At 46.2% G+C, this 252,823-nt stretch overlaps 5 protein-coding genes and 2 long non-coding RNA genes across 20 annotated transcripts; 4 read left to right on the forward strand and 3 right to left on the reverse strand.

Annotated features, from left to right (window-relative positions):
- Nucleotides 1–4,102: 4,102 nt before the first annotated feature.
- LOC114013348 (uncharacterized) lies at nucleotides 4,103–9,232 on the reverse strand. The gene is made up of 3 exons (XR_003556268.2): nucleotides 8,110–9,232; nucleotides 6,535–6,674; nucleotides 4,103–4,606 (listed from the first exon to the last, which is right to left on the reverse strand). It is a non-coding gene; the product is annotated as an uncharacterized LOC114013348 (long non-coding RNA).
- A 13,963-nt stretch (nucleotides 9,233–23,195) lies between these two features.
- CHCHD6 (coiled-coil-helix-coiled-coil-helix domain containing 6) lies at nucleotides 23,196–139,173 on the reverse strand. Of its 9 annotated transcripts, none has more exons than XR_008747153.1 (11): nucleotides 137,770–137,951; nucleotides 135,573–135,705; nucleotides 134,325–134,394; nucleotides 132,026–132,170; nucleotides 103,671–103,691; nucleotides 98,053–98,136; nucleotides 77,712–77,782; nucleotides 61,068–61,203; nucleotides 45,330–45,427; nucleotides 44,843–44,869; nucleotides 23,196–23,750 (listed from the first exon to the last, which is right to left on the reverse strand). XR_008747153.1 is itself a non-coding variant. In XM_055803499.1 (11 exons), the coding sequence occupies exons 3-11, from the start codon at nucleotides 135,679–135,681 to the stop codon at nucleotides 23,727–23,729; spliced, it is 702 nt and encodes a 233-aa protein (XP_055659474.1). In that variant the 5' UTR covers nucleotides 135,682–135,705; nucleotides 138,704–138,849; nucleotides 139,038–139,173; the 3' UTR covers nucleotides 23,196–23,726. The 9 variants fall into 9 exon arrangements, 7 of the variants coding, with proteins under 7 accessions (XP_055659474.1, XP_013159313.2, XP_055659468.1 ...); XM_055803499.1 differs by lacking the exons at nucleotides 44,843–44,869; nucleotides 45,330–45,427; nucleotides 137,770–137,951 and adding exons at nucleotides 32,486–32,527; nucleotides 138,704–138,849; nucleotides 139,038–139,173; XR_008747154.1 differs by lacking the exons at nucleotides 44,843–44,869; nucleotides 45,330–45,427 and adding an exon at nucleotides 38,918–38,990.
- Nucleotides 52,611–93,279, forward strand: LOC129784427 (uncharacterized). Its single transcript, XR_008747155.1, has 3 exons — nucleotides 52,611–52,853; nucleotides 85,114–85,746; nucleotides 86,958–93,279. It is a non-coding gene; the product is annotated as an uncharacterized LOC129784427 (long non-coding RNA).
- Nucleotides 139,174–140,481: 1,308 nt separating the features above from the next.
- TPRA1 (transmembrane protein adipocyte associated 1) lies at nucleotides 140,482–162,656 on the reverse strand. 5 transcript variants are annotated; one of them, XM_027794110.2, is made up of 11 exons: nucleotides 162,507–162,656; nucleotides 153,753–153,955; nucleotides 153,468–153,600; nucleotides 150,859–150,945; nucleotides 149,194–149,266; nucleotides 148,092–148,171; nucleotides 146,788–146,898; nucleotides 146,301–146,361; nucleotides 145,165–145,267; nucleotides 144,439–144,519; nucleotides 140,482–143,378 (listed from the first exon to the last, which is right to left on the reverse strand). In XM_027794110.2, exons 1-11 carry the CDS (start codon nucleotides 162,624–162,626, stop codon nucleotides 143,144–143,146), a joined length of 1,287 nt encoding a protein of 428 aa, XP_027649911.2. In that variant the 5' UTR covers nucleotides 162,627–162,656; the 3' UTR covers nucleotides 140,482–143,143. The 5 variants fall into 5 exon arrangements, with proteins under 5 accessions (XP_027649911.2, XP_055659467.1, XP_055659465.1 ...); XM_055803492.1 differs by lacking the exon at nucleotides 162,507–162,656 and adding an exon at nucleotides 158,483–158,703; XM_055803490.1 differs by lacking the exon at nucleotides 162,507–162,656 and adding an exon at nucleotides 158,483–158,603 and having other exon boundaries at nucleotides 153,753–153,952.
- Nucleotides 162,657–162,825: 169 nt separating this feature from the next.
- MCM2 (minichromosome maintenance complex component 2) lies at nucleotides 162,826–175,403 on the forward strand. Its single transcript, XM_005230005.4, has 16 exons — nucleotides 162,826–162,892; nucleotides 163,398–163,585; nucleotides 164,173–164,348; nucleotides 165,005–165,268; nucleotides 166,277–166,496; nucleotides 166,815–167,022; nucleotides 167,742–167,876; nucleotides 168,075–168,266; nucleotides 169,381–169,474; nucleotides 169,982–170,232; nucleotides 170,487–170,613; nucleotides 170,829–170,941; nucleotides 171,065–171,298; nucleotides 172,082–172,264; nucleotides 173,244–173,399; nucleotides 174,327–175,403. Exons 1-16 carry the CDS (start codon nucleotides 162,887–162,889, stop codon nucleotides 174,435–174,437), a joined length of 2,658 nt encoding a protein of 885 aa, XP_005230062.3. The 5' UTR covers nucleotides 162,826–162,886; the 3' UTR covers nucleotides 174,438–175,403.
- Nucleotides 175,404–186,603: 11,200 nt separating this feature from the next.
- Nucleotides 186,604–220,212, forward strand: PODXL2 (podocalyxin like 2). The gene is made up of 8 exons (XM_055806663.1): nucleotides 186,604–186,987; nucleotides 197,424–197,717; nucleotides 206,875–207,770; nucleotides 208,802–208,876; nucleotides 211,841–211,997; nucleotides 213,569–213,630; nucleotides 215,318–215,497; nucleotides 215,848–220,212. The coding sequence occupies exons 1-8, from the start codon at nucleotides 186,939–186,941 to the stop codon at nucleotides 216,055–216,057; spliced, it is 1,923 nt and encodes a 640-aa protein (XP_055662638.1). The 5' UTR covers nucleotides 186,604–186,938; the 3' UTR covers nucleotides 216,058–220,212.
- Nucleotides 220,213–220,842: 630 nt separating this feature from the next.
- On the forward strand, nucleotides 220,843–249,420 carry ABTB1 (ankyrin repeat and BTB domain containing 1). Of its 2 annotated transcripts, XM_055804589.1 has the most exons (12): nucleotides 220,843–221,046; nucleotides 222,877–222,939; nucleotides 224,026–224,081; nucleotides 225,097–225,241; nucleotides 227,200–227,359; nucleotides 228,304–228,349; nucleotides 229,347–229,463; nucleotides 234,429–234,544; nucleotides 239,966–240,064; nucleotides 240,677–240,844; nucleotides 243,863–244,063; nucleotides 245,856–249,420. In XM_055804589.1, the coding sequence occupies exons 1-12, from the start codon at nucleotides 220,991–220,993 to the stop codon at nucleotides 246,060–246,062; spliced, it is 1,434 nt and encodes a 477-aa protein (XP_055660564.1). In that variant the 5' UTR covers nucleotides 220,843–220,990; the 3' UTR covers nucleotides 246,063–249,420. The 2 variants fall into 2 exon arrangements, with proteins under 2 accessions (XP_055660564.1, XP_055660565.1); XM_055804590.1 differs by lacking the exons at nucleotides 220,843–221,046; nucleotides 222,877–222,939; nucleotides 224,026–224,081; nucleotides 225,097–225,241 and adding an exon at nucleotides 226,624–227,094.
- The last annotated feature ends 3,403 nt before the right edge of the window (nucleotides 249,421–252,823 follow it).

Consider the following 252,823-nt stretch of genomic DNA (forward strand, 5'->3'; position numbering starts at 1 on the left):
TGAAGAGGCACAGGGGGAAAGGACCCAGGGTGGCACCGGGGCTGTCACCAGGGTGGCGTGTGCTCCTCCTCTCCCGACCCTACCCAAGCAGGCAGGCGCTCTGTTGACTGCCAGCACAGCCTTTATCCTTGCCTGCTGCTACAGGCACCCTCCGGATCAGTGGGGTCCACGAAGCATCGCCGGTGAGCATCCCCTCCCTCCACCCCACTGCGCTCGCATTCTCTGAAATGGGGAATCTTTCATTAGAGGCCGCGGTGGGCAGGCAGCACTGCCATTAACTACAGCAAGGAGCTTCCCCCCAGCCAGGGCTGGGAAGGAAGAGGTCTGCAGGCAAAGTGGGTCACTTTGAAAGGGATCAGGAGAAAGAGGGGTCTGGGAGCATCCTTGTTTACCCAGCCTGTCACGCCGGCAGCGATGTACCCTTTGGCTCAGGAAGGGGTTTGGTGGGGTGGGCGCTGGGAGCTGTGGTTGTGAGACATGCCCTGGGGGACTTTGCCAGGCCTGTAACAGGAGATCTGGGCATCAGTGCCAGCACATGGGACCCAGGAGAGAACACACAGCCTCAACAGGAGAGAACCGACACCCAGTGGGACGGCTTACTCTGCTCTTCTCTAAGCTGATCCCCAGCTCCCGAAAGATTTGCCTGCCCCGATGACTGTGTATCCACCAGCCGACAAGCCATGCATGCACCAGTCCTTCCCGATGGGCAGGGAGGTCCTGCAGGGATCCCGCCTGGCCATACCTGCACCGGCTGAGCTCCTTCCCGGCTCCATCATCCCTCGGCCCTGTGACTCACAACAGGGCTTAATTAGCAGGAAGCCTGATGCAGACACCTGTCAACTCCTCCGAGACAACCAGCATTTCACGTTAGCTGCCCCGGGGCTGTTCGGCAGGAACAGCTCGCTCTCCGTATTGATATTCCTTCATCTCAGCCTATTTTCCAAGCCGTCAAGCTGCCATCTCAACCCTCCCAGGCCCGGCAGCGCTGGGGAAAGCAGCCTCATGTCCATCAGCTCCCGGACTCCAATCCCACCTTTGCAGCTGCTCAGGAGTGCTGGAACCACTTTGTGCTTCCCCCCAGCAGCCTGAGGGCTCCGTGCCAAGGAAAGCAGGCAGCCCTTGACGAGCCAAACCCCGGCGTCCCTGCACAGCGTGCACCAAATGCAGGCTTTGAGTCGGGGCAACTTTGAAGGTAAGAGAGAAAGTCACTGCCCAGCTCCCCAGCTCTGCAGAGAGTTTCCAAGATGTAGACCTCCACCGTCACGGACATAGCATCACCGCCCCAGCCATGGCGCAGACACAACGGCCCCTCCGGGAGCCACGGAGACGGGTGGGAGAGGCTACCTGTCCACTTTGATTTATTGCAGCTGGCAGAAGGGCACAGTGCCTCCACCAGCGTGTTTGGCACCAGGGGCATTTTGTGATGCAGTGGTGCCCTGTGGCCACCATGCTGGGTCCCACAGCAGCTTACCTGGGGTGGGCTGAGGGTCATGGCCAGTCTTGCAGAGACAGGAAAAGGCAAGACAGATTGACTTAATGGTTTTTTAAGTGGGGGATAAAGAAATCCCCTGTTAATTGCAAAATGTGTTAACTCACACTTAATGGTTGAGGGTTGAATAGCAACCTGAGGTCAGTGCTCACCACCTCGACTGGCTTGTCACCAGCTGGAACCAGGCAGAGCATCCCTCCTGGGGAAACACCACAACCTTCAGTGCACCCCTCCACCTCCCCTCCACCATAGCCTACCACACTGCTGCTTACTCCCACCTGCCCCCTACCCTCCCTTGCCAGCTGAGGACCACTTTCACGGAGCAGATCTGCCTTCTCCCTCACCATCAGGATGGCATGTGTCATCATCCGCTCCCCAAAGGCTTCCTGGCCCTCCACCAGCGCCAGGAGGAGAGATGCTGTGCTAAGCACATGTAGGGACAAGAGGGGGTCGCAGTGGTCTAAGAGCATCCCCCCCGCCATTTCCTGCATGGGGAGAAGACAGAAAATTATGCAACCAAGACCCAATGATGCATCAGCCAGACTAAATGCCAGGCCATTGCTGCTCCTACTTCTAGGTGCCAGGCTCCATCCATCCCATCCCCAGGCTGGCTGCTTCCCCCATGACTCAAGTCAATGGAAACATCAACACCAAATCCTTCAGCAGCTCAGAAGTTCACCTTTGTCACATGGAACAAGTGGATGACCATGAGACACGAAGGAGTCCCTTCCCTTTCTCCAGTGCCCATGTAAAATTAAAATGGACAAGGAAGAAGCTGCTGTAAATAATGCATTTGTGGTGCACTACACAGCTTCAGGAGCACATATTCATTGTCTAGTCTTATTTAAAGAAACCTAGCCCTGCCTGCATCATTAAAAATGCATCCTGGTTTCAGCTTCATCCCATATACGCTCACCACTGTGAAGCAGGTGGCTCAGTGGCTGTTTTCATGCCTTCCCACTCTCAGCTGTTCCTGGGCAGCCCCATGCTGGTACAAGTGAGGCCTCTGGGTCACATGAAAAATTCACGCGCTTGGCATCAGGCATTTTCCATCCCTATGCTCCCTGTTCCTCCCTCGCACCTGGGCCTGAGGACCTGCTCTGCTGCTGCCTCCCAGGCCCCAGCAGCATCCTCCAAGCTGATAAAGGATGCTAACGAGAACTGCTAAGCCCCAGTCTGGCCACAGCATCAATCCTACTGCTTACCCATCCTGCTGCCTTCTTCCCACCTCCCCCTAGCCAGTCTTAATTCTCCCACACACGTTCCCCTTGCTCGCATCCTGCATCTCCTCCCCACCCACAGCCCACCATGCTGTGGGGCTCATCAGCTCTTGGCCAGCTGTTAACAGTCAGTGGGAGCTGAGCCCGCAGGGAAGCAGCTTCCCTACAGCATCCTCCTGCCTCGCCGGAGACTGCAGTGAGGAGTTGGGCCCCTTAGGACCCACGGGCTGCGGCGCTGTGTTTGCTCTTCATTTTCATTCCAGGGATGCAGTGCCCAAGGCTGGCGTCTTGCACAGCTCCTGGCAGGCACTGGAGGGAATTTAATCTGCCCTTGGTGCTCTGGAAACGGTGGCTGGGGGTGAGGAGGAGAGGCTAGACCCAAAGCTGGGAGTGAGGAGAGGAAGGTGAAGTCACCCAACGCCTGGCTGAAATTCACCACGTGCCGATCAACAGCCAGGCAGCCACAAGCCCAAACGCCTCATTGATGGGGCAGCACTCCACATAACACGGCTGGAGCAATGGGAGCTTGTGAGTGATGAAGATCCATTGCTTGCAGACTGAGCTGAGGGAGGGAGGGAGGAGCAGGGCTGCACGCGGGGTGGCGAGGAGAGCAGCCACGAGGACCTCTGTGCCGAAAGCACGTGCCCCTGGCACATGTGGAGCCCAGGAGCAACCCGTATGGCACTTTGCCGCAGAAGCAGGGCAGATCCTGAACCAGTGGGGCCACCTACCCTGGGCACCCCTGGCACGGGACCGAGCAGAGATGAGCACCTCCAGATGCCAACCAGCCAGCCCGGGCACCACAGAGGCTCTGCAGGGAGGTGGGGGGAGACCCAGCGGTTGCCAGCCCCGACCAGTGCTCTCACCCCTCGGTCAGGCCATGACTCACCTGCACCCATCCCTGCAAAGGCAGACGGGTGTCCTGGGGTGCTCCTACCTTGATCGAAGGCAGAGCCATCAAACCACCTGCCGGGGGGAGCACATGGCCGAACGCAAGCGCGTGAGACCACAGCAAAGCCTGGGTCAGCGGCACACAGCCCGTAACGCTTACCCCACTTGCTGCTCACCGCCTTCTCCTCGCTGGGAAGCGCTGCGCCGCTGGCCGGAGGGAAATCGCCGGGTGGGATAAGCTGGCGGCACCGCTCGGACGCAAGGGACACCAACCCACAGCCTGCACCGGCAGCTGCACCCACCCAGGCACCCGCTCAGATCCTCCACATCCCCCCCGCAGAGGAGCTCCTCCGGAGACGCTGCAAGCAAACCTGGGAGATAACACATGCCTGCGACGTTAGCAATTAAGGAACATTAATTATAATAATAATAATTATCACAAAATAGCATTTTTATGGCACAATATTATGCTGAAGGATTTACAACATACTGAATCATGAAGTTCGTAATTAAAGTTATTTTAGTTTCTAATTTCGCTTTAATTTTATTCCAATAAAAGATATGATAAATATACCTTGGAAAAAAAACCTGCAGAAACCATTACTTAAGACGATTTCCCTATACAGGGATGTTATATTGCAGCACAGAGATCCCTTGAGGAGCATCACAAACCTTGGCGAGGAAGAAATGTCCAGCCGCGTGAAATACCGCTCTCCCACAAGCCTTGCCCCAGGGTAGCAGGGCGTTTGCAGCCTGCAATGCATCTGCAGCCTCTTGGCTTCAGCTTCCCAGCCGCGAGCCCTCGGAGTGGTTCTGTAAGTCAACATGTTTCTTCTCCTGGTAGGACAGTAAGGGTTGTAGAGCCTGGTTTCCACAAGGCAGCTCCCCAGGAATTGCTGAGCTGGGTCTGTCCCTCACGCAGAGTCCTGGCATCACCACCAAGTGCGTAACACCACCCGGATGGAGCAGGGATGTTTCACTCCAGCTCTGACTTCAGCCCATGCACCTGTAACAGTGGGTAGGAGGAAAGAAAAGAGAAAGAAAAGACCCAAATCTCAGCCTTCCTGGCCTTGGAGACTTCCTTGCCCTGACGCTCCCCCAACCTTTTTTCCATGAGAAAATGGTGATTGACTACAAAGGTTTTACAGAAAAAAAAAACCCAACCTGCAATTGTTTTGATTAAAGTTCATCACAACAGTAAGAAAAGGGAAAAAGAGGACCAGGAAATTCTTTAGACATGGTCAAAGCTCTATGTCTTGGAAGAGACATTACCATTGTAAAAGGATGTTTCAGTTCCATTTTGTGAATAAATTCCGTGGTATTAACAAAACCAAAACCAGAATGCAAAGGGTGATGCTTACCACAGCAGCCCTCTCTGACCGCCCCATATCTTGCTGCACAGGAATTTTGGGTGACAAGTCTATCGCCCCACTATGGAGCAAGATACATTTCGCGACCTCAGGTTGTCCCCCCAAACAAGCCCAGGCTCCGCTTTGCCGGACCTGCACCATAACCCCGCTGGAGCTGTGCAGGCAGCCAGGCTCGTGCCACCCCAGCTGCCCTCACCTCGGGGTCTCGCTGCGTTAGGAGACATGGGGCCACCCTGGGAGCCGCACCCCGCTCACTGCCAACACCAAATGGTACAAAAGGAGGGAAGGGAAAACGAGGAGCTGCTGGGCTTGAGAAGCCGTTTGGCTCCAACCCCCCAAACACCGTCCCTATGGCCCAGGCAGCCCTGGCTGTGTCCCAGCAAAAAGCTGCCACAGGGTGCGAACAGCTGAAGGTCCGTCACATCCACCCCTCGAGAGTCGGCACGGCCCCAGCTGGCACGCTGCTGTCCCGCGGCACCAGCAGCCATTTGATGTGAAAGCCAGAGGACGTGCCGCATCCCCGGGCCCGCAGCGTGGTCCCCACCGGCTGCTTTTCGCCCGACCCCGCAGGGCTGCGGGCTGACGCTGGGGCAACTCATCACACCGATGGAGCGGCCACAGGGCAAGGCTGGCAGACCTTCCGGCCCTCAGCTCTGCCCCTGCCCAAGCCAGGCAGCACGGCCGACTGCCTCCCAGCCCAGCCTGCAGCCCCCCTCCCCCACGAGACCCCTGGGATTTAACTTCTTCATAATTAATTTAAGTGCATCGTGCTGCCCACCGGCGCCTCCCCAACACCGATTACCCACCTCACTGCGGACACAGGGAACATTATGAGCGGGTACGGGAGACAATAGGTCTTGGCTCCCGACAGCCCATAACTGATGGCTGGCTTGGGAGGCAGCGGGGGCAGGACTGACTCCCAGAAAAGCAGTGGGTCATCCTGGCACCCACAGTCCTAGATGAAGAGGGACCCAGCCTAGGCTGGGAGGGAGATGGGAATTCCCCAAAAGCCGAGCAGGGACGGTGGGGTGTGTATTTGAGGGAAGGGTGAAGGCTTTAACCAGAAGAGGTGCCTATATTACTAGCAAGGTCTTTAATTGATTCTAGGAGAGTGATTTCTAAATTATATCCTGACGTGTATGCCGCAATCAATAAATGCATTAAAGCAGAAGGAGCCTGCAAGCCTTCGGTCGTGCTGCTCCACGCCATCCCCACAGCCCATACCCTGCTCCGTGCCCTGCCAGGGCTGCAGAGGAATCCCCCACGAGCAGCAAGGCAAGCACCCCTCCCTGGGCAGGCTCCCCACACCTGGCAGGGATGCAGGCACCCCGAAATACTGACTCCTTCAAGGTCTGCTGCCATGGTTTGGTGGCAGAGGCAGAAATAAGCCTCCCGCTGCCACACCAGGCTGGTGCTTCCACTGCAGCCCTGAGTTCCTCCTCACACCCTACTCCCCATCTCCTGGCTGCCTCTCACAAACTTATTTGATCTGGAAAACCAAGAGCGGGGCAGAGTGGTCCTTTTTACAAGGAACCCAGAAACCCTGAAAAGCTCGGCTGCCCACCTGTTTTAGGGTGACAGATTTAGGAAGGGGTTTAGCATCCTTAGGAAGGGGTTAGTGATTTGAAGAAGCCTTCTGGAAGTTCCTGCTCTCCATGTACGCTCCCCTGGCACATCCCTGCTGCCCGAAGGGAGAGCTGGGAGCTGGAAAAACAAAAGCAAATGCAAACACTTCAGCCTATTTATAAAAAAAGTTTACAAAATTATGAGTGAAAGACAGCTAATGATGCATCATATGGTTAGTGCCAGGGAAAATGCTCTAAATTAAAGTCCTCAAATATGAAAAGAATCAACATTTAATAAGACAGTTAATGTATGTTATTTAAATGTCACTTCATTATTAAAAGTGTATATTTTTTGAGGTTTAATAACCATGTAATTGAGGCATCTTTTCTATAGTTAAACCTTGGCAAATATGTTTTTCATAATTAGCTAGTATTTATTTAACATGCAATAACCATCCCATTAAATTTAATTACTTCAATTAATAGGTACAGAGGGGCCTTCTTTAATGTCAATATGTATTCTTAAAGATGGTTCTCAACATGGTGCCACAAGGAAGCTCGGCTACCTGGAGGTGCCCAGGGTGGGCAGGTGCCTGAGCTGAGCCATGGGGCTTTGCTGGCACCCCACTGCAGGAGCAGGGACCCCCGGGGAGCCAGCGGTCAGGAAGGGGGTGCTACGTGTCCCAGCCAGGGCTTGGGGTGCACGAGGAGGGGGATGACAGCAGGGACCCCAGCCCATCCTTGCCAGACCCCTCCTCACCGCGCCAGCCCCGCCAGGTGCAGGGAGTGGGGCCAGAGGGCACGCTTTGCTGGGGGGTGAAGCAGGAGAGGCTCAGCCTGACGCAGCCGCTGAGCCTTGTAGTCTAAATTAGCGAACAGCCCAGAGTAAATTAACTCCTTTAACAAACCATCCAGTGAGAGTTATTAACCGGTTTGTAATAAAGCCCAGCACAACGCTGTGCATGCTGCAGTCCGGCTGGGCTCCAGGCTATGAAACCCCACACTGTTAGAGAAGAAACCTCCATCACACAGGTATGCACCTCCCCGGCCTGGGGCAGGGGCTTTGCTGCCCCCTCCCAAGACTTCTGCCCCCCCAGAGGCTCTGCCCACTCCCCCAGCCCTGGCAGGACCCCCAATGCCTCTCCCCCATCCTTCAGGCCCCTGCTGTCCGTGTGGACCTCACCTACATGCTCGGACATGGGTTTGCCTGAAGGCAGAAGCACCCGAGGAGCTGAGCCGGGAAGAGCGCACGCTTCCCAGTGCAGCGAACGGGGAAGCATAGCAAATGGGGAAGCACACTTGGGAACAAGGAGCAAACCCCTCGGAAAGCAATTACTGCTCGCAAGAAGTGGCTCGCTAGAAACGTATCGCCTTTCTGCTGCAGCAAAGGTGCTGGACTGCCGAGCAGTGGCTGCCAGCCCCTGGGCAAGTTGCGAGCAAGGTGCTCCTCTGGGGACCCCGAAATGCCGATGGCCGAGGCCAGCAGCCAGCACACACCCCCTGGCCTGCCCAGCGTGCAGCCAGGGGGACCCCCGTGCCCCACGGCCACCTGCCCATCCCTAAGGCCATCTCACCTGGGGGTGTGATGCTGGCTGCAGGCACCAGGTCAGGTCACATCCTCCGGTCTTTCAAACTGGTGAGATGATACTGGAAGCGCTCACCACAGTCAGGGAAACCTGGGGAGACAGTTGCAAGCTCTCTTCTGTTTTTCCAGCTGTCTTGAGTCAGGACAAGGCTCAAGAGACACTAAATCCTTGAAGGCACAGGTTTATAGGCTGGGCTTATACCTCTGACTGGGATGGCCTAGGTTCAGGGTGACTTGGTTCACCCTAGGGCAGAGGTCCAGCTTTATCGGAGCCTGTGCCCCCAGAAATACCCAGCACGTGGCCCTGGGGCTTTCCTCCCACCCCCAACTTCTCCCTGACTCTTCCAGCCTTTTCCATTGCAGCACAATGGGGGCTGCAGGGCAGCCAACATCTCGTCGCCTTGGTGTCCCCGGCACCTCCTTCCACAACTAAACCCTCTGAGGCCATTTGCAGGGAATGGCTGAAATGCACCAAGGCTCGAGCAGACTGGGGAAGCATATGTCTCCACGCATCTCCCAGGGCACGGAGCGAGCGCCAGCAGTGCTGCCAGCCTCCGCCGGGCAAGGCACCGGCTGCCTCTGCTCGCCCCGTGTGCAGCCAGGTAGCAAGACTTCACAGTGATCGGTGAGTCCCATTTAATTGCGGTATTGGTATTTAAGGGACCCCGTTGCCTGCTGTAACAAGAACGCCATGAGCTGGCTGCAGCCATCTGCTCCCCTGGCCTGGGGACCCCAGTGCCCGCAGGGGTGGGCCAGTGATTTGTGGCACTGAGGCTGGGTTCTGGGTGGGAGGATTCCACCCCGCTGCCCTTTTACCTGCAGCTTGGCTGGGGTACCCTGGCTGGGATGGGAAGCGAAGCCATTGGGCTTATTTAGTGCCTCAGTGCAGGCACAGGTGCCCAGTGGCGAAGCTGCCAACCTGCGAGCAGCCACCTGCACCGACGCAGCCATAAGTTACCCGCGGAGCCTCCGGGGACCGTACCAGAGGGAACGGCAGGAACCCACATCGGGCAATCAATCCTTGTTTGCAGCCTAAGGGGGAGACAGGCCAGCTGCGCGTGCAGCACAGGGCTGCTGCTGAGCCGCGCTCACTCCTCCAGCACCGCTGCCCTCTCCCGCACTCCTCTGATTGTATTCCTCCCTCCCCTGTGCTCCCTTCTCTGTGCAACGCCCCCTTCCCCTATCCTACTCCTGCCCCATCCTTCTCTTCACCATTGCCCTTGTTTCCTCCTGCTTCTCCCCATCCTTTCTTCCCACCGCTCCCACCAGCATCCCGCCCCAAAGATGCTCCTGCAGCGCTGCTCCCATCCCCAAAGCAAGGGTGAGGCTGGTCCCCGACTGCCCCGCTCAGCTCCCAGTGGGTGCCTGAGAGCCCTCGCAATGGGGCAACTGCTGGGACTCAGGCATCCCCTGCCACAGTCCCAGCCACCGACTTCGTGGCTTTCCAGGGGAGAAGATAAAACCAAAGACATGCCAAACCACAGGACCACCTCCAGAGCCCAGACCAGCACTGCTGCACCCCAGCCCTTGGGGACATGAGGCTTACTGGACGAGGGCAGAGCACAGCCCAGCCAGGGCAGCCCAGCAGTGCTGCACAGGGACGTGTCATCCCCAGTATGACATCCCTGAAGCGAGCAAATGCCGTTTCTCACACAGCAGATGGCAAATCCTACAGCAGGGAGGGGAAGCGGGGTGCCCATCAGCACCCCCAGCTATCGCCTTAACTCTGCACCTCCCTTTTCAGGGCCAGGAGCCAGCAGCGGGCTCCCAGGCTCTCCCCTCCACCACCCTCTCCTCAGCTCCAAAGGCCCACCAGGACACCCCCCAGGACCGGAGACCAACCTCTGCCTCCTGCCCTCTGCACCCAGGTCCACCAGCCACTCCTCCAGGAGGAAGCATCGCACCCGAAGCAAAAAAAAGGACCTTGATTTTAAAGAAGATAATAATTCTAGAATAAATAAATAAATAACAAGCCCAAGCACAAGTCTGCTTTTAAATTCAAATGTGCAATATGGCCCAGAGCCTCGGAGCCAGAAGGAAACTACAGATTTGGGCAAGGAAACAGGGAATATTTCACTTCAGCTCAGTCCAAGCCGTCATGATTTACACAGCAGCGAGGGAGGTGGGAGCGTGCTGCTCCCCGGGGGCTCTGCAGCTCCGGCAGTCCCCCCTTGCCCGCCGCCCCTGGGCTGCCATCCTTGGACCTAAAAAGTTTCTCTGGGCCCTCGCATCCTGCATCAGCTCCCCATCATGCCCCACCAGTTCCGCTTCAGGGCCACGGCTGTGCCAGGGCAAGGGGTCATCCCTGGGGCTCCTCTTTCATCCCTGGCACCCACGGGCGCAGGGTGATCCCACCCTGCCGGGGCTCAGGACCCTCCACCCAGCCCGGGTGGGTGCTGGAGCGGGACTGTAACACCCAGCGCTGCTGCGGGGCTGTCCGGGGTGGCAGAGACGCCGGTGGCCGGGTGGGTGGTGGCACCGGGCAGCGATGCCACGGCCATGGCCCTGTCCCGCCGGAGAGGGTGCAGCCCCCAGCCTGTCCCCGGGCAGGGGGTGGTCGCTCGGAGCCCAGGTACCCCCAGCCAGCAGCGCCGGCCAGCCCCTGCCCCTCGGCCCGGTGCCGCAGGAGCCCGGAGCCAAGCGGGATTCGCGTCCCCTGCGGGTCACAGGTGACACGAGTCGGACAGTCCTCAGCCCCGGTCCCGCACTGGGCACAGCCGGGCTTTACCCCTCCCGCACGGGGGGGCAGCACCCGGGGTGTCGGGGCCGCTCAGGGGATGCGCCGCGGCGGGGGGCGAGCGCGAAGCTGCGCCGGGAGCGGGGCCCGGGGCTCTGCCCGGCTCCCCCCGCCCCCCCCGGCCCCGAGCCGAGCGGCGGCCGCGGAGCAGCGGCGGTGGCAGCGCGGAGCGACAGTGCCACCTTGTGCCGTCTGCCAGGAGGGATCCCGGCCCCGCGTGCAGGGGTGGGTGCCCCGCACCCCTCGGTAGCACGATGGGGGGGGGGGGGGGGGGAGGGGCCTCGCGCCGGTGAAGGGACAGGGAGGTGACAGCCAGCCCGGGGCGGGGCAGGGCGGGGGGGAACCCGGCACAACCCCCCAGAGCTGTTCTTCCACCGGGAGCAGGTGCCGGGACCCCAGCAGCCCCGCACCTGCACCGGGGCAGGGGGACAGGGGGACAGGGCGGGCGTGCCCTGAGCGGAGGAGCTGCAGGACCCTACGCCCCAACCCCAGACACCCCGCTGCAGGTGCGTGACCCAGCCGGACAGATTCTGCACCAGGGCAGCTGCTGGTGGGGCTGCGGGGAGGAGGGGGGACCCCCGGGAGCACAGCCGGGCCCCCCCTAAAACACGGGGCCGACACAGCCGGGCATCGCCTCTGCGCAAAAAGAGCAAAGCGAGGGTGCAGGGTCTACTGCCGGGCGGTGTGAAGGCACATGGGAGGTGTCAAGCACAGCCTGTCACCATGTCACCCCAACCCCGCGCACGGCTGCCGAGGCGTCGTGGCCCTGACGCAGCAATCCAGGGATGGAGGGGCTGCAAAAGCTGGAGGCAGTGCCGTGGCATCCTCCCCCACATCCCTGTGGCACACGCGCATCCTCCTCCATGAGCATGAAGAGCAAGGGGGGGGGGGGGGGGGGGGGAGATTGACCATGGGGTGGGGGGAAAATCTGCTTCACAAATTACCGTTAGTACCAAATGTCCCTTCTTATCAAGGCTGGACGGGTATTCAATTTTCCCTTCAAACGCCAGCCTTCTGAAATGGTAATAGAATTTCAAATCTAGGGGAAAAGGGAGGGGAAAAACTGAATATGCAAGGATTAACAATGAGAGAGAGAGACAAAGGAAGAAATTATACCCAAAAAATATAGTCTGAGCCTTTGCAGGAATTAATTAAATACAAATATAAAGAGAAAATTAACAGTCTCATGCTTAGGAGGGGGGAGAAAAGGGATATTTTCTGAGTTTAATTAACCTTTTTTTGCCAAGAACAATGAAGAGGAAGGGGGAAGGGAGGGAGAGGAGAGCAAAGACTCCTAATTGTTTTGCCTTGCAGGAGATAATTATGAAAGCTGGCCAGGTCAGGGTCTGCCCACGCGGGTTCAGGGTGCGTGGGTCTGACTCGCTCACGTGCTGGGACTGTGCGTGTATAATAGCTCATTTGTCGGTCCTAACGGGTAGGTAGGTTGGGAGGACCAAAGGCAGAGCTGGGAAGAGTCCCTCAGATGCCAGGAGGCTCAAAGGGAGAGAGGAGGGAACATCCCTCCCAGCAGCGCCATGAAGAAAGGGAGAGTGTTGGGCATCAGCAAGGAGGTGGCTGGTGGCCACAGTGGCTGGCAAGGCTGCGAGATGACCTCCATCCCCACGCTCCCAAATGTCGTTTGCAGGTTTGGTATCTGCAGCGCTCAGAGGCTTCAGTCACGAGGCGACAGCTTGGGGGTAGGATGGGGTTTTGGAGCAGCTGGATGCTGAATTAATGGTCTTTGTCACTACTGTTCCCTCCCGGGGAAAGCGGGGGAGCCAGGCAGCGATAGCGGGATGAAAAGTGACAGGACAAGGAGAGGAAAGGCGATGCCTATGCTAACACAAGTGCCTGCCTGCTGAGTCCTTGCTGCCTCATGCTCCTTGCCCTGGCACCCCTCTGCTTCACTGCCACCTGTGCAGGAGCCACAGCATGGAATCCATAGCAGGGGAAGGGGACAAAGCCAGACCTGGAGAGCGGGAGCTCTGGCAGCCTTCGCAGCAGGCCAACATCGTGCCCAGCTGTAAGAAGCAGCACGGTGCTCCCTCCGGGCTACAGGCACTGCTGGACAGCAAGGCTTACACCTGCAAGCCCCACAATAAACATTTATGGCAACTCACATGCCACCAGTGACCAGAGGCGATGGACACGGGCCAGTCAATGCCCCACAGGCCCCTCAAACAAGAGGCGATGAGCAGCGGTACCCTCCTCCTCCGGGCCTCGGTGCTGGGGCTGCTCGCAGGGAGCAGCTCCCCGGGGGAAGGCGCGGAGCTTCGGGGCCGAGGCGCTGCCTGCACGGGGTGGCTGCAAACAGGCAGCGCGGCGGGTTTCACTGTGCCTTTCACTACATCCTTGCAGCACCTCAGTGCCACGAGGTTAGGAGCAGGACCTGCTTCCCTCTAACCCCCAGACAGGTGAAGCAGACATTTCCCAAGGGCCCATCACACAAATTCCTTGGGTCACCATCCACGGAGATGTCCTCTACCCCTGTACCACAAGCTCTCCCAGGTGCAAAGCTCCCTCCTCTCCCCCTAACCCTCCCTCACCATGATCATGCCACCACTCATCACATGTGTGCTCGGGTGGGCGATGGAGAAGCCGGGGTACGCACTCCTGGACGAGGCCACAGGCAGCAGAGATGGCTTTCCTGGCAGGATCAGCTGCGTTGAAGCCCGGCTTCCACTGGATGACAGAGGGAGAGATTCATCATTCCCAGTCAGGAGGCTTCTGAAAGGCACAAGCCAAAGACCCAGACCTCCGCACAGGTCTGGCCCTGCCAGCATGGCATCGCCCAGGAGGACGTACACCCAGGCTACGGATTACCCAGGAACCGGGACAGGGTGATTAATAAGTTAAAACCAACACCAGCAAGCGTTTAACAAACACAGCTCCTTATCTGTCCAGGAATAGATTGCAAAATTATTCAAGAGTCTTCAGTGTAAATTATTCTCAGTATAAGGATTGTTTAAATTGCAAGCTGGGAATATTACTGTGAAGTGTACAAGGTATGTGGTAAATTATGTAACCAATTTATGTAATTTATAAATTGAGTTACATAAATTAGCTACACAAGGTACAGCATGAATGTCAAATTGTATACTCAATTGTCACAATAATAGCTCAGCATCAGATTAGCTTGAGGATTAATCCAGACAGTACAAAGTCTGCTTGTTACAAATAAATAAATATAAATATCAAACTGTATACTAACAGCTCAAACTAGAAAGTTACGGGCATTAATAAAGTGCAACCCCTCAATTACTTGTCAGGAGGAAAAACGAGGCAGAGACAACAGGATCGGTTTGCTTTTCAGTTTGCCCAGATGTCCTCGTAGTCAGTGCCCTGCAGAAAGCTTTAGGGAGGGCAGAACCTGCCTGAGCTTTCTCCACAAGTCCATGCCTCACTCCTGGGGTAAGGAATATCTCCATTGTAAGGGGCTACAAAAGCACCGGTGACTTTGCAGCTAAGAAGTTTAGACTACTGGCACCACCACACTACTTAATTCGCTGCACACAGAGCCACGAGCATGGAAAAGTCCATGAATTTATTGCACAGCTTTGAGACTCACCTGCCATTACTCACTAACCCAAACATTCAGGACTTGGAGGACCCTTAGGAAACCAGAACCAAGGCTGTTAGTTTTCCCCAAGTTAACAGTCAAAGGTACATTTTCAACCACTCCTTTTCCATGAGCTTCCTTTCCCCTTGGCTCCCGCAAACCGAGCACTCAGCCCCCACGGTTCCGTATGGGCGAGACAGCCCCGGGCCAGGCACAGCATTTTTGGATGTACAGAATCGGTGAAATGAAAGGTGCTCCTCTTCAGGTAGAGCTTTGATGTAACTTGAAAACCTGCAAAGGGTTTTGGGGAAGATATGTGGAACAACAAGAGGAAATATTACAGACCGGTTTATAAATTACTTAACCTAAAATCTAAGGCGGGATGGAAATAACCACTTTGGGCCAGACGAAGCAAGGGGAGCCAAGAGCTCTGCCCGGGGAGCCTCGCTCACAGAGGGACCCCGTGGGTACTGTGAGCAGCAGCAAGGCTGAGCCATGTCTCATACTTTTTGCTCCACCATCCGTATTTTCAATGGATGCTACATGCTTCCGAGTTTCAGAACCTTTTACCTTGTACTCCTCGTTAAAATCCAGCTTTCTCCCAAGCTGAGAATGGCAGAATTCTGCTCTCCTGAGAACAGCTGTGATTATGTTGTCAACTACTTGCTCAGAAGTGCTGCAAGGTCTGTAGCAGTGTTAGAGCATCAACTTCCAGTCCCAGGGGTGACTGGAAAGCGATCTGGAACACAATTCTCTCGAGTACAACTTACTAAAACCTCCCTGTTAACGGGTGTGCTTTGTTTTCCCAGAGAGCTGTCTGAGTTTGGACCCCCCCTCAAGCAATCCCACGAGGTAAGCAGTGGTTGGTACTGACCAAGTTCATGGTCAGGATGATATAGATTGCCTTAGAATTGTGGCGAACACATGGGTCTCATTTTTCCGTGCAGTTCCTTGCACTGTTGAATGGAGATTTTTACCCAGCAGAAGAACCACACTTTGAAACATCTGCCCATCAGTCACAAAGAAGCAGCAAACGTAGCCCTTTCTCCTGATGCCACACGCGTATACTGTCACCTTGACACTGGATTCCTATAACCTACATAGATCTAACCCCATCCATCGGCTGAAAAGATCCTCAAATAAAACTACCCGAGTTTGGTATTAGCAACAAGCGATGCAGGACACCTACAGCCTCCGAAGAGGACATCTGCTTTGTTCTTTGAAGAGCTGAAGAACCAGAGCTTGCTCTCTGAGGGTGCTTCCAAGAAGATAATCAGCATAAACCCTGAAGCATGATTTCTCTTCTTTATCTGTTTGGCCACAGACTAAATTGCGACCCTTTCCTTCAGATAGCACGGTTCATTTTTCCTGGCGCTGGGGAGGTCAGGCCAACCAGTGGCTGGGTGGAACCGACAGCTGGCACTAAGGTTTCACAGCTGGCTTTCATTAGGATGTTCGGGAAAGCAGCCATGAAGCATATTAAATATATTACAATGGCTCTTCCATTTTCTAAACCGCCCTCCAGGCTGGGAATATATACTTCAGGGTACCAGAAGGCACTATATAAAATAATTAGAATGTGGTCTTGAGATAACTGGATGAGCATTTTCTCTTTTTGTAACCTCTTTAAGTTAAAAGATCCTGCAGCACTGCACAAGCACCTGATTTAAGTTTGGAACAAGCCTAGCACACAGATGAGTCTGCTGGTCTCAGCTTATACCCTGTTTGGACAACCCTGTCTTCCCACCACAGAGCCCCAAGATGCAGTCCCAGAGCCGTGCCTGGGAGCAGGCACAAACCTCAGGGCAAAAGGTGGCTCTGGACACCTGCAGAGCACGGGGAGGCCAGGCTCAGCCTACGTGGCCATCACAGATGCACAGCGCCGATTCATTTAATCCAACAAATTGCAGTCCAAGGACGTCATCGTTAGTTGGCAACGGCACGCTGGAAGGTAAGGAGTAGAGGGGAGAAAGCCCCAACACAAAGGCTTGCAAAAAACCCCCAAGTAAATAAAGATTAAAGGGACTATGAAGGCTGCTTCACCGAAGCAGCCCATAAAGAGCAATTTCTCTGCCTTTTGTAAGTTTTTATTTTGGCTGATATGATTTAAGCTAAATCCTGAACTGGCATTTCCCCTCCATCTCATTAAGAGCCACGAAGCTTCATTACAGTCACCAGCCAGACTTCCTTCAGCAGTTGAAAGGCTACTGAAGAAGAAGTAAAGAATTAAAAGCCATGCTCACACACAGCTTTATCAAATGGCAAAAATTCAAATCTCTCCCTTGGTTCAGCCGCTCGGAGGGGGAATGCACAGCAGCACTGGCAGAGTTCCTGTTTACTTGTTTTATGACGGTTGTAACGAGGAACCCATTAAATTAATAGCCGTGCTTTATTTTTAATGTTATGTTTAGCTAATCCTGACTTACAGTGGCACTCCCCATTCATAGAAAATAAAAATCAAACTCACTATGATGATGGACTCCAGTCACTGAGAAAATGGATACAGAGGGATGTTCAAGAGGTCGTAGGAAGGAAAAAATAACACCCTTCTCCTTCCTTCTGAGTGAGTGTCCCTCAGGTCCCTCAGCTGGTGCCCATTAGAGAAATTAGCTCAGGCAGTTCAAGGACTAAATAATACAAAACTGATCTAAAACCATAATGAAAAAAAAATTGCCAGATAGACCCATTCCAACTCCACTAGAGAGAACCTCCTGTCCCGCCCGTGCAAGAAAGCAACCCCTTGGACAGCCAAGCGGTCAGAGGCTGAAAGCTGGTGATATTCTCCTTGCCTGTAAGGTTTCAGTTACCCATTTGCACGCTTCAGCCGACGTATCCAGGGTAAGGATGCAACTAGGTCAAAATGAGCCTTCTTGCATCTGGGATGGATCTTGGGAACAGCAGCCTTCAGTCTGCCTGTTCGGCGACCAGTGACGCTGGAAGATTCAAGTAGCTCTGCCCCACGCTCAAGGAGGAGATGCCAGTTGCAATTTGAGTTAAGACGGACACCAAATATTGTGATACACCCATATCGATTAGTTGTCAACGGCTCACATCTCACGATGTCTGTTATGGGTCGCAGGTTCTCCCACTTGTCTCGGCTACACTGGGCGCCAGTTGTTGTAGTCAGAGTCCAACTCAGTTGGCCTCACACAGGGCACCGACTGTTGCAGCACAAACCAGTAGGCTGCAGCAAGGCTTTTACCATCGGTCAGATTCTACTGTCTGTGCTATATCTCCTTCCTCCAGAGGTCTGACCACACTACTCCCCCTCCATCCAACCCCCTCTCCCACACTCCTCAGGGCTATTTAACTACTTAGTGGAACGAGCTACAGCTGCACATCATCCATGTCAATCAACCCACCGCCTTCGAGGCACAGCCACAGCTGCAGATTATCAATGCTAATCAACACACTGCCTTCATTCCTCTACAGATGCCCACCCAGAGACACAAGCAGAGCCACTCAGGCACGGTGGCACACACGGCAGCACGGCCAGGGTGTGCGTACGTGGGCACGGAGCACTTTCAGCCTTATCACCCCACAACCCAGGCGAGTACTGACCAAGGACAAGCACACACAGTTAGCAATAGCTGCAGGAGGATCTCACTGGATCGGGGAAAAGCAGTTCAAATGTACTCACCAGGTCCATCTCCCACTGCCATACAGCAGCCAGGCACTGCATCCATCCCCGTGAGAGCAACAGGCTAAGAGACTCCCAGCACTCAGCTCTCGGAAGACAGCAGCTGACTCAGAGCAGGTGCAACTCGAGTAAAACAAGCCCCCTTGTATTACAGAAAAAATTGGTAAATGCAGAGAACCCAGGAGGACCCTGAGTTTCCAGCATGATGCTCAGAGAGCTACTGACCACGGCAAGGCTGAACGAGCCTTCCTATAACTGCTCCTTGCCCTCAAGTTATTTCCTACTTTGCAGTCTGGGTGACCAAATAATCTTTCCTGATCTTAAACGGTGATGGTAACATTACTCTTTTAAAATTCTGTAGAGAAGGAAGTAGAATTATCTTCTATGATAAAGAAAATACGAACTGCATGCACCAGTTTGCCGTGGTTGGTAGTAGCTGGGAATGAAGACAACTTACCCCACTGCCAACCCAGTATTAACTCAGTATTCAGAAAGGATTTTGAAATTAAAGCTTTAAGGGATCCATAAGAAGGTGAGCAGATCCTAACTCTTCAAAAACAGCCACATGAGCCAAAGGGCTTTGTTTGGGCTCAGGCTAATTAGCAAACATGCTCCAAAGATATCAGAAATGATGTTTCTTTCTAAAAAAAACTATCTGAAAACAAAGGAAGACGCAAAGTACAAATCAAAGTGAGACTCCACGTCCCTACCGTCCCTCTTTCTATACTGCCTAGAACTTTCTATACTGCCTAGAAGTCTTCCATGCAACCGCTCCCACAGAACACAATGCTGGGCAGCAGGAACCAGGCAGAGGCGCTACTGACATCTCATAGTGCATCGCACACACAACAAGGCTGGACCAAGCACAAGCTGCTCCACTGTGTGCAAGCAGGAAGAGCGACTACTTTAGGTCATTCCCAACTGGAAACCTGCTTCAGGAGCAGTTTGCTACTACCCCCGAGGGAGCAGCTGATTTCATCTTCAACTTGGAAACAAGCGTTTGTTTGCTGCTCTCCCTAGGAAGACAACAAAGGGAAGTTCTCTGCCATGTGCTAACCTCTTTAAAAAGTCTGAAAAGTGCACATGTGTTATTAAATTCAAGATACACTTTTGACACTGAGCCCTCCTGCTAGCAATGGCTGCTCCATTTGCTCCCTCTGGCTTTGCCCCAGGCTGTGCAACTACCACTCTGCCAGCATAATTACACAGCAGAGCAGGAGATGGAGAGGCGTCACTACTTGCCCCGAACAACCTCAGCGTGACGACTACTGGCCCAGGCTAATCGCTTCAGTCTGTGTCAGCCTTCACTCTCCCAAGGCATCAGCCCAGGAGAACCGGGGAAACGACGAGAAACCAAGACACATACCAAGAGCAGAGCTATAAGGCTGACACATAAGGAGGGCAGGCAAGTCAGTTCAGGAATATCACATCCATCCTTCTCCAAGGATAAAAGAGACACAAAAACGTGAAAGGGAGCAGGTGTGTGGCTACAGCCCCGCAGGACTGCGAGCAGCCCTTTCAGGCTCCCAGGGTGTTCTGAAAAAAGTCTGATAACTACAGTGCTGGGTGCAACAGCTCCCTGGGGTGGCGGCAAAACCTGCTGTTGCAGTTGTAGGCTGTATTTTATCCAGGTGCACCTGGTTACAGCAGCTCTTAGAGGGAGTGGGAACAAGTGGAGAGTCCTCATGCCTATACTGCTTCTAACCCCAAAAGACTAAGTCACCAGGCGAAGAGAAGGACGTGGGCCCGAGACACATACAGGACTGGCAATGAAGCGTTTTAGGGAATCAGACATAAACAGTTTATCGACAAGCTAAACACACACACTTTTAACCAGTTTGGAAATAAATAATAACAACAACTTGAAAGACAAATTGAAAAATTCTGCTTGGAAAAGGAGCACACAGCATGAGATCACAGGATTCAGCAGACTATAAAATAGGAAATGAGACTTACTCCTCTCCCCCTACAGCTACACAAAACCCTCCTACATAGATTACAGACACGCTTGGCAATTGCCTTCCTCTTCCAGCCTCTCCCGTTCTGGACAAGGCAGAGTTGGTAAAAGCCTGAATGCAGAGAGGATATTAGATAAAACATCTTGCAAAGCCAAGTGTGAAATATTAACAACAGGAGGCAATGGCTTGTGTTTTTATGCAAGATCACAAATTTGGTGCTTAGAGAGCTTGAGATGTTCTTGCACACTGGAATCTCAAAAGGCTTGTTGACTGTTTCATTTAAAAAGCTATTGAAGCCTATTGGAAAATTTCTATCAGTTCTATCTGTATCTTCTCTAACTTGGTTGGTTATGTTCGTTTTCCTTCCTGCAACACTAAGAAATTATGCATGAATAAAAAGGTTGTTCCTTCCATTCATCTGGCCAGTTTTAAAACAACTCGTACTCATAAAGCAGGCACTCTGTAAGCCTGTATTTCCACATGAAATTACCACAACTGTGCACATTGCATCTGAATTACCAGATGCATTTGTACACACAATTACCCAATTTGCACACAGAACTGCAATAACTGGGCAGGCAAAACGGACATGCAACTGTTCAGCTGAATGGAGCACTGCACTTGAACTGCATCTGGCACTGGGCAGGTTTGGTTTAAGTAGGTGAAACAGGTCCCAGCTACTCCTGGATGCAAAAGAGCTCCTTTTTATGCAGCACAGACAGCAGCATGGCTGGCTGCCCCTACCCTACCTCAACCTTGCCTTTGGAGGAAACTGCCTCCAATTCGGCTTCTACAATAGATTCAGACCTTGTTTATCCTACTGTCCTAGTTGCACATTAATGCCAACTGTGACAGTAGCTGTGCGATAAGGACATGTATTCAACACTGGACACCAGGCTCCAAGAATAACGATCTCTTATGTTCCACTTTGGAGCGTAACTGACACCTGCTGTCACAATCTTGCATAAAAAAAAAATAAAAAAAATCATGCTCCGAATACCCAACAAGCAGTCAAGGAGAAACATAAGGAGAGGGAGTCTAAGAGAAGATGCAGGCCTTCTTCCTTCTTTGCAAGGGCCTCAGTAGTATAGGAGCAGGAAAGATGGGGGGGAGGGGAAGAGAAAACACTTGAGAAGCTGTTACCTGTACATTTTATAACCAGATAGCCACCGAGACTCCACAAACTGAACTTCCTCTTCAGCAATTTCCTACTGACATCTCTGCTCATTGTATTTGTCCCCAGGCTCAGATATCTGAGCTGATGATTAGGGCAACAGCGGCAACGAAACTGCTCCCACGTACCAGGAAACACCAAAGGAAAGGGACTGCCCAAAAGCCAGGCGGGACCACAATCCCCATGGACGAGATCATCAAGAAGTTGATAGACATTCATCTCAGAGTAAGCTAAAATCAAGCCCAACGTGACAGGACAGAGGCATTTCCCACTTGAAGGCTACACAATGACCTAACATCTGTCTTCAGAGACTACCAGAGACTGGGAGTTAGGCAAGCCAGTACCGAAGTGCAATGACATGCCAGGGGTGTATTTTCAGCTAATAATCAAGCAGTCCCTTATCTGGAGGTACTGGATGGCATTAGAGTGCCACTTTGTCCTTGTCCGGCTGCAAAACAGCCGCAAAGCACCTGGCCAACATTAGCTGGAGATGTTACATTTATGATTTTATGGCTGATTTTTTTCCCCCTACTCTCTATCAATTGAGTTCACTGTCTGAATGATCACATCTGTTTATGTTCCACAGACACCTGCATATCTTGAGATGACAGCAACTCCCTGAATGCTGTAATCAGTTATTTCTCAACAGAGGAATTGCCAATTTGGTAAATAAAGCTCATTATAAAAGAACATGGAAATGTATTACAGTCGCCTAACAGAGAAAATTGTCCAGTGCCGCCAAGTAATCAGCCCTGGCACCATAGTCCCCCCCCAATTTAGGGCAGCTGAAGTAATGACATGCAAATTACTCATGCCAAGGCAACACTGGATAGGGGCAAGAGGAAAATGAGGAAGAGATAAAGTAGGTACTTTTCTCTTCAGACCAACAACAATTTAAAATCTAGTGTTTAGATTTTAAACCTAAAAGACAGACCTTGGTGCTCCAAATTTCTGCATTCAGAGGTCAGAAGTTTCGTGGCTCTGTGGAACCTGGCTATCCCCAGCAGATCCAAAGGCTGGTATGGCAGCAGCAGCAAAAGCCAACCCAGCACCGGTACAAACAGATCTGAGGGCACCAAGTGTCCTACTTTGGTTTGGAAAACTTGCCTTTCCTCCCTGGGGGACAGCAAGTCTGACCTGCAGGGTGATAAAAAGCTGGAATTTTTGGAAGATCTGAGACTAACAGAGATGAGCCATTGGTAAGCAAACATCACTTCTGAAGAGGAAGAGGGTTCTGGCATCAGCCCTCCACAAGAAGGAAAGGCATTTTGTTGCTTTAATGAAGATGTAAAGCACTAAGTTGCCACCTAAAGAAAAAAAGAGGTGAAGCAGAATATAACACAGAAAACAATTCTCAGCCCTCCTCATCCATTTTCATAAACATTACATTAAACTCTGACATAACCTCCAAAAATCCATGTTCACATTCTTCAGAAACTGTCAGGTACAGTCAGAGAGGACACGAGCAGCAAATGCTGCCAGAAGAAGCTTTAGCCAGAGACAGGGAATCAAGTTACCAAACCAGACCTGCTCCCCTGGTTTGCTAACAGGTCTTTGTAAAATCTGCAAATTTGCTGCACCTACCTCTGCAAGGACAAAATGCCAGAGGCACACAGCTCCCGCTGTCCCTCGGCTCTGCAAGGAGAGGGCTCAAAACACAGAACAAGGCTGAAAGGGATGGTGGCTTATGGCAGACAATGCAGGAACCACATACAAGAGTTGGGGCAAAGAAAGATAACTCGGGCTCTGTGTTCAGCAAAGGTTTTTTTCAGTATGATTCACCCATACCAGTTCCTTTCAGCCAGGACTTTGCACTCTTCCAAATACTTTCAAATAAGCCAAAGTCATTCAGCTCAAGACCAAAACGAACAAGTTCTGTGATTAATAAACTGTGACTTGAAATATTTCTATTCCTCACACTTGTTTGGAGTTTTTGTTGGCATGGATAGTAGGCAGAAAACAGCAATGTGCAACCTCACGGGACTGAAAGTATCTCACAGCACACAGTGACCATTAAACACTTTATTGTTTAGGAGGGAACCCTGGAAGGGAAGAAACACGCCTGCTGGTGTAACCAATGGGAGCACGCTAGGAACAGTTAATCCTAACAAGCTAGTCAGGGTTACTTCCAAATACTTTGGACCCCCTTTCTCCAGAGCAAACGGACAAAGATAACAGCTCTTGAGACTCAGATGTGGATTGGTGAAACCAAAGCTAGCACAGGGTGAGCCAGGCTCGTGTTGGGTTAGCCTCCAAGCCACAAGCTGTGCTGGAAGCACCTGGAGTCAATCTGGTTCTTTACATTGTAATACAATAAAAAAAGAAATGACAGCATCCCCCTCTCCCAGGACCCTCCCTTCCAACTCCAGGAACATCCACTGAGACTGATACATGCAGGCAATTAGAAGAGGAATCACGTCACTGTCTTGGACCGCGAAGGGCCAAAGGCACCAGTTTTGGTCAGTGTCTATCCAGAAGGATGCTGGGGCTTCCAAGGGCGTCTGTGGTCCCTGTCCTCTGCTTTTTGGTGGCTGATGTTTATCCAGAGTTTACTAACAGCTCCTAGAGGAGAAAGGAAAGAAAGGAAAAGGCAGCAAGTTAGTTACGCAGCTGTTTACACGGGACTGTTTCCCTCAGAAATGAAGGAGCAAAGTGGCAGGGTGAAAATCCCACAGAAAAATCATCAGGTTTCACCTGCTGTAAAACACAAGACACTCAAGAGGACAAAGGACTGCAGAAGGAAGACAGAAGGCCATGATACCAAAGGTGAGACTGAATCTATGAATGAGAATACATGGTCAGTTGCAAGTGATCGGGGTTCATAAACCCAATGGGCTACAGCAGGAGAGAAAGGCCATGGTCTCAGGTAAGCCTCAGAGCAGCTGGGTGGCAGGAGTAAGTGTAGTTCTACGCTAAGTCCCAGCCTCAGCAGGACATGGGAGCACTTTGATTAGCTGCCATCAAACATGCACACACCACTCTCTCATCCTGGAACAGGATCAACATAAGAGCAAGCACTAGAGAGGGAAGAGGAAGAAAGGGAGGGACTTGGAGACTGCCCTAACTCCTGATATGTTTGACAGCCTTTATCCTGTTAAGATCCAAACCCTCCTAAAATTCAAAGCAAAATCACGCCTGCTTTGTCCTCACAGCAATCTCCTGTTTCCCAAGTGATACATTCTCAGATCCTGCAGGGTTCTGCACAAGAGTTGTGGACTTCTGATGGGTAGAAAAAACAGGAGGCTTTCGACCCTTTTAGGATGGAGAATGCAGAGCCTGCTATGCTCTCTTCCCATTTTTATCTTACCATTCCTATGAAATCAAACCAACAACGCCATCAGCAGTGGATGAGAACACAGTTGGCACCAGCTGTAACACCGCCCCTCCCTCTGAGGATCTGGGGTATTAATGTTGGACCTACAATTCAAACCCTAGGTAATCAGCTCTCAGGCATCAGCAGTGGCATCTTTATATTAGTGAACTGCTGGTGTGGCTACATGACCAGCAGAATTGCATAGGGTGAGCCCATCAACATGCTACGTTTCTCTCACAGTCTGGATAGGTGCAGTTCCATTTTGCAGAGCAGACAGTCCTTACCCATGTTTAGAGGACCCTGCTAAAGCCAACTACAGAAAGACAAGTGAATAGTTAGCTGCACGTGGTCCCACTACCCGTTTTACTAGTGCTCAGTTCTACTCTCTAGACGCTAGCCTTTCTTAGGAAAGGAGCAGTGCTTCTTCAAACGTGAATCAGAAAGGAGACCGCCACAAAGTATCGACGGTAGCACACTTGGCAATATCCGTCAGAAGGTGAGGATGTAACTAACTAGTAGATCTGGGCTACTTCTGCATAGCAGGCTGGTATTTGCTGCCCAGCACCTGCAAGGTCAGCATTTTCAGTCTACATTGACCATACATCTCCAAAGAGGGCCCCATCTCTACACAACAGTGAACTGGAAAAGCTTCAAAGGACTCAAGAAGAAAAAGAAAATTGTTTGCCAAATTATTTAGACAAAGCTTATACAGAAATCTGGCAAATGAACCATCAATATTATTCGACTGACTAATTTCTCAGGTAATTTTTCCCATCATTAGTGACTTAAAAGTTTTGCAGAGCAATACGTTTTAAAAACTCCAATAGCACTCACACAAATTACAATGAGTGAAGCAGCAACAGCTCGCAATCAATTTTGCAATAATTTGCTGTATTCACACTGTAACACTTCAGTGAAGTGTCGAGGAACACTACACTTTGTGAAAAAGCCACTGATGTGGCCACTCCGCAGTTAACCCTTGTGGAAGATAGTAAAACCTTTTCCTTTAAAGTAATTTTAAAGAATATCATAGTCACACCATTTCACGTTCAACATCATAACTACATATTTTTACTTATTTCAGGAGAAAACGCAAACAGCCAGCACTTAACCTCAATCAATTCCTTCCAGCCTAACCTACTCACATACCAGGAGATGCATTGAGCTGGAGGCTCGTGAACATTCCTTGTGCAAAACCATCAGGTTCCATCTCATTCTGGATGACTAAATTTTCTCAAAATCTTTTGCACAGTGAGCGCTGGACCCAGAACTGGTGGGCTGCCAGCAGGCCCCACACCGATTTCCTGCTGCACAGCTCTCACCAAGGGAAGCTTCTGTGGACAAAGGATGCAGGTAATGACACTGTCAATCAGCCCACACTGCTCCCAGTAGTGGCCTGATACAGTTACATCTAAGACCAGCCCGTGCTGGGTGGAGCAGCTGATTAACGTACCCTCCCTCATCAGGGGCACAGAGTGCTCATGAAGGTTACAGGGTTGGCATTTTGGGGGAACTGAAGGGCTCCCACTACACAACAGCCTGCACAGAGAGGTGGCATTCCCAGCTGTTTCAGACTGTCTTGCTCAGGTGCCAGCCCAGATCTCACAGCATTTGCCACGCCAGCGTAGACCACTACCACCCTCAAACCTCTAATATTGCTAAGGTTCAATTCATGAAGAAAGTGAAACCAGAGTATGGTGTCTGGCTGGCTGTGAGCGTGCGCTCCTCTGGACCCTCTGCAGGACATGCCTGCCGTGCAGCACAGGCATGGTTAACAGCTAACGGTGCTGGAGGCCAGAGGTCTCCTCTGCCAGCTACCGCAGAGCATCACACAGCTGCTGCACGCTGCACAGTGGAAGCTCTGTAGGCCTTGTGGTCTGTTAGCCCATCATATAAGTCTATGGTTGTTAGCGTGCGCATGTAATTGTTTTCATTGTTCCTAGGCCATCAGTTTATAAACCTGTGGCTAACTACTTAAAAGCACAGTTGCATCCATTTCACACCTCACATGCTGTGTAAGAGCACGGAAGGACACCACACCTCTAAGACTAAGCCCACTCTGGGCTAAGCTAACCGTTTACACCAGCGTTTTACTTGCCCCTAGCACCGCAACATGCCGATACAGATTTGACACCCCTTTATTTCCTTCCAACCTGCAATCCTCCCTGCAAGATGCTACCAGGTTGCTACAACACTTACCTTGAGCAAAAGGAGCCAGGACAGGGAAGGAGAAGCCTTACCTCTCCAACATGCTTGTAACGTTGCATATATACCAGACAAGTTGCATATGCAACAGGTCCAGGCACCTTGCAATCACAAGGTGCTCCCACATGACAGGATATTCCCAATTAATTGAGGTGAGGCTCAGCCTAAAGAAGTTCAGTGCCTCATCGTAAAATAACTGCCCCACAGTTGGCGTTAGCTGGTCTCTGCTGAAGTCTTAGCAGAAGAACAACTCGGGAAGCAAGAAGCCTTGGAGAGAGTACCACATACTCCAAAGAGAAGGGACGGTACCCTTCGTGCACAGGGTGAGTAGGTTATTTTTAATGCCACTGCCAATGCAATGTCAGGTAGACACCAGGTTCCAGTCCTGATGAGCTCCAGCCCAGCACCTCTACGTATGAATACAGTGTCCGTACAAAGGCGATTCCTCACAGCTGCGCTGCAGCACAAATAGGAACGGCAATCTGTTCAGTCCTGGCAGCAAATCCAGCCAAAGGGCACGCAGGGCTCTCCTCCACACCTCTCCTGGCAAGCAGAACCTTGAGCCACTAACCCATGCTCTTCCACCAGCACGAGACCCCGCCTGGGAACTAAGAGCAGTCAAAATTGGCTGGCTGCTCAGCTGACACAGCCCACCACTCTGCAGCACCCGTGGAGAAGTCAGTAGCTTTCCAGTTCTGCTTCCCATTGAGTGGGGAGTAAGCGTCAAGCTCTGCAAGTAGATCTGCTCCACAAATCTCATCCCTGCTGAGAAGGGAGTCCAGGCAGCACCCAGCATGGTCCTTCTCCTGTAACAGAGCGCGTAGGCCTTGGTACCAGCGTCAGGACAAGCAAGTCTCAGCAAGATTTTTCAAATGCGCTGCTCTTGTCCTCCTCCTGTTCCTCGTTGGTCTGCATCCCAGCATAGGCGCTCAGGGCTGCCTGGTGAGTCTGCAGCATCCTCTCCGCCTCCCACAGTCACTGGCTAGCTCTGCACCTCGGCTCTCGGCCTCGCCGGAGGCTCACAGCCAGTGGAGGAATCTCCCTCCTTGAAAGCCCAGACCCCAAAGAACTTCCTCCCTCAGTGTTTGCCAGAGACACTGTTTGCCAAGCCTCAGCTGTGCTAAGACATATTTATTTAACCAGCCTTTAGTCTCACAGGGTAAACCCTGCAAGCTTCCTCCAGCGAGTGCTTTGTTCTAATATTCCTTTAAGCAGTCGCACCATGGCGCTTACACATATGGGCACTGTGTAGCTACGAAGAAATCAGAAGGCAGATCCCCATAATAAATGACTCTGTGCGTTTGGAGTGTCAGTGACAAAGGAGAAATTAATCTCCATAGTTCCTAGTTCCCTACTGTGTGCAGGCAGCTCTCAAAACCAGAACACCTGTTGGCACACAGCAGACTTCACTAACGTGACCACACAACTTTTTCATCTCAGTTAGTCTGGAAAGAGGCACTAACGAAATACAAAAATCCCGACCTGTCCTAAGATGGGTGTTCAAGGCCTCTCCACTGGATAAGGCATTTGTTGCAGGGCTATTAGCACCCCAAAGCGCTGCAAGGGACATTTGAGTCACTTTGGTTTGATGTATGCTGTAGGTATTTTTTGGTTATGTGCAATTTGTTCTGTTACATTCAGGGTATTGGCTATTTTGTGGAGCAGCTGTGCTGACTAATGGATCACAGCACTTCTGTGCCATATAGTTATTGCACAGAAAAGGCTCTCTGTCTCTCTCATCCTTCAGGAGTCCAACAGTTGCTGTCCTTGGGTTTGGAATAAGGAGGGGCAGGAGTATGCCTGGCAGCAACAAAAAACATTAATTCAAAAAGCTATGAAGAGAGTTTTGTTTTCCCTTTTCTCTGTACTGGTGTTAATAGCTCTGCAAAGCAGAGAAGTTCACCCAATGACTTCTTGGCTACTTCCCCAGATGGTGTCTTCAAAGCTGGCTTGACAGCAGAAAAGACGCCTTTCAAAAAGCTCACCAGACGCATTGTCAGAACACCCCAGAAAGTGCTTTCACGTGGAAGTCCACTGGTCTACATACCCCACCAACAGCGTGCAAGGAATAGAAACAGTCTTTCTGGTTTCCTCTCCCCCCTCCTCACTCTCCTTTGACTCACAAGAGCCAACACACTGTTCGCTTTTGCTCTGCCTCGACACCTCCCCATTGCTCCGCATCACCCAAATATGAAGTTATTTACTAGCACAACTAATCTCTAGCTGTTCTGAGTCTCACCTGTTTGTTCATGCATTATAACATTGATTTCCTCCAGACAACTGTTCTGATCATTGTTCTAACTCGCAGAGAGCTCCCGTCTTTAGCCTTGCTTAACAGGAAATGTTTTGCCACTGACTGAGCAGCTCTGCTTTTACTAGACTGCACACAAAAATCATCCCAGCCGGGGGGCTGCATCTCCCCGCTGAGCTGGTAGCCCCAGACATCACAGTAGGGAACATACACAGTGCTTTTGATTTTGGACATGTACTAGAAAATACTGGGGCCAGGAGGAACAAACACCGCTCTACAAAGGGCCACTGCTGAAAGGATGGCTGTTAATTAATTGGCATTCAAACTGAGGGCAGTTTTTGTTCAATCAATGTTAATTGCATTTAATCGCATCCTTACCATTAAGAAAAGCCACCAGGCCAGGCTGATGTTGCTAGTGCCTAACACGCAGATTCCACCCACGTTTGGGAGGCAAGGCAGGAAGAGCAAAGTAATGGAAAGAAAGGAAATAACCCTTCCTCACCCCTTCTGCATCACTGCACAATTTCATCGGGTCTGTTCCATTATTTAAACAATTTTTGTTTTCCAATAACATTGCAGAGGAGCTCAAAGGATGAAAATTAGACATGGAGCATTTCACTACTAGTTATTCTTGCTCTCCTGAGTACTAGCTTAGAGCTTTGCTAACCTGCACAGCCCTGGCTATTGTGCTTCTGTAAAGGACTGAAATACAGCAAAACGCTTATGTGAAGAGGTGTCTGCTTTTTAGTCCTGGGCTGGTCCCAGCAGACCTGCCAGTGCCCCTCAATATGACCCACAACTGCTGACTGCCACCTTCCATCAGCTCTGCCAACGTCTTTCTCCTCACCTTGCTGCTGACCACAACTACACCACGTGCCAAAGCACGCTGCAGTCTGTCTTCCCGTGACGTCTTTTAACACGAAGTAGTATTTGCTATTAAGCAACCTCTGACCAAATTACCCTTGTAAGTCAATGCACATTCGAAGCCTGAACCACTAGTGCATCCACCAGCAATTGGTTCTGACTTGGGGACCGTGCCACGATCTGCCCAGCCACCTGCTTGGGAAACTGGAACAATCCTCTTGCCTCTGCAGGAATCAGGCCTGGGGGCAGAGGGGCAGCTTTTGTAGCACAGGAAGCCCAAGGTGGCAGATTTCATGACTACTGGCTTATTGCTTCTGCAAGTGCCTTGTGTTTTTCCAAATCAGTATCAAGAACAATAACAATCAAGGCTGGGGCTCTGCCGGCACCTTTCCCCTGTGGCAGCATACAACGCTCGCCCAAAGCCGACGCTGCAGTTTATCACAGGTTTTCTTTATCCCTCGACAAGTGTTAGTCCCATTGCCTCTCACCGCATAAAGTGGACGTATCACAAGTGCCGTGAAGGACTGGCTGAGTTTTAAGTGGTCTGAAATGGCTCCACTAGACTTGGTCAAGATTGCTTTAAAATCATTTCCCATTAGGACTGTGACCCTCTCTCTTTACAGCCAGTATAATGACTCTACCTCCGGGGAAGATAATTACATCCCACTATCTATACACATCAGAAAGTATACACTACAAACACTCCTGTGCCTTTCTAGAACAAGGGAGAGAAGGCACTGCAGGAGGAAAAGGAGATAACGCCAGCTGCCCCTCCCATCCCCGCAACTCCGGAGTTACCCCGAGCGTTTTGCAAAGCTCGTGGATTAGCCCCTGGGAGGGATAAAGGGATCCAGAAGGCACAGAGTGTTTCTAAAGCGGAACAACGACAACTTGTACAAATCCAGCTCTGGTTTTGCGAGGATTAAAATGAACTTCACCCAGCTGTGAATATCCGTTTCCAGAGCCAAAAGGAATGGAAAACCACTTACTGATGCAACAGTATTTCATTATTTCAAACCCTAAGACCAACGCTTCCAAAAACGAAGGACAGGCAACAGTAATGTTATTGCTGGGGGATGTCGGCTGCAGGGGTTTCACTGCTGAACTGCCAAGCTGTGCTCTGAGCACAACATTACGAAACAGTACACACACATAAAAGCAACTTCTCCACACCGTCATTCCTGCTCTTGCTACCAGCCCCCAGCATAATCAGTGGGAAAATAAAAGGAAAAAAATAATCCCAGAAGCCAAGAGACTTTGGATTAGGTTGTATAAATGACCTGTTACCTCCTAAGACAAGGAAAGAAAGAAATGCAATAAATACCTGCAAAGCCATTCCAGTATTTTCGATTAAATGGATTACAGAGATGGAAAGTACATGATGCGAGATGTTATAAAACAAGACGCCAGGAAAGTGCAGGAACTTGAATCAGGCTGGCAAATGATCCCTGCAGACTATTGAGGAAAATTAATAGAGAGAAGGGATAGAGAAAGGATACAGTAAGAATACTGACTGATGAACAGTGTTGTTAGGATGTGTAAATTCAGGATGTCAGACTTCTACCTCAATCTGCTTCAGACCTGGAACAAAAATAGCAAATCCTACTGTTAAAAAGCACTGGAAGTAGAAAAGTCAGATATGCCAAGCCTCATTTCAGGATAGGTTTCCCTTGTGCATCCCTCAAGATTGAAGTTTGTGATTTTAATTATTCCTGGAACATTGTGTGTATAGGGATTCAATGCAGGGATTACTAGCAGGATCCTTGTTATAAGTGCCACTTCTCAAACAAATTACACTTCACTGGATGTCAGTAACATACACAAGAAAACAAATTAGATAAAGGCAGCAGGATGGCAAAATACAGATCTGGTGCAAGGAAATTTCACAAGGTCACCCAGAAAAACAGACACTTAGAATATAACATTTCTATTCCACAGTGCACTAAAGCTCCACATAACCCAGACACAATACACCTTCAATACACCAGCGACCCCACACAAGTCTGAGACCAAGCCTAGGTGAGAGATGCTTTCTTGGGAAGAAATGCCGTCAGGGTGGGGGTGGAGGAAAAGAGAGATAGAAAGAGCAACTCCAGGTGTCCTCTGAACTCCTTGGGATCACTCCATCCTATTCCTTGCCTCTGACTGTTGACAGCCAAACACAGAGGGATGGGAGAAGCCAGGGAAAGAGGATGTCATTTTGTTTGGAGGCAGATATAGCAGATCCTTGGCCGCGGGGCTTCTTCGCAAGCTGATCCCAACTTTACATACTGCGTTTTGCCTTTCCAGATCTCATCCTGGAATGGGCACATCTTTAACTCCAGGAGTTTTCAAGAAGACGGAAGCACAGGAAAGCCCAGTCCTTGGGTAAAGCTCAAAGAGGTGCTGAAAATGCCTCGCAACCCCACAGCTACAGCACTGCGCCTTTGAGATGGGATCTCAGTAGTGGTTTTTAAATTCTCTTCCTGGGGATTTCACCTGACACTTGCAAGTGTCACTAAACCCTGCAGTTTTCCCAGGTGCTACAGGAAGGTAAGCACTGCCTGGAGGGCATGAACCAGAGTCCTAGGTGCTGTTGTCAGGCTCCTCCCAGCTTCGCCCAGCAGCTGTAGATAAATCCCCACCTCCATTTCCCTTTCTGTACAGAAGAGTAATGCTACTTACCAACCCCACAGAGGTACGGTAATTATTCACCAGCAGAAGATGCTAAAGAAATGTAAAAATAAATAAATAAATAAAATCACACAGTTCTCAAGGGATCCATCCCTCTCTACAATCTGCATTTAGGCTTCAGAGGAAATCTAGTGCTTTATCTTGTCCCTTTCTGCCTTGCTTTATTTAGCAGGCTCCTGCACTGGATAAAAAGATTTCCTCTCCATGTCCATATTTAAGGTACGGCTGACTCCTGCCTAGTCCAGCTTCATATACCAAGCACAGAGGCAGGCAAAGACTTCTCCAGATATCCTTTCTCTATGCCTAATTCTATTTCTGCTCAGTGATACAGTGAAATTCCACGCTGAAGTATTATGAGCTTGACTGGCTTTATTTGTTTAACAGTTCACATTTTCATTAAGCTGTTGCTATTCGGCAGCCAGTAATTTTATTTGCGTGATAGCTGTATTCATCTCGCCCGTATGGGTGTAGATGTCGCTCTCCTTTTCTTCTGGCTGAAGAGGCAAAAATCAGCAATTGATAAAGCCAAGGTAGGACTGGGAAATCTCATGTCTGTTTGCAGAGAGATGTGGGATATAACTTCTACCTGTTTTTGTGAAACACCTCCCAAAGACTAGGGAGGTAAAGAGCCTACAGGTAAACAAAAAAAAAAAGAAAAAAGAAAAAAAGAAAATTCGCATTGGGAGACTACCTCACTGCCCAGGTACCAAACCAGAAAGTGAAATATCTTTCATCAGAATCAGCCCATTTGACTCAGCACTGCAACTCCTCAGCACCAGAAGCTTACTGCTGACTAAGCGTTTGCAGTCCTTGAGTATCAGATTTTAAAGAATTAATTACACCCCGAACTCTTGCCAATCTTTAAGTATCTTGAAATATTTAGTCCCAGGAGCTGCAAGATCTGATTAGATCACAAGCAAGAGAAGCCTGGTTGGCTGGCCAACACCAAGCCCCAATTAGACAATCCTCTACCCAGTTCAGACAACCAGACAGAAAATATCAGGCATTTTGAAATGCTAATGACCTTAACTGAGACAGTCAAATGACTCAACCACACCTCTTAGAGGTTTCAGAAGTCACCCAAAAACCCCTGAACATTTCACTCCACCACTCCCCTTTTACAACATCAAGGAGCAGAGGAGCAGGGAAGCCTTGCCTGCTTCGTGAGCACTGGGTAAGGAATCCACAGTCTGGGCAGGAGGGTCTTGGTGCTCCCGCCAGGCACAACACACAGACTGGGATGGAGAGGCTGTGGATGAATTGGAAGGCCATGGAGATGTTCAGTCATGCGCTTACGTGTGGATGCCCAGCCACAGGCACAGCGAGGCAGCAGCCTGTGGGAAGCTGCACGCTTAGCCCTGAGCGCAGAAGCCATCGTAGCCAGTATCTCAGCAAGACCGATTTGTTGTGAGCAGCTGCCCACTGGCACCCAACATAACCAATGCAATTTAAATAGCAGCAGATAAGACGCCCTACAACCTGAAACATGGATCTGAGCAAACAAAGGGAGAATGGTGAACACTGTGAGATGCATCTTTATTTCTTAATCACTGTCTCCTCCTGCATAAATTCCAAATCCTTCTTTCAAGATTAAAATCCCTTACCAAGTGAAAAACAAGCTCAGCATTTCTCTAGCTCCTTCCTGTCCCTTTCAGTCTTCAGAGGGCACCCTGGTAGAATACCAGATGCTGGAATAAGCCACAAAAACCTCCTAAATAATTACATCCCATCTCCTCCACCACAAATTTATAGTCCTGCATCTGTGTCAGGACACAGACCTGCTTCCATCTGTCTAAAACACATCCTTTACAAAGAGGACCTAAAGGCAGAACGCTTAACGGAAGCATTTGAAAACATATTAAGAGACTGGAAAAGAAAGTGACAGTTTGTAAGTGTGCTGTTCTCTTGTCTTGTGGACACTGCTCAAGTGGAGGGGGAGCTTTTCTTTTTCTTTTTTTTTTTTTTAAATTTGACAAATTATGCTGGTCCCATCTTGTAATTTCCCTCACTGTGCAGCATGTCTGTTCATGATAGATACCAGTGCAGCTGCTTAGGTGTCCGTTTATCTGCTAGGAAAGTATTGTCTATTTGGAACCAACTCATCCTAAAACAGTAGCCCCAGAGGCGGAGAAAGAAAAGGGAAGGAGAAAGAGAGACGAGGGAGCTGTCAACTGGGAATACATCCACGCTTCTGCTGTAAAGGTTCTGGCAAAAAGCAAGCATGATATTTAGTTTTAGCTACATCCATTCTTTCCCCCTCCTAGACCATTCTTTTCTAGTATCACTCAACACCTCTTTACACCCTCTTCCCACAAAGACCTTACCGCTAACATACATTTAATTTCACACTTGCAACCTGTGGAAACAAAGCAAGCTCACAGCCTTCTTCCACAGGTCTGTGCCAGTGCAGAGGAGCTCTCAGATCCCAACCTGGACAATTTTCAGTTTAAGACAGGTAACATTTTAAAAGAAAAACAGAACATATAGGGGGGGGTGTACGGGGGTGTGTGCTGAGAAAGAGATCACCACACAAAAATAAAAGGCAAACAAAGGGTATTTATATTTTGGGTTTAAAGAGACTTTAAAACTTGCCAGTTTTCTGTAACTAGGATTAGAACAGAACAAACTCAAACACTTTGTCCTTCTGTAGAGCCGTCCGAGCTGAATTTCACTCTCTGCAAAATGGCCAATATAGAAAGAACTCATAAATCCCTGTGACGTAAGTAACTTCACATTACTCTTGGGGAAACAGAGGCAGAGACAGATTCATTAATCCAAGTAAATGAATGTGTGAAGCAGTCTGGATTTCTGAGTGCCCATAATGTCCCACACAAGAAACAGCACCGAGGGCCCCGCAATTTTCATGCCATGCTGCCTGGCACAAGCAAAGCAAAACACTTGAACAGAAGACAATGCTTTTAGAAAGGAAAATTCAGTCATTAAACCACATTTGCTGTAGCCATGTAGCATGAGTTCTTGTTAAAACCTATGTTATTACTTTAAAATACCTCCTACCATTTCACTCATTGCGTTGTTAATACCAGAGACCAAGGTCACATCTGTAAGATGATGCTGCCTTAGAAACCTGCTGAATAGCAGAAAGCTGCGAAACCTGCCTGAAGACGTGGGTACATCCTCCAGCAGCTCAGCACTGCCAGGGTTAGCCTGCTGGTAATACCCAAGCTAGCAAGGTTAGGGCTGGCTTTGATATGTCATCATTATTCCGCAGCCCAGGCATATCCTGAGAGGATGCTGCTATGGTCTGGTACTCCGCCTCCAGCTTACTGACAAGAACTTCCATGTGCGTGCAGAGGAAACCTGCGTCTTCTAAAGCTGTTTATAGATAGTTATAGGTAACACAAAGAGCTTTATAAGACATTTACGTTAAAAGAATTGTCAGAACTAGCCCCAAATTCAAGACTTGACTTTTAAGATAAGGAACTGTCCCTTGAAAAATGTCATCTTTGGTGTTTTTTTTGTGGGGTAGGGTTTCTTTATTTATTTTGAAAACAATGAAATTCCACATTTAAGATGGTATCAGTCAGTTGAGCTTAAATTGCGTAAGGTAGCTGTCATCACTGTGACTTAAGACTGAGAGTTGCATTCAGAAAGCTCAATATTTATTGTCTCCCAAAATTTAAGTTCACAGAAAGACTGGCTGCCTCTGCAGGCGGAAGGCTAATCCAACCATCCCTTACCCACGATCAGTCCACAGCTATCTTCTCACACGTGAACAGCCCTGAGCAGATCTGCTGGCAGCTACCAAAGCACCACCCCTGGATGATGCTGACCAAAGGCCCTCAAGCATGAAGCTCTGAATTATGCAAACCAAGTCCGGCCCCAGTGACGCCAGCCAGCCTTAGGTTTTCAACCAGCCTGGGAAGGAAACACAGGCGTGCAAGCACACAAACACACATCCCCGCCCACCCAGCATGCCGGGGGGACAGGCTGGTCACTTGACTTGCAGTGAGCTTTTCCATTTGTCCCACTCTACTTACTGCAGCATTCAAACCGACAACCTGCTCCCCTTTCATCTGCTCTGCGGTGGCAATTTCTCCAGAGCTGCCCATCATTTCCTTATCAAGCAGTAAAAACGCAGGATCACTAGAGACACAGCTCAGCCTTGCTGAGATTTCACTCTCTCAGCGGGTTGTAAATGCCCCTATAATGTTGGCTTTTTTAATCTTGTGTTATTATTACCCGCGGCTGCCATTCAGTCTGCAGAGAATAAAGCGCCAAGGCTTTCAGGCCCCACACAATGGCTCTGTGCAGTTGCCAGCAGTTGGACAAACAATACCTCTGTGTTTCAGCTTTATTGGAAACCTTTCTGTTGTGGGAGTCTGACTGCATGTGTCCCTCCGCTCAGGCAATGTGGAGGTGCGAGCGTGTGCCTACGCATTCATCGGTGATTTCAGGAGCACGTGCCTCTGCAGCTGCCTATAGAACCAATATGAAAGCATGCGGGCAGCTGCCTGCAAGCCTGGCGTGCTCCTGTGAGCCTATGGAAGGACAGATACAGGCCTGCAGAGCCAGTCAATCTCTATAGGTCAATTGGGGAGTACGGAGCTGCACAGGGCCCCTCCATGAATAATTACATTCATCTCTGCGTAAACTGTGTCGCCAGCTCATGTGAAAGTCTGATGATATGACATAACGATGAAAATGCCAAAGCTCCACTTCCTCGAATCATGTTCTGACATGAAGTCTTGTCTTCCACTTAAAACTAAAGAGCTTCAGATCCTCCTGCTTGCAAGGAAGGTGAAAAAGCACAAATTAGAATGTGAACAAGATCTAAAAAATGCAGGGCTCTTTTAATTCAGGGAGAACTGATTGTTTTGGTTGGTTCATTATTGTTTGCAGAGGACACTGTGGATGTGTGAACTCTTACAGACCTGCAAATATTCCTTCACTTAAGAAAACAAGCCATGCTGCACACTCTTCACATATTCAAGACCCAAGAGAGAATTCAGAAATTCCCCCAAAAACACAAGACTGACTTGTGTTTAGAAATGTACTGGGGTTATTTCATTTGCCTTCTGGTTTTAAGCAACTGAGTCACATTCCCATACCCACTTCTGTCTAGGCAGGAGGACTAGATTATTTCATTTATTCCTTCCCTTTTTTTTTCTTTTTTTAATAAAAAAACAGAACTAAGATTCTCATGTACTTGTAAAACTTCAGGAACAACTCCACAAAACTAGGGCAATAGAAAACATGCCAAATACTTCAAGGCTTGGCAACAGCGAGTGCCTGCCTGTCTCTCCATGGCAGGAGGAATGTCTGTCTGTCTCAGCCAATGTTTCAGAGTAAGAATGTCTCATCCTGATAGCCCATGTACATATAAAACACCTATGCTGTCAGCTCTCCAGGAAGAGACCCTGACATTTTGCAGAAAACCACATCTCCATCTCTCCTGAATATCAGCAGAAGGCAGAAAAACCTGGTAGATCTGAAAATGTGAGACTCAGGTGCTGCCTTCAGCAAGAATTACAGTTAAAATGGAAGAGGCAGTGGTTAAATGGGCAGAGGCCAAACCACTGGACTTGGCGTACCAAGGAACCAACTTCCAGCTTTCCCAGTCCTTTGTCCACAGCTGGCCTGTCCCACTCCCTCTCTTGTGAGCCAAGAGATATTTTGAAGAGGAGCAAAACAAGCCTTTGCTATCCTAAAAAGAATAAATAAAAGGTGAATGGTTCCAGTACATCCTGTACTGTCATTGCAATGTTATGTGCCTCATGCACCTGGAGAGATAAACTGCAACCCGCTCTCTGAGCTCTAACTTTACAGTAATCGGGCTGGCATGGGAAGATGAGCTCTGCTCTCTGCGGACAGAGTAACTGCATTGCAATGTTCTCTTCCCAAAAAAAGAGTAATGAGATGCCCAGCGAGCCTGCAGAGGTGTCAGAGAAACAGATGCTGTTAGACCTTTTGCAGGCCAAAGACAGATTAAGAATAACACAATACCAGCATAACAGCACCTTATCAACAGCCGTGCAAGTGCTAAGAAGTGGAAGCGGAGGGAAGGCTGTGACACCTGTCTGCATCGCAGCCCTGCTATTACTGCCTTCCGACTTCCCGCGCAACCCAAGTGTCCAAATGGCTTTGAAGCAAGAAACAGAAAGACAGGCAGGTGAATCCGAACTCCAATCAACTGTCTGAAGAGATACTATGAATACCTTACATTTCAGGAACACTTTTCATCCACAACGTTTCCAAGACATCCATTCAACCTCAACACTCCAAACCACAGAAGTAATATCTGCCCAGGTAGAGACCGGCAAATAAACACGAGTTAAATGACGTTCAAGGTCATCCAAGGACTACGAGAGACACACGCGTCTAGCAAGTAGATTACTCTTCCCTTTCGAAAGGCACACAGACACACACACACACACGCACGCACAGGGGATTGAAACTGCTCACCCAGGTGTGGAGCCTGCTGTGATCAACACAGCTTCACTGAGCAGCGACTCTTCTCGCTGCTGTTTCACTGGTGCTAAAACATAAAAAAAGCAAACCTTTATAACAAAATTCATTCAAACGGATGCAAATAAGGATGGGGGATTTTGCATCTGGGCTAAGTTACTACAATCTACACATCCTATTTGTTTGCTAGTTATTAAATTACCCACAAGCCATCAACAATTCAAGCCTCTCTCTGAGAGGCAGAGATTAACTAGGAATTGCTATGCAGAAATGCTGCTCATCTTTCTCTCTAGTGAGATCAGCCTCATCATGAGTTGCGGACATTTGGGAACAAAGGTGAGCTTTCCTGCAAGAAATGAGAGGCACAGAAAGATAGAAAAATGCTGCTATGGGGAGAAGAGAATTTACAAGAGAAGAAATCTAACAGGAATGGTTTCACACCCACTGCAAGCCATGGACTCCGATCAAACGCACTCGCGTAGCTGCAGCACAGGAAGCCACACTTCTGTCCAAGCACCAACACAGATGAGATTTTCAGTGAAAGACAATGAAGCTGGTATGTAAATATTAATTTAACAATCTAGTTGACAAAGCCTCAGCTGATCTATAAATAGCTAGTTTTATTAGCAGGTGATGCTGAAGGCAGCTATCCTGGCTCTTCTTCCCACAGTCCCCTGTGCTATCTTGTTTTTGTTGACCCCAGAGACACAAAGACTCTGAAGTGTATGCCGCTTGCTTCGCCACCGCTACCTGCACAGTAGCTACAAACACTCGACAGTACAATACATATTTATCAAGGCCCTTACACGACAAGGATCCTGCAACGCTATGCACATAACGGCTCACAGCCATAAACTAAAGAGAGCAAACGGTTTAGAAAAATAGAAGAATCATGCAGCCTTGCTTTTAAGCATGAGACAGCTGAGGAGCTGGTCACTCAGGTACCACCAAGCGTTTAGGGAATGACTGACACAGAGACAGACCTACACACTGTCCATCCGCATTTACACTGCGTACTTGGCAAACTGATCATCTAGGATAGCGACACCTTTAATAACTCCAGACCACCAAAGAAGCATTTTGCTGTCTCAAAACAAGATGTCAAAATTCTGATCTCTTTCCACAGTTTTATTTCATCTGGAATTACTATTTTGTAACACATAATAAATTTTACAGTGCTTTACCATCTCTCTAGGCCGCACAGGCTGCAATGCGTTCTTTCACAAAGGCACAAGGCAGCTATTGAACAGTGGACAGCAACACCACACCAGAGTTCAGGGCCAGCAGTCAAGAATATTGCATCCTGATAAAAACTGCTGTGGCATTTGGATCAACGCAACAGAATTGCCCTGACTGCAGTATGGCCAGCATCCATGGAAACCACGTGAATTATGATGTTTTAGGCTATTCACATGGATTTGTATACATTCTCCAAAAGTCTTTTAAAGCCTCAGTCTTCCTCTCGCTGCAAAGAACAGTGACAACGTACTTGACAGGTTGGGCTTGTAAATGGGCAGATTGAATTAGAGGAACAGAATGGACTTTGTTATCCCTCCCTCCCACTTGCTTCAAGTTTCTAAAGAAACCTTCTGAACACAACAAGTTATTATGTTTCTCCTAGCCATATGATAAGCAGAAAGAAAAAATTAAAACCCACACAATCACCACTTTTTTTCTCCCCATAAGTTTCGCCATACCCTTACAGTTTCTACAGTGGCAGGCTCTAGAGTTTACCCTGACAGGGAACCTGCTGCGCCAGGCACACTGCATCAACCTCCGCAGGGGGTGTCTGATGGGACGGCTGCACTGCAGCCAGGAGAGCACGGAGATGTACCGCAGCTCTGCTGCCAGAGCCTCCAGGTACGCACCCTGCACGCAGCCTGCTCCGCTGCTGCGCCCCAATCGATCCGGCGATAAGCATCTCCAGAAAACCAACTTGTGCGGCCATGGCATGGCAGACACACTTTTAAAGATCACAGTGATCCACGCCAATGGCCGTACAGTTCCCTATGCAGCAAGCTTTGGACACAGGACTGTTCTTTCATTTGTCTGAACAAATATTTCTAAATTTTCTTTTTAAAAGTTTCAAATACAAGGGTTAAACTGGTATTTATATGATTGCAGCCCTTTGATGGTCTTACAGGCTGGTTTTTAAGACCATCGGGGCCTGTGGAAAGGAAACCTTTGCGGTAAAATTCACTTACTAACCTGTCTCTCCTGAGTGGACATACTTCTGTTTTCTGTTATTTAGGGAAATAAGACAGAGAAGTTCAACTTCACAGAATAGAAACTTAAAATAAAACCATGCTCAGAAACCCTGCAGAATACAGAAAGAGAAGCACTACATATTGCCAAATTGATCAGAAAGGAAGAAATTAGTTTTTCTCATTAATCAAACAGAAAAAAACCTAGTACAGTAATAGGTTTGCAATCAGCTTTACTATATTATTTATTCTAAAATAATTGTCATAAATCTAATAGCAACAAACCTAAGCAGCACAAAGGAAAAACTGAAACGTTTTACATAGTTCAGTAAATGCAAGATGATGCAACAAGGCACCGAAATAGCCTTCCCAGGAGAAATCTACACAGTTGCTGTCTCCTTTGTCTTGGATGCAAAGCTACATATAAACCTGCAGTGCCAAATGACCCAGACGCAGCTTGCTCTCCTCCCCAAACCTCAACAAGTGCCATTTCCTGTAGCTCCTGCAAAGTCGCTGCTTCCTTTGTCCGCTGTCCCCCTTCACATCAGCATATCCATCACCCAGATCCTTGATTTCACAGCTCAGGCAGTTGTAATCCAGGAGCGCTTACAAGCCAGGACCCGAAGAAAAGTTTAACTAAGTTTGGTTCTCTCTGAAGTAAATTTTGAGCTTAGATAAAATCCACCTTATCCACAGTAATTCATTCTTCACACTTGTTTAAACACGGTCACTCACCACGGACAGACTGGCAGCCTTCCCTGTGGGTTGTAGACTCCACTGCACTGCTAGGAACTGTGCTGAGACAAGTCCACATCACACATCAGTGGAGATGGACTGCACCCTTCAGTTCTGGGATGGAAAGATCAAACTGCTAGATAGGTTCTCCTCCTTGCCGGCTACACTGATTTTTATCAACGGGAAAAGCCAATTAAAGTTGATAAAGACACAGTCTCTGCTGATTTTTCCTTACTGCCCACTGCTCAGTGCTACTATAATGGATAATGTTCTGCCTGTGGGTGTATTTTCTAAGATCTGTCAGTTCTGACAGCATTTTGGCACCTGGATAACTCAAGATCTATACTGAGGGTCCAGGAATGCACCATTTCTCAGTAGCTGATGGGTACATTTTTCAGCAGGGCTTCCCTAATTAAAGGGCTAGGAAGAGATGGGATCACATTGATAGGTTTTGCAGTCAGGTGTTTTACGCTTAGTTTAATGAATTATAAATCACCCTTGGCAACTTTAGGAGCACGTGAGAAGAGCACGCAAGAGAAACTACAGCAATATGTCCAAACTATCACAATACAATTACTTATATTCAAATTCCACCTCTGTCCCTATGGCAAGACCGTTAGAGACACACTCAGGAAAAGCAATGCTCATTGAAAAGAAAAAAAAATATATATATCAAAAAGAAAACTGATACTATGAGACACTGTTGCTCTGGAGGTACTCCTACATGCAACTGTTTTGCCCCAGATGGGTCACAAAAGATGCAGCCGCCCTCCTTCGAGCATCACCCTAGGCTGGGAACACCACGCTGTTATTGAGTACCTCACACAGCTCAATTAGCAATCTCCTCTGCCAGACCAGCATGAAGTTTTGTCTTGTCCTCAGCTGTCACAGCCTTGTCTCAGGGCTAGAGAAACCGCTATCCTATGTAATGCTTTGACTTTAATACCTGTAAAACTGTGTGAAGACAATGTATCCTGTGCTGGCTTCATTGTCTCTGTCAGAGCCCTTCTCTATATATAGTGAAATATAAGTCCAGAGAGGCCAGTGGCAAGATCTTTCAGAATAACCACAGCTTGTTCTGGTCTTAATGGGATCTGCAACTACTGAGCTCATACTGGGGGCTGAGGGGAGAACAACAACAACAAACCCAAAAACCAGGACGTGAGAGCCCAGTATCACAAAGGGAAAGTTCATGAGTTCCTTGCCGTCAGTGTTATTCAGAGCAATGTAGCCTTAAAGCTATAGGGAACAAAGTCACAGAATAACCATCTGGAATGGGCGAAAAAATATTTGTTGGTAATTTAAAACGTGAAACTGAAGAAATACAATGCAGAGCAACCAGGATGTGAAAAGCATTTCCAGGCACTGAGAGGTTAAAACAATTATTTGAACAGCTGGGAAAATTAAAATGGTAAAATAATAGCTACCCTTCAAAATTCTACAGATGCAAAGAGCCTCTTCAATGAATAACTGATAAAGGGGAAAAAACATTTTAAAAGAGAAACTGTTCCACGCATGAAGGTCATACAAGTAACAGCTCTTCTTAAGAACCTGGATTTTCAGACTTGGCAAGAGATGAAGTGGTGGGGTTAACACAGCAGCCTTTTACCTCTAGAGACCCAGGGTCAAACGCTGAATACTCTAAGTTACACATGAAAGCGACTTTGGGCATATCCTTTCTACTGCTTTTTTGGAAACTGTTACCCACCACAGCAAAAGCAAGGTCACAGAGGATCACGTCGGGATTGTTGTAGCAGTTTGTTTGCTTTCCCAAGGAATTCTCCCAGCACTGGCACAGCTTCAATGGCCGAAGCGAGTGGTGCAATCAGAGAAGCCAGTTCAAGAGATTTTACTGCCTTGCTATCCAGGGGTCCCCCCGGCATACCACCTTGCTCTGGTAAGAATGTGGTGGTAGGTAATTTTCTCAGAAAAAAAACTGACAGTCTGTAACGAGCAGCTCGACTATTCAGGAAAGGTCTAAGAGGAAGACTAATGCCAGTCTGGATTGCAGTGCATAAGTCACGGTGTACACAGTGCTGCTCATCAGGATGTGGTTCATGGACAGACACATTTGGGGACCCATAGCGCTAGCGGAGCCATCTTCAGGGTAGGGAGGAGCTGAAAGAACACAGCCGGGAAAGGTCTATCTGCCACCTGGCAGAAGCTATCCTCCTTGTAGGCAACGAATCCTCCCTCTCTACTAGCTATTTTAAAACAAGAAACCAAAATTTTTCAGAAAGTAGAGAAAAAAAATTGACAACTGAATATGCAGCACTGCAGAGAAGAAATCAGCTGCACAGTGCCAGCTCTTGTTTCCATTCCTCACCCACTTCAAATGCACAACCTCTTCCACATAAATACTGAGCAAACTGTTACAAGGACAGCCACCGAACACACCTCACCGGAGTCCAAAAACACAGATCCTTTGGCAAAAAAAGGCTGAATCAGAACAGAAGGCCAAATCCATCCACCGCAGCAGTCAATTCTTCTATCATTCACACATATCATTTCACCAGTCTCCAACTGGAAAGTCTTAGCTACTACTTCTTTCTTTAAGTCTAAGAAAGAAGTTAGCATAAACACCGAGGTACTCCTACAAGAGGACTTTTTCTCCAATCAAAAGAATTTGTTATTCCAGGATTATTAGAGCGTTTCTGAAGAACTAAGATGTAGCCTCCTCAATGTCTGTGTTTCATCTCTTTCCAGGGTGCAGCCTACTTCACCCTAACCCTAAACACAGTCATTGTAGTTCTCCAGTTAACAATCATCTGGTATTGCGTCCTGATGCTGTCAGAGATCTCCTCTGATGGGTTAGGCTGCTCACTAATCAATGATACTAAAAGAAAAAACGAAAAGGATGAGTCTGCACTTTCTCCCACACTTCTTGCTGCAATCACTCGAACACTCCCAGCTGCACAGACTGGATTTGACCACTTCAACGACCAAAAACATCCCACATATTGCAGAAAGGAGTAGTTCTTACCCTGTGTCCACGCCAAACCAAAGTAACCTGTTAAAGAAAGTAACACAGCTGACAGAAGGTTTCCAATAGAGGTCCTGGCCTTCCCACAGTCCTGAGGGATCCCATGACACATTTTTACAAGAGCCAGGACCCTGGTATTCTGCCAAACTACATACATTTTGTCTAAACTAAAATTATGACTACAGCTTTAATTCAATATGCTCTCCTTTACTTCCGATCCTAAACTGCTGGCAAGAGCGGTTGGACCGGTAAGCACCTGCCTTTCTTTTGCCCTTTAGGTGACTACGTCACCGTGCTGCCTGAACAGGTGCCAGCAGCTAGAGTTGCACAGCAAAACCATTTAGGAAATTCATCAGCTGGGTAACTAACCTGCCTTAGCTGAGCTGCTACTGATACTGGGAAACCCGTAAATCCATCTCTGATACCTTGTCATGGCACTGGTTGCGATAATAATGTGAAACCGGGATATCCCAGCTTTTCCCCTCACCGTTGCCAGTATGATGATCCATCATCAGTCTTTTACTTGCCCAAGGCAAACAGTATCTTGCAAGGTTGAGGTGTAGCGAGGTAACGTACTTTGGGATCCTTCAGAGTTAAAAAAAAAAGTGCATCAATCTGACAGGATGAGAAAGAAGCTGCAGCAGAAAAAGAAGGTGTGAGGCTTACACAAGCACCCACACCCTTCTACTCTCCTTCCATGGAGTCTCTGAATCTTACCCACGTTTCCTGAAGTCAAACTCCCCTGTGCCAGGCTGCTTTCATGCTCAGTGAGGAGCACAGGGGGATGCAGAGGATTACCCTACATCCTTATGAGCTTCTAGTACTCAGAACCCAAAGACTTCTTGTGCTCCTCTGATCAGCCACGTTCAGATGCATATTTAAAAATAAGACAGACACTGAACTCTGTCTTGCCCCCTGAGGGAACTGCAGCCTCCTCTTTCCAAGCCGCCAGTTCAGTGCTGCAGGGAATAGGCAGCCTCGTGTCAGCTCCAATACAGATTTTAAAATGAAAGGGATGCAAACGAAGAGGACAGAAGAGAGGAGAGGAGGGAGAGCGCGAGATGGTACAAAGACACTGGAAGAAAGCAGGTGAAAAAATGAAGACAGAGGGGAAAGGAAAAATCTGAGCCCAGACTCTAGAAAGATATAATTAAAGAGAGAGAAGGAGGAGGAGGAGGCAGCAAAACCAGGCAATAGCATGCATCTAGCTTGCTTGTGCATACTACAAGAAAAATCTTATAGGTGGCCAGAACTGCCCATGCTAGGTGAGGAGGGTATCACTCACTCACAGCAATATCACTGATCTACACGTAGTTTGTAACATAGGTGAAATACCTGCAGCCTGAGTTTCAATCACAGAATGTCACAGAAGAACCCTAGAACAATTTACCCTACAGCTCAAATGTTTGCTGTGCACTATCCTGACCTTACGGAGACCCACCTCAGTGCTAGCATGGCATTCATAACGGGCTTGAATTCAGCACACCACAAAAAATAAATCAAACCAAAAATACAATGGAGAAAATAACTTTGCAGTGCTGTACAGCACTTCGTTCTGGTGCCTGCAGGTCAAAATAGGGATTCCTCAATCTTCATGTTTCTAGATCCTGCCCAATAGGGTTGGCAAATTTCTAGTGTTTTTAAGCTTCGGAGAAGGATTCCAGATAGTTAACCTCAGGGGAACAGTTTTAACTTTACGATATTGTTGGTCTATTTAAAGAAAAAAGAACTAAGAAAAAAGAAAAAAAAAAAAAAAAAGAGAGATAACCGAACACTTCCCTAGTAGTAAGCTTCCAAATAAGAAATGCCAAGTCAGAAATCAAGAGGGCAGGTTCTTACAGCTCTACAACATGCAATTCCAGAAGCTTGTCAAAACTTCAGTGGCACTTGAGAAATTTGTGCCAAGATCAAGAAACATTTCCAACTGTTGATTCCGAGGCAGTTATCAGGAAGAATGCAAGCTTGCCTGAGGGGAAACATGTAGTATGGTGTGAACTTACCATCCTGCTGTCAGGATGGACCCAGGTACCACTGTCAAGTACAAATCAAAACTGGTGAAGCCAAGGAAAGTACTAACAGAGAAAGCAAAGCAAGAACAGAGATGGAGCAAGAACCAAGGATCACAAGGAAGAGCAGGCAGGATCCAGATGCACAGTTACAGCCTAGAGGCTTGTGGAGCATTTCAGAGCCACTGAAGAAATTCCCTTCCATACCTGGCTCATGGGTCCAAACATCAATCAGCTCCAAACCTGCCAGGCAGATTAATTGCAGACAGCTACAGGTTAACGCACAATCCTTATAACCTTTCATCCACATGACAGTGTACTAGACTGCTGTGCTTTGGAAGACTGTTCTCAAGGGAAGATGCCTACTTCCAACCTTCAAGCACTGCAACACTCCTACTGCTTTATGTTGTCCCTTAAGAAAAGCTTTTCATAGCAGCAGTGAAAGCTTTTTGCACTGAACAGCTGGAACCAAAGTCAAAGCGCAATCTGGCAGTTTTCTTGGCTGAACAGAGGTGCCACTGAATCTGAGCGTCACAGGCAAAAAGTCCGTATCGACAAAGGTTCGAGATAGTGGTTCAAGCTATTAAGAGGGTCAGAACTGCAATTTGCAGGATTTACTAGAAGAATATTTTTAACCCTATTCTTCTGCTACAGCTGGCATCCAGGGAATCTCTCTCTTACTTCCCTCCTTTAAAGAATTTCTTCCATAACACCTATCAAAGCCACCATCTTCCCAGCAGGAACAGCCAGGACTTGCTGTTAGGTCTCCCCAGATGCTCAGATTAGCTAGCTCTCTTCTCCGTGTGGGAACTCTCGGATCCCACAACTTAGTGAAGCAAGAATTTGGATCTGAGATTCGTGTTTCCATGAGGGATTTCTGTCGTTATAGGAGATCTGGTTCCAGACACAGCCACTATGAACTATGTGACAGCATATGAATTCTCTCCTATATATTCCTGCTGTGTGATCTCACTCTTCGTTTCTTCGCACGCCCCTTTTCTCTATAGTATTGCAACACTTCATTGATTCAACACAATCAACAAGAGAGCAGGAAGGCAGAGGCAAACTCTCAGATTGGAACAGCTGGTTTTCTTGATGGCATCATGTCCCAAAGAGAGGTAAGGAATCACAAGAAAAGAGACTGCTATTCTCAACAGCAAACAACTCCACACCGGAGAAGAAAGCACAACCCTGCTGACTGTGAGAAAAAGGCAGCAGTGGGATTTTGAATACATTTCACACTCCTTGATGGATCGTGCCTGAAGATTTTGTGGGAAAGCAGAGCACAGAGGAAACCATGCTTCAAAGCCTACCACTGTACTCGCAGGGCCCGTGAAAACTTTGTAAATATGATCCCCTGCTATACTGTCCAAAGCCTACATGCAGACGTGCTGACACGACCAATTCCTCAATGGCCACACTCCACTACTACTAATCCCCACCCACATTAAGCTTTGGAATAAGCTCCTGTCAATCGTGCCAGAGTGGGCTTAATGATAAATGGACAAGGGTGACCAGTGGGGATGGAAAAAAGTTGACAAAAGTCATTGACCCTGTGACCAAGGTCTGAACAAGGACTGCTAGACATAATAGCCACAACACACAGCAGCAAGAACAAGCTGCCAGGGAACTGCCTGCCTGCTGATCAGCAGGAGAAGGTGCTGAGGCCAGCAAGGATTAGCAGCTTCTCTGGTCCCCAGGCATGAATTTCCCAAGCATGAAACATTTGACTGAACAACACAAGAGGTGCACAAAGCAAGACCACAAGCTACCTTAGATCCATGAGCTCTTTTCTTCTTACAGGTTGCTCACACCTAACATTTTTTACCTCACCCTAAAATAAGAGAACATACATTAAAGGATCAGGGTATTAAATTCTGAAAGCTGGGCCCTATCCATATCCCCCTCTTGCAACAAAGGGCGTGCTTCCATTTCTCAAAAGCAAAGAAGGAAATCAATACTTGGGCAGAGAAGGCAGACTCCAAAGGACAATCGCTAAAAACAAGGCTGCTCTCTCTTCTCAGTTGCTGCAGTGCTGCCCTTGTTGAGTCTCTCCATGAAGCTGATTACAGTGGTAAGCACAAGTCAGCCCCCCCTCAAACATTTAGGCAACCAGAGGCCATTTCATGAGCAACAGAACCGACGCCACTTGGATTCCTCCAGATTCATGCCTTGAAGTTGAGTTCCTCTGTGACCAAACTGATGTCTAATAAAGGGCGAGTCAATACCATTCCCTCCTGCACAAGCACCGCTGGGGTCCCTTTCCTCTACCTAATTGCCTGCTTTCACAAGACATACAGGAACTTATTACTTCAGAGCCTTTGTGCCTTCTGAGGAACACCACTGCAACTCACCAGCAGGTTCAGAGTAAGCAGAGTGGGACAGAAACCAGGCTCACAGCCGCACAACATGGTTACAAGAGTCCTGTTTCCTTAATCAGGGTAAAACTCCAGACACGGCTAGGGGGGGAGCCATAAATTCAGGGGAAGCGCTGGCGCATTAAACCCAGAACAGTGTTACCCGTGACACCTGAGCAGGCTCTGCCCTGCTCTCCAGGGGCTTCTCTGTATATGGCAAAGCTCCTGACCTTCCAACATCTGTTCAGCTTTTATACAAAAGCAAGTCAGGGCCCTGTAAAGAAGTACAACGTCTTTGTTGACATTTCAGTCCCTGAGAGAGAAGCTCTCCTTTGGCTTTGTGTCACCCACCTTTGGCTATGTCAGAAAATAGCGCATAGCCTGTTCTCTCAAGCAAAGCCGTTTGCCTGTGCAAAGGTTCCCGGCAAACAGACAGGAGGTGGCAGCTGGAGAAAGGAGACCTGGGATCACTGCACACAATCTCACCTTTTATTATTTAGCCACATTTACTGAACACAGCCTGGCTCTAATCCATCAGTGCAAGAAACCTGCTAATACACCTACATGATTGGAGAGACTTTCCTGCATTTTATGGTGCTCTATTGCAGCAAATGTCAAGGCTCAGCAAAACAAGAAGGTACTAGGAATGGTCTCACACAGCCCGGGACCTCTCTTGCTCATCTCCCAAACAGCATATATTTGTTACTGCACTAAACAAGGAAATGGAGAACATTCTGTTGTCTCAAAGTCATGCCATAGCTTTGTGTGCACATAATACCCCCCATCAGCACAAGAATAAAGACTTTCACATTTAATAGCTTCCAAAATGCTTCTTGTTCTTGAACAAAGTGGCACCCCATGTGCCTCAAGACATTTGCTAAAGGCTAGAAAGAGGGGACATTAGAACATTACACCCTGTCTGCTCTCAGCAATGAACCTCCTTCTGCTCAAGAGAGGTCAATCCGGAGTCTGTACAGATGCTTTAAGGCTGGCTTTTGCAGAACAATAAGGTGGTTACTGCTGCAGTACAAGCTCCCCACAAATATTTCTCTAGTGCACTCCAGCCCGATCACAGTGCCTTCGTCATGTCAGCTTAAGGTACATAGAGCTGGGAAGAATCTTACCTGAATCACAGCATCCAATATATTTTTTCCATGGCTGTCTACTTCTACAAGACTTGAGATTTCCCGAGCCTCAGGATACTCCTGAACACACTTAGGCACTACTAAAAGACAAAATACAACTTTGATGTGCCAAAGGAAGTTAAACAGTACTGCCAACATCCTAGAGGCCCAGAAATATTATGGAGCTTGTTAAATGATGATAATCCTAAGTAGGCCACCTTCAGCACTACTAAAGACAAAAGCTTTCAACTGTTCCTGTTGATACGGCCTGAGGGAACCTCTTGTGTTCAAACTCAGCAATTGGTGTACACCTGAATCCATGAGAAGACACAGTAGTCACGTGTCAGAGTGCCCAGAGGGTCATTAGAAGTACCCATATAATTTACTGACATACTATGTTTAGCTGCAGCCAGCGCCCCAAAAGCAGTACACATTTTCTCTCCTTTTCTGCCCATGAAAAGGAATCAGAAGTGCTCAAACACAGAATGAAGATGGCATTGAGACGGGACAAACAAACAGTAATTCAGTCTCCTTTCCAATTCCTTTGGAGAGACCAACAAGTCTTCACATCATATCTATAACCAGAAATTCTCCTATTCTGACAAAGAACTTCTTTGATAAAGTTATCAAGTATGTAATTGAAAGAGTATATTACTTGCCCTGCTGCCTCACCCAGAAAATAAAAACCTCAGTTCTTCGATATTTAGAAACTTCCTCATTTTTCCTAATCTTGTGCCAATATGCCCCTCTAAATTACACAGTTCCTCCTGAAGTTTATACCACAAAGATGTGTTTACCTATACTTTTCTTCCGAACCTCTCTCTTATCCTGAAGCATGCAGATAAATCACTTTGCCAACTATAGTTTCACTCCTTGATCCAAACGCTTACAGTCCTACTGGCAAAGAAACTCTTACAGAAGAGTGTCCTTTAAAGTCCAGCAGCAGTGCAAGGACCCATGGCGCAGCTGGGCACGATGGGCACTATCTGATCCTTAACAGGCAGCCACACAGAACCCACAAATCAGTTCAGTCCAGCATCACTTACCTATTTCCACGATAGTCAAGAGATCACTACATAGAAAAACTCCAAGAACAGAAAGAAGGTGCTGTTAATGTAACATCTAAAGAAGCAAGGTGACCTAGAGGGAAACTTAATTGCTTAAGTAGCTGGGCTGGGGCACCACACAGTACTAAAGAAGAGAATAAACTACAACCGCAAGTCATGAGTAGGAATTATCATCCAGAAAATAAGACAGATATAAAAGTTTTAGAGCAGACTGGCCTGAATGAAAGGGAAAAATGTCACAGCTGCTACCAGCTCACAATTTTTTAAGCTTGCTTTTTGTTCCGTTACCTCACTTCCTGAGGACACACATTGTGAATGAAACTTCAAACAACCAGAAAGGAGATTTGAAGATCCAGGAGTCTGTACAGGTGCAAGTAACTGTAGTGGGAAGGTACCATCCCAGACCTGGCAGAAGGACACCACCACCTGCCAAAGGCTTGCATGACCTGGATAAGGGGGTGCTCCCTTCAGTTTTTAAGACAGCATCCACAGCACACAAATCACCAGAACACTTGGAATTACCCTCCCCAGAAAACTCAAAGAGGGATCCAGGGAACAAGTAAATGAAGAAAAACATTCTCCATTTCCATGTGAAACACTTGTATCAGTTCAGGATTTAAGTACACATTCTACAGAGGGGAAGCTGCAATGGTCACTGTGCGCACTTCAAACTGTTCAGGAGTTTAAGAAAAATAAATAAATGTCATTATCTTCTTTCACCAATGTTAAATTCATTCTGAGAAAGGAACAGGTACCTGCAAAGACACAAAAATGCTGCAGATGTAGTGGTAATTGTTCAGAGCTCCCAGTCCCCCAGTAAAAGAACAGTGTAATAATGCTTTACTAATAGACTGAACTAAGTAACCCTTAGCTTTCCATTACACAGCTCAGTGAAGTAACCCAACAGATGAGCTGCTCAGAAAAATAAACCCAGTCCTTGTGGGCAGCAAACGTGGACTGATAGACCGAGTGGGAGAGAATGCAGAGGCAGATGGGTAGAGGTAATCGGAAATGACAGAAAGATAAGCAGGCAGAGGGCAAGCAGAGAGCTTGAAGGACAGAGGCAGAAGACCTGAGATTTTACAGACACAGATATTTGAAAAGTTAAATCAACAGCTTTCCAACAGCATTATTTTTAAAATCATTCCACCTAATATATGCAGGGAACCAGCTGCTTGTAAAATGACCTTTAAACCCTACCTACCATACCTTATTAGACTAATTCAAAGCTGGAGGTTGGCTGATCCTGAAATCCATTTATACAGGACAAACAGGCACTCAGCAGGGACAAAGAGCGAACACACTGTCAAAATAATTCCGTCTGCATTTCTGGCTGCACACCCAGGGTGAACACAGAGCAAGCGCGCTTCTCCAACTTCAGAAACAAAAAGATACACGAGAGACTGCAGCACCATCCTGACTGAAGGCTTCACGATCTGCTTCCCTCACGTGACAAGGTAACAAACTCTTAATTATAACAAGTGTTGGCTTTCTGGACAGCTTCTGTGAATGCAGAGGTCTTTAAGAGCCTTTCACCAACTCTTAAAGGCCCCTAACAAAGGCCTCTAATCAAAAAAGATGTTATAAACAAAAACAAGTTTCTTGCCAACAGAGGAAAGTATCAGCAGCAGAGCTAACTCTAGTACTACATTCAGGCCACTGTAACACACTGTCTTCAATGTCTTGTTCCTTTATTTGAAACACTGCTGTCCAGAAAGGTAACTTAAACTGGCTTAAGAAGGTCTAACTAGGGTTGATGGCTTTAAATTGCTTTGGAAGCATCACAAGTATATTGGGAAATATTTCCAGACAAGGAGGCCTGTTGGGCTGACAGACAGTGGCACAGGGGGGTGAAAACCACAAACAATTAATGCAGGCACAATGCAGAAAGCAGCCTCTCCACAAAGGTTAGATTTTTGTTACAGAAATGCTTCATAGTCTTGGACAGAGAGGCTCTTGGAGAGAACAAACACTAGCAAGCAGGATCAGGGCAACTTCTGCAAGCCTCCTCTTCCAACATGCCATCACTCTGGCAAGCACAGGATTGGCTTCCTACTAATAGGAGGGCTCATCCATCATTCATTAACTTCCCAAGTTCTCTTTGGCACGGCAAAGGGCTAGTTAGAGCAGTCTCGCTTGCTTGGTAGCAACTCCTCCACTGGATTGGGACCAATGCCACCAAAATAACCCCTGTACATGTTATCTACACAGACACCTTCAGCTGATTGGTGAAGGCTTTAAATCCTATTAGTCCTCAAGGTATTCAGCCCCAAGACCTGCTAATAAAAATAGCTGATGGATGGTGTGTGGAAACTGTAAAGTGCATGGAGCAGGCAACCATCCTGCACAGACTATGACCAACAAGGAGCATAACAAATCTTTGGTTTCCCCAGTTTGTCATGGAGACTTCGGCATCACCGATATAATTTCCCAAGTTATAGCCAAGTTGTCAGAGAATGGATCTAACATTAGCACGGAAGTTATGGAAGTCAGAACTATTTTGGAACTTCTTGGGAGTCTGAAGGCATTTGACCTTGTGCTTCTAACCAGCAGTTGCTATCGACAGCAATTTTTGTGGATCTGTTTCAATCTAACTTCAGCAGCAAAACACATAGTTTAAAAATTGGAAATCAACTTCTTTCTGTCCAAGACTGCTTGGTCATCAGTCTCCCAGAATTAATCTGAGTAAGAATTTCCATTTCCAACTTGCCAACACAATGCTACAAATCTTTTGTGAAAAAATCTGGCATTAAACCAGCATGATGTATCACAACACACTCTCACCCCCAAGCAACTGTTTCTCGTACTAGATAAACCTGACTGAATACAGTTCTCCGGAAAAAACTGCCTAACACACCACAGACAGCACAGAATCAGAGAAACCTGTTAGATACAATAGATCCATGTAGATCCCATTAACTTAAGTCAAAAGAGAAACAGCTTTGGGAAGGAGGGAGGGAAAGAGAGTGCACGTGCACAATACAGAGAAACACATTCCTTTCCTGGTAGTGCCTGGCCCTACTTTGCTTGAAATTTTGATGCCCAACTTCAAATGAGCCTTTTCAGACTCACCCAGACTACATCACAGCACCAAGTCAGCTATGACCTCCCTCATTCCTGACGGGCTAGCTCTTCTAATATTTTTATCACAGAAAAATTTAGACAGCTTATAAAACAGGTTCTGGCAAACTAAGTTTTAAAACAAGAACAACTGTAACACAGACCACATTTTAGCAGTAACAAAATAACAAATAGTTCAACCTTCAGAAATTGTAATAGTATTCTGACTTCTTTCCCGCTTTTAACAAAGTTGCCTTCAAAACCATCTACGAAACATGCAGATTTAGATTAACATTACCTGTGAGTGTATCTGAGATCATCAGAACCATCAAGCGAGAAATTAGACCCAAAGGCAATTCTGCCTCACCGTCACAATGTCAAAAAACAAAGAAACGAAACCCAGAAAACCAAAAATAAATGCACATGGACTGTGCATTTAACTGCTAGGCAACAGATTGTTTTTGAGAAGAGAACTGGGGTTGGAAGTGCTCCTTCCAGACCAGGCAAGATACAAGAACTTGAGAAGAGAAGATGATACAGGATATGGACTAAGTATCTCTGGAAGGGGAGCCTTGAAGCACAGCCAAGCGAGAAGAAAACTTTTAAGGTTATTCATGCTTTTGTTTTCTCAAAAAATTACAAACCCCAGGAAATGTCACATTGGAGCTTTATGTGGACTGTAGACAGCAGAGAAAGGTACTTGTTCACGTGGGTTAATGCATGCTGATGACATGCCAGGCTGTGGGGAACATCAGGGCTTCATGAAGTGCTGAGTGCTGAGACTCTGAGCAACTGAAGAACTCATGCCACCAGTTTTGCAAATACCAGGTACAGGCAGCAGCCATTTCCATTTTAAGTAGGCCAGCAGTTTGCTCTGGGACATGCCTCATATATTAAGATGGTGGTTTATGTCCTTTCAGGCAGCTCTGTATTTTTACTTTACCCACTGATGAACTCGAGAGGGTATGAAGCATTGTGTATAGAATCAAGACCCGCCAGAACAGGAACTGCTACCTTAAAAATCAAAACAGTAACCGGTTCAGTCTTTTATAATTAGAAGCAAAATATGGATCCTTTTCACCTTTGCAAATAACAGGTCAGGGTATGCTTGGGTACAGTTAATCCACTGCTGCTCTCCTCTGCGTTTATGACTAAACAAACAGCAGCTGCCTGCAGCTTGCGGCTTCTCCACCGACTCCCTGGTGGAGACCATTTATTGAGTCATAAACTCCTCCGATAGTGTTATCACCACAGCATTTGCACAAATAAAGGTTGGAAGAAAGGAAGATTTTCTTTAAAAAACCCGACTTTACAGAGAAGGCAAGGAGAACACTTTACAGATCGGTTTGCTTTGAGCAAGGACCGACTGACAAAAGGCAGGGCAGGCATATACTTGGCGGAGGATGGCTGGGCATATCGTCCTCCAGATATGAAACACACAGATTTATCTAAAACTACAAAGCTGAATTTCAGAAAGCTCAAACAACCTTAAAGCCTTCCAAGTTAGATACATTGCATTTCAAGTAGCATACCGCGTGGTATAAATATATCTCCTTGATGAGACTTCAACAGCGAAGATCTACCTCTGCAGAATCCCGGGGGAGGTGAAACCCTGGCATTTCTCAGGCACAAATATGGGCCTCACTACACCTGGCCAACACTTTATTCTGCCAGCCACACACACTGACTGCTACTCTCTACCCCAACAAGTACACCATCTACAAAGCATTTTGCAATCCATCAGAATGGAAACAACACTTTAACAAGAGCCTAATGATCCAGAATGATCAAAGATACCTGCAGCGCAGCCTGTGGCATCCAGTGCATCCCAACGCTGTTGCTCTTAAGCAAAGATTCAGGTTGCAGAAATGACAGCTCCCGGCAGGCCACGCTTCAGCAGGACACAAAATGCTGGAGTGAAACTGCTCCATCGGGATGGGACACTACACCACTACCTGCAGCATCTTCTCAGCCATCTAGGTCACTGCCCACAGATAAGAGATGAAGTTCCAGTAGAATTGCAATGTTCTACTGTGCGCGCCAAATGGGAACTGGGCTTTCGCTGGGATCACTTGGAAAAGCAGGCGCAGTAAATTAACCACATTCCTTTTTATTACAGTCAAGAGCAAAGGAGAATGCAGTTGACTCAAGGTTATGTTAAAAGTCTACCTCCACTGGAATCCAGTCAGTCAGTGTTTTGCAAGGGCTTGTTTGCATAGCAGAGTGACTCACAGTAAACGAGCCTGAATTTTCCCTGCACTTCTATTACGAACCCAGAATGTTCATATACAGAGAAGTTGCTGTACCATAAACTCACTCACCAGTTTATTGCATTGTAATTTCCTTATGCAGACAAGCCCTAAAGCCTTGATAGAAGTAGGTTTACCTTTATCTGTTATGAATAGCAGAATCATGAGAAGCTGGACGCAGAACAGGGAGAAAGAGCGCGGAATTATGAATGGCTCCTAGCTCAATGTATACAGCTCCTATTGACAAGGGAATACATGTGTCTGAGTGTGCAGCTTTTTATAGCTTGGTTTGGCCAGGAGCTAGAGCGCAAAAATTTCACCTTGGTCCTTCTGTGAAAGACAGGTGCCTAGAGACAGTAAGAAAACACTTGGAAAGAGAGGAATACATGCTCTTCACTAACAGACATTTTTCTGCACACAGTCACAAGAAGCCAGTTCTGTTTGGAATCTCACGTCACGTTAATATACGGTCACCAGAGGCTGCATTTTTCAAGTGGCAGCTGGTCGGAGATTCCCTGGTATAACCACCAATTACGTAACAAATTAACCAACTAAAATTTGCTGGAAATTCAGATTTGCCTGCTGGTGTGAACAAGGCATAAAGGAAGCAGAATGGGTCATAAATATTCTGAAAGGCTTGTATGTGAGTGCCTATTTGCAGAGGGTGGGAAGCAAGTCACTTAACAGGACTCAGACTTAAAAAAATAAATAAAGTAAATAATTTGTTTTTCCCTTCCATCTGGACTCAAAAGTAAGAAATTACGCAGATTTCCACTGCCCACTCTCCTCTTCCTTCCACACCCTCTTCTCATTGGCACGAGATAAAACCTTGGGGAAACAGCAGCAGCAATTTTCAATTCTCATTATCTAACGGCAGCAGTAGCTCTTGGTGAAACTTGCGGTCAATAAACTACAGGCAATTTTAAAAGACACAATGGGAACTGCCCCTCCCACAGCTGTCCCATTATCCCGGCTTTTATTAGATTTAAAGCCAGCAATTTTTATGCTGTAGCTGAAGTTCTGCAGAGCCATGAAAACAGACCACCAGAAAAGATAAAACACTCCTAAATTAAACAGGAGACATTACAGTAACATACTCTAAAGTTAGAAAGCTTCCACATAAGCAAAGCACAGGATGCAGCAAGCAACCCAGAGCCTGAGCGGGCTGACACTGCCGCAGCGAGCTGATGGCGATGCAACCAAAACTTAACATTCAGGATGGTATAAACGGCAAAGTTAGCGAGCAGGTTAGGCAGGGCAAGTTGAAAGCATACTAGCTACAAAGGCAGGCAATCTGAGCAGGATCCTGCTCCCGTAAGTCTACAAACATCCCACTACAGGCATTAACTTCGGTGTTCACGGTCTGGATGTGCCTCCCAAGTGGCAGAAAGAAATACTCACTTGCGGATGGCAATTGAGCTGACCTGTTTCAGATGACTATTTTGGAACAGATGCGCCATGCTCTAGCAGTGCCTACTTTTCTCCCTTGACTACAAAAGACGTCCTGATGGCCAGAAAATATACAAAACAGGTAACATTAGTTATACCCCTATAATGCACTGCAATAAAATAACCTGTTCCAATAAGAGCGCCTGTACAGGAAATGAGTGGAAAATAAATTTCAAAACTCATTAAATAATTACCTGATATATTTGTCTGCGGGGCAAAAGTAACTGAGGGTGCATCCCAGCTCCTGGCACAGAGACATGCACAGCAATAGGAAGGGAAACGGGTGTCCAAAGGAACAGTCTCAAACCAATGCAGTAAGGGGGAAGATGTGAAGAATTAATGTCATCCACTGTAAGCTGTAATTTTCAGTCTAGATATCTAGAGCTTGCTTTCTCTGAGTCTAATGTATACCATGCCCTGGAGACATTTTTACCAGCCATCAAAAGGAACTTGCAGAGAACCAGATGCTTCATTAAAGAATATTCACCAAGCCTTATAAAATCTTTAGTAAAAAGCAGAAGAACAAATCACCAGCGTTCAAGTGAGCTGAAGACACACATCCAGCTTTGATTACAACCTCCTGTACTGGAAAACAAATTGCGCTTAAAAAAAAAAAAAAAAAAGGAAAGGAAAAATACACCCAAGAAATCAAGAGATTCTGGCCTGTCTTTCCCACACTCCTCCAACCTGAATTTCCTGAATGAGGAATGCGTGAGACAAAGCCATTTGGTAGAAGATGCTAATTTAAACTTAAAGACAAATAACAGCTTAAAAGGGGAAGGGAGGAGGGAGTTTTAATCCTTTATGAAAAAACGCAACAGCTTGTGATTGCTACATATATCTCAGGAGTCAAAGGACTCTGTAAGAGCAGTGAGGCAAATTGTCAGGGCTTGAGCTGTCCTGGGACAAAGGAAATTACAGAAGATGTACTGCCTTATACAAGTTTTATTTAGTTTTATTTGAATTTGTATTTGTAGAACTCTCTAATGCCTGTATCTAGATGCAAAGTTCAGTTACCTGTTCCTTAGTCTCTCTCACCCCTTCCTAAAACACAGCAAGGAGGCTTTTCTGCCACATTGTCATCATCCACAGCAAATTAATGTCCTACACACTGCTCCTTCCAGGAAGCTTCTGTAACAGTTGGAAAAAAAAAATAAATCTGAAGTTCACCAAACATTCTGGGAACCAAGACAACCCCCAGTTTTTGATTTATTAAAAAAAAAATATCAAAAACCCCACCGACCACACAAATCCAAAAAAAGATAAGTTAATCAGATCTTTCACTGCCCTCTGCTGTTACCAGTCATTTGGCTTCCAATTTACTGTTTAATAATGTTGTGCTGGGGGTCAGGGCTGGCAGTGTCCCAGCCCCCTTCTCAGGCGGGTTGGAGCTGCAGCTTGCAAATATGCTGAAGTTTAATGCAATCTGTCGTCTTTGGTAATCACATTCCACCCGCACTGCATGCAATAAAGACATACTGGTAAATGCATTTGCTAAAGATACACTCCAATGAAAAGGCTACAAGGCTGATTTACAGGAGGCAAGGAAGAAGCATCAGGTAACGGAGGCTGGCAATAGATGTGCCAATGCTCTGCGCACAGCAACAGAGGGCACGGATTGTGCAGCAGCAGCACCGGCACCACTTTACATTAAAGCTAAGAAAAAGAAACCACACGTTTTGGGAGCTGGGGACTTTAAAGATATCAGAGAAAAGCCCTTTCCCTGGCAGCTTTAACCTTGCTGATTTGCAGACATACAAAGACCTTCTTTGTAAACAGGAAGGAAAAAAATTCCACTAGGACTAGCAACAACATTTGGTCTAATATATCCTGACAATTTTCCCATCTCCTTCTGTCAGGCTTCTTCTGGGAGCCGGCTGGCAGCTTGTTTCATGTTATACTTAAATCAGGCATACAGCTTCCCCTCACAATGCTAATGCGACAGAGAAAGACTGCTTCTATGAAATCTCCACCTCTCCCCCACCCTTTGCATCAGTAATCCCATGAGAGGAGTCTCAGTTTTCTATTCCCAGAAGGCTCCATCCTTTTCCCTACATCCATCTACTATAGTCTCAGCACCCTTTAGAGAATTTTCTATACACACACATTTCCCCCCCAAAAAAAAAACCCAAACCCTGCCCTTAAGGGACATCTGACCCACTGAATTCTCACATGGCGAACAGCATCCTTTGCACTCCAGACATCCCAAGCAGCAGCTTATTTCTTACCACTCACTTTTCCCAAGACCATATCCTAGTTGTTATGTCCAAATACTTTATTTCTCCTTTCTCCTTCACTTGTTTCAATAGCCAGAAATTCTTCCAAGGTACTGAACATGATGTCCTAAGGCATCAACAGAACCTACTAGGGCTTCTGCATCTCGGAAGGAAGAGCCATAAGGCTTGCTGGCACCCCACACAAGATGAATTTTTTTTAGGAGTGCAATTTTCTTAAAGGCAGAAGCTTTGCCCAGTAAAGAAGCTTTCCTCATGCAGCAATGAAAGGAAGCAAGACCTCCAACTGCGAAGTCCCATAAAAGGAGGATGTTTAGAGCCCATTCAAAATGTTGCCGATATTGGCAAAATGGATTTGCCTACTGTTTGCAGTACACAGCATCCGAAATGTACAGAATCATTGTGACTGACTTTCAAACCTAGGAGCATTGGTGCTGCTGTTTTGGTGGCAGCTCAGTACAACAGGACTCACTGATGGAAGCGAAGTTGGGACATACCACAGTGTGGCTGGGAAATGTGGAATGAACGTGGGAAAATGGATCCCAGTGAAAACTTGTCTCCTAAGAAGATCACAATTTGACTAATAGAAGCCACAGTTTTCAGGAACACTTCCCAGAAGAAAACACCATGCAAAACAAGACAGAAAAGCCAGCAAGTACAACAGGGAAGCTTTTGTTACCTTCTGAGCTGCACTAACACAGCGCTGATATTCCTTAGCCAGCTCCGAACACTTGAGCACTTCATGTTTGTTTTCTTGGTAGCACTTCAGAATTTCAGACTGCAGGTTTGCACAGACAGGATCAGTGTTCCTCCTCCTGCAGGGAAAACAAGCACAGAAAGATGTGTGAAGAGGAGTTTTCACCTACTTACTACCACTTTACCAGGGGCACACATACTAATCCTGCGTTGGAGTCATCTAGTCTTAACAGAGAAAGTGGTGGGAGCCAAAGTGGGTCAAATGACCAACAGTGTCTTTCAGCTGAAAAATCCAGGGTACTTAGCAGAAAGAAGGAACACGTTCTTTCTAGGTTGGTGTGGAAGGCTGTTTTACCCTTAGACAAAACATCATCTCTCCTCCACAGTCAGGAGGGGAAAAAAATAAATCAATTCCAAGAGGTTCAGTGATTTCAATGATTTCCCCAACTCACACTGGAAATCTTTGGCAGAACTCGGGAACCCTGGCAGGGCCTGCGCTAGATCTGTAACAGTCTTGACAAGGAACTGAATGAACTTGTTGAATAAGCCGCCTCGACCTATTGAATTCTCATCTATTTAAACACTTCAAAAAAAATCCAACACAGTCGGAAGCACTGCAATTCTCCTAGTGACTAGAAAAAACAGAATAATAGCAAGACCAGATATCCTTTTCTTTGTATTTCTGAAGCAATTAGTACTCATACCCCATAAATGGCATTGACAGCTACCCAAGAACAATTAGGGATGATGTTCTTATACTCTAATGTGCATGTGTACATATGGCACATCATCAGCAACAGTACCAATAAAGCGGAAGGTCGTTGTAAAACAATACCAGCAACAATGGCACAAAAACAGTAAGACAGTGTCATCAGCTGCACAGACAGGCAGACACAAATTGCAGGAATTTGCAGCACAATTGCCATGGTATGTCTTACCAGGAACAAGAGAACATATGCTCAGGTGTAGCAATCCTCAGATGACGCCTTCTAAACCACAAACCATTTAATTCCTTGCTTTTTCTGCCCCAATATGCTTACAGAGATCTGGGCCCAAATATCAAAAGCAACTCTTCCTTGCAAAGTGCTTGATGCTACAGGCAGGCATGAGTGCCATGCCACGATGTATTCATTTCCACAGTAACAACAACAGGCACTCAGTCAGCAGCAAGGCTCCACAGCGAGGCAGAGAGAAAACATGACCTGTTCCTGGGCATGTCTCATTCTCTCAGGTGGAAGAGATTTCCAAGAAACGTGAAATCTTAAACCAAGATCTTTTAGAAGCTTCTGGAGAGCTCAGATCTGAGTTTCCAAAACATGCTCGTTTTTGTAAGGTGCTCAGGAAGCCAAGTGGAAGGGCCAAAAGAAGAAAAAAATAATAAAAATAAAAATCAAAATCTGTCCTTTCTGTATCATCAACCTAGTTGCTCCCTCAAAATAGTTTGGCTGAGGCATATTCCAAATGACACTTCTTCAGTCCTCAGTCTTACTGTCAACATACATGGATGACTAAGAATTTACCAGTAACAGTATGACAGCCCCACTAAAACACTGAGGTTTCAATCAGAAACCACCAAAGATACTATACAAACTTCTTTTTCCACCTCTTCACTAATCTTACAGCTTTTAGAAGAAACTTATTCCATCCATGGTCGCTAGAGGCTAGTGTGCATTTCTGATTTCAAAGTTCTATAGCAAATCACCTTTAAAGCCTCTAAAAATCCATATTCTAAAAAAATCTTCAAATTTTGGAATAGAAAAGTACCCAGGGAGAGCTTCAGAAACTCATAATGTTGGCATTTTGCTTTGTCACTAACTTTAATACCACTCTAATCAAATCTGTGAGACTGTGGAAATGATACCAAACAATACCAGGTCAGGAAATACCACCAAATCCCTCAATCCATTGAAAAAGTTAAGGCTTTTAAAATCTGGGGTTTTAAACTCAGTCATGTTAAACTGAAGGGCATTTTGTAATTTGCATGAAAAGACTGGAACAGCAAAAAGGTACAGCATGCCACAAAATAGTCTGTATTCATCCGAACTGAACAACATGGTACAAACATCTTGGAAATATTTAGAAGAATGCTTGAGGTTGCCACTGTTGGCATGGAGAGCTATAGGAACTGTGCCTTTTTTATGTGTGTCTGCTCATTCACTGTCTCTCCTGTGGCATCAGTCTTCATTGCCTGGAGTAAATATAAAGCTAGGACCCATCTGTGGACTCAGACAGTAGTACAAAGTCTGTGGTCCTCTTCTTTCAGGACACCCCTTGGTGCTCTGTCCACAGCACAGAGGCCTATTTAAAATCCATGCAGTGGTGAGCAAGAAGCCACAGAGTAAGTGTTGCTGCCTAAAGCTTACCAGAGGCAAGGGATCAATCAGCACAGAATGGCACGCATTGCCCAGCGAGTACCTAAGTTAGCATTCATACATGCCGCTTTCCACAACACAAAGATTTTTTGGGTACCAGGTACCTGGAACCATAATAAGAATATTCTCCTTCATTTCTTCAAAATAAAATCTCAAACTGTGGATATACATCAACTGTACCAGCTTCTCAAAACAGATTTAGAGAAACTAATCAACATAATGCAAAGCTGGTTAAGGTAATAATCAATACAAATTACAGAAACCAATATATTAGTGCATTCACCAGAGAACTGGAAATTCAATGGAACCAGTTAAATCCCACTGAGAATGACATTTCACTTTGGAGCAGGAAGCTAGCACTGCTCGGGAGATAACTGTCACTGTGCCCCACCGTGCAGTGTGATCCATGAAACAATGGGACAAGAAGTACATGTGAGCTCACCGTAAGTTAGCACATCCTGCTGAGTCCAGGAGTACACAAGCCACCCACATCCAGCAGTTTAGTTTTGGTACCCATCTGGACTGAAAAAGGGGATCCAAACTGCTTTGGTGAACAACTGCTTGAGGAACTGCCCTCCCAGCACAGCAATCGCTACTCTTGTCCTATCTCACTCAAAGGGATGCCACATTCCTGCTCACGTTAAGTCTCTTCAGGCTGCAACATTTCCACACAAGGGGGGACACAACAGCCCCATACACCAGTTGCACATTTCAGTTGTCTGGCTTTACTCATACATATCTGAAAGTAAAAGGTATTAACACACACAAAAACCCTGATGGAGACCAGCAACATCTAACTACAAACATCTCTGCTGAGAGCAACAGCACATGGACTTCCAAAGGAGGGGGCCCTTCGACAACTGTCTCCAACCTCAGCCCAGCTCAAGGCTGTTGGCACTAACCTTTAGAAAAATTAATCTTCTGGACACTCCGTGACACTGCCTTTGGAAAACACCTTGTTGTTTTGAGGGGCTGTATTATTATTTCTTTAACAACAAGGGGGAAGGAACATGGTGGAGCAGGGATGAGGTTTGAATACATAAGAGTAGGGGACTAGTATGCTTTGACTTTTCTTCTAAAACAGATCACAGTTTTAAACATAACATGCCACCATCAAATAAAGTAGACAATTACCCTCTGTCTAAAATAAAAGGCATTGTGATTACAGATGTAAGAGGCTCATTGATAGCAGCTAGGAAAAAGGCAAGAGAGAAAGGATGGACTGGGAAGAGCTAGGACAGTACCTCAGACAGGGAAGTATGGGAGATGAGCTCTGACAATACCTTGGAAATAAATGCAAGATGTACAGAATATGAAAGATTAAACCAATAACAAACACACTCTCATCTGCCTAAAGGAAGAGGAAAGGAGAAAAGATGACAGGTGGGAAAAAGGAAAGGAAGAATCTAGAAATAAAACTCATTAGCAGTGCCTCCTCCATCGTAGTGGGGAAAGACACCTTCGCTTCACCACTGTTCAATGGGAAGGAAGACAACGTACACATGAAACCCATGATTTCAGATCTTCCTCTCCCCCTCCCATGGAGGGATCTAAACCAGGTCTTTGTCTGGAAAAGAAGGCAGAGGTTTTCTCAAAATGAAACAAAAGGCATCCTTCTTTCTGCTATCCCTCGAGGTAAGACAGAATGAGCATGATCTTGCTGCATTTTGACACATCGAGAGTTACCAAATCCTCTCTATCACTGCGTATTCCCTTTATTTAATAAATGAAATCTCATCAACTTATCCTTCTTCTATTATCACTGCTGACATCAATCTGATAATATTGGCTTGGCGTGGAATCGTGCTATTATATGTCCTCTTGATATTTAATTTAAGAGAAACGTCTGCAGTGGGGTGAATATGTGAAGCAAGCTTTTTATTACTGGCAGCAGTAAGGACGCTGGGAGTGAATTAGACATTCATCTTAGTCAGGGCCAATCTAGTGGCTCAGAAGAGGTTTTCTTCTTAACCCTCTCCTAACTGTTCAATAGCGGCAGGTAACGGCTGCTCCAGTCAATAACTGCACTCATTTGTCTTGGCAAATTCATTTCTACATGGATATAAACCCCATGAAGAAGTGCTAAGCGTCTGGGAGGTTAAAGCAAGGTTCTTCAAGCATTTCCATCACAAGCTCTGCGATAGTAGGAAGAGTGCTGGTCTAAATGTCCATCAATTAATCAAGAAGCAACACAGCTTTGAAAGACAAACACACAAACTCACTGCAAGGAGTGATTAAGGCAGTATCATCAGAATACAGACCCCACAGACAGCAGGTTTCAAACACAGCATGATGGCTAGTAGCTAGTTGCTGCTGACAGGTTCCCTTTTTGGAAGAATTATGGACTCTACAGGAAAGCAAGGGAAAGCTGGAAGATGTGTATGTATTTGCTAGTCCTTCCACCCAGCTGAAAAATCAGACTAGCTAAGCAGAGGTCCAACTTTAATGCTTTAGGACTTGGCAGCTCTTTAGACTAGTGCACGATCAGTAACCACAGTGAGTACCGCAGCACAGCTTGGCTTTACCTGCTAGAACAGCAATTCCAGATGGACTTAAGAGCAAGATCCTCTTTTTACATTTTACTCTGGGAAACCAACCAAGCCGAGAAAAAACTCAAGATAGAGACTGATGTTATCTAAACACAGACATTTCGATAACTCTGCTCAGAAAGTAAAAAACAAAGATTTGCAGGGTCCCTCACAGAAGCCAACTTTTAGAGTAGCTACGCTCTGGTACACAGCTGCAAGCAGCAACCCAAATGGGGGAGCAACTTGGAATTTCCTGTAAGCTGCAAAATCTGACAACTGGATTAGTTGCTTTCTGCTGCATTATTTGACTAAGACCAGTGTCTGAGCTAACTTGAGCAAACCACATTAGTCACCACTGTCACCACAGCGCAGACAGCCTCAGAGGTCAGCAATGAGGTGCACATGCAGCACTGAGAAAAACCCAGGCACACAGCAGCAGTTTTTGCAAGTCAGGAAGGAATCAGCGACGCGTCATATATTTGGTTAACATGTTTATATATCCAGGGTACATTACATGTATTTCAGATTAAGCTCAGTGATGCTTTGGCCACATAAATGTGTGCTGCCATGCTGTACTATACATATATAAAAACTGATAAGTGGTTAACTGACCTGTAAAACTGCATTCTCCCTTGGGTAGCAGTTGGCTTTGATGGCTTCTCTTTAACATGTCAGAAAAATAACTCCAGACAGATGCAATACACAGCACATAGAAAGGTTCCATCCTCTCTCATTATTGCATCCTTGACATTTACAGCAGAAAATTAAACACAATTGAAGCATTTCATTCACACATAACAAACTCATCAGCACAGAACAAACAGCTAGGGAAGCTAACTTTCAGCATAGGCCCCAGGATGCTGCACTATCACAAAGCAAACACTACGGCTCACTGCGACCTATGGAATTCCCTGATCCTTCACATCAGCTTGGTAACATGGCTTGAATGAAAGAGGGCAGAGTCATGTTGCATCTGTTTGGCAAGAGAAATAAGAAATAAGCAGCTTAATAGATTATCCAAATGTCTACTAAAAATTCAGTAATATTTAAGCTACATAACCTAGCACAGTATAAACAAACTGCATGCCTCATGAGGATAAACTAATGTGATCAGGAAGGAAATATTTCTGATCAGCTTCATGCATTCAAAACACTGCTCATCAGGGCTTTGCCACTGATCTGGATGGAATACAAGGCTTGCAGAATTAATATTGTGTAGAGCAAGAGGAGACAGACTAAAAGAAAAGGTGAAACCTCATGACAATTTTCATGTGAATAGGGCCACTACGTCCAATTTTCAGCTGAAGCAGTTGTACTCCTGTCTTTCTAAAACCCTTCCTATATGCCTTGGCACACCGTCTGCAGCACACGACTACATGGCTGCAGTATTTCCCCCCTCTCTTTCTTCCCCTTGACAGCTGCGTTTCAATAATAGGTCACTCAATTCTCTTTTTCCCTACTTTGTCCATGGAAGTGCCTCATAAATGCGTATTTATAAAATACTATGAGTTTCTGGGTGACTCTGTGATCCTACAAAATTTGTCACTCAAGTACTTCCCAACATCCATTCCTGTTTTGACAGCTTGTTTGAAGCTGCTATGCAATTCCCCACAGCAATTTGCGCACTCAGTGCACCCTTGTCCTTTCCAGGACAAATACCTCCTTTCCTTCCGATCAGAGGTACACAGAAGCTGTTCTGAAATCTTCTCCTGTGTAAGTAATTAGATTCTATCGCTGTGAACAAAAGTTAACAGAAGTCCAAATATCAAGCGCCAGCAACTTGTTGAGTCACTGTACTGCATTCAGTGAAAATAGCCTGACCCAGCTGCATTTTCTTCATCAAACAAACAAAAAGCCCAAAACCCAAATTCAAAAATATACAGATTGAAGTGGAAAATGATTTAAAATTACCAGTTTTCTGTAACAACCTCTAATTTTGGAAATCTAACAACATTCTCTCCAAATCTCCAAAGTGATGCAAAGAGATTACGTGACCCATCCAAAGCTGGTTCCAGCCCTCTGTCCTTCTTACTTCAATGTATCACAAACTCCCCTGCCCTCCTTTGTGGTTTATTCTCACAAGTAGTCATTTCCCACTTGACCAATGGGTCATCCTAAAAGACTTGGATTTATACTTCACTGTGCTTTGCCAAGCACAGTGTCAACCAAATTTAACTGGCTTCCTTAGCTCCCCATAAGCTGCAGGCACTGGAGTTTTGGTGGTGTCTCTGGGGGGAGGAGGAAGTTAGCAATATGCAAAAAAATGGTACAAAACCATATAAAATTAAATGATCCCTATCCTACTGAACCTGTGAACACAATAACTAATCAACCCTATTAGCATTCTGCATGGCAGATGGCAAGTGGTTTGGAATAATGAGAGACTTTTCCCCACAAGTGGATAATTCCAATATACATTTGGATGTAAATTCTTTACTGATTATGATGGTAGAATACCAAGTTATGAGGAACTGCCAGTTTGGAAGATGAAAGGAAAACTACGGCCACTTCCTTCACTTGCCAAGAGATACAGAACTTAACAGAAATGGACCTCCTGCCCACAAAGCCATGCACCATTTTTTCCAAAGATGCCAAGCTACTGAAAGTTGACTAGCAAAGATGAAGAGCCTAAAGTTAGCAGCAAAATGGTCTCTGGAAGCCAAGCAGAAATGAGTCAGAATCTTGTTGCTGGAAGGAGTTCTCTGAATCAGAAAGGAAGCTGGCTCAGCTCCCACAAGGCAGAAAAGCAATATAGCAAGCAATAACTGAATCTGAAAACAACAAACAGCCCAACAAGTGACCCGTATAAGGATTTTCTTTCTTCAGATAAAAAACATCTAAAACTGGTTAAGATCTCAGGTCAGGAAGGGAATGCATGCAGCTTACAGAATGCATGCAGCACTGGCCCCAAGAATATACGGGTTGTGGTAGTGCTACGTTGTCTGGGAGTTAGCTGGGAAACCGCCTGCTGGGAGAGTCCTGGGCCCGTATTTTCTGTTGATCTATTAAACCCCCTCCCCCAAAAGTATTCTAAAGAAGGTAACTGAAGATGTGATACACTGATTTCATATAACTGCAAGGCATGAGAGACAGGCAGGTTCAGTAAATTTTTTCCTATGTGAGATGATCTCGTAATGATGTCAAGACTAACGAATTGGGTTTTTTTTTAAAAGAAAACCCTGACCACTCATTTTAACAGCAGTTACTTTTCTGAAGTGTCACTAAGCACTGTACTAGGTCCCTACAATTTACACCAGACTACACAAAGGAGTAACAGTGACGGACAAAAATATGAGTCCATTAGTATATCCTGAACTGACAGAGTGGCATATCCTGCTAAATATGCAGAAAGAAATTCCGAGAGGAGAATGAAGCTGCCAGCATTAAAGTTCAGGTGGGATATGAAGCTCTTCATATTCACTTTATTAAAAAAAAAAAAAACAAACCAAAAAAACCACCAACCCTTGATTCTGCCCACATGCTCTAATATTCAAAACCACTGTGTCCCCTTTTACCATGCTGTGCAATTTGTTGAGGACGGACTCAGAAAGATCCCCATTAAGCAGCTACTCATCCCCCAAAGAACATCAATAATGGAGCTTTCAAAGAACACACACAAAGTCTTAAAGCCTGGTTTTGGGGGAAAGTTATGATTATTTTTCTTTTTTTTTTTTTTAAATAAGTATTATAATTTCAAAAAGTCCTTAGAGAATTGAAAAAATCCTTATAGAAAATAATGTAGATAAGATGGGTTTACATTTGAAGATGAGCATATCAAATGTCTAGGGTGAGTTAATGAGACCTATGCCTACTTGAAGATGCTCCACCGTGCTGTTAGTGGCACTCACGGTCAGCACAGTGCTAAGAAGTTCTCTCTGAAGAAACAATATTCATACCTGAACAAGCAAGTGATCCTGTCTTCCAAACGCCACTTTTTCAATCCAAATTACTTACAACTTTTGTTGGCGTGGTATGTGTATGTCCCAGACAGGCAGGCAAGAGACACTTCCAGGACTAACAAGGGAAATAAAAGGATAGGAAGGAAGACCCAGTCCCAGCAAGGTCCTCTCACAGTAGGCTGATACAACCTGATCTTGAGACCACAAAAGCTGATGGGACCCCATAGCCTAGACACCTATTTAGTCAGAGTAACATCATGAACTATTAAAATCACACCAAGTAAGTGAAAAATAACGTCATTGAAGCCTGGTCTGATGGCAGAGATGATTTTTCTCTGCCTTTGAAAGGGAAGAAAGGACCTCAATCCCTCCTCAGCCAACAACAAACACCACCAACTTCCTCTGTACAGATGGATCACCGTGATGGAAGATGTCAACAGCTGTCCTGCCACAGTCCTTATTTCCCCAGAAGGAGGAGATACAGAAGCTCTGACCTACAGAACAAACTATTACTCTCCTCAAATTTCCCCCACTGGTACTTGTGTTTGGCCCATCCTATTATGCCTCCATCACTCTGGGAGGAGACCAACTCAACAGTAAGTAAAATGCACTGTGTGAAGTGTCGTAATCCAGAATCAGAAACACAATTACTGTTCAAAATAGCAACACTGCCCTTGAAATCAGTTGCTACTGAATTAATGACCAGATTGTTAGGACTGTTACCTCATCTTTGCCTTAGGCTTCTAATTAGCAAACAAGTCATTAATTCACTGGTAACAAGTGGTTTCTCAGGCATTATTACTTCTGACATCTTTAATTTACCACTCTTTTTGGAAAGCTTCCCCAGACAACTTTAACCTCAGTCCTCTAGAAATCAACCCTGTGCCACTACCACCAGCACACCCACTGGAAGATGGAGGCAGAAAAACACAGCACAAATAAGCTCAGATGGGTCACTAATTAATATTCATTACTTCTTTCCCAACTCAAGCTAAGGGGAGGAGGGATCAAAGACACAAGAAGTTCTGGATTTTGGCGTGGATCTGTCATTACGTCTAAATCAACACTAAACCACTAGGAACCCTGAAGAAACCTTGCTTCCACCATGATGCACAGTGGAATATTTCATTCCCAATCTGAGGATCAGAGATCAGCTCCTATTTTCATTGCATTCTCCATGACAAAAAGCTTTGAACTGAAATATTTCACATACTCTGATGCACAAAGTATGTCTGAGGTTTGTTTTAACAGCTGCACAAAATATCCATGCTTTTGAAAACAATCTGGATTTGGCCTGCCAACAAACCCTGATCTAAAGGTTTTATAATGGCAACAGTACTACAGAATACAAGTGCTTTCCATGTAAAAATCGATAGCAATAGAAACATCCCAAACAAACTACATGGAGTCTTTGGTACTTCTTCCTTTGCTACTCCAGTCTTCACTATTCAGGCCTTATTTTATAAATTCCCAAGTTCTACCAATATACCTTTGAAGAAACGCTCTTGCAATTTTGAAAAGATATATTAATATTTTACACCTGTTTTTCAGCACTAACAGAACTGCGACCTCAGTTCATTGGACTGATTTATTTGTCATCCCTCATCATGCATGAGAGGAAAGACAATACTGTGAACACTAGATTAGAACATAATTTTACTAACTAGGCAAAAAGAAAGTTCTGTTTAGGACCAGCATTTTAGTAACCCCCAAGAACTGAACTTCAGAAAGAAGATGGCACAGCTTGCATAAAGTATACAATCTAATAAATTTTCAAGATTTAAAATTTAGTTCAAAAAAGAATAACCTGGCTCAACTGGAACATTTACACAAATCCGTTACACACATTCGACTTTATTTCCACATACCATATTCCTAAAGCACTAGGGGAACATACTTTGCTTGGAAGTCAGTGCACTGATACAGTTACTTAACAGGCCCTCCAAAATTCGTAAATAAGATGTTTACATGCTAACGTAAATGAGTGAGGAACTTTTTGAAACAGAACTGAAAATGATCGGGAAGTATTTCTTTCAGTAAAATTCACATCATGTAAAACGTCACAAAGTCAAAATTCACCTGTCTACTCTTTTACCCTCTTTAGAAGTAACTTTGGGGAAACTCATGGCTTATAGTCTCTTAGAGCAATAATCCAATTTACTATTAAGAGTAACTTTGTAAACGTGAGAAACAGCAAAGCTTTGACTAATAACTCATCTCTTTTAAATAAAGATTACATGAAACACACTCAGTGCAGATGGAAGGAGGAACAACAAACACAAACCAAGCACTGGGGGAAGAACAAGACTGGGATGGAGCCAAACCATTTTTTGTGAAGAACCACCATTGCAGGGCACAAAAGCACTGTACTGAGATAAGGCTGGGGATAAGCTCCCAGCCGTAATCAGTCTTTTATTCCTCTTAACTCTTAAATCGCTATTGCAGAGGCTCTTAATTTAAAGACTGAATTAATCATTTATCTAATCGAATTATAGGAGAAATCCCAGAGCAATTTTCTTTGAAAACTATGATGCCTTTACCCTTCTTCTCCTTGGGCTTCATGACTGCCCACGTAATTACTACTTCAGAGCTCGATTTCTGGGCACAACCCTCTGTTGAAATACCCGAGGCCTCATAGTAGATTTCAAAATTAATAAACTCAAGTATCGCCACATAACTTTTATAAGCTTTCCAGATCTACAAAAACAAGGAAAAAGAAAAGAAGGAAAAAAGAAAAGGTGGTTCCTCCAGGTACCAGTTAGTCTTGCCATTTAATTGTGGGGCCATCAGCCTCATAAAATCTTGTGCAATTCAATAAAGCTTTCATTTCCATGAGCACTGAAAGCAAGCTATAAATTCCCTGTTCCCAGCAGACAGTCCATCTATGAACTTTCCCCCCTATCCCCACTGAGTCAGTGTGGTTCTCTCCTCCATGTTCAGCCCAGGAGGATACTTACTACTTGCCAGTTTCTCTAACATAATCACCTTAAATACGCATGTCCATTAAGTTTAAAGATCTTAGGACCATTAAATGGAACTCTTAGATACTAAGTTCCATATGGAGTAAATCTCTTCAGCAGTTTCTCTGTTGGAAAGCTGCCTTGGATTCAAGGCTGATCTCTATCAGGATAAGATACTGACATTCTTTATGCACTCCTTGAGAACAGCGCAGAGCATACGCAGTCCTCTCAGCACAACATGCAAAGCAGCACAGCCATCGGTAAGCAGCTTCAGAAACAGGTCTGCAAACTATAAGGAGATCTCAGAGGGAAACTCAGCTTCAGAACAATTTTATCTTTTAACAGCTTCCTAATCCCCTCACCCTACTCCTGCAGCTTTACCTTTCAGAGAGTCACACCCCCATTCATGCCAATTCTTGCATCCAAATACAACAACTACAAAAATAAAATAAAAACGTGATAAGACAACTGTCACAAAAGAAAATAAATCAAATTTTTTAAAAAAATACCATTTTGAGGCTAAATCTAGAGTGCCTGCACTAAGCTATAACCTCTTTACTGATGGTTTTTTCCTTCCCCTTAACAGATTCAGGGACTGTAATAACATTTAATCCTCAGAAGCTAATCTAAATGTAACACTCAAAAGAAGACAAAGACAACGCAACAGAAAAAAAATCTGGCTACTGCCTTTTGGGAGTGCTGCTTTATCCCCGGAGCGAGCGCATTAATCGAGCTTGGAATGAAATGCCATTTTATTCTCTGTAGCAGGGAGGGGATTAGCAAGTTGTCTTCTCTAAACCCAGTCTGAGTCATGGCTCTATGAACACTGAGAAAAGGACGTGGAACGAAGTGAAGGGCGGGGAGCACTAGCTTTTTATTTACACGCTGTTTCCTTTGTGGGTGGCTACTGATGTGCACAGTTCACTAAACAGGGAAGGAAGAGGGAAAAAGTTCCAAGTCCCCAGACTTTAATTCTGTTGGTTAACAAAAGAGAAAAATCATAATGCACCAATTATAACAACATCATTGAGACAATATGTCCGTGGCAACTGTCCAATTCACCACAGCATGTAAGCAACAAGGGCAAGTTGCTTAAGGTGCTGAAAGCTGTGCTCCGTGGTTTCTTGTTGCTAGGATCTTCTTCCTGGGAGAAAGAAGCAGGTTGGACAGAGCCCAGAACAAAGAAGAAGGAGACACCATGGTAGGAGGAACAAGGAGACAGAAACAGGCTAGGTTCAGGTGGAGAGATGAGGAACAAAGATCACCGCACAAGTCAGGCCATGCAGGCACTAAGCTTAGCATCCTACCTTGAAGTAGAAACCAAAAGCTAATGACTATGTCGGTGATTTAATATAAAGTTCAGCTCTAAGTACTTCACTGCTGTTTCTATACAAAGGGAGATAGGAAAGTAAACTTTCCTAACTCGCAGATCTGCTGTGAAGGGTCACTGGTGGAAAGATTGTACAATATTCCTAAATTCTGCAACGCTTGATTATCACTAAGGAGAGGAAATAGCCTGTGGAACTCTTCACCACTTATGCAGGGCTGTAGGTGTTGATAATGGAATTACAAAAGTCAATAAATGCCAAGGAAACACTAGGTTTTTCTTTCAGATACTTCTTATCACTGCCTCCGTGTGGACTGCAAAAACCAGGGTACGCACTGCGGAAACAGCCTCAGCCCTGTTCCCCTCTTCCTCCATCAGCTGTACTGATATACAGTGGCAGAAAACAACAAATACAGGGTACGTTGGTCACAAGGCACAAGTGCCAGGGCAGGTCAAAGACTTCAAAGTGAAACAGATAATATAAGCTAGGGAAGAGACACTATGGGAAGGAGATGTAGTCTCCTCTGCAGACTGAGGAAGTGTCACTTCTGGTTTCCTTTCGTTACAGGAGCTGTCATAGTCCGGTACTGTGTTGTGGTTTAACCCCAGCCGGCCGCTAAGCCCCACGCAGCCACTTGCTCACTCTCCCACAGCAGTATGGGGCAAAGAACCAGAGGAGTAAAAGTGAGAAAACTCGTGGGTTGAGGTAAAGACAGTTTAATAGGTAAAGCAAAAGCCGCGCACGCAAGCAAAGCAAAACAAGGAATTAATTCACCAGTTCCCATCGGCAGGCAGGTGTTGAGCCATCTCCAGGAAAGCCGGGCTCCAGCACGCATAACAGTTACTTGTGAAGACAAATGCCATCACTCTGAATGTCCTCACTGCCTGCCGCCTTCTTCCCTGAGCTCTATATGCTGGGCATGATGCTATATGGTACAGGATACCCCTTATGGTCAGTGGAGGTCAGCTGTCCCAGCTGTGTCCCCCCAGCCCCCTCGCTGCCGGGATGGAGTGAGAAGCAGAGAAGCCCTTGGCTCTGTGTAAGCGCAGGTTAGCAATAACTAAAACATCCCTGTTATCAACACTGTTTTCAGCACAAATCCCAAGCATAGCCCCATACCAGCTACTATGAAGAAAATTAACTCAGCCAAAAAAATTATCCCAGCCAAAACCAGCACACACTGGAAACAAGCAGACCTGTGCTTCATTCATACTTTGGCTATATTCCAGTTCATGTAATTTTGCTGGAGTGTCAGTTTATTCCTGCCAACCAAGCTACTAGATCTGCATAAATCAGTCTTACCTATCTTAGCACTTCCTGTGCTTATATCTCTAATATGAAAGCACAAAACAGAATGAGCAAACTATTCTTTCCACTAAAGTCACAGGATCTTGTAATTTATTACCATAAACAGGCTGTAAGCAAAGAATGAAAGACTAGAATGCACAATGACTAACAAGAGGACCTCACAACATGCAGACTTCAAGTCCTACTAATTAAGCATGAACGCCAATGTACAAAGGAAGTTTCCCCGACCCCGTCCCAGCCTTATCGTGACCCACATGTGAGGCATGTGGACTCCTTTTAAGAGCATTTGCACAGCGTGTTGCACCCCAAGGCAACAATCCCAAGATAGATCACTACACACTGTGTAAGAGACGCATACACTGCAGGCTGATGAGGTAAAGCAATGACTCTTCCCGCATGTACAATTATCAAAGGGCATTATCAATCCCAGATCACGCACTCCAACACACAGCTCAGTGCAATCCTGGCTATTGCTGGCAATTTCTACTACAAAAAAATATAGAGCATGATGTTCACCTTCTCCCTCAGTTTCACTAGTGCCACACAGCTTATCCTTTCACAAGACACCTCCCAGCCACATTACCTTTTCATACAAAATTCACACCAGGGCAGGTGTCTTTCAGCTGCAAGGAATACAGCCCAAGGAATCTGTCCCTTTGTAATGGCTCAAGTTCATATTGCCATCAAATAGAAGAGCATTGTACAATAAAGCCAGAAGCCAGGGACTGGCAGATGACAAAGGCTCAAAGAATAGGAGTTCCCTAAGAAACCATAAACACATTTTCCGAAGCTTGAAAGAAAGACGTCATTAGCATTTGTGTTGGTCTCAGCCACTAACCTTTATGAGAAATGGTTGCATTCCTGAATTTCCTACGTTACCAGTCTTTATCTCCACAAGAACCAGAAGAGACCAAATGAAACTGAAACCTCAGGAACCAAACTTAAGACTACTATAAAAAACAGGTTAGCTACAGTCTGCAATAGCAAGTAAAGAACATAATCCAAGGTCACAATCTCTTCCTTTACAAAGTCGCAAGGATAAATCATTGCTACATGTGTTCCCAACAACTGATCGTACATCTGCAGAAGCAAATCCAAGAAAAGATTGATCAAAGACTGTCAAAACTTTATGTCCTATGAATTTTTAAAATTTTATTTAAAAACAGAATTTAGAATTCTACTATGGAAAACAGCATGAAAATGCACACAATGTGTTAGCTGCCTTGTTTTGGCTTCTTTAGCAACTTATTGCTTGACTGTCCAAACAAAAATGTGAAACTACAACAGGTTATGTGATGCTTTGGCAGCCAAACATAATTTTAAATAAAGACAGCACAATATACTGCACACCCCACTAACATATTCATCACTACTATATTATCTATTTATGCAATTAAGTATCATACAGTCTGGACCGGACCCAACTGGACTACATATGTTGCTACTCTAGTTTACTGCATGTTGGCCAACTGTTTACCCAACTGAGATCCGAGTGCTGCTCTTAACAGTGTAATTGCTTTAGACTCATTAATATTAAAGAATTATAGAAAATATTTTTTCCTGGGCAGCTGTTAGTGCATGTGGAACAATAAGCTATATAATGCTACCAGCAAACACAAACGGAATTTAGACACTAAATATGCTCACAATAAAAAGACAACATTAAAGGTCTGCTAATTGTGCCAAGGCCAATAAAAAAGGCCAGAAAAATCAGTGCACCCATTCTAAGAAAACATTCATGATAATTACAACTCTATTTTGAATGAAATTTACAGGGCTAAGATTTAGACTGTTTACCTTTTTCTTCCCTGGACAATGAAAACTTCAGAAGTGGTGCCATTCTTTCTGCTCCCATGCACTAACCCAATGCTGTGATGTGTAAGTTAAATACCTTGGGTCAAAGTGTGAACAGATTAAACTTGTTCCATTGCCATTTTGAAAACCCTAGTAAATATTCTGATTTAATTTGAATTTTCTAAGTCCATGTCTTTTCCCTCATTCTCCCTTGCAAGATCTAACAACTTTAGACTCAATTCTGTCAAGCTTAGCAAAGAAAGAGAGGATGCTGGCTTGCAGCTTCTCAGCCTTCTAAATACCTGACAGGAGGTAACTTCGCACTCTGTTTACAGGAATATCCAGAGGCTACACACAGTGTTATGAAATGCAACTGGAACTGCTGAAAAAAAAAAACAAACAAAACCAACCAAACAAACAACAAAAATGGCTCCTCACTTTATCCACTCCTCTGCCTTGGTGGCTGCCTCCTGGTACTGCTCGGATGTCAGCTTGTAGATCTCTGCATTCTGAAACAAAGAATATAATGCTCAGCTCTAAAACTTAAAGGCATCTCAGATCTTATCCCATGATAAAGTTAGCTTTTATAATTAATAACGCTTTCCAACAACAAACAGTATATTCAGTTCAAAGAACATAAAAAATGCTTAAAATTTCATTTTACTTTCAGCAAAATGCATCAAGGCCACAACATGTCCTCTGTTCCCACATGTGAAGGGAAAGAGGGGTAAAGGTCGCTAACAACCATCAGCTTTAATTACTCCATGTAACCACGAAAGTAAGGTGTTTCCAGCACTGAGTTATTTTGAATTTGGTTGTGTTTTGTTCTCTTTTTTCATTAATTGCTGTGAAGGATCTTGTAAGTTACTGACACGCAAGTATCAAAATTGGCTGCTAGCACTGGAAAATCCATTTTACATTTCAGTGCTTCTACTTATGTTACTTATTCTTTAAAAGAAAATTATGCAGCCTGTTTCCCTTTTAACAACGTCGGGAGGCATATCAGGTATCAGTTAAGGCACTGCCAAACAGACTTGAGTGTCTTGCTGCAGGGCTTAAGAGGTTTGTACTAGACTCTCCTGTGCTTGCACAGAAAGAGTTTTAGCTCACAACTGCTCAGCTGCTGAACACAGAGGACGAATTCCTCCTCTCGGCTGCACTTACAAGCCTCCCAAGCACGAACAGCAGAAGGGAACGGGTGCACACCCCCGGCGACTGCACTGCAAGGTCTTGTGTTGCTAAACTGCTGATAAAGCCGCTTTAGGCAAAGCCTCTGGACTTTACCCTGCAATTGCCTCACTCCAAGCTCATCTGCAAGGCCCTTAGTCTGAAAAGGCACATGCAGAAAATATGCACTAATCAATCACATAAGTGACAAAATGGTATCGAAAGTGAAAACAGCTATTCATTGAGGGCCGGTTCTAGCTGCTATCTTGTCTCTCCCCAGATCTGGTCATTTTTTATAGAATACTATTCTTGCCCTTCTTCTTTTATTTTCCCATAAATGCAGCTGTGGTCCTGCGCATGATGAGACAACACATATTGTTCAGTGGTTAGAAAAAGAAAAGGACAAGATATAACTCAGGTTCTGTTAGTGGTTCTGCCACTTGTGCAATCTTGGGCAAGTCACCATTTTCCATCTGCAGGCGAGGGATAACAGCTGCCTGTATCACTGAAGCTGTGTGAAGCTTAGCTAATTGGAAGCTTTATACAGGTTTTCAGAGCCTAGGCTTCAAGGTGCTATATTTAAGCGTTTTATCTCTGGTGCCTGAATTTATGTCACATACCAAAAAAACCACAGAACAGACTTTGCTATTGCAAACTTTGACCTAGGAGACAGACTTAAACTGAGAAATCTTGGAGGAGTAACCACTTCAAAATGCATTTGGCCAGCAAATTCTCATTAATGTTTTCATTTACTTACTTGTTACATAACGGTCAAACTTCTATGCTATTAAACCCATTCTTCTCTTTCCTATAATGAAAAGTTTAGCTCTTAAGGGAGCCTTTTTCTCTGTCCTGTAAACAGATCTCACGACTTTCAACTACCTGCTGTTACTTATTCACACATGTAACCACAAGACCTGTGCTTCATTAATTACATTTGCCATTAAAAATTAAATAATGTGAATAAGTAGACGTAAGTGTTATCTCCATGGGCTTCATAAGTCTCACCGTTTCTCCAATTACTGCCCAAGCAATTTTCATATTTCATACTGTCTGATTTCTCAAAGGGACTGGCTTTGAGAGATCAAAATGAGAGAAACTGGGAAAGAGAGAAAGCAACGTAGTAAAATTAAACATTTTTCAAGGCAATAGGAAGTAGCTCCGTCAGATACTATTAGCCTACAGCACTCTGCAGAAACAGCAGCAAGAGAAGAAAACCGGAACAAATATGTTGTACGTGAGACCCAGCATGAGGTTGGCATTTAACCCACCTAAAGAAAGGGAAAATAGCCAACAGATTCATTTGCTGGTTGCACTGTCAATTAAAGTGGTTGCGGCGCAACCTTGCCTAGTTTATTAGAGAGAGTTCAACCACACAGAACTATGGTCTGCTTCATCTTCAACAACATCAACTACAAACACGGACAAAAATAGCTGGGAAAGAAACCGGTATGAAATAGCTCTGGATCATAAAGCTGATAAAAGCAGGCAAGTGAGAACCTGAATGGAGAGGCTAGAATCTCAGTGAGGGAAAGGAGGAGAGACCTGGCCTCAAAGAAACCACAAGGCACATGGCACAATGGGAAGCTCAAGGAGGGGCACAGAAGACCTTCAGCCTGAAGGTGAAAGCTGCTGAGTTTTAAAAATGAGAAGGAAACATCTTTGCATATGATTCAGCTGGGCCTCTTGCCTTTAGACGAGACCTCTCTGCCACCTTCTTCCTGCCTCCCCCTCAAAAATCTTACAAACTAATGAAGCAGTATTTCCATTGCTATGCGTCACTATCTTCAAATGCTTCCCCAAGGTAAGAAAAACAGAGTTTTACCATTTAAACCCGAGTTCGTTCAACAAGCAGACTTGTTAAACAGGTTTTCCTTGGCCTTTCGGCCCTTTCCTACCCTGGGAAAGTCTCGTTCACTTTTGTCCTAAGCACTAAGTGAGCAGCAAATGGGCTACATGGGCAACAGATGGACCTTTCAGCGTGGGCACATGGCAGGTTCTGCGATCCAGGGCTCCTACTTACTGAAAATAATTTTCCAAGTATCCTTATCTATATGACTTCAGATGCAAGGTGTGCTTCATTTTCAGTATTTTACCCACCACACCACAGCAGGGAATAATGTTCCAATGGCTTATAAAAATCTAGGACTGTATAATAAGGTTGCAAACAAGGAACCAAACCAGGAACCACCTATGCACTTCCTGTGACTTCAGCAGAGCTGCCCACACACCAGGGCTATTCAGCAGGATCAGGGTTTGGTATTTGCACTTGAAACAGTCTGAGCTGCCCATAGTCTCAGTGAAGTTCTTTAGCTTCATAAAACAATATTCAGTTGCACAGCAGAAGAGAGAACATTTGACACAAAATTACAAGACATCAATGCTGCTTTTAATTTACTCTCACAATATTTGATGCTTGAGATAAAATGGCAGCTCACAAAGAAAAAGTTGAACATGAGACCTCAACTATTATTAAATAAAGCTCCTGGCAGTCTTAGTTGCAGAAATAAGTTTAAAGACATGACCAAAGGACACCATAAGGGCTCAAATAACAAGAGACACAGAAAGAATGAATGAACCACCTAAAATGTTTCACTTCTCTCAATAAAGCTGAGCCTTAGGGGAGCCAACTTCAGAACATCAGAGCTTTGTCATATGGGGTGAGAGCTCTCAAGAGAGGACAAACAAACTAAACAAAGAAATGTTAGTTTGAAAGATTTTTCCCCTGCTATTAAATGATGGTACGTAGCAAATAATAAAAACACTGAGAAGTTATAAAAATACATAACTAAAGCCTAAAGACCAACAGAACCACTTTCCTTTACCCTGCTGCTTTTCTACTACAGATTTGCTGCTATACCCTTGCTCTCCACTCTTCCCAAAACACCCTTGCGCTAAAAATTCTGCTTCCGAAGGGAATAGATTTTAAAACTCAGAGCTAAATTTGGAGTAATTTTAATTTTCCACTCCTCCTTGGCTGTAAACGAGCAGAGAAACTCCAACATTCACTACTACACCTCGCTACGCTGCCCAGGCCCTTTCCACAACATACCGCAAAGAAAGAAACAATATAGCAGAAAACTGAGTTCTCAGGGTTATTTCAGGAGGGAGAGTAATTGAAGCATAAAGAGAAAACCCTGCCAGCTCATTCTCACATTGACATTAAACCACATTCCTTACAACTTCAGTGAAACATGCACTACTTGCAGTAACACGTAAAACAGAAAACCAAGCAACGTGAGCATGAGGAACCGGAAATTAATTAGGTTTTAGGCAAAATCCTTTGCGAACATCAAGCAGCAGCAGCAAAAACCTGACACTGGGACACGCGTTTCTCCATCAGGTTCAGCCTGGGTCAATAGATCAGAAGGTGTCTGGATTAAAAACAAAACCCCAACCACCATCACCACAGCTATCTTGAGATATTTTGACACCTCAGAGTATAAAAGCTTGTCAGTGGTCACAGTGTTTAAAGATACAAAGAGGATTAACAGCTGTTGAAATGCTGCCAGCCTAGATGAATGCTAGTGATACCTCTGATGAAACAGAGCAGGCCAGCAGAGGCCTTGACAAATGCTGCAGACGACAGCTGGGGGATTAGATGGTACAATCTGCCTCGCGCCTGACAGGCACGTTGCTTCGATCCCCTCTCCTGACGCCTGCACTTACCAGCTTCCAGCAAACCTCCCGCTGCAAGCCCCACTCGAGCTGAGAGGAGCACGAGAGGCAATGCTGCATGGCAGGGGGAATACATGGTGTGGCCCACAAGTACGAAACACCGCAAAATGGGGAGAGGAAACAGAAAGGGAAGCAGGAGTTACTTCTCACGTATCAAATGGCTACTGGTAGATGTTCAAAATCCAGCTTCCAGCAGCTTCTGAAGCCAGAAAGAAGACTTCACACCATCCTGATAAAGCTGCACGACTGTCCCCTGCCTGCGTGCACTTGAGAACTGGTAACACACATGTGCCCTGGACACAACTGCTGCCACGAGGAACAGCAGAAAGCTACAGAAAAATGTCGGTTACTGCAGGCTTTGGGAACCACCTTTGCTCACAGCACTGCCTAAGGGAAGCACGGGTACACAGGTTCCCCACACCTCACTGCGTCACTGGCTCACGTGCACTATACATCAGGTCCTTCATTCTCATCACTCAGGAGCCTCATGCAAATGGCTCCCAACGTATTTGAAAAACTACCCCATCTACCTGCACCCCTCCCACAGGTACAGAGGCAGATGAGCTGAACTGATCCGTTCACTGGACAACCCTTCGGATCTGTTAAAAATTAACCTACACGATCAATCATTGCTATCAACTGTGGTCCAGAACAGGGAGTTTGGAAATTTCAGGACACGCTGCAGGAAGCAATCTCTCTACCTCCTGAACTCACTCCTCTTGAGCTCCTGCTCAGCCTGTTTGTCAGTATCAGGTAGCACTTAGCTAAAAGAGATCATTCACATTTTTTCCTTCTTATCAAGTACAAATGCACATACACATAGAAGCCAATTAACAAGGAAGAGAAATATGCTTATAAAGTATACCACGAGAGCACAGACGCCACATGTTAAAATGCTTTTATGCGAATTCATATGGGGTTTTTTTCTTAAAAGGTAATAGAGGAAAGATGCAAGCAGCTACAAACAGCTTGCTCACACAGAAAAAAGATTTTTTTTCAGCCAAAGCCAACTTCTAAACACAGCTCTGTTGTTTGCTGTTCATGTGTGGGTTCATCCACTCCTCCCGCTGAGACCAATAATGAAATGAGAGCATTGAATTTGTGTCATTCTATTCTTTCCTTCGGCAATAAACTGTGAGATCATAAATTTTGGATTGAGATTCAGAGAAGACAGAAAAAGAGCAATGTCCACAGTAACAACACAGGAAAGTTAAACTAGTCATGGGCAGAATTATATTCCTGTTTGAACAGATCTTCTCATGACTGCAATATTATCCTGAGTTGAGAGCAAAATATTAATTCTGTAGCATACCTAGACAGCTTCTCAAATAGAAAATCTCACACACACCCCAAAAAAAAAAAAAAAAAAAAAAAAAAAATCGATCTCCACAAAACTTGTGGGAGGCAGAGCTGGGGAACAGGACCACAGCAGAGTTTAACCTGAGGATAACATGTTAGGCACAAAAAAGTTAAGGTACAGCCCCTAAAGCACACAGCAAATTAAATGAAGCTACACACCACAGGACTTCTGAGAACCAGGTCCCATCTGGGCGAAAACAGGTTTACAGACCCAGACCAAGATCGCATGCCTGAGTCAGAGTGTCTCTGTGAAGGTACCCTCCGAAGAGTCCACCTAGAACAGGTACTCCACATGAAGACGGTATTAGGAACTTCTCCAAAGAGCTGCAAGTGCCTCACTGGAAACATGCAGAAAAGCCTCATGTTATTTTCTAGTCACAAAGACAGCAGCAACAAAGAAGCTATTACTACAGAGGCGATTACAAGGGGAAGAAGGGGGGGGGGGGGGGGGGGGGGGGGGGGGGGGGGGGGGGGGGGGGGGGGGAGAAAAAAACCCACAAACCAGAAAGAATTAAAAAGAATTAAACACTGCATTTATATGAGGTTGCTTTAAAGCACACTGTTCCAAAAGACTACAAATAAAGCATTAGTAATTCTTTAAACACCAACTCTGGAAAGTAAAAGCACCTTCAAAAAGAAAGGCCATAAAATGCCAGCAGGCAACTCAGGCTTTCTGACAAAGACAGCAACAGCAATGTGAAAGGCCCAAATGAACACTAAAACTGTTGGAGGAGTATCGGTCCACTCTCCTCCTAGCTGGAAGTTTAGTATAGGAGGGAGAAGTCTTAAGTGAGGAATTCACAGTAAATGCCCCAATCAATTATACCTGACAAGTGCAGGTAAACAGGTTTCCCAAGCATTGATTAAACATCAAGGATTTTCAGCATCTGCTTCAGAGGAGTCCTACACCTGGCTGACGTGCACAGATAACGTAGTGCCCATGACTTAAGGGTACGGCAATGCCTGCTAAATCCATGCGCCCGTGCTGGGCAGCTGCACAACTAGTCCTGTAGCGATACCTGGGTCCTATCAGCCAATCCATCACACAAGCGGGATGAACCTGTAGATCACAGGATGCTGCCTCTAATGACTGACTGTGCATTGTCCAAGAGAGAATGACAGGCGTGCAGAGAATCAGTGCTAAGGGAAAGGGAGAAGAGAGAAAGAAGGAAATTGCCAGCATATCAAGGCTGCCAAGGTATGCAGCTAAAAGTTTCACTACCAGGCTGACCAGCACTTCAGAAGGGGAAAAAAAAATAAGAAAAAAAAGAAAAGAAAGAAAAAAAAAACCCACAAAAAACCAACCCACAGAAAATTGGCAGTGATCAAGTACTTGTCATACATTAAAAAAGATCCTAAGTACATTCCCCTGTCAGGCCCATGACAGGAGCTTATTTCAGGAAGGGAGGAACATCACAGCTAAGGTTTGATGCCATCATGCCAAAGCTGGTATTTGACAGAGCCTGCAATAGAACTCCCACCACCTCGGACGGGCACGCTGCAGCTGAAACGCCTGTCTTCCTCTGCTCAGAATATCCCTAAGCCCCATTTATAAACTGCAGCAGCTGGGCCAGTTAACAGTTCCTGTCCCAGTTTTAAAAATTTAATTTATATTCATGACCCTATCCTTTTCCAGAACAGGTAGCTAAGGAATGCAGTTCACTGGATTCCCAGCAGAAACCCGAACACAAGAGACCCAAGACAGCAGGATGCACAAGAGGACTGGAGAACGCTGAAGAAAATGCATCAAATCCATGCACTTGCACGGGTAACGGGAACTACAAGGAAGAGTCGCTAAAAGAAACAAACAAAACCCACTAAAAACAGAAGCATACCAAAACCTGCAAAGTTCCACCCCCTCCTGGGGTTTTTCCTCTACCCTCAAATGCAAATTATTCTCCATGTGCAGTTTCCAGTAAATCAAACTATGCTAAATAACCCCGACATGTGCAGGGCTGAGAACCAGCCAACAAGCAATGATGAGATGTCCCTGGAATGATTAAGGAAAATGCAGACATCTCTCAGGTTACAAGGAAGCCTGTTGTACTCTCCCCTTAGTGCATATGCAATGCTGCAAGCACTGTTCCGAAAACCTCTGATATTCAAAGGCTCATTTGGTTGACAAGGAGCCTGTGGATTCGTGGACAGATTGTCACACAAACTGTCAGGTTTTTAGAGAGACTATCAGACCTCTCTTTGCCTACGTTATGGAGCACATCAAAGACACAGAAGATGAACCAGACGCAGACTGCACAGATCTGACAGAATGGTGGGTGTACATATTCAGAATATTGTACTGCTGGGGGGGGAAGCTTAATGTGAATAATCAGGGGCTGAAAGTTCCAGAAATGTGACAGTTTTTGGCAGCGATTCTCATCTTTGCATTTATTTATCGAAGGGAGAAAAACTGCCATACTAGAGGCAAACTTGGGAGAGGAAGAAAAATTATATCAGCAGCAATTTATTTTACCACCATACTTTTTCTTTATTATTATTACTCCCAGAGCATTTTCTGAAGATATTTGTATTTTTAGTTCAGGATTCTTTCACTACACTTACAGCTTCTCTTCCCATCTTATCCTGTAGGAGAGGCCAGTTTAACAGCCAAAAAGACCGCTAGCACTTTACAGGTCACTGTACACGGTTAATGACACAGACAAATCCACACTTTGAGTAGTGCCTGCTGGCTCACCACTCTGTCCGGAGATGCTCCGGAACTCATTATTCAAAATTTCAAGCTCAAGTATGGGTAATCAGCACATCTGAAGAAATATACCATACCCGGACAACCAAAAAGTGAAGTAACAAAAGCTATTATAGAAAATACTAACCTGAAGCATTACAGTCTCACTTTTAAAATGGGGACAACGTTCACTTATCTTCCAGTAAGCTAGAAACCTCAGTTAATGAATACCCAGAAAAAGTTCCCAGCTCCACAGCTCAAAAGTAGTTTTACAAGGATAACTTGATGTCATTCCCCTTTATTAGTAATACTTCAACAAACGTTAGAAAGCAACAGTTTATTTTAGAGCTGGCAAAAAAAAGTTATTGGGTTATTTGTACCAAGATGCACTGATTATTACTTAAAAAGGAAAATAAAATACAAAATGAAACACTGATAACAAGAAAAAAAAAATGGATTAACATAGATTCCTTTGGCCTGCCTTTACAATACCAGCATCACATAACCTCCAGTTCTCCCTGCAAGACATCAGTTATTCCAGAGAAAAGAACACTGGTACCTTTTTTTATTTATTTTGCTGTTCAAAATGGATTCAAGTTCTCCATACAGTAAACAGAAAATAAATACAATGTTTATCCTAAGATAAAAAAGGCAAGGAGGACAAAGGAGAAAGGATGGTAAAAGAAATAAGAAAGAAACCAGAAAATATTTGCAAGCAATTTCCAAATTCAAATTGTCATTTGAGTCTCATTCTCTCTTCTTTTAGTGATCTTCTCTTTCACATGTGTTTTTAACAGAGCTATTTAGCCTCGTCAGAAGAGGACAAGGGGTAGAAGAGATCTCTGTAGCTGGCAAAGAGATTGTGAAGTCTCCAAAGACAAGCCCAGAAGGACCATGGAATGCCAATCAGGTGGAGAGAGGCACTTTCACAGGGGGGCTATTAAGCCATAAATATTAACACAGAAATCAAACACTCACAGAGAGCACAGGCAGCCACACAAATGCGTCATTCCCATACTCCAGCAGAGACCACTGCTTCACAGTCACAACCCTGGTGCAGCACGTAACCCACAGCCTCCAATAGCTCTTGGTGACCATCAGCTTAGTATTGTACTTTCACCACAGAATCCAGGCAGAGGAAAGGCACTTCTCTCTTTTAGCCCATTATAGAATAATACAAATAATTACTTATTAACATTAAACCAGAAAAATCTCATAAAGTCTTGCTGCCAAGGCATCTCAGGAACATAAATGGAAGAATGTCACATGTATAGTGTACCATACATCCATAGATGCAAACAAAATCTACTCTCAGATTTTAATCTCTAAACCATCTCTAACAGTAAGGAGCACTACGTGCAAACAACAGCAGACCTTGACACCAGGACTAAATGAGGAAGAAGTAACAGTGGGCTTAAAGCTCCAAAACAAATATTTTGGTATAAGCATCGTAATTATTGAGGGTTTCTTTCTGTAGCTGATAAAACTTTGTGACAAGAAAATGCTTGGGACACAATGTTATAAGCAGGGGTTTTTTCAGGCTCATGAAAAAAGTATCAGTTTTTCACCTACATCTACTGGGTAAGGCCAAACAAAGGATCCTAGACCTTCAACTGGGGAGCGTTTGGGCTCAGAAATCAGACAACAGGAACACAAAGAAGAGACAGAACTATACATTTATTGGAGAACAACAGGAGAGAAGGAAAAAAAAAAAAAAAAAAAAAAAATCAACCACCACAAACACTGCAGACCCGGAGCCAAATCCTCTCTCCACAGAACAAGTGAACACACAACAGACTTGAACACAGCACTGTCCTATTTCCAGCCAGCAAGGACAAACTGTGTTCCTCACCGGGACGCCCTTTGCCTAGCAAAGAAATCGACAGCTAGGACACAATTACATTTTTTTTGTTCTTCCTGCAACAAACCCTTACCTCCAACTGGAGGAAGAGTTATCTCGGTGCCACACGAATGAGTGATTACCCATCAGGAAGTAATGGCTTTTTGCTGCTGCTAACGGAAGCTGTACCTCAACAAATAACCTAAAGGTGAAAGGTCTCATATACTACACTTAATTCCCTAAACAGCCAAAGGAAATTTTGTGGTATACATACCTATTGTGAAAAATGAAGGTAAAAAAATTCATATACATGCCCAGATGGGCACACAATACAGCATTTTTACACACCCATATGAGTCAACTTCTCTGTCTCAAGAACCACAGTCCAGCCAGTTCAAGGCTTGCTGCATGTCAGAGCAAATTATATGATTTCTGTACACAGTCCAATGCATCATAAGACATCCTATGGGGGTGGGGAAACCCAGGCACTCCTCAGTTGACCCAGGCATGCAAGCTCACAGCAACCTTGCTGCTTGAAATTATGTAAGCTAAAATTTGGCTTCTGTTCAGAAGAATGAGGAGGGAGAAGTAAAGAGAAGGAATTAATCCTTTGTTTCTTATGAAAAGACCTCAAATGCAATAATTTGGAAGGAAAAGAAAAGCTAGCTCTTCTTGTAAAATAACCTAGTTATTACAAGTCTTCTCAGATCAGAGGCTTAAGAGTATTATCAGCTCCCGCATTTCCAACTCCCATCTCTCGTTCCTCTGCAGCCCCTTGGAGGCTGGCACAGATTAAACGGCGTCTCAGCATTTTCTGGCTCTGTAGCTTTTCCTCACTGTCACTGCCCACAGGGCAGCATCTTACCTCATGGCTACTCCACTGGTGAATACCCACCTACCCTACCAGGGCAAAACTCTCCTCTCCAAATTTGTCAGGGTTTGATACCCTGTAGTGCATATGAAACCTGTGTTTACTATTTTTATTTTAAAAAAAAAAACCACAAAAATTTAGTGATTTCGTATTTATTTACAATGGGGCTGAACTGTGAATGGGTAAACCAGGTAATCCTCATTAGAGTCAAGGTGTTTAATGGTAAACTGCAATTGGGATCATTCTTGGTACAGTACAACATACACCCAAACTACCGGTTAATCCCAAAACAAGGTAACAAAAACCCGACCACTCATCATCCTGGAAACAGGAGATTCTGCAACAGGTCAAGTAAATACCATTTGCAGTGGCTCGAGACCTCATGGCAAGGCTGATGGTGCACATATATTTAAGAACATTAAAACATGTTATTTACAAGCTACTTCTGAGTCACTCTGGTCTCTTAGGAACGTGCATTATATGTTCAAGAAATTGGAGTAGTTCTTTTATTTATGTTTCTTTAAAATGACTGGCAGATGGGGAAAAACCTTCAGAGAAGTGGCCCTAGGCTGTCACGAAACATGTATTTAACACACCCACAGTAAACTACTAAACACACTCACTTCAGAAGATACAGCCACTGTAAATATACAGAGTAGTCCCTTTTTAAAGTCTGATATCTGGACTACTTAATTCAGCACAAATTTGAGATGTTCTGCAGAGTCTGCCCAATTTACAGAGTAATTATCAGCCATATTTTCCATTAACGTGATGACAGCATATTCTGTAAGGGCAGAGCCATAATTTTAAGGGCCTTTTAAAAAAAAATAAACCCAGGCCTTGGCTTTATTTTTAGGTCGCAATAGTGATGACTTTTTTCCTGCCGCATGTGGAAAGACTGCTGCGGGCTGAAACAGAAATCTCAGATTCCCCAAAGTCAGGCTCTTATGCAAGTGGATTCCATACACACAGGGAAGTTTTGTCTACCTGAAACAATTTCCAAGACTAATTCTAAATCTGGAATATCCCAAGAGAAGTGCAAGCTTCAATCATCCAAATCCCAGCAGACATACAGACTCCAGCCTAAGGTCTGGAACATATTTAATCAATTCACTGTGCTAACTCTCTACAGTTTCATAAAATAGCCAATACTGCAATAACAGGGCCCAAAATTAATTGTACACTAGTTGGCAAATTACACAGAAATAACAGGCAGCACTGGCATTTACTGCAGCAAGATAGTGTAGTTGATGCTAAGGTACAACTGCACCACAGTAAAAATAGGTGAGAGACAGATCAGGGGTGTGTGCACACAGGTGTGTGTGTATATGTATGTGCAGGTGAGCACTGCTTTCCATTAGAAAAGCAGCATTGGTTTTACTGGTGACAGTGCTACCTCTACACACACGCTTATAATTACCATTCTGCTATAAACATGCACATGCAGTACGAAGAGGGAGAAAACAGAAATGTAAACTATTAGGCAATAAAAAAATGGATGAAAGGAAAATTGGATTGAATAAAAAATGGCAAGGGAGGGCATCAGAAATATTAGATAATAGGGAAAGCTCTCAGAGGTGAGACAAAAGCACCCCTTGTTTTGCTCTTTTTGGACGAGACTTGACAAATACTCTGGTGTTGAGTTCTAACAAAGAGACAAGATCACATTCTAGGTCTTTTTGTTCTGCCTTTAACAAGTCTTCATAGTGATACACTGATGAGACCAGATACCAGATTGTTATCTAAATTCAGCTGCTAAATTCAGTGTTAAGACACTAAGTTCAAACCACACATTGCCACATTTATTTCACAAGTCGAGCCTGAGGATGGATTCCTCCAAGATGAAGCAGCCCATAAGCATCATTGTCTCCCTCTGCAAAAGTACTCTAAATGCCAGGAAAACAAAATCACCGTAAGGCTCTGACAGTTCACCCTTCAGCACACAGATTGCGAACGCATCTCTCCACTAATCGTCCAGACCGAAGAGGAAGCAAACACTTAGCTGCTGTTTGCATAGAGGCTGCTTGTAATTTGATGTAATGTACTGTACATCAGTCAACACATATTGAAGAGAGAACATACACACTGCAGAGAAGGCAGAAAGGCAGCGCTGACACCCAACACATTTTATTTACCCTATCGTAGATGATCTTTGAGTTCATTAAATTACCAATCAATTTATCTGATCTCTAAAAGCTGGTGTACTGAGGTATATTAACTACTAAACTTTACAAGCTTGCAGCAAAACAGCCATTAAATGGGCAAATTGAGCACGGGGTACTGGAAGTCAGTTTGCAAGTTGGCCAATGGCAACAACAAAGCAACCTCTCCCTGCGGACAGGGAGACAGGGGAGAAGCATTAGGAAGGCAGACGCTGTACAGCCCTAATGGATACCAGCAGAAAGAAGAAATTAGAGATGCCATACTCCCTGCTCCTACCCCAGCATGACATGTAATGACTGTGAATAACTGAAGAGAGGAAGAGGATGGGAGGTCAGAACCAGTTCAGATTACAATTTCAAATTCTTTTTTTTTTTTCATTTTGTTCCCATTCAGAAACACGCACACAGGACAAAATCTTCAGTTCTCTAGATATTAAGGGCTGTGCCCAGAGAGACTGCTGGAGCCACCGCTGCCCAAAAAACAACGTCCACAAAGCCTCAGATAGAGGAAGTGATCTGGATGATTAGGACAGATCATATCAGCCTATTTCAGAAAACTATACTGAGGATTATTCTTCTTGTGTTCAGAAGATTAAATCAACAGTTCGATGAACTGGGTGCTTCGCTATATTGCTCCACTGGCCTGAAAGGCAAACTGCTTTTTTGGATCACAGCTGCTGTAGGTTCACATAAAGCACTGCTGTGTTTGTGGGAGGAAAGGTTTGCAGCAGAGGCAGGCGATAAGAACTGAACAAATTAAGTAAGAAAAAAAATTGAAATTGTAAAGAATATTGTAAGGCTCAATTACGAAGGCAGGGACAAGAAATATACGTCTGAAAGGGAAACACATTTTTTTAAGACCAGAACTTAGTTTTCACACTAGCTGTTCTTCCTCGAAGTGCCCCAACAGCTACAGCACTAAGCTAGTGGCTGGCAACACAGTGACTGGCGGCAAACAAAGCAGCCCTTACACACACAACAATAGCTCACACACAGCCCTAGGATGTTACAGGCCATTTTATTGAGAAAGCAAATGCTGTTGGTGACACCTGCCAAGACATATCAACTCATTTAGAAAAGGGCACCAAATCTTTAAATCCCACTGAGAGGGCAGAGGGTTTGGTTGAAGACAACACCTTAACGTGGCTCGCTTTTTCAAAGGTAGCTGAGTGCTCTCTGGGTCTCATGGACAGACACAGCTCAGGATCCCAACTCGGGGAACTGATTCCTCATCCTTTTCAACAGAAATCCCCTGCCACATTCACCAGGTAACATCAATTTGTTAAGCCCTGCAGAATCTGCTTAAAACTGATCATGAAGACCCAACATGGGCATACTGTTCTGGAAGGCTTTTTTTTCCAGGTGGCTGTCACTTTCTCCACAGAGATTTTTATTGTGCTGAGTTAACTGGCCAAAAAGCACAGAAATGACAATGGACTCACATGCAGGGGTGACCTTGGTGCACCGAAAGTGGGAGACTGCTCCAAGAAGCAGGACCAAGGCCAATAAGAATAACAAACAAAAATAAGTTCACCTCTCATTCTTTACACATCCTAAATGCTTTACAAACATGAATTAAATGGTAAATGCAAGGGCAAAAGGAGATTAATTTAAACAAACCCAACGAGGTGAATGCCACACAAAAATTACAAGATTTCTGAAGCTAAGCAGAGATAAAGGTACAGTCTACCTTATTAAGAAAAAAAGAAGTATTTGTTTAATGCATTCCTTTTCCACTTGCATAAATACTCTACAGCTTATGAATACCTCGTGCTACTTACTGTTCAGAAAAACTACAAGCAGAAAAACCTTGCATATTTATGTATACACTGTTCACAGTAGTCCACAGCCACCTAATAAAAGATAACATGGGAGCTGGAGCTTAGGAAAACCTGAACAAGGAAGAGACATTGTCTGTAGCAAGGAGTTTCACTTCATCTGCTGAGAATACCTTCAGCCTTTCTTGCTGTTTTACACTGCTCCAAAAAGCTGCCCATGTTTTGCTATACTGTAACACTGCCCTTCACCTTTTTCAGGTTAAACACAGTCAAGAGGCCAAATAGCAAAAGGAGTCAAACAAATACTTACTTGGGAGAAAGTATACAACTAATATGCTATGTGAAACCTCCTGCCATCTGAAGGGTTCCAGAAGAAACTGCTTTTCTTTCTTATACTTTTTAAAGGATGTTTCTGCCATTTGGAGAAAGCAGGGCAATGCATACACTGAATCCTTAATAAAAATCCCAGTTCTGAGCAGTAGGTATGTTAACTATTTATACCAAACTCCCCTCATCTCCCTCCCTCCCTGCTTCTCAGCAACATAAATGCGAGAAAGAACATCAGCGTAAGCTTCTCAAATTGAGTGTTTCTAAGGTTTTCCTTACAGATTATTAGGTCCAACTCTCACTCTTTCTACCCAGACACACACTACAGTACAAAACCTCCTTCAAAACAGTTGAGACAAGACCCACTTTTTGTGAAGTAATTCCAAATTACATGGATGAGATGTAAAATTACTCTAACAAGTCAGAGTTAGAAGTTTAACTGCTTATAACAAATTTCTCAGGTCTCATTACTGGATTACTTTTTGGAGATTAGACAGTCACATTGGAAACACAGGTGTGGAATGGAACATCTGTACTACTAGCCCCAAAATCCTGCAATTACACAGTCATATAAGAAATAGTCAGTTCAAAGGACCTATTCCCTGTAATTTTCCTGATTACCAAAATACTTCAGGCACTCCAAAACAAAAACACACCAGCAATCCAAGAGACCAAAACATACAGCTACAATGAACTACCAGAGTTAAAACTGAGGAAGACTAAGGGCATCACCACTACCCTGAGCATCTGCAAGGAATTTCAGTTCAATAAAAATTGGTTTAAAAAGAAGTCCAAAAAGCATACACTGCACTGCAGGCAGAAAAAAACCTACCATCCCTTCACACACACACACAACCCCTGACAAACTGACAGTGAAGGGCGCAGTGGGAAGAATACCTCCCAACAAAATCATAGCTGTACAGGGATTAAACCAATGCTACTTCATGCATTCAAATCTGCACTCAAAATAGCTGAATGCTGCTAGTAGCAGCAGTGCGTGGCATTTGCTCAACACAAGTCAGAAGTGCAAATCAAGTGTTAGGCACTACAAAGAACAGAGACCAAAACAGCGACTCTGATACAGCTGCCATATATATTCATTGTCCACCCATATCTTGAGCACTGCATGCACAGTTCTGGTTCACACCTCTCAAAGACAATTAAATAGATGTGGTAAAGTTTCAAAGATGACCAGCTAGGATGAGCAAAGCATTTGGGGCAAGCACCCCAGACACTTGCCCTGATCTTACACTGATCCCTGGACATCCACGTTCAGTCACAGCCAGGACCAGCGTATTAAACTAGATGGATCTTCAGTGTGACACAGCACTGCTGTACACATCTTACTTCCAGTGTTTTAGTAGATGATGTAGGGAAAACCCCAAAAGCTGAAACATTGAAATTATTTTTTCATAAATGCCCTTTTCTGTGAAAATTTTAATAAGGTTGTCTAGAGAACTGAGTTTCTCAAGATCTATTTGAAATAAGGTACACCCATAGTTCATCTCATGCAAAACTAAAGGCAAAGCCTTTTTAGCATTTTTATAGCTTTACTGTTTCACAACACTTTGCCCTCCCATTATAAGCTATTCCATCATATAGATGGAATAACTGAGATAGACGGACTAAGTAATTGTTTCAAACTCCCAAAAGAGAAACAGCTATTAGAAAATGAGCAGTTTTTTGCTTCCAATTCTGTGCTCTGTCCAGTAGATTACAGTACTCTTTCAGAGATTACAAAATAAAAGGATAATGTATTCACACAATCTGCTGCATTCAAGGGAACTACTGAGTTCAATTCTGGTCAATACATCTCCAAGACAGAACCACAAGGTGGAAAGGGCCCAAAGACAAACAAGTAGAATGAGAAACCTGGGAGACAAAAAAAGAAATTCATTCACACAAGCAGAAGTTGCAAAGGTAAGGACCACCCAAACTAAATGCGAAGGTAAAAGAGGGAACATGAGTCTACAGACAATGAATAATAAAAAGACTTATTTTTATCTCTTTTACATAAAGAATATTAAATGAAAAAAAGTATTTGAAACTGGTAACAGAGAATTTACAGAGTATATAAGTTAACCTGTGGCACACACTGCCACATGATATTGGAGGCAAAGAGCTAAACAAGGCTTTAAGAAAAATGCCTGAGACACGTATAAAAATGATGGCTGTAATCCAAGCTCCATTACAGCGAATAAAAATACTGAATGAAAATAAATTCTTTCACAGCAGGGCATGTGTCAGCCTCCAACTGACAACGCTTCGGAAGACTCTTGTCAAAGTTGTTCTCCAAAAGCTTTTTTGTGGTTTTGTTTTGGTGAGGGGTTTTTTTTTCCATCTTCCTTCAAAGTCTTTGAAAACTGACCACTGTCAGAAGAAATAGGACAGTCTCTGTGTTTGATTCAGTGCAGCAGCTACTGCCTTGTAAAGGAGTATATGACAATTATTCTCAGCATCCTACCATAAAGGTACTGAGTTGTCAACATCAACAATCCAAAACATCCTTCAAAAACAAATCTCAAGTCTCCTACTGTTGAATTCTGTTATCACGCAGAAGTGGGGACAAAGCCAACCTGAGGTTATAGATAGGCACAACAGGTGAGGAGAGGGGGGAATACCTTACAGCCTGGTCCTTAGGAGGAGAAATTCCAGCCCTCTAACTCCACACTGAGCCATTACATTCATTCATTCCCAGCCCAGCACCTCGGTACTACCAGTGACTGCACTCCAACTGACCATCCCCTCTGAAAACAGCAGAGAAAGCTCACTTCTGTTTCAGAGCTGCTCCTCACCTCATCCCCTTACCAATAGCTTTTTTTTTTTTTTATAAAAATAGACACACACACACACATACATAGATATATAAAAATATATCTAAGCCTGAGTTGGAAGGTTTTAGCACAGTGGAAGGATAAATAAATAAATGTCAGGGTCTGCGTGTATTCAACAAATAAAAGCAGAATTATATAAAAGAAACAGCTAATAAAAAAGATCGTTCTGTGCTGTGTTTCCATCCTTCCAACCATTATAGGAATAAAATTATCCAGAGAGAAGATCAAAAACCTTTTTCAAAACTAATACAATTAAGCTTTATTACACTGTTTCAAGTACATTTCTCTCCTCTCCCTTCTAGGCCCCACCACTTCCCACTCCAATCCAGACTAACGGTTGTAGGAATTCTTCTATGTTATTTCCAGTAAAATGCTAGTGTTTAAGGGTCGGAAACTATCTAGTGTTTCAAGAGAGCAAAGAAAACCCGTCCTTTCTATCTATTTGCTTTTGAACTTGCAAGAACTAGAAGACAGTTCCTGTGCAGCTCTGCAGTTTGAATAGGACTATGGGCAAGCCACCTTACTCCCCTGAGATGATTCTGCACTAAAAATATCCATCACCTTGTTTAAAAAGTTACCCTGTAGCAACAGGACACGGACCTGAAAAGGGAAACACCAAATACAACAAAAGACTTCAAAAAGAGGATAATGCAGCCTGGACACAAACTTCTCCCCACTCCGTTGTCCATAAAGGACAGACACACATACAGATTTTCCCTGCAGTTTCCGTTTCATGAAACCAAAACCAGCGAAGAATATAATAGCAGCACACAGCATGAGACCAAGAAATTGCAAAAATTCCCTTTGCGTATGAACATATGGACAACTGTGATAATTAGAACGATAGCTGCTAGATTGTTTGCAATTTCACTGAACAATCCCCATTATCTAGAAATAGAATTTTAAAATCTGAATGCAACACCAAGTGGCACTTTTAATAGTTTATTTTTTAATGAACTGTATGGATTAAAAGTGTTGCAAAATTGTATCATGTGAAATTGCTCACGGGTATGTTTTAGCATCGATGGCTTAAAAAACAATGCTGCATGGACAATCATGCAGTAGCAGGGAACGAGAAGAGCAATAGATGTGCCAATAATTTCCTACCATTTTCTATAATCTGCGATTTTCCCATGTTCCATATTCACCATCAGGCTATATGTTGGTAGTAAAACTGATTGATTTCTCTGTCTCTTTACAACCCACCTTTTTCATTGTTTGCATCTTTTCAGTCACATAACACAACTACAAGGCGGATGTATGTAATTCTTTGTCAGGAGGTCTAATTGCTTCAGATTGGAGAAGATTATTCTCCATGTTTATTAAAAAATAAAGACTACTTATAACATTATTTCATTTTGCCAGGAAGTGAAAAATGCATTAGTTCATAAGGAACAGCATGGCTGCTCCTATTTTTAAGGCATCAATTTTTAAACACTCATCATGGTAAACAATTAAACAGAGAAGCAAATCCCACGTTTAGGGGAGAGATTCAAATCCCTAAATGGATTTTCAAAGGTCATTTCAGGCTTAAAAGATGCTTGACAGTGTCTCTTTAAATCACGTTCATTTCAAAGGCTTATCCAGCAAGAAGCAGGCAGTGCACTGCAGCACCATTCTTTGAACTGCTGGGCTCCCCAGAGAAAAATTAATAATACAACTTTAATTCACATTTATAGCAAGATTTGTGATTTGGTCTTTTTTTTTTTTAAATTTAGGAAAGGATTTTTAACAAAAGGAATAAAAATACAGGACACTTGTGGGGTTTTTTTATTTAGCTTTCACCTAAGCCCCATGGTGAAAAATAAAATAAAGTGTGAACTACTATAAATCTTTTTCTTTAAAATTGTCCAGTTAAAACCCCCTTATCTTTCAAATGCAAGTTGCTCAAAAGATTCGGCTTGTACTGCTTCTTTATCACTTAACTACGTTAAGGAGTGGGGGGCAGAGATACCAGGAGCTGGTATTTCCAGGTTTCAGTACAATGCTTCTCGTTTCTCTACTCTTTGGATCCACACAGATCTGTATCCGATCCCATTCCTATGCAGAGGCCACAAATAAACAACAACTTAAGTCTTACCTTCCTCTCAATGCGGGCCAACTGCTCTTTATAGAAGGCCTCTTGCCGCTTCAACTCTGCCTCCCTGCCTTGCAGCTCCACAGCCTGGGAAGAACAACAGAGCATCAGTAAAATAAGAAATTAAAAATAAAAAGTGAGAGTGCAAAGAAAGCACATGGGATGCAGACAAACTAAATGGGAACTAAAGAAATCATTGCTCAGGACTGGTGTATGGGATCTTCTCAGTGGAACTACAAACTTCAGTGCTGCAGTTCATTTTGGATTATCCCCACAAGTTCAAAATGCTCTTGGTCAGTATCATAGTCAAACTCATAACCTTGATTTTATTTGTCCTTATTAAATTAAAACATCTAATCATAAAAAGGTGACACCTTCCTATTGCCTTTTTCAGAACTCCACCTCATCCAAGTCTTTTTCCAGGAATCATTATGTTTATTACTCCAGTTCAATGTTCTTCACGTTACCTTAAAAATAAATCTCAAATCCTCCACTTTACAAACACTTTCCCCTTGGAATGTCAGCAAATCTCCACAGATTTAACACATCCCTACAATCACAAGGAAGATCTGAAACACAAGCAATACCCTCTCTACGCTGCAACATTTTTATTGCAACAGACATTCTCACTGACCATGCATTTGCTTTTACAGACATACATCCGACTACCCTGATAATTAAGTACTCTCTCCATATGTTCTCTGTGCATACCCCACCAGCACCCCCAGAGTTCCTCTGGCTGGGTGCAGATTTGAAGGGGATACTAGTGTCAAGAGAATTCCTCTTCCATACCATAAGTGTGACACTTCCAAAACAGCAAACTTGGTATACAAGCATGTGCTTAAGCATAACCTGGTCATCAATTAAACAGTGCTCAATTTAAAAAATACAAAGTCTGTGTGGTTAGAGCAATAGCTTTTGCCCTTTAGCTCTTTACAACCAGCAGCACTTCATTGCATTCCCACGCCTAAACTGAACATAAGAAAACATGGCATTGATGGAACTGGGCCAAACCTTTTACGTTTGAAAATTACAAGAAACAATAGCAAGAAAAATGGCACTTTTTTCTTCTCCTGTCCCACCCCAAAGTCTCTGTGGCCACATAAGTTATCGCCAGGCAGAAGACCTTTCAAACCCAGAATTACTAGTCCATTTAACATGAACGCAAACCCTGCAAATCTACTGCATCCCAGCAGCATTGCTCTTAACTTTTAATGATGATGATACAATCCCACAAAATGCTGGTCCGATATGATTAAGCAGCTAGGACAGAAACATCCCCATGGGCTCAGACCTGTCATTTTACAGCCAAAAGCCATCGTTAATGAAAAAAATTACATCTGAAAGCAAGTTGCTGTGCGTTTCCTTCTTTCTGCTCCCCTGCTGATGGAAATACAGTGGTATAATAGGACTTTGAAGAGATTTTAAAGTAGGCAGTGAAGGATGGTTGGTAAGCAAGAAAAGGAGTACATGAGACAGGGGAGTTGCAGGGATGTGGTGCTGGTATCTGTTTGTTTTTAAAATAAAAAGAAATATTTTTGTTTCCACGTTTGCCAGCCCAGTCAATAGGGCCAGGGTAAGACACAAGCACTAGAGATACACATCTAAACCCTCTTGCTCTCAAAGACGTTTGATTAAAGGCAAAATCTCTGGCTTTGGTTTACTCAGAGCCGCTATATATACTCCAGCCCATGCACCAGCTCAAATAAGATGGGAGAAGGATGCAAATGAGCTGCCCCATACATGCCCCTGACCAAAGAGATACTACAGCAACAACAGGGGCACTGGTGGGCACTTTGTAAGTACCAAAATTATTACCATTTTCTGGTACGAGAACCATAGCTATCCTTCTCAACCAATATCCATCTTCTATACAGAAAAGGACTAAGCAATTTCAACTGAAATGAAACAGATCTAAGAAAGCAGGGTGGTCTGGTAGATCATCAAAGGACCCCGATTCTCCTGCTGATTTTTCTACATAAAGCCCATAATATCAGATTACTAATCAAGTGACTTATACTTCCTTAAGGAGAAAATAAATAAGGACAAGAATGAGAAGTAAGACAGTAGTGACGTCTCTCCACAATTCAGGTGGAAGGTGCTTTTCATGTGAAGTGTAATACAAGGAAAGAAAATAAAAGTCAGAAGATGATCTCTTAAAAATGCAATAGAGTTTTGCTTCATCTAAATAAATTATGTGGCAGTGCTACTCTCCTCGTGTAGCAGACTATTCTGGGAGCATGAAACCAATACATGTAACAATACTGGTAAGAGGCTTTATTCTGTTTCTGGCAAGACATCGGTCCACACACACTCACTCATCTTTTCAACCTATGAGCTTGCCTGACCTCATTCACCAAGAAATTCAGCATATTTATGCATATGAGGCCTCTGGAAGGGAACACAAACCAAATACCTAATCTCTCAAGTAGGGTGCTGAGATGCAGACACATTAGAGGTATGCTGATCTGCATGATGACGTCCTGCATGGACTTCCAAGCAGGCCTGACTGGAGGGAGGATGCCCACAGTGAATAATGCCTCCACACCAATGCACCCTGCAGCAGACAGACATTCTGTTAGTGACTTCCCCAGGATCTTGCAAAACTGACGTCAAAGAATCAAAACTGGATCTCCCAGCTGCAGACTATGATCTTGGCATACTCCCCATTCTTCCCCCTAAGTATTTTCTCCCGTATTATCTCCCATTATGTCCCACTTATTGCCCATAAGTTCTACGATGAACCAGAGGTTGCAGAGAAAACTTCTACTTGCAACTCAAATGCATCTTCAATGCCTTGCTTGTTTTTCAAGAGCTGCTGATGTTTCAGTGCATTGAAGTACACTGAGAAACATTCCACTTGTGACAGATCCACTTGAAAGTTGCTTTCTGTTTCTCTCTATCCCCAGCTGTTATTACTAGAATCTTTAGTACACTTTATGATGTTTGAAGTATGAATGGTACAGTCAGAGCATGTGTCATTTGAAATATTCACTGTTCCAAACTGGGTTAGGCAACAAGGGACATTTTGTATGAATACAGGATATTTATTAAGAGTTCCTCTAGTCCTGCTGCTTGTTCCCTACCTGAAGTCAGAAGCCTGTGATGTCCCAGACAGAACTGGCTGCTATGGAGATGATTGCAATTTCACAAGGGATTGAGATTGCAGGTGCCAAACAAAGCATCAGATACACTTTTCACATAAAGGCCTTCAGAACTAAAGAAGGAAGGAGAAGGGAAGACATGCATGAAAACACACTGGTTTGAAAATAATATATCAGAAAGCTGCAATTCACATCCACGCTGCAGATACTACAACGGAGTTTGAACTTACAATGCAAGAGATGACCAAAGCCCAGAGATGACATCTAAGAAACTATAGCATAGAACACAGCAGAGAGCGTGGTGTCCAAGAAGTATGAATACAGAAACAAAACAGAGGGAGGGGAGGAAGAACATACATAGTTGTAGAACACATGAATGCACCCAAAACTTAGAAAAGTAGCATGGGACAGCACGTATTTGCAAAAGAGAATGCATGCAATAAGCAACTGCCCTCTGTACAAAAACTATTTATAAGAGATATTCAGGAAACGTTCAAGAATTTCCTTTGATGGTGTCGGAAGTTACAAGCACTGCGTTCTTACAAAAGGACAGTGAAGGTGTACTACTAGCATGCTGCTACAGCTTCCGTGGTTATGGATCCATGGTCTGGTTGAGGGCTCTTTCAAATTCTTGCTATGTTTTATCTTTACACTTTTTCCACAAGCCCAAAGTTTTTCAGGTTATCTCACTGTTGCTTTGAACAGTGACAAAGAGCTAGGGCAGAGTCATGTGCGATTCTCTGCCTCCTCCCTTTATCAAGTAACCCGTTTAGAAACAAACCGTGAAAGCACATTTCTAAAGCTACGCGTTACATACTGGCTCAACTAAAGAATTCAAGCACTGGCCTGCTAGCTGACACACAGGCCAAAAGAAATATTTTACAAGCCTCTTAACTGAGGTAATGAAATATTATTGGTTCATTCTCCATGAGCAAAGCCAGACACTCTCAGCCTCGTCCTGAACTGACACCAACATGCAACACATCCGACTGTGCAACTGATCTTCTAGAGCTGGGCTTCGCTCTAGCTACATCCATTCACAGATTAGCTTTTGCTTCGCCCTCCACAAAATATCACCAGATTTTTATAATTTTTAATCATAGTCCCTTCTCATCACCTTGTTAAACATGAAAAATAGGAAGGAAATCTGCTCGAAAAAAAGGGGCTTGTGGCAGGGTCAGATCACAGTAGGGAATGTGGCACCCAGAAATTAAGTGCAGCAATAGCACAGCCCACAGCTGATGGCTACCATCAGGCTGTCTCTCTCTGCAATACTGTTGAGATTCTGGGATTTGGGGAGAGGGCATGGAGAAGACTCTACTGAGGACAAAAAACCACACCCCTCTCTCTGGCAAAGGGCAAGCTGAGCTAGAAGGAAAGGTCCTTACCTCAATCTATACAGAACTTCCTCAAAGGCAAGTCACAGCACTTGGCAAGATTATTGCAAAAATATTTATCTTCTTGGCAAAACACATTCACCAGTCACAGACGAACTAGTGAGATGACGCCTAGAGAATCAGTCAGAGGCAATACAGGGAAATAAGCTACAAGGATAAAGGAAAGGTCCTTAAGTCTTTATAAAATGCCTTGTTTCTACACCATCCTGTCTTGGCTGAGAGGAGTTATCAGCTTCCCCCAAAGGTATCCACTAGGATCTCTGCAGCGGCACAGCAGAGATACTTTGGCTGGGTACCTCAGCTTGCCACACTTCACAACTGCAAATTCTTATACCTCATGCTTTTCCATGTCTCTTCCAGTGCTGGTAGCAGTCCAGGTGGTAGGGAAAAAAAACCAAATGCTATTAAAGGCTCCAAGCTAGAAGGGATTGACAGCAATTCACTAAAGAACAGAACTAGCTCCAAAATTAGCTAGTTGGCATGTTCCTGACCAAGCCTAAAGGGAATGGCAGAGCTGAAAGGGCAACAGTGAAACACCATGAGGCAGGCTGCACACATCATGCCTGAAACTGAGCAGCAGAACTTTACAGAGAGGCTTGTACCAGACAAGTAACTATGGGGGCGCCTTGACTCAACCTCCACTGCATCACTAGAAATACCACCATTACTGTGAGGCTGCCTGCAGTCACTATTCCAGACACGTGAGGCCTACAAAATCACTTACTTTTTGTCCTTTCTCTCATTCTGTTTAAAGGCAGGCGACTGGGTTTTGTTTTGTTTTAGAACCCAGATACAGAATCATTGCCTTAAAAAGCAGTACTGGTGTAACCTTCATTTCTTCCTGTTTCTGCTGCTCTCTTAGCCAACAACACACATCACCAAATCAAGTTTGGTTTCAGCAGCTGTAAGCTACACAAAAGGAACCAGTGAAAATCTTTATGGAGGAAATAATATGCAATTTTCTAGCTGAACACCTTTTAAAATGTAATGACAGAAAATAAAATCCTGCATCTGTGCTCAGCAATAACAATCTGTACGCACGCAGTAACAACATGACACTTGGAATAAGCAAGATCCAGACAAAAAAAAAAATTAAAAAAAAGAGAGAGAGAGAGCTTACCCAGGCATCCAAATCTGCAGGCTTGGAATAAAGAGAGCACAGGAGAGAAAGGAAGAGAAAAAGAAGAAAAAGAGAAATCAGTGATTTATGGAGGTTGCCTGCTGCTGCACAATATAGCTTTTAGGATGACAAGTTTAGAAAAGTTCCTTAAAAATGACAAGCATCTTCAGCAGTGCAGTGCTGTCCCCTGTTGGGAACAGTGCTATTAAAACAAAACAGAAGCACATGCACCCCAAAAAATGAAAACAAAGCAAAGCCCCCAAAGACTGTTGCAGGACTCCCCTGTAGGGTGGAAGGTAAGCAAAGACAGCTGTGAAACTGCCAGTTTCAGGTCATGCAAGGTGCTGCATGATCTTAGAGATGCTGACATCTACAACATGCACCAACGAACGTGGCAATGCTGGGCATACTCACAAAGAAGCAGCCAACAACTCTGCTGTTTCCAAATTACTTGCAAAGAACAAGTATCCTTTTGCAAGGGCATTTTTTGGATGCACAAGCTGACCTACATAGCAAGTCATCTTTACTGGACAATTTCAAAGAGTGCTTCCTAACAGAAAGCCAGTTAACTGATCAGATTTCCAACTAGATCCCTGTACACAGGCAACTGAACACATCTTTAGTGCACAGTTCAGACCTCTGCCAAATCCAAGCTGCCTTCACCTGCTCTTTCTTTTGTTGGCAAGCCTATTTAAGTATGAACACAAGCAGATGAAGCCGGCTGCAGTATCACCTCTTATTTATTTATTACAACTTTTTACTTACCCAGTAACCCAGCAGCAGCAAAGCAAGTATAAGATGATAAACATTTCATGCCCATTTCCAACCCCTTCTGAAGCCAAGGCATTTATGAGGCAGCCACAGCTCTCATTTGTTGTCAAGGGCTGCAAGCCTTCCCTGCCTCTCAGGACTAGATTCAATCAGCAGCACATTCGCTAAGCAGGAACTTCAGAAAGGCTGGCCTTTTTTATTATGATTATTTATTTGAGGGGAGTTGACAGGGCAGGAGGAACTTTCCTCTTGGTCATAGTTCAGTGCCAGAGGGAGCAGACGGTGGAGCGCAATATGTTTATGGGATCTGCCATCATTTTAATGGCACAGAGCAACTACTTCAGGTAACTGAGGGATGATCTGTCATCAGCTATGTGTGTCATCCATCCTCATCCTTTTCAACAGCTGAGAGGGCTGGAACTGAGTATCTACAGTTCAGCTGGGGGAAGCCCATTTCCCCTTTTCTGCAGACAGGTTTGATACAGCAGCATCAAATCCTTGGCCAAACAAACCAATACACAACAGGTGTTCACCAGTAATCACTGACCAGTCTTGACAAAAGCCTGATTTGAATAACATTTTTCTTCCTGCTGATTTTTACAGTCAGGACAGATGTGCTTAGTTTTGTTTTTACATTTTAGCAATTGCAAGGCTGTCCATCCTCAGCAGATGGACAGGAGGAACACAGGGCTCTTTATGGTACATGTTACTATTTCAGCAGGTAGGTCATGCACACCAATAGCTCTTTACTGGATGTACATCTGTCATCCCTGGGGTGCCTAAGCCATTAACTGTCACATTCCTGGTGGAAAAATGCTTGCAGGGCAAACTGCACACGAGGTACTAACTCAGTGGCACTACACAGCCGCTGAGAAGAGAGCAAGGAGAAGGAACCAGCCCTATCACCAATAGATGGTCCCTCTTAAACCCCTATAAGATAAAACTAATTCTGCGGTTGTGCATTATAAGGAAGCTAACACTGTTCGCAACCACAGGTCACCTTTCCACAGGTACCGCCAAAGGCTTCAATTTTGTCACCTTTCAGGAGGGGGGAAATTATTACTCCAAGACTAGACAGATATACTCCTCTGACTGGAAACAGAGAAATTAAAACAGGTGTAGATGCAGTAGGACATATTGCTGCATTGGGAAAAAATAACTACATTTGCAGTGAAGCACAGACTCAATAAAATATAATAATAAAATAATACGAACATTAAAACCCAAGAGGGTTACTAGTTTAAGTTTTGGTATCTCCTAACCATGTGCTAAGATCTTTTGTGGACCTACATTTACCAAATTGACTGATAAGAAAATACACAGCATGTCCACTAATATTTTTAAAGTTTAAGTAAACTGCTTAAGAAATGAGCAACATCTGGGTTCCTTGCTTCCTAACCAAGTGAATCTCACTTCCAGCTGCCAGCTGGGGGCTTACGAGTTTTATAATCACAGCCTTGGAACACAAGCCACCATCTAGCACCCTTGGTCAGTACTGCTGAACTCTTCCTCTAAAACAAGAGTTCATTTCTCTTCGAGGCAACCCCTTGGATAGCAATTACAGGAAGCTGAAAAAATACTAAAAATACTGGATTTAATCATTTGGGGTCAAAACCAAATCAAGATATTATTCTTGACTGCATCGGAGGCAAAAGATTAATGAACCAGGATCCAGGTCAAACCACCAACCCCTGTCCTAGGTATTCATTTCACAAATCTCACATTTGAGCACTGATTATTCCGGCAGGGGATGCTTTCCCACGTATGTATCAGCAATCCAACTTCCAACGAAATCAAGAATATAGCGCCAAATTAGTATTTCACACATACGGATAACTTCCAGCATCTTTTCCGAAACCCATATACCACATCACCCATAAGTGCCTGCCATAATGCATACCTCACTCATGTCTGTCACGGTCTGGGCAAATGTGAAAATGGCAGTGAGCAATTAAAACATAGTTCTGCGATTGGTGGTGAGGGAAGGAGCAATCAGCATGATAAAACTGCAGCCTTAGGAAGGGCAATGCCTTTGTAACCTGACTGGAACCAGCTTCACCCTGGATTACCTTGCTGTAGTCAATAACTCTGTCATGTAACTAATTTCACTACAGCATGACCAATGACTCAGGAATCCAAACTACCAGCATGGTAGAGATCTCTTACTTCAAACTCAACACAGAGTATTTCTAGGGGCACTGCCAACTTTGGGAGTGGAAGATAGAGTGGGAGAAGCGAGAAACGAGAGGCAGCAGGTGCCCAAAGCCCAAGACAGCTGCTGGCAACAACTTTTGCACTCATGTCAGTATCTGAAGAGCTCTGCAGCACATATTCTAACATCTTCATGACCAGACTTCATCACTGAATGAGCGAAGAGTCATTTCTTCTTAAAGGCAATTCCAGCTCTAAAGTCTTCCACCATGGTAGGAATTAAAGCATTTAAAGAATACATCTAGACATTTTGTATCCACTCCAGACCTTTAAACGCTTCCAGTTTAGTGGAAAATTGAAGCAGTATCAATATTAAATGTAATGAGAGTCAGAGATGTAACCAACTGACAAGAGAAAGGAAGCAGGAAGAGACACTGAACAGCAATCAGTTTTGAGGAAAGGCTGTGATGAAATTGCTCAACTAATGTACACAGAGAATACGCAATTCTATAAACATGAAGATGGGAAGCAGCAGAAAAACCCTCTGCCCTTTTATGATGCAGGGACAACTGCACCTCTAATACTTACAGCATTGCTGCAAATAGGTTTGCAATGCAGACAGTTGATAGTTTTCATTTAAAACAAAATAAAGAGAAAACTATTTTATAAAATCCAAAGTAAACCATCTGCTTTCATTGCTTGCTTTAATACTTCAGCCCATTCCCACATTCTCCTTTTCCCATCACCACTTCTATACATGCACACATACAGTTTTCATTTTCTAGGCTGCCAACAGACAAGGCATTCAATGTCTATAGAAATCTTGCAAAGCGTAGGCTCTCTAGAGATGGATGCTCACGATGCTTATTTCTGGTAGCAGGTGAGTCAACAGCTCCCTCTAAATTTTTACCTCCTTACTTAAATTCCTACTCTGCCTGTTAGACATAAGAATCTCCAAGTCCCTGACCAATTGAGCAAAAAAGAAAAAACCTCCAGAGAAAGCATCATGAAATTCTGCATTAATTATGACTTTCTATCCCAGAAAATATTTCAGACCCTACTGAGTCAATGAGGTATTTTCTCATAAAGCTAGAATTAAAGGCCACTCAACTCTTCTTGGATTATTTCTAGCTCATAATCATTAATACAGACTCCCATTATGCAAGCCTAAGGGTGGCATATGGCTTTCTAGGGATAGGACAGACGGAAGAAAATAACAGTTACGCATACCTACATCCCAATCTCATTTCTGTGCATGCATATGGGGACATAGCTTTCCCTTGCCAGATTCTTAAATACCAAATATATTAGCTTCCGAGTCAAACATAGTACTTCAAATACAACCACTGTTTTGGGGGGGGGGGGGGAAAAGCAGTTAAAAGAAAAAAATCAAGATGACATGCATCATCAACCCATGTGCCTCCAAGCTGTAAAAATGTTTAACCACATGAGTTCAGGAATTCCCTTCCCACATTTGCTCCCAGACACTACATGCAATTTTTACCTGCCTCTGAACAAAAGAGATATTTATAGGCACCAGGTTTAGCATAGTACAGTGAATACAGATTTCCTGCCACAAGATTAGAATCTAGTTTATTTTTAAAAATATTATCTCAAAAACTATACAGTTTAAGAGAAATACAGTTGACTTTGGGGTTGCTTTTTAATACAGGCAATGACTGTCTTAATTACATGCTTAAGAAAGAAAATTCTGGAAAGCCTTCAGTCATGGTCATGTATCCCATCTCGACAAATCCCTTCTGCAGGTGGAAAATCAGGTGCACTTTCGAACTTCATTTTCACCCACTTTGACAGACTTGTAAGTTCTCCCGTTCTCCCTGCTCTTTCATCCCGGACACATGCAAAGCACACTTCACACAGCGTTACAGGCTTAGTACCTTTCCGGGGGCAGAATCCAACCTACCAGTTTGCCAAGATATATGTGGGAAAGATATACAGTAATCAATATTTAGTATGTATCAAGTGGATTTCAAAGCCTTACAGAAAGGGCCAAAAAAAGCATGGGGGACTCAGGTTAAAATAAATGGCCTGGGCTAGTACACATACACAACCATCCTTGTAGTAAGGTGTTGCCCTAGAGAGTATAATGGAGCCAAAACCATGTAGAAACACTACTCAGACTGCCCAAGGGAAAAAAAAAAAAAATATAGAAGTGAGGAACTTCACTACTATCCCCTTCATTTCCATGATCACTAAAGAAAGATAGGCAGTCAGCACTAAATTGCCCTACAACCAGTTCTGAAAACGTACCTCAGTCTTCGCCTGCAGCATTCCCTACATCCTAGGCCACAGTCAGTGTTATGAAAAGGCTGCCAATTAAGTTGTGGTTTTGAGCTATAGACAAAACGTCCACTAGAGACTCTGATTCTTGCTTCCAAAGCACTTGCAACCCACTGTGTGTTTTAGGAAGAGAATATAGTGGCTCTGGAATACATGCACTCTCAGCTCCTCACAAGGCTGTGATCAGAGAAAATGCTGCAAGGTTCATCTTTTAATGAAGTCCAAGTATATCATAATGAAATCATCTGCAAAAAGAAGAGTGGAGATTCAGCAACAACAAGGATTTCAGGCTATTGTAAAACTGTATTCTTTATTTTTATATTGCTATCTCCAGGGCATGACTGTATCAAGAGTAACCTGCAAATCTATGTCACTGCCAGCAAAATTTTGATTTCCATTTGATAGGACAATTTGCAAACAGCAGTTTTCCACATTGTGCAAGTGCTCAACATTTGTAAGAACTACAAGAATTCAATGCTGATTCAATCCCCATTTACTGGGCAAGGGAACAGACTCTTGCTCAAAGGAGATGGCTTGTAAAAATCCAGGGCATGGGGAGAGCATTCTGTCTTTCTACGAAGGAGCAGTACCTGGTAGTCTCTCAGCAAGGATCACAAACCAGGTGTTGCTGCTGCCGTGAAGAACAGGCTATAGACTGCATAGGGTATAGAGGTAGCATGAAGAGTTAAGCAGTTTGAGGAATTTTCCTTAGGAAAAGAAAACAAAATGTCACTTGTAGTGGAGCTCTTGAAGCTCAAAAATCATGCTACATGCTTTTTACAAGGGCATGTAGTGATAGGACAAGGGGTAATAACTTTAAACTGAAAGAGGGTAGATTTAGATTAGGTATCAGGAAGAAATTATTTACTGCGAGGGTGGCAAGAACAGGTTGCCCAGAGCAGCTGTGGATGCCCTGACCCTGGAAGTGTTCAGGGCCAGGTTGGATGGGGCTTTGAGCAGACTGGTCTAGTGGAAGGTGTCCCTGCCCATGGCAGAGGGATTGGTGATAGGTGAACTTTAAGGTCTTTCAACCCAAACCATTCTATGACTCTATGCTAAGGAACCAGAGAATTATTTACTCCTGGACCTTTTGATCAAAAGCAAGAAGCTTGAAATTCAGCTTTAAAATAGCATATGCTCTAAATATAGCAGTCAGATGACCTGACAGAGCTAAGATTCATGCTTCATGAGTTTGCAAATTGAAAGAGTCAATTCAGCTCAGAGCATCACAGAACCTTACAGCCAGATTGCTGTATTTATTGTAGTAGATACTATTTACTAGCATATCTCCACACTGTTTGCTCTCTAATTATAGTTGGGGCACATACATCATTTACTTTCTGTGAGCTCTTCTTGTATGCTACACCTCCAAAGTCAATGAAAGTAATTTTAAGAACCTGTTGATTGATTTATTGATCAAACAAGTTGACCAGTGCAGTAGACTAGAAATAACCAGACAGGCAAGTGATTTGATAAATATTCCTGGAGATTAGTCACTATAGGCACTGAAAGTCAGGGAGAAAGAAATCCTTGAAGGTAGGTTCAGGCGTTTTTTTAGAATCTATATTAACAGCTGGCCCTAAAACCAAGCAGGTCTGCATAAGGAATGAAGTTAAGTACACTCTCCAACTAAATGTTTGAGATAACTCTGTACAATCCAGTATTAGCTATCAAATTCAGTAGAAGCAACTGGAAGAAGTTCAGCTATTACCAGAAACAAATGTCAGAAGAAAAAGGAAGTGGGAGGTGTTATACAAGAATCTGAGGCACGAAAGGGATACTTCTGACCAAGGCCATGGAATGGAAGAAACACGGGCAGAGATTGTCATCCACAGGCTGCTTCCAGTACTTGGGACAGTTTTCTGGAGATTCTGTGGTGGGACTTCACTGCAGCTTTCACCAAGCTCCAACAGCAAGGAGCAGATCATGGCCCTGGCCACCACTCAAAACCATAAACTCCATCTATGAAGTATTCACTGCAAAGGCCTATTTTTTCCCTGTGGATTTTCTTGTGATTTAATGACGTTCTCAATTAAAAGTGTTTGGCAGCCTATCATAAAACTAAGCTGAACGTAACCTTTTACACTGTCCACTCAGTTGTGTGAAGAACTGTCATCCAACTCAAGCAAGAGGCAAATTAGGATTCAAGTCTGTCGCATAGGAGTAGTTTCCTAAGAGGCAGAGGAAAGGTACACTAAGAAAGAAGGAAAAGGAAAAAGCTTGCATTACTACTATTATTTGTACAATATTTTAGACAGCCTTTTGGAACCGTGGCTTTGGGGAGTTTATATCTATCCCCAGGACAACAAAGGAATTAAAATGTCCAAGGAGGTCAATAGCTTGTTCCGCAAGCATAAAATTAAAGCAGAAAAACACCAAACATTCAGGTGCAGACAAAATAAATTAGCAAGATTGAATTCACAATCTCTCATAATCTCTCAGCATTTTTTAAAATAAATGCCACACTCATCAAAACAGTCTTTAAAATAAAAACCTTTCAAACCTTATTGATTTCATAACATTCTCCTTCCTGCCTGTCATATATATATATATAAGATACATATAAAAACAAAAGAAAAATTCACTCCAAGAAACCAACAGTCCATTGCTCCCTTTTCCATTTAGTATTGGTTATACACCCACAGAACCCTTAAAACATTTTAAAGGATCAAGCTTTTCTTCTCATTAGTACCACCATCACGTTGTTCTGAACTGTGGTCATATAACCTTTTGCACCTTTTCTCTCTATTGAATCAATCTCCCCTGGCAACTTCTGGTGTGGCACTCCACTCCTCCTGCCTCCGGCTCTTCTTCCCTCACTAATTCTGTGTTCAGAACTGTGAAGCACAAAATTAGATGTTTCAAATTAAGCAAGGAGAGAGAATGAGAGAACCTTATTAAATCAACATTAGCATCAGAGTGTCTTTAAAAGAGAAACTCAATTGCAAAATATTACTCGAATCTGTAAAGCTCTTTACATTGACAGAAATGAGACAGGCAGCAGCTGAAGTCATCTTCCTCTGCCCCCACCTTCCTCTTCACCCTGGTCACAGTGCTTGAGCAGTAAGAGCAGGATACTTTTCAGACCACAGCCCCAGAGGAAGCAGAGCTTACCTTGAACTCACAAGCACTGGAATTGCTAAGTAAAAAGGACAGGTCTGCTAACATAACATCGGTGGGGGGCAAAACACACACACACAAAAAACCCCCACATATTAACGGACAAGAGCAGACTCCCTTCTCCTCCCAAGCTTTCTACAACACTGGTTGTTTTCTCAAGTCACATTACAAGTTACAGTCAATTCTTTACTACTTACAACAAGGCAGAGAGCCATTTCAAGTTTTAGTTTCTGTTCTCAGTCCCCAACTATCAAAATTACTGACACAATGGCAATAATCTGCATATTCTGATCCAAAATGACTTAACTTTCTGAACATGAACCTCCAGTTCCCGGCCAGATATCCTTAAACTCCTTCTCAAGATAAATCAGTGGAGTATCATACCACTCCCCCTCGCTCCATAGCTAGACATGCTGTTAAAGCCAGAAATCACCCCTGAGCCCACATGGTCTTTAAATGTGACTTTCCCTTGGCACTTCTTGAATGAGAGCTGATATTTGCACCTTGTGTCAACAGAATGAGTGTACAACACCTTACACCACTGTGCAGCAGGCTACATACTTGTCTGCTGGGCTGCCACCTAAAACAGGGAATATCTTGGCAGTATATCTTGTAGGGAGAGTTTGTAATGTGTCCTGCTAAGGTGCCCTACAGAAACAAATCCTACTAAAACAATTTAAGAACAAAAAAAATATATATATTTCAAAACTATTCTAATTAAATAAAATCAATGTTTAGAGTACCCATTTAGCTAGGGAATATGACCCTGAAGGCGAGCAATATGAAAGTGAAGCTCAGTTCCTGATGACAAAAAAAAGCTTTCAAAGCATTTTGGGGTAAAACAGACACCACTTCAACAGAAACGGAGACTAAAGCTTTTGTTCAGTCTAGTCCCACTGCGCAATGGAAACTTCTGTATCTCAGACACTACTGAGAATTCCGCGAACAGAAGAAGGAGGATAAAAATAACACCTACAAGAACTAGTGACAGAAAGCTAACTTGGTTGTTAAAGGGCTGTGTCTAGTCAACATTCTTGTTTCATAAAATAAAACATTTCATTTTCACCTCAAAGGGCAACCGCAGCAATACAAGACTGTTTGGAGCCTTCCAAAATTAAAAAATGAGCAATTTAACATTCAATTATAAAAGCTCAAAAATGGGGAAAACAGAAAAGCCAAAAATGAAGTGCTAAACCTGGGGCCACCCTCAATGTCTTTTCAGGCTGGTAAGTGAAACACACTTAACTGGCTGCTACATTCCTTTCTTCCAGGAAAGGACAACACCAAGCAAAAATTTAAACCATTTTTTCCTGTTCTCTGCTGCATCTTAATTTTTTTCTAGCCTCTCCCTAGCAGTCTGACACAGAACTTGAAGCAACCTGTCGTTGCCAGCAAATCCCATCCCTTGCTTTTGTAGGGGTTATCACATCGTGCCTTTAATTCAGTGGGACAGTAACTATAGTAATTAACTAAAGTGATTAGTTCCCATTCACATGCCCAACACTTTCAGCTCGAGTGCTTCCATTTTGAAAATCTTTCAGGAAACAGTCAACTTTTACTGGCCACACAAAATGTACAACTATAAGCAGAACCAAGAGTGGAGACAATTTTTGTGCAACTTCCACCACCTGTTTCTTAAAAACCATTAAGTCAGTTTGATAACTCAGCATATACCAACCCCAGAAACAAACAATGAAATATGTAAGTGAAGTCACTTATAACTGAAATCTTGGAAAAGTTTTAAAAGAAACACAAAGTTTTAAGAACTAAAAACACATCAGGAACTAAACAACCAGAGGGTTCTGAAGGGTTTTATTTTTGTTTTCTAAAAACACACCATACTACTCACCTTCAAAGATCTCAGAAAATATCAACATATCATGACAACACTTCTTGAGATAACTACTATTCCAAGAAAACTAAAATACAAGCAAAATGCCATATTTTTTCCTGATTCATGCAGAAAATACCAGACAGGATCATGACTGATAACAGAGACCCAAACCGCAGAAGAAACAAAGATTTTCATCATCCATGTATTTGTGCAGATTACTGAAAAGAGAACAGTCACAGTGTACTGATGCTTGCCTGTTAATATCCTTCCAAGATGGCACAATCAGAAAATTATCTCAAAAGATCTAAGTATAATGGAATGAAAGGTTACACACATTTGAGATGAAGGGAAAGAGCTGGAGCAGCAAAAAAGCAATCCCTGTTTCATTCTTAAGTCTCTAAGGGACTCAGGAAGCAGCAGCGAATGGTGGAAAGCCATCCACCAAATCCAGGGAACTAATACTGCTTGCAGTAATTAACTCACTCTAGGTGTCAGCCTGCCACCTACTACTGTCAGTGTGGAAAACTTGCTGTAAGCACCGGAAGGATTCTGAAAGAGGGAATGGAAACACTGAAAAAGAAGAGGCAAGACACACAAAACAACACAAAGACTCGCAGCAGCCTTTCCTTTCAGTAGTAACTGCTGGCTGCAGCACTCAGCCCGCTTCTGAGACATCGGTAAAACGGACCAGTCTCATCATCATTCAGTTTTTCAAGCAGCAAATTGGGAATTAATATTCACAGGTTCTATGACTGACATAATTGCAATTTAAAAAGGGCAATTAATCATCAGCCACACTGGTGGCTGACTTGCCAGGCTGGGATCCTTTCTCTCCACACCTGCCAGCAAACTCCAGGAGGCAAAAGCATCACATGCACACACAGAGCCAGGAAGTGCCTTTTTTCTCCCATTGGGGTTTTCCCCCCACACTGTGCCCCATGAGGATCATTCACTCACCCTTTCCCCTAGCAGCTCCATCACAGTGTCCAACCAATCTCCCTTGTCATGTGGATAAGGAATGCTCCCTCCACTTGTATCTCACTCACATCATCCAGGAGAATTGAGGCAATGAGCTCCATCACCACCATTAAGGGCTTTCTCCTCACCTCCCCGGGGTTTTTTTGTATCTTTTCATGAACTAAAAATTTTAAGAGTGTCATCTCATCTCATTCCTGCTTGGCATGTATATTATAAAGGTGAGAGTACAGATCCAGAGAACTAACTAACATAAGCTCATGGAAACTTCAAACCTGGCAAGCGCTTTCCATAAGATGAGTCAAAAAAGCCACTAAGGCAGTATTTACGTCCATACTCTTATGGGAAATTTTTCAAGCATGCTTTAAACAAATTCAAAAACCAAGCCCATAGTTCTGGGTATTAGTTCTGCCACTATAAAATCTTTCTATGTGAGCATCCATTGCCAGGTGTGGAAAAGTATTTCAACCAACAGTATTTAGAGAAGAGACATTTTGAAAATTGTCAAAGGTGTTCGGGTTACCAGAAAGAAAAAGTTCTCAGACTAAATTACTGTGGGCTGAGCATATGACCTCCTGCAGGAGTAGAATTCTTAATATAACGTCCTTTCCCAAGAGGAAGACAGTCATCAAACTGACCACCATATTATGCCAGTTTACTTATCTGAAAAGTACATAAAACATTATGGTGATAAATACCATAAAAAATAAGTATGAGATTGATGGAAAGATTCAGAGCTCAGCAAACTGTGAGGTCTTCAAGTGACATACTTAAGACTATGTCCTTCGGCCAAAGAAAATATACAATGTGCTTCTAGGCCAAAGAAATCTTGCTCAAACAGGTGCTACTGCTGCCAGCCAAGCACAACAGATACGTAGGGACTGAGGATGTGTTGCCACACAAGCTGTACAGTCCTCCCCTCCTCATTCCTGCCAGTCAGCAACCAGAAATTGCCTTCATCATAACAATACAGGAAAATAATTCAATGCTTTTGTATGTGAAAGAGAGTAATTTCCATCCTAAGAATGAAGTCAGGATGGAAGCTGCAGCACAATTACGTATTGCACATCTTGGTCAGCGTTCCAAACAAAGGTAGTTAACAGAATGCCTCTTCCAGCAGATAACACCAATAAATGGCCTCATTTCCATCTATTATAAGATAATAAACAGGCTTTGCTTCCTCATACTGTCCTCATTTCTATCAGGTCCCTCTCAAGATTTGCTATATTTTTGACACATGCTCCAGGTATTCTTCATCCACAAACCTCCGTGCATCACTGCAAGTTAAATAAGGTGTCTACAACCCACTTCTCTCAACTCTGTGAAACAAGGCAAGCACAATTATGAGCCCCAAGGGTTTAGAAATCTCTCCCAAACAGACCGTTACTTTCCAGCGACACAAGTATCATGTTGCCCACATGCCCTCTGTTCAGATAGGACTGACCCTGTCCTCTGTTAACAAAAATCACACCTTCACAAACAAGAGAGTGTGGTGTTGAGAAATAACAGGTATTTCACCGGAGTATGTATCTTCCACCAGTTATCAGTAAATACCCTGTAACTCAGTTGCACTTCCTGGCTGGATCAAAGGCTTTTACTGGGCTCTTCTGCACGCAGAGTGTCTGTTTACCAAAAAGAGAGTAACAAAGCTGGGGCGGGGAGGAGGAGAAAAGAAATACAAAGAATCTTTCTCAAACAAAATCAGGGCTCCCAGGCTCCTGCCCAGGATCACGAATGATTCATTTCCTACATTACTTGGGCTTCCAAATTTTCCTAACACCTGTAAGCTTAACGCCTCCAATCAGCACTCACTCACACTTTGTCTTCAAGCCCTTATTATGAAGTTTTGATAAGCTTTTTGCTTCCCAGCATCTCTCACTCCACAGGGGTAAGAGCCACTAATAGACAGACCAAAATCCTTGCCTCTTCTATTACCTACATTTAGCAATCAGCAACTGCCCAAGTACTGTGTGAGACCCAAAGCACTGCCATGTATTACACACTTACCTCTGCAAAACCACCCTGCACAAGTGACAGCTTCCAGGCAGGGGGGAGGGGGAATTGTGCAGCTTTGTGATAATTAAAGCATAGACAAGCATCACTGCTGTAGAAAATTACGTATTAGCAGTGAAATTACTTAATAGAATGAAATAAATTAAGCCAAATGTTTTGTTTTAAAGGGAATTTAGGGTCTACCAAAGTTGCTCAACTGACAGCCCAGGAGAGCAAGAATGACAGTCCTCCATCGTTCACAAAAATGGTATGATACCACAGCAGCCTGGCAGGCTTTCCTGCCCATCCAGGCACAAGGGGAGCAGAGAAGAAGCTAAAGAAAATTTCAGCCTCCCTGGTCATTCAGGCTCTGATCTGTCTGACGAGCACCCACACAGGACCAGTCAGTCACTAATTATTGAAGAACAACTGACTGGGATCATTTCTTAAATAAAGACACTAATTGATGAAATGGATTACTTCAACCCACAGACCTTCCATAGCCCACCCCCACAACCATCCATCAGACAAAAAAAAAAAAAACAAAAAAAAAACAAAAAAAAAAAACAAAAAACCAACCATTTTTAATCAGTGTCAGTACAGACAAGACTCCAACCAAGAACAGAAACAACAGTGTAGGTAGGTACATAGCCCACAACAAAACCACCTCCTCCCACCAAGCCCACAAGGTCTTCCCCCATCTTCCCCTCTTGCCTCAACAATTGCGCACCTACGCACACTCCCACTACTGCTCTTATCTAGATGGCTCTCAACAGCGTCCTCCTGCTTGTTAAAACAAGGACTCTCAAGGTCAGTCAGAATTTATAAGGCAGCCATTTCATCTTTTGTGCTTCTCTGGCTACAATCCTTCCTAAAAGCTGCTGAACATTGGAGATTCTGCTGGGTCTGAAAGCCCTGCCAACACCAGGGCCAATTAGGAGTTTCAGGATGATGCATATTAAAGTTATTATGGGAGGCAGTTACACAGCCAGAATAAATCTTAACTGAACCTTTAAGTGGTTTTTGTAACTCGTTTCTCCTTCTTGAAAACAGATGAAAAGATAAAAATCTCCCCAAAAATCTGCAGGGATTCCAGCCAACCACCAACTTCTCCCTTAAGAGAAGATTCTGCCTTCAAAGCAGTAATTCATTTTGTCCAAGGCCAGCTAGATCATCTTTATGTTTTAAACTCCAAATGACTCAGATCAGTCAGAAACCTACAATATCAGTGAAGATTGACCTGAGATACTGCCTCTACAAAAGCACTGCATACACATCCCAAACTTCTACTGAAAAAAACTCCACTGGTTTTTCAGTACAGCCCTTCTTAGGCAGTCTACATAGTCTGACTGCAGACAGTCAAAACCAAAGGGACACAGATACTATAGTCAATTTTTACAGACCAGGTTTTGTAGGTTTTAGCCAATTAGAAGGCTGGGATGTAGGTCAAAACAGTGAATCTTAAAGAGGATCTGAAGAATAGAGGCAGTGACATTAGTTTTGATAGAGAGCACAAGATGTCATTAGGACAGCATCTGCCACTATCCTCCCACCACTTCTCAAACCACACCAACTCTCAGCAGCAGTTATCTACCCCTCCAAGTACTACTAGAAACCAACCAGAGAGCTGAAGACCAAAGAGAAATTTGAGGTGGCTGAAAACATACTACTTAGTGTGGAAACCTGCATTGCCTTCCCAACAGCCTTGTCCTCCACTCTGCAGCTAGAACGCACAGCAACCTCACAAGCTGCTAGATCCATGCATTAAAGCATGAAAGCAAGCCCCAGGAAGCATGGTGAGAAAATGAAAGACAGAAGCAGGCTGATTCAACATACATCTCCAGTTCGTAAACTCTGTCAGTACATAGTGGCCTCACAACTCTAAATGTTGTATTTCTATAGAAACCAATGAACTTCAAAAACTTAGTGTAAGCTCATCCTGAAAAATATTATGGTAACTGCTGGAGAAGCTAGAGACAGAATGAAAACAAATAAGAAAAAAAACTTTGTGACATTTCATTGGTATGCAAGCAATTTGAGGGCTCAGCAGTTGCAGGTCCACCCCTGGAAAGGAGTCTTCATGGATGTACCTTCAGTGCCATCTTCAGGAAATACTCACTGCTGCTGCAAAAGTTATTACACCACAGGAAAAGAGTATGAACTCAGGCATCATCACTGGCACACAACAGAGATGCACATTAAAAATCTTTGTTCCAAAATAAAAGTACTACAGCTAGAATCACATCCCAAAGAACTGAGGAGCAGAGCACAGGGTCTGCAAGACCAACACACAGAGCAGCCACCGGGCTGAGCTGTGGTTTTAACCCCAAATAAAACACATAATTCATCTCCCAGGTTCTGCATGAGGCAGGTAATAGATTTTCACAAGACACTAAATTCAAAGGGTATTAATGAGCATATGCTGTTTATGGATTATTAGACTCTATTTGCAGCATCATGTTTTAAAGGCTCACTTGAAAAGCCAACAAACTCCCTACCTCAAAAATAATTTTAAAATAAACAAATCAAACCCGCTTTGCTAATGAAGCAAAAAGTTTCATAAGAATTCAGAGTCAGTAATGAGAGAAAAAAATAATGCACTGGTCAAAATAGACATGCTAATATCATTTATTTATATACACACACGTGTGCGCAAGATGTACCGTAAGTCTCTGGACAGTATATTGACTTACCAGTAGATGACATGAATTATCAAGTAGGAAACTTAGTTCCGAATCCGTCTACATCATAGCTCTTAAAACAGGCAAGTGACTTGCTGAACGCTACGGTGAAGCCTAACCAAGCTCAACAGCAACATCTGCTGGCCAAGGAGCAACAATAGCAAATTAGTCTAATTACACAGAAGTTTATTATTCGTTCTTACAAAGATGTGAATTTTTACTACAGTTTGAGAATACCCAGTAAGACATATTTCTCGTGCAACATGCAGATGTAACTTCTAAACACATGTGCAAATAAGGCAAAATTCTGCCTGCACTGGCATGCACACACAGTCAGAAAAATCTCTCATCTACCATTGCCTGCCCACCAGGATACTTGACAGCAAAACACAGAAATTAAGAGGGGTTAAAACTCATGTTAGTGAGACTGGTGCTGGAGGAAATCTATTCTGTCTAGCTGCTTCAATCCCGCCTGAAGAACACCCATGGTACCCCTGGAACTACTTTCTTTCCTAAGGGAGCCACGTGCATTTGCAAGGCCTGAGGCATCAAAGTATTTATCAACCAACCACCTAGTCCCATCTACACCGAGGAGAACGGCAGCTAAGGCCGTTAGAGCTCCTTTCCCTCCAGGTGCCTTAACACATTCCTTATTAACCTTGGAAAATGAGCCTGCTAAGGCAGAATGACATTATTGGAACAGGAACACGGCTACTGGTCCCCACTTAATTTGGGCACAAACTAGTACTCTAAGATTAATTACAATTAAAACTCTTCTTTTTACCCCAGATGCATAAAATTTGATGAACTACTACTGAACTGTTCTAGAGAAAAGAAAATGCAAGTGGCTGGCAACAGCTTCAAGACTGCATTTAGACGTTCATCACAATCTGGAAAAAGGGCAGAGTGACCTGAAACCTGGCTTCTGAACAGCAATCAGATAGGAAAAGGTGTTGACGCATCCCACTTCTGTTACCAGTACAGGAACACTGTCAAATTCTTACTTGACCAGAGAAGCACCTCTTTTTGCTGTATAACAGGAAATCACAGGCAAGTAGGTTGTAGTCTGTTGGGGTTTTTTTAATAGAACCCTATGATAACCTTCAGTTGCAGAAAGCTTAGAAAAATTACACTGCAAAATGCTGAGCCTTGAACAGGAAGAGGCACACTGGCTGGGGGGGGGGGTGTGTGTGCAACTTTTTACATGATGAAATAGACCACACTGACATTCAGTATCATTAAAATACTAGTTGGCTTTGCAGTTTAAACTTCTCATGCTTTTTCATATTTTGTTCCTGAAACAAAAATCTTTTACCCTGAAAAGCTAGAGAAGAAGGTTTAAGAAACATGCAAGTTTATTTGCAGCTGACTTAGTTTTTGTTATCGTTGTGGTTTTGGTTTTGTTTATTTTTTGAAGTACTGCTATGTTTTGTGGTGGTTTGTTCTTTGTTTTGTTTTTGTTGGTTTGTTTTTGTGGGGGTTTTATGGGGTTGTTTGTTTTGTTTGTTTTTTTTTTTTTTTTAACACATCCTTATACCCAATCCCCCTTTTTCCAGATTTAGCTGTTAAACTTGGAGAGCATATCATATGAAAATACAAAATGACTGATTGCTCAGGCCTTCAGCTGGGAAGACGACAACTATTGTAAGGAACCGTTTGTGTACTGGAAGTTCAGAAACTATAGAAGGGAGTCACAGTTTCAGTTGACAGTGCCAATTACAGCAATAGCAAGATGAACACTGAGGAAGACAGCCATTCCGCTCAGACTCTAGAGAGAAGGGAAAAGGAGAGAGAAGAGATACAAGCCTATATAGAAAAGAAAGGGGCTTGAAGTCATCTGCTAAACAGCAAACCACTTTTTCCATGGCAAAAGCTGAAGATTCAGTCAATGTACGTGGCAAGCTCTCAGTCTTAATTGGAAGGGCACTGGTTATTTAACAAATGTATCCTTAGTCTAATGTACTATTCAAGTAGGTATTAAACTATGGAGCTTTTTTCTTTTGGACAGTAATTATACATTGCCCTGATCTATCTGTCTGTTTGATCAATTTTTACCCTCAACTCCTACTGCATCATTCTTCAAGTTTGCCCATTATCACAAAGTCTTCAAGGCTAAAAAGGCTCTAAACCCCCAATGTAACACACAGACAGGAAAAAAAGCCAGCTAACTCTCCTAATTCCTTCCCTCCCTCATAAGCTTGCAGGTGTTCTAATTTCATTGTCTAAACAAAAATCAAAGAGAAAGTCATCAGCTCATTTCCTCTCCCTCAGTACAGTCCCTTTTAAGAAGCTACTTCCCGTCATGTTTTACTCGGGACTCATAAATAATACAGATAATTGCAGATGGTCGTCACAAACAAGTAGAGAAAGTATACGTATATAGTACAAAGGAAACAATAACAATTCTGATGTGCTCCAAAAGCAGAAGGAATTCCTGGCAAATAGCAGCAGTTGCATCCAGGTCATTTTTTTATTTGATGTAAGGTAATCAGAGCCAAAAATAATTCAGGAACAGACTTCAGACAAAGCTGAACAAGGATGCTGGCAGCTCACTTCCCTCTACAGCACATATTTCCTACCTCCTCCCCACATGCAATACACATACCTATTTCTTCCCTGAAAAATTGCATTAGGAAGCAGGAATATTGGTCATGGAAAGATAGGTTTAAAACCGCTGAAACTCCAAAATACATAAGCAGCATGCAATTAGGAGGATATTATGCTGACTGTAGTAAGTCCACCCAGCTGCCCAAGAGTTAACATTATGCATTTCTCATCAAAACCTCTTCCAAGAGGTTAAGCACACAATAGACTATCTAAAGCACAGCTAGAAAGGCTGCTTGAAATTCCACACATGTGCCTCAGCAATGTATTTCTATTAATGTCCAGTGTGTGTCAGCGTGAAGATAAGGTACCAACATCATGTCCAACCAGCCAGCTAGAGAATGGGACGGCGTGTAAAACATTGTCTGATCCTTAGAATCCCAGAGAACAGTGGCGTTTGCAATCTCACCCGCTGTACACATGCCTGATAACGCCACCAACAAGGAGAAGCAGCAGGAGCAAACAGTCCTGCAGTTTGGGGAAAGTTAAAAGACAGAGAGAGGGAAGCAAACAAGAATGAAAATAAACTTCATCAGCAAATAGAAGCAAGTTTGAGGATGCCCATCTGTAGCAGAGGGTATAAACAAACTGGAAAAAGCCTCAGCAAAATTTACTCTTCATATCAACTTGCTTTAACTCTTCTTTAAGGTTAGAAATAAAGAAATAATATTGGTGCTTATTTTGATTTCTTCCATCACACCATGTAGACTCAGCTTCATCTTCCAGTATGACCCAACAAAACTATTTGTATCGAGAGACTTGTGAAAACATCGTTATTTGAGAAAATGTGATCTTGAATAGGACACATCTGCTCTGTTGGGCCTGGTACTTGGAGCTTGAGAAGCCCGTATGTTACTATGAACAGCTGCTGTATGGGAACCCACTGGAATACCCCACACTGGTCTGTGCTGTGCACTGACAGCTGTTACCACACCAGTAACATTCCAGCCCATCAGGAAACTTCAGATTAGCTGAACAGCTTGCTAATATAATCTGTAACTTAGCTATCTTTCAGAAAGGTAAAAACTGCATGAGGGGTAGATGTAGTTATCCTGACTGGGTGGCGACTGTGCATTGAGGAGGTGGTGATCCCCAGACCAGTTAACCTGAGCAGGCGCAGGCCCGTGCCGTGCTGTACATACAGATACAGCATGACCACCAGGCCTGTCCGGTGCTGCACAGGCACCTCGGCAAGGTACCTCCACAGAGGAGTCTGCAGCAGCTGACCCTCACTACCGGCCTCTGCGGGACCGTGCTATTATCTAAAAAGAGTAGCAAAATGTTCTTATGGGAACATCCTTCACAGATGTTTCTTGTAATAATATAATTGCTCAAGTGACAAAAAAAGGCAGAACCTCTCCATTTGCACAGCATGCCATAGGAAAATCCATCCAGGGTCTATCCAATGCTGCATGAAAGCAGGGGTGCCACCACCTGAAGGGATGTAAGATTTACTTGCTATCTATAATCTTTTTATTTTATCTTATTAAAACAGCTATTTCATTAACCCATTTGTCAGTCTTTCTTATTAAGACCCAGAAAGAACCCTGCACTGTTTCTCACACCACTGCCCAGTGTGGAACACTCTGCCCACATCACATACCATCTGTACCACCCCTCTGCTGTCAACAAGGACTGCATCAAGACATGTTAAGGTTCCAAGAAAAGGTGTTGGTGGAAGCACCAACGCTAGTTTTCATGGCATTTCAGAAATATGACAGAAACAACATCCAGTGGCAGGTCACCTACCTCACATCCCCATCATCTGAGAGTGCAAGAGCAAAGGTTTTCATTTACTGCAAATTTATTTCCTAGCTATTATATTAGCCCTTTAAATTCATAATCTTGCTCTCTTTTTAAGTAACATTTTGTGACAGAAACATCAGGAGAATTTTCAGTAATCAAAGATCATTGATCCAAGATTCAAACACCATCATATTTTAGATAGAATACAATGAATATTGGAAAGCTATCACCAAATACTAAGTTAGATAGATGTAATATTCCAAACACTCCAAACACAGACAAGCAAAATCCTAATCCAAAAATAAGGTTTAACCAAGCTAGTGGGAACTATATTCTTAAAACAGTCTCAGCCTTTACACCTATGACAATCTCATACCACAAAACATACCACATTTCACTAATACTGGCTCATAGGATTGACTAATATTGGCTCATGGGAAAGGAAAGGCTACTGAAACATCCTGATGCATTACCAAATCTCTGTTGCTTATGCCCCCAAAATTAGCTGCAAAATTAGAGCAGCATTTTGCTACTCTACAGTAGTCTGGCAGTAAAAAAAAAAAACAAAAAACCCAAAACAAAAAAAACCCACCAGCGTACTAGCTTTGCTGGACCACTCATGGAAAAATATCAGCATATTCTTCTCTTATTTTTTTATGAGCTTCATATTTTGTAGTTATAGATAGGGGGAAAGGAAGGCTAATCTTATCTATTGCTTTTTAAATGATTGAATAGCTTTACAATAATCATAAGTCAGAACAAATGAATCTGAAAGAAGTTTCTGTGGAGCATATGAACTTGGCAGACAACAAAAAAACCAAAACGTGTGAAATATGGGCACAGAAGAATTGAAGGCAAGACAGGGGAAGCAGGCAGCACCACAAACAGCTTCAATTTGTTGCAGCTGTAGGATTTAAAAATAGACCAACCCTGTGATAAGGTCCCTTAGCCCAAGAGACTACAAAAATGAGAAGCTCAAACGACCATCGGCTGCTGAAATCTGCAAAACCTCTCGAAACACAAATTAACCTTCAGTCAGGAGATAAAAGACTAGCTGCAGAAATTGGAGGTTGTTAAAAAAAAATGCTATGAATGTCTGACAAATCATAGTAGCAGTAGCAGGGAAAATAATGAATACATATGCAGCATCTTACCTTTAGCCAGATAACACCTTTACCTTCCCTCAAAAGAAGATTGAGAAAGAGGAGTTGGCTTGGCTTTGTTTTCACATTCAGGGTTCATTGCAGTACACATTTTAGTTAAATTTAGACCTCACTGATGCTCCAGAGACAGAAGTTAATAGCTTGCTGGAGGCTAGAAGACATGTAGATTCTCACCATGCCGAGCTTAAATTTAATGCAAACCTTTCCTAAGTCCACCATTTAATACTGCAAGATTACTTTCTGCAGAGAACCCTTTATGAAACCGTTAAACATTTAAAAGTAGTAATTCCTGCATTGCACAAAGGCACCCACTTCTGTAGTAGAAGGTAGCAGCCAAAGAGGAACACAAATGGGGTGAGGGGAAGGATGGATGTTCTGGCCAAAGACTACAGAATAACAGACCACTAACTTTAAAAGATCCACACTAATAAACTTTCTTCAAAGGGAAGTCTACAAGTATCTCCTAGCCCAGACAGCAAGAATGAGCGGGATAGGAGAAACAAGGTCTGAAGTTACTCAGCCTAGCTATTTAATCTATCAATAGCTTGCAACACTTTGTAACAAATCATTAAGGCTTAAACCAAAAAACACATCTTTCCATTGTATCAACACATTTAAAAGGCAGTTCTATTCAACTAGTGAAAGCAATTGAGAACAACTGCATTGCAACTTCTAGTCAAAGATAACACCACTCCTGCTAACCTAGTCAGAGCTCCCTAGCTGGTTTTGCTTGCAGTAAGAGCAGGTACACAAGCATCGACACACAGTATGTGAATGCTCTGCAAATAGTCAAACTGGAAGGAACAACAATCATCAAGAGCTACTGCCCCCACAACTGGTGGTACCCACACTGTATGTAGGAATTAATGTTCTAGTAACTAAATGCACCAGTCATTTTCTAAAGAAAACAAAAATTAATCTGAAAAAAAGGTGCCATTCCTTTAACCAACACATGTACGTATATGTTGCTAATCGCTGTAACATCAATGAAAATCAAACTTCAAGAAAAGTAACTAAATGGGCTTTTTCCTCATTTTGCATTATTTAAAACAAGCCTCCATACTTTCTGATTTAATCAGTGTTTTTGCTTCACCCACAAAAAACTTCAATCAAGAATTATTTGCAGAAATTAGAGCTATTAAACACTAAATCCCAAGATTTGTGTTAGTAATGCCTCCTCCCGGAACGAACTCATTTCCTACACGTAGGCTTCCAACTTACAAAGAGAAGGGTTTTAGCTCAGTGTGCTACATTTTAGGTACAGAGCAAACAGCACCAACAAAACTGGCCCTGATGTGAACAGTATCCAGACAATAACCCAAAGCTCATAGACAGAATACTTTTAATTACATCAACTCAAACAAACAGGGAGGAAAAAATGACAAGTTTTGATGACAGAGGCCTGACCTCAAAAGCAGCAGTCTCACTTCACTGATGGCCCCATGCCAACACCATGCTACTACTGGACCTCAGCCGAGCACTCCAGCTTGTCACAGCGATAGGAGATTAAGCACAACAAAACCCCAGTCTAATCTAGAGACGCTTACCTATGGCTAATCAGCCGGGATGAAGCTGATCCCCAGCTTATCACAAAGGAAATGGAAGCCTTAACAAAACTAAAAGATGTTCAGCACCATTTCTAAAACCATCTTCAGTACCAGCTCAGCTGCATCTACAGTTGACACTACTGCTCAACAACAGTGGGCAATTCACAGCAACAAAATGTAAGCAAGATTGGCTCGAAGCTTCATCAATGACCAGAAATCTATAGAAAACTTTCCATGAATGGGCCAATTGGATCATTTCTCTACCCTTACAAGGCCAAAAAGAAAACACTAACAATACATTCAATTTTATTAAACATTTGATATCACTACTCCACCTGGTCACTCCCCAATTACCACCAAAATTCTCCTCCATTGTAACAACCTATGGATGGGCTTTCAGCAATTTTAAGCAATTCTACCTCCACATTCCTTGAAATGGAGAAGAAAACATATCAGTTAAAATGTCAGCAGATCAATATACACTAAAGAAAGGGTGGAAGTGTCTAAAGTATGCCACAGGCAAAGCCCGAAAGTTCAGAATCCCACATTCACGAATGACACCAGTATCAAAACCCACTGCTCTGATGAAAAGACATTCCCAGCCATGCGTTCTTCCTTCTGCCCTTCTCTCCTGAATCAACAAGAGGAAATGAAAGGCTCTGAAGAGCAAAGAGATTATTTCTGAGCAAGAAATCATCAGAAAGAATCTGACAGCCTACGACCAATTATAATCAGCTACTGGAGCAACCAGAGACAAATCCTAAATCCTTGTATTTCCTCCCACGTATATATTCTGGGCCACACTAATCACAACAGTGCAATGCTGGAGCCACCAGAAAGCACAGGTTGCCATCCAGCAAGCCAGTGAGCAGGGCATGACCAGGAACACTGGGAATAGTAAGCTGTCCATCATCAATAGCTGGAAAAACACTCCCAGCAATTTAGGAATTCTGTGTCCAGTCTCTTTCCATGCAGGAACCAACGCCCATCAATCTTGTCTGAAAAAGCTAATCATGGTGCAAAGTTTGTCCTGCCATTACCCCATTTCTGAATTCATTCTTTCAAAGTGGGAAGGAAGATGATGACTTTTGGTCAATAACTCTGACAAAGCCATTATCCAAGGGGTATTAAATGGGGAGATAAGAACTTCAGAGCTTTGCACAAATCATATTAGACCAATTCTCAAATCCGGGTAATGCTTCTTTTCAAAGTATTAATTTCATTTATTCTATTTGCTCTCCCTCTGTCCTGATAACAGAGGCAGACATGGCCCCTAAATGAGATCCTCCTATTTTATAAGTTATAATCCTCCCTTTCTAGAGTAGTAATGAGATGTCTTCGCTTAATCGCGTTTATTCTCCCCCCCCCCCCCCCCCCCCCCCCCCAGCTTCTGCTTTTCTCCATCTCCATTCCACATTGATTTGTCTCAAAGGTTCCAGCAAAAACCATCAGGCAGGGAGTCACTGGCTCCAAGAGGCTCATGATGCATATGCTGCACATGCTGTGCAGCCTTAAGAGATTACAAAAGGAGAAAGGAGAAAAAAGAGCAGCTTTGCTTGCAAAGTTTCTTTTGTTGGTAAGAAGGAGAAAAAAAGAAAGCCAAAAGAACTGAGAAGTTGAGAAAAGAGGTTTTGATTAATTGGAAGTAAAAAAGGAAAGACCCTTGGTACAGGGGAAAGGTGAGATTATTCACAACACAGTGAAGCAATTAAGTAAGTTGACTATGACAACTTTGGAAGTCCCTCATGCTAGAAATAAAAAAGGATATAAAGATAGCTGTATTAATTCTTGGATATTTTACATGAGACTGAAAGCATGCTACAAGCATTAAACACCCCAGGCCCTGCTGTGAATACTGTACATATAATCCTTGTTGTATTGTAAGTACCCACAGCATTAAATTATTCAGAGTCCAGCCAGACCACAATCCTGCAGTGCTGTACAAACAAACAAAACATTTTATCTTTGAAACAAACATGTAAGAGTCCTTCTGCAGCAGCTTAGCAGACTATTTTCATTCAAGCCAGTCCCCCACGGTTAATCAAAAAACATATTCAAAGAGAGAAGTGAATGCTGCACTGTTTCTACTTACAGAGCTGTTTTGCTTCTTAAGCTAAAACTTTAAGTTTTACTCAAAACATAAAGGTATCTAAAAGCTAAGTACCTTGTTCAAAGCATTTAAAAAAGAATCAAAAGAAAAACGTAGAACAGGACCCAGATACTTAACTCTAAATGCTTCTTGTATCAGTGCACCCCTTCAAGAAGGAAACAGAAAAAAACCACCGAAAACAAAAAAACCACACACACCACCACAACAACAAAACACAGAACCCACAAAAAAACAACAGTAAGCTTTAATCTGCACCCTTCCCCGTAAATGATGAAGTAACTGGCCCCAGAAGCTGCCAGCAAGCTCCTTATCAAAGGTTAGCTCTAGTCTACACTCTCTTCAGGAATGTGCACTATATAATAAGACTGAAGAAGTGCTCCATAGCAATACTGCCAATAATAAAGTCAGTGAATAAAAATCATAAAGAACAGATTAAATTACAAGTGACATTCAGCACAATCAAAATGAAATCATTTCAAAATACAGCTATCATACTTGGATTTATGGTCTACAAGTGGTAAGGTTAAAGGAGATTATTGCAGCACTACTGGTGACAACTGTACAAGAAAAGGCTACTAATCCTCAAACTATATGTTAAGGGCACAGGGCAGCTCAAGGTCTTACTGAAAACATTAAATAAATAAATAAATACACAGACCAAACCTTTCTAATTATATGTGGCATGATTTTCAATTTTCACTAAATTAAGTGCTGCTAAAAGCAAATTATCCATTTGTTATTTTTTTCCATGGGAGTTGCCCCATTTTTCTCTGCCTTCCCTAGCAGGTCACAACAAAAAACCTGGAAGTTGGTCCCTTATAAATTTAAGCAGATCATTACAAGTGGCATCTGCACCTGGACTACCACTAGGTACCTTAAGCTCTACTACTACCTTCTACCTGAAAGAGAAGACTGCCACAAAGGAGATGAAAAAGCAGCTCACACCCATTATTTGCCTCATGTGGTAAGGCTAAAAAGCAGAAGAGTGAGCAAGAAACTTCAAGCCCTATTCCAAATAAAGGAAGAAACCAATACTGCTAGACAATAGACAGATACAAATTGAGCAGGATTGAGTCAATACAATAATACAACCATGCCCAAAAGGGAACTGTAGCTAAGATAAAGCAGGTCTGATAGGGATTCCAATAATTTAAAAGACTGGCAAAAACAGTTCCTGCTTAGGAAGACATCTAGAAGTCAATAAACAATAGCTTTGACCTCATCTTTGCAAGGACAGACTAGACTATTCCATTTTTAAGGATCTTAAATTTATGACTGATCAAGAGATAATTAAAGAGCAATTAAATTTAACAGTTTCTCATTCTTGTACTATGTTCTGGGCTAACACTATGTGGTCACTATCTTATCTTTATGGGTTACACAAGGAGAGCCTGATCACATTTTTGCAGAGCATCAAGTATGCAATATCTGGGTATGTGACGCTGCAGGAGTAAAAGCTGATTCAGATAACAGAACAGCTTTTGAATGTTAGCGGTCAGGTCACAACTCATTTTAGAGGCGCCCTCTTTACACTTCACAAATATTGCCTGAATCTGCTAGTCACATTTCTCCAGGATTACTCTACAGCTCACTGCAGAAGGGCAAGGCCCTACTTCTGAGCTGAGCCACATCCACTAGCTTCTTCCCCCATCTCTTTACAGAAGTCCATTAATTACATTCATAAAGGGAATATTCTCTTTCTACTGGAAAGAGAGTTGGTACTGCATCTGATGACCCAGATGTCCTATGCAAAGGAACAGCAGTCACCTGCCTCACACATCTCTATTCTAAAGCTCACAATCACGCAACTTCTTGTGGTTAGGGTACAACCCACCAAGAGGAAACTTCCTATGACACAGCAGACATTCACAAGCTATATCCAGGAAAGCAATCTCAGAGACCTACCAATCCAACCACGTACAAACATTATCACGGAGTCAAAAAGCACAAATGGGTACAAAAACACAGACAGATGAATTCATGGAGGACAATTTCATTAAGGACTGTTAATCACCAAGGTGAAAATAGAACCTCTTGCTGAAGGGGCCTCTAAGCCCCAGAACAGCAGAAGTTGCAAGGGTATAAGGTGGGAAATACTGCTATACATCTGCTCTGTTCCCATGCTCTCCTTAAACAGTTGCTATGGATCACTGTCAGAGATGCACTATAGCGAGAAGGACCTTCTGTCTGAACCACTACGGCCATTCTTGTATAAATTTTATTTATTCAGTCCCCTCCAACACCTTCATGTCATAACCACAAAATGCTTCACAGACAAGTCACATGCCTAGGTAAGCCATGCCAGTTAGCATTCAATGTATAGAAAAAACATGCTTATAGAAGGATTCTTCATTTAAATCAAGTGCATGCAACAGATCAGTGGCATGGAAGGAACACAGTAAGGACTATCATTACTCAAGCCTGTCCTCTCACTAAACCATCCTTTCAGTGTGTACCAGGCAAGGAGAATTACTCTGAGTCTAGTTCTCTCAAAGCTTCAACATCACAGTCTAAATGAACAGGCAGTTTGATCTCACTGTGGCAAGCATAGGTCCTACCTCACTGTCACACCCCGACGCCTCATACCACTGCAGGTCAGGAATAAGTGGCAGTTCCAGTAAGACTCTGCATTGTTTACAGGCATCTACCATTGCCATAGTAATGTTAGTATTCAAAAGAAAACAATACAAAATAGTATCATGTGAATATTATGCACCAATGACAACTCCAATCTACCACAGTGACACAAGCCTTTTGCTCTACTCGGCCTCACCTCACTCTACTTCTGCCTCCCTCACTGCTCTTCTCAGCACCGGTACGACAGTAACTCAACGGGTTATCCCAGCGACACCAAGGTGCCTGACTAATAGTAAAGGCTGTGGTAAGAAGTCCCCAAAAATAGGTCTGCCTACTGGGCAATAACAGATCGTTTTGGGAGTCACTGGTGTGTTGTGCAAAAGGGGTTTATGCTTCCTGGTCCCTAAAAAACAATCTTAAGCCTTCTTCAAAATGTTACAATACTTAACACTTGATATTTTTAGCACTCTCTCTAGCTCAAGCAACAACCCCATATACACACACCGCACTGACCTACACAGGTAAAGCTCTCCCCAGCACAGTCACTGCTTAAGCCTTTCCCTGCAAGTTTGGCCTTAGCATCACTGCATGACATGCTGCAAATGTAGTTCGCCAGCTACACTGTGAGCCAAACATCAAATGATGAATTAGGTGGTGACGGGTGTTTCAGCCTAAACCAAAGCTTCTAAGTTGATCACACAAGTGACATTTAACGAATGTCCTCAAGCAGAGATATTTTAGCCTGTCTTGCATGGAAATGTACTGGAGTTTGTTGTTACTCACCAGCTGGGCCACTCTCTGCCTCTCTTCATTAGTGGTGCTCCTTTCCCGCTGAAGAGCAGTATTCAAGGCCTCACTGGCTGCTTCCCTTTCTCTTTTGGCGAGCCGGAGCAACTCCTCTTGGACCAGTGCCTGCTCTTGCTCATACCTGTATGAGCACCAAAGGCAAAGAGGGAAGATGATCAGCAGCCTTCTGGCAACAGAGTCACGACTTAGCATAGACTATCCCTACCTAGAGCCGAAACACAAATCCATAATCTATTTGACACAAAACCTGCTCACAGCCCCTCTATTATCAGCAGGAATTCGAAAGTCCAACAAACTTTAAACATGACCTGTAACTTTGGTGAGGTACAGCTCTGGCAGTAACAGTAGGCTTAGCACCATAAGTTTATACTTCAGTTATATGCAGCTCTAGTAAGTACTTACTATCATCTGAAAACAATGAGAATAGAAAGTAGTTAGCTAGATAAATAGATACTACTTTGGAAAAGATCATGGGACGTACAGCAACAAAAGGAGTTAGCCTATCTGACAGCGCTGCTCTTCTGCTCTACAAAGGAAAGGAAATCACATAAAATGCATGCAGCAACAGCACAGAGAAGCAGCCTTGCCCCATCCATAATCTGGCCAATTGAATCTCAGACTGCCATGAAGGAAATGTTGTACAATTCAAGCCTTGGAAATTCCACATGCAAGCAAACAGAAATTAGCATGAAATTAATCACAAAATAAACTTGGTTAGACAGGACCTTTGAAGGTTATATATTCCAGCCTTCTGCTCAAAACAGTACTAACTTCAGATTAGATCAGGTCGCTCAGGGCCTTCTCCAGTCACCTACTGATGATCTCTAAGACTGGAGATTCTATGTCTTTTTGGTGCAACCTGTTCCAGTGCTTCAGTGCACTCACTGTTCGGGGTTTCTCCTCACCCACCCCACACAGACACCCCAATACCCAGGCAGAATTTCCTTGCTGTATCTGTGTCCCTTGCCTCTTGTCCTTTCAGTGTGCACCTCTGAGAACAGTCTGTCACTGTCTCTTTTTCACTATTTGAGGAACTTGAAAAAATAACAATTACATCGCCCTTCTTCACCAGGCTAAGCCAACGCAGACCCCTCAGCCTCTCTTCTCCCATGCCTCTAGCTTGCCGAGGTCCCTCTAAGTTGCAGTGTTACTCTCCAGGCACAGTGACGACTCCTTCCATTTGTTGTCATCCACAAACTCTCTCAGGCTGCAATTCAGACCATCCAGGCCTGGTTCTGGTTCCGTAGTTGAGCCACACACATACAAGCTGCTCCTCCCTTTCTTGTTTTCCCTACTGACCTTTCCCTGCATTTCTGCCCTTACCTCTCCTTTCCCAGATCAGGTATTTGGGATGCAGTTCAGCAGCTCAGCACTGAAAACTGCCAGCAACTTCAATTCCACAGTCCCCTAGAAAGCAAACCACCTATCCAGAGACTTTCCTTGGTTGCACCTCTGACTTTCCTAAGGACAGTGTGACTGACGCAACAGGTTTTAACAGGTTTGAACACCATGCACAGACAGACTGATTTTCATTGTTACCTAGACTATAAGCACAGTAAAGACACCATCAGAGCAGCAAAAGAAAGAACAGGAAAAAAACAATCTTTACAGCATCTTTAAATATGCACAGATAGATCAGGCCAGCAGTTTAACACAAAAAACTACTGAGTTACACGGAAATGAGGCTCTCACTGCCCTGCAATGCCTAGAACTGGGAGGAGACTGCTGTGGTTCTTACAGAGAAGAGGACAGGTTTTTTCTGCAGTGTTTTTTCCTCACCCTTACCCCCATCTTTACAGGTATTTCTATCTTAATAAATTAAAGTACCCTTGGATGAAAAATTCATAGCACTCTAGTACTAGCTGACAGTCATTATGTCCAAGTCTAGCAAAAGGAGGAGGAATGGAATCAGATACATAAGATGGATATGATTATTTTAGGTTATTTTTATGATTACTTTAGATCTGTAAGGGAAGTATCAAACACTTAGACTCCTTCATTTCTCCCAGAAAAGGCAACTGTACTCAATTATACTCCACTGATCTTGCAATGCACATCAGACACAAGTTTTCTGTAGTCCTGTCCACAGTTCTCCTGACTGTTTCTTTTGGATAAGGGACAGGCTTTCCTAAAAAAGTGTCTTCCACAACCCTTAACTGAAAAAGGGGATTCTCAGGCATTAAAACATAAAGTCGTTGTGCTTGAAGTAAAACATATATACATACACAGCCCAAAAGGAGTTAAACTATTGTCTTTTTCAAGAACTTCACCTCACCTCCTATACAGTTCCTGCTCTGCAGCAGAAGACTTCTGACCAGAGTCACTCGCCATTGGTGGCTGGATTCCTAGAAAGAATAGAAACTTGTGACAACTATAGCAAAAAATATAGTCCTTCATCACATCATGATCTGAGAATTCATATGTATTACCCCATCAAGAGAAAAAAAAATACACCTTGAAAAGTGTGATGGATGGAATTTGAATTCATGAAAGAGACGCCAACAGCATTGTCTTCAACAAGGCACACTGAACAAGGCATGCTACAGAATCTTCTAGGTAAGGATCTTAACACCTCAGATCCTGGTTTATACTGAAACATAATCATGGTTTTAGATCTACTTTCCATTTCCTTCCTCTAGATCCATTAAGTCTTCCTCTTGACCTCCTGCTTTTCTTGTAATTATAAGGGGTCCCAGAAGTGGCGATGAACTTACTTGATGGAGTTCAGGCCATCCATTAGGCTGAATCCACTCTCAGGAAAGATGTGGGCTAACAGCAAACAAACCTCTAAAAGCAAAGGCCTGTTTCCCTAACTTCATGTTAGGCTGGATGCCTTAAACAAATCCACACTGATAACATATATCAACAAAGTGTATTTGAGAACGAAGAGAAATCAAATAGTTTTCTGACCTGTAAAGGAAGACAAGTGAAACCAAGTTCTCATCATCCACTTGGCAAGCTGTGCTTAGACAGTCTATCCTTCCCTACGAGCTTCTTCCCAAAGAACCAAAAGCAGTATTTCCCCCACCGTCCACAATATACTCCTTGTGCAAGCAAAAGAGACAGGGCAGCTGGCCAAGAATGAAATATAAAATAAAAAATTTCTGCCTTGCTTATTGCATGTTCATCTGAAACCCTAGAAACATTCACAAAATTATACATATTCATTGAAGTATCTGAGAATGGTGGTAATCCAAAGATGGAGAAGGAAAGGACCTGGAAAAACAAGCCATCTTCCTTAAGGTCACACACTGACAGAACTAGAATAGCATTTCAACCACTCCAACTGCCAGATGACACAGCTCTCTTTCAGAAACATAAAGAGGACATCGCAGGACTGTAACACCCAAGGCATTCAATGATGCCAATATCTACATACATAAAAACGTTACAGGCTAATCAAAGAGTGCCTCTTGCAACAAGATGGTCTTAAACAACACAGGCATATGATACAACATCCAGTGGCAGCGCTTCAGAGAAGTGTGTCAAAACATTCAGTAGACCTGATAGGGACCGACAGTACCTGTAGGAGATTTGGGTTTCCCTTCTGCAGCTGATGAAGATGGACCTGTGCCATTGGATGAATGGGGCGATCTCTGGTTGTCCCTTTTACTTTGAGGGGATTCTTTCATTCGGTTCACTACATCTTCAGACAGCTGAAACATATGTGCACAGGAAACAAGTTAACCGAGTCAACTCTTAATGTATATATATTTCACTGTAACAACTCCCCATTTGGTAGTTTCCACACTATTGCGGAAGTATTGTCAGATTCCTCATTTCAGTGCCACGGTCCTTCAAATCCAGGTGTTCAACAACTGTACGCTGACCTTACATTTTAAAAATACATACTTTATAATTAAGTGATAAAAACCTCCTATCTACTGACCCTGAAGGCTTCACTGAACACCTACAATTACTCTTCCACAAATACTAACAAAGGTGGAAAGCACTGCTAAACAAGCCGACCCCTGGAGTAGGGACATATTTACCAGAAGTGGAAGGAAAGGAACTAAGCAGGCTGTAGATCTGTCCGTCCATCCTCCTTCTTCCCCCATGCTTGCTAAGCCAGCTCAGCATGGCAGAAGTGCTGCAAACCATATGGCAGGGAACAGCTGCACAGCCCTCCCATTCATGTAATGCTGCAAACATTTTTGCAATCTCAATTTCATTCTCACTTCCTTACTTGGGTCCAAACAGAAAAGAAAGAAAAGTTTAAGTTTTCTGGCAATGGAGTCCAAGGAGTTTCTCACAGCACTGTTAAGATTGACCCCTTCCTCCTTCCAGGCTTCTGTGCTGACTGTTCTGGCTCCAGAACAAAATGAATTGAGGCTGTTTCCCTAACTAGGCTGGTCACAGTAGAAGACATGTTGCCACTATTATCCTATTTAACTGCATCTTTAACATATTCATTACACATTGTTATCATGCTACATTCCTCTTTAGGGCAACTGTTTTTTAAAAACACAGATGCGTAAAAAGCCAGACTTAATTAAGGGCAGGCTCAGTGGAACTTCTTAGCTGCAAAAAAAACCCACCAAACATCATCCTTGCCACGAAGAATGGGTAATGATTATTCCTGACATTGATTTCAGGAAGTCAAACGGAACACTCTACAAAGGCCACAGCTCATTTAACCTAATCAGCTACCATGAGATACATAGGGCATCTTCATCTCGAGCTCCTGGAGGTCGTAAACAGACCAGTAAAAATAAACCCACATTTTTCTCTAGTTCCATCAGCATCTAGCTGGACGGAGCAGCTAACTAAATTAAAGCACCAGAACAAATTATGTCTATAGTAGGTGAGGGGGAGTCCTGTAAAGAGAAATCAGGCAAGAACTTCATCCAACACTTTAAAAAGGAGATTGGCACAATCTTAGTTAACTTTTGTCAAGTGATTAGTCAAAATGGGATGAAAAGTAAGTAACCACATCCTGCAAGCTCATTTTAGACAAACCTTAGGGGGAAACCTGATAAAAATATGAACCACCAACAATGACAACGATAATTAATAAAAATTAAAAAAAAAACCCACAACTTAACCAATGAAAAATAGGGACAGAAATCTTGATGGGCAAAAAAACATTCCTTAATGGTACCACCACCACTCTCCAGGGCTTGTTTTCAAACACACGTGCAGTCGTCCGATCAAAGTTCAAGAAGTAGCTTCCCACTGCCCCTCCTAGAAACACCACTAAATCCTCACAAATCCTTACAATCTCTTACCTGTCCGCCTGTTCAGAAAGCAGTGCTTTGCCAAGACTCTTGGTAGCACCAATAAGGGCAGAGGTGTCTCCCCTTGGATGCCCTCAGAGCCAGGCAGTGCTTTTAGCACCAAACTGCTTGCAAAGCACAAGGCAGGGGCAAGATAGCTCACTCAGCAGTGAGAGGGGAAAGCGGGCTGAGAGCAGAGTTCGGAAGGGCTGGTGTGTCATGCTCACCATGCTCAGGCCCTCGGCCCTCTCACCCACCACTGTCCCGTCATCCTATCACCCCTCCAGCTCTCTACTCCTTCCAGTTTCCCCTCTCCTCCTTCTTGCTGGTTTTCCCCGCTCACCCCTTCCAACTCCGTACCACATTCCCCAGACCACCCTGCCCTACCCTGCCACTCCATCAGGGTCTCCCTCACGCCGGTCCCTGCCCTCTGCCCCCCGCCTCCAGCACCCCCGGCCTCCGCAGCCTCGAGCACCCGGCCCCCGAACCCTCGGGCCTCCTCACCCTGATGCCCTGCAGCACCCGCACTTGCTCCCGCTCATCCAGCCCGAAGGAGACCTTCCTGCCGCCGTGGCTGCTCTCGCTGCCCCCCATGTCGGCAGGGCGGCCGCTGGGGACGCCTCTCCCCTCCGCGCCCACCACTCGCACCGGTCTGCCGCCGCAGAGAGCGCCCCGCCCCTTCCGCCGCCTGCCAACATACCCGCGCCCCATTGGCGGCCGCCTCTGGCACGGCCAATAGCGCGGCGCGGTACTGGCGGCCAGCCGCGGTGCAGGCTGGGGGCCGTAGGCTGCCGGCGGCGGCTGCGCGGGCTGCGGTGCGCAGGGCGCGGGCGGCCTGACCCGGCCCCGCAGAAGCTGCGCTCCGGGACGGGCCACCTCGTTATCCTCACCCTGCGACATACCCATGGCGGCACCAAAGCGCGGCCGGGCCCGCCAGGCTTCTTCCTCCCCTCCCGCGGCAAGGGCTGTGCCCACCCTCCGCACCCAAGGCAGGATCGCAGCACCTCGTGAACCCCCACCGCGATGCACCCAGCTCACCCGTCTTCTCCGCTGGGTCAAAATTATGGAAGCAAGAAAACAAAACGACGTGTAACCACGCAGAAAATAAGCCAGGAAGGTACAAAGCTTATTTGCTAGCTCCAGGATTGAGGAACCACCCAGGCATTATCCACCAGGGAGGATGCACGACCTGACAAGCCCCCATGGATGTCCAAGGCCCTCAGCACCAGCACCAGCGAGACAAAGCAGCAGCAGCCCACAGCGAGCGTGGGCACCCCCTCACCCTCCCAGGAATCCCTTGCCTACTTTCACACACACCACAGTCCTGGAAGGAGTTCCCCACCCCAACACATCAGCTCACATCTCTGGTGATTAAAAACAAAATTACAGTCTACAACCTCCAGTCAATTTTACAGGAGCTGTTCTGGGCAGAACTCACCTCCCTGCTCCTCTCAGCCACCCTGTTCCAGCCAGACCTACTCAATGTGCCGTTACCACCCGTGACAGGCGCGTGCGTGGGTCCCACGTAGGTCAGGCCGCCGTTGCAGATACAGTCCCCATTGCCAGGCGTGGCCGATCCCCAGCCTAAACAAAAAGAAAGAGAAACAAGACAATGTAAAGTACAAGCAGCTGGACCAAGTGGCAGCTCTGAAGGATCTTTACCCAACAAACTTTCTGTATTCCCAGAAATACAGGCCATGTGATGACCTATATGGCTTTGTGCGTTTGTGACTAGACAGTTAACGAAGCCCTGGCATTGACACACTACTTACCTGTTACTTAGTAGCACATCAGGGCAGTTTTAACTGTTTAATGCTTATTCTTCACTACAGTTAATGTGGCAATCACAGCTTTGACTCAGCACTGGGACTCTGGCCAGCTTTAAGGAAGTATTTGGAACTCTTTGCCCCACAAGATGTCCAGGCTTCTTCCCTCTAGCAAGTTCCTGGAAGCAGGGAGTATTTTTGTTATTTGTGTAATGCTTTGCACAATGGGCCTATTGCTTGAGCTCTCAAGGGCACTGATCGTGGTACCATCAGCTGTTTGCACCACACAGAAGCACTGCACGTACACGGTGCAAGAGCAAAGGTCTGGCTAAAGCCAAACCACAATCCCTCCCAGAACACTCTCACCAGCCTCTTACTTCTTACCTGCTACCTGCTTGCTTCATTTGATGGCATCCAGGTTTTGTACTGAAAAAGCCTGTGAACAGTCATTCCTTTTTTGCCACCTTTGTACTCTCTGGGTTGCACAGACCTGCAGCATTGCTCTTCCAGACCGGTGAGTTCTCAACCATGTAATTACTCTTCCAGAAGTCTTCCCATAACTTTGATTATTCCTGCCATCCTTCCTTAGGCCTTTTTCAGGTGTAATTCCAGCCAGGTAGCAGGCATCATCTGCAAAGATCCACATGGGAGAGTGGGCAAAGACGAACAAAACTGCACCTCACCTACAGCCTGTGGTCTCTAAGAGCCCAAGGAAGCCCATCAGGGCCCACTACCTGTGGGACACTGATGTGGAAGCAGCTGTGATAAAGGTGGAGGAGCTGTGCAGCAACTTAAACACCTCTCCACCTATGCAGGAGCAGAGGACGTCAAAGTTATCCTAGGAAATGCTACTGCTGGAGTTAATTCCCACACTTTTCTGCTGGGAGGCTGGAAGGAGCTCCGAAAGGTGCTATTGCACAAGGGCATGACCCAGTCCCAAGGCAGAGACAAAGTTCACCCTATTTCCCCAGCCTGTACACCCCCACAAAAGAGTACTTCATGGGTACTGATTACTGCCAGCACATTTAGCTGTTACCCAGCAGCTATCACATCCTCCCTGCAGCCAGAAAATTATTCCTGACACACAGGGTCCATTTCAAAGCCCAGAACAAGAAATACGTGAGTGAATTCCAACTTCCACATAAGCCTTTTCCCAAGTAACAGAGAAAGATACCCTGTATTAAAGATCCCTGATGCCAGGAGCACCAAGGTCTAGTTACCAAGAGAGAGGTCAAGGCTTCACCGACAATTATTTAGACTTAGAGACCACTCTCTGCACAGTCATTTGATGTCCTTCTAATACCCTTCCAAGAAGGAAAAACTCATCTCTGACAAGAGGACATCCTGTTATTCCATTATCTGCTGTATTTGTTCAGGAATTTAAAAAAAAATAAAATCCAAAAGTTGTTTTCTCCATAATATGGGTCATCCGAGAAAGAAAATATGACCATTTATGCCAAACTTAATTTTATTTCTTTATTTTACAAACAAAAATATACATTTATTCTATATTTTCTCTCTTTACCCCCCCAGGCATAACACACTTCTGCTCATGGACCATTTTGAATATGGCCCAAAGTATTATATATACATAAAAATACAACAGGAGGAAGGTCAGTCCATGACCTAGTGCAGAAGCTCCTCAGCAGCAGAACATGGGACGCTCCAGAAATACTGGAGTCCTGCCAGCAAAGGACAGGATGGACCTGTCTACCACCTGCAAAGGTGATCCTTCAGCACTGAATTCAGCTGATAAAACCGCAAACTCATAACCTGCTCTTCACATCACCAAGGAGGGCAAATTAGTCCTCTTGGCCAGGGTGTTGAGTCAGCAAATACTCCTTGGGACAGAAAAGCAGTTGCTCCTTTATTACTCAACTGCTTTAATACCTTCGTATCCCTTGGCTCTGTCCAAGGCCCACCAACTCCAGGGAAGCTTTGCAAGTTTCCCCACTTCCTAAGAGCAGCTCGGGATCAGTGTTGTAAAGCAGCATTAGGAGCAGCAGCAGGACAATTCAGGCACCATGTCATCCATCCCTTTTAGAGTAAGTAAGCAAGCAAGCATGGCTCAGGCGGATTCACAGGAAGTGACAGGAGGAGCATGGAACACTTCTGTAATGTGGCAAGGGCTGACTCTGCCAGTTGCTTGTCCAGCCCTCACACAGTCATTGCATGGAGGGGAAAGGTTAAAGACTGTTGACCTAGGTGAGACAGTTCAGCTCTCACACACAAATAAACAGAAGACTTTTTTCCTCAAAAAGTAAATGTGAAAGAAAAACCAAACCCAAAAACAAAGCTGTGGGGGTGGTGTTTGTTTTCAAGGTGCCAGTGCTACTTAAGAGGCCTGTCAGGCAAAGTCCTCAGGCAGAACAGAGAGGCTTCATTGCTCATTAACAAAACAATATAAGCAAATGGCCTGCATAGTTTTGGCAACCAATACGAACTTTGTGTTCTTACCCAAACCTTCTTTCCCTATGTTGGGAACATGTGGTAGCAAATGCTTTCCCCTACCTGCTCATGATCCAAACTAACACCTCCATGCTGCGCCCTGTATGAAGATTTCCCAGAAACTCTTATCTCAGTATTCTTCAGGAACAGGAGTGGGTTGGGGCAAGAAATTCACAAAGTCCCCAAACATTTCAAATTCCTTCTTTCTACCATCTCTAATGGCAAGTTGCTATTGCTTGTAGCAGATCTCCACCTACCTGGAGGACTCAGGTAGGAAAGCACTCCCAAAGCTAAAGGAATATACCCCTTCATCTGTGGAGAGCACACCAAGTCCCAGAAACCAGCCTGATGCAGCTTTCAGCTGAACAGTCCCTGGATAGGAACACAGTGTCTTACAACTGCATGCCAGACAGCTCAGACAACAGCAGTTCCTTTTCCAGCATGGAAGAGGATAATAAGAAGTTCCAGATAGTCTTTAAATGAACCACGCTCCACATGCACGTAAGTATTTTCAACATATCAAGCCACAAAATCTATTCAGACCAGCAGAAGTCTGGGGATCTGAAGTGCAACATAAGAGGACACTGCCAGAGAAACACATCCATATCTCACTTGCCTTCCAACTTAGAACACCAGCCGGCTTGATTCTAGTACACCTATGATGCCTGAGTTTCCAGTCACTCAGTACTGACAGCTCGGACACATCATGGGCTTCTGCTCTGCCTCAAGCACCTGAACATCTCCAGAGCCTTCATCTGCAGAGTCGGGTTCCTCCTTCACAGCACTCTCCAAGACCCTGCCAGATCATGAAGCAGGCTGCAGGTGGAAAATGCACCTACATCACAGGTTTTATTCTTGAAACTCAGCCCTGATTCAGTGTTGTTACTTAGATTTTCCTGTGAGCTCAAATGCACAGTAGTATAGCCCACAGATTGTTTCACAGCTACTTCAGCTCAGCTAGACAGTAGCACTGCCTGTCCTTCTTCTGTCTCCCTATTAATTCAGTCAGTTCACATCTATGCTGTTAGCTACTAGCCCCTCAAAATGCTCCCAGGGCACTCCTTTTAATCCCTAGCAACTGCAATTCACGATTTTCATCAGTATTAGCTGAAACCAGAGATAAGCCCAGCTGACCAGCTTCCCTCTTCAGTCACTGCCATCACCACCACCTATGCTGTTGCATTACAAGACCCAGGCAACCATGCTGCTTGAAAAAGCCCAGGAAGACCACCTTTGGTTTCAACGACCAAACTCTTTCTATATATTTACAATACAGCAGTCAAATTAACACCCTCATCCCTAAACACCATTCCCGTTATTGGCAGACAAATGCTTTCAGTCATTGAAAAGGAAGAGGTGCCAGTCAGGCCTGTCTTCTGGGTCATATTCACATCTGGAACACGGACGATCAAGAAGGTTCAGTGTTTATAGGTTTATGAACAAAACTGTTATACATTGTTCTCAGGTAGCGACAGAAAATGTTCTTTCCAACAGGATCCAGGCTGCCAACTTAATTCCACAATAGGTTTTGGAAATCCTAAGGAAGAGAGGAAAGCCATGGCTGATAGCCAAGGGCAGATTTCCAATGGATATCCTAACAGCTGTGGTATCAGAGAGTTTGGAAGGAAAAGAATGAGGCATCATGTGAAGGAAGTAGCCCTGCCTCAGGCATTGATGGCTTTCCAGCGGTCACTGTCTATGCTGTTGATGCTGCCCACATGATATGGCATAGAGGCCACATCATCGAGATAGGCTGTGGTGTCAATCTGTGTGCTCGAGTAGAACCCAGAATCCATTCCTTCCTTCTTGGCAACAGCGTAAGGGTGGGGCAGGTGCACATCCACATCCTCGGGTTCATCCACCTGACATTTGTAGGAGAAAAGGATCTTCGGTTCAGACCTGGAATGATTAAAGATTCAAAATACATGCTTAAGCAACATAGTATCACAGCCTTAACAGTATCCTTAACTGAAACGCGGCAGCACTAAAAAATTCTGTGTTCGGACCCTAAAAGCTCTCCACACTAGCTTTCAGTCTTGAAATATACCTAACAGAGTAGCTGCCATAGAGTAATGCTAAATGTAGCTCTGGACTGAGCCACCTATGAGAAATATAAATGGCAGAATCCTGACTAATGCGGGAAAGGTGTTCTATGCTTTGGGAGTTCTGAACTGAGGGCAATGCCACAGCAGCCTGGTCACCAACACAACAGAACAGAAGTCCACCTCAGGTTCCATCCACATGCATCAGAAGACCAAAATACAACACTTGTGGATCAGCAGTTTCCATCTCTAACTCCAGATGCTGTTCACTTTTGGTTTTTTTTTTTAATTTCAAAAGGCAATAGAGGTACATTTTGATATTTTAGGAGTACTTTATGTTCCTAGTTATTTTAAAGCCTGCTGTTTCTTGCTTATCGACAATAAAAGCTTAAGTCTACACCGAAACACTTGGGTTTTTCCTACCAAGTTGCATCTCCTCTGAGCGGCCACACGGCGGCAACCCCGACCCAGGTACCACACTCCCGGATGCTTTCAACTGGTGATTCTTGGGCCCACTGTAGAGGGGTCCTGAGCCTAAGAGTTACCGAGCCCCTAGATCCTTTCTACAAACCTACCCCCAAACTTACCTAGAAGCCGTTTAACTTCATTAGTTAATTAATTAGTTCAATAGTTAACAAATTCAGCAGAAAAACTTTGTACTAAACAGACACTGAAGAAGCAATCCTCATAAAGGTTTGGGAGGAATACAGCTGTCAGCTATACTTTGCATACAAAGGAGTCTTGGATAGAAGCAAGCAGCCCTGGGTCACACAAGAAAAACTTCAAGGACAAATTAAAAACTGGTTCCCTAACTGGCATTCTAGTCACTGCCTTGATTCTACAGATGGGGAGAACCTGAATGCAAAACAATTCAATGACAATATATACCCTCTGAACTCCTGTCCCTGGCTACTCACCCAAAGAAGCCTTTCAGGAATGCCACATAAATGAGAGGTGCAAAGAAGCTGAAGTAAAGGAACGTGGTAGCATCAACACAGCTGTCAATGGCAAAAGGGAACATAGAGGAATTTAACACTCAAGCACAACACAGCTGGATAACACCAGTCAAATCCCCCCAGAATGATCCAAATTCCCTCCAAAATGTCCAAGCAGAGGACAAGGAAAGTCTTGTACTAAACAAATTCAAACTGATGCAAACACACATTGCCGTCAACTGTGTCACTGCTCCTAGACACTCAGAAGGAACCATGCCAAGACCCAAGGTCTGACCAAGAGCACAGTCTCAGTGCTGCCAATTTTGACTCACAGAAGTGACACTGATCCCTGCAGAATGAGACTCCAGATGTGAATATGGGTATCTCCATGCTATTTCTAGCAAAGAGATTATTTCCTCCCTTATTACCTATGAAACACAAGCCAATGGCCAGGCAGGCACCACTGGACTGAAACTATTACCCTCATTTACCACCTCAAGACCACTGCAGAGCACGCAGCTCCGCAGAGCTCTGCTCTGTGGGTTTCCTGACCACTTAGAGGTCTTTCTGCACAAAACAGATCCAACCACTTTATTCGTTCTTACAAACTCTGCAAAAGTTTTGGTTTTTTAGGAGAGGCAGTGTTGAAGGACATTCAACTGCAATATGAGAAACCAGGTTACAGACCTCCTCCTCCAGCATACGTACCACAGTCCTTCTATGATATCCACACAGAGGAGGGCACTGCCCAGGCCCTGCACCAGGTTCAGCAATGCCAGAATTCCAGCATAAACATAAAAACTCTTCCTGGCTGTGGGAAAGCATTGACACAGATGAAGCTTAACCTCATAAGCACCAGCCCAGTGCAAATCTAATGGAGATGGCAAACCCAAGAGAAGCATTTCACCATCTTCTCTGTTTACAAACTCTTGAAGAATTAAGACTGCATTTTCCTGTCCCATGCTGGCAGGACTGATGGAGGTACAGTGGACTAAACCCTACCCTCCTGCATGTGTATACACATACACACACGACGGGTTTTGAAAACACATGGTCATGTCAACACATGCAAAGATTTCATAGGCAAGCATCTAGAACCAGTGCCAGTCACATAAATGAATGTAAGAAACAAACAAAAAAAACCCCACAGCTAAACCTGTGCCCTTCCAATGTACAGTAGTAACAAAACTGTTCAGGAGACTTGGACAGGAGCAGCAGGATATGCTGCACACTAGGGAGATCAGGCCAAGGACCCCTGCTTGTGGCATGTGCCACACATATCCACTCCTTCAGGGTAGTGATATGACATAGATGCCAACAATACTTAGAAAGAGAACAGCCCAATGCAAACATCTTAGTAACAGCTTCTCTCTCTATTCAACAACTGCAGACATTCTGCAACAAGAAGAAAAAACAGAGAAGCATCTTAATAAATGCCCAAATAAAAATTATTAAGCAGCTCCCAATTAGTCTTTCTTTCCCGGGGGATGACGAGCATGTACACGTTAGCATCACACACGCATTTCAAAGGAAGCTATTATTAAGAAGCCAATTTTCACAGCTCTCTAAGATAACATATTTACATCACATCTGTATCATTAACTGAGTAGTAGATCTTGTTTTGTTCACGTCATTGTTTAGCTACTGAAGTAGCAATCTGCTCTCCAAAAGGCACAACGTACTATTTTTCCAGAGATAACTATCAGTCCTTTGCCATGTATCTGTACCCTGAGACAGCGGGATTTATCTGCAGCACAACCACGTACAGGAACTTCTTACTCCCACCTATGTTTTATCCTGGCACTGTCTCCATCTATAGTATGGAACACACTACAGTCACTTACAGGGCAAAGAAATCCGGTCTTTCAGAGGAGTTTTTGGAAGAATCACCACCAAGGAATAGACCTGTTGAGACAAAGAACTAACTGTTCCACAGCTGCTTGGTTACGAATTCAACAATCTTTGCAGGGATGGTATGTGGTGTCATGCGCTCCCTAGATGTCTCAGGACAGACCCCCTGATATTAAATGCAGTGCAAATGGTACAGGTGTGAAGGCCCCACATCTCACCCCCATCAGCACAAAAAGACTGGTCACTGAGAAACAAGGGAGTGAAGAACATCTGAACTCAGCTGGAATTCAGCTGCCACAGCTTACATCACTGCCACCACATTTTTATTACTTCCATCTTCCCTGCCACATGATATATCAATGCCACGCTGTATCAGGCAGGAGGGCGATTAGGGCTTTGCTATACACAAATCATCCTCCTTGCCTCAATTATAAAATACAAAGAAGTTATCAGAGTGCGTAACACATGCCCAGTACTTACCAGAAAGAAGAAACAGGAGCTGGCAAGCCAAAAGTGTCTTCCTCCATGGCCATAAATGTTGAAGTCTTCTGCTGAGAGGTGGGCATCAGGGTACAGGATTTCCAGGGTGCCCTAGGAGAGAAGTGGCACCAATATGATTCTGTTCTAGGCAGCATCCTCACTAGAGTGGGTGTCAGGACAAGGGAGACTGTTTAAAGAAGTTCAGACAACAGTTGTTGCTGCCACCTAAGACCCAACCATTACCCTGCTTAGTCCAAGTTAAGATCACACAAGAAAAGAGGACGAAACTGAAAACAGTAAGTGAAGGGAAAAAAGTGACAGGAATTTGCATTTGATGGAAACCAGCATCAATGACATTCCAGAAGAGAGGCTGAATGAAGGGACAGGGGATGCAAGCAGTTGTCTGTCTGAAATAGACTGAGAGTTCTATTTCCATCTCTAAAGTAGATCTCTCCTGCTGAAACATCCAGAATATAAAAGCCCACACTTGTGCAAGAATTAGGAAAGGACACTGTTTCATTCACTTGCATTCCTGAAAAATGGTATGAACAGAAGCTGCTATACAGAGGAGAGAGAAGAGTGCTTGTAAGCACTACTGAACCCAGATACAGCTCAAACACTTGATATTTAATGAGGCTCCTTCAGCTTTATCATGTGGTAATGATCAGCTCACTGCCTCGCAAGCAAGAGCCTGGTCACAGAACAAAGATCTGTGTGTTATTCTGGCACTGCCCCAAGTACAGAGACACAGGGCTGACCACTTACATACCGAGAAGAAGAATAAACCCAGACACATACTGCATTGTTCAGAGATACAGAGACACAGTTACTAAACTGAGCTAGCAAGCCAGCTGCTAGTTTGAAGGGAAGCAAAAGCTCTCAGCTCTCAAAGAGTCAGGAGACAAGAGGCCCGCTGCACTGCCCTTATCTGACACACACACCTCAGGTGTCTCCATTGAGTTTTCATGGCACTTGAGGCTAGATTCAGAATTTGTGGCTCAGGTGTGAAAAACATCTCACTCCTGTTCCAAGATTCAGGAAAGGAGGCACTCCATCTAAATCTCATCTCACTTCTTCACCTTGGCTGAGCCACTCATGCCATAAATAGGACAAGGAGATACAGTTTGGTGTATATATGCTCTGGGGATCCTTATACATTGCCCCAAGCATCCAGTCTTCCCCCAAAATCTCATCCAAAGAGCAAAGCTGCCACTTTCCAGATAGCAGTTCCACACTTAACTGCCTAACTCCAAGCAAAGTCCCCTCTTTTGCAAAGACTAATTCTTCTGCTCCAATGTACTTACCTGCGTGACAGAATATGCCAGAGACAGCACTGTAGTGATTGCCAGAACACGTTTCACGCTCGACTTGCTCTCCAGATGACCTGGAATTAAGGAATACAGAAGTGACTCAGCATGTGAACCCAGCCCTAGTAAAAATCAGTTCTCTCCAAAACCAACATAGGAAAACCTTTTTTATTTCCAGAAGCCTTCAAGGGAAGGTTAAAGCCCACCTAACCACTAGAAACTGCTTCCCTGTTTGGAGAGTTGAGCCTTTCACAGATAAAATAATACTTACAAAACAGCAGGTTTTAACTTGCTTTCTTCCTGCCCACACAAATATAGAGAAAGCAATTAAGTCCCTCTGTTGAGGTTACAAAATAAATTAAAAAAAAAAAAAAAAATCAGGAATTACTCCAGTATCATGTACACTGAGATGTTGTAAAGCTTCTTCTCAGGAACAAAAGTTGATGGGAGAGTGGGTTAGAGCACAGAGGAAGGGCTCACGTAATTTAGAGAAATCCACACTGGAATATCCTGAAGCAGACAATCTCCAGAAGCTCTGTGAGCCCTCCAAAGATGGAAGAGCCAGCGCTCAGGTATCCCACTAGCAGATGCAACAGTGACACCTACCAACCCCTCTCCTGTACCTCTGACCCACAGAAAGGGGTGTTCCAAACAGCATTTTCACTTGGACAAGTGAAAAAAGTAGAGTAACAGATTGCAGGTACAGTTAAAGCATTTGAATGAAGCCAGGATGGAGTCAAACCAGCCGAGGAGGATAGAAGGACCTCCAAAGGAACCATCTTATATAAAATGGGGTTGAAGCAAAGATCAGACCATTGATATCTGCATAACTCTTCACCTAAGCTGTACATTCCTTCACCACATGCATGCAGGACACACAAAGCACATACATAACCTGAAATCACACAAGTACAGATCTGTAAATACAATCAGGCCTTCAACCATTTCTAACTAAAATTTGCCAGTTTGCCTTCTGTCTTTATCCTAGAGTTCCTTCACTTTATAGAGTCAGCCTCTCCACAAACTTACAGATGCAGCCTCCGTGGAAAGAAAGGGAATAGGAAGCATTCAAAGCACTCTGAAACCTCCTGACACGTACCAAAGGCAAGGCCTAGAATCACCACACTCAGTTCAATCGCCAGAAGGAAGAACCTTGTGATCTCCCACAGGATCTGAGGGATAACAGAAATCAGACAAACATGATTAGATGGAGCCAGGAACCATTCAGAAGTTAACACATCAAAACTCCACTCTGCTCCAGGGGACGGCAGCCTCCAAGTGGAGCAGGTCATTTCCACAAACTCTCCTTATGCTTTGTAGGGATACTAATCATATGCTTGTCCCAAGCCCTGTCCATGCCTGTGAAACAGAACAGTTGTGTGGGAGCAAGCAAACAGCATGCCTATGGAAAGAGGAAGTCACCTTGGTTTGCCACACTTGAGAATCTGTCACTTGTCTCAGATGTGTTCTTTCTGCTGTGCTCCAGGGAGCACAAATCCAGAACAACCTCAAAAGTATAATATTAAACAGTGCCAGTTCTTAAGCAGTAGATTCTGCAGTACAGTTATGACTGAACAAACTCAGTATTCTGCACTCCTCGAAAGTTACTGGTCCCTAAATCTAAAGCATATTCAACTCTAAAGCCCTCCCACCTCCAGCTTGTCATTTTCATTCCCATTTTTTACTTGGTGAAGCAAGAACAAAAAAGCAGCAGGTGAGGCAACATTCCAGGTGGTCATGCAATAAATCAGACCTAGAACAAGAACCCAGATTTTGGCTTATTAATCCTTTTCCTCTGAACACTGAATGGCACTCTCTCTTGAAGATACACAGATTTCTAATCTCAGAAAACACACAGTGTATATGTGTATATATATATAGGAGAGAAAACAAAAGAAACATGAAAGACATGATAGAACATGTGTTTACAGGAAAAATTGAGAGTGTCTGTCCTATTGCATGACTTCCCAGCAAGGTGCACTTAGCAGCAACACCAACAGAGCCAAAGAAAAGCACCTTCTCACCTCTTCTCCATCGTTCAAGTCCTGGACCTACATCTATTCAGTAGAGGTGAATGAAAGGCTACAAACATCCAGCCACTCACAACAAGCACTGCATTACAATGCTTTGACACGTAACATTAAAGGGAAAAGCAAAAGGTCCACACTGATCCCAGAGAATAAAGCCAGAAGACCTGTACTCTGCAGGTGGCTCTTCTTCCTTTAACAGCTCAGCAACTACAAAGCGTTTTGTTTCAGGTAACATTCTGCTACAAGTCAAATGACCACAAAGGAACAGCACGTACAAGCTATTTCCTGTTTGCTAAGGGTTCGCTCTGTGCTCAGAGTGGCTGCAAGGACATTCAGATTATCAGTCTCCAAACGGTATTTGGTTTTATTTGCTTTCAATACAAAAGAATTAAATGTTTGTCAAAGAGCCACTCAAATATTGCAAGAGTAAAAGGCCAGATCTGGCCTATCCACTACAGGCATCTGAATGTTTAGCTCTTGCAAAGCAAAGTCATCAACAGGAAAGTTTTGCCGCCACTGCTTGTGCATCTATTTTAGGAAGGCCATTGTTTACAGCCCTGGATGTTGTGGTCATTTAGATACAACTATCAGAACAGGATTCTATAGTATGCATAGCTATGACTACTGCAAAAAACAACACATTAATCTTGTGTGCACTTAAAAGGGAAGCCGGAGCAGATTGCTGTGATCAAACTGCAACAAAGCACAGCCTATAAAATCAGTGTTGTACCTACCTTATCAGCAACTGTGGCAGCATCAGAGGCACTCACAGTCATGGAGACAACAGCACGGGCAATACCAACTAAAGCCACCACAAATACCTACACAAAAAGATACCAAAAGTGAGCTCACGTCAAGAGGCACATACGCAGTAGTGACCAAAGACCCTTTTGGAATGCCATTTCCAAGTCAGCTTTCAGGCCCGATAACATGTACCAAAGATTTCCTGTAGCAGATTAATTTGCCAAAGGAGATTCCTTAGGCCTGTTAGAGGCAGGAGTACTGGCTCAGAATTTTTTATGGAACAAATTTCCTCAACAGTCAGATTAAATAGCTCTGAAGAGGTCTCATCCACTCCTTACAACGGTATCTTCACAGGCAAACAGTCTTCCCATGCTTTAGTCCACTGGGACAAGGGAGGAGAAAAACCAGACTAAACCCACATCCCTCCAAATTACAAGATCAAGTGCTTGGTATGACTGAATAAATCAATCACAACAGATAACAGAAGCCACTTGATGCCAACTACCACACTTCAGATCTGTAATAAAACTAAAATCTGCATAAAACCTCAGTCAACACTAACAACATTCAGATATGCAGAGGAAAAAAAAATCACCTGCAGTCAACAGTTTTAAAACATCTTACCCTGCTGCACAGTGCAACATAGAGATACCCAAGCCGACTCATGTACCATTTAAGCATGACAGCATGGAGCTCAACAATACTCATTTTCCAACTCCAGTACCGTCACAGGAATTACACAATTAAAAGCTTGGTTGGATACATCTCCTCTCTGCTGTACAGACTTACCCTCTAAGAAAGCAGATTCTTCCAGATAAAAATTCTCCAAGTCACAGGCTAATTCTAATGATGCAGGTATGAGACAGCTAAATCTATCAGAGAACAAGAGTCCAAGCTGATTCTGAAGTGGTTGGAGAATCCAAGTGACCAGTAAGACACCTACAGATGAATACTTCCTCCCTAGAGGAAGAAGGGACGCAAATGGCAAGAAAGAAGAATACAACACTCCCTCCAGGGATGGAAAACTCTGGGACAAAACGCTGACAAAAAAGATCCCCTGAATATAATGGTGTTCTAGAGTAGCAACAACTCACAGGAGAGGAAGACACACCCGTTTTGCTTCCTCTTTAAGTAGGTAGAGACTCTTCTCAATCTATTAATTTCACTGTAATAACTGACCCCACAAGAAAGCACTCCTTCAAGACATGACAAACAGCCGTTTGAAAGGAAATCCTCACAGAATGCACTTCCATCCTCATTTCCCAGTAACATACTCCAGATTAAAACGAATGAAAGCATTTTCCTCTAAGGCTGTTTCATCACTTTCTGCTTCTCACTCTGTTCTGAAAAAGTCAACAGCAAAAAGTCAGTTCACGTTTTCTTCCCTTTGGTTTATCAGGAGTTTTGCTTTTCAAAGCCTTTGGCATAAACTTCCTGCTGACCGTGTGCATTAGTGGAATCATAAGGGAAGGTTTAAATCCAGACTGGAAAAGGCTTGTAATATTTTTAACGATTTGGAGCATTTGTGCGTACACCTAGTCATCTAAAACTGTGCACAAGCCCAGTACCGACACTCCAGGCCTGAAAGAGCTAACAAGAATTTCCACCAAATTCTCAGCTGAGGCTACTAGCTCAGATTTGGTTTTGATGCTTCTTGGCTTTTACCATGTATGCAGCCCAAAGAAGGATGCCTCCCATCTAACCCAATTCACATATATATTCACTTCTACAACCTAATAATGTACTAATCTCACTGAGAAAGAGCAAGCACATTATGCTACACACTGAGGCAAGCCAGGATCTCAAAAATCACCTTTGATAAAGCTTCCAAATGGTATTTTTGAACAAATTCAGGTAGGTCCTTAGCTGCATTTGCCATGCCCTATGAGCAGTATCACAGTTAATAGGTATGCTGTTCAGAGATTAGTAAAGAGATTGCCTTAATGTGTTCAAAAGTTGCTTGTGCCCTTTTTAAACTGCGGAGAGGAGAACAGACAAGATCTAAGATGTTTGAGAACTGTGACTGTACTACTTATATACTGTTTCCACCTTTATGAAGTATCAAGAACATCATGAAGTCAGCAGTCACTTTGACGTGATGGGAAAGAAACTAACAGGATTGGGATTCTACATTCCCAGACTAACCAGAACCCCATCACATCACCATTTTCTAGGGCAGATGACCAAACTTTCAATCAGCTTTACATAAATTATTCTCCAGTGTTTCACTTTCACTACCTCAGTGAGAAGCTGGTTTTGTGTCACATGCTACTTACTGCAAGGAGCAAGAAAAGTGCAAGATACTACATTCCAAGACAACAAAGCAACAAGAAGAAAAAAGGAAAAGAAGAAAAAATGATCACCACAGGAGAACAAAATCCACTCAAATCCAGCAGATATGGTCCCAGAGTCTGTGAAAGGCAGAATTCAGACAGCAAAAAAAAACCCAAAAAACTGTGTCTACTTCTTGTAGTACACCTTCAGCTATCTCTGCAAGACCTCGTCTAGGCTTTCTCTCCCTAGTTCAGTGATATTGTTCATGAGTGGCAATTCAAAAAAACTCTCACTCATCAGTTCAAAAGCACAGAGCGGTACTCACTAGTATGTAGAATGTAGTGAAGATTGGGCTGGAAGTGACCCGGATTTTGGCCCTGGCAGAGGGCAGCTTCCAGAGAAGAAACATAAAGAAAAGCACATTGGGAACCAGGAGCAGAAGATCCCAGTAGCGGACTCTGCAAAAAGTAAATAAAACAGGGTTTTTTCCTGTTCTTCAGCACCTAGAAGGGAAGGCACCAGCCACAGTCCCTTCTCAACCAAACTCTGAGAAAGCAAGCTCTTTCCCCTGGCCCAGGGTCAGACTGTGGTCCCATTTCCTCCATCTCACCTGGACTTCCCTATGTCCTCATAGAGCAACAACAGGCACTTGTGCGGCACAGTGATATTGGTGTCATTGATTGCCTGCGTTGTTGTCGGGGTCAAAGTTGTCACGTTATCCAGTGCTGTCACCAGGGCAGTCGAATGTGTGATGTTGTCAGACATGGAGAATCTCATCACAGACATCATGGACTGGAATATCCTGCCTTCCTTCTGGTCCAGGTCAAACACAGCACAAGACAACCACAGCAGAGACAAAAAGCAATGTTAAATTAGTTGTGAGTCAGAGCTAAAAAACACATCCCTGCCATTAGACCCCTGTACCACTGCTTCCTGCTCATTACAGCAAATTACCATCATCAGAAAGACTGTATTACACTGTGAAACACCACATGCCCTTACTCTGCACACAACCATTAGGATGGACAGTACAAAAACACTATCTTGTATCAGAATAACAAGCACCTTCAAAATAGCATAATACTAGGTTGGATTAAATTTTGTGGGTTTTTGAGCTTTCGCAGATTCGTAGAAGAAATCAGGACTCAGCAGCAATACATGGCATCATCAGATGGAGACTGAAACCCTGCTGTACAAGACCATTAATTATTCTTCTAGCTCCCAAGATCAAGAACTTACAGTCAGTCATTTGATTTCAACTATTGTGAAGAAAAAAATTAAGGCCCTATCCAAAACCTGTTGCTGTTATCAACCCTGCAGTCAGAGCAGGGAGAGCCTCACGTACTTTTACCTAAAGGGACTGCGCAGACTTTATCTTCCAAAGACAACACTGGAAAAAGCCATGATCCGGCATTTTTTGTCTAACACTCTGCAAGACACCAGATCTATTCTGATTTTAAGCACAACAGTAAGGCTGTGAAAAGACAGTGCCTAAAACCCTGTGAGCATAAAGTTCTGCAGCTTCTTTACATCCACTAGTCCCAATTGCATTGACTTTCTCAGACACAAATCAGCATCATCACTGGTAGTTTACAAGCCCAGAACCAGACACAGTCCTAATGGGTTTCCTAAGGTCAAACTCTCAGGCAGCACAGACCTATGGTGAGAATCAGAAGAGACATGGCGCTCAGTTCTTCTGCCTGCCCTACCTTACGCCTCTCCTGCCCCTCAGAAAGATGACAAGAATGAACTTCCAATTCCTCTGATGAAACTTTTTTGTACTGCCTTCTGCCATCTGTCCATCCCCCAAGTCCTACACTACCGCAATATTAACTGTCCCTCCAGAAGTTAAAGGGAAACTCTGCTCTGCCATCCATAAAACTCCACATGCTTCATGCCCATGCTGGTGGCTTTGGCAGAAACCACACCAGCAGCAGTTCATCTCTCTGTTGGTTCTAAGATCACTGTGGAAACTTTAAGAGCACTATGGCACACAGTACTTTAGATCAGGATTTAGGATATACTAGAGTTTTGACATAATTTCCCTTACTAAGCCTGCTTCTGACTCAACGTATCACTGTGTGCAAATCCTCTCCCCTTCCCACCCTAAAACAGCAACCCTCATGGTTAAGGTTACCTAGCTGTGAGCTGAATACAAACACAAGGTGCTATAATCTCTCCTGGCACTCCCCAAAGAAGTGGTCACAGACAACACACAGATTGAAAAAAAAAAAAAAAACCACAACAAAACTTTATCAGCTGGCATCTTAAAGATGCACACTGCCAGAGACTCTGTGCTACAGTTAATCCAAGATTTATCTCAAAAAAAACCCCACTCCATTTAACTTTAACTCTGGCTGGCATGGCAAAAACTGACAGCCTCCATGACAGGACTCAGAAGGTATTTTCCCTGCAAGGTTCTGGGTGACTCACAGGTCAAAATCAGCACAGCCCTGTGTCATCTGTTGAGCTTTTAGAGTTCAGTAGCACCTTCCTCACAAACTGCTCCAGACTGTCAGCCACAGACTCTTCTTCTTCTTCAGAGGTTGACACTCTTCCTAGGTCTTCTCTAGGGGTAAGGGGATCATCCCACCCTCAGCTAACAAACCGTTCCTTTGATTCATTCATGGGGACAGATACTCGCTGAGCTAGGATTTTTCTTTTGCAACTGGCATCTGCTGTGCTGCACAAGAGATGTCATATTAAATAAACACATGCAGACCTGGAAAGATTAACTTTGTGTTGAGATAGCAAAAATCTGTGCCAAAAAATCCTAGTTCTAGTAGGGGTTCCAGCAAACAACCTTTACATTCCAGACTTATCCCTAAAAGCATATTCTCTTCCCTCCAGCTTCTCACTTCTCTGAGCTGATGCCGTTAAGAATGATTTTCTGTTAATAATTTTTCTCCATTCTCTTCCTCTGAAACACCTCTGCATCTCAGTAGTAGCAAGGACAAGTATGCTCACATTTGTCAACACAGAAGAAAATCTAACTGTTTAAAAAGCTGGGAAAGGGTAGAAATAAACCCCACAGAGCATGGGTAGTATGAGACCAACTGCAAACCATCACACCCTCCTAATATCTCTTCTGGGACAAAGAATTTGATCTGCCTGTCCCACTGAAAAGAGATCAAGTGAGAGAATTGCATGGGAAAAAACACCTTCCTCTCAAAAAGGAAAGGCTCCACTTCTTTTCCCTAGAAGCCACCACTATCACACAACAGCAGCAAGCTGCTGATAATTAGAGGAGTTGGCCACATGTAACAGGCCTCCAGTCACGAGGTTTCAAAGGGTAAAACAGAATCAAGCTTACCTCTCAGCCCAGCTGCTTGCTACAGCCTGGTATTAGTACCCTATTCGTCCTCCCAAGATGGAGTATACACAAAAAATAGCATCAAAACATCCAAAATGGTAAGAAAGGGCAGCCAAAACCATCAGCCAGACAGCATGATCATCATGCTTTTCTAATAGCTAAAGCCTACAGCAAGGATGTGGAGAAGTGGTGTGTTCCTGTCAAAAACCCAGGCAAAAATTCTGTGGCCACAGGACCAGGAACTGATGGCAGGGATCTGGCTAGGCTTCGTCATCACCAGCAACACTGACCCTTACAGCACACTGTCCAAACCCTTGCCCTGATTAGTCCAAAATAAAATCCTGCCAGCTGAGCATATCCAAGAGATCATTCACCACACCCTGCCTCCACAGGGCTGTTCACTTCAGGCAGCCCGACCTATGCAATGGGGGTAAAAATCACTCCGTAGCCACGTAAGAGGAAACCAGTGCAGTAATCGTGGTCTCCTTTGTCCTCCCAGCAGGCAGCTCTATTCACTATAGACCAGAAAACAAACTAAAATGGTTTTCTACGCTACAGCTGAAGCCAGCCTGACTTTGTGGAGGCCTATTCCTCTATCTAGGCGCTGGACTCCCAAGTTGCATTCCGATTGAGAACATCTGCAGGACTCATAGGTTGCTGTGACAGAGCGCTGGGGAAGGCTCAGCTGCATCTTCAGTGGAAATGATTGCCTCTCACCAAGTGGATGTTGTTTCTGGATTCATGCCACTGTAATTGTATCGGAGCTCAATGAAATTCAGGGCCCACATCACTGGCAATTCTCTGTGCTCTCAAAGCCCAACTACATAAAGGTAAGTGACACACTACCAGAGTCACAGCTCTAATAAAAAAACTTAAGTTTTCTTCCTTTCTGAAAACAGTACCAGAAAATCTTGCTAGTATAGATCATATTAAGGTTAAGATTGCTCCTTAAAATATTGCATTTGTGCAAGAAAAAACTGCACTAGCCAGATCCCTGCCTGAAGTACAACTGTCCTTCAACAACTCAAACACTTTAAAAGAAAAAAAAGCCTTTTTTCCCCTTCTCCTTTTTGAGAAGGCTCTTCAAACCTCACTCTTGGTCACAACAGTTGCGTTTTGCATTTCACCCTTAGAATCTACAAGACAGGAATTTCCCACCAGTGATCAAGGACCTTGCCTCCAGTTTCATTCTCACATCTTGTTCTGAACTAAACTTGAAGAAACTGCAATGCTAAAAACAACCAAAGAAAAATACCAAAACCAGAAGTATCAACAACAATCCAAAACCACAAGACAGGGAATTCCAATTCAAGGATTTCAGAAATAAGTTTCCTATGTTTTTTGTTGTTTTGGTGGGAGTTTTTCCCCTCTAGAAGGTGGGTGCACAGACAAGCAGCAAGAAGGTGGCAAGTGAAGCAAAGTAACAGTACATGGCCACTTCATTCTGTGCTGGCAAGGAAGCGCTGCCTATTTTAAAGGCTGCTACAGGAACCAGACAGCTGGAGAAAATCTTCAGTTACTTTCTACCCTTCAGGCTGGACAAAGGTGCCTCTGGGCCCCCCTGCCATAGCCGGGCTCCCAGGCTGCAAAAGGGGGCACAAGCTGCCCTCTGAGAGATGCAGCTGAAGCCTTTGCCAACGGCCGGGCCGAAACCCAGGCCCCACCCAGGCCCCCGGTCACCTCTCAGCTGACACCGACTGTAACCGGAGAACCGCGGCGCCCCGGGCAAAGGCACGAAGCCTTTTTCCTGCCGGACTCCCCGTAAGCACAGAAAGGGCAGCGGGGCGCGGGCTGCCAAAGCCTGCCGGGTACGCTGAGGCTCCCCTGGCACCCCGGGAGGGCTGCGGCAGCCCGGCCACCCCGGGGGCCCCGCCTCGCCCCGCAGCGCGGCTCCGCCGCTCACCTCACAGGGCCGCGGCCTCCGCCGCAGCCAAGCCGTGCCGCCGGGGCAGGCCCTGCCGCCCCGGGGTGAGATGCCCCGGCGCCCCTCCCCGTAAGCCCCCTCCCAGCGCCGGCCCCGCTCCTACCCGCCGAGGGCCCAGCCCGCCCGGCCCTGCCTCCCCGCCGACGGCGCTCAGTCGCGGGGGCCCAGCCCCGCCATCCCAGGCTCCGGCCCCGCCGCTCCCCTCATCCAGGGAGCGTCGCTGAAGAGCGTTCCGAGCAGAGCGCCGCGCCGCCAGAGCAGACGGGCCGACACCTTTTCGGCCGGGCCCAGCGGCACTCTTGAGAGAGGGTCCCTGAGAGGGCTGCCGATGGGGCCAATCAGAGACCAAGTGAGACAGGCTCCGTCACCAAGGCCAAAAGAAACAGCGGCACGAGCCAATGGGAAGGGGCGGGAGGCGGGACGCGAGGGGCGGGCCTGCCGCGCTTTAAAGGTGCTCAGTCCCCGGCCGGCGGGACCGGCAGCAGAGGGCAAGCGCGGCCTTGGCGGTAGCTGTTACCACTGGAGCGCTAAGGCCCCTCCCTGAGCCTGTCCTGAAACGGGGGGCAATAACACAACCTCCCCATAAGCCCCAGTACTGAATCGCACTGCCCGGGGGCCAGGTCTACCCCGGCCACTCTCCTCAGGCCTTCCCCCAGGCCAGGGTGGGATCCCCCCCCCAATCCACCCCCGGGCCGGGCTGGTGCTCGCCCACCTCTCTGTGGGACCCCCGTGGCGCTGGGATGCCCGCCTGCTGCACCTCAGCCTGCCCTCGCACCTCCTCACCACGCAGGAGCCATGGCACCAGTGTCTCCCCCAGGGCCTGCCAGGCCCCGCCGCCATCTTAGCATGGAGCGAGGGGCTGTGGCGAACAGGCCGGCAGTGACCCCGCGGGCCTGCCCGAGGAGAAGCCTCCCCTCGCCACAGGCCGGCGGTGTTGGATGCTGCCTGTGAGGTAAAGGCTCTGTCTTTCACAGCCCGATTGTAGCTTCCAGGCCAGCCTGCGCAACCCAACATCACACCCAGCAGCAAACGCTATGCTCGTGGGATCCAGCACCGTGTCGTCACACACCTCCGAGATGAGGAGAAATCTGCTACTTCTGAGGAGGAATTACTGATTGCAAGGCAGGGAAGATGATTACAGGATCCTGGTCGTGGAAGAAATATTAAGCTCCTGCAGGGGAGAACGATTAACAACCAACCTGGAGAGTCTGGCTTTTAAGGAAAGGTTAAAGGTGACTGAACTAACCTGGCGTAGCCTGGACAATAGCAGATAAACATGATAAATAATTAGCAGGATTTGGAGGCACAAATACCAGACAAAGAAAAGAGAAGTTTGGTGTAGTAAACAGGGAAATAACTTGGACAAACTGGCCAAGGTTTAAACAAAAGGTTTAAAAAGGAAATTAAAGGAAACAACTGGCTGAATATCAGGTTATTCTCAGCAGTAAGAGCTGTCTGACTGAACACTGTTTCAAGGGGGGGGATGCTTATCTCAGTAATTTCAAGGACTGAGGGATAAATTCTGACATGGTTGTCTACCTGTGGTTTACCTGGAGCTCTGGGAATTCCTTCTATAGGAAGGCAAGGCTTTTGCTAAGATGAAATTCACTGCACAAAACCTACACCTCTTTAGATCCTTGTGTTGATCAAGTTTGTATGCTGTGCTCTAGCAAACAGCATGCACAGAGGGTTTCAGGCCCCCATGCATAGATCGTTCTCAACTTAAGTCTGCTTGATGCTCTTCTCAGGTTTAATTTTCCAGCTTCACTGCAAGCCTCATAGAGGGGACATACCCTGAAACTGTTGCCTGCCTGAGCCCTGTTCCTCTGATTTTTCCACTGGGTTGAAACAGGTTTTTACACTGGTGTCATGCCTTTGGAATGACATCTGGAGAAGCCTCTCCTTAGCTTGTCTCTTCTCACACTGTCATTCAGGTTAATGATACGTTGCAATATTTTGATACGTTCTATTTATATATCCAAGCTCAAAGGCTCAGCAGGCACCAACATCTCTGAGTTATAGAAGGAACACTTCTGTTTAAAGAGAGGTAAAGTGCTTCTGCCTAACAAGTGTCTTGGTAACAGAGTCAGGAGTAAAATCCATGTCTTCTCACTTGTAGCCTCAGGCGCTAACTAATTGAACATGTTACCTCCCACATAACTGTGTCAGAAGTAGAAAGTTTGCTTTCCAATCCACCTGTTCTTTCCATCTGATTCAGTCTGAGGCTAGACCCCAGCACTTGGGACACCAAATCCAAAAGCTGTCTCAGGCAGAAGACTGATGGGAGCCACTGCAAGGACCATGACACTTTAGATCCTGCCTTCCTCTCCTCACTGCTTATTTGAAACAGAGGAGGTGGGGAATCCACACTTAGATTCCTTTGTATCAACAAGCCATGCCTTTCAGCCCAAACATGGTGTGTGCAAATATAACTCTGCCCTTCCCACCTCCAAGGACTGCCCCATCTCCTTAACTGCACACATCCTCCCACCAGCTGAGAACCTCTGCTCTGTGTCATCTCCACCATGCAGTGCATAAAGATGGCAGGGCTCGCTCCCTTTGTCCTTGCTGTGTCACTTGGTGTTGCCAGGCTGAAGCAAGATAAGAGGTGATATTTACCTTGAAAGCCCAAGGAAAGCTGACACTCGGCATTGCACCGTCTGCCCTCCTTTGGCAATCTCACCTGACTTGCAGGTGTCAGAGGTGGAAAGCGCAGTCATGGTTTCAAGGACAGCAATACACCCTTGTTACATCACCAAATTCCACTCCTCTAGGACATTCTATCTCTTTAAAATAATCTTTCAGCTTTTATTAGATCACCTGCTGGACAGGATATTACTTCTCATCCAAAACTGCTTTGTTTGGGTGCTGAGCAACTGCAGAAACAGATGTGCCTGTGTTGTTTCAGAGCTGCTCTACCAGCCTAGCTATTTCTAGTATTAGGCATAAATTCGCACCATGGGATTACCAGCTGGGCTGTAACTCCTGTGTCTCTTCACAGGGAATTCAGTCCCCAGGGCTCCTCCTGTGCTATAAGCCACCAGTCTGCAAAATCCTAGTGGTGTCTTTTGATATTCAGTTCAGTGCTCAGCTGAGTTACCCCAGCGAGCAGTCTGGGCCCTGATTGCATCCCAGCCATCTCACATGCCCCAGTCCATCATGTCTAGCACAGCAGAAGGAGCCCTGATCCATGCATGACAGCCACCTGATTTTAGGATTGGTTTTAGCTAGCCAACATCAGCTTTTCTCAGAGACTGAGCACCTCAGCTCAAGCACAGGACCACTTGTAGCTGGCAACCAAAGAGAGCAGTGAAAATATGGACATGGTGCAAGGTGTTCTGGGAAGGACAGACAGAAAAGCAATCTGTCCATCCAGCCGTCCAGTGCCTGGAGAGACAGTGGCACCCTGTGGTGACAGTTCATCACCGTGTGTCACCCAGGCCTTGTCAGACAGCACCATTTTACACAGGTCCTGAGCTGCCTTCCTTGAAGCCATGGTGGTCTCTAGTAGCCTACAAGTGAGGGCATCTCTGAGAGGGTCCCTCTGCCTGTTACACTCTAAGCACCAGGCAGCTCCCCATCTCATGTCACAGAGAAGAGGCTGAGCCACTCTCCTATTTATATCGTGATGCTCCTGCTTTGCTATATTGGTACCAGGCTGAATCATCCACCCTAGAAGAGCCATTTCAGGTCTTTGATTGTCAGCCACCTCTTTAGTCACTTTTGCTTTGCTGTCTCCTGTTTCAGGGTTACTGTCCCACACCTGAGTGTAACTAAGAGCAGAAATAGCGTGATACCAAATAGCGGTCAGAAACTAGTTAGAGAACACAGATCACCAAAATCCAAACCACCTGCCATTATGCAACAGCCTGTGGCCTGGAATGCAAGTGTTTCCCCTCCTTGCCAAACAGCCCTTTGCTTGTTTTGGCTGTCTAAATTCCTCTTCCACAGTCTATGGGACAGGTGCTGTTCCTCAGTTCCTCTCCTAAGTGGCATTGCTCGCTGTGCCAAGCAACGGAGGATACGTGTCTGTTCTGCAGAACTGCTCCTGTTACCCCTCCGTCACTGTTATTACATATAGACTTACACCAAAAAAACTAAACCAAACACCAGAACCCCCTTCCTACCTCTTGTAGATTTACTGCAAACCAGAACAAAGGTGTTTCAAGCGGTGTCCCACGGGTCTGTGGCAAACCTGGCCAAGCCAGGCTTGATTTTAGCTGCAGGAGAGGCAGATGTGAGAACATAGACGCAGGAATTCCCGGTGGGATCTCCCCTGTGACTCGGGCACCCCCCAGGAGGGACCCCCTCCATCCCAGAGGGAAATACCCAAATGTTTGCGGCCCCGGCCCGCTCCAGGTTCCCGCCCGCCGCCTCATCCATATTCACGCGGCGGGGCGGGGCCCGCCCCCGGGGCTGTTCATTATTCATGACGTTTCGCGCGCTTTTGCGGCCACGTGGGCCAGTTTTCGCGCGGAATCCGGCGGGGCAGGAAGAGGCGGCGGTGATGGCGGTGAGCGGCCGGGCCGGGGCGGCGGAGCGGTGCCAGCCCCGTGGGTGCCGGTACCGGTTCCTCCCCGCCGTGGGAGCCTTGGCACTGCGGTCACGGTCGTGCGGCGCCCAGAGGGGTGTCGGGGGAGCGGGGGGGGGGGGGGGATGTGAATGGGGGAGCGCGCGCCGGGGACCCCCAAAAGCCGAGGGGAGTTTCCCCCGTGCCCTGCACCGGAGGAGAGACCCGGAACCGGGCCTGGGCAGGGGGGCCGGAGCCCTTCGCTCCGCTTGCTCTGGGCTTGGAGGATGGATCTCCGCACACTCTCCCATGCGTTCCCGTTGCCATTTGCAATAAGGGCTCGTTATTTTAGTCTTATCCCCAAAGACTCATCGCTGATCCATGCCCCCCCTCTGCCCGCCGCCCCCCTTGCAGAGCTTCCTGGAAGATCTGATTCCCTTCTGCCCCGGGCCGGGGAGGGGGGTGCCCCGGGCCCCCCGGCCTCACCCGTTCCCCCTCGTCCTTGCAGGACTCCTCCGAGTCGCAGGCGGCAGCCACCAGCCCGGTGCGCAGCTCACGCCGGGGCGATGCCTTCACGTCCAGCCCCGGTGGGGACCTGCCCCCCTTCGAGGATGAATCCGAAGGACTCCTGGGGACCGAGGGGCTCCCCGAAGAGGAGGAAGAAGGGGAAGAGCTCATCGGGGAAGGGATGGAAAGGTAAGAAAACAGGTGGGAGCCAGCTTTTTGGGGGGGTTGTGTCTATGGATGAAGTTTTGCTAACGGGATGTAGTGCAGCCAGCTACATGGGGGGCTCTCCACCGCGGTGGTGTCCCTCTGCTGTGGTGGTGGCTGAGGTGAGAGGGCTGAAGAGCTACTGGATAGTGGAGAAAAGCGAGGGCGTGGTGTCATTTGAGTCCTGGAAGAGCTGAGCAAATTGCAAGCAGGGAGCAAAGTGCCATCACAATTCAGCGTAGGTAAACCAAGATCTCCCTGGATGAATGATGTGCATCAAGCCTAGATCCTTACTCCTGCAGGCATAAATTTTGAAATTTTTTCACTCAGCCAGGCCTGCCGGCAAGCTGGTGAACTTTAGAATACAAAGGCTTGAATGTTGGCATTCATAACTATGGTGCTGGAGCCCTTTGTACTGCAGGGCATCTTCTGCTGTGAAGTGCCTTCCTGCTCAACGCGTTCTGTCTTGCTGCAGAACAACTATCCTGACACCTATGCAGCAGTAGCCAGAGAAGGGCTGGAGAAGGGCTTCCTGGAGCCTGGCCTGATTCAGTCCTTTCTGTGTGTGCTAGGGACTACCGCCCCATCCCCGAGCTGGATGTCTATGAAGCAGAGGGCCTGGCCTTGGACGATGAAGATGTGGAGGAGCTGACTGCCAGCCAGCGGGAGGCTGCAGAGCGAGTAATGAGGCAGCGAGACCGCGAGCTGGAGCAGGGCATGGGCCGCATGAGGAGGGGGCTGCTTTACGGTAGGTGGAGATGAGCTGTACCCCGTGGGCCGCTGATCCCTGCGGGGTTGGGTGTAACCTGGCCCTTGTGGGGAACCTAGACTCTCACCCTCATATTACCATGGAGGCCACTCTAGAGCTCCAGCCTGTTTGGATTCTTAGTGAAATTACTGGCTGTGGGCTTGCCTGGACTTCCCAGTGTTTTGGGGAGTCCCTTTGTTTTGGGCTTCCTAGGAGCTCACTTGTTCCGTTCTTCTGGTTGCGTGTTCGCTGTTGATACAGTCAGGATCCTGGGCCTGTATCAAGGCTTTGGAATTCTACCGAGTGTATGCTGTCGAGTGTGTTGCTGTCCCTGTAGAGACTTTTGTGGGCTGGGTGGGAGAGCTTGTGATGCACTTGGAAGCCCCTTCCTTGGCCTTCCTCCCTCAGTGCATTAATGGGCACAACTGTGTACTGTTGCACACAAATCTTATTCACCCCCATGAAGTCTTTAGTGATTTTGTGGAAGATTTATGAGCCAGGCTAGAACTGAATTTAGGTTGGGCCTGGGGTGGCTCTTGGTTTGTATCCCAGGCTCTGACCTTGCTTCCACAGCCTGTGCAGTCCAACTGTGACTAATCCAGAGGGTAGGAATGGGAATCCCAGCTCTTTTAACAATTTTTCCTCCCAACTCTTAGATAGTGATGATGAAGATGAAGACCGTCCTTCACGGAAGAGGCGGCTGGCAGAACGGGCTGCCGATGGCATGGAGGAGGAAGATGAAGATATGATTGAGAGCATTGAGAATCTGGAAGACATGAAAGGGCATTCAGTGAGGGAGTGGGTTTCCATGGCAGCTCCCCGCCTTGAGATCTACCACCGCTTCAAGAACTTCCTGAAGACCCATGTGGATGACCATGGGCACAATGTCTTCAAGGAGAGGATCAGCGACATGTGCAAAGGTAGGGCTGGGTGATTAGAGGCTCTCTCCTCTTTATGTGGGTCACAGTACTCTGCAGTGATCCAGTCCATAGGTGGATTTTTTTCTGCCAGCCCTGTTTGTCCCAGACATTGAGTCAGCGCTTTAAGAAACTCTGATGCTGATGGAGATAAATGAATAATGGAGACATCTACTGTCTTCTTTGATTCTGGCTGACTAATTAGAAGGCCCCTGGCATCTACTACTCATTAATATTCATATCGTAGAAATGCTAGCAAAAGAATATGTGGGGCAGCAGACAGTGGTCTGCAAGTTTGCAGCCTGAAAGAGACAACAATTGCTTGCTGTCTGTGCCAGTTACTTTCTCACACTGGAGACTTGGTTATCCAGCAAGGGGACACAAATAGGCCTTGTGACTTTGAAAACCATGTCAGTGTTGCAGCTTCGTATTCTGAAGCCAGAAGAAGCAGTCATTAAGGCTGTCATTGATAAATTTTAAAAGCAGAAATTGTCACATCTAGGAACAGCTCACGTAACTGCAGTTGTTTGTATTTCTTTATATTGAGGCAGAAGTTCCAGAAGCTTGAGTAGGGGATCAGGGTCAGTGTTATACAGCTAGAAAATAAAAGGCATTTGTCTTGTCCCTTTCCAAGAACGTAAGATGCAGGAGGGTTTTTTTGCCAGCCATTCAGCACAGTTGTCTCTCCCATTAACTTCTGTTTCCTGGAGGTCTGTGGGAGAGTTGCATGCTGGGCTGACACTTTTGAGTCTTAGGAGCACTGAGCCTGGGAAGTATCAGTGCTGAACTGGAGAGGAATAATTACAAGCTTGGTACTGATGAAGAATTTGTCAGAGAAGTAAATTGAAAAGTTTTCCACCCGTTTTCAAATTGGTGGCCTCTAAATATTTTTCAGGGAAGACAGATGTCTGTAAACTGCAGCCTGCAGGTTACAGGCTTGTCTGTTCTGGCTATCTTTTGCCTGAGAAGTGAGCAGGTTGAAAATACAATTCACCCCATCTTTTTCTTAAGAGAACAGAGAGAGTCTGGTGGTGAACTATGAAGACCTGGCAGCCCAGGAACATGTCCTTGCCTACTTTCTGCCTGAGGCCCCAGCAGAAATGCTGAAGATCTTTGATGAAGCAGCCAAGGAAGTGGTGTTGGCCATGTACCCCAAATACGATCGTATTGCTCAGGAGATCCATGTCCGTATCTCACACCTCCCTCTGGTGGAAGAGTTGCGGTCACTCAGGTAAGCAGCAGAATTACTAGCAGTGGCTGTGTAGCCTGCAACAGGCTTTGGGGTGCTCAGGAGGAATCATCTGTTAGTTAAATAGTTAAACCTTTGGATAAATGCCAACAGGATGACTGATCTTATTACAGGAAAAAAGTCTTACTAAGGATGAACTTTCAGTGTCCCTGAGGTAAAACACAAACCTGGGTAGAAAACTCTACTGATAACTGTTTCTTACTAGGCCTTTGGTAGTTGTGCCTTGTAGAAAGGGTATTTCTATAGGGTGTTCTGCTTCTGTGCCCTGCAGGCATCCAGCATCAGTCTGTCTTTCCTCAGGCAACTGCACTTGAATCAGTTGATCCGGACCAGTGGAGTGGTGACAAGTTGCACAGGGGTCCTGCCTCAGCTCAGCATGGTCAAATATAACTGCAGCAAGTGCAGCTTCATCCTGGGACCCTTTTTCCAGTCCCAGAACCAGGAGGTGAAACCTGGTTCCTGTCCAGAGTGTCAGTCTCTTGGGCCCTTTGAAATCAACATGGAAGAGGTAAGAGATGTGCTTGCCTGGGTGGTGCTGTCTGCTCGTCCTGCCCAGGCTGCTGCACTGCTGGTTCCTCCCAGCCCTGCCTTGGCTCCCACCTGGAACAGGCTTGATGCTGGGAGGGTGGTCTCTAGCTGTATCTGGGGGTCTGTGAAGATAGATCTTGTCTGTTTGAGCTCTTGACCTGAATCTGCCCAATTTAGCAGCCAAAAGTCATTTACTGCCTCACTGTTAAGTGTTTGGGTTGAATCTTTCACCACAATCATCCCTGTGGTACACAGTTACCTATTCATGTTGTAGAAATGCAGACACAGGCTGTCCAGCTCTCCTTCCCAAGTTGGATCAGTATTTCCGATCTGCCAGCTAAGGAGATTAGAGGACCGTAGCAAAATCATTGATGTGGATCTTCTGACTTTCATTCTTTGCTTTGCTATCTTTTAAATGGAGCATCCTCCTCCTAGGAAATGGTCCAGTATTTGGGTGGACAAACACTGTGGAGGCTGAAGCACAGTGGTGAGATGTGGCAGAGTACTTTCCTGTCCCCTTTGTTGTCTGTCGCACCCTGGAGTTGCTCCTCACAACCTCCATCCTCCTCTGCCCATAGTTTTCTGACCAAAGTATAGTAAATCTTTGAATGGACCTTCTCTGGTGAGGTGCTTTTCAAAAACATTGGCCATGCTGATGCCTGCCAGGCTTGCTAGGTAACTTTTATTTTGTTGCTGCAGACGGTCTATCAGAACTATCAGCGCATCAAAATCCAGGAGAGCCCTGGGAAGGTAGCTGCCGGCAGGCTGCCCCGCTCCAAGGATGCCATTCTCCTTGCCGATCTGGTTGACAGTTGCAAGCCAGGGGATGAGATTGTGAGTACATTGTTGAACTCGAGTACGGGGTGAGCAGAGAGCATTTTTGAACTCTTGACATCACGGGAACATCTGTGGGGACTTCAGGGATTGTCCTCAGATGCGTTTGGGCAGCTACTTTTGAGAATGGCCTCTTAAAATGGAGAGGGGGCTGTTTTGTACCGTGCAGACACTGACATCCAGCCTCCTGGTTCCCAGGAGCTAACAGGCATCTACCACAACAACTATGACGGCTCCTTGAACACTGCCAATGGCTTCCCAGTGTTTGCGACTGTGATCCTGGCCAACCACATTGCTAAGAAGGACAACAAGCTGGCTATTGGAGAACTGACTGATGAAGATGTGAAAGTGATTGTGGGTCTGTCCAAGGATGAGCAAATTGGGGAGAAGGTGAGTCAGCCTCAGACATCCCTTCTTTTCCTGTTAATAGCTTGACATCGCCTGGCAGCCGGATCAGAAAGTGATGAAAAGTGTCAGTTGGCTAAGCAGTGGCTAAAGAAACTTCTAGACATCCCAGTTCCCTCTGAATGGTCTTCTGTAGCTCTCAGACAGCTGTTAATGAGAGTGAGTTACAGGAGGGAAGTAAATAAGAAACTTCAATTGTACTTTTGGGCGTCACATTTTCTGTTTCTCCCTTTCCTCCTCTGAGCCTTCCACATCACAACAGGGCTGGAGAACGAATGAGAGGCACTCAGACACTACTTACATTTAATCATTGTTTTGTCTTTCCGTGCCTTGAAAGCAAAGTGGGGGAAGTGTTCTGAGGGGCCAATGCTTGGGCCTTCAGTCCCCTTAAGGGGATGTTATTACTTAGCTTAAGCCCTGGGAGAGATCTTAGCTTTGCTTGTCTGCATGCTAGGACCTGAATCCAGTACTTGAAAGAAGAAAGCTCCTCGATGGGTCCGTGTTCAACGTCACTTGAGTCAAGTTTAAGCTCTGAAATAGGCGGACTTCACTCTCTTTTTTTCACTTTGTTCATGCTGTTTTTATGTTGACTGCTGTTCCCCGTGGGTGAATCAGCTTCAGTTGAGCCAGGACTATTGTAACATCAATAGTCTCCAGCATCAGGCTATTATCAGAATGCCCTCGAGAAAATAAGCCAGTTGGTCGTAATATTTGACCATGATGACAATTCGTGTGCGGTGTAGCCCATTCAGCTACTATCACACGCAGTGAGTAAGTCTCAAATCAAGGTCCCCAGCTTTGCAATGGCTGATAACAGCCACTGCAGTGTGCTTTGTGTACAACAGGAGTGTGGAGGCAGTGGCAGTTAGCTTCCAACACCAGACTACACAATCTGCCATAATAGCACCATTTTTTAAGCACCTTTAGGGGACTCTGGGTGGGTAGTTACCTTTGAAAAAGCCCCATCACCTTGGATAATAAAAGACTCTGGAGACAGCAGTATCATAAGGGTCACTGTAGAACCTTGATGATGGTCATGCCAAATTCTGTCCAGAATAGGAAATTATATTCCCTGTTCAACTCTTGGGTTTCCTTTCAGATTTTTGCCAGCATTGCCCCATCTATTTACGGACATGAAGATATCAAGAGGGGCTTGGCTTTAGCTCTCTTTGGTGGAGAGCCCAAAAACCCAGGTGAGTGTCACTTGGTGTTACTTCACTCTGCTGAAGGCAAATGAAACTGGGTTTGTGCTGCTGCAATGAAAGCGGTTAGAGCTGTCTGTGTGTCTTGGTGATAGATGAGGTAGTAGGCTGGGGATATCTGTGATGGAAGTGGCTGCTTCTGTCATGCTGAAAATTCTGGTGTGACAGTAGAAGCGCTAAGCCTGAAATCAGCTGCTGCTGCAAACCTGGGCAAGGTTTTATCCCTCCTCCTCTAGGAGGTCATGTTTGATGCCCCTTCAGCAGCTGGACCTTTTGCCATCCTGATTTGTTGTCATCCCCTTAGAAGGGTGTGTTCGGCAAGGTTAGAAACACTATTTTACACGTGACCCCCTCCAAAGCTGACTTTCCCTCGACTTCCCTGTAAAGTTTTTTCCCTGCCTGCTGTTTGCCTTCCCTTCAGCTTTGTGGTGTTCAGGTCAGGGTAGCTATCAAGCCATGCACTCAGGTGTCGATGTGTCTCTCCCGTCACTGTTGTAGGTGGCAAGCACAAAGTCCGTGGTGACATCAACATGCTTCTGTGTGGAGACCCTGGTACTGCAAAATCACAGTTTCTTAAATACATAGAGAAGACATCTAGCAGAGCGATATTCACCACTGGCCAGGGTGCTTCTGCTGTGGGCCTCACAGCTTATGTCCAGAGGCACCCGGTCAGCAAGGAATGGACTTTGGAGGCAGGAGCCCTCGTGCTGGCTGACAAAGGCGTCTGCCTTATTGATGAGTTTGACAAGGTGAGGCCCAGTGTCATCCCTGTGGGAAGGATTGGCTGTGGAGGGACCAGCTGTAACCTCTGCTATGAGGAGATGCTGTAACTCATGGTACCATCTCCCAGCTGACCCAGGTTCCTGCAGTTTGCTTAGCTCCTTGCTGGCCCATAGTGCAGTGTGCTGCCTTTTCAGAGCATCAGGAGCTGATTCCCCTTGGTGTGTTGGGCAATGGGGTGAAGGCACAGATTCTGTTTTAAGTCATTCTTGCTTTCTCATAGATGAATGATCAGGATAGGACCAGTATCCATGAAGCCATGGAACAGCAAAGCATTTCCATCTCCAAAGCAGGCATTGTCACATCCTTGCAAGCCCGCTGCACTGTTATTGCTGCTGCCAATCCCATAGGTAAGTGCTGAGAGATCATAGGACCGTCTTGGGCTTTCAGCATCAGTCCACAGTCATGAGAACTGTTGTACAGCTGCCCCTCGCTCTACCTGGTTCCTTCTATCTGGAGCAGAGATGAAGTGAGCGGGAAAGTCTCCAGTAAGCTGCTGGAGGTCTGTGCTTCAGAGCTTCAGCCTTGGAGCCCGTGTTTGACTTCAGTTGTCTCTGTGATCCAGGTGGGCGATATGACCCATCGTTAACTTTCTCCGAGAATGTAGACCTGACAGAGCCTATCATCTCTCGATTTGATATCCTGTGCGTGGTGAGAGATACGGTGGACACTGTGCAGGTATGAATCTGAGCTTGTGCTGGGCTTGTGGTACTGCTGTTGGGATGCTCAGCTGCAGTTACCCACTGAGTTTTGCTGTCTGGTGAGTGTCTTCAGTGTCTGTTTGTCCACTGCTGTCTCCAGGATGAAATGCTTGCCCGGTTTGTTGTTGGCAGCCACATCAAGCACCACCCAGGTAGCAAGGAGGTAGTGAATGGGGACATCATTCTTCCCAACACATATGGGGTTGAACCCATTCCCCAGGAGATCCTGAGGAAATATATCATCTATGCCAAAGAGAAGGTCCACCCCAAACTCAACCAAATGGACCAGGACAAGGTGGCCCGGATGTACAGTGACCTCAGGAAAGAGTCTATGGTGAGAATATTGAGGAAGGGGGGGAAGAAGTATGTAGACTGCAAATCAGCCTTAGACTGCTCCAGCATATGTTGACACATTCTTGCCATGCCTGTCACAAAAGTCTGTGCCACTGTTTTGTGAGAGACAGGCAGATCCTGCAGTGTCTGCTGAACAGATGATTCTTCATCTAAATGCAGTCTCTTGCCTGTTGGTGATCTGTGGACTGATAGAGTGGACACATATACTAGTGCCTGCCATGGCAAAGTCCTCTTACTGTCACCCAGTCTGGCAGGCACACAGGAGACGTTTGCATTCACTCAGACCCATATGCTCCTCATACATTACAGGGAGCTGTTCTGTGTAGAAATGCCCTCCTCTTTTGTCTGTGGGATCTTTCAGGCTTGTTTCATGCTCTCCATGTGGAAGAGGAATTTGTTGAGGTCAGAGGGAGATGTTTGGAGCTTGGGAGACTGTCTTTTCTTTTGTAATTGGCTTTTTTGTTTCTTTAACTCTTCCTAAAAGTTGCTGGAGGAAATGAGATTGCTGTTCCTGGAAAGGCACTAAACAATGGCAAAGAGGGACGCCACATAGCATCCCCTTGCACGCTGCTGAAATAAAATGTTGGACAGGGGAGCCTGTACCACGCTGCAGAACATGCCAGCAGGTGGCAGAGCCTCCTTAGCCTTAGCCAGGAGCAGCTCCCTGCAGAGTAAAGTATGTCCTAGGCCAGAAGCCAACTATCTTGCCCCTTGTCTTTTACTCTTCGGTAAGGAGTTGCCTTCTCCCCCTCTCCCCGCTTAGGCGACCGGCAGCATCCCCATCACAGTGCGTCACATTGAGTCCATGATCCGGATGGCCGAGGCTCACGCCCGCATGCACCTGCGGGACTATGTGGTGGAGGATGATGTCAACATGGCCATCCGGGTGATGCTGGAGAGCTTCATTGACACGCAGAAGTTCAGCGTCACGCGGAGTATGCGCAAGGTAGGCACTGGCTGAGCTGAGGGCTGTAGCTGCACCCCAGACCCCGTGGCTTTGACCGCAGCCTTCTTGCGCTGCCCTGGCTGTGGGAAGAGATTCTTCCATACTCTGCAGGGGTCTGTCCTGCGGAATCAGGCACTGAGCCCCTGTAAATGGAGTACTGCAAGTCTGAAGGCACTGCTGCGTGACTGCTCTTCACTAGTCTGTGGTGGGGCAATGTATTTGTTGGGGCTGAGAAGGAAATGTACCCCGAGCTTCTGTATTAAAAGCGCTGCCATGTCTCTCTTCTTTTTTCGACACTTTCCCTGCTCTTTTGGCACATGACTCCCGCTGCTGCTGCTGCCAGGTGATCCAGCTGAGCAGGCAGTTAGTTTCTTCACGTATTTTCTAGGGCTCCTCAGGGGACAGTTAACTACAGAGCGCACTCTGTGGTTTCGTGCACAGCCTGCCCTTTTCTCTGAGTGGCAGGGGCTGGCTCCGAACAGCTCTTGGCTGGCCACAGCCTGGCATTTATCCACTCTGAGTGTCTGCCCTCAATCTGGACAGCTCGTGGCCTCTCTCTTTGGCTGCAAACAGCCGGCCAAGTGTGATGTCTGCTGGGGAGGCACAGGGCAGACTGGGTTAAGGGAAGCTGCTCTACGCCTTCCCCAGGGCCAGCGCTCCCACAGCTGCTTCACCTGGGAGCAGCACACCTCCACAGCTGTGTGCTGCTCGCCCCCAAGAGGCTCCAGGGCCCCTCCAGAGACTTTAGATGTGTATAAGAGCAGCCAGCAGAGGAGTGTAGTGGCTGTCATTGCATGTGCAGGTGGCATCTTGGCAAGACTGAAGTCCCTTAAGAGACACTAAGGGCACAGGTGACAGTAGTGTCATTTGGTTCCCCTTGTGGTCTGTGGAAGGAGGGGTGAGGTTGGTGCTGGGCTCAGGAGACTGCAGTGCATTGCTCAGTTCCTGACCCTCTTGGCTCATCTCATCTTTCTCCCAGACGTTCTCCCGCTACCTTTCATTCAAGCGAGACAACAACGAGCTGCTTCTGTTCATCCTGAAGCAACTGGTTGCAGAGCAAGTGATGTACCAGAGAAACCGCTATGGAGCCCAGCGAGACACCATAGAAGTCCCAGAAAAGGATCTGGTGGATAAGGTATGGGCTTATCGTAACAAGCCTTCCCTGGAGCTGTTCCTGCTCTCTGCAGCCTCAGAATCAGAGGTGTTCTCTGATTAACACTGGTCTTTTTCTGGTATCATAATTCAGGAGGGGATGTTACAGGTCTGTTTCACCCAGAATCAAGACTGCATCATCTGTCTCCTGCTCCTCACTTGTCTGGAAGCTCTGTATTCTTTCCCCTCCATTCTCATGCACCCCCATAAAGCTTTGGGTTTGGAGTGGTAAATCCTGCAGTACTGCTGGTGCTTTGCAGGTGAATGAGAACACAAGTTCCCTGGCACCTGCGTTTGGAGAAGCAAAGAGCAGAAAAGTATCTGTTTGTATGAACTTTCCCAGTCCCTCCTGAGGCTCATCCTCCTCCTTAATGTATCTTCATTTTGGTCCAGGGGATGCGCTCTTGACTGGAACTTAATGTGCAAAGTATTGACCTTGCTTGGCGCTAAAGCAGTATTTGATTCCTTGGTTGCTGCTTTTATGCTCTTTGCATCAAACGTGCAGAGTAACTATTTCCAGAGCCACATCTTGGTGCTGCCAGTGTGACCACCTGCAGCCAGAGGTCTGCAAAATTGTCTCCCACCCAGTGAGGTATGAGGGACTTTTGGATAATAGTTACATTCTACTCTAGTGGAAGTAAAAGGACGAGCTGAGAGCAAGCAGGTGCTGAGCCAGCATCCTGTCTTTGCTCAGCTCAGCTCTGCCAATGCTCCTTCCTCCTGACCTGCAGTCTCCCCTGCTACTGCAGTTCTGGTTCCTGCTGAGCAAAGCAGAGATTGCTGACTGTCAAATTTTATGCAGCCTCTGCTATGGAAAACCACATGGTTTGTTGTTTAGTTTTGGGGTGTTTGTTTTTGGTTTTTTTTTCAAATAAACAGTTACCTCTTCCCTCCCTCCTCCTCCTCCCAGGCTCGGCAGATCAACATCCACAACCTCTCAGCCTTCTATGATAGTGAAGTGTTCAAGATGAACAGGTTCAGCCGGGATGTGAAGCGGAAGCTGATTGTCCAGCAGTTCTGAGGCTGGCAGCAGTTTGCCACGTGCTCCTGTGAGATGAGACCTCTGTCGTGCAGCCCTCCCAGGAACACTACAGAGATCATGATCCAGAGGGACTAAGCTGCACATTCTCTTGCTTGCTTTGTGCCTTACGGATTAAGCGAGTGCTGAGCTGCGGAAGACCTTGTAAATAGAACAGAATTAAGTAGTTAAATGCCCAGCCAAGTCTGTTTAGCAACTTCGTTTGCAGTTTTGCCTTGTAGCTAAGCACAACAGGGAGAGAATTGCTGGCCACATAGATGGCACGTTTGCTGTTTGTTTGTTGCTAGTTGTTACGGGCTAATCTGCAGGAGGGACCAAGTGAGAGCATTCAAAAAGCATTTGTCTGCTTTATCCATGCCCCTTGGATTGCAAGTACCCTCAGGGATTCTCTTTCCCATGTCTGGTGACTGTACAGCCTTCTGGGTGATAATTGAGATGGCTTTCAACTCTCTCTGAACCAGCCAGCCTCTCAGCTCTAGGCCTTTGTGCCTGACACTTGACATTTCCCCAGGTGCCTACGTGGGTTGACCTTGTGTTTGGTTTCTGCAAGGGCGGGGGGGGGGGGGCGGGAGGGGGAAAGATGAGAACTGAAAAAAATTGTAACCTTTTCTAATATTAGTGGTTATCTGTATGGGCAGTGAAAGCTCCTTCGGTACCTACTGGGGAATGTCCAGAAGCCTTGGGGAAGGAGCTTCCCCTGCCTTACTGGGTGCTATGTCTGTGCAGCTGTCAGCAGATGTGAATTTATGGCTGGATTGAAGTGTTGGCACCTAAACTGAATGCCATTTCTCACAGCCATTTGTTGAGGGTAAAGTATCCATGGTGCTGGTTTTGGGAGTAGCAGTGGAGGAACCCTGAGCTGGAGATGCTCAGGCAGGACAGGATGGGCTCAGTGTTGACATGCAATTTTCTCACTGTGTGTGTTTTGAATACATTTGTTTTTCAATACTTTGTGTTTCCTCCTCTTTTTGGAACTCCTGCAACCACAGCGGGAAGAGTATAAGTGAGCAACCTGGATGCTGGACCAGCTGCTCAGTGGTTTGTGGGGTTGGGTTTGGCTACAGACACATTCTGTGTTTGCTCTTCAGGTTAGTAGGAACTGCCAGTGCTGGTCTCTCAGCTATTCCACATCTTTGCTGTGGATGGATACCAGGACATGGTTATCCACAGGACAGTCTCACGAAAGCTGCTTTTCCCACCAAGGGCCTGCCTGCTGTAGCTCTTTGCCTGTCTTACCTGCTTATTGGAGCACTGATGCCTCTGTGGGCCTCTTTCCTGTAAATTTTTTGTATCGCCTTGAGACTGTCCCGTCACATTATGTATTTCCCACCTCCCTTCCTTTCCCACTCTTGGGTTGGACAGCCTTGGTCTCGTGTCTTGGCTGCCACTGGATTCCAGTCTGGGAGAAGCAGTAAACCCTCTCCAAGACACAGCTGAGGTCTGTAGCAAATGTGCTTTGCCTGGCTAGACACGGGACCGTAAGGCATCTCCAGCCCCCTCCCGCCTGTGCCTAAGAGAATTTGTAAGCTGGCTGCTGCAGTTCTGTGCTGGCCAAGCAGAGATGTCCTTGGCTGTCAACACCGTGGGGTTTGTCATGGTGATGTGCGTGCGTGTGTGTCCTCTCAGCCTGGTTGTTATTCAGGAGCTAGCAGGGCTCGAACCCTGCTGGGGGCTTAGCACATGACACTCAGCCTGAAACTGGCTCCGCATGTTGCCTTTTCTGTCTGCCAGCTCCCTCCTGTGTATTTGTTTAACTGTTTTGGCTGGTTTTTTCCCATCCCACTGGGTCTCTGACTACCAGGGCTTTCCACAGGCAGCCCACGGAGACATGCCTTCCCTGGCATGCCTTCCCTGCCTGAGCTAGCCCTTTGCTCCCTGAATGCGTGCCTGGGTCAGGCATGCGCTGGAAATGCCAGAGCTGCTGTGTGCCTGAGGTTCCTCAGGGCTGGGCACAGAGCTTTTAAGCACCTCATCTCCTGCTGCCAGAGGCCGTGGGCAGAGGCGATCCCTGGGCAGAGCAGCTGCCAGCAGTAGAAAGCTGTGCCCAGCTCTGTGGGAACCCGCATACCTTGCTGGGGAAAGCGCTGGCCCTGAGGTAGCAAAACCAGCAGTAACAAGGGATGAAACAAGCTTACCAAGCAACCTGAATTTGTGTTGTGTGGGCATGAACATTGGGTATGGGAGAGGAGAAAGGGGCGTTATGTCGCACTGAGGAAATACAAAATGTTTCCTTAAGTGCAACCTTGTGAAGCCTCTGCTATGCCTGGGTGACCCACTTCCGTTAAATTCATGGCCAAGCCTATCAACACAAACCACGAGGCAATACACAGGAATGGAGTAGGACTCCTGATTTTCCCAGCTCCTTGCCCTGCTGCTGGACAGGGCTGTTGACAGTCACCCTTCAGTTCTGCCCTACAACTTACTCGTGCCTCCTGCGCTCTGGTCCCACCCCACTTGGCACATGGTGTGAGCTGTGGCAACAGAGAGGTGCCATTGTTGGAGTCACTTGTTTGTCACTTTGCTCACTCTGCCTCCTCCTGAATCCTCACCACAAAGGCCGTTATGCCCTCCTACCTTGCTGTGTTGCCAGCATCCTGCAGAGCAATGAATTCTTGCAGCTGCACCCTTGCTAATGTTGGCATCAGCCGCTCAGCGGAGTGTTAATGCCAGTCTGAAGGCATGTTCCTCCTCTCACGGCTGCTGAGCTTTTCAGGTTCCCTGGAGCAAGATTTGGCTGTTGACAGCATCAGGTGTCTGGTCTGGACAGGGGTGAATACAGAAGCCGCTTTGAACAGGGATTGCCTTGCCAGGGGGCATGTTGCAGCTGAATGTAGCAAGGATTTTACTGCAGAGCTCTGGAGATCGGCAAGCCAAGCTGCACTCTCATGAACTGAGGAGCTGCTCCCCTGACAACTTTGAGTTTAGCTGAGCTTCAGCACTTGGCTTCTCTCTGCTGTGATTCGAAATTGCACAGCACCTCTGACAACCGGGGGCAAAAGCAAGAGTCTTGGGGAGGTGAGGTTTATCCACAACAGGCTGTGCCTGGGCTCAGATGGAAGATGAGAAGGGTGCTCCTTGCAAAGTGGCTTTGTGAAGCCAAGTAGTGTCCCTTCCTAGTGGTCATTACCCCCTTGGGATTGTGGTTGCTGGCAAATTCTGGTGAGACTGGCTTGGAAGAGCATCTTGATTCGAAAAGGGTATGATGGGCCAGATCCTGATCCAGTTTAATTTGAACATGCTGTGTGCACACTCCTGAGAGGACAGCATGGCTCTCTGCATCTCAGAAAAAGCTGTTTGACCTTAGCCCAGCATGGAGCATATGTATACACACACATACAAACAATGCATACTTGCCTGCTTGGGGTACGTGAGCAGGTGCCTGCAGATAACCAGCTAACACGTGAGGGTGTGTGATCTGGGAAAAAGGGGGAGACAAGCCCCCTCTCTTTCCCACCTACTGACAGGGTTTAGAGTTTTGATAGCTTCTGCCTTTATTGTGATCATAAACCAACACGCTACATCTGCAAGTCCTGGGTTGTATCCAGTGTGCTGGCAGCCGTTTCTCAGTCTGCTTGTCAAATGGCAGGTGCCCCTTGAGTAGGGGAAATTCTACCTCCAGTAATACTCTTTTTTTTTTTTTTTTTTTTTTTTTTTCCCTTCAAATTAATGCCAAAGCCACTTGGAAAAATTAGCATATGCAGCATTTCTGGTCCGACAGTGTTTCATTTTCTCCCATGCCAGACCTTGGCTGGAACCCACTCTGTCCAAGAGCTGCCTGGAAACTGGTTGACAAGAATTTTCCCAGTGTATCTGTGTTCAAGATGCAGCAGCTGCGATGAATAGTGTTATCTTCCTGCCCTAGAGGAGGCCAGCCAGCTGCAGTTCAACCAGGAGGGCCATTTCAGGTGCTTAGGGCTCTGTCCTTGTTGACCTCAACTGACCTGAATTCCAGCATGTGATCACTGAGCTGTGAAGACAGTATGGGAATGTGTTTACAGAAGATGTGTATTTACAGGTACAGGTAAGTCACTGCAGACAGCTACCCCTCATGCCATGCTGCAGGGAAGATGCACTCTGAACTTCCTAGTATTTTTCCATCTCCTAAAATACTTTTCCACTTAACAACGCAGAGCCAAAATTGGATCAGGCTTCTGCTGTGTTTTGCATCTATTATGCAGTTCTTGCTGCCATGACTGATTTAATGTCTCCATTATCATGGAGCACTGGTCTGCCAACAACTCCAGTCATCCAGCATGCTCTTCAGCCACAACTAAACATCTGAGGAGCCTCAGGGGGCTGCCGAGTGATGCATCTTCAGAGCAAAAGCTCCTTGGAAGGGGGCTGTGCTCCTTTCTGCTCGTCTTGCAAGTCACTTCTAAAGGCAAGGTGAAGCTGTGAGGCAAACGCAGGGGATGGGCCAGGTTTCTTCTCTAGGTTATCTGGTACTCAGTGAGATCTGAAAGTAACTGTCCTGTGTAAAAGATGCCAAGGAGCTTCAGTTCCACCAAGCCACATGGAAACCACATATGTAGGAATGGTAGTAGTACCCCATCAGCCAGTGCACAGCTCTCTGACAGTGGAGTCAACAGACACCACTCCTCTTCAGATACAGGCTGTTCCCTCCACTCTGAAGATACCCACATCCCAGGCTAGCCAGCTATTAAAGAACCAGGAGTTTCTCTGAAGATTATATTAGGCTTTTCAGCTTAGCAAAGAAAGGTATAAACTACCTCTAAGGTCTTCCTAATGAAGATACTTTGCTTATTAAGAGACAGAAACTCCCCTCTAATTTCTCAGGTCATCGTGCAAGGAGAGAGGCTTATGTTGTCAGGCCCCTGAGGGCGCTAATAGGCTTTAATTGCCCTAACCAGGCTCACCTGGGGCATCCATCCACCCACATCCACAGCCGGGTGCTGTATTTAAGCTCAGCCTGGGGCCCTTACTGTCTGCCTGTGCTATGAAGTGGGAGTACTGGTTTTTGCTTTACTGTGCTGGGTTATAGTCCCTATTGCTCTAGGCTGCCTACCTGGTCTTTGTCCACTGCTATGGAGCTGCTAAGTGATCACTGGATGGTGGCTGCCACCAGCAGAACTTGATTCTGACCTGTGGACTAACTTCCTGGTTTGATGTTGGACCAGCTTTGTCTCCATGAGCTTCTCTGAGGGTCAAGACTTCTGGCTGAATGTGGTTGCTACCCCTGAGCTGCTCTGCTCATCTGCCTTGGGTACCTGGGGGGAGGCTGTCCTGCTGGCTGTTATTGTGATCAGCCCCCTGGTGTGCACTCCCCAAACCCTGCATAGCAAGGGCTTGGTGGTCACTTGCTCAGGTCATACCTCTAGAGCAGGCAGAGCTAAGACCAAACTTCCTGGCTCTGCTGGGCTTCAGCCTGCTTCTCCTTTTACTCTAGTAAAAAGCTTCAGAAGGTCTGAGGTTTGCCTGCTCTCACAGCATCTACTTTTCTGCATTTCTGCAAATTTTCTATCCCTTCCAGAAGGGAGTTTAGTCTCTGTGTAGGATCTGAGTTGATGAGCTTAACACAGAGATAAGGGAGTTCTCCAAACTGTGCTGTACAGAGGCCCCAGTTTAAATGATGTGCATAATCCCCGAGAGATGCAGTCCTTCCTGCCTGGGAGCTTAGTTCCCCCTTCATGCAAGTGGAATGCTGCGGCCATTCCTCTGCACGCTACCTCCAACAGAGCAAAGAGGCTGGGTTGCTCTTCCCCTCCAGTGAGGAGCCCTGGGCTATGAGGAAACTTGTGCGGGCTCTCAGCTGGAGAGCTGTCTGCTTCCTTGCCCCAGGTGGCTCTGTTAAAGGTTATTCTGGCCCCTTAATCAAATTCAATATAGCTTTGTTTGCTGCTGCCCTCTAGAAGTCCGCCGAGGTTTGCTGTCAGAGCCTCCTGCAGGAGACTGGCACGGCTATTAATGCAGCAATCCACTCTGCTTTAGTGAGGAGGGAAATGTAAAGCTTCAGGGATGGGAGGCAGCAGGAGCACGTGAAAAACTGAAAAAGTAAAGCACGACTTGTGCTTGCTCATCCACTGCACCTTACAGCAAGGGGTGGGAAACAAGCAGGGCTGGTAAAGGCGCTGTCCCCCAGGTGGGCAGCGTGTCCTGCCCTAAGGGGATCAAGCTGATGCAAAGAGATGAAGAAAGGCTCAAAGTGATACAGAAAATCCTGCTCCTGGGCTCTAAGCAGAGCATATTCTGTTCTGTTCTGTTCTAATTACAGTCTATCCTAGAAGGCATTAATGGCTCCAGGTTACTCCTCTTGAAATGTTTATTGTAAGTCTTCCCCAGCAAGATTTTGGATGAGAGTAGAAACTGCATTTTGCCCAGGGAATGTCTGCCTGTCTGGGCTATGCAGGAATAGGGTGGGTACCTGCCCCTGCTTGGTACAGTCAAAATGTTTCACAGTGTCCTAGTATTAAAAAGCCTGAGTCAGCAAATAAGCTTATAAAAAGCTCGTCAGAGGCTCTAAAGTAAAATCACATATACTGGAACAAAGGAGAGGTTACATCTTTCCTTGTGGCTAAGGAAGGAGGGGCAGGGGAATTCTCAAGCTTTCCTCTTATGGGGGCGTGAGATGCCAAAAGGCTACACAGCTTCATAGAGGATGGAGTTAAATTGCACGGTGTGCCACAAGCCCGCTGTGTCACCCAGTCTCTGTCCCAAAGAGCCAGCAACTGAAGCAGTGGGACAGAGGCTGAGAGTAATTTTCTTTTCCTTTGGATCCAAGGATGGGCACAGGTCACCTTCTGTGGTCTGGACAATTGTCAGTGTGCAAGGGAAGAAGGGTTAAACCCTTTTCCTGGTCCTAGTGACATCTTGCATTTTCTAACACTACAAGACCTTAATATCTGACTGCTTATTTGTTTTGCTTGTTGTTTACTTTCTTACTCTGCTGAGCAAGGCCAATAGATCGCTTTCACCTTTGCAGGTGAATTCAATTTTGCTGTATTTAGGAGAATAAAACATCTCACCAGCATATTTCAAGTTACTGTGTTGCTTTTTCTTTTTTTAACCAGAGTCTCAAAATAAGTTACATTTCTGTTGAGATTAGACTTTGTGGTTGATTTCTTTTTAATTAACTAGTCCTAGGCACCAAATTCTTTCCTTTAGCTATCACCTTATTCTTCTGTCTCTGTAGTATTTGTTTGCAAGTATCTTGGAACAAAATGTGACCCTTAAATTGAAATTGGAAAGCTAGCTCAAGTTCCTGAAGGCAAAAGCTGTTCTGGTAAGTTGCAGGGGGAGACGGCAGAAGGATTTTCAGTTTTGCCAACCTAAAATACACACTTGCTTTCTGATTCTGCCCAACAGACGTAACTGTGAAATTGAACAATTTTGGAGAAGAACAGAAAAGCACAGATAATGATAATACTGAGAAAAATTTCTGAACAGCTTTGAAGCAGCTATAAAAAGCGTGTTTAGTGCAATTGTAGAGCCCCTTTTACCAATGCTGTGAACATTGTCGGAGAATGTACACCAGGTAGGGAGGCTGCAGGAGATCAAATGAGAAATGACAAGCCTTGGACTATAAAAGCTGTCAATACCTCAAAGAGAGCCAAGCCAGCTGTACCTATTCTAGGGAGAATAAACTGGAGACACAAGGGCTGTGCTGGGTTTAAGTTCATGCTGTTTTTAAAGAGAACTGGTGTTGCCCATCTCTGCTGGCCATTTTGTGCTCTGCTGGCAGCGCTGACCCGGCTGATCAATGTTGCCACTAGTTTTATTTAATTTTCTTGCCTAAATGTGCCTCCTTTCATACTCCCCCTTTTGTTGCTCAGTCTGAGATTGATGCATAACGTCAAAATAAATCCAGGGAGCACCATGAGCCTCATAGAAAGCGTGCTCACTGCCATGCCTGTGTGGTTTCCTTCCCTCTGATTCGAGGCCATGTAATACATGAGGGTGCTTTTGTGCTTTCTTTGATGTGACTAGGCTGTTTAGACACTGGATTCAGTTTCTAAGATTTGGGAGCTGGATGTGGCAGGGTCAGGAGATCTGAAAGGCTTTTAGTTACCCACTTGTAGTAAGCCACCTGCACGCGAAGACAGCCAAATTACTAGCAACCAAGTGAAAAAATGACAAGAGCATTCATTAAATGCCATGCCTGGACTAGAATCTGAGCACACTGAAGTGTTTTTATCTCATCTAATGAGTAAGTGACAGCTCGGTAGTTCCTGCTGCATTTCCTGCTCGGTGGGGGCTGGGGACTGCATTGATTCTGGGACAAAAAGGACTTTCAGAGCACTGGAAGGATGTGGTCCAAAAGAAGCCAAAAGCAAGTACGTCGGCTCAAGCCCGTCAGCTTTGCTTTGCCGCGTTGGGTAACGGGTGCAGCCAGTCTGTTACCTGCCCTTGTCACGCTCAGGGTAGCTGCTGCATGGGAGCAGATGATGGAAAGAGCTGGCAGAAAGAGGCAGGCAATTGCACAAAGGGGTGACGTGTGCCAGTCTTGGTCTGGTAGGAGCTGTAAGGGTCCGAATTGGTAACAGCGCGTACCCTCAGTTGGCTGTTTGATTCACTAGAGGGTTCAGTGGGTTTTGGCACATGACACCTGTCTTCAGTTGTTGAAAACCAGTGAGGTTGTGCCAGAAAAAAACCACCATCAATATTTTTTTCAGGGGATTCACTCTTCAAGCACAAAAAAGGTTCAATTCTTACAGGAAAAAGAAGGCTCTGGAATACTTTTAATCAACACTTATTTGAGAAATAAGAATGTCTAAATTTAAAATCCTGATCACCTTCAGACTTATTTCCTGTCATCTCAGCAGCATGCCATATGGGAGACGTAGAGCACTGGGCACCTGGTGCAAGCATTGCAAGTGCGAAGACACTTGGTGAGGTCATGACACTGCAGCTGTTTCCTCACTCAGAGCTTGTGATTTTGGATTTTAGTATCTCTTGGTCTCCTGGAGTATGTGACGAGCAAATGGTTTTGAAACCAAAGAAAAAGGCTCCTAGCTGCTTCTGTTGAGGAAAGCTTGAAACAGTCAGCTAAATGCTTAACGGGAAGGGACTGATAGGTTTTGGGGTCCTTTGGCTTGGAGTCATACCATGTTTGCAGCCATGCGATGCTTGGGGCTTGACCAGGTCTTTCAAAGATTTGGCTAGGGCTGGACTGGGAGTTGCACAGCTCCTCCGAGGTGGCATGAGCTGGAGGCCTGCGAGAGGGAAGCCAGAAGGCTGCAGCTCGTCCAGCTGGCGAAAGGGGCTGAAGCACAGGGAGCTGGTGCGTGTTCCCTGCCAACCGCTGTGGTATTCAAAGACCTGTTGAGCCTTATTTCTTGGACACCTGTCTGACAAAAACCTTGCTTGAGTCATTTACTGTAATGTCATACCCTGAGGCCACTGAAGAAGTGTTTAATTTGAAATTGAATATAATTGGAGCAGTTGGCCTTGTTGCTGTAATAATGATTTTTGGCATGACATTCGGCATGTTTCTTTGCTGTGCTATCCACCAAAACCAGAGAACTGCTCCAAGAGCTACAAGCCCAAGAACTGCTGCACTATAAATCTGATGTCTTTGCACAGCAGTGTTTATAGAAGGGCATGAAGGAGGGAGCATCCATTGAATTAGTATCACTGTGAGACTCTCAGACACGGTGGTGAGACACCACAGAATGGTTTCCCCAGCAGGTGGTGGAGCAGCTGACCCAGGTTCAGGTAAGGGATGCAGCCCTCCAAGCCCCAGGCTCCAGTGAGTGCCTGGGACTTCTCTGTAGTGCCAGGAGAAAAGGCCCTCTGTCCTGCAGGAGATGTGTGTTCCTCTTGGAGGACCTGTGCCACCAAGTGGAGGGATTTCAGAAGGAAGTGAGCAGGCTGTGCAGTGTCGGAGATGAAGGAAGGTGGGATCTTCTCTGAGACAAAGCAGCTTGAAGGGCTCCCAACCCCACCTGAAGCAGAGAAGTAGGCAGTGTCCACCCCTAATATTAAGGTAAGTGCAACCTCTGGAGAAGGTGAAGGATGGAAACTTCTGACTTCTTGGTAAGAGGAAGGCTCCTGCTCCCCCTAAGGACTTACAACTACAAAATAAGTTCACCTCCCTCAAGACTGAAGAGCAGCCAGCCACCGCAATACCTGCTGGAGCGACAACAGAGCAGAACATAAGCAATCCTGGAGGTTCCTGGAGCGTACTGACAATACATTCCTCCTTCAAGTGACAAAGGAGCCAATGAGAAGAGATGCTCTGCTGGACCTCATACCAGCAGTGAGGGGCTTGTTGGTGATGTGAAGGTAACAGCAGCTTTGGCTGCAGTGACCGTGAGATGGTGGAGTTCAGCGTCCTGAGGGGAAAAAATAGGGTAAAAAGAAAGCTAGCACCCTGGATTTCAGGAGAGCAGACTGGCCTCTTCAGAGATCTTGGGGTCTTCAAAGAGCACCGATGAGTGCGGAGGCAACTGGCAAGTGCCATTGTGAGGCCACTCTCAATAATCTTTGATTGATTATCATGACTGGGAAAAGTGACTAAAGACTAAAGGAAAGTAAATGTCACTTCTGCCTTTAAGAAGGGCAAGAAGGAGGAGCCAGGGAGCTCCAGTCAGCCCCATCTCTATCCCTAGGAAGGTGATGGAGCTGCTAATCCTGGAAACTATTCCCAGACACACGAACAACAAGAAAATCATCAGGAATAGTCAGCATGGCTTCACCAAGGCAAAGTCATGGTTGACCAACTTGATAAAACTTCTACAATGAAATGACTGGCTTTGTAGATGAGGGGAGCAGATATTGTCTACCTGGACTTCAGGAAGGCTTTGGCACTGTGTCCCACAAGATCCTCATAGATAAGCTACTGAAGCGTGGGCTGAATGAGCAGACAGTGAGGTGGATTGAAAACTGGCTGAATGGCTGGGCCCAGAGAGCGGCGGCACAAAGTCTAGTTGGAGGCCAGTAACTAGCAGTGTAACCCAGGTGTCACTAGTGGGTCCAGTCTTGTTTAACATCTTCATTAATGAGCTGGATGGTGAGGCAGGGCATGCCCTCAGCAAGTTTGCTGATGACACAAAACTGGGAGGAATGGCTGATAAACCAGAAGGTCCAGCTGCGGTTCAGAGGGACCTTGAGAGGCTGGAGAAACAGGCTAATGGGAACTTCCTGAAGTTCAACAAGACGTTCCAAGCGCTGCACCTGGGGAGGAACCATCTTATGGACCAGGATATGCTGGTGGCCACTCAACTGGAAAGCAGCTTGGCAGAAAAGGACGTGGAGGTTGTGGTGGATACCAAACTGGACGTGAGTCAGCCATGTAAGCTTTGCTACAAAGAAGGCTAATGGTAACCTGGGCTGCATTTGGCAAAGTGTTGCCAGCAGGCTGAGGGGGGTGATCGTAGCCCCCTGCTCAGCGCTGGTGAGGCCACACTTGGTGAGCTGGGCTTCCTGGTAAGAGAGACGTGGACATGTTGGAGATTGTCCAGTGAAGGGCCACCAAGATGATTAAGGGACTGGAATATCTCACACGTGAGGAAAGATGGAGAGTGGGGACTGTTTATTAGCCTGGATAAGTGAAGGCGCAGGGGAATGTCATCCATGTCTATCAATACCTGAAGGGAAGGTGCAAAGAAGATGGCGCCCAGGCTCTTCCCAGTGGCACCCAGGACCAGAGGCAACGGGCACACACCGAAAGGCAGCAGGGTCCCTCTGAACACTGGGAAACACATTTTCCCAGAGGACGACTGCGCACTGGGCCAGGTTGCCCAGAGGGGTTGTGGGGTCTTCAGCCTTGGCAATACTCAAGAGTGAGGTGGTCACCTGGCTGTTGGCAACCTGGCTGGGCAGGGAGGCTGGCCCAGCTGGCCTCCAGAGGCGGGGGAGCGAAGCTGCCCTGAGAGAGAAGTTTTTGCAGGTGATGAAGCGGGGCGGCAGCTGAGGGGCGAGGGCAGCGCGGCGGCTCCGTGGGCCGCGGGAAGCTGAGGAACGGTCGGAGGACGCGCGTTAAGGATCCTCGGCGCGGGGTCCATCCTGTCAGGGCCGCCCTGCCCCCGCTGCCAGGGAGCGGCCTTCCCGCGGGGCCGCGCTCCTGCCCCCCGCCCGGCCGAGAGGGGCGTCGCCGGGGGGTGCGGCGGCTCCCGCCTTCCCGCCGCGGGGGCTGATCACCCACCGCCGCGCAAGCAGCCGCGCCGCCGGCACTCGTTGTGGGCGCCGGCGCTGCCCGGGGCCTGCAGCCGGGGTGAGGGGGGCGGGCCGGGCACCGGCGGCTCGGCAGACAGACATTAGGGGCACATCACCGGCCGCGCCCCGCCTCTGCCCCGGCCGCTCCGTCTGCGCACCCGGCGGGCAGTTAGGACACCCCCCCCCCCGCCGCTTCCCCCGCCCCCGGAGCGGCGGGCAGCGGCGGCGGGCGGAGGCGGCGCCAGGCGGCGGGATGCAGTGCGGGGCCGGGCGGCGGGCGTGCGCGGCGGCGAGGGGCAGAGCCCGGCGGGCGGCGGGGCGGCCCCGCTCCCCGTGAAGAGGCGGCGCGGCAGGGCAGCGGCCGCCGCCATGCAGCCGTTGCACCGGGCCCCGGCGTTGCTGCTGCTTCTGGCCGCCGGTGAGTGAAGGCTGGTGGGGCGGGGGTCGCCGTCATCCCCGTGGGCTGGGGTGGGCCGGCTGACGGGACCCCCCGCGGCGGGGCCGGGCGGTGGGTGGATGTCCGTCCCCTCCCTGGGCACCGGAGCGCCCCGAGCGCCAGGACCGCCGGCGGGAGGCGCGTCTGCTCCGCGCCCCCCCCCCCCCGACCCCCCAACCTCGGGGGACGATGACCCGCGGTGGGCCCAATGCCTCAGGACACCGGGACCCCCGCGGGAGGCAGGTCCTCATCACCCCCACCCTCCCCCCGCAAGCACCGTTGATCCCCTGGGCTACCGGGACCTGAGTCGGGTCGCCGTTGCCCACCCCGGAGCTCCCTCTGGGTACCGGGCAGTGCCCCCCCCCCGGGCATCGGAGCCCTCTGCAGCGTCCGGTCTCTGCCCCGGGACGCCCGCCGGGGGGTGGCAGGGGACCCCGGCGCTGATGCACGTGGGTTCCGCCCCGTGGGGACAGGGGCTCACCGGGGTCGGGGGGGGGTGGGGGGTACGCAGCGCTGCTCCCTGCCGGGGCCCGCACGCCGCGGCCGGCGCTTTCGGGGCGCGGGCGGGATGGACGTGGCCCGGGACGGCGGGGTGGACCCTGCTACGGCGGCGTTGCCCCCGAACCGCCTTCCCTTGCGCTGGTGGCTTGTCTGGCGTCGCGGTGGTTTTGCTAACTACCGCGAAACTGGCACAAAGGAAGGGGGAACCGCAAATTGCGCCGCGTTTCCCCAAGAGCCTCCTTTTGAAATTTGGAGGAGAGGTAGGGTGCCAGGGAAAGGCAATTAAGTGCAGGAATAATGATGCTCGGAATAGCTGTGAAGGTTCTGCTTCTATTTTTAAATAGTCTGGGGAAATTTCCCAACAAAGGCATCCCCCCAAAGACCCGTGAGGCTGAGAGTGCCTTCTTCCTCCCTACCCCTGTCCCTTTTGTACAGAAATGTGAGTGTGGAAGAGGAGTTTCGAACTGGGCCATTTGAAGAGTGGGGGAGTCTTTGTCTTGAGTCATTCTGGCAGGGAGGGAAGGGCTGATTTCCCAACCAGTCACTGTCTTCCAGCACAACCGAGCTGTGATACGGTGACATCCAGGCCCCTGGCACATCTCTCTTATTACCCCAATCTCCCAAAAACGTTCATGGGGGAATGTGTCGTCCGTGAGCTCTATGTGCAGTGCCTCGCCCTTGTCATTTGGGGCTCCCTAAAGAGAAGGGATAAAGCCTTTTAGGTTTGCAAACAATAGTGAGCTTAAAGAACAAAATGGATCAGAAGCCTGTTGGGGTTTTGTGCCAATACTCTGTGGCACAGAAGCAATAAGCCTTTCCAGAGCTGAAGGAGGGAGCCAGTTTTGTGGCTTTCTCCAGGTAGGTTGTCCACATTAGGCAGAACGTCGGGCAAGGCTGGCAAAGATCCTTTAGCCATGTGTTAGCAGGAGATCCGTGCCCCAGATTCAGCCAGACCTCCATCTCCTCCACAGAGCAGGGCAAGGCGCGTGTGGGGAGCTGCTGTATTCCCACCCTGCTGGCGAGGGTTGGCTCCATCCCCTTCACTTGAAAGCTGCATTTAGTCTGTGTAGGAGGGAGATGGACCTCATGGTGGTTTTAAAATCCGGTGGCCAAAAGGACCGCAGCCGATACTGATGTGCTGAGGTGTGTTTTGTATTCTGCTGAGGCTGCTGGAAACTTTCAAGTATTGGTGCCCAGCTGGTGATGACATGGAGGATTTGGGTCCTTGGCTTTCCCTGTGATCCCCTCTGCTGCCCTAGCAGGGAGAGGTGTAGGGGCAGGAGGTGGGCAGCAGCTCGGAGGGACAGCTCAGTTCCTAATCTAGTGAAACTGGTAATCCTGGTGGGTTGTGGCATCTCTGGGGGGTTGGACTCAGTTGGCCAGGCATCTCTGGACACCTGGACTGCTACCTAAATGGGAAGTCAGGAGTGGAGATGCAGACTGCTGGGAATTTATAAATCAAGGTTTTGGTTAGTAGCTTTGCTCAGCAGTTCAGGATCAGTTCCAGTCTGGAATAATTCAGTGTACTCTTGCTCCTCCAGTTCCACAGCACAAGAATAGTTAATACCTGAGGGAGAGCTGGAGGGACTGAGTGCAAATCCCTGTGTACTTCCCAGGATCAGGAGCCTCTGTAGACCTGCGGGATGGGCTGGAACAGGATGTGCGCCTCATCAGGGTCCCATCAGGCTGCTGGGCAGCACAGGTCTGCTGGCAGAGCGTGGAAACCTCTCTCCAGGCTCTAGGGTATCTGAGCCCTTTTGTTTTTACAAGTAGGAAAATGATGTGGTTAAAAGCAGGGGGAGAAAGGAGGGAATTGGTCTCTTCCCTCTTCTTGTCTTCCCAGGTGCTTGGCTGCATGTGGGCTATTTAAGGGTTGGGTTTCCCCCCCCCCCCCCCCTCCTTCTGCCTGCTTAGAAAATTCCTTGTTAGCGTTGTGTGAACGAGCCTGAGATGAGGGAATATAAATCAGGATGGATGAACGTTCCCTGTAGTCAGTTTTTCCTTGGTCTCTTCAGTGCCATAAGGAAATGTTCATTTAATTATAGGCATCAGGGGTAGAAATAACTATATTAAGCCCTCAAGGGGAAGCTGCCGGTGATGAGCTGCAGATCAGAGTGCACAAAAGTTTTTTTTTCCACTCACTCAGCGTGGGAAGAAGCCCTGGCATTTTGTGGGTACCTGAGTGAGCAGCAGCAGCCCTGCTGCAGAGCCCAGGGGAGAAGGGCTGCAGGGAAGGTCCATCATGGCCCGCAGCTGGTGGTCGGGTGAGCTTGTTTCCCGTTCTTGCTGGCTGTTGAAACACGTAATCCCACAAGAATGGAGAGAGGCTATTTGTCAGCCACACGAGCGCAGCCTGCACAGAGGCAAAGCAAACACTTGCGTTGGTTTGTTCAGACGGCCAGGGATGCTGGCAAGGAAGGTACGCCCTGCTGGGGCTCGGATCAGCCCCCCTTCATCCCTGTGCCTTAGTTAACAGGGTTAACTTAGTTAACAGCTTAACGGTGGTTAAGCCCCACTGTGGTTACTGGGGCTTGGATGTACATTTTTGTTTTGTGGCTAAGTTTTTACTGTTGGGAAAGCAGCTTTGCAGCCCTCCTTCTGTATGACAACTGCAGCCGCTCTTGGCTTTTCCTATCCTGCCTGCTGTGTTGTGAAGGCAGTCAGGACCCGTAGGTGTGCCCTGGGACTGCCAAGCCTTTGCATGAGCTCTTTTGCCTAGGATGCCTGAGGTGGTTTGGCGAGCAGAGCCTATTGGGGGTGAGACTGCTGCGTGGCATGCCAGCATGTGGCAGGGTGGTCATCACTGCTCTGCTCAGGGGCTGGAGCAGAGCATAACCATTTTGTGCTCTGTGAGTTTTAGAGACTTTTTGAGGTATAAAAGGCTTCTGTTATATTTTGACGGGCAGCTCTGTCTTGAGGGAAGTCCTTCCTGCATCTGTGGTAGTGCTTGCTCTGCCCAGGTGGGGAGGCTTTGAAGATGAAGCAGCCACGAGCCTTTATTTGGTGTGCTGGAAATTGGACCGAGCGCCGTTGGGTACACGGTCCAGGTTGGGACAGAGCAAGAAGAGGAAGCACAGGCCTGGTGAGGTGATTTTTAGCAGGCAGATGAAAATGCTTTGGACCTGCAAGAGGGCAAAGGAATCTGTGGGCTGCGGTTTTTTTAGATCAGTGACTTTCATCCTGTGGTCTGTTAACCCCTGGGGGCCTGTGGGCTGTTTAAGGAGGAATATGAAAGGTAACGAAGGAAAGAAAATTCACTTCTGCTGTATGCAACTGTCTACCCGACGCTGTTTCCTCAGGGGCTCCATCTCCTCCCGCCCTGAGCTGGGAGCTGCCACTGTTGATAGCAAGAAGCGTGGAGGAGAGCAGACGTTGCAGCAGCAGAGGAGGGAGGTGTGAAGGCTACCAGACGATCTGGGGAGGGAGCGAAGGCAAACAGTCTGGGAGACTGAAACCAGGCAGGATTGTGACTCTCGGCATGAATGGTTGAGCGAAGGGAGAAGGACAAACAGGCTTGTCTGAGTTGGCATGACCTGCTTGCATGGAGTCTTTTCTGTGGAGGTGGGTGGTGGTGCCCAGAACAGTCCTGATGTTACTGATCGTGTCAGGAGAACAGACTCGTCTCAGCGGTGGGCTGAGGATGCCCAGCACCCCTGGAGGTCAGGCCTATGGTGCACGTGTGCTGACAAAGGGCACATCTGCAATTATCTGCAAAAGCAGGTCCATCTTCTGGCAGTGCCTTGCCATCTCCCGTGGGTGTACCTGGGTCTGCGTGCTATAGATGTTCTCTGCTGAAATGCCAAGGGACCAAATGCTGATAGTCCTTCGCAAGGTAGCGCCTACTCAGTACATGCAGACATGCACACCCTGTAGCCTGGTGTTTGAGCTCTCTGACTGTGCTAGCTGTGAAGATCTGTAAAAGCTTAAAGATGCTGGCACAGCTAGTGTGCTCTAGAGTCTCCCACTAAAGAGTTGCCCCATTGCAAGGGCTTCTTCAGTTGTGCCTTGTCCCTCTTGTTGGTGCAAGTTGGTGTGTTTGTTCCCCACACACCCGAGTGCTTTTCCCATTGCTTTGCAGTGGGACCATGGAAAGGTGGATGGTTAGAGGGACGCTTGGTGAGGGACCTGGCTGGGGGCAGTACCAGAGGAGGATGGCAGCCTGATCTTGTCTGAAACCTTAATTGGAAATTATCTCAGAGATAGGGACCTGGCTGGGTTTGTAAGTGGTGTAGCGCGGCATGGGAATGCATCAGTAAAGCCATGAGTGGGCTGGACTGAGAGAGGTCTCTTAGGTGGACTGTCACAGCACGGTATGGTCTGTAACTCTGAATTAGCACCAAAAGGACTTGGTCTGATAGGCGGTCATCCCATATGCTTCCCTGTGCAAGCTGTTGAGGGTCTGAGGTGCAGATATTCCAGGTGAGCATGGGGCAACCAGCTGGGACATGCCTCCATTGAACAACATTTTCTTCTCTTCCTCCACTGTCTACAGTTGGGATCCTTTTTTGCTATTTCAGTTACTTTGTGTTTGGTTATGTTCTGGAAGTGGTTTGTGCCCTTGGCTGTTCTGCCCTGGGGCCATGCTCCCCGGCTTTTCCAGGTGGTGATCTGGGAGGGGGGAAATATCCCTGGCAGATGCTTCCCTCATCTGGTCATTGTATTTCTGTCCTAACTCATTATCAGTAAATGACCCATTCCTGACCCAGCTCTCCAAGGAAATAACATTGTTGGGTAGCTCCTGGGTTTGGGGTGGGCTTGAAAGGAAGGTCAATGGTAGCAGGGCCAGATGGATGTTGTTGTGGCTGCTGCGTTGGCAATACTGAGATGCTCTGACCCCCCTGGTACCCATTGTGCCCTTGGGAGGTGTTGTACAGGCTCTGCTAGTCGGTGGTGAGAGACAGGTAAGTCAGAGCGTGTCTTCAGGTGAGTGCTTTTCCCTTCAGCAGGCTGATTCTGCCTCTGTGGCACTGGAGAGGTAAAACTGACCTTCAGCTGGGTAGACTGAGGGGCACACCAGCCCCTCTACAGGTCAGGCCACTGTGATGGCATCTAAGGGGTGTTTGTGTGTTGCTTTGGAGAGAAAATTGAGGGGTTTTTTGTTGTTAATTAAAAAGCAAGACAATTTTAAAGGCTGACACAGTCACAGCCAGATTCCATTTCATGTCCCCAAATCCTTCCTCTCATTTCAGCTGGATACAGGAACGACTTATTTCCTTTTTCATTTCTAGTCCTATTCAGTAGGCCAGTTGGAAGCTTTTAAACAGCTGCCCTGTCCCGTGGAGGGGTGGCTTGCCTTGTGGCAAAGGGATAAAGTGGTTCTTGGTCAGCTAATGCAGAAAATACTTTGGGGTTCCTTTAGAATTGTTTAGAAATGTGAAACTGCCCTTATTCGCAGCAATTTGGGAGGGAGATGACAGATGTTCTTTCCTCAGTTTTTTTGTTGTCTCTTTTTCCTGCTGTTGAGCGAAACTCCCCCATCTGCCTTGTCTGGGGCTGTTGCATCAAATCCTCTGCTGAGCTGAACAGAGTAAGCTTCACCACTTTGACTCAGAACGGTTTTCGGAGGGGCCAGTGGTGTCAGCAACTGGCAAACTCATTTCATCTGTGTATCCTCCTGGCTGGCTTTTTTCCAGCAGCCTTAGAGAGGTAACACTGCAGTATTATCCGCTGCTGTTGAAATCTCGCCATTCTGCTCCTGATAGAGGTGAAGCACCTTTTACAAGGTCAGTGTTACCTCCACGTGCCACCTTGGTGGGTGCTGGCAGCTGGAGAGCTGGCAGCCAGCACAGGAGTTCCTGTGCCGATTTTGGCGAGCGCGCTCTGCCTTTGTTCCCGCTCCCCCCTCCACCTACCTCTCCTACTTTCTCTCCTTTCTCGCCCCTCCTCTGCCTGATCTGGGGAGGGTTTTTCCTCCTCTGCTCACAGCCCTGCCGTTTCCGCGAAGGCTGGCTGCCCTTTTTAGCATGCAGAGCCTCATCTCCTCCAGGTTACGCAGAGGTGCCGCAAAAATAGAAATGAGAGACAAACGCCCCATTGAAGCAGCTGGCAAGCCCTGGCTCCGTTCCCTGCTCCCTCCCATCTATGGTTGCAGGGCTTTTATTCGTTTGTGTTTCTTTATTCCTGTCGCTTGATCTGCCTTTTAGAATACAAAATTGGGAGACTGATGGCTGATAGAAGTCATCTAATCCCCGTGCCCCATCCTAGGAGGAAAACAGCTAGCCACCGATGTCTTGGGCATTAGATTTCCTCTCTTGGCTGTGCTCCCCTGCCTCCCCGCTCAGCTTGTGCTTTGATTCTTTCTTTGCCTTGGAGTTGACAGCTGCGTGCAGCTCCTTTATGAGATGCTTGGAAGAGAGGAGTAAGGTGGCAAATCTTGGGGGTGCTGTTTGGCACCCCACACCTTTGTTTTTGCTGCTGGTGCAGAAGGCATGAAGCGATGTCAGGATGCTGTCTGGAGAGGTACTGGTTTGTACACTGGTGCAATGGTGCCGTTAGCCCTGTGGCACTCTGGTGCTGGCACGGAGGGTTCCCCCAGGCCTGCCTCCGCATCCTGTACCCGTGGGTCAGGCCCCAAGGTGTGGTCTTACTCCAGATCCACCCCAGGAGAAACCTGCCTTGCTCAGGCTCTGTCTATTACTGACTTATTCTTAGGGATGAAGTGGTGTAGCTTTATCTTGGGCTGAGGAGAGCAGAGCATCCCAGCAAACAAGATAATGCAGCTTAGGGGTTTTAACTGGGTAAACACTTCAGAGTTAAATGAGGGTAAACGAACTCCCGGGATCCGAGTTTCCCACATGGATGGGATTAGCCTTCTGGGTGCCCAGGTTCACCTGCCACAGAGACCTCTGCTGTAGAGGTGGTGGGATGGGCTGTGGCTGAGCTCTGGAGGCAGCCCAAACGGGGTGTAGCGATGGAAACGGAGAGGCTGGAGCCCCTCTTTGGAGCTGGTGCAGAGTTGCATTTTGAGGCTTTGCCTGCCTGGCTGGGAGAACCGGGATGGGAATTGAAGTGCCTTGGCTTTCCAGCCACGCTGTATCACCACATCTCTGCTAGTGGGAGTCAGAGGAAACTGAGGCATTGGGGTGGATAAAGAGCTGGCGTAAGGTCCAGGTAGTCAGTTGCAGTCCCAACTACACCAGATTTTCCATGAGGCCTTGGACCTGCCGTGGTCTCTCCCCATCCTTCTGCTTCCCTTTTCTGGATAACTTTGAGAATGATGTTCCCTTTCTCCCCCTCACTGCTGTCTCTCATGTTTGCTTAAGCCGTAAGCTCCTCAAGACAGGTGCTCTCCAGTGGGCTGCATGGGGCTCAGCAGCGCTCTTGGTTAGTGATGCAGGTGTCCTGTGTCAGCCTGGGTAAGCCCAGAGCAGGCATCATCATGCTGGAGCCTGGTGAGCATCGCTGAATCTGCACGGGGGCTGACCTGGCCGGGTCTCTCCAGGTCTGTGCTCGTGCACAAGACACGTGCGAATTTTCATTTCCAGTCGTGCACTTTGCTGTGCGTGCGCAGCTTACGGGGAGCCGGCCCATCCCCAGGGATGCCCAGAGGCACTTTGGTTGGCTCCGTGATGCTGCAGTAGCTTCCTTCCCCTTTGATACTCTGCCTCTGTTGCCGTTCCCTTTCTGTTGCTGTGCTGGCCTCAGCTGATCTTGCCCTAGATCAATAGAACAGAATAAACGAGATTGAGAAGTGCTGAAGCCTGGCCCAAGTGTATATGGGAAAGAGTAACCAATATTGGATTTTGCTCAGTTCAGAGAATTGTGGAAGAAGGTGGAGAGGGTCAGAGCAAGCAGAAGGCTTGAGAAATGCATTTCTGGCTTGCAGCGTTCCCAGGGCAGGTTTGGTAGTCAGCCTGGCAAGCAAGCAGCAACTCCCAAACTTTTTGTGCTAACAAGCTGATGTTTTCAGTGAAAGCACAAGGGCCAGCCCATCTGCCATTGCCCCACAGCTTGTCTTGGCACTTGCCCTGGTTTGAATTTGTCCTTCTGGGGCGTGGAGTTGTAGGACGTAGTGGTGGGAAGGAACCTCGGGAGGCTGCCTAGTCTGTGCCCTTGCCTGAAGGCAGTTCAGCTCTGCTTAAATCATTTCAGGCCACGTGTATCCAAATCTGCATGCAGCATCCAGGTGATGTCTCAGCAGTGCTTTGTAAAATCTCTCTATTTCTAATATTTCAGGACTGTGCAAGCTTTTTCACATCTGCATTCCAGTGATATCTCAGAGCTGTTTCTAACACTGGAGTTTCTCCGCTTAAGACATTTCTAATGAATGGTTTCCTATCTTTATAAGAAATGTTTGGTGCTAGTTCTCAAGGTGGTGACTTACCACTTTGTACTACTCTTTTTCATAATATTTCTGTTGTTTTCATTGTCAAGATCACCTAGCTGTACCAACAGTCTCTGCAGTGAGGATGTCTCCTCACTTTGTGTCCTTGGATAATTTCATTATCATGTTCTTCATTTTTATTCCAAGGTCACTTAGGAAAATGTTAAAGAACAGCAGATCCAAGGACAGACTTTCAGGAATTCCACTAATAGCCTCCCTCCAGCACAAGCCTCTGTCATTTTTTGTATAGCCAGTGCCTTACAGCTGCCTTACAGTTTTCCTGCTAATCGGTGTCTTTTCTTGCCTCTCTTGTAATTCTGTGTGAGGCACTATATCAGATATTTTACTGAAGTCCAGATGGATTAGATCTGCTGCATTTCTCTTGTCGAGAAGATCAGTTGTCAAAGAAAAATACCAAATTAGTCTTCATTTCAGCTTATTCAATTAGTTCAGTTCAGCGACTAGTTCATTAAGAATTTAGAAACTGAGCATGAGCTGAGAAAGCGGGAAAACTTGTCCTTATTTCTTTTAATCTATGAATAAAAATCAGCTGTGAGAGGATGAGATCTTCTAGTTTTAATGTGCTGAAGAACAGAGGGCTAGGAAGCATTTGGTTCAGTTCACCCAAATTAGTTACTTTGCTTGCTTAACAAAGCTGTTTTAAATGTAAAACATATTTTGGTAATCTCATTTTTTTTCCTTATGTCGCCGTATTTATCATGATATTTATCGGCTGAATAAAGCCAAGTTCCAGGTGCTGTTTTTTTGCATTTTGATGGAAATTTGACATGCATGTGAATGAGCCCTTGACACAAATCACAATTAAACTCTCATCTAGGAATCGAGAAGTGTCAGTCAAACCTTCTAATTGATGAAATAGAAATAACAAGGATGTAATTGTTGAAAGAAAAGTGTAAAATGCAACCTGCCTCCCTGCTTCATGTTAGGTAGATGTTTGCTATTGGTACATTTTAATTCTTACTTGTGACAGCCAGCCCGCCCTTAAGAAAGCAAAAAATGTGAATGCAAAATAAAGTTCAAATCAATGACTTAAAAATAGATTTCCAGCCTGCTGATTTAAAACATGATTAATATTGGTGATGTAAATAATTTTGGTTTAAATCAGTCGCCCTGCATATAATATAGCTGCAGATTAGGAGCACTAGGGTGTGCAAACGATCTTGCCTGGATGACAGTCGGACTTCACAGGGCCAGAATTTCGTGACTTAAGTATAAGACATTTCACCTTCTTTCCAGGATGGGTGACTAACAAGGCACCCGTCCTTCTGAAGAGGCAAAAAAACTCAGAGAGGGTGAACTGTCATGGCCCCATTGAAGAGAGGTGTCCCTGGGCTGGATGGCTGCTTGGCACCAACTCCTGGGTGTAAATCCTGCTCTTCATGGTTTGTGGGTGTTTCCCAAAATTCCCAGATTTTTATCATCAGTTGAGAGCACAGCCCATCTGAGGGGCAGGTGACCCTGAAGAAGGCAGGTGTGTGCAACAGGTTGGTTTGGTAGGAATGGGCTGCAAGGGGAAGACAAGCCCAGTGGTTGTCAGTCCTACCTGTAATATGGATTTACTGTCATTATACAGGGACCTTGTGCCTCTGCCTTGCCTCCTCCTCGGAGCCAACCACTGATGGCCTCACATCAACTTCCATGTTGGAGTTTGCCATGATGTCCCACCTGGAGGCTCTGAATTCCCATGAGCAAACCAGCCGAGAGGCTGCAGAGCCCGATCTTGCCCCTGGCTCTTTGCATGCTGCCCCAGGATCAGGCTTTGCCAGCGAGGAGAATGAGGAGTCCAAGATCTTACAGCCCCCGCAGTACTTCTGGGAAGATGGGGGAGAGCTCAACGACTCCAGCCTGGACTTGGGACCGGCAACAGGTAGGTTACTTTTGCCCCATTCTCCCTGCCTGCTCTGCAGGGACTCTGGGGAGGTGGGAGGATGCAGGGATCTGTCTTAGTGCTTTGAAACAACTCTCGCTAAGAGGGCCTGAGATTAAACGTCAGCTCTATTTTCTCACCTCAGTGCCTGATGTGTCCCCAGTGAACCCTGAGCAAGCACGGGCTTTAGAAACCAAGTTACAGCTTAGCCTTTATTCCTGAGCTGCTATGACCTGGGAAAAGTATTGTCTCCACCTAGTTTCCCACTTTGTGGTCTTCTTTCTCTCCTTCTCCCTATTACGCTCTCCGTTCCTTCTTTCTGTTGCTGCCAATTAAGCACAACCCGAGTCTGAAGACACCAGCTCAATGATCAAGTCCATCTTGGGGTTTGAGTCAAAGCTGAGTTCCCTGGGCCAAGTTCTGGATTCCTCACTCTGACTTTAGTGGGGATTTGGCCCAATAGAAGGCAGCAGGTTTTCTCCCCGGGGCAGCTGTCCTGGTGCCTACCCTGTCCTGCCTGCTTCCTGGGGAGTCATGGCCAAAAAGAGTTCTGTTGGCATTTGACCTTGCTTTCCTCTGTGGAGTGTTTTTTTGAGACCACTGAGGGGACCCAGCAGTCTCCCCCTGAGCCCCTCATTGGCTTTGAGATGCTGTCAGGGAGCGGGATGGGAGGAAGGAGGAGGAGTGTTGCAGGGTTTCCGGTAGCTTAGGAGATTATTGCACATGCTCCTGCTCTTAAGTGTCATGTGGGGCATGTATTAAGTGTTACCCAGGGGCCAGGCTTCAGTCTTATCCCTCCTCCTTATGCAGTGTTGCTGCCTCCCTCTCAGCAGGTCTGATCGAGCTCTGCAGTTAGAAGGCACAAGTCTTGTTTCATCTTCACTCTGATTTCTGTGACCTTAAGCAAGACCTGTGCTCGCAGAGGGCTGAGGGCTGCCCACTGGGGCACAGCACACACCATGCAGGGCAAGAGCCATCCCAGCTTAGGTCTCCAAAGCCCTTTGCTCACTAACACTGCTGCTTAAGTCATCTGGCCGTGCTCTTGCTGCCCTGCAGCTCGTGTGGCCCCCCAGGCACTTGCAGGCCTGGCTGCGGGGAAGCTGTACAGATGCCGCCCCCGCAGCGATGCTGGGGGCGGATGGTGCGTGCTCCTGTCAGCACATCCTTGGGACATGCTCTGGCATACCCGCTCTCACGCGCTGGCAGCGTGCTCAGCGGTGCTTTTATTTGTGTGCCAGCAGGCACCTGCATGTACTCACAGATCTGGACGTGACTTGGAGAACAGCATGTGCTTGTGCATTGAGAGAGAGATGCACTGGGTACCGAACCCAGCCTCGCCTCTTGCACGTGCCTTGCTCCATTTGTATGCAGAACACGCTCATCTCTTCTTCCGTTCTTGCCTGCAGTGCTTTCCTCCATGAACAGATGTGCTCTTTCAGCTGTCCTTTACATGTACCCTGTCCTATCCGCTGCCCAGCTAACCGATTCTGTGCTTCCAAGCACGGTTTTTTCCCCCTGACCGTTGCTGTGTCCAGAGCTCGTGTCTTGGTGGCATTTCAGAACCTTGGTTAATAGAACAGTTTGAATTATTCAAGAGCTGGGAGCACATTTCTACTTAAAATTTAATTAGAAACCTGCTGTGTGTCATTTTACAATAAAGGATGTTGTAATAGCATACCTAAATTGGGCAGCCTTCTCCTGTCATGTGAAGCCTGTGCATGAGATGCACACAACCAATGGATCTTACATGCTGCATGTGTGACAGATGCCATGTGATACCTTGTGGGACTGTGTGATGACGTCTGTTAGGTTATTTTCAATGTATAGATTCATTAAACAGTTTCAAACAGGTGCTGTTTATGGTGTAAGTTTTGCTTATGTGGGGGTTTTCTCCAAATGACAGTGTAGCCCAGCACAGCTGATGGCTCTGTCCCAGGCACAGATTTGAGATCCTGTATCTATAAAGGCACAAAATGAGATTGTTACACCACTAGAGAGAAGATTCCCCACAATGAAAGGAGACCTGTGCTGGCTTCTTTCTATGTTTGGCATAAAGAAATTGGGCCTGAAATCGGTGGTCTTCTTGCAGATAAGTCACATCTCCTGAGATGTCAAAGCTGTATTAGTCATCTGTCCTTTCTTTTTTTTAATGTTCTTCTGAAGTCTGTGTGGGGAGACTCCTCTGCCTTTGTGCAGCTTTGAGACTGTAAGAGACAAAAAGTAATAACTATCTGCAGCTGCTGCTTTTTTTTTTTAAGTGCTCTCAAACATCCTTTAAATATATTTCTGGAAAACATGTGGCATTTAGGGCCACTTGTTAGTCTATTAGAAAGTGAGAACAAACTCCCACTAGCAGAGCACAGCTCAGCCTGGGGCTCTGACTCTCCTGAATAACGTGCTTTTGCTGACTTATGCTACGGAACAGTAAATCTATATTGACATCAGTGAGCACCAGCCTGTGGAAGGACCCTCAGATTTGTCTCGTTCTGTCTGAGGGTGCACAGAAGTGCACGCTTGCATGTGTGCTAACCGATGCGCAGCTGCTACCCAGTGGAGCTGCATCTGGAAGGGACGGATTAGGTTTAGTGGGAATGTGGATGCCGTATCCTTACAGAAAGCAGCAATGTGTGACTCATACTTCAGCCAAGAGGCAAGTCAGTGAAGCTGTGAACCTATTACTTCTGCATCCTGCTGCCTTCAGGCTTCTAGGGAACCTGGAAGATTCTCAGGTTGTAGTTTGGGTTTGGCTGCTTTGTTTCATCTTTGGTATCAAATCGGTTTGAGCCACAGATCAACCCTGAAGATAGTGGCCCTGCAGGGACTCGCATCTGGCCCTTCTTCCCACCTTCCTCATCTTGTTTTGCCTGGAAGCTTCCAATCCCCCCACATTTCCTACTGTCACACCGGATTTTCAGGGCAACAGATGCAACATCTCTTCTAGCTTTAGGGCTAGAAGACAGGACTCATTAGGACTGCAGGTCCCTTTGAGTCCCTGATTTTTAGTGGAAGAGTTATCTGGTGTATCCATCTTGGAGTGCTCCCTGGTTTGCACCTCTTGGTGTTCTCCTTTGGCTGAGGATGCAGTGCCCCATGAAGGCTCTGGGTTGAGGCAGCCTAATCATTAACTGCTGGAAGTGCAAGCTCCCAAAAACTGATGCAAGACTTGTGAATGCCTGGGGAATGAAGGCACTTAGTCCCTCCGCCCTTGCCCATCAGCTGAGCCTCCAAGGACTGGAGTGCATCTTCACAGCTTCCAGTGTGGTGGTGGGCTGCCATGAAGCTTGCTTTGTTACAGCTAGGGTCTGCTCTTTTAGCTCCAGGGTTGTGCCTTTGAAGGTGAAGAGACCAAGGCATGACAGTGCTGGGAGCTATCAAATCTGGTCTTCGGGGTTGGCGATTCACTAGGATGGCATGTGGTGCTTTGTGGGGGGCGGAATTGTAATCTTTTAATTATTCATAGTAATTGGTAGAAGAGATTCCCAGGAGAGCTAGGATGAGGGATAGCAGGACAGAAAAGTTAAAGGACTGTATTCAAAGAAAAAGAAGTTTTCTGGCTGGCTGATGGAATAAAGTATCTTCCACCCCCAACTTTTCTGATAGTGAGGTTCAGTTCCTTCCATGGTGAATTACTTGTCCCTGGCCAGAAGGATCCCAGTGTCTCTCAGCCTTACTGAAATCTGCTGCATCTTCATCCAGACTGACAGCAAATCTGCAGTTCTTAATACCATCTTCAACCCAAGCATTAATGAAATGAAGCACCTGGTAAAGACCGTCTGCATAAGAAGCTTAGCACTGAGCAGCTCCCTGCCTGAGCTCAGCTCCTGGGATGCCTCTTGTTTACACCCGGGTTTAGTGTACACTGACACATTAGGGGATCTGTCTTGGGACAAGCCATCTCAACCGAGGCACTGCAGTGACAGAGGGTTTCTCTGAGCATAGTGTTATTTTGGTGCTGCTGTCCCTGACCGGCTCTGTGTTTGGGTGAGGGTGGCTTATTTTAGCCTTATTGCAGTTCACACACTGAGCAGAAAAAAGGCATGGGGATGTTGGGAACAGCTGCAGTGCTTGGTGTCCAGTCTCTACCTGAAGCAAATTCTAAGTGTAATGAGACCGAACCACTTCGTTACCCTGAGTCTCTTTTGTGTGTGTGGGCCCATCTTGGAGTTGCAGATAGTAACCTCTAGCAATTCGGGAAGATTAGGATATTAGCCCCAACTGGCTAAATTCCAGCACCAGTAATTGCATTTTGCCTCTTCAAAATCCCCCTGCAGTTTCAATCAGATGGAGTACGGCTTTTTGCAGTAAGCCTTACTGCTCTATACTGCAAAATGGTGAACAGATACTACCCTCAGACCTGGCTGCATTTTAAGTCGTGAGTAGAGTGCACCTTGCGCTTCTCAGGGTTGGCAGATGCATTAGCATGAACGGTCCTGCCAGGCTGCATTGCTGTGGTGGGAGCCCAGGAATGTTCTTGTCTTTATTACAGTGCCTTCTAGTTATGAGTAATTCAATCACTGGTTAACATGATCTTCCCATTTAATCCAATAAAGACCTTATGGTCAGGTTATGTGTTCTGAGAGCAATGAGGGTCACCCTTTTTCTGAGCTGTCACAGTTGCTTTAAACAGCTAATAGTGGCAAGTACAGGGTAGGGAACCTTGTAGGGCGGTAACTGAAACCAGCTCTTCTGAACGGAGGAGAGGCAGAAATGTAGTTAATTAAATGTCTGTCTGGGGAATTGTGCTTTGGCACAGGGCCAAGTCTTGGCCCATCTAGCATCAGGGAAGTTTCAGTATTGCTTTCAGAGGAAGCAAGACATCACCTAAATGACGGCTCTTTGCAGAGGTTTGGAGCTCATGTTCACCTCTCCCAGGGCAAAGGAAGTGAATCTGTGCAACCCAGACCTGGGTCTGCTGGGAGGTGCAAAATGCAGGACTTGGAGTGACGGAAGGCTGTGCAAGATGGTTTCTTTAGCAAACAGTGCCTGAGGGTCTTTGCAAGAGTGCTTGGAAGGGAAAAGGGGGGGCGGCTGAGGGAGGCAAAGACAGCTGGATGCTGCAATATGAGTAATACCACTACTGATGGAAAGCATTAAGGGGCATAGCTAAGGATGTGGTGGCAAAGAGGTGAGGTGGAGGTGTGGAATTTCGTATCGGTGAACCAGACTCCCAAGGGGATGGTGTGACTGAGAAGCTCTGGGAGAGTACATGACATGGAGCTGTGGCTGCTGGCTATGTTCATCTGGTCCATCGCTGCTAGGCTGTTAATCGGGGATGCTGGGATAGTTTCGTGGCTCCAGCAGACAGTTCTCCTCAGTTGTCTCTCTCTGTGATCAGGCTGGCTCCTTATGGCTTGGCTGCTCTTGTTTGTGGCTGGAAGGGGTACCTGGCACATGCCACCTCTGTGTGTGGCCGCAAGTTCCTCTTGTGCTCTGACATATTGCTGATCTTGGTGGGAGACTTCCAGAGAGCAGACCCTGGCAGGGAAGGAGCTGATGGTGTGTACCATTATTGCCTCCTCCCTCCTCCGGCACCCTTCTTTTTGGCAGTGCTCTGCTTCCTTGCTGAAATTAAATGAGCCTGATGAATCTGGCATTGCAGCCAGCCCCATGCTACCTGTCTCCTTTAACAGAAGACCCTGCCCCACTTCTGCACAGGTTACCTGAGTCTGCCTGGCCTCTCTGTTCCATGGTTGCTGTTTCTCTCCACAAAAGCTGGTGGGGGTGGATAGCACCAGCACAGGGAGGTGGGAGGGTCTGCAGGTGCAATTCCATGTGCCCAGGATATGGGAGCCAGGTTTAGAGGGTCTTCTGAAGGTAGAGGACAGCCAGGTGGGCTGGTGGGTTGTAGGATCTAGAAGACCAGTTGCTGAAGGAGAACTGCTACATGGATGTTGGAAGGAGCCACTGAAAACGGGACATGGCCTTTGAGTTCCCTTAGGGCTGGGGCAAAGGGGAATCGAGGGAAATGCTGAAAAGACTCTTAGAATGGGGAAGCTCTTAGCTCTGCGTTGCACAGGTGAGTGATGGAAACCAGCTTGCCTGGAAGGAGCCTTGGGAAGAAGATGCTGGGATCACACCAAGGAGATGGACAGGGTGCAAAAATTCCTTCACATCGTAGAAGAGGGATGTAAAAGAAAATGAGTGCCTTAAAGAGACCTGATCTTGAGAAAAGAAAATGAGTGCCTTAAAGAGACCTGATCTTGAGAAGTGGATGTCCTTGGTAGTGAGGCAGTAGGAGCTGTTTCCAGACAGAGACTAAGTGTCTAGCTGGGAAGTCTAGAAGGAGGATTAACTCACTATCCCTGAACCTCCGAACCTCAAAAGTGATGGAAGCCTTATGGGAACTGGGTTGTATGGAGAGCTCCTTGTTTTAACGAGCACAAACCAGCACAACTCTGACCAAAACACCTCAAGTTTCACTGTTTGTGTGAGTCTGAATAACAGCCCTTGCAAGACTTGAGGCAAGTTGAGGTTAAAATCAGTGGGGTCTTATGAACCAGGTGGGAGAAGGATGCTCCCAGCTTAGCATGCAGGATAGTGGAGACACTGGTGGCAAATGGAGATGTTAACTCAATTAGTAGTGAGTGTGAGGATTCCTGTCTGCTTCTACCTTGTTGATTTGTTGGCCCAGAGAAGCAGCTCAGATTTCAGTCTTTGGCTGCCTTTTAAGACAGAAGCTTGCTGGGAGAGAGTGGGATGGGTTCTCCCTGAGCTTCCATCTCCCAGGAGAGATGGCAGAGGTAGCAGTCCCTCCGGCATCCTTAGATCTTGTTGGTGGAAAGGCAGCATGGCTGTACTGTGCAGGGCTTTCCTCTGCAGGAGCTAGCTAATCTGTGACAGAGCACCTTAACGAAAGGTTGAATGTGTGACTTCAAAGGAGAGCTGACAGGCCAGGAGCATTTCTAGTTCCCATGGGACAAACCTCATGCTGCTTTCTCCTGGCTTGTTTTTCCGCTGTGCCCATCTGCCAGTTCTTGCTCTTCTCCACGTGGGCAGAGGGGCAGGGAAGAGAGTAGGTGCAGAGGAGTCGAGAATAGCTGAGAGTGTCTTTAGGCAAAGGAGATGGCAGATTGAATCACTGGTCCTTGAAAATAACATTTCATCTGACAGGGCCTTGTTTCAAGGGGCAAACCCCTCACTTTTCACCCACAGCATGTCAGGGCAGGCAGGGTTCCTGTTGCGGTTGGTGTTTTTTGTGCAAACCCTGAGTATCCCTGCAGCAGGAGGAGCAGCAGAGCCCTGGGAGGTGCACTAAACCTTCACCATCTGTCTGAAGAGGGTCCCGACCTCATGCCCTCAATCCTGTGGTCTGTGGCTGTTCCTGCTGCTAACCACCATCCGTCCGGCAAGGCAGTGACGGTGGCTGTGGACCCTGGGATGTGTAGCTGTTGGTAAGGGCCTTCATGAAGACCAGCACCAGGCAGCAGAGGGGAGATGGTTTCTGTTTGTGTGGGCTGCTGCTCATTGCCCTTACCAGCCTCCTTGACCTCTGAGGGACTCACCAGGTGGGGGCTGTTGCATAGCAAAAAATCTTTTAATCCCCAGGGTTCTTGGCTAGAGTGTCAGTCAGGATGGGTGCTCTCTGTTGAAACAGAGTGGCAAAGCGGACATTGCTTCTGCCTGTGGTGGTCAGTAGATCTCAGTGGCCTGTTTGCAGCCAGAATTGGGAGACAGTTACCACATCACAGCTCCCAAGGTCAGCAGCTGGATCACGCTTGTCTTTGGGCAGCATCTGGAGGGTGTTACTTGACAGCATGAAGGGAGTGAGCTGTGCATTAGGGAAGCCACTTGCCAGCTGGACAGGAGCATCTTTGCACCTCCTGCTCAGGGTGGAGGGAGCAGTGGTGTTCTCCGTGCAGGAGGGATGGGGAAGAGCGTGCAGGAGCAGCATGGGCGCTCCTGGTTGCCAGGGCGTATCCAAGGCAATAGATGTGTTTGCTGACATGGCCCCTTCTGCCTGGGAGCTCGCACCCACTCTGGCAGCAGCAAGCGATGGATTGGAGTCAGGGATGCATGGAGATTCCTTGTGCAGATCTCCTCTGTAAGGCATCCAGACAGCTGCTGCTCACTGTGCTCAGTGGAGCATCCGCTTTGGCAGGCAGGAGAGGAGATGGGGGTCTTGGGGATTTCAGACAGTCACTTACTGCGTAACAATAACCACAGGTGGGTCAGGGTGCTCGTTTCTGGCTGCAGAGGGATTGTCTTCCCTTTCTCAGTCAGAATAGGTGCTGTGCTTGTCTTGGGGGAGAAAAGGAGTTCATTGGGGTGGAAACTCCTGAAACGGAGCCCCTTGGGTACAGGCAGTTTCTCAAGAAAGATGAAGATTGATTTGTGCCTGTCGCTGAGCTTAACATGTCTGATACTCTCCTTATCCTGGGATCCCAGCTCCTTTCTGGGCTTCCAGAAGAAACTGCTGCCTGCTCTGACCTTACATTTGTGAGGTGCATCTTCTCCTTCAGCATCTACATTTGTCTAGCAACGTGCATGCGTGGTCAGAGCCACAGAACAACCAGGGGCTGTGCGGGAGGGAGGGCAGTTAGATCCAGCTCCTGCTTCCCTGCGGCCACTCTTCCTTAGTGACACGGGAGTCTCAAAATGCAGATGTTTGTGGGGTGACTGTTCTGCTGTGAAATGCTGTACAAACTGAAGTTCTGCATTTCAAAGATGCCCAGGTTGATTCAGGTTTTGGTGGTATTGGGTGTGCCAGGTTTGCTGTGCTTTTGTTTCTCTTCCCTAGTATTTCCTCTTTAGTTTGTGGCTGACTGCTGCTACCACCCTGTATCTTTCTGAATCCCATCTGAAACAAATCTTTCTGTCCCGGCCTGATTGCTAACACTCATAACCTCACCTTTAACAGTTTTGACACCTGGCATCTTTTTTATTGTTGTCTGTGAAAATGCCTCAGATGACAGAAAGGAGTGGAGAGAATGAACGTGTGAATTATCCCTAGGGAAACTGAGTTCTCTGGAATGGGACAGGGAACTGGGGAAGTGCAGATAGGATTGTTCTTTTCAGTGGCAGGCTACCTGCTCTTAGAGGGTCTCTGCCATTTGACCCCAACTGTGGCTAGACACGTCTAATGAGGCCAGCTTTCTGCCTTTTCCAGAGTTCATGGTTACTTGGGATGTGACATATAGTCTTTTGGATCTCTTTTTAGATTACAGCTTTCCAGCTGCATCTCAGAAGGCCCTGCTGAAAGGGAACGGGACACAGGTGAAAGACAACTGGGAAACAGCCACTGTCCAGCCACCGGCAGAATTTGTAGAGTCTGACTTGCACACACCTTTCTCCAGCGCTCTGGAGGAAGAGGAGGGGCTGCTCCCTATAGACCACTCAAGAGGAGCAGTGGAGAGCCTCCAGACCTCCAGGCCAGAGGTTACATCTTCTGAACCAGTGGGCCAAGAGGACTCCTCCTCCCTTCTGTTTTCCACAGCCTCTGCCAGGCCAGGTATTGTGACTGAGGCAGCCATAGGAGGGCAAGAAGAGGACTCTGTTTCTCCAGGCTTAGACCTTGGGAGCAGCATGGGACCAGGTCTTCTGCCTGTGTCCTCTATTTTTTCTACTACTGTTGCTGCAAGGTCTCCCAGTGTTTCAGAAGAGCCCTTTGAGGTGACAGCTGGGGACACGTGGGCTGTTGGGGGAGCAGATTTGGAGCTGACTGTGACTGCCACAAGAGCAGAGCTTGCAGAGACCACAGTGGAGGCTGGTGGGGAAGAACATTCGGCCGGAGAGGAGGTCTCAGAGACCATGGTGGGGTGGGAGATGTTGGAGCCCACGGTGCTAACTGAAATGGAGCAGACAGTGGAAATGCCTGCGGGGACACCCTCTCCTGGAGGCAGCTTCCCAGGCACCCAGACTCTTTCTGGGAGCGAGCAGCACCCCACTTCTTCTGCGTCTCCGTGGGACAGGGCTGATGAACCTGTGCTGGATCCTGTTTGGAATGACACAGAGTCAGCCACTGAGACTGTGACAGCAGAGAGGAGCTTATCACCGCAGGCTGGGGATGCCCGCGTGGCCGTGCTGCCAACAGAGCTGCCCTGGGACTCAGCACAGGTAGCACCGGGAGCAGGGAGTGGGTGGGAGGTTGCAGTGGAGATACCTGGGTACTTCTTTCTTGGCGAGTGTCTAACCTTACCCGCGTCCCTAAGTCTGACTGGTAGAAGTAGCTTCTTCTGTTCACTCAGGCCAAACTGAATTTTAGGGAGAGTTTTTCACAGCACTTTTTAAGGGTATCCATCACCCTTGCTGAAAGCCTTGACCCCTCACGTCTTCCCCAGCGAATGCTGCACAGAATCCTGCTTCTAATAAACACCTGCCTTCTGGGACATGCACAGCAGCAAAAGCCCCTTGTTTCTTCAGCTTGCATTATTGGAAGCGTCAGGACAAAAATGGCCCCAGGGATTTTTGGAAAGCAAGTGAGAAGGAAGTGCTATTCTTGCTGCTGCTGCCTGCAGGGAGCAGATGCAGAGCAGGTGGAGGAGGGTACAGCAATCTGTGAGGATGCTGGTCTAGGAGAGCTCGTGGGAGAGGAGGTGTGAGGTGAACTGCAGTTCCTGAATCCAGCAAACTGGTAAAGGGAAGCTAAGTAGCAGGAGCTGACTGGTGAGGAAGTGACAGGGGAAGTTTTTAATTTTTCCTTTCTGCCCCATGGTACTCAGGAGCCTGAGCAAGTGACTTAGTCCCTCTGTGTGTCCTATCCTGCCTGCAAAGTGCCACTCTGTCTTGCTAGTTTAAGGACCACAGAGGCTCCTGGTGAGGTTTATGTTGTGTTAGGTGCTGATCACGTACAGAATAAGACTGCAGGCTAGAGAGCTTTCCACTGAGTTGTCCTGGAGTTTAGATAGAGGTGGAAGGTAAGCTGGGCTGTGCCCGGCTGGCACAGTAACCTTGTCCCTGCCCCATGCACTAGCACTGAAATGGTGATTCCTCCTTCGTAGAGGGAGTTAGAGGACATTTACATCCTTTGAGAAGTGCTTCTTGGGGGTATGGCACAGCTCCGTGCTCCTGTCCCTTGTGTACCCTGTGCTTTCAGCAGGAGAGCTGCATTTGCTGCCTGAACACAGCTGTCTCTCTTGTCTCTCCAGGTGATCTGCAAAGACTGGAGCAACCTTGTGGGGAAAAACTACATCATCCTGAATATGTCGGATAACATTGACTGTGTAAGTCAGTCCAAAGAGATTTGATGGCATGGGAGGAATAGCACTTAGAGAAGTGGAGGCAGGCACAGCTCTTGCTGTCTGCTTTCACCACAAAACATTTTAAAGGCGCTAAATCTCAAAGGGGAGGAGGACAGAAATATTCTTGCTCCCCAGAAGGGAAAAGAGTGGGTGGAGAGAGATGATTTTGCTCAAAGTCTAGCACATGTCAGTCCCATATTGGATCTTTTACCAACTTCTGGCTGTTAGTCTGTGCCAGTCAGTACCTAGATTGTCATGAGACATGAGAGCTTTTAACATTGCACCTTTTGCTGGTAGGAAATATGCCAGGATTGAAGTGCAATTCTTCCCTCTTTTTCCTTTTCCTTCCCCTCCTTCCAGGATACAGTAACGTTCCTCTGATGGCTCAGAGGAACAGGGACTCCCCATTTGCAGTGTGAATGGTTGTGTCAAGCAGCTGTCACTAAATCTTCCTTAAGTGCCTCTTCTCCCCATCCTGTTATCTTGTGTGTTATCTGGGTCTGTTAGCCAGCCACGCTCTGCTAATCCAATGCCTGTCCATCCATCCCCATAAAGCTGCAGTTAATTCATGAGCCCAGAGCCCCTTGTGGATCCCTGGTAAAAGGGCTCGTTCACCTCTGCTGGGCCTTTTATCAGGCACTTTAAAACCAGTTGTGAAAGGCCTGGGGTCAAGGTGCATTTCATAATTCTAAGAAATGATTATGAGCCTGACAGCCCAAGACTGAAATGTTTCATCAGGGAACTGTGTTCTGGCCTCGTGTATCAGCACTATGGCTTTCTGTGGCTCTTGCTCTGGGCAGAGCTGCATGGTTTTGTTACTGCAGGGTGGCTCTGTGATGCTGACCCATTTCCACTGCTGGTGAGTTGTTTGGTTTGGGTTTTTTTTGGTCTTTTTTTTTTTTTTTTAAGGTGAACTTTTTGGGGACTTGGAAAATGGGAATTCCTGTACACAGTAAAGCATACTGACTGCTTTAAGGGTAGATGAAAAGTCATTCTCTTCCCTCCTGATTTCAGCAAACCAGTTTGGAGGGTTTTAAGTATTGCTGCTACAGTTCACAATTGCAACTCAGAAGATCATCATAGAATGATTTGGTTTGGAAGGGACCTGAAAACCAGAGTCCTGCTGCCTGGTTTCCTCTGTGTCCTAGTCCCCGTTGCTCTTTCTCCCATCTCTGTGGAGTTTAAATGCTGGTTTATTTTGTAATATGTAGTAGCTTCCTTCCTGTGGTCACTTGCATTTGTGTTGTTTAAACCACTGGAAGGGCAAGAACTGAAAAGCAGATGTGTCTTGACCAAATTATGTCATTACTGTTGAGTCCTCAGTTCTGCCTTGCTGAAAGAAGACAGTGCCCTGGGATAAGCAGGACTGAACTGTTTTTCTACTTGATTTCATGTTTCAAAACATATTTCCTAGTGAATGATTTGTGCTGTCCTCCCTCTTATTCAAAGGGACACTTGTCAACATACATATTTTTACATGATCATTGCCTCTTTCCCTGCCTCCCATTAACACTTTGTATGGCTGAAGCTGGAATCAAGCTCTTCTCCTTCCACTGATGTTGATGTAGTTTGTTTCCTACCCGTGGTAATTTGCTCAGTTTGGGCAGCTCACCTACCCTTTGCCTGTCCCTTTTTTGTTTTCTGGTTTCTTTATCTGAGCCCTTTGGTGTTTGGGATCTCTAGGGTCACCAGGGAGAACCTGCATTGCAAGTGCTGTAGTTGAAATTAATGTGAATGGGGATTTCCCGCACATTTCCTATGTTTTGATGCCCTGATCTGGTGCAGTACCGAGTCCCACTGAAAAGCTGAAGGACAAGGAGGATGCTTAACCCCTTCCAGAGGGATGCACCTTGAGCTTTAATATTCTTTATAGTGCCAGGCTTTTACCTGCTGCGGGGATGATGTCTGTGTTGATGGGTTAAGCTGGCAGCCCATTTATCTTCCTAATGGGCTCTGGGCAAGGGAATCACTTCAGTCTCTCTCTGGGCACATCTCCCACTCGATATATCTGAGAATTTTGCCCAAGTGAGGACTGCAGGATCCTGGAAGTTCAGTGGAACCTGGCTGTGCGTCAGGAGATGACCTCCACCTCGGTCCATGTGCCTTCTGGCTCCTTCACAGATCCCTTTTCTCCACGATGGAAAATTTATCAGTGCTCTGCAGCCTTTGCTTTCCCCATCAGTAGAAATACCTCACTTCTGTCCTCCTCCTGCTCTTGGGCTTAGCTGCTCCCCTTCCCTCTGCATCCCCCAAAACAGCTGCAGGCTGGTGGCGGGCCTGCGGGCAGGAGCTGCAGCTGGGCATCCTGGTGCTGCATCCTGGCGCTGCATCCTTGCGCTGCTGCTGCATCCCTGTGCTGGAAGCCCTAACCTGGTGAGACGAGGCACTGCCGGGCCCTTGTGATTCAGGCCCCAGCTATCGGTGTCTTTTCCAATTAGGCCATTTTCGGCACAGGCCTGTGCCTGCCCTGAGTGCTTTGAATTGCCATGGCAACAAGCGCTCTCCATTTTATTAATCATCTATGTGGCCTTCAGGTTGGCATGGCAACTGGAGATAAGAATAGAAACACAGGAGTGAGAAAGCGGCAAAGGAGCCCGCCGAGGGATGGCTGGAGCATGTCAGGCTGAGCAGCACCCGCTGACCCAGCGCTGGCTGCTTCCTTCTTGCCTTACACGAGAATGTCGCTTCAGGATCCCCGTGTGCCGGGGGAGCCAGGCTTGGCGTGGGATGGGGTGTGTGGTGGCTGCAGGAGCTGAGGAGGGGGGTTGGTGTGTTGGGGGTAGGCAGGTGGGTCCAGCCTGCAGTGCTGGGGACGTGCTGGGGAGCGTTGTGCCAGGTTTAGCACTGCTGGGTTTGGGGGTCTCAGCCCTGCACTGTGCCAGCCCTGCACTGCTACATCTGCCCTGTTCCCACCGTGTGCTCACCAGGGTCCCTTTCCTGTGGCAGGAGGAGTTTCGGCTGGAGAGAGGTCCCCAGCTGTTGGCACTGGTGGAAGACGCCTTCTCCAGACAAGCAGATGGACTGCAGGACCGCTGGCTGATCTCTCTGAGCAAACCCAATGAGAACGACAAGCACTTGCTAATGACACTGGCAGGGGAACAGGGTAAGTGCTGGGAGAAGGAGCCTTCCTGTGACAGGGGCTCCCAACTGGAGGTACTCAGCCGTGTTGGAAGGAGCTTTTGCTTTCCAGTTCTTTTCAGTCCCACCAGTTCCCAGTGTTAACTGGAATTGAAGGATGTGGAGGGGGACTGAGGACACGACTTTTTCTTCACATCTACCTCCTGGCTTGTCCCTCACTGATTGCACGAAGCTCTGTCTTCTGCGCTTCGCCTCCTGCTTTGCTGCCTCCCTGGTTTGCCTTCAGTTGAGCATCTACCAGCTTTCTCCCAATGCTTGTATACTATCCTCCATGGGCAGGCCACTGCGATGGCAGGATGTGACACCCAGCTCTTAGTTCACTTCTTAACTTAAGAATTAAGTCGTGTGTGAACTGGGCCAGTCCTAGTGGTTCCTCCCCTGCATCCCCAAAGAAGCAAAAGCTGTCAGTGAAAAGCGGGCTGGGCTGGAACATTTTACCATCTCTTTAATCTCTTTTTGGTAAAGGGATGCTTTTGCTGCCTGCTTAGTGATGGAGGCCTCTGGTGTTGACATTACGGCCTACATGGAAAAAAATCCCAACAGTATTCTAAAATGCCCCACAGTGATAGGAAAGTAGAGGAATGTTTAAGTAGTATTTGCTGTATTGGTGCCTTAAATCATTGCATCTCTCCTAAGCCCTTGGGCTGGACCATGTGCCAATGAAAAGGCTTTGGTGAGTATTTGTTCTTCTAAAGTGAAACCTTCATGCCCTCATGAGAAGGGACGTCCTGGAGAAGAAAACAGGTCTCAACTCCAGCAGCACAGCCAGGCTGGGAGATATCCCTGAGTTTAGAACCTTGGGAGCTGAAGTATTTTGTGCACTGAAGAATTATACTTCTGTTCAGTCCCTCTTTTTACTGCTGTGCAAGTGAAGGGAGAAATGGGCCTCAGCCTCTAAATCTTCCCCATCTGCACCTGCTCTCCTGGCTGGGAGAGCATCCTGGGAGCTGTTAGGGAAGGAGGGTCCCAGGAGGAGGTGGCTCAGTGTGGGCTGGTGGCTCCCTGGCTGAAGCTGCCCACCTCCTGCAGCCTCTGCTGTTGTGCCAGGCATGCCGCCTTGCCAGGCTGCTCTGCAGAGCAAAACACCGCTGCTAAAGGTGAGCATTGGTGAATAAAGTAAAGTAAATGAGTGAGCATGGACCTCTGTGAGAACATCTCAAGTGCTGCAACTCAGGATCAAGTTGCTGTGGGTGGGGAGGTGGGCAGCATAGGCACCTGCCTCCATGACTTCTTGGGTGTTGCTGCTTGCTCCCAGAGCAGACACAGAGCCCAAGAGCTGCTGTGGCTGTGGGAGGGTAACTGGGTGCCTCTGGTATCACTTTGTGCCTGGATTTTTTTTACTCCTTTAAAGAATATCTGGAGGTATCCTTGTCTGTGGTCCTTGTGTTCTTTCAGCCTCCTAATATAAAGTGTCAATGAAAAAAAATGTGTCCTCCCCTGCATCCATTGTGTTGGGGATTTCATATTGATGAATACATCTGACTGAGCTGACCTGAGTCAAGAGCAGCACTGATCTCTTCTTCTCCTTCTTTACAGGTGTCATCCCTACAAAAGATGTTCTTATGGCACTGGGGGACATTAAGAGGAGCTTAGCTGAGGTAAAAGCCTGTCTGCCTGCATCTACTTGTTAAGACTAGCTATACAATTAAAATAAGCAACTTGAAAACCAGGAGCATATCTCAGCCTAACAGAGTGCTGAACCCACAGCAGGCAAACAGATGAGTCAGACACTTGGCAAACTCCCTTCTCCCCTCTCTGGTAATTGCCAGGCCATCAAATGTCTGCTCCTATTAAGAGAGTAACTATGGGTTATTCCCTCCCTGCTTTTCTGGCTTCATTGTGAAGCTGCTTTTCACGCATTCATTTTGTTGGGATACTTGGTCCCATCCCTTCTACATTACTGCCAGTGGCAATGTGGGTGCTGCAGACTCCCAGATCCGGCCCTGCTTACCCTACAGCTGATTTACATACATTGGCTTCTCTCTAGCTCAGGCTTTGCTGAAGAAGGTGGGAGTCTCTAGTAGATGAGACACATTCATACACCTCCTTCCTACAACCTCAGGGTCTGCATTTCACTCCTTTAGATGGCTGCCTACACAGGGGCAGGCAGAGGACCAGAGGCGATGGACGCCAGGCTCCTCTGCCAGCCACCTCTAGCCCTCGTGTATTCCCTTCTAACCCTGGACAGCTTGGAAGAGGTTCGGGATGAGGACAAATTAATCCCGTGATCTCTTTGCCCCTTAGAGTTCCGGGATATGTAGGCACTGACAGCCTGATTCTGCTCAGGTTTTTTACACTACTGGAGTAATTCTGCTGATTTTAGCAGCGGAGTTGGGCCACTGCCTTGCTGGCTGTCTGCTCTCGGGTTTTTCCCTGACCTAACAAACTGGTGCAGTTAGACAAAGCAAATTAAGTGCTCAGTGCTGTATTGATTGGCTTACACCAGAGAAAGTGCGAAAAGCCAGCCCTGTAGAAAATGTGCGTCTGAAGTATCAGCAGCTAGAACTGTACAGAAAGAAGGATTTGTGCTGGTGCAAGGTTTGACTTTGCAACTGTGACCCTATGTTAACGTGCATCCTACTGGAGCAGCCTTGCCACATGCCTTCGACTCTCTGGCTCTATCAATAAATGAAACGCTGCTCATCGCACTGACCTTGTGCTAGCAGAAGACTGGAGAGAGGAGGGAGGATATTCTCTTTACACCCGTCATACTTACTATCAAATTGATACGTAGCCTGTTTGAAATCTGCCAAGTCACTGGGACTGATGTTGGGCTTTGTTTGTTGACAGCCACAGGGAGGCCCTTTCTAGGGCAGCTATTCCGAAGCTTTTTTGGATCAGTGGGCAGCTGTCCATTCTCAAGACCTCGGAAAGAGCACTATGCCCTCTTAGGACCAAAGCTTTAATGGAAACCTATTTATGATGGTTATATTCTCTGTCAAACAGTCACAAAAGCACCCATCAGTGGTCATAGTTTGTCACGGGAACTCTTAATCTTGGCCAGTTTCTCTTATGAAAGCCTCCTTGTCTTGCACATAGGTGTGATCTTCGTGCACGTGATCAAGATAAGATTGTGCCTGCTGTCACTTGCTGACTTGTTAGCTTTTGTGCAAGGTGGTTTTGTATTTAGTTATGCACCTTCTAGTCATGTAAGACAGCATACATCCTGACTCCCCAGCCGTGGCTTTTAGTTATTCTGTCCTGTCCTTGGACCCTGGAAAGTCTGAACAGGATCCCACCAGGCTGCAGGCCAGGGGATTTAGTGTACTCCTTGCTTCCTTGCAGATTGGCATCCAGAACTACTCAACGACCACAAGCTGCCAGTCGCACCCCAACCAGACACGCAGTGATTATGGGAAACTCTTTGTTGTACTGGTGATCATTGGCTCCATCTGTGCCATCATCATTGTATTGGGACTCATATACAACTGCTGGCAGAGACGCCTGCCCAAGATGAAGAACATGGTGAGTACTGGACAGGTGGAGAAGGTGGCTAGACTCTTAGCCCTTGGGATGGAGGGGACTGGAAAGTTAAGAGGGAGATTGCTTTCCCCTGTCCACCTATGGGACATCGCTGGATACACTACTGGAGCAGCAAGGAAGCCCATTCAGGCGTAAGAGAGATGCATACCTGTGCCTTGATGTGCTCAGGACAGCTCATTCCACTGTGAGGGCTGGGCTAGGAGTAGATTTATCTTTTCCCCCTGACCTTGCAAAGTCCTCGGTGACCCTCATAGCCTCGTCTGCTTGTGCTTCTCAGCAGCGTTGAGACCTGTCTCTTTTGTCTCCGTTTGTGTTCCTCTTGTCCTTTGCAGTCACACGGCGAGGAGCTGCGCTTTGTTGAGAACGGCTGCCATGACAACCCCACCTTGGATGTGGCCAGCGACAGCCAGTCAGAAATGCAGGAGAAGAAGCCAAGCGTGAACGGTGGAAACACCATCAATGGCCCTGACAGCTGGGATGTCCTGATCAATAAGCAGGCGAGCGAGGATGTAGATGTGTTTGAGGAAGACACACATCTTTAGAAAAACAAGGGAGGGAACCACCCCCTTAAATACACTTGTGTCTCTCCTATCTTGACTGATGGACCACAGGATCAGGTGGCTTCTCAGGAACTTCTTAAAGGCTTGGAACAGGTCAAGTCTTTGGGCAAGTTTTCCCAGTAGAAGTTCTGAGGTTGCATCTGAGGCTTGGAGCCAGGAGGATCACTGAAGAGGGAAGCGGGAGGGGTGGGTTTGTAGGTCTGTGTGTGTGTGTTCCTATCAGTAGCACCAATGCTTTCATCACCTTTAAATGCACTTACTGTAGCTCTCTGGTAGTGGCTGAGAGTAGCTAGGCTTGAGAAGCAAGGTGGTGAGGCTAAGCCTGCCACCAAAAACCCAGCTTTGGGGGGTAAATTCACTTCAGGAGTCCAGCTGGAGTTATGGCAGCCAGATCCTGACCTTGAGATCACATTCAGTCCCTGCAGGTGCAGTAAAACCTGTGCATTCTGCATGGAGGGGAGCCAAGACTCAGTCGATGTCCTGGGCTGAGTTTCCATTCCACATGTGAAAAGAGGTTTTCTAGTGCTCTAGCATTCAGCTGCTAATTAAGAGGTTTTCTAGTGCTCTAGCATTCAGCTGCTAATTAGATGGGCTGATGTTTACATTGGGGAAAATACCCCACTGTCATCTCATTTCCCCCGTTGCACCACAAACAGCCCCATTCCCTTTTTCAGCTCCACAGCTCCAAGCTGAGTTTGCAAATTTTGAGCACTTTACCCTTGCTTGACTGATTGCAGAGAATTCAGTGCCATGGTGCAGCATCTTAGCTGGAAATTTGCTTTAGGTTGGAGAGTTGCTCAAAAAGGACATTCACATGCCTCTTCCACGCAACAGCCTGTGAAGTCAGCAGCAAAATCTCCCTTGTCCAAGTCTCAGTTTTAGACTGGCAGGCCTTCTCCACTCCTGTTTTCCAGCATAGTTTGGTTTCAGTTGGTCTTTTTGAGGTCAATGTAAAGATTATGTGAGACTTTTTAAACAGGGAGAAAAGTAAAAACTCGGAAACAGGTAAATTTCTGGTCCTTTTGTTTCCTTTTCAGCATCCTGCCTGGAGGGGGAGGGGAATCTTTAATGTCCCACAGGTGTAAATCAGGGTAACATCTTTAAAATCACTGCATTTAAGCAAGTGTAAAAGCCAGTTCTGATGAGATGAGAATCAGATCTAAGAGCTCCCTAATGAACGTTTCTCAGGCATGCCTCAGGCAACTTTGAGGCTTCAGCTCCCTGAAGACACGTGATAAAAGGCACGTGAATATGCATAATTGTTCTCTGAGCCCTACCTAAACGGAGACTCAGTACCGTCAAGCCTGAAATCCCAGAACATTTGTTTCTTCTGTCATCGAGGGATTGAGGGACTTGCTTCGGTCAGAGGCAACAGTGCCGTATTCCTCTCTGTTACGGTGACCTGCATGCTTGCTTACTGCAAGATGCAGCTTCACATTTGGTCTTTAAGGGAACCTTTGTACAGAAGGACCCCAGATGTGCAGCCTGATGCTGAGCCTGTAAAACTATCCCTGTATGTATAGATATTTTTAGCATGTTCATCCCTGATGTGAGTGCCTGAAGTCAAGGTACAGGAGTCTGTTGTTTCATTTTGCATAGCGCTTTGCATACAGACTGAATCACAGATCGCCTTGATGTAGGACCACGTGATATCAGTCTATTAGGGATTCAAGGAAGGTGATAGCCTTTGGTTTCCTATCCAGATTCTGGTTTTCAGTCTTTTTATCCTGCCTCCATACCTTTCCCTGTGTTTTGTAGGAGGTGGTGGTCGTCAGCTCCTTTTGTATCTTGGTAGGGTTGCAGAGATGCTCAGAGGAGTTCCCTTTCCTGCCCCAGCAGTTGATAATGGGGACCAGTCCATGTACGTGGACAGCCACATGTGGCCCTTCTCTGATCACCCCTCGCTGATGGCTCCTGCTGAGTTTGATGGGTCTGTGTGGTGAAACTGCACAAGTTCAGTGGCTGTGTTGATGGCACTTTGGGGCTCACAGGATTAAATGCAAGTTGTTGTTACAATATGGTAAGTTAAAGCATGGAGTTAAAATTTGAGTTTGTATAAGCACTTAGCATAACAGGGCCTGGCATGGCTGTGGCCTTTAGGCAGTTTCACTGTATAAATGTTTCTAAGTCCAATAATCCTCATTAAATATGTTTTTAATGCCCAGTGGCTATTAAAAAGATAACACCACCAATCCAATGTGAATCAGTTCACCCCCAAAGCACTTCCTTGGTGCACGTCATTGCTAGGAGCTGCTTTGCTGCCCTGTCCTCTTTCCACTTGACTAATTCAGAGAAGCAACAAGGTGCTGATAAAGCAATGCTGCTGGCTGGGTTCAGCACCTCCTGATCTGGTGTAGAGTCTTCAAACTTTAAAGAAACCAAGGTCTCTCCTGCATCCGGAGCATCCAGGCGATCTTATTGTCTAAGGGTGGCTGTCACAAGGCTGAGAACAATCTTTTGGCTGTCTCTGACAGCGTGCACCTGGCTGTATGATCTGTTTAGCTCCAGAAATCCACTGATTAATAGCCTTTCATTTTAGTCTGGTGATACTTTTTATACCTTTACCATTTGGGTTTTCTCTGTATCGGTTTTTTTGCACTAGGCTGATCTTGTTAAGTCGATTGCACTGTTGTCCCTCTCCCGCCAGCCTTGCAGAGACAGGACCTGCAGGCTGGGGAGCACTGCAGAGGCTGCTGACAGCCCACTTAGCTCTGTTCAGTGCTTGGGTTTCTAGCTCTGCACAGAGGGGGTTTAAAGAGGAAGAGAAACTTTGTCTTAGCATTTGTAACAGGAAGCTTTTCTATCACCTTAATGTAGTTAAACTTCTTTTTAAGAAAAACTGTCAAAGCTGGACTTCTCAGAGCGGTGGCCAGACCTGGACTTCCCAGGCGACAGAGCAGATGCAGGAGACAAAATAATTCGTGGAAAACTGTTTTCCACCTATTGGGACTTCAGTGCCCATCGTCCAAACGTTTGATCGCACTGACACCTGCTGGCTGCTGGAAGTTGAAGACGAAACATAAAAATCAGAAAAGAGAAAGGACTTTTCCCCACTCTTAGCTGTGGGTGTTTGTTTCCTTTGACTTGCCTAGGACGGTCACCTGCTTCATTCACGAGGGGTTTGCTGGACTCGCCTGTGAGCAGGGGCGCTTGCACCTGGCACATAAGGGGTGGTTTGTATGAGGACATCCCCATCTGCAGAGCAATGAGATGGGACATCCCCTGGAGACTCTGGGTAGCAATACCGGGTTTCAGCTCCATCTCCCCACTTTCTCCTCCGCTTGCACCCTCTCCTCTCGGGCAGCACAGCCAGAAAGCAGAGGCTCTGGCTTGAAATGGAGGTGTTTCTTCAGAGAGAGAATCAGGTGCAGGTGTGAAGAGCTTTGTGCCCCAGGGAATGCTGGCAATGGTGTTGGCTGGGTGCACAGCCAAGATCAGAGTGGCTGTCTGTCTCTGTGGGATGGTGGCCAGATGTGGTCTGGGATAGCCAAGCTGCATATTACTCTGAGATGTTGCCCAGATGTCTGGAAAATTGTCCATAATATGGAGTCCGATGGGCGCTAGGACTTTGCGTCCTGCAGACTGCCTCATGGTATGTAGGGTGTAAAGGAACAATGAGAAGTGACCCCAGTACCTATGCTGTGGAGTATGTAATGCAGGTTGAGAATACAGTTCAAGATCCCATCTTGAGGATCCCTCCAGGCAAAGGATGCAGTGTGAGATGGATATGTTACAGTGTGGATTATTGCAGTATGACCTTAGAGCATCGCAGCAGGATCCCACTGCAACCACTGCCATCAGCAGGGAGTCTGTTCCCGTCCGCCTTTGCAGCCACGCAGAAGCACCTCTTTCCTTCACAGAGGGTTTGGGGGCAGCTCAGACAGAGACGACAAGCACCTTCATCCGTGCTGGCTCATGAGAGCCTCGTGGGCCCAGCTCTGCTCCCAGCCAGGCTCCCAGCCGTTCTTCTCAACACCCTCATTCCTGCTGGACCTAAACTGTCTGCCAGCCCTGGCCACTGCTTGGGATTGCTGCCGGAGAACACTTAGAAACACTCGCGTCTGGCCCTGGAAGCGACAGGGTTGTGGTTTTGTTTTCTTTGCAATAAAACGCACCTCCTGGGTGTCTGAACACCGACCTGTGCAGTGCTTTGCTTGGGTGCATCTGGTCACACGGTGTGGGCCAGGGTCCTCACCCCCAGCCCCACAGGGCCCTCCTTAGTCCTCGAATGGCAGGCTGCTGTGGGAGCCCTGAGCCAGGCCGGGTGCCCGGGATGTGGGAACTGGCTCTTGGTGTGGGGTGACGATCCTAGTCTGTGGGTTGTCCCTTGCCCTGTCCTCGCAGGGCCAGCCCAGGGACCCTCTTCCCTGCCAAGGTGCCTTAGCATGAGCCTCTTGCAGAGCAGAGCCCCTGCATGTGTGTGCACCTCTGTGCCACGTGTGGCCCCGAGCAGGTGTCCCCAGCCAGCTCCCTGCCATCCCACGTGTGGTCTGGCACCCTGCTGCCACGTGTCCCAGGCCCCCTCCACGTTCTGGACTGGGGCCCCCCCCTATACTTGTTCTAGAACAGACCGCCCCCCCTCCCCTTTCACGTGTCGCGGAGCAGCAGCACCCCCATCCCACGCGTGTCCTGGAGCAGCCCGCCCCGCCCCGCCCCACCCGTGTCTCCAGCGGGCAGTTGCTCCTCCGAGCCGCCTGGGGCGCTGCGGGCGCGGCGCTGGGCCAGCTCAGCCGCGGGGCCGCTCCGCCGCCGCCGCCCCGCCCGCCCCCGTGTTTACATCCGCCGCCGCTTCCGTCCGGCCGGCGCTGCCCCTCCGGCCCCTTCCTCGGCTCGGCCCGGCCCGGCCCGGTCCGTTGCGGCTGCCCACCGCTCTCCGCGTCAATGCGGCGCCGCCGCCCCGCGGCCTGCCCCGGCCATGGACACCAGCGACCTGTTCACCAGCTGCAAGAAGGGGGACGTGAGCCGCGTGCGGTGAGGCGGGCTGGGGCCGAGCGGCCGGGACCGGGGCGGGCTCCCGGCGTCCCCCCATGAGCGGCTGCCTCAGGCGCCCGGGGAAGCGGGACGGGCCTGGCGGGGCAGCCCGGCCTCGCCGTGCCGCCTTACGGCCGCCCCTGGCCCTGCCCTGGCCGCGGGTCTGTGGCGGCCCCCAGTGTCCCTGGGCAGCCGCCGGGCCGGGAGGGGCCTGGGCTGGGAAACAGAAATATACGCGCCCTGCTTTCTGCCGAGGGGTTGTGCGTACACTGCGTGTTTGTTAGTGTTCTTAGGCTTGTATGAGGTTTGCCTGTTTTCTTACAGTTCAGGCACCTGAACGCCAGGCAGATATGGTGTACTTGATCAGCATGGACGCTGCCTGTGGCCGTGTCCTTGCAAAAGCCTTTTCAGCTGCTCTTTCTCTACCGTTGGAAACTGTGTTTGCATCGGCAGGAAGCTAGATTTCTGGGAAGTAAACGTGGCATTATTTAGACACCTTGTGCTGTAGACTGGGGTAGTATCTCTGAGAAATACCAGGCTCCAAAATGTTAGGTCAGGTCTCCTTGCTCCTGCTGGAGCAGTGTGGCTTCGCTGCAGTGAGTCAGGTCAGCAATCAGACGGGCTCATCTGCACCATGAGTGGATGTTGTAATGCAAAGACCCAGCGCCTACAACAGACTCTTCTGGTGCATCTCGTGGTTTGACTCTTAAGACTGTTCTTCACCTTTTGATCCTACTTGATTCTTCCAGCTCCCAACATGCAGATCTTCCCAGATAATCAGAGGAGCCTCTCTGTTCCAAGGTGCTTGCTAATGAGGGATAAATAGGCAGAGAGAGGAGGTCTGGGAAACCTTGTTACCAGTTGTGTGTTCATGTTAGGTTAATTCACTGCAAGCAGTATATTGCAGGTTTAACGTAGAAGGAGGGGCCCTGCAGGTGGCCTTGCAGAGGCTTAAGATGACCAGCATAGAAGCAATAGTGGAGAAATAGTTGGTGTGGGGATGCTGTCAAAGCAGAGGGGATAAATTGATCACATGGAACTGAGTAGAAACGAGCTGAGTTGCTTGGGATTTTGAATGCGGTCAAAGGAGCCTGAAGTTTGAGACGGGAAAGACATGTGAGTGATAGGAAGTGAAAGGGAGGACTGATGTGGTGGATGAGGTAAAAAAGCAACGTGAGAATCTTTGTGAAGGCTTGAGAGGGACTTTTACACGTGATTAGGAGAGATGGTTGTTGCAGTAGTTGGGGATAGGCTATGACATGAGCCAGGCTGTGTGAGGAGATTTGTGTGCAAGGCAAAGGCTGGCTTCTAGAGGTGCCAAAGAGGGAGCATTGGCAGTGTTTGATACAGCCTAAATGTGCAGGACAAGGAAGTGGCAGAAATTAAGAGCAATCTGGAATGACACTTGTGGGAAGAGAAGCCTCAAAGAGGATGGGTGTCTGGCCTTGGCCTTGTAAATTTGACCACTTATTCATAAGCATCCAGGCTGTGGCATTGTTGGAGAATGTGAAGGAACTGCTGAAGTGCTCAGGCTTCTTTTTGATTGCTGCCCTGTTGGGGGTCAGCAGGGGGTGGGTTTGAGTCTCATCTTTCCCTCTGTGCTCCACTTAAGACTGAAGGAAGCTATTGCTGCAGAATGCCATTCTTTGGGTTGAGGATTTCACTGATGCCCCTTCAGCCATAGCTGACAGCTCCCCAAGTCAAATGCAACGCCCTGTCATGCCTTAGGAAGTTACTGTAGAAACTCACAGTTAGGTCTTTTGAAAGAGGAGAATGTGACTGACTTAGTAGCTGCATGAAGTTATAACTTTGCTCTCCCTTTTCTTCCAGATACCTTCTTGAACAGCGAGATGTGGAAATTAATGTCCGTGATAAATGGGACAGTACACCTCTGTGAGTCCTGCAGCCTAGAGCGCTGGCTGGGTGGGAGGGGAGGGCTTTCAGAGCTCTTTTGCTCCCTCTGCATCAGCTGCTAGGAGCATCATTACGAAACATCTCAGGTTCAGCTTTTTGGGAGATTTGGCTACATATTTGTGCTTCTCTTCTCAGCGGGTGCTGTGTTAAATATGGCTTTGTCTCCTCATCTGACTGATGCTTGCTGTAGTAATGCTCAGAAGGGTGGTTAATTTTGTGACCAAATTACCTTAATTGAACAGTCTGCTCTTGGCCTTGGTTAGGCTTTTTCCCGCCTCAAAGTCTATGGCATTCTAGCAGGTCTTTTCAGGTGAAGGCTTGGCCATCACAGTCTGTCTGGCAAGGCTGTGAACACGCAGTAGGTACTGAGGAATCCCCATGCCGAGGAGGGTAGCGTGACCTTTTTACCTCCTCACATACCCATGTCAAAAATGCATTTAGACATCTGCATTATATTTAGAATACACAATGACTTCCCAAAGTAAAGGTAGAATAACATTTGCTGGCTGCAGTGCATGTTACAGAATTCTCCTAATGTGTAGGACAGTTTGTGATCCTTGTGAAAGAGAATCATGAAAGCCTTAGACTGTGAAAGGGGAAACAAACTTCACTGTAAGTAGGATGGAGGGGTGGATTTGCTGTACGTCCGATGTGGGTGCTGTTCCCCTGTTATCATAGCAAGCAGCGCTCAGGCTGATGACAGAAAGAGCAAGGAGTGTTTTTGAGAGTTCAGTGGATTTGCTGAGTGGCCGTGAAATGAACTCTATTGAAACGAGGATGGATTTGGCAGCTGGTGGTGCAACAGAAGATATTGAACCCAGACTGGGACCTTGAGATCTCCTTGCAGGACAGCAGTGCCTAGGAGTGCTGGGAACAGATCCCGCTTAGTCTATTGCTGGGGTCAGGCTTTATGCTGTTCAGTAGCAATTCCTCACTCCTATCAGGAGTCATCTTCTAAGCTTAGCAGGGATGTCTCAGCACTGAGGTGTGCATGCTGTGGTGCACCCAGACACTGAATTTTGCTTCCTACCATATCCCTAATTTTCTTTCTCTTGTTATTTTCAGGTATTATGCCTGCCTCTGTGGACATGAGGAGCTTGTACGCTATCTTCTAGCCAACGGTGAGCAAAAGTGTGCTGGTTATGGGTGCAGTATCTTTCTCCATACTGGTCTGTAGGGATTGTATATCCTTCTAGCTGTCCCCTGTGGAAACTTCTTCTGTTACAACCACCCATCTAATTAGCAATCTCAGGCCGCAGTGGAAGCCCTGGACACAATTTCATGGTCCCTTATGCAGGCCATTTGCTGCTTGAGTTTGCTACAGGGAAGTTTTTTGTAATGATTTGAGGCAGCATGACTTTCTGAAATCACAACTGATGTTGTGAGGGTGCATTGCTGTTGCAAGTGTGCCAATGTAAGAATTGTACTTCATCTGAAGAATTGTCTGTGTAAAGTATTCTTGTACTCCTCTGATAGCCTTGCTTTGTAGTCGAGACTTAAAGGTGAAATGCAAGGGCTTTTACTAATCTCAGACAAAGCAAGACAAACTTTCCAGGCAAAGTGCCTGCCCATTTGGTTCCCAGCACCCGTATTCCTTTAGGTAGTGGTGATGTTCTGTGTTCTGGCAGAGGAATCGGAGTGCAGAGTCACATTTCAAAAGCTTTGTGTCTTCCACTGCATTTAGAGCATCTTAATCAACCACTTGTATAATTGTAAAATAACAGAATACAAGTGCCCTCCAAATCTCTAGCAGAGTCCAACCTAAAGAGACATCCCTTGCTTTGTGCAAGGCAGAAATGCTTTCTAGAAAGCGCTCTTAGAAGTCTAATAAGTGATTGCAGTCTTTGTACAGTGAGATTCTTCCCAGAATATTGCTGGAGCCATGCTGAGAGTCTTATTACCAGGGTCAGTTTAAATGAGTCATTGCTGCTTCAGGAAGGGATTTTGCAGTGGGAGAACAGCTTTAGTTTATACACATATAACGGGAGCTTAGTTTTTGTAAATATGCTCAGTAGCGTAGGGAATCGCAGTGAAACATGTCACCAGCCAGAAGTCATACTCATTCAGCAGCCATGCGGGAACTATTGAGAAAGATTTAATTCTGCTTGCTGCCATGTACCTGTGATCATTTTGCAGGAGCAAAATGTGAGGCAAACACTTTTGATGGGGAGCGTTGTTTGTATGGAGCTTTGAGTGATGCCATCCGACGTCTGCTGAAGGAGTACAAACAGATCACGGCAAAGTGCATGAAGAGAGACTACTATGATGTCTTCCTGCAGCGGTAAGCAGATGAGGCAGCTCTGTGTGCAACGCGTTCTGTTCTTTCCGTAGCTGTTAACCTGGATATTCAAGCTCTCTGTTAGGATACTGGATCAGTTGCCTTTCACATCTGCCCTTACCTTATTCCTGGGCTTGTGGAGCTTCCTAAGGGATGTTCCTTTGTGCCCTAAGGGATGACTTCCAGGTATGTGTGCATTTAAAGTATAACCTCCAGTGACTTGGGTACAGACTCCAGAGCCAACAGAAAGCTGGGCTTTATAATGCGGAAGCGTTAGGCTGTCATCCTTGACTGTCAAACCAAAATCAGATCACTAAAACTGCGTCAGCAATTTAGGGTAATATGTCAACTGAAATTAATTTTCAGGCATGAAGTGCTATAGCCTGCGAGCTGAGGTTTCTAGCAGCGATAATAGGTATTTCATTTCTGAGACAGAGCACCTTAAGAAGCCTCAAACTGACTTACAGGGACAGTGCTCAGTTTTTTCTTTTGTTCGTTAAAATGTGTTAATTTTAAGGTGTTTCTGAAAGTTGCCTGTGACAATTTGTAGTCTTAGCCTAGAGTCTGAAGAGAAGCCTCACTTGCTCTAGGAGTAAAGGAATAGTGTCAGTCATCATCGTGCTGTTTTTCTATCCTGGTGGTTCTGATGTTATTACAGAGACTTGGTGTTGGTGGTTTTTTGGAGGGTTTTCTCTTTTTGTTGTTTTTTTTTTCTCCCATTGGACTGACTTAAAACCAAACCAACAAGGTTTCAGCACCTGTATCTTCAAATTTGGAGAGCAAATAAGTCCTAGAAATATCTGACAATCTTCCCACTACTACAGAGTCCTAATTTCTGAAGCTGTGGGGAGAGAGGGGAGGGAGTAAACTCATTTGAGTAAAATCAGGTTCTGCCTTTCAGGGAAGTAGAATTTTGCAGGGCGATTTGTTACTCCCCTGCGGAGTTTGTGGCTCAGATGACGCAGGGTTGAGCTCACATGAAAACTAAAAGGTGCTGTTTTCTGCTTCTCATTCCAAACAGACCTTGTGTTAAAATTGATACAAAGGGCAACAGTAGGGGTGCAAAAAATAAACACCTAACTGCTTCCATTTTGTTTTGGGCTAGACACTAGTAGGAGGGATGTTCTAGTGGCAGGAGATGGAGATCAGCATTCAAGACCCTGCTCTGTCATCATCTCCTTGTGTGACCCCACACCTTTCTGTGCACCAGTCCTGCTCTAGAAGGAGTATGATGCCTGATGTCTGCCTCATTTGACCTCTTGGAGATGTTTGTGAGGATATATACACAAGGGGTGATGGGCATTAGGAAGCACTGGTGATGGTTGCTGTAAACTCTGGACTTAGCTATCTTGTTTTTTACCTTTTTAAATAATGAGGGTATGGGCGTGCAGTGATAAACAAGGCTTCATCTCTGATGTGGTAATTGTCTGTATTTCTTGCCTGTAACATCCTTCCTTCTTCTGAGGGTGGGTGACGTCAAGCCCTGTCCTATTTGCTGCACAGTTAAAGTGTGCATACTGGCAGTGCCTGAAGAGCAGGGAAGTTGCATCTTACTTTGTAGTGGGGTAATTATTTTTGAAAGTGTGTGCTTCTGCAGGGCTTTTTCTCAATGACAATTTAAAACCAGGATTAACCTTTAGAGACGTGTTTGGGCGCAACTAGTTCCACTTTAAAATCTGTTCTGTGTGTTCAGGTGTTCACCTGAGGCAGGAAGGTTTCATTCTCCAGCCTCCCTCTTGCACTAAGGAAACTTCTTTGAGTCATTGGAGGGAGTGAGAGATCCCAGTCTAGTATGTGAAGTACCAGCCCCCGTGCTGGCCTTCTGACTGGGCAGGGAGAGACTGCAATGTCCAGAGGTATTTGTTCATTTAGACCTAATTGTACCATGTCCCCCACTAGCTTTACTCAATTCTTTCCTTTCTCATTCTGCAATGAATTTCCCCTCTCTTTGTTCCTTACAGGTTGCTGGAGCAGGGTTACCAAAGCGACATAGTTTTCATTGTCCATGGCAAATCCTTCTGTGCCCACCGCTGCATTCTCAGCGCTCGCAGCGCCTACTTTGCGGAAATGTTTGAGACCAAATGGAAGGGGAAGAACATGATCGTGTTGAAGCATCCACTGGTGAGCAAGGCTATGCGTCCAGCTCAGCTCTTTCTTTTTTTTTTTTTTTTTTTCTTTTTTTTCCCCCCGTGTTTCGACTGGGTGAGAAAAGTGAGTAGGAAGGACAGTTTGAGGGTTAACTTCCACAGTGAATAGCTTCTGGAGCTCAGAATAACCTTAGTCAAGGGGATGGGCTTGTGGAGGCATTTTATGCAGAAAAATAGCATCTTACTCAGATAACAAAAGGCTGTAGACCGTGTACTTACCCTTTGTTCCCTCTGCTGTGGGCTCAAACGTATCTGAATTAATGGCAGCAGCAGGTTCCCATCTGCCAGCTGCGTCGTGATTCCTCTGTGGGATAAGTTGAGTCTGTCTAATTCCTGGTGGACAGGTGGTCTGTGGTGAAGACATCACCTCCATAATTGGCACTAATTGAGTCCTTTTTGTTGCCTTTGCAGCAAGAACTAAATAGGCCATAAGTGCATTCCATCCATTAATCACCAATACTCTGGCATGCGTTTCTACAGCTTGATTGTGGCTGTGCAAAACCTCTTGTGACATACTTCCAGTTTCACAGGACATTGCTTAATGTCTCTCTTTTCTCTTTGTACAAGAACACGTCTTTCCTCTCAAATTAAGAAGAGTTGGAAATGTTTGCAACCACTGGAAGACTGGATTTTACAGAGCCTGTATTACAGCTGTGTCTTTGGAGCACCTCCGTTAGTCAGGTCCTGTCCCCGTAGGCACATGAATTAGTACCACCTGTTGATAGAGCTGTGTAAGCCAGGTGGAGTGGCAGCGTTAGTTATGCAAGGAGCGGAAAGTTAGGTGCAGTGTGTGAGCTGCTATTGAGTGGTGGGGTTTTTTTTGACTTATCGGGGATCGTGTTTGTATCCAGGCAAGTTTTAAGTTTGTTATTAAGTTTCTGGGAATTCTAAAGGTAACTTTCTCATGTTTTATTTTAGATTAATCCAGCAGCCTTTGGCTCTCTTCTGCAATATCTATACACAGGTAAGTGACTTACTGTCTAGTGTATGGATCCACATCTGGTGGGCAGCTGTCTGTGCCTCTGCCATAGCACTGTTTGGGTGGCACAGGCTTGCAGGCAGCCGTGTTTGGATGCATGAGTTGCCAACACATCCTCTCTGCTGGCGGAACGGGAGAATGTGAGCGATCCCCAGCTCTTCCAAGTTTTTTGTACCTTTTGCCAGTTGTTGTCCTGCCAATAACTATACAGCCAATTTTAAAAAAAAGGTTGATTGGTTGGATGGATGTGGAGAAAGTATTTTTACCTTTAGGAAGGTAAATCTGTTGTCTGGGGTAGAAATCCCCTGAGGTGATGAAAAGCCAGGTTTCCCCACAGGTCACCTTCAGTCTGGCAGACTGAGTAGTGTGCGCTGAATGCTTTGACTACTTTGTATTATTTTTTTCTGAACAGAAGTTGATCCTAAACCTTCTGTGAAAATGCCAAATTGTATATTGGAGGCATGCTAAGTGCTGAACTGTTTTAGGCCAGGAGGTGGTGCCAGAAAGTAATTTATCTTCGAGGCTCTCCTTCCCCACTCCAGTGTTTTCAGAAACTCCTTGCCATGCTTTCAGTGATGTTAAAAGATTCTGGGCTGACAGCTTGTGAGCCTAAAATCTTTTCTTACCCAGAGCCAGGTAGCCAGTGGTGGCCATCAGGCATGCTGCTGTTGCCCTGCTATTTTTCCTTTTCTGAGGGGAATTTTGTGTAAGCCTGTTCAGTCTTTCGCCTCTTGAATGAAGCTATTAGGGTAGGCACTGGAAAGTAGGAATGTGAATTAGATGCCAAAGGGAGATTCATGGAAGTGGTGGGTCGTGGGCTACCAAGTCTTAGCTTCTTGGACTGAGTTGTAACTGGATGCTAAAAAGTGAGGAAGTGTGTCTACTGAATTTTTGTGCCATCAAGTCTTCAGGGCTTAATTTTTGATATTTTTACCATTAAGTGGTATGTATTAAAAGAGCAGTCTGCATTTCTTCTTGGCAGGTCGTCTTGATATCGACGTAGAATATGTAAATGATTGCAAGAGGCTAGCCAAGCAGTGTCGGCTGCAGGACCTCATAGATGATTTGGAGACCAAATGTAAAAAAGTCTATGAATTTGGTAAGCATTTTACTTGCTGTTTTCTCTGCTGTGCCTATGTGCTGTTTCAGGGAGAAAGAGGAAAGTGTGATGACCGATATTTGATTATACCCTTGGGACTTCCAGAAAATGATTCTGTTGTGGAATTCCCCTGTTTGCATGAGTTTTCAGTCATGGGCTCTCTGTAGGGCAGCTGTAGTGGTTTCTGACCCATGCATGTTTATAATTTATTTTGAATGTTTTCGTTATAGTAGAGCAGCCATGGCAGCAGGATTTTGCTGTGGTTGCCAGACATTCGCTGGAGGACTGTGGGGTATATTTGGAATTGCCTTTCAGCAGAGAGCTTGTTTAAATCCGTGGGGAAGTAAAATATGTCCAATTAAAAGTCCTTTTCTGCATTTATCTGACCCCTAACCAAAGTAAAATGTTTGATAATTGGCCTGAAATGGATGCAGAGTGAGACATAACACTTTCTTAAAAGCAGAAAAGTATTTCTGAAAGCATGCGTGTATTTATAACAAATGTATGTGCCAAACCTTAAATGATGCAATCCTCTATTTAAGGGCTTTTTGTTATCCAAAGAGCTTGTGATCTAATCATGACATCAGCTTATTGCATGAAAACCAACAGTTGGAGTTTATCGTTCATCTTCTTAGTTCAAGCTAATGGACACATGAAGAAGAATCAAAACAGCACAAGTAGGGCAAAGCTGTGTTAGTCATTAAGTGGGAAAAAAAAAAATTACCTGGTGACAAAACCTTCAGGCTGAAAACATCTGACTCGCGTTTCATGCGCTGAGTTAACTCCTTTATTTCAGTCAAGTTAATTTTGGTTTGAGAACAGAATCTAGTCTGTAGCTTTTAAATCAAGAGCATCTTTGTTGATCTAAGAGGTAAGGGTGTAGCTATTCTACCTTTCTCTCTTGATTTACGAGTTCTGATTATTCAGCCTCCTGAAGTTGCAGGGCTTGACAGATAGAGACAATACTCCTGGCTCAAGAAATTCCTTATCTACAAATCACATGGAAGATACTACCATGTGTATGTCTTCCCTTGGGCATGTGTAAGTGTGTGCTGGTGGTGGGGTGCAAGTTTACCATGGTACCACTGTTCCCATATAGACCAGGGTGCGAGTCCTTATGGAAGCTGTATCATGTCTTACCTCAGCTGTGTAAATACAAATGTAAACATGCATCTGAAGAGATTAGAAATGCGTTTCTTTGGTTTTTTTGCTGCAAATAATGTAAGATACCAGTTTAAGTGGTAGAAAAGGGGAGTGGTGGTGAATACCATGAGTAGAAAATAAAAACTACTCAGAAAGTCAGGTAACAAAATTATCTTGTGGCATCTTTTGATATCAGAGTAATCCAATGAGATGCGGACATCTATTCTTGCCCCCCCCCCCCCCCCCCCCCCCCCCCCCATTTTTTCCTTTTTATCTTTTTCTCCCAGGGTCTAGCTGAGACCCTGGAGGTGGCCATTCCATCTGAATACGTGAAGTTGAAATCTCGTATTAGGTGGTGGGAGGACATTATAGCTTGATAGTTGTCCGAAGCTGTTGCGTAGTATGTCACTGGCAGCTTAAGGATCATGAACTCCAGTGTTTAAATTTGCAAACTACAAAAAAGCTGACTGCTTGGTGGGGTTTAAAAGTGGAAAATGGTGAAGTAACATTTCATGTTGGGTTGGGAGTTTCAGATAGAAGTTCCACTTGGAGATGTGATGCAGACTTCCTGGATGGCACCAGACAAAGAATTTAATGTCTGTGTTCTTTGGGAGGGAACGGTTGTTCATTTCTAAGGCCTAACAGAAGAAATAATCAATGGGTGGTGTAAAGCACTGATAGAAGTACTAGGCTTGATTCTTTTTTATGACAGTATGGATTTACGTGAATAGACAGAACTGCTGATAGGTCTGTTAGAAGGTAGTTTCTCATATCAGATCTCATGTTGAAGCCGGGAAAACTTGATTCTCCAGAAATTAATATATATAATAATTATATAAGTTAAAAATTGGGAAAGATTTTAGAAAACATCATGTCTGGCACTTGACGAAGCATTATTGTTCCTTCTAGTGCATTCAGAATCTCTGCTTTTTCAAAGTGCTTTCCGTGGAATAGACATCTGATTCAGGTCTGCAGAGCAGGGTCACGTCTTGCATCAGGATTATGAAGCTGAAATGTGCCTAATGAAACAACATAAACTCAAGCCTGTGCAGCACCAGTGGATAATTGCAGTCTCTGCAATCTCATTATCTAGAGTTAATCAGCATTTCAAAAGCACTTAGTATCTTGGCATGCTCAGACAGTAGTTTAGGAAAACCCTGAAGAGGATGACCCAGCGCCTTCTGTTGCACCTGAGAAGGACTTCAGTGTGAACGCTTGCTTATTTTCACCACGTGTGTATCGTGACTGTAACAAGAAAAAACTGTTGCAGTGTTTGGAAGAGCTCAGACAGGGTTTGTCCAGATTAAGCAGTAATCCTTCCTTTAGAAGTGGAGATATTTGACAGTAAATGTTCTGCAGTTATTTCTGCAAGTTTTAGGGGGAAAAATTTGAGAGCAAGGTTTGTGATGTTTGCTGTTGTAGTGGAGGCACTGGATGTACAGAATCTGTGGTTCTAGCTAGGCATGGCATTGGGAGGAGGATGTACAAGGCAGATATCAGTGTGGCATCATTTTGGAAAGGTTTGGGGGGTTTGTGGCTCTCATTTTTTGTGGTGCATTAGCTCAATTGAAAGAAAAGACTACAAAGAAATACTGAGTGTAAAACAAAGGCAGCTGATAAATTCGTAGGTGATGTTCAGTGTTATACAACTGAGCTAGATGGGGAAGGAAGACAAAATCTTCCGTTCTCAAATGTAGTTGGGTTATTCCCTGCAGCTACTTGCATTTTTTATGTTGCTGTTTTCAAAAAACCCTTCATTCCTACATCTCGCAAGAAAGCAATTGTCCCTGCTGCTTCCTTGCAGCCAACAGCTTATTCCTGTTCCGTCACTTTGATTTTTGTTGTTACTGTTAGGAGAGAGTTGCTTGTGATACCAGATGCTGTGCTTTTGGTTTTGAGAGATGCAGTGTCTGAAATGTCTCATGATAGATTTGCTTCTCAGACAAATCACTGCTCTTTCATGTCAGTGTGAAAATGCACAGATGCTTTGTAGATCCCAAGAGAGAAACCCTTTCTCTTGACTACTGCTTAAAACTTGCTGGGTCCATTAGCGCTTACAGAGCCTGACTGATTTGGCAACTGTTACAATAGGCATTACACAAATATAAATGATTCCCTCTGCCATAAAGAATTTCTAATTGCACAGTGAGAAATTTCCTTCTCTCATGCTGGTCTGTAAGTGGACAGGGCTTTTTAAGAAAATGCACTCAGTCTTGTTTGTGTTGGTGCCAGGTCTCCTCTTGGCTTATGTACCCTCAAGTCATCTAGCTGAAGGTAGCGTTTAGTGCTGATAGAGCAGCCTGTCTCCTTGCTGGTGTAGTTCCATGTGTAGCAATGTTGATACCTGACTGTCTTGTATTGGTCAATTATTGTTCCCTTCCCAGTATCTTTCTGGGATATTCAGCCTATCTGAGGTACAGTGCTGGCATATCGGAAGGGTGCAGCAGTCATGTGGAGGAGGGGGTGGAGAACATCTTCTGTGGCACGTCGTGGTCTTGTTCTGCCCACGGCCCAGCGGAGTCATCTGATGGAGCTCATGTAATGCTGCACAAAATGTCAGGAAAAATGAGGTCTCAAGGTGGCGTGATTCACCTGTGAGGAGTCTTAATGTGGTGAATCATGCCTGTCAGAAATTCTTCTGAATGCTTCAGCTGTGGGGCCACTTAACTCTTTTGTCCTTGAGAGTTAACTCTGCATCTCCCTGGCTCCCAACAGCATCTCAAGCCTTCATCACCACAACCTGGCATTTTCCAGCGATGCTCCATGTTTTTTCACGTGTTCCCTATGTGTCAGAGACTGTTGAATATCTTACATGCTCCAGTCTTCACCCCATTTTCATGCCGAGCTGAAAATAGCGGTGTTGTAATACAATAGCTGGGCATACTTTGGGCTGCTGCTCATTTGAAGTTGGCAGGGTTGGCTTCAATGAGCTCCACAGCAGCTTTGGTCATAGCAAGACCGCAAAAGTATGATTGTGTAGTTTGCTTCCCCTTTATTAGGCTGTTTAATTGTGTAGGCTGGTAGGGCAAGACAGGGAGACACACTAGGTCTGAAAAAGGCAAATGAAGTGCTGTCTCTGTATGGTTTATTTGATCTCTTTGGTGGCAGTGATGCTTATTTAATGTTTGCAAAGAACAGGCACACTCAGGAGTCCAGGTGTTCTGGGGATCTTTGTGCTTTGAGGATCTATAGGTAGAAAGTAGAGAACAGGCTTGGGTGCACAGAACTTACTACCTAAACAAGAATAAATCCTTGTGTTCCCTGGAGTGAAGTTAGGATGCCACAGCTGAGATGGGACCCATGAGAGCATGTGACAGAGCAGAGAGGCGGGGAAGCAGTTTTATTTTAACTAAATATTTCCTGGTATGGGCTTCACTTTAGGTCACACTGTCAGTGGCAGGGGTGGCAGCTGGGGAAGGCATCGTATGAGTGGCTTCTGCAGGGATCAGGGGCAGCCTGATCAATGGTCCTCAACTGTAATTGATGACACGGATTGCAGAGAGCGAGCTGGGCCTGAAATATACCTGTGGCAATTTTGTGTGCCACAGTTGATAGTCCAGCACAAGGAATTAAGCGGAGGTTGGAGCAGAGACTGCAATATATGCATCCACTTCCAGCCCTTCTCACCAGTTGTACTGAGGAGTGCTGTATGCATGTTTACATAGAAGAATCACGTGTGTTTTGCGGTAAAAGCTGAACAGCAGTAATACTTTTTCTGGAATGTCTGTCTTTTCTTTAAATGGGAGAGAATGTTTGTAGAGGAATTTAGGCATCTCTGCTCTTTTGTTGTTTTGTTTTTTGTTTTTTTTTTGCTTCTTCCAGTCTCTTCCAAGCCAGGGACCTGTGTGAAAGTGCTGACGATTGAGCCCACAGGTAACTGCCGGCTGCAGGAAGATCTGGCTCTTCTAGCAGACTGCGCCCTGCCAGCTGAACTGCGGGTAGGGAGCAATTATACTACTTCTGGTCTCTGTGGGGCTGTGATATGTGTTCTGTTGCATTCTCTCCATTTGAGTTTAGTGCTTGCTTTGGTGGTGCTCCAAATACTGAAACCTTTTATTGCTTGGCAATGCTGTAGGATTGTTTAATGAGGCTGTCGATGCTGGTCCTTTCCCTTGGATTTTTACCCCAGCAGGTTTCTTGGTAAACAAAACCCTTGCCATGTGGTTGGTGGGGATTTCCCCATTGACTACAATGGGACGAGAGGTGGTCCCCAGCTCTTTTTCCTCCTCTCTGCCATCCTTCTTGAGTATCAGAACTGTTTTATCAGCAGGCATTGTTACCCGAAGAGACACATAGATGGAAGGTGGCTTGCTGGGCTTGCTTACTAGGAGCTGACACCCTGCAGTGGAGAGGTGCTTTCAAACTCTGAAAATATTTCCAGCAGAAATGCAAGCCCCTCTAAAGTGAATGTAACTTGACTGACAATAGATTTGCTTTTCATAACTACGTCTTGTTAACCCTTAGAAATAGCCCACAGGTTGATGATAGCTATGTTAAAATACCATCAGTATTATTAGTTAGGCTCATATATGGAGATCTTTGCTCCCAGTTGCAGGAGAACAGGATAAATATTAGTGGTCTTCATTCTCCCTGCGTCTGTTGTTTTCTGTAGTATCAGTAGATTCACTTTGCTTTTATGTCTGTCCTTTTTTTCCTCTCGCTCAGACCAACCACTGAATTTAATAATGTGAACTCATTTCAGGTGGCTGCTGTGCCCAGAGGTTGAATGGCTGAGCGATGTAGCAAAGTTTATTGCCTTCTTTCTTTTTGTCCCCTGCCAAATAGACCTGCCTGGTGCAAAGAGCTTGTGTGTGTGTCTGTGCATGGATAAGGTTTCTTACCTGTAATAAGCCAGCATGTTTTCTGCTGACTTTTGGCAGACATACTTCTCTGAGTACTGAACACTTTACAGAGAGAGTTTCTCTCCATCAAGTTTCCATCTACCAATGCAGAAATCTTTCCTACATAACCTGCTTCCCCCAATTAACTGTGCATTTATTTGTGGCTTTCAGTATGCTTTTCTGTATGTTTGTAGGGTTTAAAGGGAGGTGATGCTATAAGTAAGCCCCAAACTTACCTCTGCAAGAACTATAAAGAGGGTCGTGGGCCCCAAAACAGTGAGATTTACAAAAATTCCTAAGTCACTTCTCAAATAAGAAGAATGCTTTCTATTTGATTGCTTGTCCCTAGACCTTGATGGCATGCTCCTTTTGGGTTAGGTTTTTCTTCTCTAGGGTTAGAAACACTCTCCTTTTAATTCTTTCGTGCAGAATAGGGGCTAGAAGGAAAGTAAGAAAATTGGAATAATGTAATCATCTGACAGCGCTGTGAATGCCTCTGTGAGCTGTTTTCTTGCTGTGTTCATAGATCAGAATAAAGGCAGTTACAGCAGCATTAGACTTATTATGGCTGTAAAAGTAAAGAGGGCATCGGCCCGTGCCTGTTCACTAAAGAATTTGTATGCCACGTACAAATTTGAGTGCTTTGTTTAAGCCTGATAAATTCTCAAAGATTCCCGTTTTTTGATCTCTAGGTCTTTTTCTTTGTTAACTTAAAATGAATATATGAAAAAAGCTCTTCACCCTATTGCCAGTTATATATCATCCTAATGTTTGCAAATTGTTAAATTCTGTGACTTTGGCATCTTTGCTGTGGGACAGAGGAACTGCACATCCTCCTTCTTGCAGGGTTTGATGCCATACGAGGAATAGGATACAAAGTATGTAACCTGAAATATCAGGGACAACTGAATAGTCGCGTACAAACATCTGTGTTCTCGGGAGAAACGTATGCTTTTCCCAGCCTATGCAGAGTAAAATAGGTATTTGGCTTCTGGATAAAAGCCAGCATTTCCAAAATTTGGCAAGAGACATTCTGAGCTTCTGTGTATTATATACAACTTTGTTTCATTATAGACAAATAATTTTCATGTTATGTCTTTGATACTTGAATGCTGCTGAAAACTCTGTGCATCCCAATTTCATAGTTCAGTAGTGTGTTATATGGCTAAAACAATAATTAACAATTGATATCCAATCACGGTTCATTATTAGTTTTTAGAGTGAGAACTATCTATTCCTTGAACTCTTAAACATGTTTATGATCTCAGTATCTTGTTCCTTATTCCTGCTTATACTTGAAAACCTTTTCTCATTCAGTGTTTGTTTTTGAAAGTATTGTTTCTATTTTGTTTTAAACTAGTAACGCCCAGAATTTTTCTGACTGCAACAGCTGCTGTTTTGGTTTGTCGCAATGAAATTTAGTGTGACGGATTTAAGTAAAATACCATCAGAAGCCAAGCAACTGTCAAAAACCATGTGGCTTTCCACTGTCTCTCTGCCTAGCTCTTCATCTCGTGTCTGCCAGGTGATGTTGTTGAGGTAGACATGCCAGGGCTTCCAGTGTATGAGACTGTAGGTACATCATTTCCTTGTAGCTGGTTTTTCATTATCTTTTAACCAAAATCTTATTTTCCAAACCAAGATGAAATCAGACTTAAAAGGATCAGTTTGCCATGAAATAAATAACCGTTCTCTCCATCTGTATTGACACTTGGTGTGGCTGCAAAGAAATGTGACCATTTGTCACTTCTGGGATAAAGCTGAATCTTGTAATGCATAGAAAGAAGTTGGAAACAAGTAGATGGGTTCCATCTTGTCTGTCTCTGCACCTGTGTAGCGTGGTTGTCTGTGACAGTTACTGCTGCCCTTTGCTGTGCCCATTTGGCAGAGGCAGATTAACTGAACTATTTACAACATGCTTCCAATTATATTTTTTTTTTTGTCCAATCCACTTATATCTGGTTATGGGCTGGTAATCTTGTCTTGCATCGCTAACCCCTGTATTTTGTGCTATAATTTATTTACAGTTTTCTTGCTGAGATAATCTGGCTGAGGTACAAATTGCTGCCACTGATTTGTTTAGTATGTTTTTGCCTCCAGCAGCATGTCTATTTAAGTGCTAATAGCAAATCCAGGCGGCAAAGACATGGTCCTCCACATGTGATAGCTGGAAGATCCTGTCAACGTTCAAGCAGTCTTACGCTGTAGAGGTGTTGAGAATATTTCTGTATGGTGAATGAGTTACTGTGAATGTTTGCACCTCACAGGCTGGACTGTGTTGTGCTTCCTGGGGAACATACTTTGGTAACTGCTTTGCCTGGACAGAAGCATGCTAAGGAGGTTGCCTGAATGGGGAGGGGGGTGGGAGGAATGAGCCAGTTTTCTTCAGGGAGACCCTGAAAGGGAGATTAAATTCCTCAGGCGTGACAAGGGAGGAGAGTAGAAGTAGTAGAGACTTGAAAGGGGAGTAAAATGGAAAAATCTGCAAAGCCACTTCACACTGAATAGGAGAGACAAAGATGTGAACCTGCTTTTGTAGTAGGAAATGGAAATGACCTTGTAAAACTGAGCATCAGAGCAGCAACCAGACAAGGCTAGGAGCAGGAAACTGAGCCTGGAGGAGGTTGTAATTCAGGAGACAAACTCTGAGAGAAATAAAATTCCCATGTCCATTCCAGAGGGATGGATTCCTTTTAAAGATTTACATTTGGACAATGAAAGGGGAGCAAAGAAGGGATGTATGTAGGAGATGTGGAGTTTGTCTCAGTTAAAATTCTTGTGCTGCAAGGAGTGGTGTCTTATCAAAGCCTGTTTCTAGGTGGTGGGTTTTTTTACCTGTAATATGCCTGCAAAGTTGTAGCCTTGAAAGTGATGTCAGAATTACTAGTAGAGGCCCATGGCGTGGAGATAGCAGCAAGGCAAACAGAGCAGGCAGTTGGCTAGCCTGATACTGGTGTTTGTAATGTGATGCACCAGAGAGTGGGATGCAGATCCCCAGACTGAGGTTTGTTCAGTGCCTTGAAACATGAGACACAGAGCGAAACAGCAGCCTGGGGAATCTACAAATGGGACGATTTGATCTCATCTTCCATGCTGGAGGTGCCTTTTGTATTACACTCTATGAAAAGCAGGTAATAGATCAATTGGGCAGTGTCCTTTGAATTGCTGCATCCCTTCTGCATCAAGGAGTTTGCCGATGGGGAAAGGCTCACCGGAGAGAGGTGCTATGGGGAGGCAGCATTACTGCGGCAGCATGTGTACGATTTGAATGTCACTGGGCTTACTCTCCTGTGGTTAGGAATCAGAAACGGCCAGATGTTGCTGTGGACAGGGAAAGAGCTTGGCAAATGGGTCCAAACTGCCATGTTCAGTGGTGGTATAAGCTTTTGCCAGCTTGGTGCCTTGCCACATCCTAGAACCTGTCTTGTGAGAGAAACCTCGCTGCATGTGAATTGAGCTTGGCTGAGAGCACCAACGCAGTGTGTATGCATCGGGCTGTGTCTTTTGTTTCGTTTGGGAGGGAGGAGTCATCTAGCTCTCAGTAAAGCTGAAAGTCGGTTGCTTTCTGTTAGGATAGAGGCAGGTGAGTTGGAAATGGTGCTTAGGTGGTCTGTGACTGGGAGACTGATCATCACAGCCAGCCCAGGGGTTTCCCAGGTGCAAACCTGGGATGTAACTTTCCTGGGTGAGAGACAGCAGTAATAAACCCGTTGGCCCAGGCAGCTCGGGGCCATATGTTTGGAAAGCAAGAAGCAGGGGAAACTTGTTTTCAGAGATTGTCTTGGTTACATGGCTGTGAATGTAAACTTTTTTTTTTTTTCCAGTTTAGTTGCCCTGTATATCGGACAAGGTGAAAGTGAAAATATTTGGAAGTGTCACTTTAAAATAACATAACGCCAACAGATTTTTTTTTTTGTGTGTGTGTGCTCTGTCTTTGTTGGCACGAAGGACTGGGAGGAGGTGTGTTGGTGTTAAAATAATTCGCTAGAGTATTAATACTGCAACAACACTATCTTTGGCTGCAATTCAAATTAGAAATTTAAAACATGCTTTAGAAACGTTGGATTATTGAAGTGATGTGGTGCTTGTAGCCAAACCGTTTCAAACTGGTGTGTACATCTATGTAATCTATATGTCACCTGTACATCTACACAGTAAAGGGCTAGTCCTAAGCTCTAGTATGCTTATGATACCCCGTACATGAAGTAATCTTTGCCTCCTCTTGGTTATCTGCCTTGTTAGGTGGCACGGAAATGCTTTCTAGAGGTGTATGGAGGGTCAGGGAGTTTTCATGGATAAGGGAGGCAGCTGTAACTTGAGCCAGGAATACCTCTATCAGGAGTGCAAAGATTTCTTCACGCTGAATTCTGTGCTCAGATGATCTTTTGGTGCTCTGCACTGTGCTGAGGGAATTGATGGGTGATTGCTTCTGGGAAGACCAAGAAGTCCAAACTTGGGACGCTAGGCATGATTAAAGCATGGATCTTAAAGGTGGGGTTTTCTGGTTTCTTTTCCTAGGTTGGTTTTGGGGAGTTGCCATTTGACAGCACTGACAACTTTAACAGTTGTCCTGATGTGTGTTTCCGAGTGGCAGATTACAACTTTTTGTGTCATAAGGTATGTGCTTGTGCTATATACTTCATTCTTCTCCCTTCTTGCCATGGGTCTAGTCTACCTGTCTTCCCCCACTCATCTGGTGCTGGATACACTGCAGAAGCAGCATTGCTTCATCAGCTGGGACATCAAAAGTCCTGTTGCAGCTGGAAACTATATTTAAAGCATTTAACAAAACAGAAAACTCTGCCTTTCTTGCAGAGGTGAGGGGATATATTTATGGATTCAGCTACAGCATTCACAGCTACAAAATCTCCTGCTGCTGGCTTGTGAGTTCAGTGTCCAGAGAAGGGAATTCGATCTGCAAGGAAACAGCAGTAAGAACGGATTTTGAGATCCAACCTTCAATTCAAACTCCTGCCCTAATGCCATGCTACTTTTGAATCTCTTAAGTTTACAGATTGGTGGGGTTTTTTTGTTCTGAGGGTAGGCATGGATAGGGATAAGGTATGGAAAAATGTTGGAGATGCAGCTTCAAAACATAGGGAGAGTCAGAGTTACAGGGTCTGAACTTACAAAATACCTTTTGAGCTGCTCTGATGGCTGGCTGGTAGTGCTGTTTGGTTCGGTGCAGTGAGAAAGACGCTAGTGTTTTGGTCTTTCTTCCCTCTCCAGGCTTTTTTCTGTGGTCGCAGTGATTATTTCAAAGCCCTTCTTGAAGACCATTTCAGTGAGAGTGAGGAGCTGCAGACACAGCCCAGCATCCCTGTGGTGACTCTCCATAACATCTCAGAAGACATCTTCATTCGGGTGCTCTACTACATCTACAGTGACGATACAGAGGTGAGGCCAGCCATGGAGCCTTTCCTCCTGGGATGCTTAAATCTGGAGGTGTTCACAGCAGTGTTTTCCCATAGCGTCTGAAATTGTTGTGCATGTGGTTTCTTAAATCCCACTGCCCTACTCTGCTACCTCGCTTCTCAGGAGCCCACATACCTGGGACATGTTGTTAGCCGGGCATGAATCTAGTTTATGTGCATGAAATTTGGGAAGCAAATCCTTAGGCTTTCACCCTGTAATAAAAATTTGGAAATTAGGTTGCATATTGTATGTTAGTGTGATAAATGCAGGATTTTGCAGATTTCCCTCTTGGGCTCTGTGGAAGGATAAGGTGAGCAGCTGCCAGTAGATGGCAGATTGAACACATTTGGAGATGTGGAAAGGTTGAGAGATTCTGCTTATTTTCTCTTGGCATCATAGCCTACTTTTCCATTTGCAGCAAGTCATTATTTCCACTGTTATTTATTGCTGGGGTGGGCAAAGATTCCACTGGGGAACCAACACCTTGCTGTGCTCAGTATTGCAAGCAGTAACAAAATGGCCCTAACACACCTAGTTTTCAGCCTAATGGACGGTGCAGCAAATCTCAGCCTTTAAGCAGCTTCCTGCTTCGGTTTTGTGGCAAATGCTTTCAGCAGGTCTAGCTACAAGATGCCAGAACACATTCTGGCATTAGGGCACTGATCAGAGATGCTGCTGCACCTGCCACTGTCACTTCTCCCAAGCAGTATTTGTGCTCTGGGTTAGGTGCCACATACAGAGAATGCAGGCAGCTGTGACCTTGTTTCTGCTGATCTGTTTACCTCCGGGTAGCAGCGGGGAATGTGCGGTCGGGAGAGATGTATTTATCAGGCAGCAAGGGCAGAAATGCCATTGGTATGCCAGAGGGCAGATGCTTCACTTGTCTGCACTTCTTTCCTCAGCCATGCGTTGAAAGGGCAGGTGGAGAGGGGAAGAAGCATGCTGGGGTTGTGAAGATCCTCCTGACCTTGTAACCGCACTGCAGCATGACCCCGTTCCCTTGCACCTTTCCACTCTGCCTGCCCTCCTTGTGATGGCTCACGGGAAGTGTTTCCCAAGCAGCCGTCCCTTTCCAAGGGGTGTCTCAGCTGCCCTGTCTGGACTTGGAGCAGGACAACAACAACAATGTGTAGGAGCCGAAAGGCTCTTTTTTTGTATCTTTTCTGTGTAGAATGGTACGTAGGTTGCATTTCAAACTGAGCAGCCAGGATATGAGCTTCTGCAGAGAGTTCACCTATCAGGAAAAACTACCAGGAAAAATGGTCAGGAGAGCAGGAATGTAGCTCGTGCTCCACACTTAAATGTGGACTGTTTTTCCTGCCCTGGATTTCTCCAGCCAAGTGTCAGCACTTCCAATTCAGTGTTTCTTTTTCCAAAGGATTTATGTGTCTGTCCATACAGTAGTGACTACTTGCAGTTGGAGGTTAGAGTGTGTGCAGAGGACAAAGGATTCCAGGCAGAGAGAGAAGTTTCTGATCGAAATACTTGTGTGGGCGCAATGGGAGCTTTTGGAGGAATGTTTGCCGGATTTGTCCTTGATCAAGCAGTTGGGAGCTGCTGCCACCAATACTGCTGACTCGAATGCCTCCAACTTGTGAGGTCCCTAGAGCTTATGAAAGGACAAAGCAGCACTTGATTAATAACCCCAAGAGCTCTGTTACACCAGTATGGCACTACAGCACTCATGGTGTGCCCCTAATACAACTTGTATCCTTCTGCACAGCTGTTGCAGGGTGTTATACAACTGGGACATTTGCTGTGAGCAGCCTCTCCAAACACTGGTGTGGACAGCTGTAGGGGAAGAAATAATCAGCCTCTTGCAGTTGTCAGGGTGAGCAACCACATGTGTAGATGTGGACAGCTGTGCTTTTGGTGCTGACCAGTTACGAGGGCAGTGGACCACGCCACACCAGTTACCATTCCTCGGTCTAGTATGGCTTGGTCTCTAAATGTAGGTGATCTCGCCTCCTCCACAGCCAGGGTATGCTGCATCCTGCATATTCACCGTTCAAACGGATGTGGGTAACTGTGGTCTTTGCAATTCACGTTAGCAGGAACAGAATTGTGCAGCGAGAGGCTCTAGTTCCAGGTTAGTGACGCAGATGGCTGACTAAAATAGGTTTTGCCCAGCCAGGGGGGAGAGACTTGAGTGAAGCTGGAGGTGGTGTCTCCAACATTATCTACAGCATTTTTTCATCCTCAGATCACTTGCAAGGGACAAAAGTACCCAAGAGCGAAATGGGAGGGTGGTTCTCTAGCTCAAGAGCCTGAAAATGTTAAAGGCCGTTCCACAACAGTGTGAGCTTGAGCATCTGGTGCATGAATTCAGTTTAGTTTGAATGCCTGTTAGAGCTCCAGTAGTATTTGATGTGTGGGGTCTATTCCCCACTTAGTTGGGCCTCACCTACAGTTTTATTTGGTGTGGAATTTTCTGTCCTTTGTTGTATCCCTGTACGGGGAGGTTGTGCTGGCTGAGTTAGCAGAGCCAGTTTGAGGAAGGAGCTTCAGGGAATTTTGCATGTTCTTCCCAAAATGTCCAGCAGTACAAAATGGGAGGAAAATCCTAGTGGGGACGAGGTGCTGCGTTCTGCCAGCCTGTTCCATTTGTCTCTTTGAAGGGCTTTCATTACCTCTTGTAAAAGCTACCTCCTTCCACCGCCCCGCTGATCATTCCTTAGCAGCCAGCCTTCAGTTGCACTTCAGTGTTTCCCCATTGCTTTGTGCTTACTAGCGGGGTTAGCTGTAGCATGGTAAACTTCTTGCTTTGTGCTGAGCAAGCTGCCTCTACAGCATTTTAGACTCATCTGTGGTAACTGAGGGGAAGATTTAGCCCTGAAAGATTGAGCTCCTGTTTCTCCATAGTGCTGTTAACACTTGTCCGGTAACGGGCCAAACGACACTTTAGGGAATCTCTGCTAAAACACAAGAGAAGGCGTAAGTTTGCCTAAGACAAGTGAAGTGGGTAGGACTGGACAGTAATTCTCCACTTTCCGTTGCCAGCTGTCCCCGGAAAACGCCTATGACGTGCTGTGCGTGGCAGATATGTACCTGCTGCCTGGGCTCAAGCGTCTTTGTGGCCGGACCTTGGCTCAGATCCTGGATGAAGATAACATTGTCAGCATCTGGAGGATCGCAAAGCTGTTTCAGCTGACCCGACTGGAGGACCAGTGCACAGAGTACATGGCAAAGATCATCGAGAAGGTAGCAGAAACACTCCCCACCGCGCTTACCACATGCGCCTGTGACTGTAACTGCACAGTGAGTCATAGATACAACAGGTTTAATGGTTATACTTCAGTCTGTAACACATGGCTGCCCACTCTGGTTTAATGTGCTTCCTGAAAATGAGCAGTGGTTAAGTAACAAATCACATGGTGAGTTAGAGCAGAGGCTGAGGACTGTGGCAGTACCTGATGCCACTGCAGTAATCCAGATGCTGGTGGCTGCCTAGCACATCCCTGTGGACTGTGGGGTGAAAAAGCTGCCCAAAAAGTTCTGCAAGTGCCATGGGCATGTGACTTGCGCTGAGCTTTCAGCCATTGTGCCCAGAGCAACGACGGTGTTACCTGAACACACCAGCTGCAGCCTGGAGAACCCAATGGGTGTGCAGGGGAGCTCCGCGTAGGAAATGTTTTCTGGTGTTTGCTGGGGGGAGTTCTTTCTGGCCTAGTGCTATAGAAAGGAGAAATCAATGTAATCTCTACTCTCCTCCAGGATGACAAATCTAACAGTAGGAGTTTCCCCAGAGGAAATTCAGCTGTTGAACAGCCAGAAGTAATGAATCTAACACTGGCATTTGCTTTATGGGGCTCCATTTAAGTATTATCCTGAGTGATTATAGCTTGAAGCTTCAGGACTCATGGAGCAAGCTGTCATACAGGAGGATAAACTGGAACCTATGGGGTGTTTTTATCTTGAGATAGATCTTTATAAATGGCTTGTATAGTTCACATGGGAATGTAATGTTTTCACCTGCAGCTTGAAAAGTGTGAAATTCTTTTGGGCATGTGAAAACAGCAAAGGAAGTGATTCTGGGGCTGTTACTTTGTTCAGTTTATAGTTTGGGGATGATAGACACATCAGCATGCACCTGGATTCTAGCTTCTGAGAAGGGCATTTGGTTTGAAAGTTGCTGAATATCCCAAGTAGTAATTGGGCAAGGTGGGGCTTTGCTTGTGTGTTCCCCTTGCGTTCCCTTTCTCTAGCCTGAGTGGGAGTCCTTGGACCTAGCATTGGCAATGTGCCGCCTTAAGGGTGTTGGCACAAATGGAGCCACCCCAGCTGTTCAAACATCAGCAGCTGCCAGCATCTTGTGGACATGCACTGATGATGGCAACAGGGAGAGATTTTGGCAGGGCTCAGCAACCCGTAACGCCCAGGCACAGTTTAGTAGCATAGACAGACAGAAGCTGCCTCTCACCCTTCAGCACACCACATGTTCCTGGGGAACTTGATGCAAAATTATTCATGGGTGACCTGATTCTGTCAGGTTGGGTGCAGAACAGAGCAGGTGCCTTGCTGTGATCTGCTGGTCAGCTGTTGGTGGTGGGGCTGAGCACCGTGGTGGGGATAGAGTCATCTGGTTCTGAACTGGGAACAAGCACCTGCTGTCTTGCCTGTTGCAAGATGTTTCCCAAAAGTGCCTGGCAGTGTCTCCTGGTTCCTGCTGGGGAGCCTTTCTGGAGGGAGCACTGTGTATATCCGTGTGCTCCAATACCAGAACTGTGGATGCTTAGTTAGTGAGGTGCAGATTGCGTAGCAGTTGGGACCATTTATTGCTGAGGTATTGCTCCCTCCTTAGGATGAATGGCAGGATGCATCTCCAAGCAGTATCTGTAGGAGACATAGGAAGATTCGGGTCTCCATGTACCCTTAGCATTCCCTTTTCTGCTGTGGAGTGCCTCAACAGTGGCTGAGCCCATTATCCCAACCCTTTACATCCCTTTACCTGTCATCTTGTCTTCCTAATGGTTCTCTTGTCCACCCCATCCAGCTGGTGGAGTTGGAGGAGTTTGTGGCTGCTGTGAAGGAGAATGCGGAGGCTGTGGAGGAACGGCAGGAGACTGACTCCATTCCTCTGGTTGATGACATCCGCTTCCACATCACCAGCAACGTGCAGACTTACAGTGCCATCGAGGAAGCCAACCAGAAACTTGAAGCTCTGGAAAACCTCCTGGCCAGTATAGGGCTTGAGTGCTGATGTGTGCAAACCCTGCCTGTCATATGCAGCCTGCGTAGACCCTGCTGGGTTGGCTTGGAGTGCAAGAACATCTGAGTCTCTGAATGTCTCTCTTCCCCTCTTTTGTCCTTCCCATCCACTCTCAGGCATGGTTTCTTTTTAATTTATTTATGTCTGGACATTTGCATGTCTGGTTTGTGTTTGATTTTATTTTGGTTTTAGTTTCTCCTTTCAGAAGTAGCTCCCAAAGCTCAGCCCAGATCAGTAGCTGCTCCTTTGTATAACACGGTGCAGACAGGAGACTGCGCGCTGTTGGGGGATGGTAAGGGAGCTCTTCTGGGGGACTTGCTACTGCCTGGTATTAGGATCCATCCTGTTCTGTTGCCCAACAGCATGTTTCTGAAAGTGGTTCATGCTGGGATACCCATTGAATTGCCACCAGTAGAGGAAGAAAACTGGGTTAAACTCTCCAAATAAGTGTATTGGAAGGGAGGTGTCTTTTCTTTCACTGTCAGCATTATAAGATTGGCAAAGGTGGGCAGTGCTTCCCTAACAGGGACACAGGGGTACTAGGCTATGTGGAAGGCACTGTCTTCACCTGCTATTCTAGTTCTTAGATGAAAAAAACCAAAGTGATTTCCAGGTCTTCCCTAGCTTTTCATTGCTTTGAAGTGCTCATAATTTAAAAGCTTTGTTTTCTGAACAAACAGCTTTGGGAATACAATAGAGACCAGAGTCCTTCCATTCTTAGAAAGCAGTAGCTTTCAATGCACAAAAAAAGAGATGGCACCCTTTTCTTCCTAACGGGAAGGAAAGAGCTTCTTGGAAACAGCACTTTTCCCTTTCTCTTTGTCCATTGTGGTAGAGCAAAAGTGACTTGCTGGTGTGTCAGGGAAGAGGGGATAATTGGAAATCTTTCTGGAAAGGAAAAGGGGCTTTTTGGGGCTCTCACAGGGCAGCTGTCCCGCTTGTCAACCTTCTGGCTTTCCTCAGCCTTGAGCCTTGTTAGCTTCATTGTTCTCCAGGAAATTCACTGTTTGTACTAATGAATGTTTTTGAATCTGTGTTCTGCAGTAGGTCGCGTTATCTCGTGTTGTCTCCCTAGACTCCTAATGAGGGTAATGATGTTCTTTCTCCTCGGCACTAGTCAGGGGGTGATACCCCTGCAATAAAGCTTGTCTTGCCCAGTTGGCTGCCCCCAGAGCTGGTTGCCTCCAGAATGGCATGCTGTGAGAGTCCAGGTCTCCAAGGCACAGGCTGGGTGTACTTTGCTGTGCTGTGAGTTGGGAGGCAGAAGAGGCGTTGGGTGAAGCACAGAGAATCTTGCACAGGCAGCGGGCTGCCGTTACTAACACATATTGTCATTTTGGTCACTTTGTGAGGCAAGAGCTTGAACTAATCCATGTCAGGTGTGCTTTTATTGTTTGAGGTGGGAACTGGGCATAGATCCCCCGCAGCTTCAGGGTGTTGTTTTCTGTAATGGTGGTGGTGCTTCGCATGGATAAGGAAAGGGTTTGGAGATCCAGCGTTTGGCAGGCACTTGCTTCGGGTGTGGATGTGCTGGGAGGATGGGTTTCTCTTCTGTGCTGATCTCACTTGGTTAGAGACTGATGCTCCCGCACCATGTGAGAACTGCAGCCTCACTGCCCCTGCTCAGAGTATCTGCCTGTATCAGGCGTGTGTTGAAGCTGTTTGCAGGTACGTGGGCAGGCTTTGGGCACCAGTTGCAGTAAGCAGGCTGGGTTTGGTTGTGGTGAGGAGAGGGCGCTGGAGTTTGGCCGCTGTTCTGGAGAGAAGCTGGACTTTGACAAAATCACATGTCAGGATGGAGTTGGCATTTAACAGAAGCTGGAGACAGAGCTGGGGGGCAAGAATGAAGTGCATTGACAAACTGAACCCTGGATGCTTGTGCATTTTTGTCATCTGTGTTTAACTGGTGTCTCTTTCAAAACAAGTCTCGGGAGCAGCGGATGGTGGCAGCAGGGCTAGTCAAGCAGGGCCTGCTTCAATTCTTCTGTTTCAAAATGGTTGCGAGGAAGTGCAGGGAGTTCCTGTGGTTTGTTTTCTGCAGCCATATTAGGATGAGGGAAGAGGATGTGTCTCTGCAGGGGTGTGTTGCTGTATGGAAGCAGGGAGCAGCGAGACTGTGCTTCTGTTTGGGGTGGTGACACGGAGGAGAGCTGTGCATTTGTTGTGTGATTTGTGGAATGTACCTCCATGTCCATCTGTAAGCTCAGTGTGGCTTTGACAGGACCACCAAAGAGCCCAGCACAACTTGACCTGGTAAAGGCATCTCAGTAAACTTGGGGAGGGGAAAGTCTATTGAGAAAGTTTTAATATGAAGCTCCATATATTTTGGAGAAAGAAGGGTGAAAGCAGAACTGCCTGTTTTCTTGCTCAGTGGAGTGTCAGGCTCGTGAAAGCCTGCTATAGAAACCGGCAGCTTAACCCAGCTGGTTCAGTTCCCCAGCGTTTCTCCTCCCTGTGTGGCTGAAGATGATACTGCAACTTCAGCAGAGTGTTTAGTTTATCACATCCCCTTTGCTCCTCCGGCATAAATTCCGCATCTGACATCTTAGTAGTCAGCTTTCCACAGCAGTGGTTGTGACAGCCCTGCACGAGGCTTGCGTGGAGAGCCACCAGAGAACAGAACATGGCCTTTGCCTTCTGCTTGTACTGAACAAGATGCAGAAACGGGATTACCAAGGAATGTGCTAATGCTTTTCTCTGCAGATGCCTCAGCTGCTAAAGCAAATGGACACTGGTAGCGGGCAAAGCAGGAGGAAGGCAGAGGAGGGGCAGCAGTGCTGGGAAGTGTTTTCCATATGGTTGCTTTTGAATAATTCCATTCCTGCATCGTTAAGCGTGGAGTAAGTGAGGCTGCACTTGTACACGTGGGAGGAAAGGTCAGTGTGGCCTTTGGATCTGCCTCCCTGGTAGTGCAGTTCCACGTGGGCTGCCGAGCAAATGCCAGTCTGTCTGTGTGCACTTAGTGGTCACATCTGTGAGGCCCGTCAGATTGTCCAATTACTGCGGGTCCTTTCACCACCCCCATCCCTTTTGGCAAAACAGGGCTATCAAAAAGCATGCGTAAGCAGATGGTCAGCGTACAGGCAAGCTCTCTAATTAAGATGAGCCAGGTCAAAACTTAGATTTGAATTCCCTTTATTCTTGCTGCAAATAATTTTGCCATGAAATAAAAACCTTTTGATTTTTCTTCTGTTGCCAGTGTCCTTCTTGTGTTCTGTTGCCTCTGTCCTTTTTGTTTACTACTAGCCACTTACTGAATTAAGAAGATTGTAAGATTTATCGGAGCAACATTATATTTAAGAAGAAATGTGTAAGCATGTGTGCAGCAATAAAATAGTATATTTCACTATATCTGTTCCTGCTGTGGCCTCTCTGTTACCAACAGACAACATCAGTGTGGCTTGATTTCTGGAAGGACTGTGGTGGGCTCCTTCAGCTTATTTTCCTGCACCTGGGCCAAGGGCTGGGTCCACACTGTTTGGCTTCCAAGCAGCGAGGAAAGTGTGACTGCTCTCCTCTCTTGGTGACCTGCTCGTACAATCCTGCCAGAACATGGATGTAAACCACCAGATTGTTTTTATTGGCTCCTTTCTCTCGGGATTATTCTGTTTCATTAGCAGCATCATGGCACAGGCTTGGCCAGTGTGGTGGTGATGTGTCAGGGAGGTGTTTTTTACCTGGGAAAGTTACTCTGGTCAGCCCCTAACAGGTACGTTGGCCCTCCCTCTCTTCTTGTCACCCTGTGCCTCTGTCATTACTGACTGTCCATTAAATCCAAGGATGGAGATTTCTCAGTCTCTGTACTTAAACTGTTCAGACTTGTTCCGTGCACTCACGGAGTCTCTGAAGCATGTGTTTTCTCCGAAACCTTGAGTCAGCTGAAGCATGTGGGCAGTCCTTCCTCTCTGAGGACACAGACGCTTTCTCTTCTGCCCTGTACGTCTGGGTGGCTGCGACAGTTTCTGTGGCAATAACTGAGCTGCCTGTGTGCAGCCCCTGTGGACTTCAGAGCGTGGCTGCCATTCAGGGAACAAGGATCCAAGCTTGTCCTGGTGGCTCCGTTTAGGAACGTGCAGTTTTCCAGGGGGGTATACTAATAACATCTGAATGACTGATGCTGTTGAAGGGAAGGACTGGGCTTGGAAAGGTTCAAGCACTAATTGGGCTTTTGGGACTCAAAAAATGGCGCTTACAAGGAGTATCGTTGTGCTGTGAGAGCCTGGAGTAAAGGATGAGCCTCTTCAAGAGGCTCGAGCTGTTCATGTTGGTACAGTCACGGTCAAACTGTGGAGATGGCACCTTCCCACGTAGCAGCTTGCACTCGGTGTGCGTTGACAGACTTGTCTGCTCAGGGTGACACTGTTTTTCTCTTGCTGTGGGCAGCCTGGCGAGCCCCGTCACAGCCTGGGGAGCTGGATTGTGTCTGGCTGCGCTCAGCTCCTGGGGATGAACGAACCCAGCTAGGGCTGGTGGTGAGGAGCAAAGGCTTGGTTCTCTGCTGACAGCAGGTGGGTGTGCTGCCAGAGCAGGTTGTTGTTTACCTTCTAAGCTAAAACAGATTGGACATAATAAATTTATTAAGATAAGAGAGGCCACGCTGGCTACCCGTTCATCAGAATTGGGGCCTGTTTTGAATAAAGGTGCTGGCTCTGCTGGGGTTGCTGCCTGCCTTGAAGAAGTGCTAAGGGAGAAGGGCAGTGAACCTCTTTTTCTCGAGCTGCAAATGGTTTCTGGTGTTTTAGGTTGGGAATCGGAGGTGGGTTATTGGCAATAACCAAGGTCAGGGTTGCAGAGAGGCAGACTGTTTGTTAGGGGACAGCATTTGGGTGCAGCTATGGACGTGCAGACCTTTAAGGCCGAAGTCAAGCTACAGGCTTCAAGCTCTGCGTGATCGGCATCTGGGGAAGAGAGCAGGCATGCACATGCCTTTTTGCTTTTCCTAGTCGGTTAACTTTGTAAGCCTACGTGTTCTGGGCAAGGTTTGGAGGACATTTCAGGAGGCTAAAGAAAGCCTTGGAAGAGGATCAGTACCATGCAAAGAACTAGCTCTGATCCCAAGGGTCTGGCTGCTCGGTTCCCAAAATAAGCTCTGAGAAATGAGTGTGAGAGCTTTTCTTTCCCTCCTCCTGTTACCGACAAAGCAAGCTTGAGGGGAAGGAGAGCAGGATTGGAAAGTGAGTTCTGCTCCCTCCTGACTGCAGCGCTCTGCCAGTGGGTCTGTTTTGCTCCCTGCTCTGTTTGCTGGTATGGCAGAACGCAAGGCTGCTGCTTTGGCACGGTGAGTTAGGAAAGGCGGAGGTGAAAGGAGTGCTATGGTATGGCCAGGTGCATCAGCTCATGGGCTCAGCGTAGGGTGGTGTTGGTCTTTTTAAAGAAACGCAAAATAATTTGATGTAGCTTTCCCATGGAGGAAACTGAGCTGGTCCGTGTTACACTGGGATGTCATTAAAACCCCTGTAAGAAAAAATGCCTCCCTCTGTTCTTTTATCTTATCGCTTCTTTGTGAGCTAGGGTCATCCCAGTACCATTTGTACAAGGCTGCAACAGTGATGAACCACGCGAGCAAGGCTGTGCAGAGACCTGCTCTGAAGGGAAGGCAAGTAAATGTGTTAGTTACTGCTCTTTGAGATACGCTTTAGGAGATGAAGGCTGATCTTTCATATCAAGGCTAAGATGACATTATATCTCTCCCTTCTGTTCGGAAGGTTTTATTCTAACACATTCTTGGCACAGCATAGCAGAACCACCAATATTTCTATGAATTTTATTAAGCTTGCTTCCATAACAGGAGCCAGCAATCTGCTCTCTAGAACTCCTTTTCCACCCCCTTTCTCCCTGGATCTAAATCTGAAAATTATCCAGGAGTTTTAAAACAAGTTTGTTGGCGGCAAGTTCAATCTCCTTCACTTTCCCAAAGGCTCTCTTTAGAGCTGTCCAGAAAGCTTTTTCTGCTGTGCTGCTTCTCGGGTCTGAGTGCCTGTCGGGCACAACATCTTCAAAGCCATTCAAGGCACTGGCTCTGGCCGCGCTGCTCCTGGGGTGGCTGCTCCTTCCCTTCCCAGGGTGGGGGGAGCTGGTGTTGCTTGTTTCCTGATTTTGTGTGGCCTTTTCCAATCATGCATGCTTTTAAACAGCAGTGTTCCAGGTCTGAAAGCATGCAAGGGGAACGTACTTCTCTTGCTGTGCTGACTGCAGTGCTCCCAGTGCTGGCTGTGGGAACAGGGCAGACTGGCCTTGCTTTTACTGGGAATCTTTGACAGGCTGGGTTTTGGTGCAGAGCAGCCGTGGCACGGGATGTACATACACTCGGCACAGGAAGAGAGGGCTTGGTATTAAAAGTGCTCAGGGTGAGCCCTGGAACCTTAGAGCCATCAGGGCTTTTGGTACAGCAAACACAAGGGCTGCCCTGTCCCGCAGGCGGGCAGCCTGGTGCTGTCATTGCAGCACGGGGCTGATTCTGCCATCCAGTGTGAAGGAGAAACTGGTATATTTTTTTTTTTAATAATCTGGATGAGGAGCCAGAGTTGTTTGTTTCTAACCTGTGGGTATCTCCTGTTCAGGGCTCACTGTGTCAGCCTGAGGAGGGTTTTGCTGGCTGGTGTGGCCATTGCATGGGTTTTCATCTAAATAAAGGCGTGCCTGATACCAAGGCTGCTGACCTTGGGAAGGCTGGAAGGCCTTGCTTTCCCTGGGGCTCTGCCTCGTGGCAGGGTTTATGGTGGTCTGGCAGGGACTTGCTTGCTTTTGGCCAT

The sequence above is a fragment of the Falco peregrinus genome, chromosome 5 (genome assembly GCF_023634155.1).
Source record: "Falco peregrinus isolate bFalPer1 chromosome 5, bFalPer1.pri, whole genome shotgun sequence".
Classification (NCBI taxonomy): domain Eukaryota; kingdom Metazoa; phylum Chordata; class Aves; order Falconiformes; family Falconidae; genus Falco; species Falco peregrinus.

What these genes read in the sequence shown, in the direction of transcription:
- PODXL2 (XM_055806663.1), top strand. Translation starts at nt 186,939, where the DNA reads ATGCAGCCGTTGCACCGGGCCCCGGCGTTGCTGCTGCTTCTGGCCGCC. An exon ending in TGTCGGATAACATTGACTGT is followed by an intron (nt 208,877 to 211,840) that starts GTAAGTCAGTCC and finishes TTCCTGTGGCAG; the next exon opens with GAGGAGTTTCGGCTGGAGAG. An exon ending in GACACTGGCAGGGGAACAGG is followed by an intron (nt 211,998 to 213,568) that starts GTAAGTGCTGGG and finishes CCTTCTTTACAG; the next exon opens with GTGTCATCCCTACAAAAGAT.
- TPRA1 (XM_027794110.2), bottom strand. Translation starts at nt 162,626, where the DNA reads ATGTTCTCACATCTGCCTCTCCTGCAGCTAAAATCAAGCCTGGCTTGG. An exon ending in GATTCTAGGCCTTGCCTTTG is followed by an intron (nt 148,172 to 149,193) that starts GTACGTGTCAGG and finishes CCTTAATTCCAG; the next exon opens with GTCATCTGGAGAGCAAGTCG. An exon ending in AGACCGGATTTCTTTGCCCT is followed by an intron (nt 145,268 to 146,300) that starts GTAAGTGACTGT and finishes GCTTTCCCACAG; the next exon opens with CCAGGAAGAGTTTTTATGTT.
- ABTB1 (XM_055804589.1), top strand. Translation starts at nt 220,991, where the DNA reads ATGGACACCAGCGACCTGTTCACCAGCTGCAAGAAGGGGGACGTGAGC. An exon ending in ACGCTATCTTCTAGCCAACG is followed by an intron (nt 224,082 to 225,096) that starts GTGAGCAAAAGT and finishes ATCATTTTGCAG; the next exon opens with GAGCAAAATGTGAGGCAAAC. An exon ending in TGGCAAAGATCATCGAGAAG is followed by an intron (nt 244,064 to 245,855) that starts GTAGCAGAAACA and finishes CACCCCATCCAG; the next exon opens with CTGGTGGAGTTGGAGGAGTT.
- CHCHD6 (XM_013303859.3), bottom strand. Translation starts at nt 137,859, where the DNA reads ATGGGGGGCAGCGAGAGCAGCCACGGCGGCAGGAAGGTCTCCTTCGGG. An exon ending in CTGCAGATTTGGATGCCTGG is followed by an intron (nt 98,137 to 103,670) that starts GTAAGCTCTCTC and finishes TGTTCTTCCCAG; the next exon opens with GCTGTGGAGCTGCAAGGCAG. An exon ending in ACCGTACCTCTGTGGGGTTG is followed by an intron (nt 23,751 to 32,485) that starts GTAAGTAGCATT and finishes TTTCTCCTCTAG; the next exon opens with GAGCTGTTAGTAAACTCTGG.
- MCM2 (XM_005230005.4), top strand. An exon ending in ACCTCAGGAAAGAGTCTATG is followed by an intron (nt 171,299 to 172,081) that starts GTGAGAATATTG and finishes CTCCCCGCTTAG; the next exon opens with GCGACCGGCAGCATCCCCAT. An exon ending in TCACGCGGAGTATGCGCAAG is followed by an intron (nt 172,265 to 173,243) that starts GTAGGCACTGGC and finishes TCTTTCTCCCAG; the next exon opens with ACGTTCTCCCGCTACCTTTC.